At 39.0% G+C, this 255,993-nt stretch overlaps 4 protein-coding genes across 7 annotated transcripts in view; 1 reads left to right on the top strand and 3 right to left on the bottom strand.

The window, feature by feature from the left end:
* The window catches only part of CYP20A1 (cytochrome P450 family 20 subfamily A member 1), a 36,672-nt gene extending 10,942 nt beyond the window's left edge, over window positions 1–25,730 (bottom strand). The window contains exons 1-8 of one of the 3 annotated variants that reach the window (XM_080932767.1): window positions 25,612–25,730; window positions 21,511–21,560; window positions 20,642–20,808; window positions 19,120–19,259; window positions 12,541–12,708; window positions 8,289–8,367; window positions 5,222–5,337; window positions 3,520–3,574 (exon numbers count right to left, since the gene is read on the bottom strand). In XM_080932767.1, the coding sequence (XP_080788893.1) occupies window positions 3,520–3,574; window positions 5,222–5,337; window positions 8,289–8,367; window positions 12,541–12,708; window positions 19,120–19,259; window positions 20,642–20,808; window positions 21,511–21,560; window positions 25,612–25,683 (847 nt within the window). In that variant the 5' untranslated portion in view covers window positions 25,684–25,730. Of the gene's footprint in view, window positions 1–3,519; window positions 3,575–5,221; window positions 5,338–8,288; window positions 8,368–12,540; window positions 12,709–19,119; window positions 19,260–20,641; window positions 20,809–21,510; window positions 21,561–22,922; window positions 22,965–25,587 lie in introns of those variants that run through there. The other 2 variants (XM_080932766.1, XM_080932768.1) reach the window with 2 other exon arrangements.
* A 10,519-nt stretch (window positions 25,731–36,249) lies between these two features.
* On the bottom strand, window positions 36,250–159,340 carry NBEAL1 (neurobeachin like 1). The gene is made up of 56 exons (XM_080932926.1): window positions 159,276–159,340; window positions 158,206–158,498; window positions 145,204–145,295; window positions 144,631–144,792; window positions 141,293–141,374; window positions 140,553–140,680; window positions 137,848–137,930; window positions 126,449–126,534; window positions 121,555–121,861; window positions 120,170–120,276; window positions 116,278–116,364; window positions 114,358–114,441; window positions 111,890–111,988; window positions 111,223–111,803; window positions 110,099–110,231; window positions 109,360–109,479; window positions 107,925–108,228; window positions 104,674–104,759; window positions 103,778–103,867; window positions 102,540–102,708; window positions 101,991–102,124; window positions 99,856–100,015; window positions 99,644–99,746; window positions 98,596–98,752; window positions 97,251–97,409; window positions 95,519–95,678; window positions 94,416–94,504; window positions 90,337–90,897; window positions 89,341–89,516; window positions 86,020–86,173; window positions 85,458–85,586; window positions 82,240–82,545; window positions 81,771–81,920; window positions 80,407–80,564; window positions 79,006–79,130; window positions 76,047–76,173; window positions 75,234–75,382; window positions 74,359–74,492; window positions 73,190–73,291; window positions 71,027–71,122; window positions 69,944–70,068; window positions 67,583–67,723; window positions 64,673–64,803; window positions 56,704–56,813; window positions 55,324–55,441; window positions 53,929–54,026; window positions 52,684–52,800; window positions 48,360–48,449; window positions 46,823–46,932; window positions 46,116–46,288; window positions 44,687–44,781; window positions 41,377–41,493; window positions 40,885–41,046; window positions 40,095–40,243; window positions 38,923–39,058; window positions 36,250–37,600 (listed from the first exon to the last, which is right to left on the bottom strand). The coding sequence occupies exons 2-56, from the start codon at window positions 158,254–158,256 to the stop codon at window positions 37,499–37,501; spliced, it is 8,154 nt and encodes a 2,717-aa protein (XP_080789052.1). The 5' UTR covers window positions 158,257–158,498; window positions 159,276–159,340; the 3' UTR covers window positions 36,250–37,498.
* Window positions 159,341–181,445: 22,105 nt separating this feature from the next.
* Window positions 181,446–220,524, bottom strand: CARF (calcium responsive transcription factor). Its single transcript, XM_080932747.1, has 17 exons — window positions 220,272–220,524; window positions 218,544–218,656; window positions 216,057–216,190; window positions 214,805–215,032; window positions 208,202–208,262; window positions 207,089–207,215; window positions 202,759–202,843; window positions 200,364–200,553; window positions 197,549–197,669; window positions 194,699–194,845; window positions 192,613–192,846; window positions 190,091–190,253; window positions 188,397–188,460; window positions 187,097–187,227; window positions 186,371–186,740; window positions 183,877–184,536; window positions 181,446–182,438 (listed from the first exon to the last, which is right to left on the bottom strand). The coding sequence occupies exons 3-16, from the start codon at window positions 216,129–216,131 to the stop codon at window positions 184,418–184,420; spliced, it is 2,115 nt and encodes a 704-aa protein (XP_080788873.1). The 5' UTR covers window positions 216,132–216,190; window positions 218,544–218,656; window positions 220,272–220,524; the 3' UTR covers window positions 181,446–182,438; window positions 183,877–184,417.
* Window positions 220,525–224,500: 3,976 nt separating this feature from the next.
* WDR12 (WD repeat domain 12) lies at window positions 224,501–243,990 on the top strand. Of its 2 annotated transcripts, XM_080933492.1 has the most exons (14): window positions 224,501–224,834; window positions 225,260–225,476; window positions 228,307–228,401; window positions 230,193–230,287; window positions 232,082–232,188; window positions 233,256–233,371; window positions 234,477–234,631; window positions 235,890–235,935; window positions 238,194–238,279; window positions 239,176–239,316; window positions 239,428–239,533; window positions 239,655–239,787; window positions 241,899–241,971; window positions 243,892–243,990. In XM_080933492.1, exons 2-14 carry the CDS (start codon window positions 225,436–225,438, stop codon window positions 243,967–243,969), a joined length of 1,272 nt encoding a protein of 423 aa, XP_080789618.1. In that variant the 5' UTR covers window positions 224,501–224,834; window positions 225,260–225,435; the 3' UTR covers window positions 243,970–243,990. The 2 variants fall into 2 exon arrangements, with proteins under 2 accessions (XP_080789618.1, XP_080789619.1); XM_080933493.1 differs by lacking the exon at window positions 224,501–224,834 and having other exon boundaries at window positions 225,193–225,476.
* The last annotated feature ends 12,003 nt before the right edge of the window (window positions 243,991–255,993 follow it).

The following is a 255,993-nucleotide window of genomic DNA, read 5'->3' as shown; positions in this document are numbered from 1 at the left end:
GGCTTATGAGTTATTTTTACATGGTAAATGGATCAAAGAAAAGAGGAAACAAAGTGGCTTATGCTGCCTAGGCATTCCAATATATCAGCAAACAGTCACTACATTCAGCAACAGTAGCTACAGTTCTGCTTTGAAGCATGTATAGAGTATTGGTTACTTCTTATAGTTATTGTTTTTCTAGGGTGAGGAATGACTCAAATTAACTTATCATCATCATCATCACCATCATTAATTATTACAGTGCTGGTGATCAAACTAAGTCCTTGTGCGTGCAAGGCAAGTGGTAAAAGCTACACTTACAAAACCCAAAGTTAATTTTTTAAAAATGTCTGTTTGATTCAGTTATTGCCTCTAAAAAAATCAATAGCCATTGGGTAACTCAATTATTCAAGAGTAACTGGTTATGTTTTAACTTTCCTGCACACCATGGCTGTCCCGGACATGTTACTGTAGACCAGGCTAGTCTTAAACTCCCAGAGATCTACCTGCCTTTGCCTCCCAAGTATAGGGACTAAAGGTGTGCACCACAACTTTATGTAGCTTGACATGATATGTAAACATGTAATTTACAAAATATATGAAAACATGCAGTACAGGTTTACACTATATTTCTATATACCACTGAAAGGATTAATAAAAATTTGCATAGAGTAGTCACCTATATGTCCTGCTGACTCCATTATTACTTAAAATTAATAAAACATATGTGTATGTATATATACTTAATTTCAATCACTGTTGGTGGTGGGGTTGTGTATGTGTGTGTTTGTGTGTGAATGTTTGGGTGGTAGTTGTTTTAAAATGCAAAACGTATGACTGGAAATAGCTTAAACATTTGTAGGCATTTAATGTTCTGTAAATATAACTAGATATAATTTCTTAGCTGAAAGGTATCTTAAGATCCATCTACACAAACCAAGTTCCAAGACAGCCAGGGCTACCCAAAAGCCCTGCCTCAAAAAACAAAAGAAATAGAGGCTGGAGAGATGGCTCAATGGTTAGGAGCTCTGGCTGGTCTTCCAGAGGACCTGGGTTCAATTCCCAGCACCCACATGGTGGCTCACAACCGTGTGTGGCTCCAATTCTAAGGGATTTCGCACCTTCACAGACAGACATGCAGGCAAAATATCAATGCACATAAACTAAAAGTAAATAAATCTTCAAAAAAAAAAAAAAACCCAAAAACCAAACAACAAACAAATAAGAGCCATCTGGAAATAACTAAGTTTAGAAAAGCAGAGAATACAGAAATCGGTAAGCAATTCCCCAAGGCTAATAAATGGAGCGATGAGAACTTCAGTTTAAGGTTCCAGGCCTTTCCAAAACTCTGGAGGCCTTTTTAAGTCATAGCTGGGAAGATGGCTTGTTTTTGCCTAAGTCCCAGCTTTGATTTCCAGCAACCAGTGGTAACTCTTTGGGATCTGAAGCCTTCTTCTGATTTCCCCAGGCAACAGAGACAAATATGGGGTACACATACTATGATGGGTTGTATATGCTCAGCCCAGAAAGTGGCCCTATTAGAAGGTGTAGCCTTGTGGGTGTGGGCTTTAATACCCTCGTCCTAACTGCCTGAGAGTGACTATTCTGCTAGCAACCTTCAGGTGAAGATGTAGAACTCTCAGTTCTGCCTGTACCATGCCTGCCTGGACTTTGCCATGCTCCCACCTTGATAATGGACTGAATCTCTGAACCCACGAACCAGCCCCAGTTAAATGTTGTCCTTTATAAGACTTGCATTGGTCATGGTGTCTGTTTGCAGCAGTAAAACCCTAAGATACTTAAAATAACTTGTAAAATAAACACACTTTTTTACAAAATCACAGCCTATATACAAAGAAATAAACAGCAATGCTCTTTATAAACTCTCCCTAAAAACTAAAAATGAGATTTATCTCTTAATTCTTTCTTTGAAATGACCTTTTTTTTTTTTTTTTGTGGAGTGCACAGTATAATAAACTCAGTTTTGTTTCTGTTTTTAGACTGGTGTGGCCCTGGCTAGCCTGGAAAGTGTGATCCTCCAAACTCACCTTCCTCAGTACTGGGATTTAGACATGTGTTACCATACCCAGGTTAATGACATTTTTAAAAAAAACTTTAGCAAAGATACAACTTTATTGTTATATAGACTTAAAACAAACAAATGCACACTAAAAGAATAAAGAAGTTGACAGGCTGTGAGATGGCTCAGCAGGTAAATGCACTGACTCAGCAAGCCTAAAGACCCAAGTTCAATCCTTGGGACCTACATGGTAAGCTGAACTCCAACTGTAGGCCCACACTGTGGCATGTGCCCATTGTTACAAAAGATAAATAAACGCAAAAAAATTAAAATAGTTGAGTAATTATCTTTGACACATCTGCATATATTTCATTTACTCTGTGTACTGGCTGTTTTTGTGTCAACTTGACACAAGCTGGAGTTATCACAGAGAAATGAGCCTCAGTTGAGGAAATGCCTCCATGAGATCCAGCTGTAAGGCATTTTCTCAACTACTGATCAAGAGGGGAGGACCCAGCCCATTGTGGGTGGTGCCATCTCTGGACTGGTAGAGCTGGGTTCTATAAGAAAGCAGGCTGAGCAAGCCATGGGAAAAAATCCAGTAAGCAACATCCCTCCATGGCCTCTGCATCAGCTCCTGCTTCCTGACCTGCTTGAGTTCCAGTCCTGACTTCCTTTGGTGATGAACAGCGATATGGAAGTATAAGCTAAATAAACCCCCTCCTCTCCAACTTGCTTCTTGGTCATGATGTTTGTGCAGGACTAGAAACCCTGACTAAGACACTCAGTAACACCTAGGTGTTAAGAAATGTGTGGCATGCCTCACCAGTCTCACCAAAAACTTTGACTGAAATGAAGATGTATAATGAAGTCCTTACGTAAACATAGAATTTTCTACATTTTAAGCGGGTGCCTGAATACTTCCTGGGATCATTTTATATTATGCATTTTTATGTTTATAAGCATTTTTTATAAATATAATATAAATACTGTATTGATGTGCAAACTGGTGAAGGTCACACATCTAGGATTTTAAATAGAAATCATCTACAGTTCCAAAAGAGTTCTTTCAAATCCTGATCTCTGTAAACTCCAAGCCATTTCAGAGTCCTGAGTAAACACTCAGAATTGATGGAAAACAGCAAGAGGCCTGGCTGTGACTTAGTGGGGACTGTTTATCTATGGGACAGAGACTTGGATCAACCCTTAGCACCAAAGGAGGGGGAGGGGCAGCAGCAAAAGGAGGCTCTTCACTCCTTCAGGAAAGGTGTTGACAGCCGGCCATTTGAAAGGCACTGAATTCACAATCCATAAAATGTTTCAGATTTTTTTAAGGCAATTTTCAAACATGAAATTGAATACACGGTGAGGTGGGGGTGGGGTGGAACACCACGGGAAGCAAGCTTTTTAAACAAGGAAGGGAAACTACTTTGGGATTCTCGTAGAGTTTCGTTTTTTAAGAAGAGCTCCACCGGTGTCAGTTTGGTTATCGTCTGAGACAGAGGTCGATTTGTACTTACACCTTGCGGTTATCATGCATCCGGCCAGAGAGAACACCACACTGTCCTCCAGGATCTACAAAACCAAACTGAGTTCAGAAAGTCTGAGATACAAGGTGGCCTTCACCGGGCTCTACTAAGAGGATCTAGAGTATAAAATCAGGCTGGACAAAAAGTGGGGGAGGGGGATATGTTGTTATTGCTTTACTAGGTCTTCACCTGTGTAATGAGAGAATCAATCTAGGGTAAGGGCTGCTGGGCCAGAGGGAGGGGTGGTTCAGCACTTCTGAGCCCTCACTGCTCTTGCACAAGTTAAGGTTCCTGTGCACAGGGTCTGTTGTGAGGGACCCTAAGGGCTTTTACAGTCCCACACTCTCCTTACAGCTCCTCTCCCCCTGAGGGCTTTTACAGTCCCACACCCTCCAGGAAAGAGTGCTTCAACTTTATCTGGTGGCCTCCCCAGAGTGTAGGGGAAGGGCCTCGATACACAGCCCATTACTTCTTCCCAGGGAGGAATGTCTTATCTGGGCAGCCCCTGGAATCTAGGGCATAGGTCCGGACATGCAATCCACGTTGGCAGCAGCCAATCTACTTAAAAGTCAATGCTTGCATGCCTGGTCACCATCACTGTATCAAGTGTATAAAAACAGTACTGCCTCTCCTCTGGATGTAGGCCGCCCCAGTGCACAGGATTAATAAACCTCTTGCTTTTGCATCGAACTCTGATCTCTCGTCTCATTCAAGGGAGTCTCCAAGTAGCTAAGTCTCTTACAGTTCCAAACAACCACACTGGGCAGCTCCCAAGCACCTGTAATAATCAGTTTAGAGGTCTGACACCCCCTTCTGGCCTCTGAGGGCTCCTGCACACACATGGTGTACATAAACTCGAAGAGGCCCACACATTTACATACTAAAAAAAAGGACAAATAAAACTCTAAAGTTCTTACGTGTGTCAGTTTCACCTTCATTTCTGTCATTCTTAGTGAAGTTTGTCCTTTGACAATCAGACATGAACACTGTATTCTGGTTGCTCTCACCCTAACCCTAACCCTCTCATGGACAGATCCTACCTTGCAATGCTTTGTTTTACCAGAGCTGGTCTCTGTCCTAGAATGCACAGAAATTAGCCTGCCTCTGCCTCCTGAGTGCTGGGATTAACAGTGTGAGTTACCACTTTTAGATGCAACAATCATTTATTTCTTAGCAGTCTTACAGGTTCATGACAGACAAACCTTTCCAGTCCTATTTTTATGGTGTAGCCTGGTGCAACACCAAAGCCTTGGGCGTAAGGAAGTGCCTGCCATGGTCCTCAGAACCTAATTCAATTTCTGCACAAACTCACATCCAGAAACTTCTGCCTACCAGAGATTGTGTGTGCCATGTTGGGAGTTTTACAATGAGCTGGAGCGGCAAGGATACCAAGGTTGACTCTTGCCTGGGAATACCACAGACATGCACTGAATGGGCTACCCTGCCACAGCTGGTCACGTGGGCCATCATCCTGAGCTCCTCAAGGTTCACGTACACTCTGAACACACCGTTTGGGCTTGATGTTTGCTTATTCTAACTTTAACTGTTCTATAGCAGCTTCAGGAGGTGAACTCATGGGACGCTGACTACCTATAACAAGTGAGACACCCTGACTTCTTGAAGGCCATTTGTTCTGAAAGAGAAGCGCTCTGTGTACATGTGACCTTTTCATAACCAATTAAGATCTCATTACCTGTTGCTCGTTAAGGTTTCCCTGCACTAAGGAGTCGATGAACGTATGTTGACTGAAGTTCCCTCCTTTTCGTTCCTTTATGATTTTCTTTAAAATAGATTCCAATTGCATGATAGCTTAAAAAAGAAAAAATTTTTAAAAATCACAATATAAGCATTTGTGGAAATTAAGCCTCCTAAGAATAATTCTGTCCAATGTTACCACATGTGGAACAACAACTTTAAAAACAGTAACCAATAATTTTTAAGGAAATTTTATATTTAGATCATATTTTTTTTCTTTCTTTTTGTGTTAAATTTCAGACACATTCAAGAGGCAGAGGCAGAGGCAAGTAAATCTTTGTCAGTTTGAGCCAACCTAGTTTAAAAATCCAGTTCTAGGACAGTCTGGACTACATAGATAAACCATAAACCATGTCCTGAAACACCAATCAGTCAATCAATCAATCAATCAATCAACAAATAAATAAATAACTATATCCAATTCAAGGAGTAGTTGATTGTAAAGAAACTACAAAGGAATTCCAAGACAGCTGGTGATACACACAGAAACCCTGCCCTGAAAAACAAACAAGCAAACCAATAAACAAAGGCACATAAAATACCTATATGCAATTCTGGGAGTAAATGATTTTAAAGAAACATTTAAATTATTACTACCCGGGAAAAAAGGTAAATAATGTAACACCACACAGGCCTCAAAACACACACATCACTCCATTACTATCGATCCTTCTAAATTCTGTCTTCTTAACTCCATGGCTCCTCAAACCAAGGAGATGGGTTTCTAACTCCCAAACTCAAAGTGGTGGTCCTTTGCTGCAGTGTTCCAAGTAGCTGGGACCACACATGTGTACCACTGTGCAGGATCTGTATTTTGATCACCCTGACTGGTTCCAAAAAAGAAAATGAAGCAGGTCAGAACACATGGGGCTTGGATTGCTCAGTAATATGTCTACTATGCAAGCAAGAGGCTTATGGAGAATATCTTATGTATTGTACAGATGCATCACCTGTCAATGAAAAAGCCCACGGCCTATGGCTTAGGCCAGAAACAGAAGGAGGGGCATCTGGGAGGAGTAAGGATTCTGAGACAGAGCCAGGCATGGGAAGCCCTCTGGAAAGATGTAATGAGATGAACCCATGGTACCCGAGCACAGGTAACCAGCCATGGTCAGAATGTAGGTTAAAATAATTGGTACTCAGAGTAGAGCCTAGCTATATGGCCAGCGTATCTATAGTGTGTGTGTGTGTGTGTGTGTGTGTGTGTGTGTGTGTGTGTGTGTATATATATGTGTGTGTGTGTGTATATATGTATGTATGTATGTATGTATGTATGTATGTATGTATGTATCTTGAGTCTGAGTCTTATTTCTGTGAGCACAGGGCTTAGAGGAAGAACCAGAGCTTAACTACAACAGGACTTTTATCCATATCCCATCGTTTATGGAAAGAAGAAGGCACTGGGGAGGTTGAGGCAGTCACTGGGGCTTTCTGGCTTGCTGGTCTCCTCTAGACAGTGAGCTCTGGGCTCAGAACTTAAGGACAGGAGTGACAGAAGAAGATACCAGACATCAGAGTCAGGTTTGCCCAGAAAGCAGCTTCCCACTGAGCCGTTTGACAGCCTGGCACCTTATCTCCCTGCACATAGAGGTGGCGTTTCGGCTAGGCCAGCTGTCCGGCAAATCCTTGGATTCCACTGCCTCATCTACTGCCCCGTCAAGTGCTGGCGTTACACTGTGCACCACCGCACGCAGACTGTATGGCTGCTGGGAATCTGAACTCAGGTCCTCATGCCTGAGAGGCCAGAGCATCACCAGCCGAGCTGTGGTCTCCCAGCCCTATGTCTGTGTGCACATGTGTGAGTGTGTGTAGGTGCCTTCAGAGGTTAAGAGGAAATCTGTACCGGCTGGTTTTGAGTCAAGTTGACACAAGATGGAGTTATCACTGAGAAAGAAGCCTCAGTTGAGGAAATGCCTCCATGAGATCCAGCTGTAAGGCATTTTCTCAACTACTGATCAAGGGAGGAGGGCCCAGCCCATTGTGGGTGGTGCCATCTCTGGACTGGTAGAGCTGGGTTCTATAAGAAAGCAGGCTGAGCAGGCCAGGGGAAGCAAGCCATGGGAAAAAATCCAGTAAGTGACATCCCTCCATGGCCTCTGCATCAGGTCCTGCTTCCTGACCTGCTTGGGTTCCAGTCCTGACTTCCTTTGGTGATGAACAGCAATGTGGAAGTATAAGCTGAATAAACCCTTTCCTCCCCAACTTGCTACTTGGTCATGATGTTTTGTGCAAGAATAGAAACCCTGACTAAGACAATATCAGGTTCCTCAGAGCTGGGATTACAGGTGTTTGTGATCTTCAGAACATGGATACTCAGATGTAAACAAATGTTAAGTCATTTCTTCAGCCCCTATATATAAAACTTTTATAAATTACTGCCAAAACTTAGACTCTCTCTCCTGGCCTCTGTGAGTACCAGTCATGCTGGTGGTACACAGATGTACATGCAGGCAAAACACACATGCAGAGCAAATATAATAAGATTTTTCACAACTTTGCAAATATTTTCATCTTTTAGACAATTTCACCCCTTGTTTACTATTTATAATACACACGACTGAATGCCTTTCTACTGTCCCCATGCTTTCCACAAGTTATATATTGTGTACTCACTGTACAGTGCATAATGCTTTTTCTCTCTTTCACCAAAGAAAAACCTTCACTGAATGAAGTGTAGAAAAAAAAAGTACAGAGAAAATACAGATGATCAATGACCAGAGAGATAAGGAAACTAAAATCATGGCTTGAATCTCTGAATACATATCAAGATGTGAAGGTGAGACTTTGGCTCTAGATCTAAGGTGGACTACCTGCCACCCATGTACTACTCCAAAACCAGTTAATTAGAAGTGGCCGAGCTAGCCAAGCATGCATGGTGATGCTCACCTTTTAATCCTGAGTTCAAAGCTAGCCTGGTCCACAGAGTGATTTCCAGGACAGCCAGTGCTACACAGAGAAACCCTGTCTTGAGCAACCAAGCGGGAGGGGGTGGTGGCCAAACTTACCCTCTTCATACTGCTTTTTCCGAGTGGTGTTTTTATCAAGTGACCCATCTAGAAAGCCTTTTCCAATCTCAGACCACACCTAAAAACAAGAAACAAGAAAGCATGTAAGTACTGCATAGTGTACGGACTTCCTACTTGTTAATGTTGAGTGATATAAAACTGCTCAGTACTGAGCTCCTCCCTTAGCAGCATCTGAGCATCTTAGGTCCTTCCTTTTTAGTGGGTCATTTGGTCCACAGTTTCTGAGCACAGGACTCAGATATTTTTTTTAATGATTTCAATCAAGGCTCTTTCAAGCTAATTTCAGATGGCAAGTGAAAACTTTCTTAAAAGCAACACACGTGGGGTAGAGGATGTGTGTTGGTTGAGGTTGGTTGGCAGCCATGGGGTAGAGGATGTGTGTTGGTTGAGGTTGGTTGGCAGCCATGGGGTTGAGGATGTGTGTTGGTTGAGGTTGGTTGGCAGAGCGCATGGGGTTGAGGATGTGTGTTGGTTGAGGTTGGTTGGCAGCCATGGGGTAGAGGATGTGTGTTGGTTGAGGTTGGTTGGCAGCACATGGGGTTGAGGATGTGTGTTGGTTGAAGTTGGTTGGCAGAGCACATGGGGTTGAGGATGTGTGTTGGTTGAGGTTGGTTGGCAGCCATGGGGTAGAGGATGTGTGTTGGTTGAGGTTGGTTGGCAGAGCGCATGGGGTTGAGGATGTGTGTTGGTTGAGGTTGGTTGGCAGAGCGCATGGGGTTGAGGATGTGTGTTGGTTGAGGTTGGTTGGCAGCCATGGGGTAGAGGATGTGTGTTGGTTGAGGTTGGTTGGCAGAGCACATGGGGTAGAGGATGTGTGTTGGTTGAGGTTGGTTGGCAGCACATGGGGTTGAGGATGTGTGTTGGTTGAGGTTGGTTGGCAGCACATGGGGTTGAGGATGTGTGTTGGTTGAGGTTGGTTGGCAGAGCGCATGGGGTAGAGGATGTGTGTTGGTTGAGGTTGGTTGGCAGCACATGGGGTTGAGGATGTGTGTTGGTTGAGGTTGGTTGGCAGAGAACCTTTCTGGCTCATTTACCAAGCATTGGATTGGCTCCCCAGCAAGAAGAAAACCTGCGTGTGGTGGGCCCTTCCCTGATGGAGGAAGGAGGATCAGAAATTCAAGGCCATCCTTGGCTACATAGAGACCATCCTGGGCTACATAAAACCCTTGCCATATGTTCCTCAATACACTCAAACCCACCCCCCAAAAAAGGAGAGGAGAAGGAAAAAGAAACAGAGACCAAAAGCAACAGATACATATTTTATTATACGTATCTTATCCCCTCAGATAGAAGGGCATTAAATAAATCACAAGTAATTATCAAACTTTATTTCCCTGGAGATATTGATAAACACTAACCGAAGCCCAGCAAATGTTAAAATTTAGTTTAAGATTTGAAGACAATAAACAGAAAAAATACTTTCAAATCTGGAAATTTCAAAACAAATCCTTAGTAACAATTCAAAAACTCTGGAAAAAGAAAAGAAAACACACACTAATGAATGGGTGATTATTTTTAAAATAATAGTTTAATCAAGTGTTTCTAATACCACCTTAAAATTACTACAAGTCAAGTAAGTCAGGCAGTGGTGACACACACCTTCACTCCCAGCACTCAGGAGGTCGAAGCAAGAGGATCTCAGTTCGAGGCCAGCCTGGTCTACTGAGTGAGTTGCAGGACAGCCAGGGCTGCACAAAGAAACCTTGTCTCAAACACAAAACAAAACAAAAAAACAAACAAACAAACAAACAAAAAAACAGGCTGGAGAGATGGCTCAGTGGTTAAGAGCACAGATTGTTCTTCCAGAGGTCCTGAGTTCAATTCCCAGCAACCACATGGTGGTTCGCAACCATCTGTAATGAGATCTGGTGCCCTCTTCTGTTGTGTCTGAAGACAGCTACAGTGCACTTATATATAATAAATGAATAAATATTAAATAAATGAAGCCCCAGAAAAGTTATTAATGTGCGCATTTCAGAGTACTTGACTGTAACAGTTAAATGAGCAAAAACTGGAGATGGCTCAGCTGACAAATCATTTACCGGCATGAGGACCTGAGCCTGACTCCCACACGGAGAAGCCGAGGACCTGAGCCTGACTCCCACACGGAAAAGCTGAGGACCTGAGCCTGACTCCCACACGGAGAAGCCGAGGACCTGAGCCTGACTCCCACACGGAAAAGCCGAGGACCTGAGCCTGACTCCCACACGGAGAAGCCGAGGACCTGAGCCTGACTCCCACACGGAAAAGCTGAGGACTGGAGAAAAGGTTCAGGAGTTAAGAGTGTTGGCTCTGCAATCATGAGGACCAGAGTTCGGAACCCAGCATCCCTATAACAGGCAAAATCCCTGTAACTCCAACACCATGTGTACAAACATGCATCGCTGCACATAGAGGTGCATGAGCTAATGAAGCTAATGATATAAACAAATAGGTAAAAAAAAAATCCTTTGTGTGTGTTATGAGATAGGATTTCTCTGTGTAGCCCTGGCTGACCTGAAACTTACTCTGTACACCAGGCTGGCCTTGAACTCAGAGACTTGCCTGCCTGTGCCTAAGGAGTGCTGGGATTAATGGCATATGCTACCACTGCCCAGCAAAAATAAATGTTTTTAAGTGGTTAGTTTTATGTCAAATTGACATAAGCTAGAGCCATCAGAGCGGGAGCGCCTCAGCTGAGGAAATGCCTCCATGAGATCCAGCTGTAAGGTATTTTCTTAATTAGTGAGCAATATGCCCAGCCTATTGTGGGTGGTGCCATCCCTGGGCTGGTTGGGTCCTGGGTTCTTAAGAATGCAGGAGGGAAAGCCAGTAAGCAGCGCTCTCCATGCCCTGTGCATCAGCTCCCGCCTCCAGGTTCCAGCCCTGTTTGAGTTCCTTTCCTGACCTCCCTCAATGACGGAATAAACCGTTTTCCTCCCCAACTTGCTTTTGTTCATAGTGTTTGTCACAGCAATAGCAACCCTGACTAGGACAGTGGGTATGGTGATGCTGGATTGTAATCATAGCACTGGGGTGGCAGAGACAGGAGGGTCCCTTGCTGGACAGACTGGTAAGCTCCAGAAAAGTGAGAAGACCCTGTTTCAAGAGACAGATGACATTCTTGACAGTGGTATTGGAAGTTGTCCTCTGGCCTCCACATACACATGCACACACATATATGTGCACTCAACAAGACACATGTATTAAATAGTGACAGGGTAGTAACCTTCAGTTCCTGCTGATTTTTGTTTAGAACACATTGTTTTAACTATTAAATCCAGTGTGGTGGTACATGTCTTTGATTCCAGTAGGGGCAAGGAGAGCTCTGTGAGTTCAAGGCTAGCCTGGTCTACATGGCAAGGTCCAGGACAGTTGGGCTACATGGTGAGACTCTGTCTCAAAAAAACAAAAGGAAAAAGAAAAGAAAAAAAAAATCTCTTGTAGACTTAAATAGTGTAAAGAATAATTTCTCAAATCTGAGAAGTGGTAGGGTTCATGACCTAAATATGATTTCAAAAGATATGTTAATCTCATGTTGAAACTAATTTAAAAACACCACATGTGAGTGTAGGCAACAGTGTTACTGAATTTAGACTGAGTTCGACCAGCTGCTAATCACGGCCATCTCATGAGCATCTTCGTGCTCCAGTGACTGCGCTGAACTTCTTCCTATGTAGGACACAATCTCGTTCTATCTGCTTTTGGCTTTTCTCTTCCTTCTAGAATTTAATATTACTTTATAACATACTGATCACGCTTTAATTTTTTCTTTAATCATACACTTTTTACATTTCGAAAAGTATGTACCTAAAAAGAAAAAAAAATCACTCCCTCCCCCACCCCAGCACCAATTATTTTAGATAAAAAAGAAGATGCTTAAATCTTAAGGCACACATCTGGGAAGATGGCTCGGTTGGTAAGATGTCTGCAATACAAACGTGAAAACCAGAGCGCCGACATAAAAAGCCAGGCATGGTGGCCCACACCTTAGCCCTATGCTGAAAGGATGGTCAGAGCCTAGGAGCTCCCTGGCCTGTCAGTCTAGATAATTGATGAGCTCAGGGCTTGGGGAGAGGTACTGTCTCAAAATAAGATGTAACAGATAAGAGGAAGATATCATCAGATACACGGACATACAAATGAACACGCGTGTGTGCACACACACACAAACACACACACACCTTCAGAAGTCAGCATTCAACTCCTTGGCCTGATGAAAGAATCATTTTGAATTTTTTCCTCAACTCACTGTGCCATGAATCTTTTGGAATCGGATAACTTCCTGTTCATCTTCAAACGTGCTACCCAGTACCATTCGTGTGACAAACTTCAAAGCAAAGCCAAGCATATGCTGGTTCAGAGGTATGTGCTGGGCCTCTGGGTAGGACAGCCATTTCTCTAATAATTCTTCGGAAAGCTGAAAAAAACAAACAAACAGAAAAATAACACTTTCTTTTTTGTTCTCTAAATCTTACAAGGGATTCAGTAAGATGGTTGTGTCATTATAAACTGTGTAACCAAGTTAAGAACACAGGCATTTCTGGCTGTCTCGACCTCAATCTTCAATGATTGGGCCTTAGCTTTAGTTAAAAAAAAAAAAAAACTGATTTCTAAAATAAGACAGAATAAACTCACAGTATTAAACTCAGAAAATATAAGCTAAACATTCAGGATGGAATTTTTTTTTTACATCTAATAGACTTCAAGCAGAATTTTAAAAAATCTTAATGTCTAATTTCAAACGGTAGAGATTTACCAAAGCGGCTATGACTCAACCCACAAAATGTGACTATGTCCAAGTGCTGGACATTGCTCTAAAAAGAACCTTTCAGAGCTTCTGTCAGCCCCACAGATTTATCAAACCCCCTGTGAAATAAAGACTATGTAGTAAAAACTACAAACTTTACAGCAAAGCAGAAAAAAAACCTTGATTTTCCGGAGCACTCACTTGTAGCCATTTGCCTAACCTGAAGTTCAGACGCTCCCCAGCTGATCTGGGACAACATTTCCTACTCTGCACGGTTGTGACAGATGATTAGACCCATGTCACATGAAACAGTAAAGGCTTTCTGAACCAGTATGTGCAAAGACACATACCAGAGCTATGCCTTCTTTTCTTAAGGAATTACAATTAAGTTCTGTAAGGAGAATAAATATGCAATATAAGAATATTTACCTCTCCTGTGTATATACCTCCTTATAGGGATCATTTGGAGTATAAACTCCGCCTTTGGAAAAAGAGTTAGTCCTTAAAAGGATTCCAATGTGTCAAGTTGACATTTTTTTACAATAACTTTGGTTTGAATTAAAACACAATACTGTGCAGCTCCAGGCATGCATCAGGTCCTGAGTTCAATCCCTAGCACTACAGACACAATAAAAACATCAAATTCACGCCACCAACAAAATAATCCCGCATACAGCAGTCTCTCTTCGCCGAAGGATTTCTAGCTGCTCTAGAAATATTAAGAGGAGAGTTCTGAAAATCATTTCTGAGTTTTACACTGCACAGTGTTTGGAGAACTGTGATAGAATCCCATATAGTCCAGCTCTGCCTTGTCCAGGATGAGAGTCTAACACAGAAAACTGGAGCTGCGTCTGACCCAGGCGCTGCCACTGCTGACAAGCAGAGAAAAAGAACTTCTGTGAGAGCTGACTCCGCATGAATTTGGGAGAATTCACTAGGCGTCCAGAGCACGCTCCTAGGTGGGGGTGACTTATTACCAGCGCGTCTATTCACTCCACAGGCTCAGAGAGACCTGAAGGCCCTCAGCTTTCACATCTGGCAGACACAAACATCTGTGCAGGCAGGAAGTAAAAGTTAAGATTGGATATAAAGAAGATGATAGGTAAGGGGCTCCCAGCACAAAGCCAGTCTACAACCAGAGACAGCGCTTTCCTTTTCTTTTTCGTTTCTTGTTTTCGGTTTTTTGAAACAAGGTTTCTCTATGTAGCCCTGGCTCTTGTGGAACTCACTCTGTAGACCAAGCTGGCATTAAATGCAGAGATCTGTCCTGTCCAGCCTCCTGAGTGCTGGGATTAAATGTTTGTACAGCAGCCGCCGCCCCAGCTTTTCCTCCTTTTCTCTTGCCGTCAAGCTTTGTGGTGAATCTGTCAGAACCATAGCTGGACACTAAGATGTGGGGACAGATACCTCAGAGTCCACAAAGACAGTTTAGGAAAGACTGAATGAGCAGCTAATAACAATCCAGGTTCTCAGAGCTGCCTCCTGCAAGTCAAGCGGGCAGCCTTGAATTCCAGAAACAGGAGGCTTACAAAGGAGAAAGCACACTGATCCACAGGAAATAAACACCCCAAGGAAACGCCGCAGACCAGAGAAGAATAGGCCTTTCTGTGGGGCTCGCTTCCTTCAGACAGTAATGTTTCATCTTAGTATGTCTTATTATTATCTCTTAGGAGCCTGTTTGTTTTCTAATGAGACAGAAAGGAAGTGGATTTTCTATGAGAGGGAAGTGGGGGAGGTTCTGGGAAGAGTGGAGGGTGGGAAAACCATGATATATATATATATATATTATGTGAGAGAAAAAAAAACTCTCAATAAAATAAAGTATATATATATAAATTTCCAAAACATGGAAAAAATAGACTTTTACATTAGTTAACTTAAACTGTAGGCAAAGAACAAAAGAAAACTAGGCTAATGAAGTCTCAGCAAATAATGGCCATCAATCAAAAAGGCACATTTTAGAGGAAACCGAATAAAGAGCTCTGAGCAGAAAAACACAGGACTAAAAATAAAGCCTCACCAGATACATTCAGCAGTGGCTCTAAGCAGACAGCGCTGAGCCATCCGTGAATTCGTGAACACATAAAGTCAGAAGGCAGTATGTCTGGGTTCCTATGAGTGAGCAAGACTCTGGGGTAGACACAGTTAACGGAGAGACAAGGATGAGCTCGACCCAACACATGGCTGACAAAAAAGTCCTTGGAAAGTTCAATGGGACCACCTTTTAACAAATGAGCAGGCCTGTGAGAAAACCTTAACCAAACCCACAGTCTACAGGGGTAAGCTGAAAACGTATGAGGAAGACCTACAGCCTGCAGACGGAGAAAGGTGCTGAGATCTTAATAGACACCAACCATGAAAAAAAAAGTCAGTAAGTACTATTTAGTTCAAGTCAGAACATCTGCTCTTCCGAGGCAAACGGAGCTAGAAGAGCCTTGGGAATGTGTATCTCACAAGAGCCTGGCACACACGTCATTGGAGGAGCTCTTGGAACACAGTGACAGATAATAAAGTAAAATATGGGCAAACGACCTCAAAGTTCACCCAAATCATATACGAATGGCAAATAAACACACCGAGGGGTCCCCTCGAGGGGCTGCGAGCACACCTTTGTGCAGAATACTCAGGTTCAATTCCCAGCACCCGCATGGCTCACAACCTGCCTTAACTCCTGCTTCAAGGGACATGATGCCCTTTCTTCTGACACCAGACCCACACATGGTATCCAGATATGCATGCATGCAAGCTACATATTTATAAATAAATCTTGAAAAGAATCTTATTGATGACAACTCAGAGGTTATAGAAGGAAGAGAAAATAATGTTACCAGCTGTGGAAAAACTTTCCTTCTTGAAGTGGGTGTGTGTATGTGTGTGTGTGTGTGTGTGTGTGTGTGTGTGTGTATTTGTAAAAGTCATTTTTTGTTCAAAAAATTATTATATGTGATCCATCCCCAGATAATAAATACATACTTTTATGCAAGAAAAAATGTTGCTAGCAGTTTATTTAAAACTTGGAAACCTTTAAAAATAAAAAAGTGAAAAATGTAGACATTCTTTCATAAAGCCATATGGTATTGACATCTTTTTTTTTTTTTTATGGTAGGTTTTTTTTTTTTTTGAGAGTTATTTTGGAAATGTGTTAAATGCTTTTGGATACTTATTTTTCTTAAAAGAGTCAAAACCATTTCTTAGGCTAAAAGAAAAGTTAAGTATTTTCTTTATATACGTGTTTATCTAGACTGCCAGCAAAACAAATGTATAGTCAACAGAAGACAAATCGAACACACACACACACACACACACACACACACACACACACGACACACTTTCCTCTTCATTTCACGAGGCTTCAAGAACCTTGGTACCAACACCCGACAGAAGCATTAAGGATGCTAGGCGTGGTGGTGCACGCCTTTAAATCCCAGCACTCAGGAGGCAGAGGCATCTCCGCGAATTTGAGGACAGCTGGTCTACAAAGCAAACTCCAGGACAGCCAGGCTACAAAGAAAAACCCTGTCTGGGAAAACTAAACTAAACCAACCAAATAAACCGAAATCACAAAAAAAAAAAAAAAGAAAAAAAGAAAAAAAAAAGAAAGGAAGAAAGAGAAAAAGGAATAAAGAAAAGAAACATCTACACCAATTTTTCCCCATGAAGACAGATGTGAAAATGTAACAAAACCTAAGAGGTCAAATGTGAGAACACACTCTCGCCACTCAAGACCAGCAACTCAAGCAAGTGCTGCCTTTAAAGGAGATCACAAAAGGAAAGAAATGAAGAAAAGCACTAACCTTGACCTGAATCAGAACTTTAAAGGGTGAGGTTATAGCTGATTAGTAGGGCGTGTGCTCTCTGCGAGGAAAGAAAATAATTTAAACAAGTAATATGGAGGGGAAAGTTTACATGGAGAACGCTGGTGAAAAAGCCCTGGGCCACGTCTCCATTTATCACAATACTTACTTACTTACTACCTATTTTTTACCTTATTTAAATACTACTTATTTTTCTGAGACAGGGCCTCCATAAACTACTCAGACTAGTATCAAACAGCCTTCCTATGATTTCCAATAATGTATATTAATACACATATTAATACATGCTGAAATGATGATTTATTTATACAGTTAGCTTCCATGTTTTCTTGCTTTTTTTTTTTTTAACCAAGAAATTTACCGTTATCTTGGTAAATTCAATTATTTTAATAGGTCAAAGGTGAGTGGCTTAGCTTTAGGTTGAAGGAAGAATTCTTAGGGCTAAGCAACAAACAGATCACTTGCCTAAGATGCATGAGGTCCTAGCATTAATACCAGCACTGTAAAGGGGGAGAGGAAAAAACCCAAAAGCTGATGGTCAAGAGAATGGTAAGGCATGAGGAAGGTGCAGAGCTCACATGTTAGGGACTCAGGTAGCAGGAACGTGTGCGGCAAGCACAGGCGTTGGAGTGGCCGGCAGTGGAGGATAAGGATGCAGGTAAGTACAGGAAGCTGTCCAGCAACACACACAGCTCAGCTAAGAGCCTTTGAGCACGAAAAGGAAATGGTTTGTTTAGGCTTGAATATGAGATGTCCCCCAGAAAGTTCATGTACAGTGCGGTATTGAGGCTGTACCATGAAGCACTGAATTTAAGTTCATCTTCATGGGCTATGGGGAGGTCTGTAAGGTGTACTTGCCCCGCCCCACCCCGTCGCACCCCTGCTTCCTGGCCGCTTTAGGTAAGCAGTTCCTTCACCTGCTCTCCCAGCAGGCTTCTTCCTGCTTCAGAGCATCGGACCAGCCAGCACAGACAGAAGCCTCAAAGCCATCAACCAAAATACATTCTGCCTCCCTTAAAGTGTTTGCCAGGGACTTTCCCAAAGCAACAAAAAGTGACTACTCCTACGGGCTAGTGCTGTACCCAGACTTTGTAAACCAACTGCAGAACTTCCTGAAGATGCTGGGCTCCTCTCCAGAGACTCAGCATGACTCAGCATGTCCGAGTGGAACCCAGTGAGCTGAACTTTCCATGAGAATCCCATGTGCGCTCAGATCACGCTCAGGCAACACTGCCTCAAGAGTCTGGCCTGAGAGGCCAGGAAAATGGCTCAGTGGCGTTTTAGAGTGTGACGATGTAGTTTGGAATCCCAGCACCCACATAAATGGTGGCCAACTTTATCCCAGCACTCAGGAGGCAGAGACAGGGAATCCTGAAGCAAGCTAGCTAGTTAGACTAGCCAAATCACCAGAGCCAGCTTCATTGAGAAGTCCTACTTGATCAAGGAAGACGCCCAGGACCAACCTAATGCATTTATGCACACCACACACTCACATGAATACACCACACACGACATACACAAAACCACATACACACACCACATATACTCCACACACCCCACACACATATTCATAAATACGCACACCCATACACACCTCCCATATACTCCACATACACATACCCCACATTCCCCTACAACCCACACATACATCACCCCCACACATACACATAGACACATAAAGATACACACAGATACACACACAGGGGAGGGGAATGTGCAGACAGAGGGTGGGAGAGAGAGTCCTGAAAACAATGTACGAATCAACTGGTAAACGACACCTCTTTGGAGCTATAACACAGTTCAGGAGAATAAAAATCAGCCCAGAGAGGCTGTAGAGACGGCTCAGCAGCTGAGAGCACTTCCAGAGACCTGGCTTCAGCTCCCAGAACTCATGTCCAGTGGCCCACAACCACTGTAACTCCAGTGCCAGAGGATCTGATGCCTCTGGCCTCTGCAGGTACCCGCACTCAGGTGCACATTCCCACAAGCAGACATGTACACCTACCTATAATCATTAACAACAACAACAACAACAACAACAACAATAATAATAATAAATCTTTTAAAAGTCAGCTTTAAAAAATGGGTAAGAGAAGAGTGGTAAACATAAGGTATACCGAGAGTGTAGAGATGCTGTAAAGAGGTTTGTTTACACTCTGTGAACATGGTTGTCTACACTCTATAAAGAGGGTTGTCTATACTCAGTAGTCCACACGCTGTCAACATCGCTGTGTACCCAGTACACCCAGACCAAGCCCTACCTTACCTTGAGCAGGAGAGGGAAGTTACTGTGCAAAGCAGCTGTCAGAGCATCTCCATACAGTCTCCTCCTCATGTGGTCCTCACTCCCACTCCCACCAGACGGATAGCCTAGTAATGACTTCAGCATGGTTTCAAATGGGTCCGCTGAAACAGATAGATTCGGGATTTCTATATTAAAATAACCATTCAAAAGAAAAAGTAGTCAAAAGCAATCAGAGGTCAGAGGGGTAAAGGGGGGCAGCACAGAGCACAGCAATCTTTCCACAACGCCACTGATAACTTTGTATATCTGGACAGGTCAAGGGTCAATACAAATGGGCAACACTGTCCTGATCCAGATCCCTGATGTACTTCATCCAGGCCAGCAAAAGGTCTACGAGCACCAGTACCAGTTTTTAGACAGTTTCTTTTCTTTTTCCTGTTGGCCTGGGTTCTTGGCCTGCATGTATGTCTGTGTACCACATGCAGGCAGAAGCCAGAAAAACAGTGTTTCGTCTTCTAGAACTGTAGCTCAAGCAGTTGTGAGCGTCCGTGTGTGCTGGTAACCGAACCTGGGTCTTCTGGAAGTACTCCTAACACCTGAGCCACACCCCCCCACACACACACACACTAATTTGAAGGCCAAATAGATAACACTGTGTGTCGTTTCCAAGTGTTAGACAATCAGCTGATGCCAGTTTTTCTTCTCTTTCTACCCCTTAGTACCTATATTGTACATGTGCATATACACGTTTCTGAAAACAATTCTAACATGGAAAAATATTAAAAAGTTGGGATCCTAAATGCCCCTGTTAACAACATAGGGACTTGCCGATTTGACCAGTGAGCCCAGCAACTGCTTCCTCTCCAATTCTGCGATGACAAGAGCGTGTCACCACACCTGGCTTTCTGTGTGTGCTCCGAGGATCAAGCACAGGCCGAGTGTCTATGCATCGAGTACTGAATCAACTGAATTTTCCTCCAGCTCTGAAATGCATTTTGATATGATGAATAAAACAAGGATTAATTTTTTTTTCTGAAAAGTGACTCAGTCTTCTCAGAAATATCCACAGCCTTTATCCTGTTATAGAAATGCAGTTTCCCTGCGTGCTGCCTGTTCACCTAGTAAGCACTCCGGCAGTATTGCATGGTGATTCTATCACTGAGTGAGTCGAGTGTTACGTGTGACTTGTACATGTGACAGTTCAGCTATTTCTCTCATTAATATTCCTTAGGCTTCTCCTAGCTGCTGACATATGTGAACCCTTCCAGATGGACTCTAGAACTATTATCTCAGGTCCCCTCAAAAGAACCCTGGTGTAATTTACAATAGAAGTGGGTTATGTATATGTGTAAATTAAAGACAAAAATAACTTCATACCATTGTATCCTATTAAATGAAACACCCAAGACTTTAATACACACCTAACACACAGTTCAAAGCTTTCAATACACATTAGATATTCCTATCCAACAGCATTCTTTCTTTATAAACATTTAGTCTTCAAAGGTAGAGGTCAGCTGAGGAGAAAGAAAACGTAACTTACAAGTCTTATTGGGGTTGAAATGCTGCCTCAGTACATCCACAGTGCCCAAGCTAACCACAAGACGCCTGCCAAACCAGAAAGAGACCACAGGACCGTATCTCTCATGCAAATTAACCAGGAACTCATGCAAACTTCCACTGTTCACAAGGTCCGGAAGATTGCCGTCTCTGACAAAAGACAGACATGTAATTTAATCAGTGTAACCTGGAAAAGTCAGAAGGCCATTCGTAGCTGTCTCTGAGTTAACTGTGCCAAGAGATAAAAGCTCATAAACCTTAAATTACTGAAAAACCCCAAACCCGGTTAGATTCAACGCCCCACTGTTTCTGTAATTATATTAAGATGTGAATTTTTTTGAGGACTTTGAGAACTCATGAAACTGTGTTGTGAAAACACAAGGAACATGTGACACAACCCAGGAGAACTACGCAAACGGCCACTCATCCGACAGCCGCAGCCAGGCTCGCAGCCCGAGGAAACCCTAGGATTAGCCTCAAAGTTTTCTTTCCCCTATCTAATTTCTATCTTATCTTCAGCTTTCTCTGAGCAAGAAAGGGGAAGCAATCGCTCTCTTCCCTCTCAGGACTAATGAAGGGCAGGATGTATTCCCAGAGGTATAAATAGAAAGTACAAATATTCAAATAAAACGAGTAATTTACAAACATAGTTTAGGCCCAGGCTGTGGTTCAGAGACACAGCGCTTGCTTACCATGCTCTGAGGCCTCGGGTTCCATCCCTAGCACCATCAACAGAACAAACAACAAAATAACAAACAACCCCCCCCCCACACAAATTATAGTTTTCTTTTAATGCCAAAAAGGAAGAAACATTTAAGATCTCTAGATCATAAAACAAACAAATGTCCTTACTTTTCTTCAGTTGGCGTAAGCCCTGGAATTCCTGAAGCTTTTCGGGAAGCCTAAATGGAAAAGAACAGCAACAATAGGATGGCTTAGTAGCGTGTGGTGAGTTGTCACGATCTTAAAAGCTCTACAGGTTTAAACAAGACATCTCCAGGACCTTAAACAGCTTTACAATGCAGCCGAATCTCAGGACTCTACATCAAAGCAAAACTAATAGGCTCTTGGTGTAGAAAAGAATTGCTTTCATATTCTTCCACTGCCAAATTTTCAAAAGATATTCTGAGAATTTTAAACTACTATCAGTTAACCATATCATGCATATTCTGTGTGTGTGTGTGTGTGTGTGTGAGCACACACATGCTTGCGTGTGCGAGTGCACAGATAAATGTTCAGCTACTGGTCCATGTATGTGGGTGTATGTGCACATGCACGTAGAGCCCAGAGATCAACACTACTGTTGTCCTCAAATGCTGTGTGCCATGACTTTTGAAGCAAGATCTCTCACTAGCATTGTGGGGCTCACTAGTTTATAATTCATTTCTGAAATAAACATGCTCTTTCTAGTCAAATAGTAAACCAAAGTTGGGCATGACGGCCCAGATGTGGAATCCCAGCATTTAGGAGACTGAGGGAAGATCTCGTTCACAGCCGGACAACGCCACATAGCAATTTCCTGCCTCAAAAAAAAAAAAAAAACAAAGTCTCATCTGCCAACTCCAGGAGGCACTTCCTGGAGTACCACAGGCCCTGTGGGTCAAGGAAGCAGGTAAGTGACATCACTCCAACGGTGACTTGTCTGTTGGACCCCTAACCCTAACCCTGTCAGTAATTCCACTGGCCTGCTCTCAGGGACCCACCAACTGCTTATATCAGCACCCGCCACTGCCAGGTGCTCCAGGTGTGTGCTGTGGATAAGGCCACCAGCCACCCAGATCCCTCTCCCCACCCTTGTGTTCCTGCACACACCCCTCATGTATGGTGAAACACACCATCATTCTGACAAGGCAGCAGGCTATACAGAATGGGAAAAGGCTTTTACCAACTACAAATCTGATAGAGAGCTGTTATCCAAAATATATAAAGGACTCACAAAATTATATATAAAGAAATCAAGTAACACAATTTAAAAAATGGGGTACTGATCTAAACAGAACTCTCCAAAGAGAAAACAACATAAAGTGTAGAGAAACACTTTAAAAACATTCAATGTCCTTAGTTATTGGAGAAATGAAAATCAAGGCTACTTTGAGATTTCACCTTACACCTATCAGCATGGCCGGGATCAGTGAGATAAATGGCAGCTCAAGCTGAAGAGGTGGGAATAAGTGACATCAATGTGAATGCTTCTCAGGAAGCTAGGAACCACCCTGCCTCAAGATCTAGCTGTGCTCCCACAGAGACTGCACGGCCACGCTCACCCGCTGTTCTCTTCAGAACAGTCAGAAACCGAAACAGCCGAGAGTTCTAGATTGCTGTCGACCAGAAGTGGATGAAAAGCAAAATGTGCTACATTCACACAATTACTCAGACATTAAAAATCTGAAATCATGAAATTCACAGGTAAATGGAAGCTAAAGGGGAAAAAATTGTCCTGAATGAGGCAATTTTTCCAGACTCAGGAAGACAAATACGGTGTGAATTTGCTTATATGTGGATGTTAGCTGTGACATTTTTAATATGCAAGCTACAGTCAGTCCATTGAACCAAAGAGGTTAGGTAGAGAGGAAGAGACTGTCGGGGAGGGAGGCATCTCTCTAGAAAGGGGAAATAGAATAGAAAGTGATGGATGGATGGATGGATGGACGGACAGACAGACGAATGGATGATGGATGCATGAGGAAGACTGCAATAGGAGGATCAAACGGCAGGGAGGAGAGAGGGGCCAAGGGAGGGAATAGGAAGAGAACCAGCTAAATTTCCGGGCCATCTGAGGTGTCATATGGGAACCTAATACATAGTAGAAGCTTCCTAAAATACAATATGTATATGAAGGCAATTTAAAACAAGTAACAGAGGAGGCAGCATTCCAGCTGGCCACCTCTAGTCCCCAAATGAAGCTTTCGGTACCAGAATGAGTCACATCGATATGACATGCGCGTCCCCGAACAACCCAGGCTATTGGTTTCTTGACACAACTAATGGTCAGACCCTATTGTTAAAGACACACATACACCGAACACTCCCTAGTGTTCAGGGTACTGGAAGATGCTCTGCATGATGCCAAAGAGAAAGATAAACACCAACCCAGCTACAAAACCCTTGACCTACAGTGATGACTTGCCTGCAAGACTTAGAGTCAAGGCCCACTCCAGGAGATGGAACCCATTCCCAACACTGGTCAAGAACCTGAGACTAGGTGGGTCTGGGTGCTAGAGAAAGCCAAAAACTACTGTTCCGCTTAAGGAACAAGACAATAAAATGCGAAACAACATTCGGCTGTACTCACTGACCACTGGCTTGCTCGGCCACCATCAGAGACGCTTCCTGCGGCAGATGGGAAAAAATACACAGCCACAGCCAGACAATGCAGAGAGAACTTAGAAGACTTCATCCTAAACAGGACGTCTCCAATCAAATCGCCCCCCTCAGGTTCAGGTTCGGAAGAGGAGACGAAAAGATTTTAAGAGCCAAAGAGGATGGAGAAACCGAGGACACAAGGTCATCTAAACATCGCAGGGCCAAGGCACAAATGAGCTCACAGAGGGTGCTGGTGCTCATGGTAAGCCTCAGATGGTGTCCCAGCACTGAGAGAAGTGGACACAAACTCCCTCCCCTAACCCAAAAGCTATCTTGAGTTGATAACCACTCGTAAATGAAAATCTAGGTTTTTCAACAGTCTCACTGGGGATGCGAACCACTCTAAGGGCTGAATGAATTGTTAGGGAGTAGGGCAAAACTCTAAAGAAGCTCCGGTACTTAGTACCCGTCAGCACACTCAGCTAGGTCATCAGCTCATCCCACCGTGGACTGGCATTTCTTTAAAAGGAATAAATTGAAGATTTTTGCAGCATATTTTAAAAAATTATTTCTAGTATACAAAGTTTAAAATTTAAGAAGAGGGTTCATGTGATCCAAGCTGGCCTGGAACTCGGGTCCATTTTGGAGGAAACCCTTGAACTCTCCTGCCTCCACCATCCAAGTGCTAGGATTACAGGTTCGACACAGCGTTCCCAGTTTTTCTTAAAACTAAAATAGCCATTAATCTATTGAAACCTTCCAGTAGAACGCAGACTGTAAGTCCTTCGAATAGCTTTTCGGACATTTACACCTGTCTATCTTCCCTGTCTGGCTTTACATTTGCTCCAGCCACATGAATCCAGCTCACTAGGACACAGTTCTCGTACTCCGGGAAGGCCTGAGCGTTCACCCTCTTCATATTCATGTTTTCTCATGAGTTCAGGCGTGGTTTCTACATTAGTCTAATTCATCACTAGTTCTCTCAACAGGACACTTCTAAGGAGCATCTCCGTCACCACGAGTCTACCCGGGGCTGTTCACTACCTTTCCACTTCCCCATAAAGCCACCACATATATATACATTCTTTTAAAGACAGGGTTTGATGTAGTTAAGGGTGGGCTTTGAGTTCCCAACTCATCTTCCTGCCTCCACCTCCCCACACTCCAACCCGTGCTAGGATTACAGATATACGTAACGCCCGGCTTTATACAATACACTTTAAGGATGTTTCCTTAACCACTAACTCTGAGTCTTGAGAGTTTCCCCTTTGAATAGGACAGGTGAACAGAATTTGGGTTGAGGAGCTCAGCTCGCCCATTCCACCAGTGGAGACGGGGCAGATGCAGGGGCTGCAGGAAATGTTAGAAGGTGTTTCTTCCCTGATGTGGCAGCAAACGGGATTGGGGTCTGATGGAGCTAATGTCCCCCAAAGACACCCAAGGTACTTGATCGCCGCCTCTGAAAACCCGTTCAGGTCACAAGGACCGCGGGACCCGCCCAGGACCACAGCCCAGCGACCACAGAGCGCATGCGCACCGGGAACGCACGCCAGGGATGCGCCACGTGACTTCCCCGCGAGCACCCCCCGCAGACGGGCAGCCCGGGTACTCGCGGCGCAGGCGCACCCCGAATCCCGCGTGGGAGGTTACCGGGTAGAGGTACAGCACCGCTCCCACCAGCGCCAGCAGGAACGTCACGGCGAAGATGGCGAAGTCCAGCATGCTTGCTCCCCCGCCGTCCCCGGCCTGGCGCTCCGCGGTGGCGCCCGCGGCTGGGGAGGGAGGTGGCATCCGGAGATCGGCGAATAGGAGCCGCGGTCGCCCCGCCACGCCCGCGCTGGGCGTCGCCCCGGTTCTGCCGGCAACTGCTCCCCAGGCCACACGGAAACCTCCAGACCCGGGTCCCACCCTGGCCTGGCTAGAGGCAAGCTGTGAACACAGGCCGCTTGCACCAAGTGGTCTCGCTGCTACATTTCAGTGCGACTCATGACCCCAGCCAGGCTAACCAGGACACCTGCATGGCTGAAGAGCTAAGCACCGTTAGATGCCCCTTATTGCTCAAAAGCATTCCAGTGAATGTGGGTTTTTTTTTTTGTTGTTGTTGTTGTTGTTTTTGTTTGTTTGACAAGATATCACTAAGTATCCCTGACTAGCTTGGAACTATGTAGACCAGGCTGGCTTCGGACTAACAGAGACTAACCTCTGCCTTCCTGGTTCTGGAATTAAGGGCGCTAGCCACGGTGGCAGACGGTGGATAGGATTTCCGGCTGTTACTGATGATTTGAGATAAATTCCTTGGATTTCGTAAGCTACCTTTTCTTCTATGTAAACCTGAGAACAAGAGGCCGGGGAGTTAGATTGATAAGAGTCCTTTTCTAGTTATGTATAACGCCCTGGCTTCAGTCCCTAGCACCACATAAACCTGGCTGGGCGACACATTTGTAATCCCAGCACCCAGGAGGTGGTGGCAAGAAAGTCAAGTGTTCAGTCATTCCCAACTACATGCCGAATTCTTGGATTACCTGAGCCCCTGCCTCGTCAAATCAAAATCAAATCACTCAAAATAATACCATAGAGAGTTGCCAGCGGTAAGGTACTATTGCACGCTCTACGAAAAACACTGAGCGCTGTCAAAACAGGGTACTTGAGTATTTCGAGCGCTGCTTGATCAGCATTACTGTAATTTAAGATCCTTCTGTTCTGACTCGTTTTAACGTGGATTAATGTAAGGCAAAGCCTGCTATTTATTGGCACTATATTTAGTGAACGTGCCTAAAACAATTTATAGATTTTATACTATAAATCCCTACTGCTTAAGCAGGAACCAGACCTTACTGAAAAATGCCGTAGCTTTTTGAAGCTATAACACTTCTACTCAAGGTTTCATTGATTGGACATCACTGAGACAAAGTTGTCTGTGTTGCTCAAACTGGCCTCAAACTGCTGATGTCGCCTCAGTTTACAAGATGCTGAAAATCCAGCCAAGCACCACCACATGCAGCAAAAGCTGTACTTTTAACTCTGTATTTCAAACTGCCCTGGGTGTTTCAAGGGTTTGTTTTTAAATTTTAAAAGACATTTCCCATCAAAATGACGGTCTACAGCAACAGCAGTAGGATTTTGAAATGTACAATGTAGCTATATAATTTCAGGTACCGCTTTCCTAAGACACCTGGTCCTCACCCTTCCAAGTCCCAAATCAAAACCATGCCTCGTACCTGCCAGGCAGGTGCTCTAACACTGAGCGCCTCTGCATGTTTTAGTCCTAAACTAGCTCTTGTCCTGGTACCCTCTGAACTTTAGACTATCTGCAGAGACAAGATACAGTGTTTCAGAAATGGAGACTGTGTAAAACTAGACAGGAGGGTGACTATGGATTAGTAATGGAGCCTTGTTTAGCATTTGGTTCAAGACTTCTTCCCAGCACCACAAAATGCCAGAGACAAATAGACATTAACCAATCTACCTCTTCCTTTTTTAAGCTTTAAATTAGTTTAATAACTATATATAGTATACGTTCACAAGTTTTTGTATTGATAACCCAATTTTTTTTCTTGAACAGGTTAAACCTTTGACACTGTAAATATTTGCATATTGGAAGAGTTACTTCTTTTATAAAAATAAAATTTAAATATAATTCATACTGTGAGCATGTGAGAATCAGAAACACATATGGACAAGTCTGTATCACTATTTACACAGTGCCAGAATTTACTGAGTAACAATAAACTCACAAACTTTGTTGGGTCCCTTGGCTACAGTTCGCCAGGGAGAATTTCTCTTGATAACTGGCCAAGGGCAATGATCAATCATGGGTCCTTTTACTCCAATCGTGTGTGTGGTGTGTGTGTGTGTGTGTGTGTGTGTGTGTAGGTGTAGGGGCCCACAAGAATAGTGAACATGTAGAGATCAAAGGACAGTTTTCAAGAATCAGTTCTCTCTCTTGGGGGCTGGAGAGATGGCTCAGCGGTTAGGAACACTGACTGCTCCTCCAGAGGTCCTGAGTTCAATTCCCAGCAACCACATAGTAGCTCACAACCATCTGTAATGGGATCGGATGCCCTCTTCTGGTGTGTCTGAAGACAGTGTACTATCTTATTAAGTAGCTATGGCTGTCCTGGAACTCCCTATATAGGCTAGGCTGGTCTTGAATTGGGAAGAGATCCAACTGCCTCTACCTCCTGAATGCTGGGGTTAAAGGTGTACGCCCAAACTAATCCTTGAGTATTCAGTCCACCAACTGTAACTTCTAGAAGAAAATAAAAGCTTAGCTCTACCTGGAAATAATATTTATGTTGTTATTTACATTTGTCCGGCTAGCAAAGATTTTTGCAGAATTACGTAATTACTCGAATCCTCTTCCAACCTTAGCAGCAGTATGAGATGCAATACTTTATGACATTTAAATAAAGCTATATTTTATATCACATATACAGAAAAGGACACATGGAGAACTATTTACCTAAGAAAATGAAAGATTAGGTTTGATGTACAAACCCTGGCTACAAAGCTCTGATGGGATCCACTTATGACTTCCTCTGATTTGGACAGTATACCTTGTCTTTTTGTTTTCTCTTTAACAGAATTTTAATCACTCCATTTTTCCAATGAAGACAGATGCTGGGGTGAAAGTCTGCTAGGTCAGAGAGGCAGAGAAAGTACCCAGCTGACCTTCTTCCTCAGCTGATGTCCTACTATGAATCTCCCTTTCTCACTCAGTTTCAAAAAAGACCTCCTTTAAACTGAATGTCCCTCCCTCTTACTTCCTGTGGGTGTATCCATCTTCCTGACTCCCTCTTACTCTGAATGCTTCTTTTTCTTTATAAGCCTATGATCACTTCCTGTCAACTGGTTGCCTACTCCATCTCTTGATCTATGGTTGACTTCATTTACAATATTGGATTACAAGTATGTACTAAAAAGCTGAGCCACACTCCAACTAAAAACAAGTTTTCCCAAGCAAATGCCATCTATGGGCTCAACATGTGATCAAATATCTTGCAGCAATTCTTCATGCACGAGACCCACAGTACAGGCTTTTCTGACCCTAGTTTAAGGGTGACACCATCCACTTAAAGAAATATATAGTGTATGTATAAAAATGTTGCTAGTTTTGTAAGACAGCAACCAGGTGGTATCCCAAATTCCTCCTTTTATCTTTCCAAACTTAAATTTTATTTATTGCATGTATGTGGGTTAAATAAAATTCCTTAACTTTGAAAATTTATTATTAGACTATGAAACACGTTTTCTATAGGCTTTCCTGACAATAAAGCCTATAGTTATAGTTAAGCATATTTTAAATAGATATTCCTTTGGAAACTACACTAAATGACAATTAGGTAAAGTTTTATATGGTATTTGTCAAAATGATCCTAGTAAGTGAATACAATATAAAAACTCAAAAAGGTTTTATTTTTGTGATACCAGAGGCTGGATCACACATAGTAGCCAAGTGCTCCACCATGAAAAGGCTTCAGCCCTTTTCACTTCTTTTGAGGTCTGTATCAGACTTTTCATTTCTGAGACATGGTATTAGTATATTGTTTGAGTTTGCCTTGAACTCTCTCTGTAACCCACACAGGTCTTGAATTTTCGATCCTGCTAGGCTTATAGGTCTGCATCAGTAGGCCAAAATCCAAAGTTTTAAAAAACCTTCTCAATGACTGATATTAAATGACAATGAAACATAAGCCTTATCATCATTTGAAAACACTTATCTGATGCCTGATATGGTTTTAACTGACCCTGTTACTGGCCTGGCTTTGACCACCCACTGATTTAGAGATCTTGATGTATGTAGTACACGTGAAATGCAGCACTGTGACCAGCTCACATTGCTCATGTCTGCAGTGGGTCTGGATACAAAGACAAGCATCATCAAGAGGCTGGGGGAGCATTTGTTTTGTTGCACTACCTTAATCAAAACCGAGCGGTTAGGGTAGTGCTTAGACACACAAAGTTGGTGCACAGAGGCTGGAAGGCAGCTCAAGAGTAGAGTGTCTACCAGGCTTAAGCCCAGGATTTAACTGTTAGACAAATAAAAATTAAAAAGCTGATGCAAACAAAATTTTAATTATGAAATTGAAAAAAATTTTAAATTGAATGTATAATCTGGTTAACATAACATGAAAATTTAAGATTATTGCTTATTGAGAAAAAACTGGATCAATGTTTTTGGGATGATTTAAAATGAAAGTCTCTTTATGAATGACAGAACCCAATGAAATAATATTAATACTCACCTTGTGCAGATCACAGGAGATTCTTATCTGAGAAACAGTGTTTGGTTTCCTGTTCACTAAATACTGCATTCAATTCATTTTGTCTGCTCAAAGAATTTAGACACAGCAAATTCTAGTCTAAGACCAAAAACAGAACTACAAATCAAATAATGAAAGTAGCGTCATCTTTTTATTTGATTCAAACCCACTGTCATATACAAAGCTAATTTATTATGTACAAAATAAATGTACACTCTTTAAAAATATTAGAATATAAATTTCCAAGAGACTAACAAAGTGCAAAATTTTCAACTATTTTTGACCATACTATACAGAAACAAACAAAACATTAACTCATATACATTCAGTGAAGTTCTTAAAAATATTTATGTGACAAAACAAAATACATCTTGTATACTTAAGTTCAGAAGGATGAGAGCAGAAAGAATTAATTGCACCAAACAGTAATTTTGTTATTAGAATGCTAATTAAAGTTATTTACATCCTTATAAAGTCTAAAACCTGTTCAACTTTGAACCCCCCTTTTTGCATATAAATACTCAATGAATCACAGTTTCCACAGTCAATAATTCAAAATAAAAAAAGTATTATTATTCCTTTTTTTCAATCAATTCCAGTGGAACAAATGAAAAGGGACATTTTAAGATAAATACACAACTCCTTAAATAGTAACTAGCAGCACAATTTCTAAGTTGTTGAGGGGGAGAGAGACAGAGGCACTCACACAAAGATAGACAGACAAAGACACACACACAGACAGGCAAATAGGCAGACAGATATAAACAGACTTCATTCTGTATGTAGCCCAGGGTAGCCTACAGACTTGAGGCAATCCCCCTGCCGTAGCCTGTGAGTATTGGGATTATAGGTCTGCCCTCCTACTCAGATGCTAAGTACCTTTGGTTATTAAACAAGTAATTTTGAATGTTCAGCTAACCCTTCTGAGCTAATGTACATATTCATGGACTCAAGACTGTCCCCCTGTTAAAACTAAAGTACTTCTAGTTGAGGCCCAGAATGAGTGTCAAAATAATCAAATGTTAATTTTGTCTTAATTTAGAAATGGATTAGATGGAAAATGGTTATCTAGAAATCTGATTTTTTTTCCCTCCAACTATACAAAAGCAAACCAATGGGAAAGGGAAGTTAAGCCTGTAAAAGAATTTAGCAGAAAGCCACATGGCTTCCTCATAAGGTGTCTTCTGTGAAATTAACTGTAAGTAGCAGCAGCTACAGATAAAACATTTGTGATGATGTCTCAGAGGCACAGTCTTTGAAAGTAAAAGGCAGAGTAGAAAAAGAATTGTCTAAAATACAAGAAGCTGTCTGTCAGCAGTAAGAGCCACACTGATACCTAATTCTGGAAGGCGGATAGAAACCACATAAGTACCTAGGGATTACCTAACAAAACATTCAAACTTTCAAAATGTTTTTGTTTAGAGCCAATACAAACAATAAGAATTTAAACTGTTTTCAATTAAATTTCAACTACTGATATCTCCCTGCCAGAATGACTTATAAAAAGCAATATAATTATATATATTCTTGAAAACCTTAGCAATTGGGAGACAGAGGCAGATGATCTCTGAGTTCAAAGCAGTCTAGGCTACATAGGTAGTTACAGGCCAGCCAAAGGCTACATAGTGAGACTTTGTTTCAAAAACAAAACTAAACAAAACTAACTAAACAACACTAAAGCCCAATTCTCAACTTTACTACCCTACTAAAGAACTTGCAATTTTAATATAAAGTAAATAGAAATATGTTACTTAAATAAAATCTTAACTGGAATAAGACTTCTTTTACAAATAGTTAGCATTTGATCAGTAAAACTTTTCAATTATCATCAATCCTAACTGCTCTTCCTCTCACTGTAACTCACTTCACATTGCTACCTTCACAATAGTACTAGAGAGCAGTGAAACTCTGTAACCATTCAAAACAGTTAAGAATGAAGGTCAATTACTAGAAAGCCACTATAAGAGCAAACATACACAGCAGCAGCAGTACTTCCTTGTCAACTCTTCACCATTATTTACTTATTTTTGAGATGGAGATCTTACTACACTGTCAGATGGTCCTCAACTTCCAGGTCCAAATGATCTTTCCATCTCAGTCTCCCAAGTTCTTGGAACCCTATGCATGCACCACTTTAATTGAGTAATCTTCAAATGATGAAATTTGGCTATTGTTATGCTAATTTGTGTAAGATACACACTTTCAAGGAACTGGTACAGAATATACCTCAAGGAACATAAAAACTTTATCATAGAAAAAAGAATGCTGAATCAGTGCTTTCTGCTTTTGGAGAAGATATTTACCACTGAATTTGTGCCTTTATATTTGACATGAAAAGAATTATTTTTATATATTCGAATCTTGCAATGTGGCTAGCAACCCCTTCTGTGTGGTATCAGGAAAAATAGTGGTCTACGAAAACTATTATGCCTGATGAATAACTATGACTGCCAAAAACCTGAAGTGGGTAATATGGCCATTTTTATATAAGGTTTTTATAATAAAGAAAACCACATAATTTTTATATTCTATACTTCATGGTAGTCAAAAGGCAGAGAAGAATTAGGATGGCCACATGATTTTCAACTGATAAAAATATAACCATCTGCAATTTCAGCACGCTTGTTTATACACATTATATGTACATAATACATTTATAATTTTTGAGAGCTAGGACTGATTAAATCACTGAAAATCCCTAGTAGTACCTAGGCATAGTATATTTATCAATTCCTGCAGAAAAGCTGGATTTCAAATTAAGAACAACTCTATGAACTGAGGCTGTAAGGCTCAGTGGTAGAGCCCCCTCCTACTGTGTATGAGGCCTATATTCTGTCCCCAGTGTTGCAGGAAAAATGATACCCCAGATCCTAGCTTAGGGCTTCATGTTTAAGTGTGCTGTCACTGAGATATATTGATAGCACAAGCTTAGACCTCTCAAATGTTAATGCTTTATTAGCTCCAAGCTCTAAAACCTATGAAAAATCAAATAATATTCCATACAATATTCTGTCATACAGACATCATCAGAAGTACTTAGGAGAATTTACCAATTCTTTTCTAATGGAAGAGCTCTATTCATTGTAAGTTCAATGCTACAAGATACTCAATTCTGTTATTCCTTTAATACTGCTTGAGAATGCTTTCTTTTTCTTGTCTAACATGAATACATAACGCCCTGAATTCAATTCCTAATACTAGAAAAAATTTACACCTTTTAAGAGTGGAAAATATTTACTGATGATAGATATTAGGAAATACAGATATTAGGTATTGGACCTAGGAAAGAAGCATGATTTTGTAGAACTATGATTTTTAAATGCAAAAATGTTTAAAGAGAATTCCTAAGATAAGTGAACTTTTCAATAATGACAAGAAAATGCAGTGGTCTGTCCACATGAAACAAAGTTAATAAAGGCACTGACAGATTAGGGATAACCACCGGCACAGAAAATACCTCATGAAAATTAAGAAAGTATGGCTTATGCTGTAAATAATATTAAAGACTGATAATATGGTGTTGTTGCCTAATGCTATCAAGAAAGTACTATGAAAAAATTCTACAAAGTACTGTTTATATACGGTCATCTGAAACAAATTAAGTACAAACTAAACACACAGAGAATTAGAAAAAATTACCGAGAATGAGTATTTGCTGCCAATGGTAAAGATGCTTACGAGTGCTCAGAAGAGTTTCTATTAGAGACAGAACGCTACCATCAGAGCACAGTCTGGATGAGAAATAGAAACTACAGCAGTTGCAGGTACAAACCATACATTTCATTTTGTGCACGAAAGATATGGTAAAGAGGAAGGTGTGTGACGTCGGATGTGAGAGGACTATGACTATCAGACTATCACCTTCACACCCCAGATGCTCAGCATGCAGAGCCTTGTACTCAGATGGTCCGAGTGCTCACATTTCTACTGAAAACGAGGCAAAGATGAGGCCATTTATTTTATAAATAGAAGTATTTTAAAGAAACTAACCTCTCAAAATTCAATTAAAATCTTTCTGTAGATATATCTTTAGTAAAAATGTTATATTTACAGGCAAATGCCTTGTCCCTACCATCACCAAACAAAAACTGGCACTCAACCTAATTTTCTTAGTCTACCCAAGAGAAACATAAAGAGGCTAAGATAAGAGGCCATCCTCAAGTCTGACTTCTAGCTCTGTGGGCGTGCTCCTCCCTCTCCAGCATGCAGCATTTCAGTGCCAGTTCTGGGAGAAATAGTCTGTATGTCTACTAGGGAAAAAGAAAACGCAGGCTCACGACTCTGCAGGCGTTTTTCTCCTACAGAGAAATGCACCGTGACTTAAAGGAAATGAATAGAAACTCCTTCACAGGTGACACTGGCTACAAAGACTTACTGCCAGTCTGTATTTGCGGTTCCCTGACCTTCATGCTGACTTGTTCTTTCTTTTCTTCTTCAACTTTACCTAAGTAATGACAGAATCCTCATGGTTTTACTCTCTAAGTATACATAGCAATTATATAAATGTGTGTGCATGTGCTAAGAATAAAGCTCTCATTACCTAGACGCTAAGGTTTTTATACTCATGATTCCCTATCAAGAAACAGAAGCAGATGGAAAGTTCTGAAAAAGAAGAACTGACACTCAAAGCAACCAACATATCCAGTTATCAATCCGTTCTAATAATTTCTTCCAGTATACCTTACAGAAGCTCCCCAGGATAACATCTACATTCCCATCTGTCAAAGAATATCTCCCCAGTGATAATATGTAGTGATTTTTAATGTCATGATCTACTGTTTATATGTGAGGAGTACATTACTCAGATAATAGTCCCACTGTATTTGCTTGTTTGAATAAATACAAAAGTTCATTCTTCAAGAATATTGCAAGTATTTTCACACCACATTTATGGTTTATACTTTTAGGAAAAACCCCAATTATCAGGAATGATTCTCTGTTTAATGTCTAGCAGCAGTTTGGGTCAGATCTCTCTGAAACTGGGCAAAGCTTCACAGTCATGTTATAAAATATACTGTTTGCTTAGTTTCCCACTAAAAGGCAGCAGTCAAAGACCATACACTTAGGATTTTTTCCCTAGATTATCAATGTTTTTATAATTTTTAATAAAAAATTCATAAGCCCAATATTAAGTGATTTCAAAACAAGGAATGCATGGATAAATTGGCTTAAGAAAACCTCATCACGTCTTGACTCAGAGTCAGTCAGTGTCTGTTTCTGTGTTTTCTTGTCTCTCTTCCCTCTTCTCATCTCTCATCCATGCGAGGGAGCAAACCCAGAGTTGTGAACAATGAAGGCAAGCATCCTACTGTGGAGTGACGTCACTATTCCCAAATCACTGTTGTTCCAATTAAGAAACATTGCTCATGTTGGTTCTGACTTGGACTCTCCTAATAATTTTAGGGTAAACACGGCCTTGGTAGCATCGTGGTTGTAACTCCTGGGGGGTGGGAAAGGGGAAGGGGAAGGAACAGAAGACATGTTTGTTTCATAAAGCAGAACCATCTCTACTGACTTGGAAACTTCCTTTCAAAATGGAAGTCTTTACATTTACACAAACTCCTCTTTTGTACCAGCTGAGTTGAATGTTGTTGATCTAAAACACAGCCATTTTTTCCTGAATCAGACACTTTGAACTAAGTAGACAATGATTTTGCTGTGTTTTACTAATCCTGACTCATAACAGAACAAAATATTGGAAAATTACCCTAAACATAATCTTTTACTTCTAAATTTTTAAAAACACTTTTCTTTGAATTATGAAGAAAAGGCCACTGGATACTGTGGTCAACAGGAGACAAAAAAAAAAAAAAAAAAAAAAAAAAAAAAAAAGAAATACCAAAAGTTCTTTAATATTCAAGTGAAAAGACAATTAGGTATAAGGAAATCTATGGTTATCAGAATTTAAGAAAAGTGTAATTTTTAAAGGCTACTATAGTAAGTTGCCCACAGATCATTTTAGGAAAGCCATGCAATAATGCTTTCCTGAAAATAAACTCAACGTGTAAATTTTTATATAACTTCAGAGATTCACAGATCTTCCCAAAGCCCATGGGATCTAATTATCAATACTGCTAGTTGTAGAACTTCTTTGACCTAAAACTCAAAAGTCAATTTTATGAAAACAAACAAACAAAAATTACTTTGAATTCCAAATAAATTAATCAGCTTTTTTTACTTAAAAATTTAAATATAATGTAATATTTAACAAACTATAATAAAATTAGCTATCATCCTAACAGTTATAAGTGTATGTGAAAAAGGATTTTCACAATACTATTTTACCTAAATGACTACTTTAAATTATGCAATATTATTTCCATCAACTATGACTTTTTTTATGGCATTACTAGCAACTCATAATCATCAGGGTAAAATACAGAGAGAATACATACAGTGTTTGCTTAACAAGGACAAGTACACAAAACTTTGAATTTCATAGCTGTAAATTGTGCTGCAAATGTTACTCAAAGGACTGTCTGACCAAAGCCACAATTAGCTTTTTTTTTTTTTTTTTTTTTGCTTAAATATACTATTAATGAAGTACATTGTAAAACTTATCTCTAGTTTTTCTTTTTTCTATTCAACTTTTGTTGCAACTCAATACATCTTATTAGCAACATTAAATATTAGGGATAGAGAAGTGAACCACTGTCCTGTTTCAATGATCAAGGGTAAGCCAATGTCTAAAGGGTCATTTCCTAAACCAGGAGCTTCATGAGTAAATGGATGCTTTTAATGTAATGAACAGTAAAAAGGAAAATGATTACCTAAAGAACACATGAAAAGCCACATCGCTCCAGTCTCTATTATCAAAACGAACTACTTTATTAGAAATATCCTGAATTTTGCTACTTAGATTCAAACTTAAAATACAATATTACAAGTTTGTTTTTTAATGGATTTAATAATTTAGAAATTATTTAATCAAATTATTAAATCAAATCAAATGCATTTTCTCAATTGAATTTTAGTACTGGTTAATAAAACTAGACTCATGTTGGCAAACCTTTAAAAATGGACTTAATACAACCTACAACTTATTTATTTTTGAGACATGGCTTTGCTATGTAGCACAGGCTGGCCTTAAACTTAAGATCCACTGCCTCAGCCTCTCGAGTGTTACATGTTACAGGCACGTGTTCCCATATCAAACGTGGTAATCCATTTTTCAGATTAAAACTGTTAAAGACTTTCAGAGTGGAGAGATACAGCTAAAGTGACAAAGCAATGAACGCAGCTCAGTTCTCCATCACAGCAGGTGCAAGGAACAGTCACTTGAAATCTTGAGTGTTATACTCAGTTTCTCCTGCTGAAATCTGGCTGAGCCGCTTGCTTGAGCCCCACAGTTTCCGAGAAAGCTGACCCGATCGCATCTGTTTAAGGCAATCCAGAGAAAGAAGAATACATGGTAAGGAAAAAACAAGGAGAAAGGAAATCCACCTGTAAGACACTGAGTTTATAAAGGGCAAAACAAGTTTTGGTAGCAAAATCACTAACATGTTGAAAAGATTATGGATTAATAACAAAGCAAATTCATTGCAGCACTAGAGATCAAACTCAAGGCCTCTTCCTGTTAGGTAAATACTGTAGCCCAGAGGTGCCCCCTTGCCATCTTTGTACTGTTATTAGAGATGGTCTCATCGGTTGCTTGGCCTGGCCTTGAAGTCACCCTATGGGCTGGGCAGACTTTCAACTTGTGATTCTTCTACCTTAGCCTCCAACCAGGGACCACAGGTGTGTACTCAAAGAGTAAAGTCTGAGGCATTTTATGAAATTATCACACTAGCAGGGAAAGGTAGGCATAATCCAGGAAACTATCAAGAAACACAGGTTGAATGAAAACATGTTTAAAATTTTAACTGTGTGTTTTTAAGCTTCATTTTATGCTGCATGCCTGTGAGGGTCAGAAGTGCTGCGTCCCTCAGAACTGGACTTACAAACGCTTCTAAGGCTGTGTCCAGGCTAGAAACTGAGCTCCAGCTTCCAGAAAGAGCAACAAATGCTCTGACCTGCTGCAATCTCTCCAGCCTTCCTCTGTCTGTGTGTAGAGTGGATCTTGCTGTACAGCACTGGCATGTCTAGAACTTACTATGCAGACAGGTCTGGCCCTGGGGTTATACACAGGCACACCACACCCAACCTAGTTCCTTCTCTCAAAAACCACCTGCACATACCATATTACCTTCCTCTGAAAAAGCTAGAATGTATCAAAAAAACATGCAATGACCAGGCTACTATTTCCTGAGGAACAAGTGTCATATCTATAAAAGAACAAGTAAATTCATCATTATAGTAAACTCACTGAGAATAAGCACGTGGATACGAAATATCTCTAGTTCTAAAAATGCCTTTTAAAGTCCTGTTTGGTATCTGTTAAAGCAAAATTAGTCTTACTAATAAAACGTAGATTTTATTTTTTACAAGGGTTTTTATGCCACAAATCCACACAGTATTCCTGAGTATTGATTTGGAGTAAAATAATTTTCTTATTTACACAGTAATATAAAGACCAATCCACAAGCATGCTTTCAATTATATCATAGTATAAATACTAGTGACCAACAACTTTATACTTGGCTTCTTCTGAAAAGTCACATTTATGTTTCACGTTATCTATTATGGAGACTTCTGAATCAGTAGAATGAAGGACCAAAGGAGCCCACAACAAGGAGAAACACATGCTGTTGAGTTTTACCTCGGCTGGCTTGCCAACACCCACTACAATCAGCTTGCCATCTTCTAAGCCAACAAGAATGTGGCTGTACTCTTTGGTTATGGAAACACAGTGGATAGGTAATCGCATGGCTAATGGAGTGACACTGAGCTTCAAGCTAGAAGAGATAGAAACCAGATACAGAATGCACACACAGAAGTTTATACATGGAAGGTGACTTCATCATCTACTGCATTCCCACTTTACACATGTCAGATTTACAGCAGATACGATGATACTATAGTTCGTTCTCTCATAGCCTCCTTAAGTTGATCTCCATTTCAAATCTTATTAATTCTTCAATAACACTTCTCTGATTATTCAGATCCTAGCAATCTTTAAGCTCTTCCTGCACATACTAGCTCTCTTTTTGTTGTTTGAGATAGGGTCTTGCTATGCAGGTTGGGCTGACTTTGAACTCACAATCAGCCTCCTGAGTATAGACCTGAATGTACCATCTTGTCAGGCAACTTCTAAAGCATCTTAAACTCTTCAAGGTCAAGTTATTATACTCAATCATCACAATACTGAGCATATAAGCTCTTTCAATATTTTTATCTTGTTGAGCGATAAGTGAAAGATGAATAAAAAGGTCCCAAAGCTCAAAAAGTGCACATGTGTGAATCTTTGTGGTTAACAGGTCTATTTTCTTTGTCTGATATTCCATGATAGATATAATATTAATGTAATATAATATATATAAGTTTCTCTCCCCATCTGTCTATCTATGTATCTATTTAATCCATCCATCCATTTATCTATGAATCCATCTATCCATCCATCCATCCACCCACCCACCCATCCATCTATCTATCTATCTATCTATGAATCCATTGGTTTGGTGTGTGCATGCCTGGTGCATATGGAGGTCAAAGGACAATCAGACGGTTGTCTTTTCCTTCCATCTTCTTTAAGACAAGGTCACCTCTGTTGCTTGTCTGTTATCTGCCAGACAAGTTAGCCCACAAGCTTCTAGAAACACAGGGATCACAGATGCTTACACTATGACTCTGCACCTGGTTTTTACGTGTATGCTGGGAATTTGAACCACACCCTCATTATTATGCAGCAGGCACTTATACCTACTGAACCATTTTCCCATCCATCCCCTACTGCTACCTCTTCCCCAGCAACAGGCCATTTTGAGTACTTACCTGTGGAGCTCTCTTATAGACAACAGCCCTTGTAAGCTGCCAGTGACAATGTGTTCTCCAATTATGCACATGTCTGATATTTGTTCACTCAGGACTTGAGACCCCAGATACCTTCCATTTATAGAAAACACATGCAACACGTTCTTATCCTATAAAGAATTAGGGAACATTAAGAATCTTGAATAAAAGCTGAGTTTTTATATTGCCAATTAAAACTGTAACATAATTAGTAAGATTTTTGAAATAAAAACGTGGCTATATTTAAAGAAAAGGCTTGACAATTATCAGATGGACTTAAAGTCATATTGCTACAAAAAGAAGAGTTTAAAAAAAAAGTTAAAATATTTCCCAGTCTAAAAATATTTCACATTCCTAAAAAAGATGCTCTTGATACTTAAAAGCTTCACAACTATAAGAAAATGAATATATAACATTCAAGTTAATTTCTATACTGTCTTACCCACAAAAGAACTTAATGTTTGCTATGTCTTCTACTTAAAGTCCATGGCATCCCTTATAACCAAGCATAGAGTTTGTCTGTGGGACTGGGTAGTGAGTCTAGGGCCTGGGCTCGCAAGTGAGTCCAGTGAGTCCTACCCTTAGATCTAAGAGATTACATTCAAGTCGTGTGTAATATGGGTCAGCAGAAACCTCTGAAGTGAAATGTAAACGTGGCAAAAGTCTAATGGTGAGAAAGAGTAACTGGATCATAGAATACAAGCTGCCTTGTGTAATGGCAGGGAGGAAATGCGAGGGACTGTCTACACCTACTGCAAAGAAGGGTGTATACCTTGAGGGTGGACTTTTCTTCCAAGCTGGAATAGATGACAATGTGTCCTTCCCAGGATATGGCCAAACTGGGAATGGACAGGAACAGGGAACTCTCACAAGGTGGTCGCAAGGTTCTCATGTACTGACCTTTCTGAACAGTGTGTACAATCACAGTGCCATCCTACACATAGAAGAGACCAGAGATGAAAACAGAAAACAACGAAACAGTGGGAAGGAAACCGAGGAGACAGTTGTCACACCAAGGACATGTGTGCTTCAGGAAAGACCCGGATCTTGCAACCTCAAGTAGTATTTATCTTGCAAAGTGCCATCTTCCTTAACTCATAAGGCCAATAAGATTCCTAAATACAGTTAGCTCCTTTTAAGTTCCTTCTTTATGCATTACTCTGTTTTGCTTACTATAAGAAATTCTATTTCCATACAAGAAACTCCAAATACAAACACTGTTATTCAATTTACAGAGTGTTATCTCTTAAAAACAGACTCTTACCCTTGACCCTGACACGGCCATGTCGAGTTCGGTGCTGATACCCACACTCAGTATCTCATCAGTGTGTCCATAGAGAATTTGAAAAGGTTTAGACGCTAAACCCACAGGAGCACCTCCCTGCAATTAAAACAGAAACTCCTGCTATTTATCCTTTTTGTTTGTTCTATATCAAAGTTTATATTATATACTTTCTCTTAGCAAAATAATATGACAGGCAGTTATAACCACTGAGGTCACTAACAGTCTTCTGTAGATTCTTCAATTATCCTGTCCTTCGAACTTCAAAATTAAACTGAATGGTATCTTAGATGAATTGCTCCAAGTTATTTGCTTTTTTTAATCTACAAATTTATTGTTTCTTAAATTCAACTGAACATCCTGGGCTCTAGGACCTAGAGTTTGAACTTTAGGGGCCTCAACTACATTTATTCTGATTTGCCTTTAATTTTTACAATTTTATTTTTATTATTTTATTTATATGTACGTGTCTGTGTGTGAATACATGCCTCTTGTGTGGATGCTTGTAGAGGTCAGAAGATGGCCTGAGATGCCCTGGAGCTAGGGCTGTAAGCAGTCTGATAAGGGTGTTGGCTATCAAACTTGGGTCTTCAGGAAAAGCAGCAGTACGTGTTGGTCACTGAAACATATCTCTAGCCCCTGCCTTTAATTTCTCTAGCCACCACTCGTTTTGTTAATTGTGTATGTACACATGCACAGTAGCTTGCTTTATTGCTCCTGACTTTACTCCCTTGAGACAGGGCTTCTCACTGAATCTGGAGCTGCTTTTCACTTAGCCTGTCAGGCCACTGAGTCCTGTCACTAGAATATAAGTGTGCACCATCAGTAACAGTGTTTCTACCATTTGTTAGGCAGATGCTCTACTACTAAACTATATACTCAGCCTTTAAAACAACAATCTTTGCAACAAAAGCATTACCAAGTTACTCAGGTTGACTTAAAACTATCACTCTGTATGTAGGCAAGCCTTGAATTTGTGATGCTTCTACACAGGATGAAACTGTAGGCTAATACACAAATCTGTGGAAGAAAATTTCCCTAGAATGCCTTTGTCTTTAAACCTATTTGTATACGTTTACATTTTATTAGAAGAAATGTCAGCTGTGTGTCATATTGTTTTATTCAGTTATTCTGGACAGGTCTTTCTAGACCCTTTGTTTTAGTATTACAAACATTAATTCCCCTGTGAACTCTACTTCCTGTGACACATGTGATCTCCCCTATACACCTCACCTTATTTAATGTTTACAAATCAGGCCATTCCTGTATCAAGCAATTCAAGTAACAGAAAAGCTTTACAATCAAAGTAAAAGAAAAAACAGTTAAATTCATTTAATAAAAGTTGAATATCCAAATGTTAAGTATGGTAATGACAAAACAAAAATTGACCTTGTACTTAAGAATACAGAAAAAAAAATTTTAAATCATTTAAAAATATTTTTTAAAATTAAAGGGAAAATATAGTATTAGCAAATAAAATACAACAGCAAAATGTAGTAACAATAAAAATGAATAATGCTACTTTATTATATGAATTCAAGGCAGTTTGAAACTAAGAAATTTCTTTTTTAAAAAATATTTATTTTCTGTATGTCACTCTTTGCAGACACACCAGAAAAGGGCATCAGATGGTTATGAGCCACCATGTGGTTGCTGGGAATTGAACTCAGGATCTCTGGAAGAGCAGTCAGTGCTCTTAACCACTGAGCCATCTCTCCAGCCCAGTATCATTGTTTTTACTCCACTGCACTAGCTAATACTTGTAACAGGATAAACAAGTAAAGTGATAGATTAGACAACAACTAACTAAACCAGAATCATCTCTAACAATAATCTATAAACACTTGTCCTTACACCCACAGATGAGTGTAGTTTTCACCCCTCATCAAGGAAATTTCTCTTGGTGACAGATAAAGCCTCTGCAAAAGAATTACAACTAATGAAAACACAGAGCTTGGAGCTCAGCCTCAATAAAAACATCTATAAAACAACTCCCATCTCCAAGGCTCAGAAAGAGTGTAAGAGCCACAGGATCAGCCAGTTTGCTGTGAGACTGTCTCCTAGTAACGTCAGAAGGCACACCCATACAGTCTGCAGCGGTTTCCCAGACCTGAACTGAACAAGGATGACAATGGACATGCCAAGTGGATGGAACCCCACACAAACAACAAACGGGCAACTCAGTAAAGCTGACACAGGTGGTATCTGGGAAGAGAAATGGTGTAATTATATAATAATCTCAAAAATGAAAATACAACCTCAGGCCTTGAGCTTTTGGTGATCACTCACTATGCCCAGTTAAGAACAATTTCAGTAAGACTACCACAGAAGAGAAGAGAACCGGTTTTGTGTGTAAAAGTGTGTAGTGTATGTGTGTGGCGAGGAGTGCACTTACTTGTGCACACAGGTATGGAAACTAGGGGCTGTTGTGAGGATATCTTCAATTGCTTCTCATCCTTACTGTGTAAGACAGTGACTCAGTAAACCTGAAGCTTGTCATTTCCACTGGGCTGGCTGGCTTCTCTGCAGCCCAGTGCTAGAGTTACAGGCACAGTGATATACCTCCTTTTACACGGGTGAAGATCTGAACCTAGAGGCTCATGTTTGCCCAGCAAGAAGTTCATCTGGCTAAAAGTTCAGATTTTAAAAAAAGAAAAAACAAACCCACTAATCTAAGAGAATCTGTGGAAAAACTTGTAGTAAAAGGATCACAAAAGAGAAGTCTGCCTAAACAAACACTGTGTTACCAAAGCAAAAGCACTGGCATCATATAAAAGTAGGCAATGGGGAAAGAGTAGAGAGCATAGGAAAAAATTCAGTTGAACGGGCACACGATTCTTGGTTCCTACTGAGCCACAGATGGAGCCATCTAAGACATGTAAGCTATGATACTGGAGCATGCATAACAGGAAGCAGGGGAGACACTGGGGTGTCAGACAGCCTGTTAGCAAGGTAGAAAACACAAACCATCACAACAAAAAGCCCTCTAAACCAATGTCATGATAAGAATGCAGTACCGAGGAAGAACTTCTGGACATGCGTAATTTCTACAGTTCCACCAGACAGGACAGGAGGAAAAGTTATGCTACCACAATTATTTTTCTAGAGAAGCTGGCAAGGAATAATTTTTGGTAGCTATTGAATCGATGAATCAGGCAACAAACCTAGAAAAGAGTGGTATTCAAGATATGGCAGAACTCAGAAAACACAATACAACGAAGTTCAAATATCATTTACTGCCAGAGAAAAACTTGTTACCCCAGTCCTAGACCATAAAATGTGTGGTTATTACCTGTTGTGTTATTTGCCATATCATGCATGTAGTGTCCCTGGAGCCAGAAATCAAGTGTATTCCACAGTAATCTGTAGCTAAGCAAGTCACAATATCTGTTTGAAGAAAAAAATAAAATAAGATGGATATGTTCTGACAGAACAGAATCTTAATGACAACTTCAGTTAATGTTCAAATTGTCACTAAGCCAGGGCTGACAGGATGGTACAGTAAAGGATCCTGCTGCCAAGCCTGGTGATCTGCACTTAATCAATTTACACAAACACGGCAGCAGAGACCTGACTCCTGCAGTAGTCCTCTAACCTGTGCCCACCCCAATGAATAATCAAATGTATTTCTAAATATCAGACGACAGTAGCAGGACATTCACAGGGCCAGTCTGGAGCGCTGTCACCGAGCCCATTCTGGGGTGACATGTGACGTGCTGACTGAGCTGTGCTGGCACTGTGCAGTCAGACTGGAGGATGGATCCACGGGTAATTTTGCTGTTTTCAACTCTCACCCTATTCACATTCTTCTCCAGTTGAAAATTACTGTTTTAAGAAATGTATCCTTAAGAAAAACAGTACAGGGATGGACAGATGGCCCAGCAGCTAAGATTTATGGGGGACTTTTTCAGAGAACCTACGTTTGATTCCAAGCATCTACATGGAAGGTCACAACTATCTGTAAATCCAGTCTCAGGGGATCTGACGACCTCATCTAGCCTCAGCAGGCACTGCATACATGTGGCACACAGAAAAACATGCAGGCAGAACACTCGTACACATAAAAAACAAAAACCTTCCAGAACGGCCCTGAAACAGCTGCACTAAGTAACACCTTGAAACCACAAGCACAGACTGACTCAGTTACCCTCACTTAACAGGCTCACTAAAAAAAAAAAAAAAAAAACTTTTATTCTTATACCAAGACCTGCAATACTAAGGCATACCAAGTTAATATATATTCAACAATTTTATCTCTCACACTTTACTGTTAATAACGTCTTATCTAGTAACAACAAATTGTATTATATGGCCACAACATTGTCATGACTACAATCCAATTTAAAAAAAAAACTTGGTTTAATATCTTTTTTAATGCTTTAATTTTTAAGATTTATTTATTTATGTATATGAGTACATTATTGCTTTCTTCAGACACACCAGAAGAGGGCACTGGATCCCATTGCAGATGGTTTGTGAGCCACCATGTGGTTGCTGGGAATTGAACTCAGAACCTCTGGAAGAGCTGTCAGTGCTCTTAAGCACTGAGCCATCTCTCCAGCCCCAATTTAATATCTTTTAGTATAATATGAAAGTATATTTAATTTATATGGTGCTTAAATGTACCCCCAATGCAAGAAATATTCCTATCAGGAGCATGTGCCACTTTTATACAATAAAAGGAACAGAAAAACAAGTTTTAGGGAAAAGCTAATTCTTACCTATATGTCTGATGTTATGTGAGACAATTTTGCCTTTGGTAAGTGACATTACTTGGATACTATTATCCCAGTGCCCAGCACTGAAGAGCAACTTTGCATCATGTGACACTACAAACAGTTTGGACGTGATTTCCAGTCCTGGAGCAAAAGGACCACTCACTGTGCGCTGAGCTCTGTAAAGATAATCGAAGTTTAGACTTTGCCTTAAGAGATCACTTAGACTATTATAAATTACAAACTATCTCTCTGACGTGGATGCTGATACACTGCTTAATCCTAGCACTCAGAAGGCAGGCGGATCACTGTTTGTTTGAGGCCAGAGAAAGCTACAGAATGAGAACCGTCTGACAACAACAACAACAAAAGATTATTTTTTGTAAGTAGTAAAGAATAATAAGACAATTTACCATTCCCATAGTAGTCTTTTATTCTATATCTGTTATAATAGAAATTTGGTAAGGACTGAATATCAAATATGGTCAGGATGTGATTTAAACACAGCGGAGAGGGAAAGTTGGAAAGAAGAGAAGCACTGGGCAGTGGTGGTGCATGCCTTTAATCCCAGCACTCAGGAGGCAGAAAGGCAGATGGATCTCTTGATTTTGAGGTCTTTACAGTGATATAGAGAAACCTGCCTTGAAGAAACAAGACAAGCAAACACAAAAAAAAAAAATCACCTGTTCTGCATTAAATGTTTAATTACTTACTTTGGGTTTGTCACAGTTTGATCTTTGATGAATGTGAAGTAGTTAGAAATATTTCGGTCATATGGTAGCCATCCATGGGTTCCAATAACATAATTCATGCTTACTGTTATCTGAAAAATATATGAAAATTCAAATAAAAGAACGTGGTTAAGAGTAGCCAGATGCTCACAGATTTTGACACCTACCATTTGAAGGAAACTATAAGACACATGAAAGCAAATCTGAAGTGATTCAAGGGGAAAGCCTGTTAACAGCTTATTGTAAGAATAGCTGTCATCTTTAACAAATTATTTTTTCTTTTAATTTCCCAGGTATTAATAAGGTTAACTTTTTCCATAAAAATATGAAATAAACATTACTTAGATCAGATCAGTAGAGTTACGAACTGTTACAATGTCCATGAAGTGATAGTCTTAGGATGTACTTGATTTTAAAAGTGAAAAGCAAAAAGGTGAAAAGCATTTTACTCCTTCAATCATAGAACACAGGTTACCCATCCTCAGATTCAGAAAACGTTGGAAAACTCCAGTATCTTGCCTGTGGAAACTGCTACAGCACATTTTTATCATGCTTGAGTTACAAAATTAGAATGAGACAAACCTAGGTTTAGCTCCTGTGCCAAGGCCTCAGATCCCTACTTGCTAGCTCTGTGATTTGGGGCACTGTACTTCTGAGATTTAATCTCTTATCTGTAAAAGGAAAATAATAGTTTCTACTTCACAGGGATACTGGGTAGATAAGAATGAATTCATAGAAAAAGCATTCATACTGAAATGCTCCAGGATGCATACTCTTAGTAAATCTGTGTTAGTTTCGACTATCACTATTACATAGTGTGGTGGTTCCTAGTTATGCTAATGTGTCCATTTCACACATGCTAGGCTGGAGTTCTACCACAGAGCTAGCCCCCTAGCCTTGATTATTTTAAACATATTCTTTTAGGGGCTGTAAAGGTGACTCAGTAGTTAACCCTTTTCTGATCTCTGCAGGAACCAGGCATGAATGTGGTATGCATCAAACAAGCAAAACATCCACACACATAAAATGTGTTTTTAAAAAATTCTTTTTAAATGTTTGTTATTGGGGCTGGAAAGACCACTCAGTGGGTAAGAGCACTGACTGTTTTTCCAGAGGACCTAAATTCAATTTCCAGCATCCACATGACATCTCCCGGCCTTCTATAACTCTAGTTCCAGAGGCTCTGACAACTCTCATATACATATATGCAAACAAAACACCAATGCACATACAATTTTAAAAAATTAAGTTTATTATGGGGTCAATGAGATAGCTTAGAGGGATAAGGCAAGTGCCACCAATACAGAGGACCCAAGATCACTTCCTACCGCACGGCAGAAAGGGAACCCAACAACTCACTCTTGTCCTCTTCCTCTAGATGCAGGCTGGCACATGCATAACCTCATAATACACACATAATGAATCTTAAGATGTAACTGAAATATTTTTACATTTATTCCTTTTTGGTTAACTAATAAATACAGACATAGCAGTCTGAAACAGATAGACATTGACTTACCAGCAACTCAGGGCTTCCTTGAGACATAAAAGAACGAGATTGATTTTTGGGGATGACGGCCTTTAATAGTGGAATACCATCACTAATTCCCTGTTTCAAAAAAAAAATGTTTAATGGGTGATCTGGTTCATACTTAGTATACACAAAATAATGAAAATTTCTTTTTTTTTTTAAACAAGAAGGGACCCTATGATACTTTACTCTACATGATCATGTAATAATTGACTATACAATGTGGGAAAGGAACTACACACCATGTTTGAGTAGCTAGCACATTTGAATCATCTAAAACCTATCACCATCTGTTCTAATACTCTGTTGGCAAGCAGATGTACATGATCACAGAAGAAACTAGAAGGTTAACTACAAAGAAGAAAACACAGAATAAATAATCCTTGTTGTTTGTTTATAACACATACATACATACACACACACACACACACACACACACACACACACCACCACCAAAACAACATAACAGGAATCAAATCATTGGTCACTGATGTCTCCCATCAACACCAATGATCTCAATTCCTTAATAAAACGATACAAACTTACAGAATGGATGGAAAAACAGGATCAATTTTTGTATCCAAGAAATATACCATAACATCAAGACATCTCCTGACTGAGAAAGAACGGAAATGTATTCCAAGCAAATGAACTAGAAAAGCTGTTGTAACTACTTTAATATCTGACAAAACAGGTTTTAAATCAAAATTAATCGGAAGAGATAGGAAAGATGTTGTATTCTTGTCGAAGGAAAACTCGACTAACCAAACATTGCAATTCTTAACATCTATGGACCAAGTTCTTAAAAACAAACAAACAAATGAACAATTACTACAGCTTAAATCATAGCTTTATTCTCACACATTGACTTTAATTCTCCCTCCACTCTTACAAAGAGACAGGTTACCTGGACAAAATCTAAACAGAGAAATACTGAGACTAACTGGCATTATAAATCAAAGGGATTTAAGTTATTTATAGAACATTTTACCCAAACACAAAAGAATATGGAAAAAAAGTAAAAATATCACGATTCACAGGTGATATGATAGTATATTTAAGTGACCCCAAAAATTCCACCAGAGAACACCTAAACCTGATAAACAATTTCAGCAAAGTGACTGGATATAAAATTAACTCAAACAAATCAGTGGCCTTCTTCTACTCAAAGGATAAACATGCTGAGAAAGAAATTAGAGAAATGACGCCCTTCACAAAGTCATAAATAATATAAAATATCTTGATGTGACCCTAACTAAACAAGTTAAATATCTGTATGACAAGAACTTCTAGTCTCTGAAGAAAGAAATTAAAGATCTCAGAAGATGGAAAGATCTCCCATGCTCATGGATTGGAAGGATCAACATAGTAAAAATGGCCATCTTGTCAAATGCAATCTACAAATTCAATGCAATCCCCATCAAAATTCCAACTTAATTCTTCATAGAGTTAGAACGGGCAATTTTCAAATTTGCAAATTCATCTGGAGTAACAAAAAACCCACAGTGAAAACTATTCTCGACAATAAAAGAACTTGGGGGGAGGTCAATCCATTCTTATCACCCTGTACAAAGTTCAAGTCCAAGTGGATCAAGGGCCTCCACATAAAACAATGAAACTAACAGAAGAGAAAGTGGGGAAGAGCCTCAAACACATAGGCACAGGGGAAATTTTCTGAACAGAATAATGGCTTATGCTCTAAGATCAAGAATTGACAAATGGGACCTCATAAAATTGCAAAGCTTCTATAAGGCAAAGAACACTATCAATAAGATAAAATGGCAACCAACAGATTGGGAAAAGATATTTACCAATCCTACATCCAATAGAGTGATAATATCCAATATATACAAAGAACTCAAGAAGTTAGACTCCAAAGAATCAAATAACCCAATTAAAAAATGGGGTATTTTTAATAACAAAGAATTCTCCACTGAGGAATACTGAATGGCTAAGAAGCACCTAAAGAAATGTTTAACATCCCTAGTTATCAGAGAAATGCAAATCAAAACCACCCTGAGATTCCACCTACACCAGTCAGAATGGCTAAGATAAAAACTCAGGAGATAGCAGATGCTAGGGAAGATGTAGAGAAAGAGGAACACTCCTCCACTATTGGTGGGGTTGTAAGCTGGTACAACCACTCTGAAAATCAGTCTGTGGGTTCCTCAAAAAAATGGACATAGAATATTACCTGAGGATCCAGCTATACCACTCCTGGGCATATGCCCAAAAGACGCTCCAACATATAACAAGAAAACATGCTCCACTATGTTCAGAGCAGCCTTACTTATAATAGCCAGAAGCTACAAAGAACCCAGATGTCCTTCAACAGAGGAATGGATACAGAAAATGTGGTACATCTACACAATGAAGTACCACTCAGCTATTAAAAACAATGACTTCATGAAATTCTTAGACAAGTGGGTAGAATTAGAAAACATCATCCTGAGTGAGGTAATTCAGTCACAAAAGAACACACATGGCATGCACTCACAGATAAGTGGATATTAGCCCCAAAGCTCAGAATGCCCAAGATACAAGTCACAGAGCACATGAAACTCAAGAAGAAGGAAGACTTAAAGTGTGGGTGCTTCAGTCCTTCTTAGAAGGGAGAACAAAATACTCACAGGAGGAGATACAGGGACAAAGTGTGGAGCAGAGACAGAAGGAAAGGTCATCCAGAAACTGCCCCATCTGGGGATCCATCCCATATACAGTCACTAAGCCCAGACAACATTGCTGATGCCAAGAAGTGCATGCTGACAGGAGCCTGATATAGCTGTCTCCTGAGAGGCTCTGCCAGAGCCTGACAAATACAGAGGCGGAAGCTTGCTGTCAACCATTGGACTGAGAATGGTGTCCCCGATTAGAGTTAGAGAAAGGACTGAAGGAGCTGTAGGGGTTTGCAACCCCATAGGAAGAACAACAGTTTAAATTTGGAATTCTGGGGGCTCTCTTCAGAGGATATATAAATGCTAGAGCCCCAAGACAGGCAGCTAGCTATAGCTCCTCCTGCTGATGCTGTTGCTGGTTGGATGCTGTTGGCTGCTGTTTGTCAAACAGAAGAAACTGGACTTGCCCCAAGGAACTCAATGCCCCAAATCAGCAGTAAGTAGTCTAACTAGATTGAAATCCCCTTTACTCGCTCCTACCTAGTATTGGGGGTTGGAAGGATAGAATAAGGGTGGAGAAGGGTAGTAGGAAAGAACCCAATAGAGTTAAGTAGAAGCCTAGTTATGAGGGTCCTCTTTCAATTCAATTATAGCATTGACTATTATTTTACTTGACTATTCCTTCTAACTATCAATTAATAATCTCATGTATTTGGACTTGTTTTATAGATGAGCAGACATAATTACCAGCTATTAAAAATCTCCACTCTGCACAGCATTTCAACTGTTACAAAAAAAGTGAGTCTCACTATGCAATCCTTGCTGGCCTAGAATTCTCTAGTTAGACCCGGTTGCCCTTGAATTTAAGAGATCCATTTGTCTCTGCCTCCCAAGTGCAGGGATTAAAGACACACATTCCATGCCCTGCCCATAAGAAGTATTAATCTGAATTAAGTTATCTGTTCTTACATGTTGAGAAAACAAGCTAAGAAAAAGAGTTCAGAATACTACTTAGCAGCAAAGAAAAGCTTACAACAAAAGTGATTTAGAAATCCAAGACTGGGGCTGGAGAGTTGGCTTGGTGGCTGAGAGCTCTTGCGGAGGACGAAGGTTTGAATCCCAGTACCCAGGCCAGGCAGCTCATGACCACCTGCAACTCTAGTCCCAGGACTCTACTGCGTCTAGTCTCCCAGGCACCTGCATGTATGATGCACATAAACTCATTCAGCCACACACAAGTACACATAGCTCTGTCTTAAATATATTATAACATTTTCCCCCATTAAAATTGAGTAAGTTGGAGTGGGGAGATGGTTTAGTTAGTAAACTCTACCAGGATCCTCAGCACCTATTTTAATAAAAGGCAGCTCACACCTGTAGCCCCAGCACTGGTGCTGGGAAGGTACATGGTAAGAGATGAAGATCCCTGGACTCTGACCAGTCAGCTTAGCCAGACTGCAAGGGTTTGGTTTAGTCAGAGACTCTGTCTTTAAATAACAAGGTGGAAAAAGCAACAGAGGAAGATCCTGGAAAATGACCTTTGGCTTTCCTTCCACACACACCAAGTAAGTGGTATAACTACAGAAACAGATAAAGCACACCTGCACATACATGTACAAATGTATGTAAACACACAAATTAATTGAAATACAAATATTTGAAGAAAGGTCTCTAATATTACCAAGTTGGGTTATTACCTCTATAAAAAATGACTTCAGTTCAGGGAGGTGTTGAAAGAGGTTTAGAGTTGAAATTTCTGTTTTGGTCTGCCTTTGAATGGCCTCTTCTGCTGATAATCTTGGAGGGTGTGGTTCCTTCAAAATAATTTCAGAGTTACATGAAAGCACGAAGCATGTTGCATTAACTCATCTATGGTGGCCTATGACATGACAGAAGGCACATACGCACTGTTATGCACATATGCACTGGTGATGCTCAGTCTAATCCCCCAGCAAACCGACCACTCACCCTCTTCTATGGACATCTCATTTCTGCCTTAAAGTTTTTCTTATTGACAGCACTCCTAAATTTCCAGGTCAGGATGATTTTTTTCATGCTCTTTCCCCAGTTATTCAGAATTTCTTAGTTTTTTTTTCCTATTAAGTAATCGTTGGTTATTTATGATAAATCTCAACCATTATGCACACAGTGAGAGACCTGTCAATCCAGTTGCATACGTAACTGAAGATAGCAGTGTCTGGCATCCATGTGAGAAGAGGCCTTTGGTCCATGGAGGGCATGTTTCCACAGTGTAGGGGAAGCCAAGGCAATGTGGTGGAGAGGGGGTCAGGAGCAAGTGCACATTTGTGAAGGCAAATGGAGGGGGAGAGAGGATGGGAGTGGGGAGGTGGAGGAAGGGATAACATTTCAAATGTAAATACAGAGTATCTAATTAAAAAAAGAGAATGTTTTACACTAAAAAATATAGTTTGAAATCTCTGTGAGTTCTTGTAAAATACTTGTAAAAACATTTTTTTTGGATGTTGATATAGTTCTCAACTTCTTGGAATTTTATTAAACGTTGTATTAATTCCTCCACAAAAAAATTCTCTTAAAACATTTTATTATTTTCTGTGTATATGTGGACATGTATATGTCACAGTGCATGTATGGAGGTCAATGGACAACTTGCAGGAGTCAGTTCTCTTCCTTCTACCATGTTGACATCAGGATTGGCAGCAGGTACCTTTACCCACTGAGGCATCTCACTGGCCTAGCTCTGTAAAGGCAGCCATGAATTTTATTCACTTTTGGATTTTTAAGCACTCTAAAGTACAACAAACTTGGTAGTTGTTTAATAAATATTTGATAAAATTAATAAAGTACTTAACATTCAAAATTTATAATATAGTATAATATTTAATTCCTAAAACAAGACTCATCAAAATGTAATAAAACGGCAACAAAGCTGCTCAACGTTATTAATAACTTCTATTATTTACCTTTAACAGCTGACAAGGTGTTTGCCCAAAATTATTAATCATCCCTTCTAAGGCTTTCCTTTCCTTTTCATCTGTTAAGGCATCAAGATCTACAGCACCTAAAACAAGAAATCACCAACTCACTATTGAAAAAAAACAAGCCTGCACAACACTGATTAATAGATCACGGAATAATTAACACAGTTGATACAAAATATGAGTCTTCAACTTATGTCACCAGAAAGTAATCTTCTGAACACACTAAATATGTTTATTTGTGTGTATGTGTTTGTGTATGTATGCACATATGTATATATGTGAGAGAGCCTGTTTAAAAAAACCAGGGGAAACCACTGAGGAAGACAGCCTGATGTATAGAGCAGCCTCCCTTGTGCCTACACACAGATCACGTGCATGTCTCCACAATGCAGTTTAAAGAGACAACAGTTTTCTGCCCAAAGCTCTCAAAAAACAGCTTTGACGCTGGGCTAATGTAAATAACTCTAAATGCCTTCTTTCAAAGTTTACTAAAAATAAAATGTGTAACAGTCAATGAAGACTTGCTGCCAGGTGGTAGTCGCACATGCCTTTAATCCTAGTACCTGGGCGGCAGGGGCAGACAGGTGACCTCTGTGGATTCGAGGCTAGCCTGGTCTGCAAGACAGCCAGGGACATGTAGACAGAACCTGTCTTGATTAAATAGAAAACTTGATTTCCCATACAAGAAGCCAAAAGCATATAATAATTGTAATTATAATATGATTTCTGGGACCCTGGCGAGGGTGCTGGGGTAGGGAGGAGAATGAAGGAGATGAAGAGGGTTGTGGCCTCATGGGAAGAACAACACTGTCAACCAACCAAATCCTCCACAGCTCCCATGGACCAGACCACCAACCACTGAGCACACACTGAGAGGCCCACGGCTCCAGTTGCATATGTATCAGAGAACAGCAGTGTCTGGAATCGATGTGAGAGGAGGCCTTTGGTCCAGTGAGGGCAGGTTTTCCCAGTGTAGGGGAAGCCACGGCACTGAGGTGGAGAGGGTGACTGGAGCTAGTGCACCTTCGTGAAGACAAATGGAGAGGGGGGAGCAGGATGGGCGAAGGGGATAACATTTCAAATGTAAATACAGAGAGTATCTAATAAAAAATGATTTCCACATATTTACACAGAGACACACACACACATATATACATACACACACACACACACATATATACATATATAATTTTAAAATTATAAACTTCTGCTATAAAATTGAAATAATGACAGTCTTGTGACTTTCCAACTGAAAAGATATTTTGTTGATGTATTCTTTCCCATGTTAAATACTTAAGCTCAAATACCAGGTATATGTAATAAAATATGAGTAAGGCTGATTAAGAATTGTCAGAGAAGAGGTATTTCGACATGTACCTTCATAGCTACAGTAGTAGAAGACATTGAGTGCCTCCACTGCAGCTGGCCCTCTCTGTTTGTAGCCAAAAATCAGATCTATCCATTCGTGAAGATGAGCAGAAACATATTCAGACTCCTAGAAAGAGAACAAATTTAATACTTAATGTGAGCGTCTTCCAACTATAATCTAAATTCATGGAGCCAGAGAGATGGTTCCGTAGTTAAGAACACTGGCATTCCTGCTAATGGAAACATGTCTGAAGCCCAGCATCCACCTGAAGGCTGACAACTACTTATAACTCCAGTTCCAGGATATCTGACCCCTTCTGGCCTCCTTGGGCACTGCATACACATGGTGCAGGCAAAAAACTTGTACACATTTTTGTAAAAGAAGAGTATTGCTTGGTAAATGGAGTGCTTTGAAACAGTAGCAGAATTGTCAATGTTTAACTAATTCTCACTACTTCCTCAATTCCAAGTTGGAAATTTACCTAAACACTAGTAAAAAAATTTAAAGGTATTAGGCTGGTTTTATTAGGAACATGGTTAATCTTTGAGAAAATTGAAAAATGTACTCATGCTCAAGTGATTTGAAACAAAAATATAAACAGCAAAACCTTATATTACAGCAGCTGGGTAAACAGAAGAGCAATCTTTGTAGCAGACACGCAGAGACCTAGAATGTCAATATAGGCTCAATTTCCCTCATGCAAAGTGGTTAGGGTCACAGGCATGTGAGGTTTTGCTAGTTGCTGTTTGTTTGTAGTTGAGGCTGGCCTCAACACCACACACTTACACACACTTAGGCTTCGGCCTCCCACTACCTTAATTGCCACGAGACACACCCAGTCTGTACATTTTCCCAGATTTTGAAATATTTGTAGAAGACCACCCTGAACCCAAAAATCAGAAATTCCAAAGTGTCCCCAAATATACTGGGTAAAGAAAACAATACAAAAAAGCTATTAACATCTTCCAAAATCTAGGAGAGTTAATGAGAGAGGTGGAACACATCTTTGTGGTAGTTTCTTATGTAATAGTTGTCTAAAACTTTTAGATTCAAGAAAAAGAAATCTAAGACTTGATGAAATAGGAAATTTGATTTCTAATATACCAGATATCAAAAACTTATGACACTTATCACTGGTACTTATAATAGATTTGCATATATACCATTATAAACTATTAAAAAAGAAAAAGTGGAAACCTATATTTTGTTACATATTCATGAATGTATCATAAGATTTTTATCCTAAAATTAAATTACCACATTGTACTTTCTAGAACAGTAATACACAACAGGTAACAAACTAATCCAGAAAAAAAGTACACTTTAACTTATCTCTGAAAAACCAATTGGTATTTAATGACATCGTAGTGATTCAACAGAAATCTTACCAGAGCCTTTCTGTGTTTATGAATGAAATCTTCAGCTGACTTAGCCCATCTTGGAAGAATAACATCGTTTACCAGCTCTTTGGAAACTTGTAAATGACCCAAATTAAATTCTAAGACACATAACAACAACAAAAATTCAGAACATTTTCTATTTTAAAAAATGATGTAACAAATATAAAAATATAAGAGAACATATTACTAGAAAAAATTAACTTGTCTATCTATTGCAATATACTTTAATTAAAATACATAAAACATTTTGAACTTGCTTTTAGAAGGTCTATCAGCAAAAATTCCTTTTCTTAGAAAAGCAGGGAGGGGAAACAGGAGACGATCAGTGGGTAAATTTTAGCTACTCAATCATAAATATCTAAATTTGCATCTTCATCCCCACGTAAAGCCAGGTACAGTGGTTCATGACGGTGCCCACAGAGGGTGGAGACAGAAGAATCCTAGAGGCATCCAAACCAGCTTGTCTTAAAAAGTAACATAAAGTGGGACTAAAGATAGTGACTTCTGGCCTCTACAAATAAATGCATGGGTGCATCTGCACACAAACACTCCTCCACATCTAAGTGTATGTGAATATGAACACACATGCAAATGAAAAAGAAAAAAACAACAGTGAAGGCACAACAATCCACACTTTAATTGGGTCAAAATAAAATATTAACTATCCTTACACTAAAAATGAATAATGGTCCTTTTAATAGTTATTTTCTGAAATGAGGTTCATTAGAACTTTACGGTATAACTTGTACTTTGAACACACTCACTGAGCGTTTTGCTTTATGGAAGAATAAAGTATCACATTCTACAAAGACACTTGCTATTACAGCTGGAATATGACACGGGACAGGACTCTCTTGTGTGAGGATTTCTTTTTCGTACACTATGTCGTAAAATACTGGTCTTGAAGTGTTAGTGTGCTGCCTTGAAACACCGCATTTCCTAAGTGTAGGGAAGGCTGAGGGTCCAGTGGAGGGAGCACAGGGAGCTGGACTTTCTGCAGAGTGAGCACTGTGTGGCAGGGCAGCTGTTCTCTGTCCACTTCAAAGCCGGCTCCCTTCCAGTTTCCTGATGTCATTCCTACTCCATGATTAGCTGAGTGGTTGGTATAGGACACAGTTCTAGAGAATGAAGTTATAGGTGTTGTATTTAAGAAAGGACACAACACACCAACATCCCCATCTTGGTAAGATGTTGTGGTTTCAAGCTACTTCAATTATTCATAACAAAAAGAAGGGTTAGCCATAAAAAAGCCAAAAAACTAGTAAGACCTTAATGCAGAGTATCAAACCTTAAAAAAAAGAAAAAAAAAAAAAAAAAGCCAAGCACTGACACAATTGTATTTGTATACATTTATGCAAAAATGTTTAAAAATTTTTTTTCTTTTATCTTTGTTTTTTAAAATAAAGTTTAAAAAAAAAAAAGTCAAAATAGAGGCTGAGCAACTGCGATTGGGAACAGAAAATTAGAACTTCTGTTTCCACCCGGAGGCGACTTCCAGACGCAGAGCGGAGCCTGACCTACCTGCCACGCGGAACGGCGGCTCATAGAGGCTGAGCAACTGGTGAGTGGGAGACCTAGACCGCAGGGGAGCAGAAAGATCTCTGTGGAGTACACAAGGAAAGTGCACCCCCTGCCTTGCCCTGCCCTGCCGTGCCCGATCCAGCAAACAGAAACAGAACGTTGGAATTTCTGCTCACACCCGACGACTCTGAGGCATAAAACAGGGCTTGACCCATCTGACACCTCAACCAGTGGAGAACCAGGGTCACAGACCAGATACAAGGGAAAGGTAAGAACATATCACTGACAACAAAATGGCAAGAGGAAAGAGAAAGAGTATATCCCAAGGGAACCAAGACAATCTAGCAACACCAAAGCCCAGCTCTCCCATAACAGCAAACATCGGAACTCCAAACACTCCAGAAAAAGAAGACACAGACCTGAAATCATGCCTCAAGACGCTGATAGAGTTACTTAAACAAGAAAGGGAGGAAAAGCAAAAAGATTCAGAAGCTTTTAAAGAAGAAACAAGAAAAACACTCAAAGAACTCAAAGAACGAGAGGAAAACAGAACCAAAGAAATAAAGGAATGGAAGAGGGAAATTAAAACAGAGATTGACACAATAAAGAAAACACTAAAAGAGATAACCCTAGAGTCAGAACACCAAAAAAAGAAATCAGGAGTCACAGAAGCAAGCATTTCCAATAGATTACAAGAGATCGAAGAGAGAATCTTGGGGGCAGAAGACAACATTGCAAACATAGACAAAACAGCCAGAGAAGATGCAAAAAACAAAAAGCTCCTAACCCAAAATGTCCAGGAAATCCAAGACACAATGAGAAGACCGAACCTAAGGATAATAGGAATAGAAGAGGGAGAAGAGTATCAACTAAGGGGCACAGTAAATATCTTCAACAAAATCATAGAAGAAAACTTCCCTACCCTCAAGAATGAGATGACCACGAGCATAAAAGAAGCCTTCAGAACTCCAAATAGGTTGGACCAGAAAAGAAATACCACCCGACACATAATAGTAAAAACATCAAACGCCCAAAGTAAAGAAAGAATACTAAAAGCAGTAAGGGAAAAAGGTCAAGTAACATATAAAGGCAGACCAATCAGACTCACACCCGATTTCTCAACAGAGACTATGAAAGCTAGAAGAGCCTGGACAGACATCATGCACTCCTTAAGAGAGCACAAGTGCCAGCCCAAGCTGCTATACCCAGCAAAACTATCAATCACCATCGATGGAGAGACGAAAATATTTCAAGACAAATCAAAATTCACACAATATCTGACCACAAACCCAGCACTACAACAAATTATAGGTGGAAAACCCAATACAATGAGGGAAAATACAGCCTAGTAAGAACAAGAAAACTCCTAAACAAGAAAACTAAAAGAAGAAAAAAACACAAACACAACTCAACCCAAAAAAGCAATAATGGCAGGAAACAGAAACAACTATTCCTTGATATCTATTAACATAAATGGTCTCAACTCCCCAATAAAGAGACATAGACTATCAGACTGGATACATAAACAAAATCCAGCCTTTTGCTGCATACAGGAAACTCATCTCAGAGACAAAGACAGACACTATCTCAGAGTAAAAGGGTGGGAAAAAAACTTCCAAGCAAACAGCTCCAAGAAGCAAGCTGGAGTGGCTATTCTAATATCGAATAAAGTAAATTTCCAACCAAAAGTTATCAAAAAAGATAAGGAAGGACACTTTTTACTCATTACTGGGGAAATCTGTCAGGAGGAACTCTCAATCCTTAACTTATATGCTCCAAATAAAAAAATCACCCACATTCATAAAAGAAACCCTACTAAAGCTCAAAAAATACATTTCACCCCACACAATAATAGTGGGAGACTTTAATACCCCACTCTCACCAATGGACAGATCAGGGAAACAGAAACTGAACAAGGACACTGCAAAACTAGCAGAGACTTTGAACCAACTAGAATTAATAGATATATACAGAACATACTATCCCAAAGTAAAAGAATACACCTTCTTCTCACCACCCCATGGCACCTTCTCGAAAATTGACCACATAATTGGACACAGAACGAGCCTCCATCGATATAAGAAGATTGAAATACTCCCATGCATTCTCTCAGATCACCATGGGCTACGGCTGGTCTTTAACAACAACAAAGACAACAAAAAGCCCACATACACATGGAAACTAAACAATGCTCTGTTAAAGGATAGCAGGGTCAAAGAAGAAATAAAGAAAGAAATTAAGGATTTTCTAGAATTCAACGAAAACGAAAACACAACATACCCAAACCTATGGGATGCAATGAAAGCAGTATTGAGAGGAAAACTCATAGCCCTAAGTGCTTCCAAAAAGAAACTGGAGAGAGCTCACATCAGCAACCTCACAGCACAGCAAACAGCCCTAGAACAAAAGGAAGCAGATATACCCAAAAAGAGTAGACGGCAAGAAATAATCAAAATTAGGGCAGAAATAGACCAAATAGAAACAAAAAGAACCATTGAAAAAAATCAACAAAACCAAGAGTTGGTTCTTTGAGAAAATCAACAAGATTGATAAACCCCTAGCAAGACTAACTAGAGGGCAAAGAGAGAGTATCCAAATTAACAAAATCAGAAAGGAAAGTGGGGACATAACAATTGAAACTGAGGAAATTCAAGAAATCATCAGATCCTACTACAAAAACTTATACTCCACAAAATTGGAAAATCTGGAGGAAATGGATGAATTCCTAGACAGATACAAGGTCCCAAAGTTAAACCAAGACCAAGTAAACCATCTAAATAACCCTATAACACCTAAAGAAATAGAAGAAGTCATCAAAAGCCTCCCAACCAAAAAAAGCCCAGGTCCAGACAGGTTCAGTGCAGAATTTTATCAGACTTTTATTGAGGATATAACACCAATACTCGCCAAACTATTCCAAAAGATAGAATCAGATGGAATATTACCCAACTCATTTTTTGAGGCTACAATAACCCTCGTACCTAAACCACACAAAGACTCTACAAGGAAAGAGAACTTCAGACCAATCTCACTTATGAACATTGATGCAAAAATACTCAACAAAATCCTTGCAAACCGAATCCAAGAACACATCAAAACGATCATTCATCATGACCAAGTAGGCTTCATCCCTGGGATGCAGGGATGGTTTAACATAAGGAAATCCATCAACGTAATCCACCATATAAACAAACTCAAAGACCAAAATCACATGGTCATCTCACTAGACGCTGAGAAAGCATTCGACAAAATCCAACACCCCTTCATATTAAAAGTCCTGGAAAGAACAGGAATCCATGGCCCATACTTAAACATAATAAAAGCTATATACAGCAAACCAACAGCCAACATCAAACTTAATGGCGAGAAACTTGAAGCAATCCCACTAAAATCAGGGACTCGACAAGGCTGCCCACTCTCCCCCTACCTATTCAACATAGTACTGGAAGTCCTGGCTGGAGCAATTAGGCAGCAAAAGGAGATCAAGGGGATACAAATCGGAAAGGAAGAGATAAAAACATCACTCTTTGCCGATGACATGATAGTGTACTTGAGTGACCCCAAAAATTCCACCAGAGAACTCCTACAGCTGATAAACAAGTTCAGCAAAGTGGCCGGATACAAAATTAACTCAAATAAATCAGTAGCCTTCCTGTACTCAAAGGACAAACATGTGGAGAAAGAAATTAGGGAAAACGTACCCTTCACAATCGTTACAAAAACTATGAAATACCTTGGTGTGACTCTAACTAAGCAAGTGAAGGACCTGTATGACAAGAACTTCAAACCTCTAAAGAAAGAAATTGAGGAGGATCTCAGAAAATGGAAAGATCTCCCATGCTCATGGATTGGAAAAATCAACATCTTAAAAATGGCCATCCTACCAAAAGCAATCTACAGATTCAATGCAATCCCCATCAAAATTCCAACCCAGTTCTTCATGGAATTGGAAAGATCAATGTGCAATTTCATATGGAATAACAAAAGACCTAGAATAGCGAAATCCATCCTCAACAACAAAAAAACATCTGCGGGAATCACTATCCCTGACCTCAAGCTATATTACAAGGCAATTGTGCTGAAAACTGCATGGTACTGGTACAGAAATAGGCATGTGGATCAATGGAATAGAATAGAAGATCCAGAAATGAGCCCTCATGTATATGGTCACCTGATTTTTGACAAAGGAGCAGTAAACATTCAATGGAAAAAGGACAGCCTATTCAACAAATGGTGCTGGTCCAACTGGCACTCAGCATGCAAAAGGATGAAAATAGACCCTTTCTTATCGCCTTGTACAAAGCTCAAGTGTAAGTGGATTAAAGATCTCCACATTAAACCAGATACACTGAAACTATTAGATGAGAAAGTAGGGAAAACCTTAGAACACATAGGTACAGGAGAAAATTTCCTGAACAAAACACCAATGGCTCAAGCTCTAAGATCAAAGATTAACAAATGGGACTTAATGAGATTGCAAAGTTTCTGTAAGGCTAAAGACATCGTCAAGAAAACAAAACGGCAACCAACAGAATGGGAAAAGATCTTTACCAACACCACATCAGATAGAGGCCTAATATCCAAGGTGTACAAGGAACTCAAAAAGCTAGACACCAGAGAATCAAATAACCCTATTAAAAAATGGGGTACAGAGCTAAACAAAACGTTTTCAGTTGAGGAACACCGAATGGCCGAGAAACACCTGAGGAAGTGTTCGACATCCTTAGCCATCAGGGAAATGCAAATCAAAACAACCCTGAGATACCACCTCACACCAGTCAGATTGGCCAAGATCCAAAACTCAGATGACAGCAGATGCTGGCGAGGCTGCGGAGAAAGAGGAACACTTCTCCACTGTTGGTGGGGTTGCAAGCTAATACAACCATTCTGGAAATCTGTCTGGCGATACCTCAGAAAATTGGATATAGTACTACCTGAAGACCCAGCTATTCCACTTCTGGGCATATACCCCAGAGACACTTCAATACACAACAAAGATATATGCACCACAATGTTCATAGCGGCTCTATTCATAATAGCCAGAAGCTGGAAGGAACCCAGATGTCCTTCAGAAGATGAATGGATACAAAAATTGTGGTACATATACACAATGGAATACTACTCAGCCACCAGAAACAATGACTTAACCAAATTCTTAAGAAAATGGCTGCATCTAGAGAATATCATCCTGAGTGAGATAACCCAGTCACAAAAGAACAGACATAATATGCAGTCACTGATAGTGGGATGCTAACCCCAGAGGCTTGCACTCCCCCAGAAACAACTCACAGACTGTATGAAGTCCAAGAAATAAAGAAAACAAAAAAAAAAAAAAAATACATATATTTACAAAACAAAACAAAAAAAAAAAAAAAGTCAAAATACTCAGAGTAACAGAGTGAGAATACAGAAAGAAATTGGCCATGATAATACCATACAACCTGTAACTAATTTATCTCTAAACCTGAATTTAAAAAGAACTAAAATGTCATTGTGCAGTTTTATGTTGATTTTATTGCTACTTATTCCTATTAGATGATGCATTTGTTTTCTCCTGCTCAAGTTCCTATATCAAGCAATTAGATAAATTACAATTTTATATATAATTACAGTCTCACAGCTGACTGACAATCTACCTCAAACATGAAGCAAATCTTGCATATTTAGCTGTGCTTTAAAAACAAATGCAGGGCTAGGGAGCAGTTTGGCTCTGGAGTGTTCGCAAACTGCGTGTAAGTTTCTGAGTTCGATCTCTAGTATCATACAAGGGAAAAAAGAAGAAAAGAAAAGGAAAAAATAAAGCAAACTAACTACAGAAAAATATCTCAGTTTTTCTAATGTAATTATCATGCATCTCTACTCCAAAAACCTAATTTTTTCAAAAAGCGGAATAACTTAGCCACTGTTTTCAATGTGTGCCTTTTGTACATTCCAAGTAAAGAGTCAGTGTAAGTCTTCTTCAAAAGTTAAAAGAATATTTTTATTTTTGTGAGTTATATGGTCTCTTCTAACTACTCAAGTTGATCATTAATTTCTGAAGGCAGTTATGGATAGGAAACATATAAGCCGGGTGGTCAATATGCTGTAATGAACTCTAAAACCTAAGTTTGCTTGCTCACACACTGGCTCACTGTCCTGGGTCCAGTTACCTCAGAGACTTATAATGGCAGTGTACAGCACAGTTCTGTATCTCATAGGCAAGCTCTCTGATCTGTTTAAATCGGACTCACATCCTAGTTTCCTGTATCACCTCTCTGGAAAGAAGCCTTGGCTCTGTGCATCACTTCCCTGGTATAACTGAAATTCTGTCACTGAGTACCTACAAAACCAACCTTAGAAAAATTATGCAATATTACAGAAAATGTCCTCAAAACTGCTTTTTGGTACTTCTCATTGGAACCTGTTGGAATGAAAATTTATATCCCATATTTCTTACCATTTTGATTTTCCAGAAACTCTGGAAAATAGAAGAATTCAGGAATAAGTTCTTTTACGTCGTATGTATTATCCATAAGTGCTTGCCAGGTAGCAGGGATGGAATGGAACTGCCGGTCTGCACAGTCAAACCTGCACACAGGAAAGAAAGACGAGAGCTACTGGATGAAAGCAAGATGTGGAGGTCAAGAACATCTAAGCTCTCTTCAAACTTCCACATGACTGCAGCTGGCCTTCTTAATCTTCCTAGTTAAGATCTGAAAACAACTTTTATCTTTACGATAATCATCTATAATTCATAGTTTGTGGTCAGGAGTTAATGCTATCATTATAATTGTCAAAACAAAATATTGTTTTGTATAAATTAATTGAAAAATTAAATCTCACTAGAACACACTTTCACATTAATTAAATATAAACTTAAAAGACTTTTAAGCAAAGGTGTATGTTGAATATGCAAATCATTGGTAGAAGGCTTCCCTAGAATACTCAGGGCCTCTGAGTTGAACCACCAAAGAGTGCTGAAGACACAAAATTTGCTGAGTAAATTTATTACAAAAAGTGAATGTGAGTTATATATTTGAAAAATCAAAGTATACAGTGGGCATAGAATTTAATGGCTTAAAATCCTAGAACTTGGATGCTGAGGTAGGACTTTTCCAACTAGACCAGACAAGCATACAGAGAAAGTTCCGGAGCAAGGTAGCCTACAGCATAAGAACTTGTTTGTAAAAGAAAAAAAAATCTGAGTTCAAAATAATGCTAAATAAAACAGTACTCATATTTTTAGTTAAAAGATTTACAGAAACAATCCTTAATACATTATTATCAGAAACTCTTACAGTAAAAACCATAGTGTAAGTAGGGAAATAGTATTGTGGCTAAGCATGTGTTACTAGCTTACTTTAACTAGCTTTCTGAGATTAGCTCTCTTTCTGAACCTGGATCCCAGGATCTTGCCTGCTGGCTAGATTGGCTGGCTAGTTAGCTTCGAGGGTTAGCCTGCCCCAATCCTTAGCACAGGTTTTACATGGGTGCTGGAGATCCAAACTCAGGTCCTCATGCTTTGTAAGGCAGACAATCAACTGAGCCATTTCTTCAGCCATAAAGTATAATTAGCTGATTTAGGTTTCATTATAGGTATGATAGCTAGAAAAACCTCAAGTGGTAATTCTCTAATTGGATTGTGCTTTCCTTAAAAAAAAAAAAAAAAAAAGCATAGCATTGATTTTTCTCTTGGAAAAATTAAGCTATGGGCTTTAGTCTAAAATGGTAAATTGATACTAATGACTAATCTGATTTTTCTTTTTAAAGACAGAGTCTCATGTAATCCAGTCTTGAACTTGCTATGTAGATGAGGATGACCTTAATGCTAGCCTCCATCTCCTAAGTGTTGGGATTACTGTAAAGTGCCTTTCACATCAGGTTTATACAGTGATGGGACTCAAACCTAGGGCAGTAGGCCTGCTAGGTAAACACCCTATCAATTGAGCTACATCCCCAGCCAATAATTTTACTCTCTTGGAAATGTTATTAATCTGACCCCATTCATCCATTCACAGCAATGCTGCTACTGACATGGTGCACAAATTTTATTCAGAGTAAAAATTTAGGAGCAGAATTGCTAGTAATAATAATTTCATGTTTAATGTCTTGAAGAACTGCCAGACTGTTTTCAATAAAAATTACTATTTTAAAGTTCTGTTACCATTATTTTCTAACTTTACATTACAACCTTCAAACAGTAGCTTTTATCTTTTTTATTTTTAACAACTGATTACAGGATGGGAAGTGATCTCTCTTTGTAGTTTTGACTTGAATTCTCCAATGGCTAATGATATTGCATATCTTTGTATGTGTTAGATACCTGTCCAATATCTACTGAGACACATTTCCATTTCAAAATTCAGTTTTGTATTATCTGGTTGTAAGAATTCTGTATATATTCTAAATACAAGCTCCTTAGTGGACTGGCTTGGTTGTTTGTACTTTCTTGATGGTATCTTATGAGCACACACAATTCATTTTAAAGTTTTGTGAAATCACATCTTTTCATAATATTATTTAAAAAACAAAATAAACTTAGTTATAACTTCCTGCATCTTACGAAGGGAAATTTCTCATGTCAGCGTAATATTTTATTAATGCTTAATAATCTTAGAGACCGAATCTCTTCTTGAAAACCAAGGTTTATTGTAATTAAGACATGGTAGAGAGGGCTGGAGAGGTGGTTCAGTGGCTAAGAGCACTAATTGCTCTTCCAGAGGACCTGGGTTCAATACCCAACATCCATTGGCAGCTCACAAGAATTCAGCAAAGTGGAAACAAAATGCATGTAGGGAGTTACCTGGAAAGTTCATGCAGTTCCCTAAGAATAATTAGAAACATGTGTAACAGGTAACTTACAGCACCACAGATTATGTTGTTGCAGTGTAACAGACCTTTTCAAGTGGCTGCTATGAACTCCCAACTGCCTCCTCTATCTAGTCTTTATGACTAATATCCTTAGAAATACTGTAGTGCTGCTGAGATTTGACTACCCATGAACAGCTCAGACTTAGCTCAAATCACATTAGTTCTGTAACCTAAAGAGGGAGTTGTTACTTGGAATTGAACCCAGGAACCTAAACATGCTAGCTAGACAAGTTCTCAGCAACTGGGTAACACACTTGGTCTGATATCTAATGATAAATATCTGATTGATTTCTCAAAATGGTAGAAATTCCAAATCTACCACAATAGTAGAAAATGTCCTATTAAAATGTCTTATATATGAATTAATTTGAATGAGCTGTTCTTAAACTACTCTGGCTGATTTCTCTAAATTAAATCCTAGTAGAGAGTTTAAAAGCCATGACCCCATCATTCAGAACATGGCATGAAAGTGAAAACGGTCAGACTGTGAACATACCGTCCACTCTGAAGCTGGATGTGGAGGGTAGTGAACGGTTCCACGCGGATGAGATAGTGCATGACGCCTGCAGAATTGGAATAGTGAGTACCATAATGAAACTTATCGATCATTCCCATCGGGTCTTCAAAATTCTCGTACCTTAAAGAGAAGTGGAGTTTATAACCATAACAAATGGTAATATTAGAGTCAAAATCTGTACTGGTTAGTTCATAGTATAATATTCATTCCTTGGTCATATGCTTTACTATCAAATAGAGTACCTGCATCCCCACATATAACTATAGGAAAAAATTAATTTCTTAGAATGTTTCACAAGGAGCTATCACTAAAAGCAGCTTCTGAAGCATGTAAGATAATTTTTATTTAATGTTAAATGTATAGGTGTTTTGCCTGAATATCTATGCACACTGGCATGTCCAGTGTCAGTACAGGGCAGAGAGGGAGTAGGCTCTCCTGAACCTGGAGTTACAGAGGCTTGTGAGTCGCCATCTGGGTAGTGGAAACTGAATCCAAGTGCTTTGCAAGAGCAGCAAGTGCTCTTAACTGCTGAGTCATCTCTCCAGCCACACAAGTTTTTCAGAATACAATAATAACATATGTTGGCTACAAAATTTTTTGAAGTAGATATTAGAAAGCATTTTTTGTCAAATCTAATTCACTTCCTCAATACAAAAATCTTTCGGACAAATAATTATCAATTCATTATTTTGCTTTTGAAAGATTTATTTTACTATTTTCACTTAAGTCTATGTGTGTGTTAAGCGAGTGAACTTCATGTATATGTAGGTGCCCTTTGAGGCCACAAGATGTCAGAGGCCTTGGAGCTATAGCTGTGGGCTGTTCCGTGCCACAGTCAGCAGATAAAGGGAACCAAACTTAGGAGTTCTGGAAGAGGAGTCTATGTTCTTAACTCCTAAGGTATTTTCTACGTCCCATAACTTTACTTTTCAGTGTTTAATTTATTCTTCACGCATACATAGTGCACATGTTCAGGTCACAGGACAACATTCAGAAGTTGTCTGTGTGGGTTCTGGGACTCAAATTCATATGGCAAGGACTGGTGGCAAGGGCCTCTACCCACTGTGTCAACATGCTATCACTATTCTAATGACTAATATACAGAATTTTAGTCAGCAATACTAAGGACCAAGCCGATGTTTCACACACAGCAACTAAGTGCTTATTACTGGGCTACACTCACTACACTACAAATCCAGTGCTATTATTTTAAAAATCACATCTATTTAATGTGTATGTGCCAAAGTTTGTGTGTCACAGAGATCACAGCAGAACTTGAGAAGTAGATTCTCTAATTACACCCACCACATTAACTTACTATGGTAGTTTCCCACAAAACTAAACTGGGATCGACCACTCCACCCAGCCATGTCATTCCAGGTATTTATTTAACCAGAAGACTTCAAGTCAACTTGCACATAAGTGTTTAGTGCAGCACTGTTAACAATGTGCTACAGAACCAACACAGGGATTGGATGAAGGATAGAACTGTTCTTAGTCATAAAAGTGAACGTAACTATAAAAAGTCATATTAAGAGAGTGAAGATGGTCTCATAAACATTTTTTGTTCTCTCAATTGTGGTTCCTAGCTTTATACAGATACACAAAATCCTGTTCATATATATATTTATGTAAATATATGGCAAATGGTGTAGAAAAATAGGACACAGGGGTCCCAGAGAGAGCAAAACATGGTGAAATATACTGAACATACCCTGTATGTTTCTATGAAATGTTCCTTCGGTAACATATGTACAGTGAATATGAACAATGATATTTGAAAAAAAAATTTAAGTAGCGTCTGTTAAAAGAAGACATGAAGGTGGAGAGACGGCTCAGTGGGTAGGAGCATATGATACTCTCCCAGAGGACCTGAGTCTGGTCCCAGAACCCATGTGTGGCTCAGAACCCTCTGTGACCCAGTTCTAGCTTATCTGATGTCCTTTTCTGGCCTCTGCAGATATCCGGCATGGAAGTGGTATACAGATATATTTGCAGACAAAATAACCATACACATTATAAATTTTTTGTCATGTATTTAGGGGCTGGAGAGATAGCTTAACAGTTAAGAGCACTAGCTACTCTACAGGGACCAGAATTCAATGTTTAGCACCCACACAGCAGCTCACGGGCACCCATAACTTTGTTTCCAGATCCAACACCCTCTTCTAACCTCTGCAACACATGTGTGGTGTACACATATATATGCTAGAAAAAGACAATCATACTCATAAAATAATAATTAAATATATAATTTTTAATTTAGAAAAGGTAACACTTAATTGTTGTAAGTGAAATCAGTACAAATTCAAACAATGAGTAAATTTAAAAAGCACTTACTTTTCACGCATAGCTTTGGCATTCTTTTCATTAACTACTCCAATTGGTTTAGAAAGATCTCGAAATACAGTGGGGTTATTTAGGTCCAATTCTTCTGAAGTATAATCTTGCAAAATCCAGGGAAACTAAAGAGACATAATTCAAAATTTAGACATTCTTCCTAAAGAACCTAAAGAACATCAAAATAGATTGTTTATAAAGATAGAGGATAATCACTAAGAATAATTTTCCCTAGTATAAATACCTTAAAGATATAAGATTTATTTAACTTTAGTTCAATTGATTAATTTTCACTAATTCTTCAGGGCTATTTTTAATAAAATGAAAAAAGGACTTTACTTCTAGTTACCAGTGTTCATGTTTTAACATTATTTAGAAACATGAAGGTGGAAGATGAACAGGCAGAGCATGTGTACTGTGTGTGCTCCTTTTTCTAACCAAATACAGTTTGCTTACTTTTCCATATACATTACATGTCGAAACTCACATGCATATATATGCAAAATATAAGTCAAAATTTAAAAAGTACATTCTCAGTTTTGAGTTCCAAACATCATTATTTTCAGTACTAGTTCACATCAATTTTTTGTTTTTTCAAGTTTTTAAAAAATATTTAATTTTTTTTATATTTACAGTCCCGTCATTATCCCTCCCCATCCGCCCTCTGACTGTTTCTCATCCTATATCTCCTCCCCTGTCACCAAGATCAAGAATTAATAAATGGGACCTCATGAAACTGAAAAGCTTCTGTAAAGGACATAGTCAATAGACAAATTGGTAATGAACAGATTTAAAAAATCTTCATTAACCCCACATCTGATAGAGTACTAGTATCTAAAATATATAAAGAACTCAAGGAACTAACCACCAAAAAAACCCAAACAACCCAATCAAATAATGGTGTATTTCCTTTACAGTGCTTGAGACTGGACCCAGAGCCTTACATATGGAACAAGAACATTCTACCACCAAGCTATACCGAAGCCTCTCCATTTTGTTCTAAATAAAAACAGAAACATCATATATAGTTTTATACAGTATAGAGTGTAAGTTAACTTAATTTTGAGATGCATACAAACTCACCACAGGGTACTGTGCAAGGTCATTATAGGTCCGTCCTGCCATTGTATTTATTTGAATGAGGTAGTCAAAGTTTGTTATCTCTCTGTTCACCCATTTCTAGACAGGACAAAAAACAGTATCAGAATCATATCGCATAAGCTCTTAGAACGTGACAATCATTAAAAACTAATCTAACTTTTTGTAATCCTTATCCCTATTATCTTCATGACTGAAGACATGGAGCTAAAAAAAGTTTAACATGTTAACTTCTTCACAATCTATTTCTTTAAAAAATTACTCCCTAAGAAAAATAACAAAAAATTACACATAAGTACTGCATTATACCCAGGGAAGTCTTAAACAAGGATTAAGTATGGCCTGGGCGGTAGTGCACACATGTAGCTCAGCTATCAGGAGGCGGAGGCAGGAGGATGGCGGAGGACACCCTGGCCAATGTACCGACCACTGAGAAGATCATTGCAAAGAGAACCCTGGGGATACAGATGAGTGAGGAGCACTGGTTTTACTCCTATGACATTCTTCGATTAAATGTTTTATTTACCTTGAAAGTTTAATTTCTAACCTTACCATGCTAAAGTATGCTATGAGCTAAGCTAAGCTTGGATTTTAGACTGAAGAAAACTATCTGAAGAAAAAACACCTTTAGAGAATGAAATGAGGTGGGATTAGAAAATCACTTCTTTCTAATAATCACATCATTACATTTAGTTTTCTTTTTTTTAACAACTTTATTTTACAAAACAAAGATAAATGTACAGATTTTAAGCATTTTTGCATAAAATTATACATTTTTGTCAGTACTTTTTTTTTTAAGGTTTGATAGTGTGATAAAGGTCCCACCAGTAACAATGAGCATAAAGTACATGTAAAACAAGATGCAACCTGGAAATAGTCAAAGTTTTCTCGGTGAGTAAAGATTTTTTTTTTTTTTTTTTTTTTTTTTTTACAATGAGCAGACAGTACAGGGTACAACCTGGAATTTGTCAATGTGTTCTTGGTGGGTAAGGATTGAGCATGACTATTTTTTTTGTTTTGTTTTGTTTTGTTTTCTTTATTTCTTGGACTTCATATAGTCTGTGAGTTGTTTCAGGGGCAGTGCGAGCCTCTGGGGTTAGCATCCCACTATCAGTGACTGCATATTATGTCTGTTCTTTTGTGACTGGGTTATCTCACTCAGGATGATATTCTCTAGATGCAGCCATTTTCTTAAGAATTTGGTTAAGTCATTGTTTCTGGTGGCTGAGTAGTATTCCATTGTGTATATGTACCACAATTTTTGTATCCATTCATCTTCTGAAGGACATCTGGGTTCTTTCCAGCTTCTGGCTATTATAAATAGAGCTGCTATGAACATTGTGGTGCATATATCTTTGTTGTGTACTAAGGTGTTTCTGGGGTATATGCCCAGACATTTAGTTTTCTAATAACTGTACACAGCTGAGTTATACATCAGTTTTCCTGACAGAGTAACAATCAACTTTAACTCACTGTGGACCAAAATCAAAGGGTTATAGCTATGGTGCACAGTGGGAAATGAAATATGCATGCTTCAATCCATAAAGTAAAATCTACATATTGAGATATGTTTCTACATATAGGAGGCTTAACTGCTCTTAGGTGTAAGATTGAGAAATCAGTAGTTAATGAATATATTTTATTCAAAAGCAAAAGGAACTGTACTTTATTAAACAAGGCTTATTTCCAAGACAGAAAAGAATCCTTGGCTGGAGGCCCTCACAGAACAGCCTGGCATTGATGGGCCCTGTATCCAACTGTTATCACATCCCCACAAAGACAGTTATTTGTCGTATTCTAACTGGAATTCTAATTCTAAATGAAAGAACAAAGGCCAGGGGTGATGGATCACACCTTTAATCCCAGCACTTGGGAGGCAAAAGTGGGTAGATCTCTGGGTGTCTCAGGCTTGACTGGTCTACATACACATTTCCTGGACAGCTAGGGCTGGATAGAAAGACCCTGCACCAACAAAAGCAAAATTAACTAACTAACTAACTAACCAAACAAACAAACAACCAGTCAAATGAATGAATGAATTAAGAGCAGTTAGAACACAGAAAAGAAAATAATCATAAGTTTTATATTTAAGCAATACTCTAAGATATAAAATGAACAAAATACATAACAAGCTATAAAATGTCCTACCTGTGTCAACCCTGATGCTTTGAATAATTCCTGTGGTGATCTTGTTCCGTAACTATTAGGAGAATGAAGTGACAACAGTCTGCTATATACTTTGTTTCTAACCTATAAAAAAATGCTACTGTTTAGTTTAAAAACTGGTCACAACAAATACAGATTGCAGCCTTTGTATAGGTTTCACAAGATACTCTTTCAAGAATAAGTGTTTTCTTACTCTTTCTCAGATTCGATTGTCATTTTACTTCAGAAACCTTTCACCACTGCATAAACTTGTCAGCGGTTATTCCCAATTCTGCCTCCTCACTAATTTCACCTCTTCTGGATATTTCAATTTCTTTACCATATTTGGTGCTATGGTTTGAATATGTCCTTTTAAAGTTTATGATCTAAAACTTGATCCTCAACCAATAAGTCCATAATAAGAGATGCGGCACTTGGTTTAATATTTAATCAATATTAAATGAGGTCATGGAGACAGTAAGATGGTGGTGAAGGTGCCTACTACCATACCTGATCACCTGACTTTGATCCTTAGGAACTACACTGGAATGAGAGAACTGAGTCTTATAAGTTGTAGGCACACTACCACTTGTACACATAAGACAGTTTTTTTTAATGGTGTCATGAGGCCAAAACACCATATTGACAGTAGAGTGCCCTCATGAGAAAAGGAAATGCAGGCATACCATGCACAGCTTGTTTAATCTTGTTTTAAAGATTTATTTATTATATATAAGTACACTGTTGCTGTCTTCAGACACCAGAAGAGGGCATCATATCCCATTATAGATGGTTGTAAGCCACCATGTGCTTGCTGGGAATTGAACTCAGGACTTCTGGAAGAGGACTCATTGCTCTTAACCATTGAGCCATCTCTCCAGCCCCCTAGCTTGTCTAATCTTATATACTGCATAGTGTTATTAAGACATATTGTGTCTGGCATCTACTGATTGATATTCAATATTCTACTGTACACACACACACTCACTGAAAATAACCATCTCAATTCCCAAACAAATCTCAACAATGTTCATATACTGACTAGCCTCAGAATATATTTTCTTCTTTAATATTCTCTGTTAACAGGAATACAGACCAAAATACCATGAGCGCTCACTACCTGAAGAGTTATTTCAAAATAATACTTTATGATTATCAGAAAAATACTGCACCTCTTTTTTGAAATTGAGAAAGTAGTTGGACTGATCAATATGAAAAATCTCAAGTGCTGATCTCCTTAAATTGTAACGACGTAAGTGAATCTCTCGAATTTGAGAATGAGGCCACTTGAAATCAAAGCCCAGTCCTAAAAACAAAAAAAATCATGTGACTGAGGTGCCACATAAAGTTATTCATTCCATGAAAAAAATATCTCCTTGTTTCCAAAAGTAAAACTTAGGGGAAAGAAAGGCTACATTAAAAACCAAGTACTTACAACTAGGAGTTGTAAATTGTTTCTTTTATACTATATTAGAACCCCTAAGCTATCTACTACTTTTCTATGAGGCCAGATAGTAATTCTGACTTGTATGCCTTATATCTCTCTGAGAATCTGGATCTTCAGATTTAATCATAAAAAAGTAAAAGCTTACAGGACGGTGTATATATACAAAAGCATGATAAAATTAAGACTGTATTTTGTAACTACGTTTACTTGAGTGATGCCCTCAAGTCAAATCTTTTTAAATACATTAATAATGATGAGCATGATAAAAGCCAACTGGCTGTGGGGTGCGTGCCTACAATCCTAGCTACTCAGAAGGTGAGGCAAGAGGACTTAAAGAACAAGGCCAGCCTGGGTAACACTTGCCTTGTCTAAGCATGGCCCTGGTTCCAATCACTAAGACTGTGTGTACACATAAAAGCTACAGTTCCCCTTCAATACATAGTGGCTAAGTGAACCTAATTCCTCACTGAGTCGCCGTTTCTCCTTTTATAAGAGAAACTACAATTTCCCAGTCCCACCTTGCTTGTTTCTTCCTCTAATTCATGACTGATGGACCTGGATACTTAAACGAAAGGTAATTATTTTCCCACAACTACTCACCATCTTCCTTTTCAATACTGTTATCATGAAAGTAAATGTGTTGAGTGGTGACTTCTAATCTGCCGGGAATTACGTCAATTACAGTAATGAGTTCACAGTCTTCAGTCAACACCAATTTTTCCTTTTGATCCTGTTCTTCCTTCTCATCACTGAACAAAAAGTTTAAAAGAAGCAATCATGAATTTAGCTCACTCATGCGGAAAAGAGCATCTTCTTTCACTGCGGTACTGGATGTTTATGTTGCTGTCTTTTGCAATTCCTAATTAGTCTAGCTAGAAGTTGATAGTTTTACAGTATATTTATTTTACTAACTTTTGAATCTGTAATTACTCTGTTTTCTTCATGTCTCCTGAATGAAGTTCTTTTTATAGCTTTATTCTTTGTTGTTTTTATATTATATACAGATAATTTTCTTTCATGGAACATCATTCTAGAGAAACCTAGGGCCTTGTGATACACATACTAGATGAGCCTTCTACTGCTAAATTATACCCTCAGATTCTGCTGCACATTTCCACAAAAACACAGCTTACTGCCATATGTCATACGGTATTTTCATTCAAAAGTATTTTATGATTTCAAGATACAGATCCCAACAATCCTAGGTGGAAAGCCTGCCTCAATAATCTCAGTAAATACAGATTCTTAACATCTGGCATGACATTTATTGATGCAGTTAAAGAATTGCTACACTTGTAATTAAACAATTAATTAATTGTTAGGAAAACAAGAAACTGAAGCAAATCCACAATTTTGTGATCCCATTTCTCATGACCTAGTTAAATTTAACTGCTTTCAAATGCTCATACATACATATGGACTCTGGATGCCATGTCCTCTTCAAGAAGTTCTAGTTTATCTTCCTCCATATCACTGAGTTTAACTTGTTTCACTACTTCCAAAAGCAATGAATCACTGGAAGGCTGTAAGTGCTGAACACCTTTTTAATAAAAAAAGGGACAAATTAAAAAGCAGTACAAAGTATTATAGAACATCTATATTTTCTGATGGTTTTGATGTTTGATGATTTTTTAAAATTACATGTGGTAAAGTATACATACTTTAAAAATGATAGTTATTTTTAATAATGACTAATTCTTGGTTCAGAAACAGACTAAGTACTGGATTAGCAGTCTGAGCGAGGTATAGAGCTGCCTTTTATGCAAATGACAGATTCATGAATCATAATTATATTTCATTAAAAGCAAGTTAATAATTAAATAAATTTCAATTTGTTAATATTAATGTGATTGCGCACTTGCACTACATATCAAATGACAGCCAGGCCAGGCATGGTGGTGCACACCTTTAACCTTAGTACTTGGAAGGCAGAGCCAGGTGGATCTCCATGAGTTCAGGGCCATCCTGGTCTACATATGGAGTTTCAAGGACAGCCAGGGCTACACAGAGAGCCTGCCTCTCTTTGCAACAGATGAAGACTATTACAGAAGCACACACACACACACACACACACACACACACACACACACACACACACACACACAAAATTGCAATTACCAAACCTAAGGCTCAGGGCACATCTTGGAAAAGAGTGCTGAAAGACTGTAAGAGCAAGTTTTCTGTGAGACTGTATCTCCTGGCAACATCAGCAGATACATGATACCCATGAATTCTAACCAACATGGTTAGACTGTGCAGATGTGAGATAAACAAGGACAACAACAGACATGCTAAGTGGATTTGGGGGGTGTGTGTGGGATATATAATATATACACCATATGAACATATCAAAAATAAAGCTATGAATTTGAAATATAGCAAGGATAGGTATTCTGGTAGAATTTGGAGAACAGAAAGGGAAAGGGTAAATGATGTAATATAACTTCAAAAAAAGTAAAAGATGTGTTTTTTTCCCCCACCATGTTGCCTGGGCTGGGTTAAACTTTAGATACCTCATTCTTAACTCATCGTTAGCTGGGATTAAAGACATACATTAGCACAGTAAGCTCATCAATCAAAAGAATCTGTTTATTTTGTCTTTCAAGGTAGCCCATGCCTAAGAAACTTTCCATAGCAAACAATGACATTGATGTCCTGACCTTCTGCCCCTACGTCCCAAGAACTGGGATTACAGATATGAATCGAGATTTTCTTACCTATGAAATGAAGAATCCATTACAAACTAGGTGTTTTGACTTCTTAATGTGCTTTCCGTTAAAATCATATCACATCAGGCATTTTTAGAAAAGCCCATGATGTAAACCCTGCTCTCTGTATTTGCAATAAGTTATGTGAGAAGTGCGTTAAGTGAAACAAAACAAGAAACTATCTTCTTACTAAAAACATCATGAATTGGCAGATTATCAAAATACTTTAAGAAGCAACCAAATAACTCTGCACTTAATTATGAAATACACCAGAACACACTGTCAAATTAGCAACTGCTTGCTCCTGGTTTTCACTACTGTCATACACACTTCTCCCATCAATCCAGTTTCACTGTCACCAGCGTTCTTGGGAATACATTTTAAAATATTCAGTGAGTAAAAGAGAGGTGTTGAACAACAGCCGAGATAACTGAACAGGTTTATAAACTCATATGGAGAGATAAGAGAAGGTAAAGAAAAAGGAGGGGAATTTCCCAGAGAAGGATTTCTTGGAAAATAATAAGGAAATAGTATCATTTATACTACTCCCAAAGTAAAGTAATTTACTGAAGGGGGAAGTCTCCTAGGTGATGAGGACAGGTAAATTTTGAAGAGGAAGGAAAGAGGAAGTGTTCAAGTAGCAGGATACTGACAACGTAGAGAGGCTTCTAAAACTGTGGGTTGGTATAAAAAATATACCAAGTTAGTGTTTGTATCAAAGACAAAAATATCTTTCATTAAGAGAAAAAAAACATAATAATCTGATTTACTTTAGAATACAGAATCCTAAATGATACACTATGGCTTTCTTCAGTTTTGTAGAATTGGTCAATATATTAAATGGAAAAAAAAATCTAAAATTTGGCACTTGTTTAACCTATAAACTGATCGTGAGACACAAGTGTATAGAAGCAGCTACAGTTATAACTATGACTTGGTAAACATGTAGGTGCCACAGACTCATCACAAGAAATGGTTCTGCATACTTCAGACTTTTCTTCAAAAGGGAAGACATGACAACTGATAAGGAAGAGTTTCCTTAAAGTTATAGAAATCCCTTTGAAATCTGCTCTGAATACTACTTGGGAACATGGTTGCATGTATATATTTTTTTTCTAAAACAAGGCACATCTAAGACATTAAAGATGTAGGGCTCTTTAAAAGCAGGTTATAAGCTAGAGAGATGACTCAGCAGTTAAGAGCACTGACTGTTCTTCCAAAGGTCCCAAGTTCAGTTCCCAGCAACCACTTGGTGGCTCACAACCATCTGTAATGGGATCCGATGTCCTCTTCTAGTGTGTTTAAAGACAGTGACAGTATACTCAAGTGCATTTAAAAAAAAAAAAAAAAAAAAGCAGGTTACAAAAGAGTCATAAATTAAAGGGTGTGAAGAAGGCTAACTTAATAATCTAAGGAAAAAGAATATTATTTCTCAACAAAACATAAATGAAATACAGTAAAAATACTGGTTTTCTTGGAAAGTTATATTCAATGAAAACACACACCCATCTTAGATTTAGGCCAAAGTTAACAACACTGAATTCATGTACCCACTTAAGCATACACTATACCCCTTTGTTCATAGTAAATATCTAAAACAATAAACAATAATAAACAGTCTGTCAACATCTTTTTTATTAAAACAGGTAGATACTGAAACTTACCCAAATTATCTCTTAAGGCACTAGCTTCCTCGTGGGTTTTGAAATTATAATTTGGTACCAGTTTAAGTCTCATGCGGGAATAATTTTCCACATTAGCTAGTTTCCAGTGAATTCGATTTTGTTTCCTATAAACATTCACAATGAAACAAGTAATATTACTTAAAATTATAAACATTGGTTTAAAGAGTATAAAAGAGTTAAGTGCTTCACAACTGTTCAACACGATTTAGAAAATGTTCATGCTATAACAACTAGCTAGTCTGCACACGGCCCTGTGTGATGTGCAGCACTGCAAGAACCCAGACCTGGGTAATCTGGAGGAGAGCAGTGGGTGGGGCTGAGGCAGAACAGCAGAGTGAGCAGTGTATGCAGACAGCCATATTGCACCCTACCACTCTGTTAGCAATTACTTTCAAAACAAATTTCAATGGTTGTATTTATCGTCTGGACAACTGTCACAAAAACTAAACTGAGTATGGTTACCTACAACATATATGAGCCTAAGACAGCTTAAGTTATTTACCCAAGATGCCATGAGGTTTAAAGGTAAAGAAATAAGATTTGAACACTAACTTTCAGACTTCTAGCTTGATTACTTTATTCTTTCACTGTTAAATGCATAATATTATAACTATAACCATAATATTAACTTTTCTACTACAAATAAAAATAAATGCAAATGAATCAAAGACCAAGATATCAAAGTTAAGATACAATACTCTTAGAAGAAAAGGTAAAGTTTTTATGACCTTGGACTTGGGTATGCTTTCCTACATACACTATAAAAAGCATGCAAGGAAAAATACTAGATTTATTCAAATTATAACTTCTGAATAACAAAGATCATAATCAAGAAAGTGTAAAATCATCTACATATTTGCAAATCACCTGAAGAGTCTCTGAGAATACATGCATATTCACACACACACACACACACACACACACACACACACACACACACACACACCAGCAAAAAGTCAATCATTCAGTGTGGGAACTAGGCAAAGGAAACTCTCTTTTCAAAGAAGACATACAAATGGACAACAAGTACACAAAATAGTGCTCAATGTTGTTAGTTATTAGAATGATTAAAGGCAAAATTATACAATCATGCTTTATATACACAATGGTAGGACTATTTGAAAAATTGGAAAGTGACAGTATTAGTTAGAATGTAGTGAAACTGGAAAACATACTGACAATCTATGTACATGAGCACACTATAGCTGCCTTCAAACACAGCAGAAGAGGGCATCAGATCTCATTACAGATGGTTGTGAGCCACCATGTGGTTGTTGGGAACTGAACTCAGGACCTCTGGAAGAGCAGTCAGTGCTCTTAACCACTGGGCCATCTCTCCAGCCTAATGCTACAGTTCTAAAGAACAAAATATGTACCTACTTTTCAGCCCAAGGCCCCCTTTCGCATGTAAGATAGAGCCGTATTGCCTTCCAGCATCTAAAAGCCGCCAACTGATGACTGTTAAGTTGTTTAATCATATTATTGTACCTCAAGTTCTCTTGCCGGGCTTTTCGATTAAATGGTTCCACAAAATACTCCTGAAATAAACAGAAAAAGAGGAGAGCAATGTATCTATAAATTTTTAATTTGACAAAATTTGGTATATAAGAAAAAAGATAATTTAATTTTGTTACAATACTTCTCTTTGAGGAGGACAGTAGAATTTTAAATATGTTTGTCCTACTTAAGATTTCTTTGACTCATAAAAATAAAACACACACACACACACACACACTCACTCACTCTATGGCTGATAAAACTGCTTAATAAAAAGCACCCACTGCTGAGCCTAACAACCTGAGTTTGTTCCCAAGCACCCCAAGTGTGGCGGTATACTCCCGTAATCCCAACAGCAAGAAGGTAGAGTCAGAAAGTCATGAAGTTTAATGTTCTCCTTAGTGTTTATTAAGCTTGAGGCCACTCTGAAATACGAGATGGTCTCAAAAAAAAAAAAAAAGAAAAAAAAAAGACTAAAATCTAAAATATCTATTAAAACTCATAAAACAACAACAACAAAACAGCACACTATCAATAACTTGTAGCTGTTATCAGGCTTGTAGGAAGGAAATTAATGGTGTGGGATATGACACTAAAATAGGTCACTGCTGAGACAAGAAAGTGACAAAGTCCCATGAAAACTAGGTATCGACTCAGCACTGTCCTTATCATGTGCATAAATGTCTTCTTTCAACACTGGCAGTGGGCTGGCTGGAATCTGGCTTGACTGGGCATGTCTGCCTTGTAGGCTAGGGATCAATCAATAAAAGGTACTAACTGGGTATAGTAGCAAGTGTTTGCAAAGTCAAACAGGAAACCTAAGTTCACAGTCAAAAAACCAACACAGTGGTTCACAACCACCCGTAACTCTAGTTCCAGAGATTCAGCGTCCTTTTCTGAACTCCCAGGACACCTGCACACACACAGACAGAGACAAACAGAATAACTTTACATTTAAATTTTTAATTGAATTTATTTGTGTGAGGGATATATCAAGATACCTTAGCAGTATCTACTAATAAATTTTCATCTTAACAAGTTTCCATAATCGATAAGATTTACATAATCACTACACACTATGTTTTATATTAAAACTGTTACTGATCAACTGTTTTCTTCCCAATTATGAAATATTTTCTGAGTATGTCTGTTTCCAAATTTCTGGTGGAATTACTTCACCTAAATTTAACTTAATGCTTGTAGTCAATGTGAACAACTCTACTTAGAAAACACTGATTAGTTTTTACCTGAAATTTCAGTTTGCTTTCTCCTCCTTCTCGGTCTCTTTTATGCATATTCACCATTAAGGTTTCATAACAATTCTTCCAGTAAAGTGCCATGTTCTCATGACCACCATAAAGTGTATGTGCTTCATACTGCTTCATGTAAGGTACAATCTTAGTTTAAAAGAAAGAAAGAAGATACAGAATTTACACACTCATCTATAAAATGGTAAGTCAGCTGAAAAGTCTTGCTCAGAGAAGAGAGAACTCTGGGACTGGAGAGATGCTCAACAGTTAAGAGCACTCGCTGAGAGCAAGCACAAGGCTGGAGTTCAGGTCCCGGCACTCACAGTACTCCTGCAACTCCAGCTCCAGGGGATTCACACACTAGTTTTCATGCCTACCTGAAGCACACACCTGCATATATACATATGCACACACTCATGCTTGCACACACATTAACAAATCATTAAAAATACTTTTAAAAACTTACGTATTTTTCAATGTAAACTTGCCATTCATTTGAATTGCAGTATTCTTGAAAATCTTCAAAAAATGAAGCGCTTCCATTAGTAAAAGGCAAAGAAGGCAAGTGCAAGTTCATGAAAAGAAGCTCATAAATTTTAGAAACCAGAGTCCGGAGAAGAGGAATCAGAAATGAGTAGATTTCTGTCTGCTCCTTGATTGACCGACTTAGGATATGTTCTAGTTTCCCTAAAATATAGCATGCCTCATCTTGATTTTCGATCACTTTCGTCTGAAGAAGAGCATTGAGCTTAGCTGATGCCATTGCACAAACCTGGAAAAAAACAGGTCAGATGAAAAGCAGCAGACTACAGCAAACATTTAATACTAGCAAAAGATCTGTCTGTAACAGTTTACACATGTTATGAGTTAGCTGTCAATAGCTAGGAGTCTAGAGTGGCAAGCTTAACAGATGCCAAGGAGAAAAGTGATTCTGGGAAAGGAGGGAAAGGAGGTGCAGCCTCAGGAAGTAACAGTGCTGACAGAGGTCTCAGGGCCCTAAAGGTGGCAGCAATGCAGGAAAGGCCAGACCCATTCTATGTGGGACAGATAAGCCATGTCTACAGACCCACCAGTTAAGACAAAATTTGGATATCATTATGGTTGAAGGGAGAAAATAAAGTCACATGAAAGACTAAAAAAAAAAAAATACTGATGAATCTGATTTAATTGTAAGCTAACAAGTGTTTTACAGTTTCATAGACATTGGCAAAAAAAAAAAAAAAAAAAAAGAAAGAAAAAAAAAGAAACTAACTGGTGAGACAAAGACCTACAAAATTTTAATAAGCATTCTATCACTGTTTGGACTTATTTCCCAACTCCAACCTGAGATTAAAAACTAGAAGACAGCAGCCTACAGAGTGGGAGTTCGGAGAGAAGCACTAAGTCTAGGAGGCCTCAGGAGCTTATAGTAGGTTTTCAGCTCATCTCTGATATAGAGAAAGAGATTAGCTTTACTACAGTGACAGTCAAAAACCTGCCCTTTGCTCTAGAAAGAAACATGGCTTTTATCTTCCAGAATTGTTCATTATAAAAACAAAACAGAGTGGATATTTAGACTCCATTTAGACTCCTAATGGAGAGCTGTCCAGCAACAGCGCTGTAGGAAGCAGCACTAGACTCCTCTGGGGACAAAAAGAGTTGAAAATAGGCCTAACTGCCATTGCAGCCATTTGCATCCTTAAGGCCAAGAACAGTGTGGTGAGAGAACAAATGTAAAAAAGTCTGTCTTGGTTTTTTGTTACATGATGTCATAATTATTAAAATACATAAAGATATATAAAAAGTCTGGTCCTTAACTAGTGTACTGGCTGGTTTTGTGTCAACTTGACACAAGCTGGAGTTATCACAGAGAATGGAGCCTCAGATGAGGAAATGTCTCCATGAGATCCAGCTGTAAGGCATTTTCTCAACTAGTGATCAAGGGGGAAAAGCCCAGCCCATTGTGGGTGGAGCCATCCCGGGGCTGGTGGTCCTGGGTTCTATAAGAAAGCAGGCTGAGCAAGCCAGGGGAAGCAAGTCAGTAAGTAACATCCCTCCATGGCCTCTGCATCAGCTCCTGCTTCCTGACCTGTTGAGTTCCAGTCCTGACTTCCTTTGGTGATGAACAGCAGTGTGGAAGTGTAAGCTGAATAAACCCTTTCCTCCCCAACTTGCTTCTTGGTCATGGTGTTTGTGCAGGAATAGAAACCCTGACTAAGACAACTAGAAATTTAATTAACCTTTAACTTCCTAGGGCAATGAATACATATTAAGGGTACAAGTTCAAGCAAAAGAGAGCTCTTAATTACTATTCATTTAATCTCTAGCACTGAAGAGGAAAGAGCTACTGAGGAAGTGTTTGAGGAAGGAGGAGGAATGAGAAAACAAGCATTAGATTAGAGGTTGGTTTCAATAGGCCAACCTTAGGATAAAAGTTTAACTTCTCCATATTTTTAGCAAAGGTACATCGAGTTTAGGAACAGCACTAGAATTCTGCCTCATCCTAAATCTCCCCATATCACATAATAAAACTAAAACAGGGTTTGGGAGATGGCTCAATAAATAAAATGTTAGCCATGCAAGCATGATGACCTGAGTCTGCAGGGTCCACATAAAAACTGTTCGTATTAGTGCTTGACTGTAACTCCAACACTCCTATAGCACCATGAGGGAGTGAGACAGGAGAACCTGGGAAGCTCACAGGTCAGCTAACACTGCAGTATAAAGCAGTGTACAACAGAAAGGGGTCAACACCAAGTCTGTCCTTGTGCGAGCACGCTCTCGGTCTCTCTGTCTCTGTCTCTCTGTCTCTGTCTCTGTCTCTGTCTCTCTCTCTCTCTCTCTCTCTCTCTCTCTCTCTCTCACACACACACACACACACATATAAACAGAAATGAATAGATATCAAATTACTTATGAATAAAAGTAATTAATGAAAATAGAAAAAAGACAGACTAAAATGGCAGAGCAATTTTCTAACCTTTTACATTTTAATTTACAAGAAGAACAATAAATATTCTTGCAAACATTTTATCTTTAGTCCTAAAATCTAGCAAAACAATTCACATAATAAAATGTACATAACAGTATATACATTATTGGTATTTGATAATGAACAAATGCATAAAGAATTAAAATTCTGGATTAGTAAAACAAGAAAAGAGTTAAAATTAGAAAAGCAGGAAAATTATTATAAATCAGTTTTCCAAGAAATACAATTCTTAGACTTCACATACACAGATCTCTCTGGTGGCTACTTAGCAATTATAAGCTACACTGAATGTAGATGACCTATGAGTAAACCCAATAAAAGAAAATACTAAAATCACATAGAGTCCTAAGACTGAGGGAAAAAAGCTGCCTCTTAAGCTTCTTTCTGATCTTACAGAGTTGAAATTTCAAGTGATTTAGTACTTTTTGGAACCAAAAAACACTGAACAGGGCGTCTGAGAGACGGTTCAATAGGTAAAGGTGTATGCCACAAAGCCTCACGACCTGAGTTTGATCCCAGAATTCATGTGGTGGACTCAAAGAACTGACTCCCACAGGTGGTCTCTGACCTCCATGGAACATGTGTGCACAATGCAGGCACATAAAATAAACAAATACAATGTAATTTTAAAATCCTGAAAAGGCATTATTATCTAGTTACTACATTAGCAGCTATGTGAAAGGATAGAATATAGCATGAAAGAAATATCAAACCTGCAAACTGCCTCTTCCAATGAATTCTAGAAGCAACTGGATCTGAATTTGAGAGAGTTTTACCCATACTGGATTCTCAGAATACCATACTGACAGACAGTCAAGGAGCTGCGTGGTATCTTCCAAAAGCTGTCACAAAAGAAAAATTGAGAAACAAATGCATTCACTTATAAGATGTGATGATAATCTTTCTTCAACAATAATACCAATCAACAGCACTGCTGAAGCCGTTGCCAAGGAACAAGAACCTTGCAAGAACTAACAAAACCTGCTGACTCTTCAGCTTAGGTATGTTTACTGCATCTGATTAAACACTAAAGTTCCAAAAAGAAGTGATATAAATTTCCTCCCTTACATAATTCTGAACTACCCAAAGTATTTGTCTACTTATGTTTCATTTTGTTTGCAACAGCATATCATCACGTCGTAGCTCAGGCTGTCTACATAGCCCACACTTGACTCAAATTGTGATAATCCTTCTGCCTTTCATAAACAATAAAAATCACAGGCTTTGGCCACTACATTGAACCCTAGCATGCAATTTCAAAATGCCATTACTAACCTTCTCAGTCCACATGCTTGAATTAACCAGTCCTTCCGACTGCAGGAAGTCCTGTATGATCAACATGAGTCGGAAGGCATTTTCAGCAGTTACAGGACTACTTTTTGCATCTCTGTTTTCTGTGACTGCCCATTCTAACATCTTCTGGAGCAAACTATGTATAAAATAAAGTTCTTTTAAAACCATTCTCTCATACCATAAGCTTAGAAAGAAAAATGAAAATCCCCAACCCCCTTATTTCTTAGCAACATTGCTAGTCCAAAGATACACTCTCACCAGCAGACTGCCACTACGATTGTAGCTGGAGGACTTCTGGGTAAAATGGAGGCTGCTTCTGTGTGATGCAGTATGAGAGAGAAAAAGTGAAGTAAGACAAGGAACAGACTATTCCAAAGAAAGAAAAATAAGAGGAAAATCAGAATTAGAGGTAGAGAAAGGCTACTGTGAAGACAAAGACAGGGAGCACAGCTGCATGCCCTGAGACCTCTGTGGGGGAGGGAAGCAGATGCTGCCCTTCAAAAACTAAGACACCAAGAGATGAGCAGCCCTACTCTGAGGACAAGACCACAGCCTTTGAGCTCCTCAGCTAGAACTGCAAGCTTAGGTAAGACAGTAATCTAAGAGATGAGTCAGCAATGAAAAGAAAACATCCTTGCTTCACTCTGACTTGCAAGGCAATGAGCAGACATCAACTCAAGAATCTTCTGTTACTACTGAGTTACCTCCAGGAATGGTGGTGCAAATCTTAAATCCCAGCACTGGGGAAGCAGAGGTCAGAGGAAACACAGAAAGACCCTTTTGGGGTTGGGGGTTGGAGGACAAAAACAAAAAAATAAAAAAATTTAGAAAATCCTGAGCTTCCATGAAGACCTGAAGGCAAGGTTACAAAAGCTTAAATATAGCCAGCTATAGCAACAGGGTGAAAGATCGCTTAGTGAGAAAGTGTAGAGAACCAGACATCAACAAGCTTAAAATTTCAGTCAGCAGAAGGTAGAGAAGTTGGAAGAAAAAAGACACCCCTGTCTTCAGAGGCTGGAAGTGGGTCTCATCAACTGAAAACAATCCCAGAGTTTGACAGCACTAAGCATCAACATCCCATTCATTTAGCAATATACTTGATGCCCTCGAATACATCCCTCCAGGAAGGTAAGACTCAAGAGGTCTTGAAAGCATTAAGACAGGTCATCAGTCGGTACAGATCTGTGAGTTCTGGCTGATTCACATATTTAAATTCTAAACACACTTGGGTACATCCCAGCCAAAGCATTAGTCACACTGGAGGGTACTATCTGGGTAACCTCAGGAGGATAATAGAATCTGCCTAGTCCATGGACTGCAAAGGAAACTGGCCAGCAGAGCTTCCTTGGAACACAAAGAAGGAAAACTAACATAATGAAGACAAATCTGCTATGCAGACTACATTAGTCTAAACTAGTATACTAAACTCAGCCAACATCATAACCACAGCAAAATCAGGACTACAGAGTTTCAAGACACCTACACCCATGTATTTAACTGGGAGCCTCCAATTTTCAATGATGCAAAAAGAATCTGTTTCAACATTTCATCCTTTATCTTAAAACGTTATTTTACTCTCTTGGTTTGTCCCTTGACAAATGTGTGTGTGTGTGTTTACAAATTTAGTATTCTAAATCTTGTGTCTGCTCTATTATGTTTTAAATGGGTGCTTTTATACTTTTATTTCCATTGTGTATTCCTCTAATAGTTTTTGTTCGTTATTTCTGCTGCTGTTACAATTGGGCAGTACTGTACAGAAGGAGGGACTGGGGCTCAGGCAGTAAAGTGCTGTGTCTGCCATGTAAGCATGAGGCCCTGACTTCAACTCCTAGCCACAGAAAATACAGAGCATGGTGGAACATGATTCCAATGTCAGTATTGCAAAGGTAGAGACGGAAATCTCGGGGGCTTACTGACCCCATAGCCAAGCTTAACTAGAGGGGCCCAGAAGCCCAAGAGATGTTGTCAGAGGAACTATGATGCCTGAAGCTGACTTCCAAAGCCATGTGCATACATGAGCACAAATACCTGTGCATATGCCTGTGTGTACATATTCACACCAAAGCACATAAAAAGGAGAGTCATGAACTGAGAATAAGCTCAATGGGATACACTCAAATATTAAAGAAAAAATGACTATGACCACAGTGTTCAAGAACACTACACATGATTAAAAAAGCAAACCTACGAATCTACCAGGAAGAAGCTCAGATAAACATGTAAGGCAAAACAATCTGCTCAATAAAATCCTAGCAGAAAACATCCCAAATCTTAAAATCAAGAACAAAAACACCAGACTAAACAGGAGAAGATTTAGAGCCTCAACTAGATAAAATCAATGAAGAAGGAAATTTTTCAAAGCAGAGAAACAATATTAAAAGCTGTATGGGAAAAATGGCAACTCATCTACAAAGGTAGAAAGTTTCAAAACAAAAGATCAGATCTTTTGTCAGTAACACTAAAATGTTAGTGAATAAAACACAAAGACAGACAATAAAAATGTTGCAAACCACATCTCTCATGTTGAATAAAAATCAAGTGAAAAGGTGTCAAAGGTTTTAACTGAAGACCTGATGGTTTGAAAACCATACAGGGAAATACAAGATATAGGTACAAACTTCCTATAGAGACTCCAACAGCACAAAAAATAATACCAAGGATTGACAAATGGGTTACATAAAATTAAATTCTTTTAAAAGGCAAAAGAAAAAAAATCACTATTATGAAGAAAGTCTATGGAATAAGAAAAAAAAACTTTGTCAACAGAATTCACACATGATTAGTATTTCAGATATATAAAGAGCTATAAAAACTAAATCCATGCCCCCAAAACTATCCAGTAAGAAATGATTAATAATCTGATAGTTCTCCAAAGAACACAATCAATCAATAATACCAATAAAAGTGTTCACCATCCTTAACAATCAGGGAAACACAAGGCACAACTGGTTTAGAAGCCATCTCACCCTAGTCAGGAGGACCCCCAGTCAAGAGAACAAACAGTGGTGAGAGCAAGCCTCCTAAACTACCGAAAATGGACATCAGAATGGAGGGTTCTCAAAAACCTAAAACCAGAACACCACTCCTGATGTCATGTAAGTTCAAATTTAATCTTCTGACACTGGAATTTGTTTTGTATTTCTTTTTACATTCTACCAGCATTCCAAAAACCTAGGAAGAAAAAAAAAGTAAACGGTTTCTTTCCCTCTCTTCTTCTACTATATACTGAATTAAGTGTTCAGAATGTAATTTTAGATTCCCCATTCCAAAAAGAGAGATGAAAAGAAATTACTGATTGCTTACGTTAGTTTTATTTCATCTGAGGGTCGAAGCAGCTCACTTGATATTCCTGGTTTAGTTAACGCTGAAAAGACCTGTCCTCTTTCGATCCATGTATCCTCATCAGACTTTTCTAGTCCTTTACACATGACATAATTCAAAATATTTGTAAGCAGCTGAAAAAGTTCTTCTTCACATCTCTATGAAAAACATTAAATGGTACTAAAATTATTAGCTGAAGGAAATGTTAAAATACATCATAGAACCATCTACTTATACCTATTATTTATGTAAGACACTGTTACACATTTTAAATGTAAGTGTCTGTGTGTGGGTATGCACACACGAGTAGAGCTGTCCAAAAAGGCCAGCACTGTCAGATCCCCTGGAGCTAGAGTTACATATCACTGTGAGCTGCCTGATGTGAGTTATGGAAACGGAACTCAGGTCTTCTGAAAAGCAGCAAGTGCTCTTAAATGCTACCTCTCTTGCCCCCTTTTAACATATCGTTATTGACTGGAGGCACAACATATGCAAGATGCAGACTTTGTTCTCAAGACAGTGATGGTGAGCTGGAGAGATGGCTCAGTGGTTAAGAACATTTACTACTCTTGCAAAAGGCCATGGTTCAATGCACAGCACCCAAATAATGGATCACAACCATCCGTAACTTGAGTTCTAGGATATCCAATGCCCTTTTTTGACCTCCACAGGAACCAGACACATACATGGTACACATACATATATGTAAGCAAAATATTCATACATACAATATAAAATAACCTAACATGTGCAAGCTAGTATGCTCATTCCCTATGGCCACATACATACAAATAAACACACACATACAGAACCAAACAAAAAGTAAGATATTTACAAGTGACAATCGCCCTTCTAAATTTTAGATCACAAAACTTAGAATATGAATGGAAAATATTAGTAACAGCATATATAACAGCAAAGTACTTACGTATAAAACTAGCATATTAAATTTTTATTTGGAAAGATAAGCAAATTTACCTCTTGGCTTTCAAGAAGAGAGAAGTCATCACTACAGCCCATATCAATTGTGATGGTTCTTTCTCTGTCAGACTGCACAGAAAACGACTTGGTAGACTCTACTGGAGAGGGGGTGCTAGAGGAGCTGTCTGGCACGTGACTTCCACTGTCGCTCAGCTCACATGCATCAATTCCACTGAGATCCAAGCTCAGATGGGAAGTGTTGCTATGCCAGAATTCTTCTTGATTCTCTGACTTGAAAGATAATTCTCCTTCAGAGCTATCTTCTTGAAAGAGCGGTGTGTTTGAGTTCAGGGACTGACTATCGTCCAAGCTCCAATGGTCTGAAGATATGTCAGCGAATGTCATTTTTTCATCATCAAGTTTTTCAGAGTTCCTTTTAACATCTTCAGTTAACGTGTTTTTATTTTCTTTCACTGAAATTGTCTTCCCATGTTTGTTAAGAGAATTTATATTTTCAAAATTTGCTTTTAAGAAAAGTCTAACAAAGGTGTCTTGCCAGCCCACTTGCTGTGATATCTGGTATGCTGCATCTGGCTGGGACTGCAAAATCTGTAATATCTGCAAAGAGAACACAAGAAAGTTCAACAAAAAAATACAAAATTCATCAAACGCATATAATCTTTTAATGAAAAGGTCTCTTCAATTACTTTAATAACAAAGTAATTTAACAAGAAACAATAGGAAGGTATACTTTAGGATTCTGTTCTGTGTGCATGGTGTATGTGAATATGTGCAGATGAACACACATAAATATGGAGGCCAGAGAAGGATACTGAGTATATGATTCTATCACTCTCCAACTCACTCCCCTGAAGTATGGTCTCTCACTGAGCCTGGAGCTAAGGTAGTGCCAGAGACCCTCAGCTACCTTATGTCTCTGGTCTCTAACATGTTGGGGGAGCGGGCATACATGGCAACACACTGCTTTTTACATGGGTGCTGGGGATTTGAACTCAGATCCTCATGCTTGTGTAAGCACTCTTACCCACTGATCCATCTTTATCATGCAGGAGTATGTTCTTAACTAGCATTATAATATTGGAACTATTTGATATTGTGGTTCTACCTAATCTGATATTACTCTTGCACAGAGTAAAGATGTACTAAAATATGTGCTACACAAAAACTAAAATGATTCTCAAAAACCATGCTAGATGTGAGTTTATTAAAGATTAATAAAATGACAGTATGAATGAAATGTAGTAACGTGATCATTATCTTAATCAAAGAAAGTTGTCACGAGGTTATTACTTGTCAGCAAGGATTACTGAGAGACTGACATGTGCCAGGCATATGCTTGGTGAATGCTACAGCTAGGGGACACAAGCCCAGAACCATGTACTCAAGGAGAATGATTTCTACTTCTATTTTTCTTCAAGTCAAGTTAATGACTACTTTTGGAAAAATAGTTTTTAATAAGTCTGTACTAACAAAGAAATAGGTAAATCATTTTAATTCAAAATATTAATTTTAATAAGATGCATGCTGTTGTTTAGCTTAAGCAAGTTAAAGAATAGATGGTCACATTACAGTATGTAAGAATTCTTCCTAAATGAGTTCCTTCTTTGAAATAAAACTAAGTTCTTAGCTGGGTGGCAGCGGCAAATACTATTAATCCCAGCACTGGGGAGGCAAAGGCAGGCAAATCTATAAATCTGAGGCCAGCCTGGTCTACAGAGCAGGACACCCAAGGCTACACAGAGAAACCTGTCTTGAAAAACAATAAAAACCAACAACAAAACAGTTTTTAGAAACAGTGAGAAATGTGGATATCTCTAAGATACTTTAATCACAAAACGAGGAAACTTCTCTCTCTGGCTGTGGCATTGCCTGTTTCCTGGTGGAACTGCAGTGACATGTGTCACTGCGGGCTCGGGCTCGGGGCGCTAGGAAAGAGGAAGGCGCAGCGGCACCAGGATGCCCTGCAGGAGGTAACTTGCACGTCCTACTATTCTTCCAGTGCTGCAAAGCCCAATTTATTTCCTTCCAGCTCAGGCTCTTCTTCATAAATTGTTTTTCACAGCTTTATGTGACTATTTTGTATGTTTTATACATGGAAAAAAGCCAATGTACAATGAATGTGAGCTGTTTCAATCTAATTGCACACAGAAAAGAATCAATAAATATGATCTGTTTCAAATCATTAAGATTCAGTGTCAAGGTAAAGTTAATGTAGAACAACGTGGAACTGTAATCTGTTGATCATTTTAAAGGATAATATCCAAAATCTGTCAAAATGTGAAATGTAAATGAGCACAGTCTGATGCAGCAACTCTATTTCATATCCTAGACATGTGTTACCACAGACAGGTAAGGATATGCATAAGAAGATGTTAATAGGAACAAGGAAAGACAAGACCCTTACATGTCTATCAAGAAGGAACCATATAATACTACATGGAGGAATACGGAATAAAAACTATGGTGAGATGACTTAGTGGTAGTCAACAGTCACTAGTACAGGAGAGAAATGTCATGATCACAGTGAAGCATAGGGCCTAACCAACTCTACTCGAGGTTACATGAATACTGAAGACAAATCGTAGGAACTTCTATTAACAAATTATAGAAAATTATTTCCACAAAGTTCAAAAGATCCAGAAACTTTTAAAGGTATATTCAACATGAGGTCCATGAATGGCGTGCATGTGAGAAAAGCTATCACTCAGTGAGACCTAACCCATTTGTAGATGATGCCATGTATTAATGTCAAAAATTTAGACAGGGAGCCAACAAGATGGCTCAGTTGAAAAAAGGCACTTGATGCCAAACCTGAAGACCTGTGTCTGAGCCTAAGGTTCCACATAGAAACAGAGGAGAACAAATTCCCCAACTTGTCCTCTAATTTCCTTTCTCAATGCAGCATAGACATACTAACAGTTACACACACACACACACACACACACACACACACACACACAAATAAAATACAAAGAAAATGTAGAAAGTCAGACACTTTGAACTTAGTATTTCTAGTATTTCCATTAGAAATGTCCAGAACTGGACATAAATATCGTGGTGGACGCCTGCAATACCAGTCAGTCGGGAAACTGAAGAAGGACCACAACTGCAAGGGGAGGCTGAGAAACAGCAAGACTGTGTCTCAAAGTGAAAACATCAAAAAGGACTGGAGATGTGGGACTTAGAGAGGGAGGAGAAAACGGGGTAGATCAGGAGAGGGAAGAGTCAGAATGGAAGGGAGTAGGAAGGAAGGATACACACACTAAGGGTTTTGGTAGAGAACTGTACTTTATGGTAATAAATTTTTGACTGCAGAAAAGGAATATTTACATAAAAATAAGTAATGCTAACACTCTTTACTAGAAAATTATTTTAAATATATTAGAAAAGTATTTAGTAAATACTTTTAATAAAACATTTACTACAGCAAGTCATGGTGGTGCCCACCTTTAATCCCAGCATTCAGGGGGCAAGGGCAAGCAGATCTCTGAGTTGAAGGCCAGCCTGGTTTCCAGAGTGAGTTCCCGGACAGCCAGGGTTATAGAGAAACCCTGTCTCAAACACACACACACACACACACAAAACCCTGACATACGAATTTCTCATAGTTGCGTAAAGTTAATTCTTTTCTAAAATAAACACTTTGTTTATGTATATGTATACTTATTTAATATGTTAGTCTTCTACTATACAGGCTGGCTTCCTGCTTATGATCCTTTTGCCAGGACCTCCCATCCATTGTTAAAACTACAGGTATGTACCACCATGTCCAGTTGAAACTGCTTTAAAAAAGTAACTATTATGAAACAAGCAAACAAAAAACTTACATCTGCTACATACTACTCAATAAAAAACACTGTCATAGTTTGAGGATGTTATTGTGAAACTATATCTTGAAAGTTTGGGGCTGGAGAGATGGATCAGCGGTTGAGAGCATTGGCTGTTCTTCCAGAGGTTCTAAGTTCAATTCTCAGAAACCAAATGGTGGCTCACAACCATCTGTAATAAGATTTAGCGCCCTCTTATGGTACGTCTGAAGACGGCTATAGTGTACTCACATAAATAAATTGTAAAAATAAATAAATAAATGAAAAAAAAAATGAAGGTTTCCTTACCTTTCTACAGAGGACCACTCTGACATTTACATGTGTTCTGTGACAGATATATACTACAGATAACAGATCTTTGAAATTAATAACAGGATCTATGATAAAAAAAGAAGTTAAAATTAAACTTCATGGGTATCCAAAACAAGAATACTATTACTGTACAAGTGGTGAAATCATCATTCACTTTCCAAAAGAGAACTATAGCTCTGTTCAAATTTTCCTAAAATGTCAGGTTAATAGTGCTCCAATTAAGCCTAAATAACTGTCTTTCTTTGATCACCTGAGTATACTGTCTATACTGCAGGAATAGAATACTATTATCTTTTATATACCTACTTCGAATGAGCAAAGAGACTTGATAAACTACTAAGTAAACTACTCAAGACAAATAAAGAACTTAACTTCCCCATCTAGGCAGGGGATCTGCAATAAATTCTATGAATAACATTAGAAAAAAAAAACTATTACACAAAACTAGAAAGAAAATGTCTCAAATTAGTTTTCATTGTATCTTTAAATTTTTAAGTACTTTGAAAAAAACTTAAGCTCTTTTTATACTTGTTTTATTTAATGCCCCTTTCTTATTGAAAGCCTGTCATTAACCTGGTTACTTACTCAGTAGACATTTACTTTAAAGCTATGTACTAGAAAGTCAAAAAACCAATTACAGAAATATATTATCTGAGGAACACCTTGAAAATTCAGAAAGCAGATAATTTAAAAAGTAATCTAAGAAAGGAGATTAAAAAATATCTTCCAGACAGAACCAATTTGTTTTTTTAATATATATTTTTAATAAAATAATTTTTTTTCTTTTAGACTTCAATTATTTTACTTTCTACTTCTTATTTATTCACTTTACATTCTTCTCAGTGTCCTCTCCCCCATTCACCCCTTCCCACAATCCTCCCTCCTCCCCTTCTTTCTGAGAGGGTACTTCCCCCCAACACCCCGCACATTAAGTCTCTTCGAGATAGGTGCACTCTTTCCCACTGAGGGAAAAGACAGCCCAGAGAGAACATCCCTCGGACAGACACCAGCTTTGGGACAGCCCCCCCTCCAGGAAACCAACTTCCTAAACACACCACTGTTATTAGTCCCAGTCTTACCTGTACTAATGATTTGGTTAAGAAAGTTTTTAATAAGAGATGTGTTAACTGGCACTTCATTAAGGAGGAGTCCAATTCCAGAATAGCCAACTTCTCTAAGACGAATACGTTGTTTACTACGTTCATAAACATTTGTGCATTTTAACATTTGTTCCATGACCTGATCACAAAAAGTATTAGTCCTTTCAATGCAGAGAAACACTGGCTTTTGGAGCATTAGCAGTAAATTGCACTGAAATGTATTTGTATTTGTGTAAATAATGCTGAAAACTCTAAATATGGCAAATGGAAGAGCTATACAGCTAGCAGGCATGAAGAACACATTCATGTGTCAAGATATTATTATTATTATTATTATATAATTATCAAAGACCTTTTGAGACATGATGTCTCTCTATATATCCCTGACTGGCCTGGAATTCAGTGAATAGAGAGACAAGGCTTGCCCGACTTTCAGTGTTGGGACTGAAGGTGTGTGCCATCACACACAGCCTGAAACATTCTTAATACATTTACATAACAGTAACTAGGTTTCAATCCAAATAATTCATATCTAAAAATTGGGAGAGGCTGATCTTGTAGACACATTATTTCCAGGAGTAAGAGCGAGAGGGTTTGTTTATATATATATTGTATATACATATTTATTTATTATAAAAGGATGTCAGAATATTATAAACAATCCCTGAGAATTAATTTGAAAATAAATATTCCCTTCCATGAATGAATCCTAGTAAGGGCAGATGCTTCTTCTAAGAGCAGCCTCATTGGCCACCATCCATAAGCAACCCCACAATCAAACCACTTTAGACTTTTATCCCATCTTTGTTTTCTAAAGCTTAGTGATTTCTAACACAGGTGACCAAAGCATAAACTGTCAAACATTTGCTTAATGATATTAACTCTAATAACATAAAAACAAATGTGAGGAAGGAATAAAGTACACCACACAGGAGAATTTAAGAGAAAAAGTTAAGTTTAAGTTTGTATAAGTTTGCCTGGATCTTCTACTTGTAGATAACACAAGGCTCAAATATGTGTTGTCACACAAGGGCCCAGAGTCTCTACAGTTTCCATAGAAAATAAAATACATTCTGTGTGTTTGGATAGAGTAGTTAGTCTCTCAGCTTCAATTTATCACCTATAATATAGGAATAATAAGAGCATTTATCTCATAAAACTGTTATAAGGGCTAAGGAAACTACTACCTGAAGACCTGACCTATGTGGGCACCATATCACAGTTGCTATTACTAACTGTCCAATGTTCTGATGTACACACAGATTTACTGCATCACAAGAAAGAACTGAGAAGTTTTATATTAAGGACAATATGACTAAGTGGCTATAGTCCACTGAGATGATTTATCTGATTATATTAATTTTTATTTATTATTTTGATGGTATTGCTTATCTAGGTGCCCTCCACCACTGCTGCCACCTTTTTAGATGTAATGGTAGATTTGAGCGAGGGACATAAATGCAGGGCAAGATAAGCCAGTACTCTACTACTTAACTATAGTCTAATTCTATGGTATACTTCTTAAAATTCACAAACAACATGAACAATATATAAAAAAAAACCTAAGGAATATGAAAATACACACATACACACACACACACACACACACACACACAGAGAGAGAGAGAGAGAGAGAGAGAGAGAGAGAGAGAGAGAGAGAGAATTCATATATTAACAAATGCCAAGATATAAAGATGATTTTTTTTTGTACCTTAAAAATGATTTCTCTTAGTTTGTCAGAGTACTTCTGATTTAACAGCAAGGCATAAAGTATGTCAGCATTTCCTGGTTCAAACATCAGTAAGAAAAGCTGACCTCTAGTTGGACTGGTTCGTAGAAGACTGTAGAGTATATCCAAAATTCCAACGAGCTTTTCAAATTAAACAACACAAAACAAAAAATCATTTATGGATATAGGCAGCAAAAGGGTGTATGTCTCAAATAGTTATTTAAACTGAATCTGGTTTACCATGCTTTTAGTCTCTGATCTCTTTTATATCTTCCACTTCCTTTTGCATAGCCTTTCAATATACATATTCAGTATCTCTGAAACCATTCCTCCATTGTTTGCTCATATGAAAAGAAATCTCTATTATAGAAGAAATCTCTTCTATAGAAGATCTACTCTGGTTTCCTCAACATGTCAAGTTCTCCTATAATACCTCATGTTTATCTCTTTCTTACAAACAATCATATTCTTGTTTCACAGTTATCTCCAAACCTCTTTAACTATGTAGGTTCCATTAGGTTAAAAAAAGATAATTTCATAATTATATCATCTGCATTGCTTAATATTATATATATATATATATATTTATTTAAGTTCTGAAGTTGATGACAGGTAATACAAGAAAATTATGAAAACAAAATTAGAAATCTGTCAGATACAACTGTGTAATGATTTGAATATGAAAGGCTCATGTGCTGAAAAGCTTGTTTGGTCACTAGCTGGAGGCACTACTGGGTGATCAGATCATAAAGACTCATATTATAAGGACAATGACTTCATCAATTGACTAATGACTCGTAAGTCATTATTGTGACTATAATGGCTATAACCATGGTGACTAGATTATAATAATGATTATAAATTATAATGGTGATTATATTGGGCTATACAAAGGTAAGAGAATACATTCCTGTGGATATTACTGGGTGAAATAATAAATGTTACCATGCCTTTGTAATTTCCTGTCCCTGGCTCTTTCCTATCCAGCTCCTTCTACCTCTTGATTGCCAAAATGGAGCAGATTTGCTCTACTATGCTCTACTGCCAAATATCCTGGCTTATCATGGCTCAGAAGAAGAAAAAAATGACAATAGGATGGAAAACTCTTAAGTCATAAGCCAACGGAAGCCCTTACTCTTTATGACAACTTGTATCTGGTGTTTTGTCACAGCAACTAATCTCCAGATAGAGATTGTAGTGTGCTTCTTTAAATGTTTAATATTCCAACAGTATCCAAAACAATTATCCATTAGACAATAGTATATAACTTTATAAAATGACAAAGTAATTTAACAGTTAGAAATAAAATTGATCTCAGCTATACTACCTGTTCTTCTTCGTTAGTAGCGGCTATGTAACCTATGATACTTTGTATTTCTTCATGACTTCCACCTTTACAAAGAAAATACTTAATTAGCCCATACAAAGAAGTTCTTATTGTTCGAATATCATCTGGAGACAGCTCATTACATGTAGAACTGTGCCTGAAAGAAAACAAAAGTGTGAAAGTTGAAATAGCAATTTAAATTCTTTGATAATTTTATGTAAAAGAACTCATAATGTTAAAAATAAAGGCTAGTAAGAAATGGAGAAAGGTACTTGTTACCAAGCCTGATTACCTGACAATTGGTAGTATGAGATAACCAAGTCTGAGGGAATGACACCTAACGTTCCTCTCTGGCTTCTTCACACACACATGTGCACAAGCTCCATATAAAAAGAATATACACAGAAATGGCCTGGGAAGTTGACTCACTTCACCTACAAAATGCTTGCTGTGCAGCCTAAGTTTCAGAAGTGAGGTCCCCAGAGTGTGGTGGCCAGTGTTGAGGAAAGGATGGCATAACGTTTCTCAGGGTATGCTGGATAACAATTCAAGCCAAGATGGGGAGCAACTGAGAAGGATACCAGAGGGGCTGGAGAGACGGCTCAGTGGTTAAGAGCACTGACTGCTCTTCCAGAGGTCCTGAGTTCAATTCCCAGCAACCACATGGTGGCTCACAATCATCTGTAATGAGATCTGATGTCCTCTTCTGGTGTGTCTGAAGACAGCAACAGTGTACTCACATACATTAAATAAATAATCTTAAAATAAAAATCACAGGTCATAGTCACTTTTTAATCTGCTTTAGACAGATGAAAAAGCTTAAATACAGACAATTTGAGTGATCTGAATAGTACACAATTAACAAAACCAACATACAAACTTAATAAATGTGAATCTACCACTATCATTTTAGCCTCTATGCTACCCTGTCTCTCTGAAGTTTCAAAGTTCCAGAACTGCTGGACAAGGGAACAAGCTACGTACATACTCAGTCAAGTATCAGACAGAAAACCGCAAACTAAACTGAGACGGAACAATGATGTCATACCCATAATAAATCCTAAGTGTATCCAGGAGAAACTGCACACCATACTTCTTCCTGAAAACTCGCCTGCTGTCTTTAATGATCGTTGAAAGATACTGTATATGGCCTAAAATAAAATGTTCACATAAAAATAATGTAACTGGAATAAAGTCACACAGATGGTCATACATTCCAAACACAATTGTGTAATATTTTATTCGATAGCTTGGTCTTACCAATCCGAAAAGGAAAATCTCCACGGTTCCAAATGCGGAAGTCAAATAGTAAACACTGATACATTTGTTGAAGCAACAGTGTGTTTTTTTCTAATGATACCTGTTCAATTAGTAACTGAATTGCCATCAATACATTAACATCCATTAGAGTACCTGGCACCTAAAATTTAACAGAAAAAGAGTTTCATAAAGGTCAGTTTAAAAAACAGTATGAAACTATAAGTTCAAGTAACTCAGAACATCGATAAAATATAGAATAAAAAATGGCACAAAATATAAACAACCTAAATCATTAGTCTTTCTGATTTAACACTGGATCATATTTTCCTCATGTCACACCTTTTTTATAATGCTCAGAGCACCTTATCACTCTAAATTTTTACAGAAACTCTAAGAAATTATTATCACTCCCATTTTACCAACAGTGAACCTAAGGAAACAAACAGCATCTCCAAACAATTCATCTAGCAAGTTTTAAGCTCAGGCAGTTTAATTACAAAATCTATGATCTAATAGATGAAGAAACTGAAGCTGCAAACCATCATGAGCCAGTATATGACAGAGCTTAGAAAATTCTTCAGAAGGGGATAGAGCAATGGCTCAGAGGTTATGGTCACTGGCTGCTCTTCCAGAGGACCTTCTTCAATTTCCAGCACCCACAAGGCAGCTCACTACTGTCTGTAACTCCAGTTCTCATTCAGGGAACACATCAATGCACATTAAAAATAAAAAGAAAGAAATGAAGAAAGAGAGAGGAGAAGACAATAAAGAAAGAGAGAAAACTTTAAAGAAGAATTACTCCTCCCATACACAGTGGTATTATCCTGAACTGTATGATGGCTTTTCACTACACCTTTCCTTCACAACACTTTGAGGTAGACAAGACTGTGTTCATTTCCCCCAAATGTTTTACTAATAAGTAAATAAAACTCAAGAATATGACTTTTACTGTAGCCTTATACACCAACTCTGTAAGAAGGTCTCTTAACAAATTTATAAAATGATCTTATAGAGAACACTTCAAAAGACTTATAAACTCGTACTTCACCAGAAAGAAAGCTACAAACTTTGTATACTGGCATCCTAAGTTGAACATGAAATATTGGCTTAGAATAGGAAACTAATTAAATATCAGTTTCTCAATATGACTCTGTATGTTTTCAAATCTGGCCAGTCATCTAAAGTCTGGTCTTCACAAACTGGCTTCCTAAGACAGCACTACATGCTAAATTAACAGCTAGCAGTGGAAAGAGTCCTATGATGTACACCACATGAACGTACACTACAGAAAAATGATCTGAGTTTGGTTGTACAAAAGACTCTCATTTTTGGCCACGTGAAATAATCTCAATAATTTAAAGTGAAGTTCTTCAATAATTTCCTAATTTCTCTGACACTGAAGGGCAGTCTTCCAGTGGCAGGAACTTCACACCAGTTATGTAAGATTCATTCATTCTTTTCTGTTTTGTTTTTTTGTTTGTTTGTTCGTTTTGTTGTTGTTTTGTACTTTTTTTGAGACAGGGTTTCTCTGATATCCTTGACTGTCCTGGAACTGACTCTGTAAACAATGGACGCCTTGACTTCAGAGAGCCCTTGCCTTTGCCCGGGAAGTGCTCAGTCTTCTATATCTTCTAAACTGCCTAGTGCTTATCTGAAATGGCCATACAAGGATTCTGAATTAAATTTTTCATTTCTTCTTAAAGACAAGATCTCACTATGTAGCTCTGGCTGTCTTACAACTCTTTATGTAGACCAGGACAGCCTTAACCTTACAGAAACCAACCTAACTCTTCCTCCCAAATGTGGGATTGAAGGTATGCACCACTACGACTAGCCTTCTCTATGAGGAGCTAGGAGCCTTCCTTCTAACGCTGTCACTGGGAGAACTCTGTCCTGGTGAAGTGGTACTCGAGATTTATTTGTCTCCTAGAACGTTTCCACTGCCTTTCCAAAACCTCTTATTATGGAGCCTTTCAGCAGCTACCAAAGTTAAAAACAAACAAACAAAAAAACTGCAGTAGAGAAGCCAAATCCTGGCATGTGCACTAGGTTTCCAATCAAAGTAGCCTCATGATTTGCTTTAATTATTCCTTACAAATTGGGGCTTTCTGCAAGTCCCATGTAGACTTGATTACCTTCTGAAGTAAAGCACCAAGAGTTGCAACTCCATGGGACTGAATAAGATTGTCCTGGTTGATAGGATGTCTCTGAATAAAGTGTTTCACAATCAAAATGAATGTTGCAATTAGATTTTTCTCCAGCCTTGACTCTGAAAACAGGAGAACCTCACTGTCATAATCAAGCTCATGACCTTTACATCACATATTTTATATCACTGCAACAAACAAGGACTTCAATTTGTTAGCTGGCTTCCAAGATTTGTTTGAACAATGAAATCAGAAAAAGCAGCAAGTATTTACTATATAAATCTATCTATATGTAAATATTTTCTTGGTACCATGATATAACAATATGGTGGAGTTTTTTTCCACTAAGAGTATAAACTAAAAATAGTCAAAAGTAAAATTACTATCTTCAGTGTTTTGACCAAAGTATTATAAGCTCACTAAGTCAGTTCAGTAGGGAAGCTACAAAAGCTATAAATAATGAGTGGTATGGCATTTTATTTTCTAATTCTAACTTTCTACATGACTAATCTGAGTGGAGCTAATGTAATACATTACCTGATGCCTTTGTGGAAGCCAATCCCATACCTTCTTGTTCCATTGGTGTGATTAATTCAGGAACCGTGTTTTCATTCATTGCTTCACAAGCCTGTCTTTCACTAATGTGGCTTATTTGTTCCAGTAAAGGAAACAGTGCATTTAACCCACCTATGCAATTGATAATGTCCTGAAAACAAAAAATAACAATTTTTAATATGACAAAGTAAGAGCAATGGTGTAATTCAGTATCTACAATGTATATGAAGATGCAGTTTGTTAATAAACCTTTAGTAATGTATGTGATAGCCTAAGCTGAAGGTATCCTTACACAGATAGTCTCAAAGATAACTGTAACTTACATTCAAAGGGACTATTTGGGTCATTTTTCTGTACTTGTTTTTTTAGGAAGTTCAAACACACGACATATAACATAACTCTAAAAATGCCAAGAATAAGCAACTGTCACAGAACTGTACAATTATGCATTAAAAACACAGGTAAGGAACCAGAAATATAACTCCTCTAATTTTAGCTAACAAGAAATGGAATGGGTAAAGTAAGCTAAAATATGAAAAGTGTTTAGTGCCCGACAAAAAAGGACTGTTATATAAAGTTACTCTTACTACCAGTCACTAAACACTCAGAGCTACTCTCATGTGCTATTCTACCCTGGTAATCCTAGTGCAAAAAAGGCTGAGGCAAGAACATTCCAAATGCAAGCCCAGGCTGTGAGGGAAAAAGAAAGAAACAAAGTAGAGAGGGAAAGGAAAGAAAGAGAAACAGAAAGGTCAGGGGAGGAGATGAGATGATCAAATCTGTCACAACTGCAGCTAGAAAACTCTAATTAGCCAAACTTCCCAATAATGCTCCTCCTGTTGCATCTGTGCCTGACAATCATGGGCTACTTATACCACACACCTGCCACTTTGTTTTGCAAATTTTAAGTGATCTAAAATTCACTTTACCCACTACATAAAAAAATAAAAAGTGTGTGTTGGGAGAAAGAGACAGGGAGGTCCTGTGAGCTCACTGAGTAGCCAGCTTACTTAGCCTAAAAAGCAAGCTTTCTGTGTGCACGAGAGCACACACACACACACACACACACACACACACCTCATCCCCATCCTCCTCTCAGACTCCAGAATGTCCTGTGTCTAGTTCCTAGTACTGAAAAATTCTACATATATGCAATGCTTAAGTAAACTTAAAGTAAATTTAAATTATACTACAATGTCCACTGTATATTATTAATTTACCTTAATGTTCCAATTCACTACTTTGTTTCCTGTTAATCTTCCATGCAAACAGTTAGTAGACAAGTCAAGGCAAATTGAATTTTTGCAAGCCTAAGAACAAAAGAAAAATACAAGCACCTAAGTGGAATTAGAACAAAACATAATTTTAATTACATAAAAAATATCCCACCATAATTTTAAAAGTGCATAATAAAATCAGTAATAACATACCTAGCATTTGCTTTTTAGTATTTTATCTATCCTATCCACCCACCTACCTACCCACCTACCTACCCACCTATCTCTGATGTGTATGCATTTCTGTGTGGGGGTATGTAAGCAGGTCTATACCTGGGGGGCTGGAGGAAGACATCAGGTCTTAGATGTCATCAATCATTCTTTACCTTCTTTTTTGAGACAGAATCTCTCACTGAACCAGTTTAGATGAGGGCGATGCTGCTGCTTGTGGCACACCACTGCCTCCTCCCCTCACTGTATCTTACACCTTTTCCTTCCACCTCTGCCAGTTACCTTCATTGACTGAGGTTTTGAAGGAATACGAGCTAGACATAGCAGGTTTACTGGAACTCAATATCACATTTTTAAAAAGCAAACCCAAGTTTGAAGTATTGCTGTTTCACCTCTCTTGAGATAACTAGAGAAATCCAAGTTTAAAAGGTTTCATTCACTAAAACCAACTCAGAACAAATTTCAGAAACTATTTCAGTACATACTAGAATGACACATAACCCATACTCCAATTGAGAAGGTGTGCCTTAATTTTTGGTACTTCTCAACTTCCTTTTACAATCCCTAATTTTTTAAAACTCAAGATTCAAGCCCTTCCGACCCCCAATTACTTACTGAAATGATAAAAAGAATAAGGATCGATTTGAGCTCGTGGAAGTTACACTGACCTTCCCTGTGTAGTGAAGGAGGATGCTACTCGGCAAGTCGGCCATATCGCAGTCTTGACACTTCCAAGGGCTTAAGCAATTTGGACCTGAAAATTAGTTACACACATACACATACATCACTAAATATACATGGCCTCTTTGATTCTGTTACCAGAACAACATTTAAAATCAAGATGCTTCACAAGTTACGCAATAACAGAGCTAAAACACGCTTTAGTTTTAGGTCACCTCTAGTTTCCAAAACCTAGAAAGTCTGGGGAGATGAGGAATCTCTCCTGCAGAAAGAACAGTGTATGAAAGTATTATAAATATATAAATTTGTACTGATTTATCTAATGTGAACAAATTCAAAAGAATAAGAAAACAGAAAAACTGAGCATGGTGATACACAACACACACGTTTTATTTATGTTTGCTTATGTTTATGTGCATTTGTGTTCAGCCTGCACATATGTCAATGTGAAGGTGTCAATAGGTAAGAGATTACAGACAGTTGTGAGCTACCATGTGGGTGCAGGTAACCTGAGCCCTCTAGAAAAAACAGCTAGTGCTATTAAAGACGGAGTCTCCTCTCCAGCCTACTTGGTATACACCTTTAACACTTCAGAAGGCAGAATCAGACAGTCTCTGTAAGCTCAAAGCCAGCCAGGGTTATATAATAAGACCCTATCTTTAAAAAAACTGCTGTTCTTTTCAATTTGGATAGACAGCAGAGACATGAAATAGCATGTAAGTAGGTAATAGTGCTCATTTTATTTACAACTGAAATGCAAGCACAAACAAGGTTCTGTCTGACACATAATGGAAGATTATTTAAATTATTTAAGTGTGTGAATGTGTGTGTATTGGTACATGTGCTCATGCAAATGTGGAGAGGCCAAAGGAAGATATTGGGAATCTTCTTGTATCTCTCCCTTCCTTAGCCTCTGCCTATTCAACATATTCCAGCATTTGCCACAACTGGCTCCAACTTCTTTTTATCAGACAGGCCTTTTATTCAGTCTGGAGTTGATCTTTATGCGGGCGGGCTGGCCTAGGACCCGCCTGTCTCTGCACACTGACACTGGGTTACGGTGGAAGCAGCACACCGAGCTTTCCCAGGGGTGCTGGGAACCCTAACTCGGTTCTCCTGCTTTCACTGAGCCACTTGCACAGCACAGCTTGATACTCCACCTTACTGCAGCTGTGCCAAAGCTGACATGCTTCTGTGTCATCAGAAGCACTGTCACTGTTTTCCTCTTTTGATTATATGACATGTAAATAGAAACATTCACTTATTCACACTTTTAATGTTTATTCTCAGAATTTAATTATTAAAATCACTAAAATAAAACTCTAAATACCACATTTCATCAATTGAAAAATAAAAATTACAGCTAGGCGGAGCTGGTGCACCTCTTCACTCCCAGCACTTGGGAGGCAGCAGCAGGTGCATCTCTATTAGTTCCAGGCCAGCCTGGTCTAGAGAGCAAGTTGCAGGAAAGCCAAGGCTACACAGAGAAGCCCTGTCTCCAAAAACAACAACAAACAACAAATTATGAAAAATGTGTAATCATAAATTCAAGATGCCACACAGAGGTAAAAAACAATAATTTACAATAATGCTATCATTATCATTTACGAGTAAAACTGTAAGTAGAACTAGAAGAATAAACCGTATAGTAAACAGTCACAAACACTGCACTAAATGACTTATTTCTAACCATACATTTACTTGGGTTAGAAACCACACATGTAAATACTCAGTGAGTATCAAAGAAATGATAAGGTTCTAATTTAAACTCTGAAAACTCCATTTAGTACTATTCATCTCAAAATTCCTATGCAATCTGTACAGGGTACTTTTATGAAAAACAGACTCTCTGCAGAATTAAAATTTAATTTTAATTTTAATTCAGAATATTCTGATAAAATACTGCTATCAAACAGAACTGTTAGGACTAAATAGTAATTACTGTTTTCAAAACTATACTCAAAAAAAAAAAAAAAACAAGAACATTAATAATACTATTCAAGAATACCTAACTGTACTGCCTTCATAAATTCTTTAGGTATATTAATGCATAAATCATAAAAGTGACAAATTCTGTGGAAAGATTCCTGACATTAGAATCACTTAAGTAATTTCCTATGTTGGTAGACTTATATGTGATTTCCTCATTAGCATCTGTCTAAAGTTCTTATAGTGTTATGGAAGTGAATGACCTAAAAACTCACACTAAAAACTTAAGTTCCAATGTGACTGTATTTTAATTAGTCTTTAAACAAAATTTAAAGATTAATCATGTCTCAAGAATGGGATCCTAATCAGACAGAGCCCCTTGTAAAAAAGGAAGAGACACTATAGAGATCTAATCTTTTTCTTTATATGCACAGTGAGGAAAAAAAAAAATCATACTGAGATTACAGTACAAAAGGGGTTACCTAAAACAAAGAGAAGTCTCAGGAGAAAACAGTATTCATATGACCTTAATCTTCACCCTTCAGAAATGTTACAAAAATAAATTTTGTTGATTAAAGATAGAGTCTAGAAATGTACTATGGCAATCCTGGGAGACTAACACAGGCAGTAGCTTTGATACTTACAAAATTTAAATACTGATACTTAAGAGAGGGCTCAGTAATTAAGAGCTCTTCCAGAGGTACTGAGTTCAATTCCCAGCAACCACATGGAGGCTCACAACAATCTATAATGGAGTGTGATGCCCTCTTCTGGTATGTCTGAAAATAGCTACAGTATATTCATATACATTAAATATAAAACTTTAAAAAAATATATAAAGATCACTCGAAATGGGTCTGGAGAGATAGCTCAGTAGTTAAGAGTGCATTGTACTCTTTGCAGAGGATCTGGATTCAGTTCTCAGCACCCAGATGAAACAGCCATGAACTGTAGGGGATCAGATACCCTCTGACCTGTCTGGGCAACTGTATATACATGGAGCTCATGAACTTACAAAGGTACACACACACACACACACACACACACACGTTTTAAGTATTCCTTCAAAAAAGTATAGTATACAACAGGCTTTTCTTTCCAGTTCCAAAGGAAACAACCACAGGTCTATAATTTAGTTCAGTATCTAGATTACTTGCTTAGTATGTGCTAGATCCTTAAAATGTGAATGAATGAATGAATGAACAAATGAACAAACACACTCTTTAAATCCAATTAAGTCTTTAGGACACATTCAGGTAAAACCAGGAAGAAAAAGACAATGCTAAGCACTGTGGCTGTGCATGTTCACCTGCTAAATATAAAGCCTTGACCTGAGGAGGCTGCAGAGCTTCATGGAATATCATCACAGATCCGAGCTGGCCCTCCAGAGATGTGGGACAACCCCATTCACTATCTTGGGTTCCAGCTGAAATTAATTTGGTAAACATTTTTGATTTTTCAATTGTTCCTCCCCAGGAGGCTGATGACAATATTCCACCAAACGATGTCCGGTGAGGGGTAATGGGAGCAGAGAATGGTGGATCTGGGATCTGAGATGGAGGAGGGGTAGTGGTTCTTTGCCCAGCTGAACCAATACAACAGGAAGTAAATGGCTAAAAATTAAACAAAAGTGACAAAAATTACTTAAAATCACACAATTTTAAAATAGTTCTCTCGACATTTAAAAGTAAATGGTGCAAATCTGGGGTAGGTGGCACACAGGTAGTGGTCCCAGAACTGGGGAGGGACAAAATGGTCGTGAGCTGCACAGCGAGAACCCATCTTAAAACACACAATGGTGAAGACTAGGGAGCTGTACATCTAGCTCCATGGTGAAATACTTGTCTAGGGTTTGTGAAGCTTGGGTTTGATACCCACCAATGTGAAAATAAATAAATGACCTTTTAAATGAAATAAAAGCAAGATGAGACAGTATATATAAAATGATGCAAATAAGCACATTTAAAATAAAAGTGAGGCTACTTTTTCAACTAGATCATGACATATATAGGCAGGTACATAGCTAAGGCATGACTGTCAAAGTTACTTTTGGCAAGAGAATATACATTACTTTTATGACTCAATAAACCTTTGGTTTAATCAGTGAGGGTTATTTTTAAAAAGTTAAAAGAGGTTTACTATTATTGAAAATAGAGATAATTACTTTCCCCAACAAAAATGTATCGTTAGTATTATGTAACAGAACAATGTTAATGAAAGTCTACTCATGAGAAGAACCAAGAAACTATAGGCAAATCTTACTGACAAACACCCTCCTCTGTCCTACTAGTTCCAGAAGACTTTACGCTGGCCAGTCTCAAAGCTCTCTTTACCTGTGTGCAGGATAAAGCTTGAAGTGGCTTCATCACCAGTTCAAATGTAACAGAGAGCAAAGTCTACTGTAGTATTTTCTTACATGTTTTGTATACTTTGAAGAAGTTTGGGTCTTTTGTTTAGTTCTGGCTTTTATGATACTTTGGTCTGGTCTATTTATTCATTTCTTTGGCTTTGCTGAACCTACTTCTCCAAACTTTTCATTATATGTTTCTTTCTTGAAGCATTTTCTTTCACATAATACTGAAATTATCTAATGGCAGACTAAGAGACATGAATGCTAATTTTCTGTATCTTAAAAGAGAACATAGCTCAAGACTTTTAGGCAAAAAAAAATTGAATATATTTCACAAGTATCTTCAGGATTTTTCAATCAATAGGTCTATAAAAAATAAGTAACATATACTCACCTCATTCATGGCAGGAAATCTGAGAGGGGCAGAGACCTTCTGTTGTCCATTGTCATAGATAAAGACAAGACTCTGGCCAAAAGGCCTTTTTCCAGGCATGTGAACGATGGTTATGTTGTGCTGATGAAGAAAGGCATGAATTAAAATGACTAAAATCACACTGTGCTTTTGCAATGACATATGCTTAAAGAATATTACTCCATTGTTTTTTATAAACATAATATTAAGCAGAGCTAAAACACTGATTCAATAATGTTCCCAAAACAATTTTAAGTACTACAAAAAAAAATCAAGTGTTTACCAGACTTACAAATATTGCAGTCTCTTCTGTATTTTATAATGCTTTAAATATTCTTAGAATCATCTCTAAGTGAGAAGCATTTTATAATGAGAAGCATTTTATAATTTAGATAAGCAAAAGAAATAACTAGTTTAATACCCTCACCTTTCATTTTGAATTGAAATTCAAAAATCAGTCTAGGAAATCTTCAAAGACTCACAATATAAGTTTTAGCAAAAAAAAAAAAATTGTTGTTACTTTAATGAAAATGGTAAATACATTAACATCTTTTTTTTAACATCTTTATATATAGAACTTCACAACAAACAGAACTTGGAAATGAAAATTGGCAAAGCCGGTAAGAGGTCCTCATAAAAATACATAAAAATACATCAAACTGTTACACATCTTAAAGGAAAGATAGAAGCAAGAGTTTGACGTGGCATCCTCAAGTCTTACCCAGAGAGAATCACAGAAACTGTGGTCAGGAAGCATAACTGTTGCGTACTCTCTTTTTGTACACACTGCCACAACCAGCATACCTGAGTGGGTAATAAAAGCTTCAAAACCCATTCCACTTCCTGTAAAAAAGCTAAGAAAAAATACGTTATCAGAACCTCTGAGATTAAGTTGCCTAGTCTCGTTATCACTGAAGGCCATCATCATTAACTATAAAGCCATCACAAGTATCTTTACTAACAATGCTGCTACTTAATTCATTGGCCCAACTTTGTTTCAGTCATTTTAAAATCCATTTTGGGCATAAAAGTTAATAAACTATAAAAGATAATACTGTAAGTGGTATTTCATTATCAAGCTAAAGCCTTCCTAATGGAGTGACCCTTTAAGACAGTTCCTCATGTTGTGGTGACCCAACCATACAATTAGTTTTGTTGCTACTTCAAAACTGTAATTTTACTACTGTTATGAATAATGTAAATATCCATGTTCTCTGATGGTCTTAGGTAACGCCTGTGAATTGGTCAAATAGATTTCCCAAAGAGATTGCAACTCACAGGTTGAGAACTACTGAATTAAAGCAAAACTAAATTTACAAATCTTTAAATTCTTCTGAACATCCAGAAAGCATACATAAAAGTTATAAAAACCATAAAGCATGTTAAGATTTATTACTGGGGTATCATGGCACATGCCTTAAATCCTAGCACTCAGGGGGCAAAAGCAGGCAGTTCAAGGCCAGCCTGGTCTACAGAGTGAGTGTCAGGACAGCCAAGCCTACAGAGAAACTGTGTTTATTAATAATCGCCAGTGAGGCCTGCACGTTTTACATGAGAACACAGCTCCTTCGGTGGGGCAGAGTTTACTACTCCTTTCTTCTCCACTGTTATACTACTTCTATTTTTATTTCCTAAAGACAATGATTAGCCAGAAAAATATCTAAAATACACAACAATTATTTGGAAAGCAAAAAAGAACCTCTAAACTATATAGCCACAAAATCAAATTTTTTCATATCAACTGTTACAAATTTTAAAAACTAAATGCTTACTTTTTCCTAGTCATGAATCACAGCATATACTAGGTGACAATATTCATTTATTTTCCACAATTTGTACCATTACCTATATAATTGTTTTCTTTTTCCTCCTTTGTTAGCACTCCCAAGGGATAACGGATCCTGATCTAAGCAAAACCAAGCAGTGAAGGAAAATGCAGACCCAGGCCATTTCTGAATGGAAGGTACAGAAATTCCTGCCATACTATGTGACAAATTGAAATACTGCAGTGCACTCTCAAAACTGAGTTTCCGAGCCATGGTCAGGATTGCACGAGTCACAGGGATGGCATATGGGTGAGCACACTCTGACTCATCCACTCTCAGCAGCCGCAGAAGCCGACGGATTTCTTCAGAGCTCACAGACTGACTCCCCAGTGAGCCATGGATGGCAATCAAGTTCTCAGCACAAGTTCGATGTAGGGAAGAATGAGACTCAAGGGTCTCGATGATTTTTATTCCCATGTTTGCATTCACACAAGTAGTTCTGCTCTGTTTATTAATGCAACAAATTTTCTTCAGCCAATCAGAGATGAAGATTTGAAGGTCATGGGATTCTAGCTCCGGAAGCCACTGGATAAGAACCAAGAGAGGATGGACATTACTAATGCCCAAAATGCCAACTGAAGTATGATCGCCCTCTACAGCCTGCAAAGCAACACAAGAGGAAAGGGTGGTTACTATTCTGAAAGTGGAGAGAATGCATCTTCTCATCACAAAGGTTAAAAACTTACCATGTTCATAAGTTCTTTAAGCAGTTCTTGGGGTGGCTGGCCCAAAGATTTTAATACCTCAAACATGTGCATATAGCCAATTCTTTCTTTAAATACTTCCTAGAGAGTAAAACAATATATCAAAACACATTTTCAATGACTAAGTGTGTTGAAATACTAAATACTGAATACTTAAACTAATTGATTAGTATAAAATACAAAGATTATGAAATGAGTTTTATTCTCTTACATTATCTATGCCCATCTATATCATCCTTCTCTCTCTCTTGAAGCAGGAGTTTTCTGTATTGCCTAAGCTGACCCTAACATTGTACCCCTTCTACCTGTCTCACCTATCTCAGGAACTGGATAATACACATATGCCCTTGAACCTGACTACATCCATCTTAAAACAGATCTATGTCTGTCTATAATAATGATAAAGGTACAGAAGTCCATCAAAGTGAAATTTGAAATAACTGTTTTATAAGAACTGTTTTCTTCAGATTAAATTATATGACACGATATGACCTCACTTTGTCTGTCTGTCATCTTGTCCCGTTTTGCCCTCCCCTCCCCAGCACCCATAAGACAGGGTTTTATTACATAGCTTAGACTGGCCTAGAAGTCTGTCTCAAAAACAAACAAAAGGCTAAATTAAACTTCTGATTAATGTGGTAGCCTAGAACTGGGGAAGTGAGGAAAGAAGAACTGAGTGTTCAGGGCCACCCTGGGCTATATACTGAGACCCAGTATTAACAAGAACTAGGGATGTAGCTCAGGGGCAAAGTGGAGACCCTACAAAAGGTTTACAACAATACTCAAAGGTTAAGTGGGCAGAATAAGAGTACAAAGAACTTTCTCTCTGTTCCCTGTATCTAAATAATCGTTATCAAGATGCCATTAGGAAGCTTGAATTCATTTGTATTTTTAAACTTGAAACTAAAAAGTAAAATATAAAGAATAGCAAAACACCTAGCAAACAGAACCTCAGTCTATTAAATTAGGCAAAAATAGATATACCAACCATAAAAACATTTTAAAAATCAGTAAAAACAAGTTATCCTATAGGAAGTTAGTTATGCACCAAGGATAAGAAGAAATTCTTAAGAGGCAGGTACTTTGTCATATAACCTGTTGGGGAGCGAAGGAGAAGGCCCTAAACACATTAAGTCTATGCTCTGCCACTGACATAGAGCCCATTCTGCTGCACAGCTTTTGAAGTTTCAAATCATAAAAGATATAGCAAAAAAAAATCACCTTTAAAATTACTTAGACAACATTGAAGATTTGAATTCCAGAAATACTAGCAATCTATTATAAGTGAATTTCTCAGTGCTTATGGTCAGACTATTAGATCTGACATACACTTAACCATGGTTTTCATCCCTGATCACAGGAGAGAGGAGCATGTGACAGACACGTCAGAGGTGAAGATGGGAAGTTCAGGCAGCCATGATGCCATTAACAGTGTCATATACTTAACCATGTGCCTGGCACTCTACACAGACATCTCACAAAACTTACAAGGACTCAGTGAGCTACTTGTCAGCATATGAGCATAATCAGACAAAATGATAGCCACAGACAGTGGATAAAACTGACATAAGGGGATGGAGAGACTGCTGAGTGGTTAACAGCATTGGCTGCTCTTCCAGAGAACCTGGCCTCAATTTCCACCACCTACATGGCAGCTCACAGTGTCTATAACTCCAGTTCTAGAGGATCTAGCACCCTCACATGGACACACATGCAAGCAGAACATCAATGCACATAAAAACAAATCTTAAAAAAAAGAACTGATATAAAACCTTGAGGTTAATAATCACAAAAAATAAAAAATAAGAAGAATCCTAAAGTAAGTCCCATACTGCCAAGGTGATCACATACGAAAAATACTCATATTTTGGATAGTTGTAAACTGACTAAATAGCAAAACTGATATTCATTTTTAAAACTACATTGTAAAATGTAATTCTTTAAGCTCAATAACCACACACCCACTTCTCAATACCAGCACTATGACCCTCTTTTGACCAGCACTGTAAACAGTTATTAGCGTGCAGTTGAGTTGTCAGTGGGTCTTCCTTCCTTCCTTCCTTCCTTCCTTCCTTCCTTCCTTCTTTCTTTCTTTTTCTGACACTCTCACTACATAGCCCCGACAAGTTTAGAACTAGTTATGTAGAACAGGCTGGCCGCAAACTCACAGAGAGCCAGCCATGTTAGTGCTGGGATTAAAAGTGTGTACTATCACACAAGTTCATTGATACCTTTTAAAATCCTAGAGTATCCATAAGGAGTTTGTTTATTAAATTATCAGGAAATTATAAGAAGCCACTGAATGTATCTATAGTACACAATTTTGTAAACTACTTTTTACAGGTGTTACACTAGGCCTTTTACATACTTTCACATATAACTTTAGGATTTATACAGCAAAAAAACATAGATAAAATGTATATTTTACAGCTTAAAGATCCATTTTTCACCTTAGCAGCCGGAGAATTCTTCATCACTGCTGTCAAAGCCTGAATGGTTGATATAGCCAGGCAATCCAACTGTCCCTGAAATACCTACCAGAGGGGAACAGCAAGAAATTAACAAATGAACCTAAAATTTGGCTCATATGGAAACCTCTTGTTCTGAAAACCTGAAGAAACAACAACATGCATTACATTCCTCTTCCTATTATATGGATTATTGAAACATAATCTGCAAAAAATACTTAATTCACAGAAGATAAGTCACATGTCAAGAAGAATGAAGCAACATTCACTCATTATATTAAATATTCTAAGGGAGAGGGGAAAAACAAACTTTACACATGCTTTTAAAAATTAATGGACAATCTCAAAAGGAGGGGAGGGAGGTCTGCAACTAGAAATCATATTATGCCTTAATTTACCTTCAAAAATACACTTGGACTTGCTAGTCTTAATTACTGTAATGTAATTAATATGTTGCTTAAATAACCTTGTTAGCTTAGTTTCCAAATTATGTACTAAAGTGAAAATGGTATGTTATATATCATCATCTTTTAAACAAAGCATCTATTTCTATAAAACAATTGAGGCAAATAAAATGAATTATGTATCTATAAGTACTGACAAGTTTTAGAGAAGGCAATCTTTAATGCCAAAAGGTTTACAAAATAATTAAAACTCTGATTTTTATTTAGGCTTAACCATAAATATGAGATACATTAAATATCAGAAGATTCCTTCTAGAAAATAAACCAGTAACTGCCACTAATAATCTAATAATACTTTTTTCAAAAAAGGTCAACATAGGTGCTACATAAGGCTTAACAGACCATCACAGCATGGAGCTTAGACTGTAGAGAGCTGGGGCTGCAGAGATGGATTTAATGCACTGCACTCTTACCCACTTATACACAAACTTGAAATTAAATTTAAAAAGGTAGAAAGTTGTAAAACCAACACTGAAAACCTGCTTTGGGAACAATATTATTATAACCTGACACTAGCCATTGCACAAATAACATTCTCTGTTCTAACTCCCAACAGATTTGGTCTGCAAACAGAAGAAACTATTTAGATTTCTACATAGTAAGGTTTATGACCTGTAGTTATGTTACTTAATCTAAAGTTCTGACTTTCATACACAGATTAACATTCTGCATACATAAACTCATATAAATAAGATCTGTGCTGGACTTTGCTTAAGAAGAAACTAAAAAGACCTCATTATAGCTACCATTTGAATTTATAAAACCTCTTATCAAAATTATAATTATATGTAAGTAGCCCTTGGAGTCTAAATAGAAGAAATGTAAAGCAATAAAAAAAAAAAACTGTGAGTCTTTCTTTTTATACCCAAAAAAGAAATTAACAGATTATAATATAGTCTCTTTTTCAACAACTCAGTAAACCTAATTTTATCAAAGGATATATAAATTCTCCAACAAATAGGCTGAATTTGGAAAATAACAACAAATCAAATTGTATGCTGAATTAACATTCAAAGGGTTCATCTTCTTCCCTTCCTCCAAGATTCAGGTTGTCCATTTAATTATAATCATTGTGTCAATAAGAATCGAAGAATCAAGATATTAACCATGACTATGCATATTCACAAACAAAGCCCTCATGTCCCAGTACACCACAGTGCTTAGAAAATGAAGCCCCTCAAACACAGAGTCATCACCAAGTGGTCAACACTGAAACTGGGTTCCATTCCTGTACTTTTGTCTTCTCACACTAGAAAAAGCACACATTAAAACAGATAGAACTGTAATGACGATTTAAGTTTTAATTTAAACAGTCCTCAAAATTAAATATTATTAGAGGTTTGTGGGGTTGGAGAAATAAGAAGAAAAGCACAGGAATAGTTATCCCACTGACTGATTTTGGACTTCAGCTGAAACAAGATGCAGGCTTTGTAGATACCTGGTCCTCACTCATCTCTGTCAGTAATTGGTTGGCAAGATCTTTCTCATTCTTGTCTGTCACCTTACTGTGTACATTTAAAAACAGCTGTTAAAAACAGAGACAAGAACAATGGAGAAAAAACATTAAATTGTTACCTAAAAGCAGAATGAGGTCCAGCTGGATTTCCTTGTCTCTTGAAAACTAATCCAAGAATCCACATGTGAAGTAATAACTTCCAGAAATATGTAATTATTTGTTTTCTGAATAACAATTTAATAGGAATTTACATATTATATAACTATTGTAGATAATGTTGTTAAAATAAACAGCCAATAGCTAACAACTGACTAATATTCTCAAATTCTTGAAGAATCAGCAGAGAATGCCATTCAGAAAATAAAGTAACTACTGAGATAAAGGACTCCATAGGAGATTGTATTTAGCTGAGTATGATTGCAAATCCTATGAAGCTAACATTAAAAGAGTCTCTTTCTAGCAGATTTTCTCAGAGTCTCAAGAAACTAGTGTGTAGCTTGACAAGGGAAGTCAGTATAAAGCACTGCCTACCCACATTTATCTGATCTCACACCTTATTAAAAATACCCTTCAACAGACCTAATTCATATTTTATTTTGTTCTCTGGAAAGGGAAAGCCCAGGCAAACATGAGGATTATACTGTAAGTTTCTTTAAAAACCTTACTCTTGTGGATGCATTTATATGTGTGTGTGAAGTGGGCAGGAGGCATATGCCACACTGAACGTGGAGGACACAGGACAACTTGTAGAGTGAATTCTCTCCTTTCACGTTGACATGGGTAAACTCTGGTCACTGGGCTTGAGTAGCAATGCCTTAACCCAGAGTCGTACGACTGGCTCATAATTACTCTCTTTCACAAGAAGCAAAGTCATTAGGACTTTAGTGTTAGTGCATTAACTCAGCATCCCAAAAGGTTTCAACTTCTATCAAATCAACAAAGAGAAACTTCAAATGAAAGTGAAATGGAGAGAAAGATTTGTAGAGAACCTAAAGCATTCTAATAAGGAGTTTCTTAGGAAATTCTGTAATTTCAGAAAGGAAACTGGGTGAGTTGCATGCTTAAATGATGCCATAAAAATAAGCTTGGCAGCAGGGCAGTGTAATGTAGAATACATGTAAAGCTTGATGCAAGAACAGGCTTCGGGATCAGACACTTTGAGTTCTATCTTGGTTCTGTTCAACTCTGAACTAGTGCTACCTCACCTGGAAAAAAATCTCTAAATGAATATTGGAACTATAAAGTATGCATGTGTGCGCGTGCATGCATGCAATGCTAAAGCTCTAAATTAAGACCTTATGCTCTTTTAGGAAGGTGCTCTACTACTTATATCTCCAGTTCTTGCTACTTCTCCAAGCTTATTTACCTAAAATGAGAAAATCTCATTAAGTAATTGGCAGATTAAATAATATATAATCTATACTAACTTACTTGTATGATCTCTAGAACATAATAGAGATTTCAAAAATGACAGCCAATATTATAAAGGAAAAGTACAAATGATGTTAATAGTCATTGGTATGCAAAGCTTTGGGGATGCTTGGATGAAAATGAAAAGTTAAGTAGTCTCCAGGATTGAAGATATAACTCATTAATAAAATGCAATCCTAGTCCCACAAAACAGAAGCTAACACAACACCAGTCTACATAAAGAATATTTTTAGCCAGGCAGTTGTGGCGTACACCTTTAAACCCAGCACTCTGGAAGTAGAGGGAGGCAGATTTCTGTGAGTTCAAGGTCAGCTTGTTCTGCAGAGCAAGCTCTAGGACAACCAAGGTTACACACAGAAACTATCTAGAAAAACAAACAAAAAACATCTAAAATTGTTGCTCTTAAAACAGAAAGTGTCACTCTAAAAATTTAAGACAGAGTCAGAAAACACAAGATTTCAGCCCTCTTAAAGCCAATATGATAGTTTTAAATCCTTCTTGCTAGCACTAATAAGTTCTTTTGCTTTTCTTGTAATTAAAATATTGTTCAATAATCTAAATACATTGTAAAAAAAACTCAAAGAATGAATAAAATGTTCAACATTCACCACATCTAACGACATATGTTGTCATTCAATATATATCTTACGTATATGAGTTTTGTATTATAATGAACCTTAGTTACCAAGCACAGAAGCCTTTACAAAAATTCTTAGGAAACAAACACATATGATATTGGTGAATATTGTACACAAAGATGCCAGAGAAGCCACCAATGGTCTAGGCCAAGACAGCTCTGTATAAAAGTACTTTCTGTGCAAATCCAACAACCTAAGTTCCATCCCCACGTGTCCTCCGATCTTCAGATGTACATTTTAGCATATACTCACAGTTACATCGTGCAGACACACAGACACTCACATAGGCACATACACCGATGCAGATACACACTTGCACACAATAATAATAAAATTTCAAAACAAACTACCAACAGTCAGTTTAAAATTTTCCACCTGATTCATAAATTACTTTTGCTACTTGATAGCTTTACTTGAAATTGTTTCCAGTAAGCAGAATATTTTTTAAGTATGAATATTTAAACTGTAAAATCATCTTGATTTTTCATTATTGTATAAAACAAACTAAATGACTTATTTATTAAAAGCAAATACAAAATTACACAGAAAGCAATATGTATATCATAAAATACATTGGGGAACCTAAATTATCACAAGAATCCAATTATTTTTATATGTTCAGAAATAACTATGTTCATAAAATGCTATATATATCAATGAAAACTGTAATTGTCTTATATTTAATACACAGTAAGTATTTTATACTAGGTAAAACCAGCGACCCTGAATATGAAAAACAAACTTACAATAACTACATATCATAGTGAACTTAGGGCCAAAAAACATGAGTAAAAAAGATTCTAGTTCCAACAATTATTAATACTGAGCATGAGCAAGTAATTTAACACCTCGGGACATTATTTCTTCACTTGTATAATGAGTAAATTTGGAAACTTACTGTAAAGATTTAATTGTAATGTTTTAAATACTTAATCACTGCCTCAGTTGTAAACTTTTTAATGTTGGAAGATGGAACCCTTATATGCTGCCAGTAAGAATGTACATTAACTCAGGCAAAATATAAATAGGAACATTTCTCAAAAAAGTAATCCTAGAACTATGATATGATCTCCGACTTCTTGGTGTATCTAAAGAAATAATGACAGCAAACAAGACATATCGGTGTGTCTGTCTGTACTGCTGAGCTATGTGCCCAGTGAAAACTGCACACCCTGGAGAGGACAGCCTTGGCCAGAGTCCTACATCAGCCTTTCACTGGATCAGAGATCTTGGACAGAGTACAAACCTTGTCTCACTTTTCTGATCTGTGGTACATGGAATGTATACATATATACTAAAATGACCTAATTTTATAATGATAATTAAATCAGTTTATTTGTTTAAAAAGATAAAACTTGATTATGTAATGAAGTGAAAACACAAATTAACAATAAAAACTTTGGCAAAGATGTGCTCAAATCTGAATCAAAACAAACCTTGTATTTTTGGGTTTTTTTTTTTTTTTTGTTTTTTTGTGAGACAAGGTTCCACTAAGTGGCTCTGGCTGGCCTCAAACTCAGAGATCCACATGCCTCTGCTTTTCAAGTGCTAGGATCAAAGACATGTGCCACAAATAAAAAGAAACATTTTTAAAAATCAAAAACAATGCCAGTACGATGGCTCAGGAGGATAAGGCACTTGTAGCCAAGCCTGTCAACCCAAGTCTAACCTTAAACCCACGTGCTGGAAGGATGGATCAATTCTCACAAGTCACCTTCTCACGGCCCACGTTCATGCTGTAGTACAAATAACTAAATAGGCAAACAGATAGATTCTCATAAACAAAAATAATAATAATGAGGTACCTTGCAGTTCTGTAGAAGTCGTATGAGATGTTCAAAGCAATTACTGTTGAGGAAAATGGCCTGAAGAACAGGTCTGTCTGTGCAATCTAACATGGCTGTGATGGCATCTATAAAAGTAAAAACAAAATCACTCATGTAGAAGTGAACATGGGGGATCAAACATACACTACCATTTAAAAGTTAGACTTTTCAGTTGACAAAGCAGATGTACATTAGTTGGGAGATAACATAGATGAACAGAAAACAAATGCTGAAACTTAAAAAAATTAACATTTCAACTACTTTATAATTCAAGCTAGTTTAAGTTTTGCATATGACCGGCAAATATTTTTCAGCAGCTTGCTAAGATGTTCTAAAAGGCTTAAGTTCTGTGCCTGATTTGCTATGAGTAAGCAGTATCTGCTTATAATATTTAGTAGTCCTATTTAAACACTATGAAATGAATACACGGCCCATAAAAGCCATTTTATCTCTTATTTCCTAATGTGGTGATAATCCAATCAAGAAATCATGGGGGTTGGAGAGATGGCTCAGCAGTTAAGAGCACTGACTATTCTTCCAGAGGTCCTGAGTTCAACTCTCAGCAACTACATGGTAGCTCACAACCATCTGGAATGAGATTTGATGCCCTCTTCTGGTGTGTCTGAAAACAGCTACAGTGTACTTATATATAATAAATAAATAAATCTTAAAAAAAAAGTCGGAGATCATATCATAGTTCTATGATTACTTTTTTGAGAAATGTGCCTATTATTTTATTATATTATTATCCAGTTCTACTCAATAGGAGCTGAGAGACTTTGGGAAAATTACTGCATATCTAATCCCTATACATTCATCCTTTAGAAGGGAATAATGAATGCATGTCATCTATTGTTGATTAAAACAATTTATAGAAAGTTTGTACCACACTAATATATTACATCCAAAACAAAAGTCAGTCACTTTGAAGAAAGAAAAAAGCAATCATATAAACTGGCTAGAGAGTTAGCCAAGCATAGAAACCAGATTCTTGCACAGAGATGCCAACAGAAGACGACAGACAGAAGGATCTCTGTGGTGACTAAATGAATTAACTTTATCATTGTAAAGACAACAAATGGTACCTCTACAACTTATACTTCCTGGCAATTTTAGTCATAACTGATTTTCTTTTATCATAGACACTTTAATAGATTAGACTTTCAAAAAAGAAAAACAAGTTTTTCCTTGATAAAGTAAAAATGTAAACAAACCAATTTTATACTAATTATTTGGAAATCAAAGTTCTAAATATTCAACCTGAACTAAACAGTCAACACTGTTAATACAATAAACTTGTATATCAAAAGAAACAGAATAGGAAAACTAAACTAAACTGAGGGAAAACTCCACTGAATACTTACTGAGCATCTTAATCTGAAGAGCTATGAACTGGGTTTCCCACCGCCTGGACCTCCCCTGCTTAGGTAACGCTGAGTGATCAGAATTGAGCAACTTAAAATAGTTCTCCAGAATGGTACTGGTCTCCACCTGGCGCTGGTCAGAGCTGCTAGTAAGAAGGATATGCACCACTTGTGTAAGGCATTTCAGAGTTAGTTCTCTCTTCCTCCCCACTTCTTCAGGATCGCCTTCTTCCCATGCATCACAATCAGACAAAACTCGCATAAGAACTTCCATGGTAGCTGGAGAAATTGCTTGCAAAGCATTTCTCTGAAACATTAAAAACAATAAAACATAAGATTAAATCTAAAGGAGGTGTTATATATTCATAATAAGAAAGTTAGTACACTATTCATAACTTTTACATAAATTAACATAAGGTTATTAATTGATAACAGATATGCAAATGTTACCCATATCTAAACCAGATTTTGCTCACTACTAATTGAAATTTACTTTCCATCCTTTGCAGCTAAAATTAATCATGTTAAGATAGTTCTGTTCAGAAAACAGAGGACAAAGATCATGAAAAGGTTGTTTTCTCTCTTTCTCTCTCTCTCTCTCCCTCTCTTTCCTTTTCCCCCCAGAGCCTGGAGAGCAAACACAGTGCTTGGAGCCACCTTTACATTAGAACATAAACCCCAAGAATTAAACTGTAGGCAGAGAACAGAGGGTAGGTACAACAGAACACTCAGAGGGTCTCATGAACATTTCTCTGCATCTGCACTCACTACCTGCAATTAAACTTCTTAACCAAGATCGGTTCCAGCCAAGGATGGTGGTGCACACCTTTAATCCCAGCACTGGGGAGGCAGAGGCCATCCTGGTCTACAAGAGTGAGTTCGAAGACAGACAGAGAAACCCTGTCTTGAAAAAAAAATCAATTTTACTAAACCTCTCTGGTTTTCCTATTTACAGTAAATCCATGTCTCAAATAACTTAGTTATAAACTGATATAAGTATAAATATAAAGTTATATATGACTGACAGATTTCTACAAACATTTCTGAAACTTGTTATATCAATCAAGTGGTTGCTGTTGAAATATAATTAAGTACAGGCCTATAATCCCTGCTTTTTTGGAAGGTTAAGGGAGGTGGACCAATAAGTTCAAATCTTGTGAGGACTACAAAGTGAGTTCAAGGCTTGTGTAGCCAATTTAGTGAGACCCTGTCTCAAACTTCAACTGTGGAATAAAAAGGGTTGGGAGTGGGTGTACACAGGGCAATGTGTAGCTCATGTGTAGCCCTAGGTTCACTGTACAGTAATGCAGGAGAAAGACAATGTAATTAACAGACATAATTTTGTAATAGTCTGTAGGTAACCTGGTCTCATTATTATCAATAATAAGCAATAAATAATATGTAAGAAAAGTATTGATGTCAGGCTCAGTATTCAGTCTCCACTAAACTCTTTACTGGAATCCTGATGCTTTCCTGGACATACAGCTACCAAGAATAAAGATCGTGTCCTACAGTGCCTCTGATAAGAAGGCCAAGGAAGTGAGTTTTATCATCTAGACATGTCTGCCCCTTTTACGGTCACAAGTTAACTTGAAAGTCAACTAAGATTGCCCTACCCTGACCTAACACCCAGCAAGCAACCTTCTGACTTCAGTAAGTCTACATAAAACAATACACTGAGTCTCTGGTATCTGTTATTTTTCACAGTAAGTGTTCGTTACAGAATTATCTTTGAGCTTCATAACCTATCAGTTCTAACAAAAATATGTCTCTTGGTGCTCAAAGGTGAAAGAGATCCAAATAGACTCTCCATCAGTCAACAATAATAGTACTCTTATTTTTCTTGTATTTCTGTCAATTCCTATACACAATAATGAAAAACTTATGAAAATAGTAAGGTAACAATTTAAAAGGAGAAAATCAGTTAATACAGCAAAGTGACTAAGTGACACATGCCTTTAATCCTAGCACTTTGAGAAACTGAGGCAGGCAGACCTCTGTGAGTTTGAGGCTAGCCTAGTCTACAAAGCTACAAAGCTAGTTCTAGGATAGCCAAGGCTACACAAAGAAATCCTGTCTCAGAAAAACAAAACAAACACACCTGAGAGTAAAATGTGGACAATTATTTATCTTAGGAAGACTGCTAACTTCCATCAGAATCAAGAGAAAAACCAAAGAGTCACTGGATTCTATAAAAAGAGGACAGGATAAATAAACCAGAGAAAGACATTTTAGCAACTATCTAAAAGGGATGGGCATGAATAATGAACTGGATGTGAAGACCATTAAATGAATAGTATGATAATATAGATACAAGCAAAAATAGAAAAGAAAATTTCAACAGTAGGAAACCCAATCTTGGACTGAATTTACATACTAGAAAACACTCTTGAATATACCCAGATACATTAATAAACATGAGATACATTAATTAAAAGGAATCAGTCACACTGGCACAAAAGAATGTGCCTGTAATCCTAACCTTCACAAGAGGCAGGAGAATCTCATGTCCTGGGCCAGCATGGGGTTACATAGTTAAATCCTATCTCAAAACTACAACCTGAGAGGAGAAAAAGGAGGGATTACACATAGATATACCAAATCATCGGTTTATGCATTTACTTGAGAATAAAACAGTAACCTCTCAAGTCTCCAAACAAAACAATAAACTGTAACCCAGCATCCAGTGCCCCTATTTGGTCTTCCTGGTGGATTATAAATGGATTATAAGGACTTCTCATCACCTGCTGGAAGATAAAGAACAACTTCCTGTTGCTATGCAACTAACAGTTCCTACTGGCATAAAGAGCCCACGTGAGAGCTCTCAAATGCAGAAATATCTAAATAGCAATTCCAAGATGCCTTATTCAACACTACAAGATTAGTTCTAAATACCCAAAGTGATCAGATAATATGCACAATATCAATGAAATTTTATATCTAAATGAAATTAAAGCATTTCAAAAATATTGAATTCCAGGTTTTGAAATAAAATTATAATTTAAACAGGTAAACTGCTATATGCACAAGAATGTTCCACATCAAATAAAAGACTATTTCAAAGCAGGAAGACAGAGAGAGAAAAGAAGGGGAATCCAGGCATGGTGCTGTGATGGTTAGTATGTGCTTGGCCCAGGAAGTGGCACTATTAGGAGGTGTGGCCTTGTTGAAGAAGAGGCGTGTCACTGTGGGTGTGGGTTTAAGACCCTCGCCCTAGCTGCCTGGAAGCCAGTCTTCTAGCAGCCTTCAGATGAAGATGTAGAACTCTCAGCTCCTCCCACCCCAAGTCTACATAGATGCTGCCATGCTCCTGCCTTGATGAAAATGGACTGAACCCCTGAACCCATAAACTCTCCTCAATTAAATGTCATCCTTACAAGAATGTCCTTGGTCATGGTTTCTGTTCACAGCAGTGAAACCCTAACTAAGACAGTAGCACAACCTTTAAACCCAGAAATCAAGATGCAGAGGCAGGCAGATCATTGTGAGTTCCAGGCCAGTCTGGTAGACAAAGCCAGTTGCAGGACACTCAGGGGTGCTACATAGAGAAACTCTGTCTCAAAATAATATCAACAAAAGTTGAAAAGAAAAAAGAAAGGGGAAGGAATAAAATCTTATTTATTCCCAGTAACCTCTATTGGAAATTTAGTATTCCATACAAATTTAAATGTAAACAACAAAACACAGCAATGTTAGCAATCCTTGTAATAGAAATTCTATGTACTTTCCTATTATGATAGCTATTGTGACATAAAAAGACCCTGCACAAATGCTGGCCCTTCCTAGGTCATATATGCTGTTCTTTCCAGCTCCCAGGCTCAGGGAAGCCTCCTGTCAGCTTCCTGCACAGCTCTGACTAAAGCTTTGCAGCACATGCCTTACGCACTGCTGCACCCTGTTGTTTTATGTATTATGAAAAGCCAGAGTGGAGCTGGAGTATAGCTCAAAAGCACAAGTATTTGCCTATATCATTCATATGTGGGGTCATAAATTCAATCTCAGGACCACATAAACACACACACACAAGTGCCAAGCTCAGTGGCTCACCCCTTTAATCCCAGCACTCAGAAGGCAAAGGCAGGTGGATCTCTGTGAGTTTGAGGTCAGCCTGGTCTACAAATCGCATTTCAGGACAATCAGAAACCCTGTCTCAAAACAAAGCAAAACAAACCACACACACACACACACACACAAAATGTCATAAATTTGTTTTCTTACCATTTCAGCAAATTTCAAATTAGTTTGTCTTTTATGATATGTGTTTTACTTTAGACATTAAAGAAATTCTAATAAGGGACTTTACCGAGCTCTAAAAAGTGTGTGCAACACAAAGTGCACATAAAGGGTAAAGAGTTGCTCATTTAAACTGCATGGCTTAAGAAAACATGTACAATGCTCTCTCTAGATTCTTATTAGAATTAGCTGGCAACTAGTGATTGTACTCAGCTTGCCAAAGACTTAACACCAAGCACAGAAAAACTAGAAATTCGATTTTTTTAAACAATGAAATTACTTGGATTAGCTGGAATGTGCATAAATGGCTGTATAAATATATTCAGCAATTACATGTAGGCAGCAGAGTGACTAAATCCATGACTCTGAAAATCAATGCCTATAAGGCTGATCCCTCTATATTTAAAATAATAACTAGTAACTAAAATTCAAGAGAAATAAGAACCAAACTGCCCAATCTAGTCATCCAGTAATATTGTCAGTGTTAATGTTACTTAGGTTTTTAACAAAGATTTTCACAAGTTTAGTTTTAAACAAAACATAAATGTAAAAGTTACATGAAACATCAAGTTATAAAAAGATACAGACTACATTAAGTAAATCCATGGAGAGACGTTTGTGCTGTTAACTACTATATATTAACTTTCAACACTGTCCTCACCTGCCCACCGGCTACAATGGCTCCAAAGAGATGCAATAAGCAACACTTAAGACTTTCCTTGAGATGTTCACTTTCCTGAAAACATTCTGTGAATATAATACACAAATAAACAAATAAATAAGATTTCTATTTCAGAACACAATTCAAGTCTAAGGAATGCTTGAAATCAACACATAAAAACCTATATGTGAAAGGCTAAAACCTGTCGAAAGGAAAGGCTGACAAACATTTATCATGTTTCATTTAATTCCCATAGCAATCCATAAGGACATCCTGTCCATTATGAATGAGCTGCTATAAGTTATCATCTCATCTAAAGTAACAAGGTTACTAAGTGGCAGAACAAGAACTTACCCCAGTCCTAAATTAAATTCACTTTTATTTGTTTTAGCTACTGACCCTCACTTTAGTGAATTACAAAATAGAAGAGTTAAATAAAAAGATTTACTAAATCAACTCCAAGGATCAATTTCTAAACTTCTAGCACCTACATGTGTTTTAGCATAATAAAATATTTTTGCTGTTTTTAAATGCTATATAAATTCACATGTCAAAGAAATTTAAGGCAGAAAAACAAAAGTTTCCCTTTGACCTGTTCCTCAATTTATCAATATTTCGCTACCTTAAAAAATATATTTGAAAAAAAGAGCTGTATAATATACAGTCTTTCTCAGGAGTTCAGGAACCATTGGTTCCAGGACCCTCACCTCAGAATACAAAGGCCATGGATGTTAGAGCCTGAGTAAAATGGTGAAGAATTTGCTTGGAACCTAAACAAATCCTCCAATATATGTTAACCCATGTCTAAATTTAGAGGCTATCTAAAATGATATAAACAGTATGTGAGCAACTGTATCACTGCACAGTTTTGGAGGTGAAAACAAGAAACAGTCATGTACAGATGCAATTTCTTTCCCACTACATGAATTTAAGCTACAGTTAGGTGTATCTGCAAATGTGGAACTCGAAGATATGGAAAGCTGACTGTCCTGAACATGAGGTTTTTAACTTAACACATTATAGATAGTGCCATAATTTCACAGATAATCTAACATATTCATCTTTATTACCAAAAAATAAAATCAATATAATGAGCATGTCTTTAACCAGTCTTCATGATCTCTATCCTGTTCTCATTCCCCAGTTCTCTACTGACAAACTGTTGTTCCCCATCAATTTGGGAAGGGGAATTAAGTTCATGTGCATGTCTGTGATTCTCCTGACAGTGCCCTAGAACACTGGAATTACAGGCATGTGCCATGGTGCATATCCTCAGGTTTGCACAGCAAGAACTTTACTGACTGAGCCATCTGCCCAGCCCTTGTTTGTTCTTTCTTTTTACAGTCCTGTAATAAATACTGTTTCCCTTTATTACATTCTTACACAATAGAATGACAAATATCCAACTTTATACACAAAACTGTACAGCTATAAAATGTTGACAGAAAACTGTGATTAAAAGAATAAGCTATCACAGCTATGTTGGAGTAACTACCATATGCATGCTTTCCTGTTTTAAGCAGAACGAAACTGGCAAAACAGGTCCCAGAAATTAGGTCAGAAAACTATTATAAGTAGAAGAAGGCAAACATGTTGAACTCAAGAATCACTTCAGATGTGTATTTGGAGATACTTTCAGAATTACTGCAGAGAATGGGAGGACCCCAAAAGACCAGTTCAGGGACGAGAAATAAATGTAAGTAAAGGTAACTGAAACTTGCAAAATAAAATACTGGAATAGAGAAAATTATACAAGGTATGCCAAAAATACATGTAGTACTTGGTTTGTGCGTGAGTAACAACCCTCACAATAATATAAAATTCTACAAGAAGGCAAAAAGCCTACAAAAACGGGGTAAGCAGACTGTCTTATAATCTTATACTATAATTTAACATTGAGTGCTTTGTTCAGCCACAGAGAGACCCAAGAAAAGAAGTATAAAGAATATAAAAATATGTACCATACACTGTCTAGTCTAAAGCTCGCTAGGAAGTGCAGTGACATGAGTCAGTAGGTAAAGTCATTTGCTGCCAAGCCTGATGGCCTATCTCAACCTTCAAGATCCACAGGTAGACCAACTACCACCCTCTAATGTTCACATGCGTGTAGGTATGTACAACATACAGAAACAGGAAATTCTGTTTTAGGTTTTTTTTTTTTTTTAGATTTTCAAAGTATGCTAAGAGTAGTTGTATTAATATCTGGCAAAACATACAACAAATATTATTGCAGGTAGGGATAAACTAATAACGAACAAGAACAAAACAAAAAAATAAAGTTATCTGAAAACCTTTTTCATGAATATTGTACCAAAACTGGAAAGAAAGAAAAAATCTCTGTCCTTTCCAAAGGCCATGAATAAGACAGTGATTTTGAAAGGCACACACAAAAAGCTCCAAAGTTACCTACTTTTGATCATTCAAAACATACATCCCTTCCCAAGACAACCTCAATGTCTTCAGAGATGTTCCAGAACAAAGAATCATGGTCACTTCACCCTACCAATATCCTTGATCTAAGTCAACCATTTAAAAAACAAAACAAACTGTAATAAATTGCTCTATTTTGAAGTCAAAGTCAATAAACATCAAAACAAACAAGTTTCTGAGATGTGTGATACTGAAACAGACAACTCAACACCTTGACTGGCCTGGAGGAGAGAAAAGGTCTTCTATGTTCCACTAGCTTCTATCTAGAAGGTTTTGGATATTGTCAACAAACTGGAATCATTTGAGGCCCCAAATCATCTAACACAGCGTTTCAATTTCCTGGCTCACAGAATATATCCAAATATATCTGGAGTCATATGACTCAGGGCACTGATCCAAACAAAGCCATTCAGGTCCCTTAAATCCTACCACTAAAAAACAGCTTAGGGCCTTTGAAAAATTAACAGGTTACTGTAGACTTCAGGTTTCTATGTATGGCCTTCTGGATGAATCTTAATGAATCTCTAAAAGGAAGCAACCAAGTTCTCCTTCATAGAAATAAGAACAAGAGAAGTCTTATGATAAATTAAAAGCTTTACTCAGGGCTTGGTCGTTGGGGACTACCCCAACCTAGCAGACTTTTTAAACTGTTAACAAGTAGTAGGCTGTAACCCTAGAGTTCTTAACTATGTCCTAAGTTAAAGCTATCTATCAGTTTGTAGGATATTTATCAAAATTGGCTTAGTTGCTCAAGGGTTGACAGGATACATCAGAATAGTAGGAGGCAGAGCAGATAGATTCTGTGAGTTCAAGGTCAACCTAGTCTACTGAGTTCTAGGACAGTGAGAACTATGTAGAGATACTCTGGTTCTAAGAACCAACCAACCAAAAACCAAACAAAACAACAAAAATTTGAGCTGTACAGCTCTCTGAACAGAAAATGTCCTTACATTTACTTGAGCTCTCCACTGCCTCCTTATACTTCACAGAAAACAACCTCTCTACTAAAACCCAAATCTCCCAGGGCCTTAGATATTCTTCTTTTATGTTATCAAACTTGGCTACTTGGTAACTTTATTTTTGCAACAGTACTCTACCTCAATTCCTCTACTTCATTTCCTACCCCAGAGTATGGTTTACCTTACTCAAAGTTCACTCAGATGTAATATGGTTCACTGATAGAAGTTCTTGTGTGGGAAATAAATAATAAACCGGCTGTGTTATTTTTCCCCCTTAGAAATATCACAGAAGCCTGATCTCTGCTGTCCAGAAATCAGTACAGCTGTCACTTAACCAGAGCAAATGAGCAGCCATGCATACTGACATTCATGGTAATGCATACACACGCTGCCCTCTGAAAGAAAAAAATTTACCTTTAACTGTTTATGCTAAAACAGTTTCATCAATTATGGATTTCAGATTCCAACTTCATTAGAGACAATACAGCTGGTAGCTGGAATAGCAGCAGTCTATTAAAGGGCTATTTAATAAGTCAGAAGGAAACCAAACAGGCAGCAGACTATCCCTTACTAGATCTTGGTGATCCTTGCTCAGGACAGACAGAGGCCTTCAAACTCAACCCAAAAGAGCCACTAAAGTATCTGAAGCCTTCTTTTTGGAAAGTATTCCTCCATTTGGCTTCTCAAGAGCTCTTCAAATAGTAATGTGCCTTCAGTTGCTTCCCAAATCACTCAGTCTATACCCAAATCTCTGAGAAATTGACGCTATCTTCATGGCAATTAGAGACCTTATTCTTCTAAAAAAGTGAACATTTTCATCAAACCATAAAGTTATCTTTAAAACCTTATGCCAGGAGACTCAGCTTATCTGAAGGGCAAGATTACCAACATACCTCCTAAGACTTTAGCTTTTGTTCTAAACCCTTCAGAGGTGATTTATCAATGCCCTTTTCTAATGTAAATCCTTAAATAGGAAACCCAGCCTTCAATTTGCCACTAAGCCTAACACATTCCAACAAGGTTATAAAAATCACAGGTGACAGAGACTGCTTAAGGGTTATGGAGGCTGCCTATGGGGAAAACGGTGGGATGTGTGGAGAAGCCTCAGAGCGGACAATTTACTGACTTTCTCCTTCTTTTTTTTTTTTAATGCATTTACCAGAAAAGTACATGTTTGCTATGGTACAGGTGTGGGTGTCAGAGGACCACTTGAGAAGGAGAACCATTCTTTTGAGAGGATGTGGCCACTGATAGGATTCCCATGCTCCAGTGAATGACTTTGCTATGATGCAGACATAGCCAGTCTTTGTCTTTTTATACCAAAGATGAAAATCAGTTCTCTTGGGGCTACAGAGATGGCTCAGTGGTTAAAAAACATCTGTTGCTCTTGCAGAGGACCTGGATTTGATTCCAAGTACCCACACTGTAGTTCACAATTATTTTTAATTTTATTTCCAAAAATCTGATATCCTCTTCTGACCTCTAACAGTTACCAAGCATGTATATACATATACATATATATATATATATATATATATATATATATATATACACACATACATATATACATATACACAGGTAAAACATTCACATATAATAACTAGATGTAATTTTTTTAGAATTATTTATTTTATGTATATGAGTACACTGTAGCTGTCTTCAGAAGAGGGCATCAATTCCCATTACAGATGGCTGTGAGCCACCATGTGGTTGCTAAAAATTGAACATAGAACCTTTGGAAGAGCAGTTAGTGCTCTTAACTGCTGAGCCATCTCTCCAGCCTTAGATCTAATCTTTAAAAACTGAAAATTAAAAGATGAAAATTGTTATTCATATGGGTCCACACTATGCTCATGACAATAAAAATAAAAGGAGTCTATAGACTTTTGCCCATCTGTACTATTTCTGAACCACAGCAGACCCTCCTCCTCAGGCCACAGTATAGCACCATAACACCCTGATTACACCAGAGCTACTTCTTTTACCTTAAACCTGGTTGCTAGATAAAATTTCCCTAATGCTTTAGAAACTCAGTTTGTAATCAGGAGGGCAAGGCAAGAGTTTTTAAGGCATGAGACAAGGACAGCAGTGCTGGGGTACACTAGACCTGCCTTTCAGTAGTCCTTTCACAACAATAAACTAATCAATTCATCAGGAAATTTTCAAATCTAAGACAAAGACATATGGATAACGAACAAAAGCTGTTTAAGTCAGAAGCCATTTAGTACTAGGAACAACGATCCACACTTGCTGTTGTATATATAGGATGGATCTCTCCATTTATGTCAAAATATTATTCCCTGTGACCCGTCAGAATGGTTGTTACTGAGGGGTCAGCTCCTAATGACACTTAATGGCTCCGAGGCACTATTCTGCCATCTTTGTTCCTCTTAGGATGAACTTGCAAATATATAGTCTAGGATTTCTGATTATAGGGTTAAAAAAATAAAAATTCTGATTATTCTGCTAATTTACCTGCTCGTTTCCTCTATATAAACATTTAGCTTTTGTTGAATAACTGATTTCTCCCCCATAGAGAGATTGGCCACAACTTATATCCTAGCATTGCTAAGTTGCAAACAAGTAGAAGTCCCACGTAGAACAGGACAAAGGCACTCTGAACTGCCTGATATTCTAGCTAGTACCTTCACAAAACTGCTAAACTCAAAAGTCTATGCATGTGTTTTTCTTTGTTCTCTGTGGTGTTGCTGGCACTCCTACTCCAGCTTCCCCAGCGGGAGGGAAGAGCATCCAGCATCACTGAGGAGTGACTTAAACAATTCAGTGTACTCGCCAGTGATTCTTGAATCTTTCTTTACTGCTTAAAAGTTTTTATTCCATCTACAGCTACAGAGAATGTCATTTTAGTATATTAAAATTTTATTACATATATTTAGGAAGGTATAAATTATATAACTCATGGAATTTCTCTTAATTCTAAAGTACAAATGAATTTTTAAAAGCAATTGAACAAAAGCATTGCTTTAAACATCTTCATCACCTTGTACTCTGATTAAGGCTGAATATTTTATGTATGTGCCTGGTTAGTATCTCATCTATACTACATACCAAGGTAGGTTCAAAATCCAGAGATGGATGGTAGGTTAAAAGGTGTTTGCCACCAAGACAAACAACCTGAACATGATCCCAGGACCCACATGATAGAGAATCAACTCCTGTAAACTATCTTCTGACCTCCACACAAGCAAATTGTAGCACACTCAACAGAAATACAGATGAATGGTTTTTATAAATCCTTTTTAATGAAAAAACAAACACAGGCACAATCTATGTTGGACACTCCCTCTCTTATGGTGACTGACTGGCTAAGGTACCTATTTACCATATCAAAGCAGACCTTACCGTCAGGCTCTCCAACCTTGGCCCCCAGCAGCCCAGGAGTCTCTTTCCTTTATAAGCCATCCATTTTGGCTACCCTGGTCTCTTGCCTACTCTTTACTCTCTGGCATTCACCTTCCCCTCCTGTGACTCCCCACATGTGCTGGCTCTAACTGACCACGATCACTCTGGACCTTTCCAGACACCTCTGGCCATGCTCTCCCTTTGTCTACAATAAACCTTCCCCTCCACCATACTTTGGAGCAGTCATGTTCTTCCTTTCTACTTTTTTCTTTCTTTTCTTCTTTTTTCTCTTTCTTTTCTTTTCTTCTCTCTCTCTCTCTCTCTCTCTCTCTCTCTCTCTCTCTCTCTCTCTCTCTCTCTCTCTTTCCTTCTTTCTTTCAGTGAATAACTTTGGAAGTGGATCTCTAGATTTTCACAGGAGGAAATAGATCATATCTACTATAATCTTAAGAGTGATGTGATTAAGTCTTTGGAAACTGTGTTTAACTACTGTCTTGATTTTTTTTTCCCCCTCTTACTTACATTCAACCCACCTCAAATAATTCTTCAAGTCTAATTCCTTTCTGGATGCCCTTGATTGTCCTCTGAGGCCTGAAAGTCACTAAGAGAAGAGAACTTAAACACTTTTATATCCCATTTCAGTCAAAAGCACACCAATTAGCCCAATGACTTTAGGGAATCAACTCTTGGTGTGTATGGGACGCGGGGGGGGGGGGGAGTTGTATTAAACAGCTAACTAGGTATTAACGTCTCAAATAGCAGGAATTTAATTGCAAATAAAAAGAATAAGATCTGATTCTTATCTCTGGCACAAAGACATTCTGGAACACCTAAAAGAAAATTAATAGATAACTAAAGCTGGCTCCAAAAGCTCTAAACTTTTCAAGATTTTTATACAGAAGGAGAAACTCTGATAAAGAATATGGACATACCACTGCTCCCTGCTAAACGACAAGTCTATCAACCACTTCATAGTCCCTCAGGAAGATCTACTTGTCTTAGAATTTAGAAAACAGTATATACAGCCTTCCTACAATGTGGACTGGCTCAGCAGGCCTCTTTGGCCATTACTCATCCAAGCACTGAGAATGAATCCCACTCTACAATAAACTCCCCGTATCTTCTATACCACACTGAGCATCTCATCTCCATTCTTAACAGAGATCACAAGAATTGGATATAAGAAATCCAGGCCAAGATTCCAGCAACTATATAACTTATTGACTCAATTAGCCATTTACGCTCAGGTCAAGCTAAGGATAGAATTATAACAATGAAGACATTACCATCTTCAACTAAAGAGAACAGAGAAAATAGGAAAGAACAAAGGTATACTGTTGGATGTCTTCAATTTTAGAGGACCTTACCACAGTTTCAGTGGGTCAGGACAATCTACTCAGAGCCTCAGGGGCAGGACTGTACTCACAAAGACTAGCACATGACTCAGAGAAAAGTAGAAAATACAAATCCCTATAATTTTTTTTTTAAGCCAGCAACACAGCTCAGCCAGTGAAGCCTCTTCTTTGCAAAGCTGATGACCTGAGTCCTGTTCCTGGAACCTATATAAAAATAGAAGGAAAAAAACTAACTCCAAAAATGTGGTCTCTGACTTCCATATGCATACTGCAGCATGTGTGCCCACACATGTCGTGCACAGATACATACAATAATTATAACTAAATAACTAAACAACAGGTTGCCTTTTAGAGCTAGAAGAATAGCACTTCCTCACTAATGGAAGTGCAAATTACTAAACCAAAGATTATTTTCAATCTTTAAGAGTAATGGAATTCGTTATCTCTCCAGGTTTTATGAAAGTCAACATCACCCCTTTCTTCTACATCCCATGCCTGATTCACCAGTGTATTTTGGAAGTAACCATCACATGTTCACAGCTGAAGAGGAATATTTCCTCTCTGTAATTGCACCTGAGTTTTGCTCATATTCAATTAAGAAACACTTAAGAGGAGATTTGGGGGGGTTGGAGAGATGGCTCAGAGGTTAAGAGCACTGACTGCTCTTCCAGAGGTCCTGAGTTCAATTCCCAGCAACCACGTGGTGGCTCACAACCATCTGTGATGGGATCTGATGCTCTCTACATGTATATGTACTCATACATGATCTTTAATTAAAAAGAGGAGATTTTGGATTGTAGACTACTGAGAGTCAATAGTAGAATATATTAAGATATTTTGGACTACCAGGATAGAATGAACAAATTTTGTATGTGATAAACATATTTGTGCGTGTGGATCTGAAAAGTGGGCAGGGATGAAATAGTACAGACTGAACTATTCTCCCAAACTCAAATACCAATTGTCTTAACTCACACACCAACATAACCACACTGGAGCCAGGCTTATGACGAGGTGACTATGGTTAGGTAAGATCAGAAAGGCACCTGTCATAACAAAATTGCTGCTCTTGTGAGAAGAGCTATCAGTCTTTCTACCATCTGAGAACACAACCACCAGCCAAAACCCAAATCCTGCTCAGACCTTGATCTTACACTGTTGTGCCCTACAAAACTGTGAGAAAATAAATTTCTATGCTTACATCATAGTCTCCAGTATTCTGTTATAGCAGCCAAAGCTTATTACAACAACTACTCTGATTCAAAACTACACAAAGGGGCTGGCAAGATGACTCAGTAGACACTTGCTGCCAAACATGACCATCTCAATCTGTCTCAAGGACTACATGGTAGATATCAAGAACCAAGAAATTTCTAAGACTCACACACATACAAACACAATTCTTAAAACTACACAAGTTCTAAAATGGAAAAAAAAAAAACCCTACAGACTCATAACATGCAGAACCTAAACTGCAAGGCTAGGTTTAATTAATATTTGGACATCAAAAAAAGTGAAAATGTATATTTTATAGACATCACAGTATGCATATAAAACCTTAAGGAACATCATAAGGATAACTACAACTTAGATATATATTTATTTAGCAAGGTCACAGAATATTAGATCAATACAGAAAACTTTTTATGTACTAGTAACAATAGACAATACAGCCAAAAAGCATTTACAAGAAAAACAAAGTAATTTGAGATAAATTAACAAAATATGTACACAATTTGTACATCCAAAGATCTAAGACTTCTAAAGGACACTCTATTTCTAAATCTTGAACTCATCACATTTTGGCTTCAAAACTTTATATGACAGACTTAAAGAACAATCGTTAGGAAGGTATAAAGAATTCAGCTGAACAGAACCACCATACTATTGTACTGGCTTACTGGGTTTCCTGTTCTTTATCTTTAAAGTGAGGCCAATTGCAAGTCTAACTTATTATAAACATGTACATTTAATTATGGAGGACAGTCAGGTACTATGGGTAGTGATGCGGGTGTGGACAATAGCTGTCTTCACTGAGCAAGCAAAGCATTTCTATCTTAGTGCACTGGGGATGCAAAGTAGACACTGAAGCAATGTGCCCAATGGAAAGATTTTACATGCTCCAACAAGCAATATACTCAAGAAACAAACTGTTCCTTTTATATTTTGTAATTGTTTTCTTGAAAGATGCTATAATTTTTCTTCTTTAAGACAAGGTCCTGTGTATCCCAGGTTTGCCTCAAACTTGCTGTAAAGCCAAAGAAGACCCAATCCTCCTGCCTCTATCTCTCCAGTGCTTGGATCACAGCCATGTCCCACCATGCCCCATTACTGTAGCTAAGGAAAATGAGCCCAGTACATGATAGGCAAGCATTCTACCAACTGAACTACCTTTCTAGCCCAAGCACAACCTTTTTTATTTTTCAGACTTATTCATCTTTATTTTCTGTGTATGAGTGTTTACCTGCACTTAAGTATGTGAAGCATGTGTATGTAGAGCCTAGGAAGGCCAAAAAGGTGTCAGATCCTCTGGAACTGGAATTACAGGCAGTTATGAACACCATGGGAGTATTGGGAACAGACCAAGGTCTCTATCAAAGCAACAACTGCTCTTAACTACTGAGCCATCTCTCCAGCCCCAGCACAATCATTTTTTTAAGAGTAAAATCCAGTCACAGGTGGCAGCATATGCTGTAGTCCACACACTCAGGAAGAGAGCAGAGAATCCCAAGTTCAAGCTATCCTCAGCTATAGCAAGTTGGAGGTCAGGCTAGGATAGGTAAACCCTTGCTCAGTATAAAAACAGAAATGACAAAGTGACGGGGATGCCAGCATATATACAGCTATACACATGTACAGTAGTTAAGTCCCTTAATGGTCTGGGTGCAAACTGTTTGGTTTTCTGGTTCTAATGGTCAAATGGCAGGCTTTTGTGTATGCCAAACATGCGTTCTTCAGGTATCTCTAGCCCAGATTTGTTTTTAGTAAAAATTATGAAGTTCTAAAATATGCGCTCTTTAAAATGTTCAGCTCAGCAAAATAAGCTGAGCTTATTCTATTTATATTATATCTTATTAAGATCAGCTCTTAAATAGAAAAACATGGAGAAATCTAATCAAACCGAGAACCATAATCACAACCAAACATAAATTAACTAACCCAGTTGTTTTGTTCTCTAGCAGCCTTTATCTTATAAACTCACACACTAAATTAAAGTCAGAATCAGTAAGAAAAAAACCCAATAGTCAAAGTTGATCAAAATCAAAGTAAAGTGAATTAGAGTATTACTTACGATAAAAGAAAGGAACAAACTCCACTGTGAGAGAAGCCGGTTTGTATTTCTGTCTGCTCTTTTCCACAGAACTAAGGATTCGCCTATCATTAGAAAAGAAGTCAGTAACAAATTACGACATGAGCAAGTAGAGATGGCACAATTTAAAACACAATTATAAACCAATTCAACATTCTGATTTTGATTTATATATTGAACAAAAACATCTTCAGAACTAGTGCAATGTTCAAAATGAGTTAAAATAGTAACTCAGGTGCTTACCAACTAGAGAATTTTTAAAATAAATCTCTTTATTTTTGATCCCATAAATTATGGGGTTTTTAAAAATTATTTTGTATAGTGTTCTGCCTGCATATATGCCTGCAGGTCAGAAGAGGGCACCAGATCCCATTACAGATGGTTGTGAGCCACTATGTGGTTATTGGGAATTGAACTCAGGACCTCTGGAAGGGCAGTCAGTGCTCTTAACCACTGAGCCATCTCTCCAGTCCCAAAATGTTTTTTATTATACATTGTGATAGCTAAGTTAAGTCTCCAAATATTTAGGAATTTTTAAAAATCCAGCATTTGCTAGTAGTCCTGGCAAAGTGACAGCTAAGACTACGACAGTATAACCTGGAGCCAGCAGAAGCTAGTGACTGACTGTGTCTTACTGAGGTTTTATTCAGCTATAATGGTTCCCTCATTTTAAGGATGCAGATCCAGTATGGGGTGGAATTATTTTTTTAATAAAAATTCCAGGAGTTTTCATGAATATTTTCTATGAACTTTAACAAGGCTAATACAAAGTGTATATGCTTTTACTGAGAACACTTCAGTTCAACACAAAATAAAGTCACTTAAACAGCCATGGTGATAAAGAGATTGAACAATAAAGCCTATTAAAACTAATAATACTTTCAACTAGAAAAGGAATTTTTATCATGACCTGAAAATTATACTTAATATTATCAAAACAACCTAAGTGGAAAATATGTAAAACTACCTATAAATTTTGCACATCCATAGACTACAGGTATACAAACACACAGTCTATCACCTAATAAAAAGTTCTGATTTGGGATTTTGCTTGGTGCTTTCTCACAATCAGGGTTGGACTAAGCACTCATAGCCTAATTACTATGTTCAGTCAAAGAAACTAAAATCTGAATCCCTTAATTTGCCATTTGCCACTAAAGCAGCTGTATTACTGAAGAATTTTTTGGCATATTGAACAGAATTATTAAAACAGTTTCAAGCATAGTTCCTGGTGAAATATCATACACTTCCTAACTGTTACTAGTTTACTGAACGTGCTCTTCCTTCTGTGGCCACCTTATATATACACATCTCCCATCAAGTGCCATATGACAGACATCATGCTATTTAAAATTTCTCTTTGTTCAAGATTTCAAAAACTGTGGGTGTTTTAAACAAGCCTCTTCACTCAATTTGCTTTAGCTTGTTATCAGAACTACTGTCTTATATATCTTCTCTCCTTTTACCACATTTAAATCCTTTTGCTATGATTTCTTAAGGGTTCCTTTAAAAGCTTCTGCCAAGTTCAGACTGACAGTTCTTTGGTGACTATAAAGAAAAGAGCCAACGTCACTGTTTCAAACTGAGTACCTTTCTTAGATCTTCACGCTGAGGACAACAGGAGGAGAGGGGCGGCAGAAGTGGGAGAAAGACACAATTTCCCTCACAGAATCTCTAGTATACAAATCAAAATACAGGAACACTGAGCTGTTGGGAACTGAAATGAATTACTAGAAGGCCTGCGCATGAAGAGTTATGTGCCCTTCATGAGAGGAACAAAGGCAAGAAGCAGTCATGGTGCTGCTTGCCAAACTACTACTATTACAACAGTCCTTGAATTCATGTGGTAGATGGGGACACAGTCAGTTTTGGCCAACAGTAAATTCAGAATGAAAAGGATATGCTGTGTAGCATGACCAAAAGAAGAATTTAAATGCCATTTCCTTCCACTTTTTCATGCTGACTAACAATGTGATGTGTTGACTGTCCTGTAGGATTACAGGGGTTTCTACCTACACACACAAGACAAATGATTTTTTTTTTCAGAAACAGGGAACAGTATGAAGAAATGCTGCAGCAATTAAGAGCATATAATGCTATTCCTGAGATCTGGAGTTCAATTCCCACTAACCACGTCTGTATGTTCACAAACATTGGGACACTAGACCCAGGTGATCCAAAGCCTCTTATTCCGGGGGACATGCATACCCACACATGGTAAAAATAACTTTCTTTTTTTTTTCTTAAAAATAAAGACAGATGACATGAACAAGAATTACACCTTTGTTATTCTAAGGCCTTTGTTTAATACTACAGATAATTTAGTCTATCCTGAACAATGCAAATTATCTTTACAGCAGAAAAGCTCTAAAGAAGATATGCCTAGAAAAAGAGAGATATTATAGTTCAATAGACAAGCACAGGACCTACTTAGGACCTAGACAATACTACTTAGACAAAATGTCTTGACACATGTCATTAACCTGGAAGATGTTTTTAGATGAGATTAACTGGTAAATTTGTGAACACTAAGTTTAAACATTATGGCCAAACTGGTAGTACATGCCTATAATCTCAGCACTCCAGAGGTTACTGGTTCTCTCCAACCTGGTCTATACATCAAGTTCCAAAGCAGCCAAGGCTACATGATAAGGCTCAATCTCAGTATTATCATTTATAAGACATACCCTGAAATCCTATGTCTCCAATTTCTATACGGATCATACAAGCTTTCACAGAATGCCAGTGCATGGATCACAAATTCTTCAATGGATGTCTGATCAGCCATTTCCTTCTCCTTTTTTTTACTTTTTAACTGGGAATAAAATTAAACATTAAATTAAAGGCATTTTTCATTAATCAGCTTACATTAAATCATTTTATTAACATAAACCTAACTTCCCCTTTGAGTCCTTAAGAGTTACTTAATTATATGTACTAGATATACTTTCTAAATTGTGAAGCTCTTCCTAGAGTAAGTCTAAATTAGCCAAACATCTTTGGATCATGTTTTTCAGTAAGACATGATACATAAAATGATTTATACACAAAATGAAACATTGTGTCATTTTAAAACTACAAAAATGTTAAAATGATGTACTTATTAAAGGTACTTGTCTACTTTTAGAAAATATAAGATTTGGGACTGGTGCACTGGCTCAGTGATTAAGAGCACTGACTGCTCTTCCAGCAGACCAGGGATCAATACTCAGCACCCATATAGCAGCTCAATATTATCTATAACTCCAGGTCTAAGGGAGCCAATATCCTCATACAAACAAAACTGCCCTATTATTAATTTTAATTGTCTTTTCAAATACTACCTTCTTTGAAAACTTAGCAAGTTTAATTACAATACTAAACTTTTAAAAAAGTAAATCCTTGTCAGTCTCAGTAAAACAACAAAAAAGAATGTATTCACACCTACTTGCTGAATATACAGTGTTGTCATGGTAATGACATGATTAATATAAGAGCAAGTCCCAATTTCTTCTACATTTGATAAATTCCTAGGAGATAAAATGAATAACATTTATTACGTATGTGAGGTATACTTTTAGTGTATTCAGCGTGGATTTCAAGAACAGAAGCTGACAAATGAAATATCGATGATATTAAAGCAGGAAATGACGCATAGAGTGTTGCTGTTATACAAGACAGGTACCATTACCGTTTTCACTCTGATCTCTGAATTTTAGTATCTTTTTCTGACTTACATCATGTTTTGTAAACTGTATCAGAAGTCCATGACACAAAGAACATGCATTATCATCCTTAAATATTCTAAGAGGACATACTATTACATCCTGATTAAAGATTCCATCAGTACTTGAGCTGGGACATATACTATGGTAATTTATGACACTGAAGTATCTCTTGGCTTTATTGTTAAAAGTTAAGCTTATTAGTTTTCTGCTCTGAGACCAATAAAGTACTTTATATCTTGAAATCCAGTAGATACTCACAGAATAGGAAAATATCACAAACTTCCTTACTTAAGAAATTAAATTAGAGGGGTTGGAGAGGTGGCTCAGCAGTTAAGAGCACTGACTGCTCTTCCAGAGGTCCTGAGTTCAATTCCCAGCAACCACATGGTGGCTCACAACCATCTGTAATGGGATCTGATGCCCTCTTCTGGTGTGTCTGAAGACAGTGTATTCATACATAAAATAATTAAGTAATTAATTTAAAAAAGAAATTAAATTAGCAAAACATCTTAGCTGTTTATCCTTTAATACAAGAACACTTCAAATTCTCTGTGTAGAGACATCTGGCTCAGTGGTTATGGACACATACTGCTCTTCCAAAGAATCTGAGTTTAGTACCCAGCGCCCGCATCAGGCACTGCCACCTATAATTCTAGCTCCAGGGGATATGACATCTCACCTGGCCTCTGCAAGTATGTGTCATATGTACATACACATATACACATAATTTTTACAAATGTTTTTAAATTCTGAAGTCCGTATATAGCTCACAATGTACTAATTATACCTAATAAACACATGAAAAATGTCTGGCTGTTTCTCAAGAGATTAAAACTTCAACATCCTTGGGGTTAGCAAGATGGCACAAAGGGTAAAGGCATCTGTCCAACCTCAATTAAATCCCTGGGATACAATAGAGAACCAACTCCTCCAAATTGTTCTCCAGGCTACATACATACACACACACACACACACACACACACACACACACACACACACACACCCCAAAGTGTCTTTATGAACTGATGAATAAGTTCTAAAACTATAGTAAAAGTACAATTTTATTCTTAAAAAATGAATGGCATATTAAGTTGGTAATTACATGACATGTGAATTATCTCTTAGCAGTTACATATTAAAATTTATAAATAATTTTAGATTATATTTAAAAGTTATATCTGAATTAGTACTGGGGAAAGAAATAGGTTCCAGCACAAAAGACCTATAGCTGAGTGTTTACTGAGCTATTATGTGATATCCTGACAGGCATGTACCAAGTTCACTTCTATGTATTTAGTTAAGACAGCCTATCTGTAACTCCAGTAGCCTTTAAAACTATGCCTCTAAGTCACAGAGTATACAGTAGCTAGTATTAAAGCTTCAAAACACCTAAATATTAATAAAATGCAACCCATCACTTGGTAAAACTACCAACTATGAAAACTACCAGTTTGGGTACTAAAGCTCCAGCCCCACCTCAGTTTCTGCCAAATCTCATTCTCACACATTTTCTATCACTCTCATTATGACTTTCTTTTAATCCATTTCCTTCCCTCCCTCTGCCTCTCACTCAGCTGACTGAGACAGACAGATATGTACACCCAACCAAAGGACTGAAATCAGGGACCCTTGTGGCTGAATTAGGGGAAGGATTGATGAAGCTAAAGGGAAGGGTGACCCCACAGGAAGACCAGCAGTCTCAACTAACCCAGATTCCTGGGAGCTCCTACAGGCTGGTCCGAGGCCTCTGACACATATATACCAGAGAAGTTTAAGGCCCCAGAGAATGGGGAGTACCCTCTCAGAAGAAAGGGAGGAGAAATGGGATGAGGAACTGTTGAAGAGGTGACCAGGAGAGGGAGTGCAATAGCTGGAATGTAAATAATTTTTAAAATAAAAAAATTGGACAAAACTTATATAGATGTTTCACCAAAACATTATGACAGTCTCAAAAATAAAAAGAGGTTAAATATTTTTTATCATTAAGGAAAAACAATGAAACACTACACACCTACTGCAATAGCCAAAATCTGAAAACAAAAGTAGCATATCAAATACTGGAAAAATGTTCCTCATTCTTGATTTTGGAAATGTTACAACCATGTGATATATAGCATCACTGTTCCTAGGTATTTTCTACATGAGCTGAAAAATACCCATATAAAACCTGGACACGAGTATTTACAGCAGTTTTATAAGTAAGAGCCCCAAACTGGAAGTGACTAGGATATCCTTCAATATAGGTGAACAAGCAAACAAACTGAAACCTTCATGTGAACTAGTATTCAGTGATGAAAATACACTTAGGTATGTCTCAGTTTCTACAACATTTCCAAGAAGCTCACACCATGCTTTCCTGTGTGCCAGCCAGCATCATCTACTCAGCAAGGCTACTAAGAAACTCAAAATAGTAAGGTGGAAGCGAGGCAGGGTGATGTCTCACAACCACCACCTTTAACCCCAGCATTCTCAAGAGACAGGTAGATTTCTGTTAAGTTCAAGACTAGTTTAGTCTACCCTGTAAATTCCAGGCCAGATGGACTACATAGTGAGACTATCTTAATAAAAATAAAAGCAAAACAAAACACATTTACAAATGAAAACCATACAGAAAATATTAATTTAATCCTATCTTCCTAAAATAAAAATTTCTGCCATGGTCTTTAAAATCACCTAGGTTTATCCTTTTGTTAAAGGATATGATCTTATATACTTCTCAAAATTTATTTTTGTGTATTCATGTACATTGTACTGGCCCTTTTGTGCCATAAAGGACAAAACTGTAGGGAGCCATTCTCTTTCCATCATATGGGTCCAGAAGACTCAACTCAGGACATCAGGCTTGGCAGCAGGTGCCTTTACCCACACATTTAAAATTCTTGGCTGAGTGTCTCTATAATTAGGTAGAGTAATTGAGAAGCTTTTCATTACACTAACCAATCATGCTATAAAAGATATAAACATTCTTTAAAGATTCATACAAATAAATATTACAAGCAAGTATTATTATTATTATTATTATTATTATGCTAAAAGTTTACTTTTTTATATCAGATACCTGCAAAGAATAATGAAGAATTTGACAAGCAAAATTGACAATGCTTGTTGCTGTTCCTCTAACCCATCTGCTGTTTTCTGAACACAATGTAGCAGCTGAATCCTCAGAACCTGCAGAATATTGTCAGGAAGCAGAGATATTCCGGGAGGTACATCATCTACCCTGTAAGATATGGGCAAGAAAACAAAGTGTTGAAATTTGAGACATATAAAAAACAAATAAACAGACGAATGAATGAATGAATGAATGTTAAGTGTGAATGACTGAAGTAAAGCAATCTTGTGAAGGACTCTGTCTTCTACTTGTAAGTTCCAGTACTAAGCTGAGAAGCTAGTGTCAGAAACTAAGTGAATTTTATACCACCAAGAGGGTAGTAGCTCACCAAAGTAAAGAAGAGCCAAGTATAATATTGCCCAGCAAGACAGCTATAATCACTAAGCAACAGTTGTCATGAGAGCATGGTCATGCAGGAGTGGAGCGACTGTTAGCATAACTGCTGTACTTGTAATACGTCAATGAAACCCTTCTGCCAACAATCACGCCCACTGGTGATAAATGAGTGTTTCTACATACCTCGTAGGCAGCTTTTCAAAGTCAACATCTAAAAATTGTTCATAACTTAAAACAAAATTGTCCAACCACAGTCTCAGGTAATCTGGATCTTTCTGAAATGAAAAGATCATCACATATTAAGTTTACTTACCAAAAAATGCAATGCTTTTGTACCTACGTAATTACCTAACACAGAAACCGCCATTCACAGGACCACATCTGCAATCTTAGCACTTCTTCCCTTTTCTCCCCAACACTTTTTGTTTTTTGAGACAAGGCTTCTCTGTGCCCGCTGTCCTGGAACTCAATCTGTAGACCAGGCTGGTCTTGTACTCACAGAGATCTGCTTGCCTCTGTCGCCTGAACGCTGGGAGTAAGAGGGTGTGCCGCTCAACTCTTGTCTGAGGCAGTCAAGTTTGAACAAGTAATTTAGGAGTTTAGATATTTAGCCATTAAGTATCTCACAGCTTAAGCACTGATCTAAGACAAAGAGATCACTAGCAAGTTGTTTCCGTAAGATAAAAGCATTACACTAGAATCTAGAATCTTAAAGAATGTTCCCAGAACACATGGTTAATTGCTAACCTTTGAGGATGTGTTTTCTATCTACTACTGTATTGTTTCAAAATCAGCTTATAAATTACCACTATCTATAACTTCACCAGAGAAATGAGAAGAGAGAAGTACTTTAGAGAATGAATAGCATCTATGAGAAAATTTCTAAGACATCACTTGTTTTTATGTTTGAAATTAGGTCATTTATCTATTCATTCACTCATTTATACATTATGCATAAAACTCCAAAAATATAAGTAACTGGGGTTCTCATCAGATTCTTTATAAAAAGCAGAGGACTGCTTCTTGGTAAAAGTGAGACATAAAACAGTCACACAACACTATAAAAATTTAATGTATTTCTCTTCATATTTTATTTAGCAACTCTCTAGTATCTGGTTCAAATTCTATACAACACTGTAGTGCTGATCTACATTCTAAGCCCTCACTCAGACTCTAAAGGTCAGTACTACCAAGTGTCTCAGCAAGTATAAAATTCTCCTAGGAAGCTCAACAGTTACAAAGAAGAAAAGGTACTGTTTTGTTTAAGAAGTAAAGTATCTGTTATTACCTGAACAGCAGGCATTTTTAACCTATTATCTTATTTATACCTTACAACTAACCAGAATGAGTTTAGTTTTCCTAATTTTTCAGATTACAAAAGGGTATGTAACTTTCCCAAAGTCACAATCTAGAAACTGTTAGTGCTGCAAGGACACACGACTCCAAGAGGTTCCCATTCCACACAGCACAATGGCTGAAAACCATGCATGGAGACAGGGTGAGGATTTGGTAGGTTACAAAAAGAATGGGCTGTCAGGATCTATCACGTTTAGACTATAAAAAGTTAATACACAAAATAATCATATTTCAACCTAGAAGAATCTATAGATGAACTATACTTTACCACCAAAGGGCATAAAAAGAAAGATCCCTACACCAGAAACAATAGCAATTGCATTATTTCTCCTCAGTATAAAACAATAAAGATACAATTACTCGGAGTTCTCTCCACCAGACTTTCTGAGAGAGCAGACTCTTAGTCACTCTCCTGATTAAGTCCAGCTGAAACACTATAGCATGGTCTTATCTCCCTTATTTATACATTTACCAACACAATACAACAATGTAGTGAGGATTCCAAGAGTGCTAGGGTCAATTCAATGTCACCCCGACTTAAAACCTGACATCCAGGAGGTAAAGGCTAGAGAACTTTATTGTTTGAGGTCACCTTGGTCTAATACTGAGTTCCAGAAAAGCCAGAGTTACAAAGTGAGTCCCTGTCTAAATAATAATAATAATAATAATAATAATAATTTTTTAAAAATAAAATTAAAAATTGACATACCAATAAAATAAAAAGATGGCAACTACTGAATATCAACAACAGTCTATGACAATCAGTCTATGGCCCGATTATCATAGACCTTTTCTGAAATTAAAAATAGGCTAATAACTGAATCTCAATTTACTCATACAAAACTACTCAGTGACTGCATAATATATTCTAATAGTGACAAACATGCAATACTGCCAACAGCACCAGGAAATCTAGAGAAAAAAGAACTACCATTATAAATTACACTGACCTATAGTCAAAGTGATTATATGCAAAATCATACATACATGTCTTGGCTCCAGAATCTAAAGTAATGAAGAAAATTCAGTCTCTATGAAAATAAGGAGCCAATGGTAGCCTTGACTCCAACATGGAGCATACACTGGAGTTACTGAACAAGGCAAATACATGAGAGAGTAAGTAGCAGAATTAGTAGAGCATCCTTCTTCTTGACTGATTTTCAAATATAGAAAGCTAACCACATTGTCTTGTCAAAATAAATAACAAACTCTGATACTCTCTTAAGATTTTTTTAAAAAAGAAAACTTATACAAAAATAAAATTTTCAAGAGCACAGAGCCTAAAGAAATAAAAGGTGACCTAGGTTGTAGAAGAGGAAAGGAAATACAAGCATGGCAATGTAATTCTTTGGAGGTGGGGGGAGCAGAAATTATTTCGTTTTCAGAATTGCCATCAATTGCTGCTCTGTGCCTCTTTCTTCCCTTTCCTGAAATCTCTATTGTGGTACTCCCATTTGTTTTAACAATCTCTGTGAGGGACATGTATTGAACATGTATTGACAGTGTCACAGTTGAAGGTGATAATGTATATCACAAGATCCTGGCTCAAGACTGAGTGCACAAACACACTAATTTGAAGAGACAAGCTTAAAGGAGTGTTACATATAGGAAGGATAATTGTGATCAGAAAAGCAGACCCCACAGTATAGAATTCTGGTCACAATTCATTACTTTACAGTTAACGTGTTTTAATGGTAGTTTTGGTTTTGTAGGGTTTATTTTGTTTAGTTTTCTTCTTGAATCCAGTCTCTGTAACTCTCTTCTGTAGACCAGGCTGGCCTTGAACTTGGGAGATCTATCTGCCTTTGCTTGGTTTAAAGAGCTTGTAAGCTATTTTAATAATAGTAGGGGTCCCTATCTTGTAAACAGTATTTTTGTTGAAACATTTACAATTATTCAAGTCATGAAATAGTAAGTTTCCTGTGTTATACATACATAGATGTTTAATTCTCTAGAATTACTGGTAGATTTTTAGAAATCTGAAACTGTTACAATGTTCTAGATGGCAAAGTGTTGTCATGCCAAGAACTAATATTCCTGACCAATTTGGTACCAAAAAAATAAATAACCCAAGAGGAAACCTTTTCACATAATAAAAGCAGCATGGTGGTACACATATATACATGCAGGGAAAATACACACACATACCTACGTATCTATACCCATCCACCCATCTGTATCTTCCAAAAATACTCCCCAAATAACTGCTTCAAAATAAAAGGATATCAGTAGTGTGTATAAAAGATATATTTGAACGCAAGGATCCAAAGTCAAAATATTTTGTGGATAATTTCTAAGTAAACATTTAAGAAGGTTTTAACATTTCATTCCCCAGATTGAGTGGCACCATATTCTGCAGCTGTGACTTGGGATTCATTCCACGTTTACCTTAAATTCTACCAAAGAAACTGTAGACAGCAGAAGGGCCAAGGAAAGTCTCTTAAAAGCAAGATTCATGTCTGAAGACCTTTTTGTTTGTTTTTTGAAACAGGGTCTTTATGTAGTCCTAGTTGTCCTGGAGCTTGCTCTATAGAACAGGCTGGCCTCAAACAGAGATGTGCTCTCTATAGAGTTGGGATTAAAGGTGTGTGCCACCACACCTGCCCCTGATGAGCACACTAATGGCAGAACACTGATACAGCACCCATTCAAGGATGACCAGTGCTAGAATGTGACTAGAACTAGCTAATAGATGCTGAGTCCTGAAAAATGATCATCTGCACCTGTGGTTTATGCTTTCACTTGGTTGTCAACCATGGAAGCAATTAGGAGCTGAAGCACCACATTAAATTTGAACTATTTGAATTTAAACAGTATAATTTGACAACAAATTATGATTAATCTTAAAAATATATAAAGTGAAAACTAAAGTTCTTCTGTATTGCATAGGCAGCTCAGATTTTCTGTGCAAACCATAAAACTATTTTGTCTACTTTACATGAATACTTCAGACTTCTCTATCCGGACCAAGTAATATCTAAAATTTGGACCTTGCTTTTCAGAGATAAGAGTTCTAAGACTCATCTTAATTATATGTCTTTTTTTTTTTTTTTTAATTATATGTCTTTTAAGTGTTTCCTTCTAGGCTTCCCACCAAGAATTTTGATCTTTGAAATGTAAGCAACTGATCACTGATGTATCAGCCAAATGTACATATAGTGAATTGTACTTTTTTAAAAGAATTTAAATCACTTGTGGAAAAAAAAAAGCAGCATGGTAACAAATTCAACTCTAAATGTAATAATAAAAAAAAGTAAAATAAAACAGGGAGGACAAGGAGCTTATAGCTTAATTGCTTAGCATACATGAGGCCCTGGACTCAATCCCTAATATAATTAAGTAAATAACTTATATATTTTTTAAGAATTTTTTATTTATTTAAGTACATTGTAGCTGTCTTCAGACACACCAGAAGAGGGCATCAGATCTCATTACAGATGGTTGTGAGCCACCATGTGCTTACTGGGATTTGGACTCAGGACCTCTAGAAGAGCTATCAGTGCTCTTAACCTTTGAGCCATCTCTCCAGCCCATAACTTATATTTTTAACATCTTTCATTATCACCTTTTTTTTTTACTGCTTTTACTGATGCTACCAATAACCTTTGAAAAATGAATACAACAGATACTCCACGACATTTGAGATGTTTGAGGGATTATTCTTAGAAAGAGACAGACACAGGCAGACAGGCAAAGAGAGAATGTATGTATATTCCTGAACATCCATATAAAATTCAGATGATAACCTTGAGTGTTAGTCCTTACCTTCCACCTCATTTGAGGCACACTCAGGCTAGCTGGTCCATGAGCTTCCAGAGAGTCTCCTGTCTCCAACTCCTCTCTCCCCTTAGGCTAACTAGGATTACAGTCACTGCTGCAGCTGGTATCTGGTCACATCAGAACTCCAGCTCTTACACTTTTAAACAAGCACTTTACCCACTGAGCTCCTCGGCCCTAGTTTTTTCTTATTCTGGAACTCAGAATTCTCCTGTCTCAGCCCCCTGAGTACTTAAAAGTACATATGTGCACCACTACACCCAGGCTTCCAAATGCTTTCCTCAAGTGTTTGTGATGTTGCATTCTTCTGGACTACTCCCAATTTCCTAACACCAGTCTACTTTCTGAGGAACCAATACTCCTAACTCTCCCATTCAAATTCCTTAATATGCATTTTATTTGTTTAAGGAATAAAAACATTGGACTTGTCCTCTCTAATCCTAAATAAAAGTTATTTAAGTCTAGGGCTTCCAGATTTTTACTCTCTTCTCCTTCTATACCTGTAATTTCCAATATAACTCTCAAATATTTATTTTTAACATAGACCTCCCTTTTGAACTCCATATTTACATACAAAGTACTTAAATGTCCCTCAAGGACTGAAAACTCAGAATGCTTAACTGAAAACCTAGTAATCTTGTAGTAGCTAACTTTATGAATGATCTTTCAAAGTAGCAGTTTCTAAAACGAAGTTACTCTTCAAAGTCTTCTGTAACTAAGCATAATGCTACAAAGACTAAGTGCTACATCCACTACCAACTACCAGGCAATCAAAAGAATAACAAAAAATTTTAAGTGATTCTTAGGACAGGATTTCGCTATATAGCCAGGGTAGCCTGAAACTCTCCAAGCAGACTAGGCTGGCCTTGAACTCAGAGATCTACCTGCTTCTGCATTTCAAATTGCACCAGATTAAAGGCGTGTACAATAATAAAATAATTTTTATGCCACCTTAGCTTTTGTTTCAGAGTACTGTGTGATAAAAACAAAACAAACCATACAGGTAATATACATTTCCTAAAGACTACCTTCAGGTCTACTGATAATAAAATAGTCACTTCTTACTTTCACATCTAATGTCCAAAAAATTACATGAAATTAAAAGCCACCAGGACAATTTTTCAAAATCTGTATAAAAGAGGCACAAGATTGCTTTTACCTAAATAAAACATGACTTAATAAAAGCGAAACTTTTATTCTGAAAAGGAACTCTGTGAGCTCACTGCAAAACTATCTATTTTAGTCATATTCCAGATTTAGAAGGACAAAGGGCAACGGCAGGAAATGGAGCATCACCAAGGTCCAAAACAAACTTGGTTTTAAGTTGGGGAAAATAAGAATTCACATCATTATTCATGATAACTAGCCACTATACTTGAATGCCAATTTTTTGAAAATTAAGATCAAAAATTAAGATGTTTTATTAGCCCAGCTTCATTACCACCAAGAAGAGAAAAGCTTCCCTGGACTATAAATGCATAAAGGCCAATGAAAATTATGATACAAAATACCAGTAATACATTTTCCTACTTTTAAAGTACTTAAATCATTTTTTTCCCTCAACGATGTTGAGAGGTAAATTTATCTTTATGTCCCCATTTGACAAGTGAGGAATGTAAAGGACCAGACGCCCTGACTTGAGGTCCTTAAGATGAAAAGCAAAGCTAGAACTAAGTTTTGGATCCACTAATTTCTACTAGTTCCACTCAATTTTTTTCAATGTAATCTGAATGTCAACAGTAACAAAAAAAGACAGAACATTTCTACAGCACCAGCACTTGGGAGGATGAGGCAGGAGCACCAAGAGTTCTAGCCAGGCTGGAGCAATTGCTGGTGTGCAGAAGACCAGGGCTCAATTCCGAGGACCTAAATGATTACAGCCACAACCATTTGTACTTCCAGTTCCAGAGAATCCAGTAACCTCTTTCCACTTCCACAGCACCAAGCACACACACGGTATGAATGCATGCCATTTAGCCAAAACATTCACACATAAAAAAAAAAAAAATGTTAAGAGTTCTATGCCAGCCTGGGATTAGTGAAACCCTGTCTAAAAAACAAAATAACTAAAGAACCCTGCCTTTTAACCTATAGTACATTTCATAATGTCACCTTCCTACACTGTGATAATCTGTACCGAGAACAGAAATTTATGTTTGAGTGGTTTGCCTCTGTGTATGTTTGTGCACCATCTGTATGCCTGATGTCCCGAAAGGCCAGAAGAGGTCACTGAATCTCTTGGGACTGGAGTAACAGACATTTGTGAACTGTCATGTGATGCTGAGAATCCAACCCGGATCTCCTGAAGAGCAGCCATTCTTAACCACTGAGCTATCTCTACTACCCCAAAATAAACATAAAGCTTACTGATTGAGCTGCTCAATTTCTCCTCTACATATCCTAGCAAGTAGCTGCCCCATACCTGTCTGGTAGAAATACATCTTAGTCAAGCCTGATAGTGCATGGCTGTAATCCCAGCTACTTAGGAGGGTCAGGCATGAAGAGGTCCAAGTTCAAGACCTGCCTAGGTAGGCTACAGAGTAAGTTCAAGACCATGATGGGCAACTTGGTAAGACACTACTGAAAAAAAAAAAAAAGTAAAAGGGCTAAAGACACAGCTCAGAAGTGAAGATGTGCCTACTGTCTGCAAAGCCCTAGGTTCAATCAGCTACACTAAAAATATTTTTAAAAAAGAAAGGAAGACAGACAGACAAACAGAAAGAAAGAAAGAAAGAAGAAGAAAGATAGAAAGAAAGAAAGAAAGAAAGAAAGAAAGAAATACATCCAAGGAAAGGGCAGTAGTTGGAAAGAAAGAGAAGGCACAAATATGTAAATTCCCAAAAGATGCTTAATACTTAAACAAACTGGTATACAGTTATATAAAACTTACTTCTTTTTGTTTGTCTTACAGTTAAACAAAGAAATGTCAGAAAGCACTAAACAGTTGACATTTGACTGTCTAACCTTTAATTTATCCAGAGAAGCAGTTGCTAACTAATGAACTAAAATCTACTAGATTAGACCTGTTCAAATTTAATATTTAACTTTTAAGAGCTATACAAAATATAATGACCTGTCAATCAAATACTTGACCCTGGGTGGGGATGACTATTTTAAAGCAAGGAAGTTCAGACTACACATAACTTGAATCAGTGATCATACCAACTACTGTAACAATCTTCAGATAACAGGAATAGTGTTCCTTCCTATATAATAACTACCATATAAAGTTAAAAAATAGTCTGATTTTGATAGTCATATTTCTAACAATGAAATTAAACCCTCTTCCCAGAAGGACAAGGTAAGAAAAGACAGGCCTGAAATATGTGGTAACAAAACAAACTCCATACCACAAAGTAATCATGGGAGAGAGATTTAGACAAACAGATCAGCCTTGATTATTCCATGTACACATGTATTAAAAATTAGAGCAGACTCCATAAATACTTGTTAATTTAAGGAAAAAACCATTATCCTCTTGGAGATAGGGGAGGGGAAAGTATGGAATAAGGAACAGTCAGATGGTGGACCAGCAGGGGAATAAAGACTGGACTGTAAAAAAAGGATTAAGGAATTTAAAAAACCTATTAAGAAAAAAATTACCAGGCTGGAGAGATGGCTCAGTGGTTAAGAGCACTGACTGCTCTTCCCACGGCCCTGAGTTCAAATCCCAACAATCACATGGTGGCTCACAATCATCTGTAATGAGATTAAATGCTCTTTTCTGGTGTGTCTGAAGACAGCTACTGTGTGTGTGTGTGTGTGTGTGTGTGTGTGTGTGTGTGTGTGTGTGTGTGTAATCTTTTTTAAAAAATTACCAAGTGTTTTAATGTTCAGTTTAATGTTTGAGGATTCATCTGCTAAAATAGAAACTTCTACTCACAAGACTTTAATCTCTAGTATTGAGTCTGAATTCAGATCAATAAGTACTTCTACTTGTTCACAGTATAGTCCACAACATTCCTTCTATAAAGCAACATAAACCAAGGGTGCATTTTTAAACTTTCCAACTACTCAGTGACAACGTCAAAACATTACAAGAGTGACCTACTAACAACACACTGAAATACATGTCCCAAAGTCAGTTTAGCAAATGTGGCAAATATGAAAGGTGTCTTAACTTCACTGTCATTAAAAACAGACCTTCATAATCTTCAAAGATTTCTTCTGTAACTAGGTATGTATACAATGTTTTGTGTACTCAAAAAAATCAAGTAGGACAGCAAAATGGTAAACACTTTAAATTTTAATCATTAAAAATAAACTTGGTACTCCAGAAAAACTGGTCGTTTTGTTTATCAAGTCATTGTTCTGCAGATTGACAAAAAGAATCAAACATTTAAGCAACATGACTTTCTTATAAGGAACTGTCGTCAATAAGTGATGAAAAGTCATTTCTCTACATATCCTAACAAAAAGTGCTAGAACATTACAGTATAGTGAAATCCTCATAAAACAGGTAAGCACTATATTTATAAATTACTATAGCCTTCCGTACCCAAATTAGAACCTGGATCAAGGTTCTATACTTGCCAGGTCACAAGGCACCCAAACCCAAAGAGAAACAATTTTTAAAAACTTGAGAAGACCCATTAGCAAAATCCAGATCATAGAAAATTTTAAGATCAAAAACTGCTTTCTACCACAAATAAATAGCAAAGAAAAGTATGGTAAAGTATAGGTAAAACCTATAAGGTGTCACATATTCTTTCAATAAAATACAGTACATACCATTTGTTTAATATTTATGCAGTGAGAAAAAGAAAATCTTATGAGATTAGCAGAGAAGTGTGAGTATAAATATATCTTTTGGAATTTAAAGAATTATTCTAGTATGTTTTTTTTTTAATTTACTTCCATTTTACGTGCATCGGTGCTTTGCCTGCACTGTCTGTGTGAAGGTGTCAGGTCTTGGAGTTACAGACAGTTTTGAGCTGCCACATAGATGGTGGGATTTAATCCTCAGTTCTGTGGAAGAGCAGTGAGCACACTCAACACTAAGCTACTGCTCCAGTTCCTATGGTGATCATTTTTAAGACATTTTACAGATATCAGATATATATTTTACAGATAAACTTTTAAATATAAAATTGTGTGGAATTTGATTTAAAAACATTCAGTAGAGATAAGGAACATGGAGTTATAGAATCACTAGAGTACATACACTGATCACTGTTGAGCTGAGTGACAAAGGTTTACCATGTAGCCAACTTCGTGCATATTGAAAATTTCCATAATAAAAGTTTTAAGGAAGAGAACTAAAGAGTTTATATAATTATTTACATTATGAAGAGCAAAAACAAAACAAAGCTACTATTTCTCAAAGGTCAAAAAAAAAAAAAAAAAAAAAACCAAAAACAAAACAAAAAGGCAGCTAAAGAGAAGGCTCAGTGACTAAGAGCACTGGTTGCTCTTCCAGAGGACCCAAGTTCAATTCCCAGCACCTAACTGTTCATAATTCAAGTTCCAGGGGATCCAATGTCCTCTTCTAGAGTTCAAGGTCAGCCTGGTCTACAGAGCAAAGTTCCAGGACAGCCAGGGCTACATAAACTATCTCTTAAATCAAAACAAACAAAATCTAAACAACACTTGGTGAGTTTAAAAAGCATCCTGCCTAAACATACAATATTACTTAGCAAATGAAAAACAGACACAAAAAGGTAAATCTTGCTCAGGGTCACAAAAGGAAACAGGAGAGCCAAAGCTGGACCTCACAATTACAATCTACAAGTCTAAGAATCTCTCAGAACTCAGCTGCAGAAAACATTTTTAAAAGATCCAACATGAAAGTCTTCAAAATGTATATCAAAAGTATAAAACATAAAGCAAAGAGATGTAAAGATGTGACCAGTGTTGGTGGGTTAGTCATGTTTTGAAGGAGCAAACACACAGGACGGTAAGTCCAGATGTCAGTGACGTATTAGCATCCTTGCAGGGAGAACAGCTGAATATGTAAGCTGCACACTTGGTAGCTACCTGATTCTAGTGTAGAAGTTTTTATCTAGCAAGTAATATCTAAGAAGCTTTTATTAAAAACTGATAGTTTTTTTAATCACATTTTAAACAACTACTTTTTGAAACAATACAGAATTAAATAGTAAGAGCAAACATAGTTTAATTTTAATCATAAAAATCAGATTTTTCTTTCTGTCCAAGAAGAGAGGCTTCAAAATTTGACAGTAGGGTTGAGTGTAACTTGGGGACATAACAATTGCCTAGGCCCTGAATTATATTTCCAATACCATAGAGAGAGGAAGGGAGGGATGGAAGAACTCATGACAAAAGAATTCATGTTTATATTCAATAAGACACATTTTTAAAACACTATGTGTATCAATAACATACTATCTTTTCAATACATACTGTCGTTTAATCTACCAAGAAAAAAACATAATTAGTAAAACAATATAATCTCATTTACCATTTCTCATATTCTGAAAATGGTGAAAATTTGTTAAGTTTTTTAATAAGTCACTTTCAAACTATTGGACATTCATACTAAAATTTCATTTTAAATTTGGCTAGCATATTAGTGACTATTTTCAACAGTGTCTAGATGAAATAGATTACTTTTTTATTAAAAATGTTTAATTTTAGAAAGATATTTCTGTCAATCACATAAGCCTACAAGCTATTTTAAAATTTCATATTAATATTTCAAGGTATGTGTGCGCACATTTGCAAAGATATATATGGAAAGATATATACTTTAATAGGTATAACTATCAAACCAGGAAGCTAAGGAAGATTACAGTGGAAATAAGATGACTTCTTACAGGATAAATTGCTGTTTAATTAGCTGAAATTATATTTCAAAAACAAACTCGAATATACAATGCAAAACTACAGGCTGTGATCTGAGAGCATGACCACACAGACCGAAGTTAACCAGTAGACTGGGACTGTTTCTCTGACCACTGCCGTATCTTCAAAGTACTAACATAGATCCTAACTTGAGAAACACCCTTTAAGGATCAACCTTCTCAATAGCCTAAAATCAAACTTACCATGCAAAACTTCACATGAAGTCAAAGAAATTTATTTCTGAATGGCAAAATGGTTAAAAACATGGGACCTAAATCAGATACTTCTGAACTCCAAATTCACAACTATACCAGTTCTCACGAATAAAAGGATAATTACAATACCGACCTCACCAGACTCTAGTTAGTATCAAATGAGATGTGCTAACATAATGTTAATCCCATAATAACCACCTCAATCAATAGCCTTCAAAATTAATTTAAAAGATTGATGAAAAAAGTTTAATGTCCAAACAAAACTGTCTTTACTCCCAATTAAGGGGGAAAATAGCATAAAAATAAAATATTTGGGGTAAAATAAAATATTTGGGGCAGATAAAATGGCTCAGTGGGTAAAGCACCTGCCACACAATCTTACTGACCTACTGACCTAAATTCAATCCTAGGAACCTATATGAATGTGGAGAAGAACAACCAAATCCACAACGCTGTCCCCTGACCTGTATAAAAGTACCAAGGCACCCATGTGGTCCCCATACACAATGAGAGTTTTTTTCTTTCTTTTATAGGTATAATAATACCTATAAAAAATAATCTACCTATACAATTTTGAGATCACTGAAGATATGGCAAAGAAAAATTTGTTTTTAATAGTAGGCCAATATTGCCAATGTACTCAAATCTGAAAAAAAAAAAAAGGAAATACAAGATCTCTTACATGCTTACTTAAAAATGTATTTATTTACTTCTCTTGCATGTTTTTTTTAAAATTCAGGAGTGGGGAGTTGTTTGGGGTTTTGTTTTAAGATAGGGTTGCTCTTTTCGGCTCTGGCTGTGTTCTCTTATGTCGACTCGGATGGACTCAATCTCACACAACTCCACCTGCCCCTGCCTCTCTAGGACTAGTTCTAGAACTCTGTTCTGGGACTAAAGGTATGCACCACCCCACCTGCCAACTCAGGATTATCAATATGAGCAAACACACTACCCATGAAGGTCATAATGCTGGACACAAAATTTTATAACCAAGTAATTTTTAAGTACAGAAATAAAAAGGAAAGCAAATTACCTTTGTACAATAAAGCATCCAAAGTTCAAAGAGCCTCTCTCTGGCTGCCATTCTGACTTTTCACTCTGGCAACTTTAATATTTCCTCAAAAACAAGGTTCAAGATCACATCATGTTATTTTATTTTCCACGTCTCTCAGTCGTTACAGTAAAGCTCAAAGCAGTGGGATAAACAAAAAATACTAATACTAATAATTCTTAGAACAAATATAGACTGTCTCAGGTCAATAAGGGTCAACTTCAGCAACTACTCCAACACTTCTTCATCAGTGGTAGCTGGTCTCGTAAATAGGTCTGTGGAATACAAAAATATCCAAAGATTTTTAAAGCCATATTTGAAAAAAAAAAAAAAAATCCAGGTATCTGTCTGCCTTGCTTACCCCATTCAAAAGGATAAATTTTTAATGTGATTGTTCCAGAAACTACTGTGCGGCACACCACGACTAACGATCAACATAAAATACTAAAATCTTCCAGGAAGATTCACAACCAAAACTGGGATAGATGGGAAGGAACACGACTCCCTACCCAAGTCTTCCCTTAGCCAGGAGCACAGAACAAACACAACAAACGTCCGAGATTCCTCGCCTGTTTCTTAAAAGTTGCTGGGAATGTTTGCTGCGTTGCAGGGTAGGGCGTGGGGGGGGGGGGCAGGAATTCCTCGTTTGTTTGTTTTAACCATCCACACACAGAAAGTCACCCTGCCTACCTGGCCTCCACCTCTCCACCCAAGAAGAAAGGGGCTCGCACACGGCGACAAGGACCACCTCCCGGGGAGTGCCCCCCAGCCCCTACCTCGCAGCGGTCCGGGGACCTTTCCATTTCCTCCCCGCTTCCCCGTTAAGAACAAGAGAGACAAACGTCAGGCGTGCCAATCAACTTCAGAAGCGCGGCCCCGAGCGCTCTGGGACCCAGACCCGGGACCCTCGCCAACCGGCCGCAGCCAGACCCGCCCGGGCCGGCCGCGCCCCCTCGCCCGCCGCCGCCCCTCAGGCTGCAGCCCTGCGCCTCGCTCGCCCCGGGCCCTCCCGCCCGGCGACAGCCTCCGCCCGGCCTCGGCACCCCCCTCACCGCGCTCACAGGCCGGCCGCCGCCACCCCGCCGCGGGCTAACTTGCTGCCCTCCGCCCTGCCCGCGGCGAAGCCCCGTGTCACCCCGAAGCGGAGCGGGCGGGAGGCAGAGGCGGGGCAGCGCCGTCGCCAGGCGGGAGGAGCCAGGGGCGGAGCAGCCCCTCGGCTAATCATTCCGGCCTCTCGAGATTTACCCCGCCCTCCGGCAGCCGCTCCTCAAGGGCCGCTGTGCCCCGAAGCCCCGCCCCCGGCATGCCTGCGCAGCCGCAGTGCCCTCGGCTCCCCGCTCCGAAGGCGGTCCGAGCCAGCATGGGCACTCAGGTCAGTAGTCTCCCCGCTGAACGTGAGGACCGACGTGCTGACGTCACGCCCCGCCCCTACTAGGTGGGGCGGACGGAACTTTTCCTGGCCCAGGCATCGCCTCTGCGAGTCAGCTGAGGACTGGCGACCCTATGGTGGCATCGATTTGATTTCTTTGTAGAAGTGGAATTGGTTCTGGGACAGAGCTCAAGGAAAGAAAAAAAATCTTTTCCTGTACTTGGGTTGGTGCCGTCACTGCCATTCTGTGTCTATTCCAAGGAGATGGCTCTACCACGATCTTGGAAAGAGTCCTGTCTTTCAGAAAACGAAGCAAAAGGCAGTCTTGTTAGCATCACCCAACTTTCTTAAGTTTTGTTATCTTAAGGGAGGAGAAAAGTGTAAGATTAACCATCTTCTAAATCTAAACATTTAAGAAACTGTTGTGAAAATTTTCAAACATAAAAACAAAGTGTGAGAGCCGTTTAGCATCAAAGATGCCCTGTATTTGATTCCTAGCAAGCACATACAGAGAAACAAAGTAGTAAAGAAATCTTTTCTTTTTAAGATTTATTAATTTTATGTATATGAGCACACTGTAGCTGTTTTCAGACACACCAGAAGAGGGCATCAGATCCCATTACAGATGGTTGTGAACCACCATGTGGTTGCTAGGAATTGTTGCTGGGAATTGAACTCAGGACCTCTGGAAGAGTAAGTAGTTAGTGCTCTTAATCACTGAGCCATCTCTCCAGCCTATAAGGTGAACTTCTGTATGTAATCACTAAGCTTCAGAAACACTCAAAGCTGCCTTGAAGGAACAGATCCGTGATCTAACACTTAGGAAATGGAGGCAGAAAGATCAGGAGTTCAAAGCTGACATCAGCTATCTAGCAAGTCTGGGACCAATCTGTGCCACATAAGACCTTGCCAGGAAAGACAAGATGAGGAAGGGAAGGGAGGTGACTTGCTGTGTAAGCCCGACCTCCTGAAATGGGAGATGAAGACTGGAGGGCCTTGTAGTAAGTAACCTGTCCACAAATAGGAGACTTAGCTCACTAAGTGGAAAGCAAGAACCTAGTCATGAAAGTTATCCTCTGACATATACATTCGCACGATAAATAAGTAAATTAAAGTTACTAATGCCATCATGGGGGTTCATTATGTGACCTTTATGTGGCATATGTTTGGATACCTTCAGAGGCCAGAAGATACCTGATCCCTAGAAGCTGGAGGTACAGGAGGGCCACCTGCCATGGGTGCTGGGAACATTGTCTCATGAGCTGCAAATGCTCTTAGCCACTCAGCCATCTTCCAGCCTTTGTCTATTGTCACCTAGGATTAATCTACAAGTTTTTCTTGTCAAGAATCACAGAATAAATGTCTCAGTTTTGCAGACCATGCTGGGTAACTTGGGTATCAAAGGTGAAAATAAATTTTGTGATACTGTCACCAAAATGCAGCGTTCCCGTTACCCTTCACCACAAACATCAATGAGTAGAGGACAGGAACTGAATCATTAAGCTCTGGTAACATTGTTTAGAAACCCTGTGATCCGAGGAGACAACTGATTAACAGCCTACTCACTTTCCTTCTGATCTCCAGCCAGTCAGCTGGAATGGAATGGAAACAGAGGCAGAAAATCATTCCAAAGTTTACTCTTCCTTCTCTGGTCAGGTGGTCAGCCTTGTCTCTGAGATTCTGTTTTCTTATATTCTCCTCCCCCTCCACTCCCCCTCCACCTCTCCCTCTCTCTGTCTCCTATCCCATGACCACAAAGCTTTGTATTGCTAGGATCACCTGGGCTAAGGGTTAACGAAAAACAAGCAAACTATTAGCAGGGCTGAGCTAGCTATTTGCAATGTGTGCCTGAAGACTTCTTTCTGTGAGATGAAGAACAAATGTGTCTTTATAAGATTCGAAGGGACCCCATCTGTTCCTTTTCTCCCCTGTCAATATGTGTTAGATAAAATTCCATTTCCATTGTTTGGAAGTTTTATTAACACTGCCAAACCTGATTACTGTTACCCTTATCTACTTTTACTCCAGCGGATAGAGTTAAGAACAGTTGTTTGCAAATTATATCTTCACAGTTCCTTGGCTTGTCTTGGGACAGTGTCACTGTGTACCCTTGGCTAGCCTGTAGCAGCTTGCTAGGTAGATCAGGATGGTCTTGACCTCACAGAGATCTACCTACCTCTGCCTCCAGAGTGCTGGAATTAAAAATATGTACCACCATGCCCAGTTGAGCTTTTTTTAATTTTTAGATTTTATTTTATGTGGCATGAATGTCTGTGTACTCACACATACCCCTGTGTGTTCCCAGTCTGTTAGTGTAGAGCCTACAGAGGGTATCCTTTGACTGGAGTTACAGACAGGTATTAGCCATCTTCTGGGTGCTTGGATTGAAGATCTTCTGGAAAGCAGTGTTCTCTCCAGCCCCTCCTTCAGCTTTTCGTACAAAAGTTACAATTTAAATTCTGCTTTCTTCTTTGTTGTCTAGCACAAATCTTCTTAAAACTGTTTTTGCTCTAGACCCCTTTTTGGCTGAGAACTTTTTAATTGAGCCTGGGAATAAAGCTACATAAAATAGATATGCCAGTCAAACATTTACTGATGGAAATAATGAAACTTATTTTTAAGCCGCTCTTTGGCGTACATATAATTTTGCCATATGTTACAGGCAAAAAGCAATTTTATATATTTTACATAAAATGAACTGTTAGCTAACTAGTTAACGCTGCAGGGCATACAGCATCTTCTGTGTTTATTTTTAGAGTTGGTTTGTATTTTAATTTATGTTCCTTTTGCTGAGAATATTGGTTCCCAAATCTGCTGTACAAAAGGGTAGGGAGGGCAGCTCAGTGGGTAAAGCATTTGCTTCTCAACTGTGAGGACCTGATTCCGCTTTGTTTTTGTTTCGGTTTGTTTTACTTTTTATTCTTTGTTTTCTGAGGCAGGGTTTCTATTCCTAACAACCCTGGCTGTCCTGAAACTTGATTTGTAGACCAGGCTAGCCTCAAACTCACAAAGATCCACCTGCCTCTGCCTCCAGAGCGCTGGGACTACAGACGTGCAGCCACTTGTTCTGAATCCGCAGAACCTACAGAAAACCACATGCGGTAGTGCACGCCGGTAATGTCCTAGTGTTCCTTTGGAGAGGTTGGAAGTGGAGACAGGAGAATTTTTAGAATCGAGAGAGTGGGCTAGCCTGGGGTACACAGCAAAGGAAATACATCAAGCTACCCTGACTCAAACAAGGTAGAAGACAAGTCCTCTGTTCTCCACAGGAATTGGATGCCACATGCTCACACACACAAAATATATTTTCTAAATGGTAGAAGTATGTTTAGAACAATTTTAAAATTTGCTGGAAATTCCATCCCTAATTCTAAGTCAAAATTCCTTTAATGTTTCTTATTTTTTATTATTAATGAGACTGCGTCTCATACATCCAAAGCTGGCCTCAGACTAGCCAATAAAGACTTCGACCTCCAGAGTGCTAGGATGGTGGGAGTGCTCTACCAAGCTCAGTTTACATCGTGTTGGGATTGGACCTGGGATTTCATGCACGCTGGGCAAGTTATTCTGTAGTAACTGAGCCCTATCTCCAGTCCCTATTCAAATGAAACTCAGGTCGTAACCCAAACAGCTGTTTGTTTTTTAATTACATGTATTTATTTGCTTATTTAATGTGTGTGTGAGAGAGAGAGAGAGAGAGTGTGTGTGTGTGTGTGTGTGTGTGTGTGTGTGTGTGTGTGTGCATGAGTATGTATGTGTGTATGAGTGAGTATGCATGAGTGTGTATGTGAGTGGGTGAGTGTGTGTGAGTGTGCATGAGTGTGTGTATGTGTATGATTGTGTGTGTAAGTGTGCATGACTGTGAGTGTGCGTGTATGTGTGCATGTGTGTGTGCGTGTGTGTGTGTGTGTGTGTGTGTGTGTGTGTGTGTGTGTGTGTGTAGCCACAGGATAACCGGTGGGAGCCGGTTCTACTGTACAGGTCCCAGGGACTGAACTTAGATCATCAGGCTTTCATCCTCGGAGCCATCTTGCAGGACTCTAAACAATATTTTTTAAAGATTTGTTTATTTATTATATATAAATACACTGTAGCTGTGTTCAGACACACCAGAAGAGGGCATCGGATCCCATTACAGATGGTTGTGAGCCACCATGTGGGTGCTGGGAATTGAACTCAGGACCTCTGGAAGAGCAGTCAGTGCTCTTAACCGCTGAGCCATCTCTCCAGCCCTAAACAGCAATTTTTAAAATCAACACTCTAATACAATACAATCTTGATCTACTAATTTGACATTTACGTGCGCAGGAATAGTGACAGAAAAATATTAAAAGGCTTTGATTTTTTTCATAATTAAATCATCATTCCTCTGCAGAAACCAGAAAACATTGCGCACAGAGTGAAAACACACAATCCATAACCCCTAGCATGCTTGGACCTGAGCTACGGTATCTCAGGGAGCACACACATCATGCAGGAGTCCCTGAGAGAGTTATCTTGTGAGTTCAAAAATCAAGAAGGCAGGGAAGTCCCGCAACACAGAAACATCACAGGCTAGTTCAGCATCTGATCTTCAATTGTCTTTCGGTACTGGTGTGCCCTGAGACCTTTTGCTGTTGTTGACAGTGATGTCACAACTCAAACTCTAAGAGGCTGGGGTCTACGAGGCTTATCATGTCACTTATGTCAAAGTAGAGGAGAAAGAGCTTTAATTATAGCCAAATGGTAGAGCACAACAGATATTTTATCACACCGAGACTGAGTTATTTACTGAAAAAACCCTGCTTCTAGTTATGGTGTGGCTCAGCCTTAGCACACTCTTTTAATCCAAAGCAATGAAGGTAAAGTTAATTTGTAGAAGGAAGCAGCCATGTTTGAAAGTGATGTCTAATTGAGTAGCAGACAAAGTGATGAGCCAGAGAAGGATTTGACAGAATAGGATGTGCCCAACGAAATGAAGACTACTTGAGGGAGCAGCGCAGGCAGAGAAGAGAGGGAGAAGGAGGCAGTTTTGCTGGAAGAGTTTTACAGAGACAGGGTGCAGAGAGAGAAAAAGCCAGAGAATGAGAAGGAGCCAGAAAATTAGAACAGATTGCTAGAGTTAATTTGAAATCAAGCAAAGCAATTCAGGAGAGGCAGACAGAAGCCAGATTGAAGCAGTTAGCACAGAGAGGAGTTTGAGCCAGAACAACAGTTTACTAGCCAGGCAGGGTTAAGACAAAGCTAGAAAGGGTGAATTGACTCAGCAGAATTTACTCAGAAGATGAATACATTCTGGGCCTAGATTAGATTGTACGGAGGCTAGAAGCTGGGCCTAGGTTAGCAGACAGAGGCAGTGTGATGGTTTGCATATGCTTGGCCCAGGGAGTGGCAGTATTAGAAGGTATGGCCTTGTTGGAGGAAGTGTGTCACTCTGGCTGCCTGAGGATACTCAGTCTGTTCCTGGCTTCCTTTGGATGAAGGTGTAGAACTCTCAGTTCCTCCTGCACCATGTCTGCCTGGATACTGCCATGCTCTTGTCTTGATGATAATGAACTGCACCTATGAACCTGTAAGTCAGCCCCAATTAAATGTTGTCTTTATAAGACTTGCTTTGGTCATGGTGTCTATTCACGGCAATAAAACCCTAACTAAGACAGGCAGTAAGCCTCATAGATCACAATTACATCAGGTGATTAAAAGCTACTTTTACAGAGCAAGCCCTTGAGGTCAGTTCAACAGCATTGGCTGAGAAGATGACTAAAGAGAGAAAACACTCCCCCTAGGAGACGCTACACTTTAGTCTTCAGCAACACTATATACTTCCAGTTGCTACTGCCAAGAATCTAGAAAGTACATTCCTCATACACTTCAATTCTTAGAATGTATCTTCAAAATATATCTGGAATTGAGCCGTTTCTCTGTTCATCACCACTACCACCCACGAGTGAATTCTACTAAGGCTTTTCTGGATTGCTGTAACAGCCTTTCCACACACCTCATTGCCTTTGATTAGTACCCCTGCACCCCATTCTATCCACTCTACCCATTGGTTTATTCTCAACACGACTAAGAGGTCTCCAAGATCTATCTCAAGAACCCACATGGTGGCTCTCAACTGACTGTTAACAGCAGTTCCAAGCGATCCAATGCCCTATTCTAGCTTCTCTGTGTACCAGGTGCACATGTGGTACTCAGACATTCATAAAGGCAAACCACTCACTCATAAAATAATCCTGGGTTTTATTTTGGGGGTCTTTTTTGTTGGTGATCATGTTTTCTCAAGACAAAGTCTCTCCGTGTACTCAAAGATGTCCTGTAACTGGATCTATATAGATCAGGCTGGCCTCGAACTGAAAGATCTGCCTGCCTTTGCCCCCTGCCCCTTCCCCCCCCCCAAGTGTTGGGATTAAAGGCGTGCACCAGCATGCCCAGCTATAAAATATACATCTTTTAATTTTAAATGCTGATTTTTGTCCCAGTAAGGCTCGATACAGCAGCAATGCAGCCACACTAGCTCCAGGAGATGCCAATGCTTCAGAGTGACAGCCTGTGCAGTTCATAAAAGATATATGTGGCTTTGTTTTAGAAGTGACACCCATGGAGCTATATGTACTGTCTACCTAGTCTCCTTCTCTTTCCCTTGTGGCTACTGTCATAGACATTAAAGTGTTGTAGAAATTTTTAATCCTCATCTGGGGTCTTTACCCTGCCTTTGACCATTCAGTTTCAGGATAAAAGATACACAGAACCTTTATATTTACAATACACCTTAAGCAACACCAAAGCCAAGAAGATATTTACCTCCTACGCTATTAGAATCTACTTCCCTATCACTAACCCCAAATTATTACTTACTGTGTTTCATCTGGGCTGCTCTTAACTCAATTGGCCAGCCCTCAGGGTCACGTTCTCGTGATCACCTAACCCATAGTGACCTTTTCTTCTTCCTCACCTTCTTCTTCTTGTGGTTCTCCTCCAACTCCCCAGGCCCAGGAACCCTGAACCCCCATCTATATGACTTCTGCCCAACTATTGACTATCAGCATCTTTAATCACTAATCAGAAATAATTCGGGAGCAGGGCTGCACAGCTGACTTTCGTCTATGTGCAGTCTCCAGGCCAACAAGGTCTTAGGACCCACACTTAGCATTACAATACACAGCAAAAGACAAAACCGCAACCTTGGAGACATAAAACCAAACTAGCTGCTATGTGTCATTGGTGACTTCCTTAGTGAAGCTATAGCTAAAGAGAGGTAGCTAACATCACCTGAGATGCACCATGGCAGTGCCTACTGAGACTGAAGGAAGGAAGGATTTTTCTCTGGTATCTATACCCATGGCTCCAGAAACTGTTTTATTCTAGATAAACTCACCAAGTTTCAACACATTTGACCTCTGTGTCGGGTACCACCTTTATTTTATGTTGGGAGTCTTACTCTGTGTACTGAGGAAGAAAAAAAAATTTTAAAGATTCTTTTTATTATTTTTTTAAAGATTTATTTCATATATGTGAGTACACTGTCGCTGTCTTCAGACACACCAGAAGAGGGCGTCAGATGCCATTACAGATCGTTGTGAGCCAACATGTGGTTGCTGGGAACTGAACTCAGGACTTCTGGAAGAGCAGCCAGTGCTCTTAACCACTGAGCCATCTCTCCAGCCCAGGTTTATTCATTTTATTTTATGTGTGAATATTTTGCCAGCATGTATGTCTGTGTCTCATGTGAGTGTATGGTGCCCTTGTAGGTCACAAGAGGACATGGGATTCCTTAGAATGGAGTTATGGATGGTTGTAGACCACCATGTGGATACTGGGAATTGAGCATAGGTCTTCTGACCACTGAGTCATCTCTCTAGCTTGAAATATCCAGGGCTGGAGAGATGGCTCAGTGGTTAAGAGCACCGGCTGCTCTTCTAGAGGTCCTGAGTTCAGTTCCCAGCGACCAAATGGTGGCTCACAGCCATCTGTAATGGGATCTGATGCCCTCTTCTGGTGTGTCCTGGTGTGTCTGAAGACAGCTACAGTGTGCTCATATACATAAAAAAATAAATAAGTAAATAAATTAAAAAAAAAAAAGAAATTTCCATTTTTCTGTTTACTTTGCCCATGTGTTCTTGCAAGCTGAATGTTATCTCCCAAGCAAGTCAGCTACTTTAAATTCCCAGTATAATAATTTTGACATCTCTAATATGAATCTAGTTCAGACCTATGTCTTCATATTTCTTTTTGCCTTTTAAAATATTGTTTAGGTTTTTGTTTTCCTAATTTATTTAGACAGGGTCTCATGTATCACAGGCTGGTGTTGAATCATTATGTGGCCAAGGATGACCTTGGATTTCTGACCTTTCTGCCTGAACCTCCAAGTGCTGGAGTTACAGACTTCAGCTACCATGGCTTAGGTAGCTACATCTATCTAGGATTGGACCCAGGACCTTATACATATTAGGCAAGCACTTCGCCAATGGAACTTAGTCTCCAGTCCTTTTGTTTTGATATCTACACATGATTTTTCTTGGTAAAAGGTATTTCTCTGTCTTTTTAAAGATTCACTTTTTCATGTGTGTGGGGGAGGGTGAAAGATGATCTGGCAGAGATCAGAGGACGGCTTTGGGAAGTTGATGTCCATTTCCACCTTGTTGAAGGAAGACCCTCTGTTGTCTGTTGCTTTGCAGCTGGCCTGCCAGCTTTGGGCTTTCCCTCTCTCTGCCCCTACCACCTTGCTTTAAGAGGACTGTTATTACAGATACACAACATTCTACTTCCATGGGTTCTGAGACTTGAACTCTGGCAGTTTTGCATGTCAAGCGATCTTCTCACCTCGGCATGTACATCTTCAGCAATGTGGTAAGATAGGTAGGGGACAAGGGACCCTGAAACACGTTATAGGTTTATGGGGTATCTACCAGAGATTACTGGGACACAGGTTTAATCCAATAGAAGACCTTTATTAGCTAGTCTTCAACTACACTGGGTGTTGAGTATCCCAACGTAGAACTGAGCCTCTCTCAAGGGTGAGCTTTTAAGCACAAAAACCATGTGCTGGGTTGACTCACTTCGGTTCACAAGAACAATTAGCCAGAAGTGGAACTACTCAAGCCAAAAGGCGGAGACTTTCCCTGAACCTTGGACTTTGATGGATTAGGCCTTTGGCAGGTGGTGCTGTCTGCGTGTGGAGTTTTATGGCCTGGACGGTACTTCCATCTCAAGTCTGTTGTGCTAGAATCTAAGGGGCTACTAAGGCGTGGAGAGGGTTACAATACTTCAGCCTTTAGGTGAGTCTGTACCTCTGATCGGTGAATTGCTAAGTACTTCTTGGCAGTCTTTACAGGGGACAGGAAGATGAGTGTAGACTAGAGTTAAGCTTTTGTCTGCCCTCAAATAGAAGCCTAAGGCTGGTGGGAGTCAGGTAATTCTGTTCCCCCAGGTTAACTGGGCTCTCGGAAAACTCAGATTTTAGCCAACAGTTTCTCTTGGTAGCAGGCTTTATTAAAACCAACAGCCAGAATGTTTATTTCACAGTGGTCCCTTCCTCCCCCCTCTGTTAGAAGATCTAAAATGTAATCGAACTCCTGGAATGTGTGAGGTATGACAAGACCACCCTCATGCCTCCTTCCCCTGGAGGTTTTTAATTGAGAAGGCAACTGTTAGCTTCTAGAGATGTGTTAATTACAGTTCACATCTTCCTGCTCTGGTCTGGTTCCTGTGGGGAGGTTCCTGATCTAAGAATAGCTGGTGATTTTTTTTCCAGCCACTTCAGCCTTTTATTTTTCATGGAGAGTCTCCTCACTGGAAATGAGATCCCTTCCTTTTTCGTAGGTCCCATATATTGTTCAAATAAGCTTCTGAAAACACACTGATGATGATTATTTGGGTTGGAATGTGAGTGTTACCAAAAGAGCTCCTGCTCAACCACCTGTTTACTGATCCTTTTATCAAAACAGATTACGTTTCCCTCCCCCTCTTGTTTCCCTCCCCCTCTCTTTCCCCTCTCCCTCTTTTTCCCCTCCCCCTCTCCTTCCCCTCCCCCTCTCCTTCCCCTCCCCCTCTCCTTCCCCTCCCCCTCTCTTTCCCCTCTCCCTCTCTTTCCCCTCCCCCTCTCCTTCCCCTCCCCCTCTCCTTCCCCTCCCTCTCTCCTTCCCCTCCCCCTTTTCCTTCCCCTCCCCCTTTTCCTTTCCTTTCTTTTTTCTTTTTGGATTTTCCAGAGACAGGGTTTCTCTGTGTATCCCTGGTTGTCCTGGAGTCACTCTGTAGACCAGGCTGTCCTTGAACTCAGAGATCGGCCTGCCTCTGCCTCCTGAGTGCTGTGATTAAAGGAATGTACCACCATTATCAGCAAGAGATTCTTAAAGGAGGAAAGCTGGTCTTACATGATCCCAGAAGGTCCTAGTGGAAATGTGCCTAAGTACGGCCCACAAGCTATGTAGGGAATTTTGTGGCCAGACAAAAAGAATGCTGCAGAGAAGTCCTTGGGGAAGAGCTTGGTTCCTGGGATATTTTCCTCCTCGACTTGAGGAGGAATTACTTGACCAGTCGGCCTGGTGGAAGCAGCTAGGGGATGAGGATGAAGGGGCTGATGTGGGCAGCAACCAGCTCAGAGGCTCCCTGAATGCTTTAAACCTGTTCTGTGTCAGTTAGGGGCTTATGCATGGATATAACAGGGTAAAATTTTTCATTCATAGGATTCCTTTGTTAGTTATGCACACTTCAAAAACCACTTCATTATTTTATGCACATGGGTGTTTTGCCTTTCTGTATGTCTGTATCCTGTGTATACACCTGATGCCTATGGAGGGCAGAAGAGAGCATTGGATCCCCTGCGACTGAAGTTGCCGATGGTTGTTTGCCCTGTGACCTTATGGTACCTTGCTCATGTTAACATACATGTGTATGCATGCATGCATACATGTTCTTTCTGTGTGTGTCTCTCTCTCACACACATACACATACACAAAGAGGGAGAGAGAGACAGACAGACAGATAGACAGAGACAGAGAGACAGAAAGAACACACAGTAATTAAAACTGGATTGAAACACGAAGGAAAACCACTTCCCTTTCATTGTTAACACACTTCCCATGGTGGCAGGAAGTTAAGTAAAGTTAAATTTTCATTCCCATCTTTCATAGAAAATACTTTAATGAAGGAGAAAAAGAAAGAAAATTACAGGAAATTAGAAGAATTAGGTTTTTTCTTTTCTTTTCAAATTCTTTCTTAAAATAGGAAGAATGGAACAATTTGAGATGGAGTATGGTTTTTTTATTCTAAGAAAGCTACTCTCTTGAAGGCCAACTGCTCCAATTCAAATTCTAAAAGGCTTTACCATACATTGAGCAACATTTTTTTACAACAATATAATAAGAAAAAAAAATGGGACTGGAGAGATGTCTCAGTGGTTAGAAACACTGACTCTCTTCCAGAGGTTCTGAGTTCAAATCCCATCAACCACATGATGGCTCACAACCATCTATAATGGGATCCGATGCCCTCTTCTGGTGTCTGAACAAAGAGACAGTGTGTTCCCATATATAAAATAAACAAATCTTTAAAAATTAACAACAACAAAAAAAAGATAAAAGATTCCTTCTTAGATGACTGTAGCAAGTGTCACATTGACTAAAAACTAAGCAGTACACACCCCTGGAACTGGAGTGACCATGTGGATGCTGGAAACCTCCTGGGCCCTCTAAAAGGGTAGTGCACACTCTTATCCACTTTTCCACCCCCTCTACAGTGCTTTTAAAATGTTAAATTATACGCATTTTGTGAATGTGCATGTACCACAGGGCACATGTGTAAGAAGGTGACCTTCAGGAGTCATTTGTCTCCTCCCATTATCTTAATCCCATGGACTGAACTCAGGTTATCAGGCAGGGTGACAAGTATCTCTACCCACTGAGATAATTTCCTGCCTCCCAGCCTTCCTTAATATTAACCTATTATTGTCCCTAAGAGCTGTATCTGGTACTGTCTTCAGATACTTGTTTTGACATCTTTCTTCATTTGATTTTTAGCATCTTCTGCTAGTTCTATTTTACTAATGCCGTGGATTAATTATTACTACCTCGAGTTTAAGTGTTCAGATCTGGATTCTGGGGAGTAAATGATGACTAAATTTAAATGATTAAATTTAATTAGGATGATTAAATGATTAAATGATGACTCATAGGATTTTACTTTTTTATAGATCAAGTTTTTAAGAAGTAATAAAAGTCACTTTAAGGATAGAGAAACCCTGTCTTGAAAAAACAAAAAAAGAAAAGAATTTTAAGGAAAAACATAGTTCTCAGACCCAGCAGTTCCTGATTAATTTGACCGTTCGACACATGTAAAGCACTCTCAACTTTGTTTCACTATTTAAAAGTAAATTATTTTATTTTATTTTGTTTCGTTTTTTCAAGATAAGGTTTTTCAGTATAACAAAGCCCTGGCTGTCCTGGACTTGCTTTTTAGGCCAGGCTGGCCTCAAACACAGAGGTCTACCTGCCTCTGTCTGCCCAGTGCTAGGATTAATGGCATGCACCACCATGTCTGATCAAAAAAGGAGAAATTTTTGACATACAACTGGAGTTACAGATGGTTGTGAGCTGATACCATCTTGGAATCAAACCCAGGTCCTCTAAAAAAACTGGTCTCTCATAGCTGAAAGGCATATGAAAACATAGTTTAAGATTTGTGCCAGCCAAAGCAAACCAAAAACATCAATAGACTGACAGATAAAAATGAAAATAATTTATGTAGAATTAAATTTTTTCAGCCATGCAGAGAAGGACACACAAGAAAAATATGTAAGACCATTACAGGGGAATTTTATTAAATGTTTTTCATTTTAGACACATATAATATACACATACATATATACATATACACATGTACATATATGTATGTGTGTGTGTCTATGTGTGTACCACCTGTATGCCTGGTGCCCTAGAAAACCAGGAAGGATCCTTTGGAACTGGAGTTATGGACCATTACGAGCTGAGTGTAGGAGCTGGGAACTGCATATCCAGTACTCTTAACCCCTGAGCCATCTTTACAGCTCCAAGTTTTAGAACTTTTAAACACAGACCTGAAGTTTTTGAGATAGGGCCATGCTGTGAAGGTCTGCTGGCCGGCCTTGTGTACCTGCTGTGCAGCAAAGGCTGGCTCTGAAAAGTCCTCTTTCGTCTGCCACCCAAGTACTGGGATCCACATTGCTTTGGTTCTTGTTTGTGAACATTTCTTTACAAACTCCCAGGCAGGGCTGAATCTCTCTTGAGAAATGAAGCCTCTTACTTCCTTTGTATACATCTCTCTAACGATCCCAACAACTCCTCAAGACAACCTCTGCCCTCCCAGCCCATCTCCTTTCCTTTCTCCTGCTTATCATGAGTAGTCATCCGAAACCGTAGCCTCCGAGTTCTTGCCAGATGCTCTTAGATGCTGAGCTTAAGTGTCTGTGTGCTGAGAAGAAAGGGGTATGTGAACCCGGCTAAGCAGGTTATAGGTTTCCAGGTCACACAAGGTCAACTCACCGTAATGAGGACAGGGGTTGACACCACCGTGCTGGATCCCCGGGGCAGAGGAAACTCTGAAATGCTCATAGCTCTCCTGCAGGGCAGTGTGTTCTTGCCGGCACTGTTATAGGGGGGGGGGGGTCTCCGTAGATTGTGAAGGTCCCGAGCTGGGAGCAATGTCTCAACTCAGGTGGTAGGGCAGTGGATTGGGACTTAATGATCCGCTCCTTATCTAAGTCTAGGTCTTAGACAGTCATGGAGGCTCTCTAGCAAAATTTGGAGGGCCTTCAAGTTCATTCTGGTCTGTTAGGCCTCACCAGATCCCTGTCCTCCAGTTCTATCATTTATGACCTCGAAAAGCAGTGGTTTGGAAGGTTCTTCAAAGGGTTCTTCAGATACCTGGTGTCTTGGTTAGGATTTCAACGCAGTGAAGAGACACCATGACCAAGGCAACTCTCAGAAAAAAAGCATTTTATTGGGGCTGGCTTACAGTTTCAGAGATTCAGTTCGTTATCATCATGGTGGGGAGCATGATGGCATCCAGGCTGACATGGTGCTGGGGAAGGAGCTGAGAGTTCTATATCTTGATCCAAAGGCAGCCGGGAGAAAGGTCTCCTTCACACTGGGCAGAGCCAGAGCACAGGAAACCGCGAACAACATCTTCCAACAAGGCCACACCTCTAAATAGTGTCAACCCCTATGGGCCAAGCATTCAAACGCATGAATCTATGAGGGTCATACCTATTCAAAGTACCATACCTGGCCTGCATAGGAGCCGACTTGCCCAGGATGGATGGCTTTCACGTACTTCCAAATACTGAACAGTTTAGCTACACTATTGTCAGGGTGGCCCTACAGAAATGCTCAGCTTCTTACAGCACAAGGGAGTGAATTTTTTTTCTGCTTGGCTTTCTTAGAGGGAGGCAAGCAGCTCACCATGCTTGTCTTTTCGTGAGGCTCATGTCTAAGGGACCTGTATGAGAGCCAAGGACTGCTTGCCCTCATCCTGAAACCATCCACTTCTTCCTTCCTGGGCAGCCTCTGATTTCATCGCCAAGGACGGAACTGCCCTTGTCCTGCTGAGCAGTCTCGGCTAAATCTGGCTGTTGGCACTCTACCTCCTAGGACCGTGGGTCAAGCCTGTGGTGTACAGTTTAAAAAGTCTTCTGCTGGGTCCTCCATTCGTTCATTCCAGATGCAGTGGGAGGAAAGTGAAGACCTGGCCTGAGTTTTCGCCTGTGGGTCTAGTTGCACCCCCAGTACTGGAAATGGATGATATGGAATCCTTCAGCAGGCCCTGCCAGCCAGCTCCAGGAGTCACTAGAGGTCCACTGCTGCCCATCTTAACTCAAGGGGTGTAAGGTTAACGTGTTTGAAATATTGCCTCTCTTCTAGTTAATTTATAGAGTAAATGCTATCCCAGTTAAAATAATATATGCCTGGCATTGGTGGTACATGCCTTTAATACCAACACCTGAGAGGCAGAAGCAGGCAGATCTCTTTAAGTTCGAGGCCAGCCTGGTCTACAAAGTGAGTTCAAGGACAGCCAGGGTTACACAGAGAAACCCTGATATATATATATATGTATATATATATACATATATATATATATATATATGTGTGTGTGTGTGTGTGTGTATGTGTGTGTATATATATATATATATGTGTATATATATGTGTGTGTGTATGTGTGTGTGTATGTATATGTGTGTATGTATGTATGTATCTGTGTGTGCACGCATGCATGCGTGTGTTTGGGGCAGAGCTGTAGTTCATTTTGTAGAGAACCTGCCCAGCACACAGCAAGTGCAGGATTTAATCTCTAGCATCACATAAGATAGGCATTATGGCGCACACCTATAATTCTAGCACGTATGATGTAGGAGCAGGAGGATCAGAAGTTTGAGGGCATCCTCAGCTACACTGTGAGTTAAGATTAGCCTGAGCTATATGAGGCCTTGTCTCAAACAACAACACAAATTTTGTGTGAATTCCAGGTGCAGAAAAAGTGATTCAAAATGTGCACAAAAATGCAAAACAAGATCTTTATTAAAGGTGGAAACAAGCAAACAGCCTAAATCTACCAAAGTGATCTTCAAAAAGATCAATGCTTGTGGGTAACTGCTGAATTAATAGAGCTATGGAACACAAGAATACAGATTAGAAGAAGACCCATACATTACTGATCAAATAATTCAGGACAGAGGTGAGATACTATAAAATGCTTGGGCCAGACTGAGATGCTCAGTGGGTAAAAGTGCTTGCCAAGCAAGCTTGACGACCAAAGACTGGTCAGAACCTCAGAAGCCACAGTGGGAGGAGGGCACTAACCCCCATGAGTTGTCCTCTGACCTCCACAGTCACACTATGGCATGGGTAGGCATGCATGGGCACACCCCACCCCCAAAGTGTTCACTGGTGCTGTGTAAAAAAATAAGAAGAAAAAATTTTACCCTATTCAGAAAAATTTAATGCAGAAATTCTACTGTATTTTGCAATGGCGAATTACACAAGTTTCAAGAGATGATATAGAAGTAATTTTATTAGAAAGTCTGCCTCACTCTAGCCAGTATAGCTCCTGAATAGAAGACATGGAAACCTGGTATTTTAATTAACAAGCTGTAAGCCTAGGCCGGGCAAGTTCTGAGCCTACATCCTAGCCACAGGCACATGCTCCTTGCCCAGAGTCTTCCTGTTTGCCCTGCTCCATGTGTATCCCCAGGGCACAAGGAGGAAGAGAAAGGTATGTGAAGGAGGAGGTTATCATGAGCAGGATGGGCCAGGGGCATGGGCCAGGGACATGTGGCCCCTACTTGATCTCAAGTTCTGCTTTCCTCTCTCTCCTGCCCAGTCACAGGCTCTCGCCTTTTATTATGCAATCAGAGACTATCGACTATCGGGGAGCATTATTTACAGCAAATTGGTCAATACGATGTCCATGTCCAGAACTCAGTATCTGAATACACAGTGCACAAGACCAATCCCAACAGGAAACTTTCAGAACTTCACCATAAAGAAAGGTTTTTATTTATTTTTTATTATTGTGATAAAATATAGAACAAATTTTGCTGTTTATGACCAGTTTTTACCATATCCATTTAAAATGTTATTTTCTCATTTGGCATGTCTGGGTGTTTTGTCTGTCTGGGGGCCTTGGGAGACCAGGAGAACATATCAGATCCTTGGGAACTGAGTTGCAGACCGTTCTGAGTCATCTCATGGGTGCTGGAAATTAAAGCTGGTCTCCGAATGAGCAGCCATAATTCTATACCATATGTCCATTCAGCGGCATTTACTATGTTCCCAACTATCACTACTGGGTATTTCATCAGACAGAAACTACATGTCTTATTTATTATTCTATTGCTGTAATGAGACACCATGAGAGGAGCAGCTTACAAAAGAAAACATTTAATTGGGGGCTTGCCTACAGTTTCAGAGAGTTGGTCCCTGATCATCGTGGTGAGGCTGATCGCAGGCAGGCATGTCTCTGGAGCAGAAGTCAGAGCTTTTACATCCTGATAGAAGGCAGCAGAGACAGGGGTGTGGGGGGTTGGGGGAGCCACTGTGATGGAGGCTTTTGAAGCTACTCCAAGGGACACACCTCTTTCAACAAGGCCACGCCTTCTAATCCTTCCTAAATAGTCCACCAACTAAGAACCAAACATACAAACATATGAGCCTGTGGAGGCCATTCTCATTCAAACAACTACACTTAAAAACCACTTGGTAATAATTCTCTCTCTCTCAGCTCTGTAAGCTACTGCCTTCTTCCCATTTCTTTATAAAGTTTTGTTTTTTCTTTTTCTTCTTTTGTTTTGCTTTGTTTGTTTTCAAGGCCAGGTTTCTCTGTGTAGGCCTGGCTGGCCTGGACTTACTCTGTAGACCAGGCTGGCCTTGAACTCACAGAGGTCTGCCAGCCTCTGCCTCCCAAATGCTGGAATTAAAGGCATGAGCCACTATTACCTAGTTCTATGAAGTTTCTCACGCTACACATTTCATGTGAGTGGAATCAAATAGAACTTCCCTTTTTGTACCTAGTTCACTCTGCATAATTTTCAAGGTTCATTCATGTTATTGTGTGTCTTAGTAATTCCTTCTTCTGTTTGTGTAAACTATTTCATGTGAAGTACATACCACATTGTGTTTACCCATTCATCTCTTGATGAACACTTGGGCTATTTCCCTCCTTAGCTATTGTGAATAATGCTGCGATTAGAGACGCTATGCAGGCATCTGTGTGAGTCCATTTCGCTTACAACAAGAATGGGATTGCTGGCTCACATGCCAATGTTTGACTTCTGGCATGGTCAAATGGGAGTTAGTTTCTGAACTAGCCACAGAAGAAAAGGTTACTTGTCACTTGAGTTACATTAAGAGCAAGGGGGGTGAGGGGGGTTGTATTCCTTAATCCCAGCCCTAAGGAAAGCAGAGACAGGCAGACCTGTGTGAGTTAGAAGGTAGTCTGGCCATATTGTACCCCGAGGCCAGCAAAGTCTGTATACATAATATAACCTTGTCTCAAAATGAGGAAACATGGCTTGTTGGTGGTGGTGCAGGCCTTGAATCCCAGCACTTAGGGAGGCAAAGGATGACAAGTCTGAATTTGAGAGGACAGGCTGGTCTACAGAATGAGTTCCAAGACAGCCAGTGCTACACAATGAAACCCTGTGTTGAAAAAAACCAAAGACAAAGAAACAAAAACAAAGATTAAGAGGAGCAAAGAGTAAAAGTGTGTGCTGAGCACAAACAAGGCTCTGAGTTCAATCTCTAGCAAACAGTAAGAAAAACTGTTCAGGGATAGTGGTGTAAAAGTGCGGGCTTTTCTATGCCTACCCTTGCTCTGAATAATGACAGGGAGACCTTTATATTTATTAAAAGCTTCCGGTACTATAGCTGGGCAGATATTCAGATATTCTAACCCAACTGCGCTTACACTGGGTCATACTGCTTTATCTACGTCCCTACCCTATGTCAATTTCCCTGGTCCCCCATCCTGAGACCCTCTCACTCTGCCTAAGCCAGAAGTCTTGCCTTTTCCTCTCCTGCCCAGCTATTAGCTCTTCCTTTAATCAATCAGAAGGTTACGGAGAACAATGAGTTACAAAATACTGAGTGAGGAGGTGATTCGACATAATGACAATACCAACATCAGGACTGCAACCAGACCTTTTGGTACTAAAATCAGCATTTGAATATACAATACACAAAACATCCTCCAACATAATTGCCCTCAAAATTTTAGGTAAATAAAGTTACCCGGCTGAGGCGTAATTCAAACCACAGCAATGTGAAACCATCCTTCCTTCCTGTGGTCTGACAGTGTTTCACTGAGACCCACCAGATTCCAGGAAGACATATATTGCTCACTTTCTCTCGATTGTGTTTTCTAGATTCTATATAGACACATAAAATCATACATGACATGAAAGTAGAGGGATGGGTGGGAGAAGAAAGATGTTGGTGGGGAGAAGGGGGAAAAAAGGGCATCGGGTTGCACTGTAATTTTTTTTTCCCTGCTAAGTCGAAGATGGCATGATCCCCAACACACAATTCTGTTTTAGACCTGGTTTGCTTCTGCCCTCTGCTGGGTGCTTGGAATGGCTAGTCTTGGTCAACTTGATTACATCTGGAACCAACTTAAAAAAACAAACAAACCAAGCATCCCAGCACACCTGGAGGAATTTTTTGACCCTATCACTTAAGGGTGAAAACTCCACCCTTGTCACACACAAGTTAATGAGCGTGTAAATAGGTTTGCAGAGTGTTCTGGCACTAAATGGGAAACCTAAATGTCAGGTGCAGGAAGGCAGTGCTGGTGACAAGCCAAAAAGTTTGTTTACTAGAAAAGCGGTTAAGGTGCTTTCTCTTCAATAGAAAGTTTTCTTAATCCCTCAGGATCCTCCTGTAACCAGCTTCTAAAGGTCAACTTCCTCAGGCAAGGGCACCTAGTTCCCAAGTCAAGCTGGACAGCCCACATCCAGTCAGAGCTGCACCCAGGTCACTATGCTATAACATCTATGTGCTTTTCCACCTTTCTGCTCTTTCTGCTCAGCCCTCAACTCTACCCACCAGAGATGGCCCAGGCAGTTTATCCCCAACAAGTTATTCCGTCTGTGCAGTAGTCTGGTTCGGTAGTCTCATTGGGGCTAAAGTTATGCTTTAAGTTGTAATTGCTAAGCTTAAGAGATCTACAAAACAAAGATGCCTCTAACCTGTAAGCCCCACTTGCCCAAGGACAGAAAAGCCAGCAAACCTCACCTTCTCAAGGACAATTTCCTACAGTGTTGGGGGCTGCTGATCATGTACGATTAACAAGCCACAAGTTTTCACTTCTGTAAATAAGGTTGGTTGTCCCAACTGCACAGAATGTGCTTGACATGCACAGGTGGGAGGTAGATAGATAGGCAGGAAATAAGTCAGGATGTATGCTTGCCCGACTGGAGGAAGGTGGGAAGTGGGTAGCCTTATGGGTCTTACCTTTATAAGCACAGGATTGACATAATTTGCAGCCATTCTCTGGGAACCCCAGGTATAGACCTTGTCAGTGTCCAGCTTGCTTCAAATTTGGCTCAAATCTGTGGTAGTAGAGGTTGTATTTTCTTTTGGTGGGTTAACATTTTCTCTGTACCTTCACTTATATGTAGGGTTTGTAGAATCTCCACAACTACTTTGTGTATGCCTTGGAGAAACTTCAAATGCAACAGATAAACACTACCCTAACCATTCAAAAATCAGCCCATTTTCATCAATCAAACCAAGTACAGAATTACCACACTTAAAATATATATGTAATTATTATATATACTTGTTATATTAAGTAATAGATCTTAATAAATGCAATAAAAGTATGTGACTTCTATTTATAAGTTATTTTCAAAGTAATTAAGATCTGAACTCCAAAGCATGCCACCACACGTGTGAACTACATGGAATGCTCGCTCTGTGTTCTAAGTACCTGGATTACCTGCATATGAAATCTTATTAGTGCAGGGCCATTCTCTCTTGATTGTTGGCCTATGTTTAATACATTTTTTTTTTTAGCATTTCTAAAACTAAATGCTTTGTCACAAAGGCTCTCAGAAGTCTAAGTAACTTGAAAATAAAATTTAAATGCTGATAATAGTTTGGAAGAAATACATTAGTACCAGATTTTTATGTTAGTGAAGGTCCCAGAGTACCTTACCTGAATTTTCTAAAGTGACAAGAAAGTGTTTTCTTGTCACAGTGAATTTTGATCCCATGAGTTGTTAATATATAAAACCTGGTTGTGATAAGTACTTTGATCTATAGCTGGATTTACCTACTTTGAGTGTTTTTCTTTCTCCCACCCTTTATCTCCCTTCCCCCCTCCCCCATCACTAGATAGGAAAGAAAGGATAGAGTAGTGAGAGAAAGACAGAGATCCTAGAGTACTTATGTGAATTTCTTTCAAACAGGGACACCTAAGGGAGTATTTTATGTAGTTCACATAAGTACCCAGGAAGTATAAGAACCATAAAAGACCATCAAGGAGCCAGTTCTGATCCAATCTCACTACTTTATTCAGTTTGGGGTCACCGCTGACATAGCAGGACAGGAGAGTGAAGCCCTGAGTCCTCAGCAGGACAGGCTTATAGAAAATGGCAAGCAAACAAAGGGGTTTCCAGCCAGCAAGCATCTAACTGAATGACTATTGTAGGCCGACAGATGGGTGCTCTGAAACAAAACCTTGAGCAACCAATCACAAATGGTCTGAAAGTACATGTGGAACTATCAGACTAATCCTGATTGGCTGTTGCTAGGGGGTATCTGGGGAGTAGATGATTGTCTACACCATGCCTCTCCATGAGGACTAATTCTTACTAATTATTCTATATCCAACGAGTAAAACTATCTAGCTCTCAGCAAGTCCACAGTCACTGTTAATCTGATTGGAGAAAATTATATATTGACTAGTACTAAGTTTATTAACATAACTAAACCCCAAGCCCTTAGTCAGCAGGGCCAGCTAGGGAATTGTACTGACTGCTCAACTATCTGCATAGACACCTTCCAAGGCTCCTCTCTCAAAACCATCTTCACTTTTTATGCAGGCTCTGTATTAGATCTTCTTCCTTTTGTTGTTTCTTCAAATTAATTTGTTATTGTATGTACGTTGTGTGTGTGTAGAATATGTGTATATGCTAATGGTTGTTAATCCTTAAAAATAATCAGGCTTCAAACTGCTACAGATATCTAGTCAAAAATCTCAGATACCAAAACATTTATCACCATCTCATTTAAAATGAAAAAAAAGTTCATTATCTCCAAGAAAAGCATATTTTCAAAAACTAATACATAAGAAAAAACATAATTTTAATAAAAAATTACATTATAATAAAGAACACTGTACATCGAGTTACAATATATACATACATATTTTTAAATCTTTACAAACCTGGTATAAAGTAAACACTGTCTCACACCCACATGATTAAGTATATGGTTTGACAGGACATAAACAAGACAAAACACAAGCTAGCTTAAAATGGAAACCATGAGTGCAGGACAAGACCCCTTCTGCCATGGCAGGAAACACTCACTTTCCTAAGTTGTTAAAGCTTCTTAAGGACCTTGGCGGCTCACACAGAAAATCACTGCTGGGGAAAGTCTCCTGCGGCTGTTTATCTGTAATTTCCTGGTGTATATACAAAGTTTACTTGGAGGTTTGGAACACGAAAACGACAAAAACAAAACAACCCACAAGCCTGGCTATGATTATGGATTTCTAACTGCCTGTTTTAAATGCCCAGTTTCCACTACAGATGCTGCACCTTGTAATACATTAACCAAAGGGTGCTGTCAAATTTTGCTTTGGAGTTATTAAGAGAATGCCAAATACAGATACCAAAATTTTTATACACTTGTGTTTAAGATCTGGTACATCTTAAAAAGAATTAAACATTTAAATGTGTAAACATAGTTTTCAAAAACTGATGCTAAGCACCTTTGGCCAACACTGACCAGCTGTGACTACACATGAGTTTAGAGGACAAATGAATTTTTAAATTCATTTAGAAACTATTTTTATGAACTACTTATTTAAATACACAAAATATTAACAGTTCCAGTTCCTACCTTTACAAAAGCAAGAATATACAATTAGAGATGTAAGTGTTCAGTTTTCTGTTTTCTTTTTGTTTGTGGGAAGAATATATGTAACTTTCTGTTCTTATAAAAAATATTAACGGAAGACCTATTTAAACAGCATGAGATGACAGAAATATGTTTTTTCCTTTTCTTTCTTCCTGGGTCTCACTAGTAGTTCTGGCTGTCTGGATCTCACTTGTAGACCAGGCTCCCTCGAGCTCTCAGAGATCCGCTGGACTAAAGGTGTCTACCACTGCCTGGAGGAAGGAAGTGACAGACACACTTCACTGTCTTTGATTCTGATTACATAGTAACTGCTGGATCGCTGAGCTTTCTCTCCTCGGCAGAAATGGACGAGCTTATTTCTTAATAGCATTTGTCCTTAGCGATCCAAATAAAAAAGGAACGTATCCAAGTGAATACTGCCCAGTGAGTGAAATACTTACTAATAAACCATAATCATTATTGGAGGATGAAAACCCATCTGTTTTCGAAACAGTTTCTAGAACATGGATAACAAAAGAGCATTTGCTATAATACAGTGCTAAACTACACACTAGTTTGATCTCACTCCTCTTAAGTACACACAGACTAAGAGAACCTGGGCTTTGAAGTGACTACAAGTTGTATTAAACTCAGTATAATATATTCAGGGCTAGTCACCTACTGCTATAAACACTGGCACCAGAAATCTCCTCTTCTTTCTTTTTTTTTTTTTTTTTAAAAAAAAGCAGTTCCTATTAACAACCATACATGTAATTATATATGAACTGTGCTTTTAGTAAGATCTAATAAACTTTATGTTGACTAGGATATAGATGTAAAGATAATGAATTTTAGATTTCTGCCTACTTTAAAATAATAGTGCTTTACCTTTAGGTACAGGTCAGATACCAAAAGCAAAGTGAATAATAATGAGAAATTAGACTTTAGGAAAGTCAATCCCATTATTAAGTACTAAGGTCAAACATCAAATTATATTGTTCATGCTTTGAATATTAAACTTTAATATCCACTTGAAATTCTTATTTTTATAAATAAAAATTTAAATAACTTACAAATGAGTCTCCAGAAAAAGAATCTTCTAGGCGATCCCCTTTCTTTCTTAGTGAGGTCTTGCTATGTAGCCTAGGCTAATTTGAATTTACAACCCAATTCCTCTGTCTCCTCAGAGCTGGGATTACAGGTGTGTACCACACTACCTTCAGCCAGGTTAATTTTATGACACATTTGAAATTTCTACCTAGTCAATCTTCCATAAAAACAAGTTTATAATGCGCATACTGATTTCTAGTTATTTGGTACTAAGTATAAGTATACTTATTTAATGAGCAAATATCAGATCAGATATTTTAAGTTTCAAATATGAACTAAATTTTAAGCTATATATACTTACCTTGAAATATATAAATCATAATACTATCAATTCAGTAGGAACTCTAGTACAGAAAACATGTAAATACTATTTAAATTATTTTCTAGTCAAAATTGAATCTTTAAAAAAAAAAACAACAAAATTTTTGCTACCATCAAAAGTTCCCCCAAATGATCTGTAAACAGTAGGAAATTCTAACATTTCCCCCCAATAGTCTGAATTTTTCATGTTTCTATTGCTAGGTAGGGATTTACCTCCAATCCCAAATAAAATACATGTCTGTGTTATTTATCTGATTCATTCAAGTTTTCAATACTTACCAAGTCCCTGACATTTCTGACAGATGACCTTGAGTTCTCTCCCGGACAGACTGCAGCACAGTACTGGGAGTGTGACTGGTGGCTCTGTGCCACCAGAGAGATCTATTGCTGTCTGTCCAAGTAAACAGATAATAAACATTCTCTACTATCTGTTAATCAAAACTCTTCTTACAACTTTGAGTTTTGACACACCTACACGTGCACTCACACACTGCCTGTACTGCTGGTCTTCTCTGTCTCGTAAGAACTAAAACTGGGTGTAACTATTTGCGTTCAGGCTAAATTATTGTGTATAACTTCAGATGATCTTTTAAAATACTTGCCTTACTGGATAATTTAAAAAATTATAGGAATACAAAATAAAGTAAAATATTTCTTAAGGGAAATACAAATATAGAATTGGCAACAAATATTGGAATTTTAAGTCGAAACTGCCCAGCATCTACTCTGGTCCAGGGATCGATACACCAAGCTCTGACAATCTCCACCTTCTAAGACATCAGAAGGGGCAGAGATGCAAATTCTGAAAGACTTAAAATATTTATGAAGCAGATACTTTTTTACAGTCCAGGAAAGCTTTTGCTTCTGTAGACAGTGTTGGCTCATTGGACTCTTGTTTAACTTGGTTCACGGACAGAGTATCTTCTAGACTTTCTTCAACTTGGAAACAAACAAACAAAAAATCAGAAGAGTTAGAAGATGTCTTATGACACTGTGGTCTTTAAAATTATGTTCATTAAAGCCAGGCACAGTGTCATATGCCTGTAGTCACAGCACTAGAGCAATGAGAGAGGATCAGGAATTCAGAGTCATCCTTAGCAACACAGCCAACACAAGGCCGGCCTGGTCTGCCTGAGACTTTGTCTTTAAAAAAAACAAACAAACAAACAAAATATATATATACACAATATATATATTTGATATAAAATATATGCACATATACAATTTTAAAAAGAGTTATGGTGACAGTGACAAAAATATTTTGGCATATTTGAAAACACAGTGGCACATCTTAAAATGATAGCTCTGTCTCAGCTGGGTGACCTATGTGTTTGCTGCCCTGGAACTCAAGAGATCCTTCTGCCTCTGCCTTCTGACTACTGATCTGACAATTTTCTTACAAGTATGTTTCCCATAAATTTAAAATACTTCAACTTTTTCTAGAATGAACTATCTACATTTTTATTTACCAAGAGTGATGATTAAGATAGAGGCAAATATATGTTCTAAGAATAATTTCTGCATACTTACCTCTCCTGACAAAAGTGCAGCACACTCGGATGGCTCAGAGTGTCTGGGTTCAGTTCCCAGCACCCACATGGTGGTTTACAACCATCTGTAACTCTAGTTCTAGGAGGCCTAATACCCTATTTTGCCCTCCCTAGGTACCAGGCATACATTTAGTATACATACATACACACGAGCAAAACACTTACATGCATGATAAAATAAATAAATATGGGCTAGGTGGTAGCAGCACACGCTTTCATTCCAACACTTGAAAGACAGAGGCAGGCAGATCTCTGTGAGTTCCAGGCCACCCTGGTCTATATAGTAAGTTCCAGCATAGTCAGAGCTACATAGTGAGAACCTGTATAAAAATAAAATTAAAGTATTAAAAATAAGTGACTAAGAAAGGGGTTTCCATGGAGGAGCTAGAGAAAAGACTGAAGGAGCTGAAGGGGTTTTCAACCCCACAAGAACAACAACATTATCAACCAACCAGACCCCCAGAGCTCCCAAGGACTAAACCACCATCCAAAAAGTACACATGGAGAGACCCATGGCTCCAGCTGCATATGTAACAGAGGATGGCCTTGTTGGGCATCAATGGGAGGAGAAGCCCTTGGTCTTGCCAAGGCTCGATGCCCCAGTGTAGGGGAATGTCAGGGCGGGGAGGTGGGAGGGAATAGATGGGTGAGGGAGCACCCTCTTAGAAGCGGGGCGTGGGGTGGGTGGATGGGATAGGGAGTTTCCAGAGGGGAAACAGAAAAAGGGTTAACATTTGAAATGTACATTAAAAAAATATCCAATAAGAGAAAAATAAATAAATAGTGAATGAATGAATGATTTCCCTCCTCATCCTCTTTCCTTCTTTTTCTGTTTGTACTGGGGACTGAACCCAGTTCTTAGGGCTTACTATGGAGTAAAGTACTCTACTCCCCAGGCCTCTTTTTGACATGGGATCTTACTAAGTTGCTTAAGCTTGTGTGGGACTTGTTTTGTAGCCCAGGGTATCCTTGAATTTGGGATCCTTCTGCCTAAGCCTTCTAAGTGCTGGGATAAACAATGAAAATTTCACTGGGATTAAATAATTAGACAAAATAAGAAAAAAATTAAGTTAGTGAAATCTCACAATTTTTCCTCATAATTTTGTTTGAACTACACAATGTTATAAACCCTCTAGGTGGAAATGACTGGTTTTCCTTTTATTTGATATAGTGATCCCAGGTTATAAAAGGTTACAAAGACTTGGAAATTGATGGTCACTTACCAAGAGCTGGATGTCTGTCTATGATTTGTAGTGGAACAGTTTGTACATCTCCCAACAGAGCCCTATTCACACTTCCTTCCGGATTCTCCGTATCCTCAACATCTTCACCTTCCACCAGCTGATCCATGGCAACTAGATTCCGAATTGATTCTGGGAGAGTGCCCATGGAAGAGGCAGGGCTGTTGTTTTGGGCTAGGCAGGTATCTGTTCCAGTGTCCTGACTCTGGCCAAGCAATAGAGAGTGGCTATTCACTTCAGCATTTCCTACACCATCCACGAGGCCGGAAGGACTGGAGGATGGATGACTATTTACTGAGACCAAAGCTTGTGATCCATCAGGAGAGGAGAGTCTTGGCTGTAACTTCAAGGCCTTCCAGAGAGAAAAGAGCTGTATCACAATGTTTGGATTTACTAATATGACATTCTTGTAGGATAGTCTTTTGACAAAAAAAGAAGTAATACGTAGGTAATTACTAACAGTCTATCAAGACAGAAACAAGCACCAAGAGAAATGTAGTACAATATAGCATTCATAGTCTCTCAAATTTTCAAAACATCTTATATTTCCTGATCTACCATTTGCATCAAATCACAAAGGACTGGAAAATTAGTAATGGAGAAATATATGGCCATGATTGTAATTTCAGAATAATTATCTGAAATCCATGTTTAAAAAAGTCATGGGAGAGAAAGATCCCTGGACTTATCTGTTTAATGGGGACCCACCTGTAAGTGTGTAAACATTTTGGGCTGAAATGAAGAAAGTGGGGAGAGCAAGGGAAGTGGCTCTGGAGACAGAGAAGTCTGGGTCTGACTTGTCCCCATTTTGCTGGTAATTGGTTCTCTTAGTAAATTTCCTAAATTAAAAAGAGATAGACAAATTATTTTCTTGAAACTTATAATAATCATTGCTACTAAAATCAGAATAGAAGATAAGACAAAGTCAACGGTTTGCAAAATACTTCAAAGAATCATCAGGAAGCTAGGCAAGGGTGCAAATGCATGTAGTTTCTGAACTCTGGAGGGGACACAGGAGGTAATTCTTGGTTACAGAAGTGACTTTGAGGATAGACTGGGCTTCCTGGCACTCTGTTTGAAAACAAACAAACAAACAAACAAAATATCAATTAACAAATACATAGCCAGGCATGGCGTCACATGGGAGGCAGGGGCAGGTAGATCTCTATTAGTAGAGGCCAGCCTGGTGAGTTCCAGGCCAGTCAGGGCTCCATAGGTAAGATCCTACCTCAAAAATAAATTAATTAACTAATTAATCAATTAATGCATGACTCCAAACTACCCTGGCATGGTACCTCATGCTTGTAATTTCTAGCACTTCTGAGGCTAACAAAGGAGAACTATCATGAGTTAGAGACCAGCCTAAAATAGTCCAGACCAGCCTGGAAACAGAATGAGACCTTTTCAAATCAACAACAAAGAAGCAAAAACCAAAATAAACACAGGAGCATAGACACTCCCACAAACAAATAGACCATGTATCTATTTTACTGTTTCTGGAACCTGACAAATCATCCTAACTCCCTAGGCCAGAGTCTGTAGCCTCAGAACTAGGGGAGTGGAGAAGGCAGACAGGCCCCAGGAACTTTCTGACAAGCTTAGACAGGAGCTCCAGGTTTAGCCATAAACCCTGTCTCAAAAAAAAAAAAAAAAAAAAAGAATTAGAAGATGTAGGGGGAGGAGGAAGACCCTGCCATTAATCTCTGGCTGTCACACACGCATACATACACCTGCACACATAAGCACACATATGAAAACAAAACCAATTTCATTATATAAGAGTTCTTTCTAGATATAACATTAATTGATTTTTATGTTATAAAAATATGTAAAGTAAACCAAGTGGTGGTGGCACATGCCTTTAATCCCAGTATTTGGGAGACAGAGGCAGGTGGATCTCTTAGTTCAAGGATAGCCTGGCCTACAGAGTGACTTCTAGGACTACATAGAGAAATCCTGTCTTGTAAAACAAAATACAAATAAAACAAAAATATTCAAAACAACGTACCTTCTGCAAATGTAACTGTTACAGTCTCTCTGAGAATATTTCCACTATTTGTAGTCCACTGCAGCTGAAATGAGAACATTTGTTTCAGTAAACTACAGTATTAGACTAAAAATAATCTTAAAACAATGCAACTATATTTTCCTTTTGAAGTTTACGTTAAAAAGGTTACTTATGTTGTGGGCACATGTGTGTGTGCTTATGTACACACACGCCTTAGCATACATGTAGAAATCAGAGGACAACTTTTAGAAGTCAGTTCTCTCTTTCTACCATGTGGGCTCTGATCAAACCCAGGTAGTCAGGTTAAGATAGGTGCAGGCACCTTTACCACATAGCCAGCTAGCCAGCTCTGTTTTCTTTTTTTACAGTGTGTATATGTGTGTGTGGTGTGCGTGTGTGTTAGTGTGTGCGTGTGAATTCCAGAGGGAAGAGTGAGTTTATTTCCTTTGAGATGGAATCTTTCATTGGCCTGGAGCTCACCACAGTGGCTAGAGTGACCAGTCAGCAGCTCCATACCTGTCTCTACCCTCTTGTCCTGGCATTACAAGTTCACACCCACTATACGGTTTTAGGTGGGTTCTGAGGAGTCACACTTAGATAATCATGTTTGGGAGGCAAGCACTTTACAGGGTGAGCTCCCTCCCCAGTGTCCTGTCCTATTTTCATATTATACCTTGTGCTCTATAATTATGCTCTTTACTTCTGAATTCAGGAAGTGTAAATGGCAAATCTATTTTATTTCTTGAATTCTGGACATCAATAATTAAAAGTCTGGACAGACACACCACACATACACACACACACACACACACACACACACACACACATACACACACACACAGCATACACACACACACACACACACACACACACACACACCATCCCAGCAGGTCTAGCACTAGAAATATACAAGTACTAGGCCTGGAGAGATGGCTCAACAGTTAAGAACATCAACTGATCTTCCAGAAAACCTGAGTTCAATTCCCAGAAACCACAATGGTGGCTCACTATCATCCATGACTCTAGGTCCAGGGGTTCTGATACCCTCTTCCATCCTCCTTGGGCCCTGAGCATGCAAGTAAAATATCTACATATATAAAAAATAAGTAAAGTTCAAAAATATTCAGATTCTAAAACCCAGGAAGTAAAAAAGGAAGGTAAGGTTAGTATTACTGAGATTTTAATTACAAACTCACTATCTCATATAATCGCTGATTTCTGCATAATTATGATAAAACTGTCTTAGAAATTACTAATTTGACAGGGAAACTCTGGTATAAAAATATGAGGTGAAAAGTAATATTCATTGATTGAACTTACATCAAAACTGCGCATTTGAACCTGAACTACTTAACCATGGCTACCAATTTTAAAAATGAAGGGAGGGATATATTTAGTATGTGCTTAATAAATATCTGTAAGCTAAATATGAAATAATTCTCATAAAATATTGTTATATTTATAGTAAGAAATCTGTTTTTCCTCCTTGAGAGTAGGAAATATTTAGTCTCCATCTGAGCGCTCATAGTGTTCATATTTTAAAAATTACCTAGTGCACTTTCTTGAATCATAGTAACTGAGATAGTGTAAAAGGAGCCCTTTCTACCAGACCAAGTACTGACAGGAACTAGATACTCTACAGTGTTGACAGGAGCTGAAGAAGGCTCTCATGAGACAGAGAAGTGTGACCATACCGTTGCTGGAATAATCTCTGAGTTATACACCACATCTCCAGTCCTCAAGGATTTCTGTACCTCATGGATATGATTTTTTATATCATTTACAGTTGGAAAGAAAGATAAGTTATGTCTTTCAGGTATCTCGTCAGGTTTGAACAGTTCTCTTTCCACAAATTTTCTGTGGAAGATATGAGATAAAAATATAACTGTAATATGCTTGCAGATTGAAAGAAAAGTTATTTTTAATATAAACTTTTATAAAGTACAATCCATATTTCTGTAAGTAATTCTCACATGCCACCTTAGATTTCTGTCTATTTATCAAAGCAACAGAATTCACACAGCTGAAAGGGAAGCACCATTTCACCTGTTCAAAGCACACGTGTTACAGAGCTTTGACATTTTCATGAATTAAACTTGAACCAAAATCCTCAGCTTGAACATAATTCTGTTTTTAGATCCTTACCATGTCAGGCACAATTTTGAACACACTACAGGTATTTCTTAATCTATTGCTGTGATCATGTGACCAGGTGTAATTACCAATCCCACCTTCCAGAAGGCTGCAGAAGATGAAGTTGCCCTGAATTACATACCTACTTATTAGGTAGGAAAACACGGGCCAATTTCTAATTTGCATAGATAAACATCATGTTACACTGCTTCCAAAAGGCCTTAGATAATATAATACTACATGAAATTTGATGGTTCAAATATCATAAGAAGGTAAGAGATTGTAAGAAAGGTAGCATTACTGCAGAATTATATGAAAATAAATACATACATCACAGTTTAACACATGTGTATGTACTTTGTGCATCATATTTATTGTATAAAACTGGAGAGTTGTATTACTTTTCTTCTCATTCAACCTCTTTTTAAATAATTTGAAGTGTGCCCTGAATCCCAGCACTCCACAGGAGGACCTCTGAGTTTGAAGGCAGCCAGAGAAATGCAGGAAAAAAAACCTATCTTGAAAAAAATACTAATTAAGAGTAAACAAATAAATAATTTGAAGTAGGTAGATTGGCCAAATGTTAGGAAACAGTGGATGGCCTTACTAAAGTTTAGATTTGTTTTGTAGGCCTGGTTGAAAATAAAGTCAAAGTTTCTCAATATAAAGGTTATATAGTAACTAAAAAGTAATGATTGTCTGCTGGGCTCCACTGTATACACTTTCGATCCCAGGACTGGGACGCACAGGCAGGTGGACCTCTATGAGTTCCAGGCCAGCCTGGTCTACTACATACTGAGTTCCAGTCTGGTCAGCACTGCACAGCGAGACCAATCTCACAAAATTCTTCTTCTACGTACTCATTTTGTTATTCAGGTTTTACTTAATACCAAAGGAGCAAGGCATCCCAACATCACACAGGCTGTAAAACTAGAGCCGGCGCTCAGCTCTGAGTCTATCTGCCAAGTCAATTGTTTACCAGCTTTGAATCTTCATTTTCTCATGTGTAAAATGGGTATAAATGCATCATCTTTACTAAGCTGTTGAAAAATGACATATTTAAAGGTTTGACCAAATATGTGCTATGCACATAGAAATTGCTTGATTATAATAATTATTTTGTAGTTAATCTTCTAGTTCTTTACCTAATACAACTTTTACTTGAAGTCTTTGGACTAGCTTTAATAGTACTCAACATAAATCTTAAAATTAATATTGTAGTAATACATAACATAATTGAACATAACATTACATATTATGGGCTGGAGAGATGGCTCAGTGGTTAAGAGCACTGACTGTTCTTCCAGAGGTCCTGAGTTCAATTCCCAGCAACCACGTGGTGGCTCAGAACCATCTGTAATGAGATCTGATGCCCTCTTCTGGTGTGTCTGAAGACAGCTACAGTGTACTCATATATAATAAATAAATGAATCTTAAAAAAATTTAACATATTGTTATAGTAAATAGTTTAGTTTGTTATCTTTTTTAAAAATCTAATATTTTAAGTAATTTTCTGAGGACCTCATACAAGCATATATTCTATTTTTATCATATTCATTCCCTGTATTATAATAAAATACTATTTCATTTCAAATGATCTTAAATAAACACCTTAGCTTAGCTTTTTGATTTTTGATTCTACAGGTTTTTCTCTTCTCTGAGATACACATCCTGTCGTTCAATTCATCTCAGAGTTAGTCTCTTGCACCCATAACCTCAGCACTTGGTTGGTTGAAATGGAAGAAATGCTGAAAACTGGAAACCAGCCTGGGCTATATAGTGAATTAAAGGCCAGTCTGGGTTACAGGGTGAGACCTTAGCTAATTAAATTAAATTAAATCAATCATTTAAGAATACTCCAGTCTGCCAAAGAGGTAGTATCTCAAATGAGTAAGTCTTCAGAATTACATTAAGACTACTATATGAAGGACTGCAAGCATTAGTGGAAATAACGTTCATAGGTACGATGAAGAAACACACTATATCCCTCTAATAGCATCGCCCTGGAAAACCGCTATAAATAACCTATACTGTTAAGAGTTAACACTTAAGCAAGGTGTAAAAGAAGACTGCTCTCCTGTACCTTAGCTGCTTTCTCACTGCATACACTTGTCCTACTCCCTGTGACACTAATTCCTGAATCTTATGCGCTACTTGCGGGTGGAGACGAGAGGGCAACGCACAGTTCTCATCTCTGACTATAGTTTCCTCTTCTTCAAGAGGAGACATAGGAAACGGTGACGGTGACAAAGGGACACCAGGAGTCTCTGATTCATGATACTGATGAGCTTGCTGTGTAGGTAACTGCACGTACCATCTGATAAGAGAATACATTGAAAAATTATTAAAATTTAAATACCAAAATTATTTGATAATTTTAGACAAAGGCAGAAATCATAATTACTTAGGTTAATATTCACCAAGAGAAGGAATAATATTTAAGCAAAAAAATTATATATGATTATACCATGTGGAATAAAATATAAAATGTCTAACATTCAAAACTTCTAAGATTAACTTTATACACAATTAAAAAAACAACTTTACTCTGGGCAGTGGTGGCTCACACCTTTAATCCCAGCACTTGGGAGGCAGAGGCAGGTGGGTCTGTCAGTTTCCGGGCAGCTGGGTCAACAGAGTGAGCTCCAGGACAGCCAGGACTAAACAGAGAAAGTCTGTATTGAAAAACTTTAAAAAGGGGGGAGGGGAGCTTGATAACCTTTCACTGTGACCCCAAAGCTAAGGCAATGCAGGGATTTACACATATATGGGGGCAAAGAGATGGCTCACAAGTTAAGAGCACTTGCTCTTCCAGTTGGGTTTCAATTCCCAGCTAATAACCACCTGTAACTCTAGCTCCAGAGGATCCAAAGTTCTCGTCTAACTAATGTGTGTAACAGGCATGCACATGGTACACACACATACACAGGCAAAATTCACTGATACACACAAACAAATAAAGCACTCTTAATTCCTGCTGGCCTAATGAGCAACAGGATTAAATAAAATGTGAACACGTCTCATATACAGTGGTGCAAGGGACTGGGGCTAGGAAAATCAATCTGGTAGGATACTGTTTTAATCGATCTTTCTTTTCACTGTTATTGTTTTTATTTTTGAGACAAGGTCTCACTGTAGCTCTGGACAGCCTGGAACTTGATATGTAGACCAGACTGGCTTTCAACTCAAGGGTCCACTAGCCTCTGCCTCTTCAGTGCTGGGATTAAAGGTGTGCGTCACCATGTCCAGATTGAGCGATATTTTTGTACGAGTGTGTGCAAGTGTGTGTGTGTGTGTGTGTGTGTGTGTGAGAGAGAGAGAGAGAGAGAGAGAGAGAGAGAGAGCATGTATGTACATGTGCGTACACCCACATATGTGGAGGTCAGAGAACAATTTAAAGAAGTTAAGTCTTTCTTTTGTCCTGACCTCACTATCTCATTGGCCCCCTACATGATATAAACTGATGTAAACTAAATAGAACCTAATTAAAACTTGTATAGTTTTGGGCTGGAGAGACAAGTTAAGGGCACTTGCTACTCTTGCAGAGGACCCAGGTTGGAGTCCCAGAACCCACACAGTGGTTCACAACCATCTATAACTCAAGTAACAGAGGATCTGATGGTCTCTTCCTATCTCAAAGGCATCAAACATACATGTGGTTCACATATATACATTCAAGCAAAACTCTTAAATACAAAATAAAATAAGAAATCTAATATTTTTAAAAAATAAAAATTTATAGTTACACAATTTAAAAATTGAGCAACCTAATTATTGAATTCATTTTTAAGTTTTTATAAAAAAATCATACAAGAGTTTTCCTTATATTTGATGTCATTATACAGTGATAAATTCTTCAACTGAACTAACACATAAAGGAGAGTAAGATAGATATTTTATATTCCTCTTGATTTAAAACATGAAGCATAAAATGGAGTTTCATTAGGACGTAACATTCACTGATGGCTGTCACAGTAATCAACAATGTATGGCTGGCACTGTATATAATTTCTGGGTAATAGAGTTAATAACACATACAATAGCAACTAAGTTTAATGCTAGTGAGGTATCTAACTTATAAAAACATTCCTTATGGCAATGACTGAGAAGACAGAGGAGTCCTGGTTAGTGAAGCTGTAACAAAACGAAGGGTTGCGTGAGCGTCATACCGAAGAACACCACCAGCATCCACTAGGTTCTTCTTCTTCAGCATAGTGAAGGCTTTCTCCTGCTCCATTCTGATTATCTTCCTATCAATTTGGGGGTCTGTAGGTACTCTATATTCAGGAAATTTCTGTACCTTTTTAATGTATATCCTTTATACAAGAAAAGAAGAAACCGTCTATTATCACAAGAAAAAGCTAACATCAATAAAGAGCTCAAGAGAACATTTTTAAGTTTAGCATTCAGAAGCTTATGTAAGATATTATATTAAGTGCATGATACTCAGAAAACTATCATGAATTAAATATAAATATCTAAATATGGATATTTTTCTGAAAATTTCTCTTCTTCATTGTACTGGAAGCCATAATTACCTCACATTTGGTTTACTTCAATATAAGGACCTTCTTTCAGGCTGATTGGCTTTAATCCCCCCCCAACACACACAAGACAGGGTCTAGTCCTGGCTGTCCTAGAACTTGCTCTGTAGACCAAGCTAGCCTGGAACTACAGACATTTGTGAGTTCTGCCTCCCTGCCTACCTCCTGCCTCTGCCTAAGGTGTGTGTCACCACCACTTGGCCAACAATGACACATAATTAAACCATTAGTGGTGACCAATACCTGGAATCCTATAAAGCCAGCAGGAGGATCTTTGGAATTCAAGGCCAGCCTGATCTATATAGAAAGTTTCAGGACAGCCAGGGAGATCAAAAAAAAAAAAATTCATTTTTTACATTTGTAGTCCTCCCACTCTTCCTCCTTCCCTCCCTTCCTCCTTCCCTCCCTTCCCTCCACCTCCTCTCTTTGAGACAGTGTCTCTCTGTGTAGCCCTAGCTATCCTGGAACTCACTTTGTAAAACAGGCTGGCCTTGAATTCAGAGCTTTGCCTGCTTCTGCCTCCTGAGTACTGGGATCTCTGTATTTTCAATCAAGCACAAATTTCTTGACAACATTCTAGACATCTCATGAGAACCTAGATTTTAAAATATGTTTTATTATTTTATGTGTATGAACGTCTTGCCAGCATGCATGTCTGTGCACCATGTGGCTGCGGAGGTCACAGGAGGGCTTTGATCTACAGTGATGGACGGCTGTGAACCACTGTGTTGGTTCTGCAAACTAAGCCCCAGTTCTCGGAAAGATCAGTCAGTGTGCTCTCAAGTGCAGTGTCATCTTTCCAGTCCCTTAAGTTTTTTTTATCACATTTGTGTGTGTGTGTGTGTGTGTGTGTGTGTGTGTGTCTGTCTGTCTGTCTGTCTGTCTGTCTTCATGTGTTCATGCTGCTTTTTCTCTACCTTTCTGGTGCTGAGATTACAGGTACATATTTTAAAGATTTGTTTACTTAAGAGTGTATGCCTGAGTTCATATATGTGTGCCACATGAGAGCAGGAATCCGTGCAGGTCAGAAGTGGCATCAGATTCCCTGGAACTGAGCTATAGCTGGCTAGGAGTCACCATGTGAGTACTGGGAACCAAACCTAGGTCCTCTGTAGAAGTTGCAAGTGCTCTTAACCACAGAGTCATTCCTCTAGCCTCCACACCTGTCTTTTAAACATCAGAATGCTTAAGTCTATTATCTATGTGATGCTAAAATATAATAAATCAACTATCAACTAAGTCCAACCATAATACATTATCTGTTTTGCTTAACAAAGGGTCCTGTTGCTCAGGATGAACTAACACTTCTGAGCTCAAATGATTCTCCCTCAACCTTCTATGCATCTGGAATTGTAGGCAGGAGTTAGCACATTCAGCGCACACTATCAGTCTTTGGAAGTGCTGTTGGTTTGGCTCAGGACTTTGTGCACTCTAGATAAGCACTATACACTGAGCTTCTTTCCTACAGCCCAGCCCATAATACCTACAACAGTTTAAAATTGACCAATAATTTTGAACATTTTTAATGTCTAAAAGAATATTTGAATAGAACATTAAAAAGATCTTTCACTGGTTCACTTCTCTATTCTCGTTCAGATCAATGAGAACTTAGCCCTCTATCTAAAGATTACTATTGATCTCACACATTGCTGGAGAGAAGGTAAACATACAGTAAACTGGCCAAATCTCTTTTAAAGCAATTTTTCTTTGTCAACATTTTAAAAGTATATAGCATTTTCCCTAACAATTACCACCCTACGGATTTATTCTAATAAAATTAAACATAGTTTAATAACAAAATTTGTCAGTAGGCATCTGTAAATCCCAGCACTAAAGAGGCAGAGAGGCAGGAGGGTGAGGAATGCAAGGTCACCCGTGGCTACACGGTGTGTGTGACCAGCCTGAAGGCATGAGATCCTTCCTGTCTCATCCATTTCCTCATAGCTTACGATCCATCTGTAGAGGGCGGATTAAATATCCTTACGAACGGAATATTACATAGCTGTTTAAAGACAGTTCTCATGTACATCTATGGAGTCACTCTGAAGGCACATTAAGAATGAAAAGCAGAGCTTCGTAAGTACACGCCATATGCACACTGCTCCGCCATTTGATATCTGTGCACTAGATACTCACTGTGGCTTTCGGATGAAGAATAAATCGATATGAAGTCAGAGAGAAGAGGGAACTATTACCTAACCTTAAGGAAAGAAAACTTTAGTAGGCTTTACTGACATTTTAGGGCAAAAGAGGATATGTGTGTATTAATGCACACATATATTCAAATGACTCAAACACCATTGGGATTTCAGGCTTTAAATAAGGAACATACAAAACAGTGATGAGAGAAAATCCTAGTGTCCACTATACATGTTTTTGAGATATTTAAACTTAATAAAAAGGCTTTTATTTGCTATTGAAAAATAAGAGTTTAATGTAAAAAGATAAGTTTTAAAAAAGATAAAATAAGCTTACCTGGCTGGACAAGTAGCTTTGTAGAGTTGACAAGACCTACTTTCTTGCTCGCTGATTTTTTTTAATTGAAAACCTTTTCTCCTTGGTCCATACTGACACTCCATTACCACAGCTCGACTTCCTGTGCACCAAAACCAACCAATGACAGTAATTTGTGTGTTTATAGATTTTCAACAGATTTTTAAAATGTGGCTGTGACAATATCAAAATCTACACTTTTAATACATAAGCTCATAGAACAAAACCATCAGTATTTCTTACTAAAACTGCAAGACAGACATAAATTTAAATGTGTGTTAAGTTTATCAAATATGCCATAATTATGGTAAGGAATGAACAAATATTACATTTGCTGATACAGAGAGACGTATGATCTGTTTGCTTTTGAGACAGGGTTTCTTTGTGTGTTGCCCTAGCTGTCCTGGAACTTGCTCTGTAGATGAAGCTAGTGAACGCATAGATATTTGACTGTCTCTGCCTCCCAGGGCTGGGATTAAAGGCATACCCTGCCACCACCTAACTGAAACATGTAATTTTTAAAAATACTAAATAAGTTGAGCCAAAGCTAAATAAATATTTTATAAATTGAAATTAGCAAATGTTACAGTTGGTTAATAGTGAATACTATTTAAATTTTTATTTCCTTTCAACATTTCTTTAAATTGATACTATTTTATGTCTGAGTGCTTTGCTTGCATGCTTGCGTGTGTACATATTCACGCCTGGTGTACACAGAGTAAGCAGAGGCATCTGACCCCCTGCAGCTGGAGTTCATGGTTGTGAGCCACCAGGTGGGTGCTGGTCCTCTACAATAGCAACAAGTGCACACAGGAACTAAGCCATATCTCCAGCCCACGAGTTCCTTAAAAAATTAATCTACATGTTTTATTTATGTGTTTGTGTGGGTACCTATAAGAGTTTCTGTGCACCAGTGCCAGTGCCTACACAGTCCAGAGGGTGCTGGAGTCCAAGAACCTGGAGTTACAGGTGGTTGTGAGCTGCCTGATATGGAAACTGGAATGAAACCAGGAGCTTTGCAAGAGCACAGTACTCTTAATTGCTGACCCTTCTCTTAGTTCCATTATTTCCCTTTCCAAATTATTTATTTCCTTTTAAAAAATAGTTTACTTGTTTATTTTTATGTACATTTAGTGTTTGGACTGCATGTATGTCTGTGTGAGGGAGTCAGATCTACTGGGCCTTGAATTACAGATAGTTGTGAACCACCATGTGGTTGCTGGGATTTGAACTCAGGACCTCTGGAAGAGTAGTCAGTGCTCTTAACTGCTGAGCCATCTTTCCAGCCCATATTTTATGTTTTAAGAGTTGGCTGTATCCTGAAGTAGAGTAGAATATTCAACACTTATGCAGCATGGTTTTTACTTCTATGTATTTGTAATCCACTGCAGTATAACAAATTATCCAAATTTTAAGGGCTGAGAACTACAAACATTTACTGTCTGCTTAGCCTGGTCTCATGCTCTCACACGGACAGAGGTTGTCGCGCACATCAGAACTGCAGTCATCTTGTGCTTTACTAGGAGAGAAGGCAGTTCCAGTCTCACTTGTGTGGTTGCCTTGTTGTGGCCTTTGCAGAGCTCTCTCACTCTGTGGCAGCTGACATCGTCACCTAGAGACAGCAGTCTGAGTAGGAGGAAGAGGACCCAAGATGACAATTCCCAGCACCCACATGGTGGTTTACAGCGCCTGTGATTTCAGTTGCAGAGGATCCAGTGCTCTTTTCTGGCCTCTGCAGGCACTGAACATAAGTAGTATACAGTTAACATATCCATATAGATAAAGTAAACTCAAAAAATTTAAAATATAAGTAAGATACAATTTTTCATAAATGAAAGACTGGAGAGATGGCTTAGCTGTTAAAGGTTAGGCTCACAACCAAAAATATAAGAGTTTTTATATGCTTACCTCTATACACATAAAAGTTCCCATAATGCAATCTTTTTTTAGTTTTATTTTTATTTTTTTTTTTTTTTTGAGACAGGGTCCACTAGTGTAGCTCTGGCTTGCCTTGAACTCATAGAGATCCTCCTGTCTCTGTTCCCAGAGTTCTGGTAAAGGTGTTCAGTATACCTATTGTTTTGTTTCTGAGGCAGGATCTCTCTGTGGAGCTGTCCTTGCCCTGGAACTCACGAATTGAAACAGATTAGCTACAAACTCACAGAGATATTCCTGCCTCTGCCTCTGCCTCCTGGATGCTGGGATTAAAGGTATATGCCACCATGCCTGGCATAACCATTCTTTAAAGGTCTGGAAATACTAAATCAAGGATTGAATGCAAAGAAATTTCTAACACTGCCAACAGAAGTGAAAACAGCACATTAATTCTTTTTGAGCAAATCTGAAAACTAAAATACTCTGAAAACAAAGTTTCTTTAAACTTGCTTGGCTGCAGAACCTGATACAAACAATGAAATTTTACGTGTCTGTCTTTATATTTACTATGTATTTATCTGAGAGATGATTTATTCCTGTAGGTATGACTATTTATAAAGACTAATATTTTGATTATGTGATACTGTCTGTAAGTCCACTGGGAATTTCAAAGTTCTATTTAGTAGCATGTTATACAAATGAAGCATTCATTTGTATATGAAGCATTATTTAGTGTCACACTTTAATAAAACATAACCTTATGTCATAAACTAACTGGACATATGTTTTGTTTTGTTTTTAGCTCAATATTCATTTTCAGCCACTAATATTCGATTCCCACCTACAACAGTGAAATATAAAAGTCACATTTCGCAGAGGAGCACAGCTGCTGGACATCCCTCACGTAGCTGACAGGAAGTACCTGCGTTGACAAATGGGATTCCGTCATATGGGACATACTGAGACTTCCACATCAAGCGTGTTGCAGGTTTGGCTGGGCTTGGAGACTGGCGAGTGCCCCAGACAGTCTGTGTTTGCTGCTTGTGAAAAGTTAGGACGCTTTCTAATTCAGTCTCACTTACACAGTAGCCACGGTAGGAATCTCCAATTTTCTGTGAGAGAAAAATTAAATAAGAAAATCACTGGAAAATATGTTATGTTGCCAGGAACTATCAAGGAGATGCTAAAAACTAGCATGTGATCTTCCTGAGAGGGTTCCCCATGGACTATTAAAATTATAGACATGGATTTTCTTCTCTAGGCAAGGCCAAGAAAATTACATTTTAGGAAAGATTCCTGCTATTTATATGCTTTTCCTGTTATTATTAAATATATATAATGATCACTAGGTTTTAGCCTACCCTTTTGAGCACATTTTTGCAGAACAATGAAGATGTACTGTCTTGTAGTGATGCTATATAGACAAATCGATGATTTAATAATTCTTAATGATGATTCTATAAGAATTCCTAAAATTACATTAGTAATTATTAAGCTCTTTTATAATAGGACTGCTATTAAGTCCTCTCTGATAATCAAAACTGCAATGAGAACTCTGCTAGTCCTCAAGTGTCTTGAGTTAATTGCTTTTGAGATAGCAAGCAGGTATCTACAACTTAAGAGCACATTCTAAGATGTTGTAAAACAATTAACCAAAGGTCATAAAAAGGGAACTAAAGATTTACTATAGGTGCGAGGACAAAAGATAAAATTTTGACTGGGTCACAAAAATAATGGTTTTTAACTTTCAATGAACCTGTTGAGCTTGTACAGATAATGAAAGTTTAGCCAGATAATTACTCCAAATGAATACACATGCAAATGATTCTTTGTTGTAAAATTCTTATTTATGATTTGAATTTATGTGTAAACTTGTAGAAATTTTTTACATGTGGTCATGTATTCTGAAAGATGTATAAATGCTGAGGACAAAGAGAGGAAACTGAACTTAAAAACCTTTTAGAGAGAAGAACTTTTTAGAGAACTTTGTAAGAAAACTTTTAGAGAGAACTAAGACATAAAGGTACTGGTTCTTTGTGGATTTTTTTAAAAAATATGATGCCAAGAATCTATCTAAAACCCTATGAAAATGATAATTATGTATCCTAAAAGATGTTGTATAAGAACTTCATTATATTAATACTCTTTATTGTAACATTTAATTTTTTGAGATTATATTTGTTTTTATTTTATGTGTATGGTGTTTTGCCTGCACATATGTCTGTGCACCAAAAACATACAGTGCACAAAAGCATGCAGTGCCTTCAGAAGCCAGATGGGGATGTCAGAACTAGAGTCACATAGCATTGTTATCTACCATGAAGGTTCTGAAAATCAAACTCAGGACCTTTCCATGAGCAGCCAAGTTCTCTTAACCACTTTCAAAAGAATAAATTGTGACTTGGACTTGGTAGTATACGCCTACAACCCCAGCACTTGGGAGGCTGAGGTAGAAGGACTGATACAGGTTTAAAGTTAACCTTGTCTATATAGTATCAGGACAGCCATGACTATACTGCAAGACCCCGTCTCAAATGAACACACAGACAGTCAAAACAGTAATAACAAAAACCAGGTAAGTATCTGAATAAAGCAAAGAAATTAGTCTTTATGCCTGGATACCTAAGGAAATGGTGTTTAGTAATGAAACAGGCAAAGAACTTAGCACGCTAAGCTAACTTGCATGGTCACAGTGCATTTATGGTAAAATATGAATAAAGCTTCACAAAACTGAGGGTTTGGGATAACATTAAAAATTACAGAATCAGTAATACAAATTTACAAACTATTTTATAAACATAAGAGCTGAAAGTCAACCACACTGGTAAAATCCTTCAAAGATAAAATGAAGACAAGGTTAAAAGCTTTATACTGAGACTATGAAATGAAATAAATGCAGAGAGCTGGGAGAGAGACAGACAGACAGACAGAGACAGAGACAAGAGGTAGTTCAAACGAAGCAAACAGAGCTCTCTATGAATGACTTCTGCTCTGCCTCTTGTTCTGTGTCATGTCTTCTGGAACAGGGTCTCATGTAGCTCAGGCTTGTCTCCAACTCACTATGTAGCCAAGATGACTTTAAACTCTTGGTCCTCCCAAGTGCTGGGATTACAGGCTTGTGCCACATTAGGCATAACTTCTGCTTTATCGGAGCCTGTATCTTTAAAGAATAAAACTATAGATGAGTTTAGATTTAGCATAAATACATGGAGAATATGACAGATACTGAGTACTGTCTGTATTCACGTGCTCATTTGGGGAAGCAGTGTTGCCATGAGCAGTTAAACGAATCTAGGTCAGGATCATCTTAAGCTCACCTCACAACTCCTCAGACGACAGGCCCACATGGGTGTGTTACATGAGAGGGGCTGCAGAGGAGCCAGCAAAGGTTCTTCAAGAATTCTGGGAGAGGAGAGGAATAGATATAAATAGTTATGCACACACATGACATTTAACTATGCTGTCTTTTCTTTACTTTGTATGTGTATGTAATATTGTACCGTATGGGCATGCATGTTCATACACATGTATACACATGTGTACTGAAACCAGAGACTCTCGTCCAATGTTTTTCATAGTTACTCTTCACTTTACTTTTTAGACTGATTTCTCACTGAACGTGGAGCTCACCAAGTCTGAAAACCAAATGATAATGCAAACCTAAATCTGTGAGGTCTAGGAAGGGGCCCTAAGGGAGGAAGGAGTACGTAACTCTAAATACCTGCATTAAAAAACCAGAGGTATTACAAATAAACATTTTGATGGAAAATCTCTAGGTCTAGGAAAACAAGGACAAGTCACTCACAAAGCAGTGATGGGAAGAAATAACAAAGGGCAGGGCAGAAATTAATAAAACAAATATGAAAATGACCAAAAAAACTTAAACAAAGAGGTAGTTTTTGAAAAGATGAATAAAAGTAAACACTAAGCAAATTAACAAGAAGAGACAGACAACTGAAGTTATTAAGATTAAAAGAAAAGGCAGACACGACATCACACACTGAGGAAATCTAATACATTACGAGGACATACTTTAAAAATTCATATTCTACTAAATTGGAAAGTCTAAAAAAAAGGATGAATTCTAGATGCGTATGACCTATCAAAATTAAGCCATAAGAACCAATGAGATCAAGAAATAACCAGAAATCTTCTCACAAAAAAATCCCTGGTGCAGATGGAGTTAGTAAGAAAAAAATATTATAAATATTGTCTTCAACTGCAAGTTTATATGAATGTTAGGTCACTTTGCCTAGTGTGCAAGAGACCCTGGGTTTGACCTCAAGCAGTGAAAAACAACAAAAGAACAAACAAATGGCTCACAACATAGTGTCTTTAAAAAAAATCTTTTCATTGAACAATTAAAGGAATATAAATACATAAAACAGATACCAGGTACCAAAGTTAAATGTTAAATCAGAATCAGATAAACCATCTAAACAGTCCCGTAACACCTAAAGAAATAGAAGCAGTCATCAAAAGCCTCCTAAGCAAAAAAAAAAAAAAAAAAAAAAAAAAAAAAAAAAAAAAAAAAAAAAAGCCCAGAACTAGATGAGCTCAGTGCAGAAGTTTATCAGACTTTCACAGAAGACCTAATACCAATACTCTCTAAACTATTCCACAAAATAGAAACAGAAGGAACACTACCTAACTCATTTCTAACTAATAGAAGCCACAATTACACTCATACCTAAACCACACAAAGATCCTACAAAGAAAGAGAACTTCAGGCCAATTTCCTCATGAACATCGATGCAAAAATACTCAATAAAATTCTTGCAAACTGAATCCAAGACACATCAAAACAATTATTCACCATGATCAAGTAGGCTTCATCCCAGGGATGCAGAGATGAATCAATATATGGAAATCTATGAACATAATCCATCATATAAACTCAAAGAGAAAAACCACATGATTATCTCACTAGATGCTGAGAAAGTATTTGACAGAATTCAACACCCCTTTATGTTAAAAGTCTTGGAAAGAGCAGGAATTCAAGGCCCATACCTAAACATAATAAAAGCAATATACAGCAAACCGGTAGCCAATATCAAACTAAACAAAGAGAAACTTGAAGCAGTCCCACTAAAATCAGGGACTAGACAAGGCTGCCCACTCTCCCCTACCTATTCAATACAGTACTCAAAGTCCTAGCCAGAGCAATTATACTACAAAAGGAAGTCAAAGGGATAAAAGTCGGAAAGAAAGAAGTCAAAATATCGCTATTTGCTTATGATAAGATAGTATACTTAAGTGACCCACAAATTCCACCAGAGAACTCCTACAGCTGACAAACAACTTAAGCAAAGTGGCTGGATATAAAATTAACTCACACAAATCAGTAGCCTTCCTTTACTCAAAGGATAAACAGGCTGAGAAAGAAATTAGGGAATTGACACCCTTCACAATAGTCACAAAAAAAATATAAATACCTTGGTGTGACCCTAAGTAAGCAAGTGAAAGATCTGTATGTCAAGAACTTCAACTCTCTGAAGAAGGAAATTGAAGAAGGATGGAAAGCTCTCCCAAGCTCATGGATTGGAAGGATCAACACTGTAAAAATAGCCATCTTGCCGAAAGCAATCTACAAATTCAATGCAATCCCCATTTTAGCAGGGATTGAAGAAAAGATCATTCAGAGGCTGCCTCGCCTTGGGATCCACCCCATATGCAGCCACCAAACCCAAGCTCTACGGCTGATGCCAAGAAGTGCTTATTGGCAGGAACCAGATAGAGATGACACCTGAGAGGCTCTGCAAGAGTCATACAGGTAGAGCTGAGCATGCCTGCAGCTAACCATTGGACTGAACATGGGGACCCCAAGGAAGGTGCTAAAGACAGGACTGAAGGAGCTGAAAGGGGTTGCAACCTCATGGGAAGAACAACATTATTAACCAATCAAACCCTCCACAACTCCCATGGACTGAAACACCAACCATTGAGCACACATTGAGAGAGCTATGGCTCCAGTTACATATGTAGCTGAAGATAGCAGTGTCTGGCATCAAGGGAGATGAGGCCTTTGTAGGGGAATGCCAAGGCAGGTGGAGAGGGTGACTGGGAGTTAGTGCACCTTTGTGGAGACAAGTGGAGGGGGAAGAGGGATGGGAGCAGGGTGGGGAAAGCAGGTAACACTTCAAATGTAAATACAGAGAGTACCTAATAAAAAACAATTTAAAAAAAGAGAGAGAGAGAAAGAGGAAATGGAGACCAAGGAAATGGAATGGAAAGACAAGAAGAGATTCTCATTCTTACACGTGGAACTCTTAGCATTTGACAAAAACATCATTTCAAATTTCTGGGGAAAAGATGAATTAATTAATAAAAGAATAACAGGGTTATAATGTTGACAAATTATTTAGTTAGTGATTAGGATAATCACTTCATGGTACACTCCCAAGTCACGCAAACAGATCAAATCACTTCAATGCAACAAGTAATAAGTTACCCGATAAAAATACACATTTGTAGATACGTCATCTTTCCGTGCATCTGTTTATGTGTTTGAGCTGCTTTTGTAAGTTAATTTGTAAGTTATCTAGTAAAAGAATTAATTACAAAAAAATCTTTTCATTGAACAATTAAAGGAATATAAGTACATAAAATATACTTTAACTGGAAAGGGGTGCTGGTCTAGCCCTTTACTGCCTGCACTCAGGAGGCAGAGGCAGGTGGATGTCTGTGAGTCTAAGGCTAGCCTGGTCTACAAAGTAACTCCAAACAGAGAAATACTGTTTTGAAAAAACAAGCAAACAAAACACCAGAAGCTATGTGTCTGTATATTTTAGTTTGAACTTAGTCCTGTAATTCAGTGCCAAAATAACTCATTTGTGTTGGGAACTTGAATTAAATATCTTTGGAGATGAAAACAACAACAACAACAACCTATACTTTAAGGAAGGGGCAGGAGAGAAGGCTCAGCTTTAACAGGTCCTCCAGGGGACCTGGGTTCAATTCCCAGCACCACATGGTGGCTAACAACTTTAAACTCCACTCCCAGGGACCTGCTGCCCTTTTCTATCCTCCACGGACACTAAAGTATGGTACACAGACATACAGTCAAAGTACCCATGCACACAGAAAAATAAATAAGTCTCAAAATAAATGTTTTACAAAAAGATACTTTAAATATTTTTCTAAAATTATCATAGAAAGTGTTATTTTTAGGAAAAAAGGAAAAGTGAAGTAAGAAGTTTGCAAAAAATAGGCCATATTTTGGTGGTTGTGTGGGAAACTATTTGCCTAACATACTCAAGACTTCATGCACAATTTTCAGAACAACCACTACCACACACACACACACACACACACACACACACACACACTGCTAGCAAAACCATCTCAAGCACTTTACCATATAGGAATTATATCTATAAAACATGGTTAAACCATTTAAAATTTTTAGGATATGGAGTGGAAATCTTTATCCTAAATAATACTTTTGCCATTTTACATTGCTCCAAAACAACAGGAAGGTGCCCCCTTATTGTCAAGATGCACTAAGATAAATGAAGATACATCTAAGGAATTTTTTCTCTCTCTGAGTTGTTGATCTTTTCTGTGGTCTGCCATCATTAGATGTGATCTTTTAGACTAGACTTCCATTGTGACCCTAAAGACAAGCTCTTCTTTCCCATGACTCACCTGGTCCCTGACTTTTTGGGTTCCACGAGGGATGCTTGTGAGCGCAGACTGTAACTACTGGTGCTGTCTTCTAGAGCATCTCTTACAGCTGGTAAACTTACACCAGTGGACTTCTCTTCAGAGACGTCTTAACAACAAGAAAAACAAAATAAAACAAACAAAAACAGCAGCATCTTCCATGATGTGACAGTTACTTAGCTAGAATTAAATCTTTTCAGTGGGAAAAAGAAGAATATTTCTGAAGTTAAAAATGTCCAAAACTTCTAATGCTTTATTGAGACTGTCACTGATAAACTGATTTACTTTTATGCTGCATGTAACTAACTTTTTATACTTACATTTAATAGCTATGATTTTAAAATGGTATAAATAATGTTATTTTAAAGAATTTCACATATATGAAAACACAAAATCACTCATGTATTGTGTTTATAATGTTTCTGCAAATCATGTTTTTGGTTTAACTTTTAATGACTGTTAATGAAGACAGTATATCATAAAACAAAAGCAAAAATAACTGTCCTAAACCACTATTTAAAAAGAGCAACAAAACAGTATAGCAATGATAGTAACAAGAGATTAAACTACATCACAAAGGGAAGGAAGAAAATGAAAATTAATAGGGATATTATCAAATAGGCAAAAAAGGGGGGGTCAGAGGTGGGGGCTGGGAAATCCTGACTCTCTGAATGTGAAACAAAAGAAATGGGAGGAGGCAGAAGATTCAAATAACTGGGAAAAGGAAGGAACGATCCAATGCTAACAAAAATACCAATGAAGTGCAAATATAAAAATGTCTGTAGCTAAGCAGTATATCTGTGTTACTGTTGCTATTTCTACTGTTGCTGCTATAAGTTACAAGAATTTAGTTTGTGCTCACTGGTCATTTGGGAAGAAGCAAGAGACAGCCAGCTTCATCGAATCCCAAAATGAAATGGATAGCTAACCTAGACAGGAGTTAAAAAACTAACTTAAGATTTATTGGGCTTAAAGCTTTTTCTAGTCACTCAGTTCACAATCTCACCTACACAACTGAGGCCACTATGGAACTCCAGAGGAAATGTGCTAGAGTCTGACCTGAGTCTTTAAAGCACCCATTCCATTTGCACTCACCTTGAGGACCACACACATCCGCAAACGGCTCCTGAGGTAGAACCACTTGCTCCATCCCTGTCTGGGGAGATGGAATTACATAAAGCACCCGTCAGTTTTCTCAGGAGCTGGTAGTGATCATCTTGAAGGCATTAAACAAATACATATGCCATTCTGAGTTATTAGAATTAGTAAGTACACAGCTACTCCATGATGGACAGCATTATTTCACTCTGTAGATACAGCCCTGAGACATGCCAGTTGTTTTAAGGTCCCACAGGTGACAAGTAGTGAACCTAAGATTAAACCTCCCTTTGACATAGCCTGTGGTCTCAGGCACTGTGCTCTGAATGATAGCCCGTGCATGGAGTTTTATAACACAGGAAGTGAAAAGCCAGCTTGGTCTACATGAAACCCTGAGTCAAAATAAAAAGTAACTTACAAGTAGGCATTAGTTATACATTAGAGCCAGCTTGTCTCAAACCCCAGAATGCATAGACATAAGCAGCCAAGGACTGTTTTCAATACTCTTTGTACTCTTTGTGCTCAGAAAGGAAAAACAAAATAAAACAAGCGTGGCTGGGTGGTGGTGGCAGGGCATGCCTTTAGTTCCAGCAGGCAGAAATAGGGAATCTCTGAGTTCGAGGCCACCTTGGTCTACAGAGTGACTTCCAGGACAGCCAGGACTACACAGAGAAACGCTGTCTTGGAAATAAATAAAAAACAAGGCCATGGAAAGAATATTTCCAATATAACGTATAGGTCGATGGTGTCGCAAAACTAAGGTTGGTTGCCTACCACGGCCTTTGCCCAACCCCCAACTCGGGCAGACTTCTACTGTAAAGGAGCAGACCACCACAATTTGAAGAACAGGTGCAGGCCAAGCAAGCCAGAAGAACAGACTAACTTGGGCAGACATTCCCTACTGGACCAGATACTACACCATCACCAGAGCCACAGATAGGTAGCCTACAAGCAGACCCTCCACTCACTCAGAGCCACCACTTCCCTCCTTATCACCTTATCCCAACTCAGGCAGAGACCCCTGCTGCACCAAAGGCCAGGCTAACTGCCAGAAGTCCAGCCCCAATTTGGACAGAATCTTACTACTGCATCAGAGGTTACTTCAGCTGCCAGAAATCCAGGCCACAAAAACTAGAAGACTAATTAGGAAACAGAAACCAAGGAATAAAAATGCCCATCCAACAAAGTCAAACTCAGAAATCAGCACCTAGACCTGTAATTATCAAACCCAGATGTCTAAATGTTAGTGTGTGAACACGATCAGTAGCAGCCCGGGTGATAATATTTTCAATCAGCTGAAGCACAAGAAAATGACATTAAAAGCCAACTTTATGAAGCTGGTCGACATCCATCAAGAGGAAACAAAACAAACAAACAAAAAAACCAAAAAACAACAACAACAAAAAAAAAAATCAAGACTAATTCTAAGAATAGAAATTAGAAAATGAAAGGAATCCCAACTCAAAAATTCAGAAAATATACTTAACAAAATCATAGAAGGAGATTTTTCTAACCTAAAGAAGGACATGCCTATAAAAGTACAAGAAGCTTACAGAACCTCAAATTAATTGGACCAGAAAAGAAAGTCACTGTGACACAAAATAAATACTAGACATACAGAACAAAGAAAGAATATTAAAAAGCTTCAAGGGAAAAGGCCAAGTAACATATACAGAAAGACCTATTAGAATTATACCCAACTTTTTAACAGAAACTCTAAAAGTTAGAAGGACCTGGGCAGACATTAAGAGACCACAGACACCAGCCCATACTACTATACCCAGAAAACTTTCAATCACTGTAGATGGAGAAAACAATGTAGAAGATATTTCATAGGTCATATTTAAACAATATCTACAAACCCAGCCCTACAGAAGGTACTACAATGAAAACTCCAACCCAAGGAAGTAAACTACATCCACGAAATAACCTCATCCTAGCAAAACAAAGAAGAAGGAAAGTACATGTGTGCACATACACAGACACTATCACTACCACCATGGCCACCACCAACAACACATTTAAAGAATTTGTCATTGACCATTAATAACTTGTTGCAGGATAGTTTATCATGCTGTAAGCCCAGAATTTGTGTTAGTTACTGGAAAAACCTGTCTCTAGTTGTGGTGTGGCTCAGCCCTAGCACACACCTTTAATTCAAGAGTTTTATTTTTTTAAAGATTTATTTATTCTATATATGCAACTACAATGTCACTGTCTCAGACACACCAGTAGAGGGCATTGGATCCCATTACAGATGGTTGTGAGCCACCATGTGGTTGATGGGAATTCAGACAGTGCTCTTAACCACTGAGCCATCTCTCCAACCCCAAGAGCTTTTTGATTATTGTAAATATGATTAGATAAAGTCAACCATAGGTCAAGAGGCAGAGCAAGCAGTCAGTTGACAGGGAGTGAGCACAGGAAAAAAATAACAGAGAATAAATCAGGAGGACAAATACACACAAGGGAAGTAGAAGGGAGGGACATTCAGTTTGAGAGGTTTTTGAGATGATGAGAGGGGCGGGGAGAAAAGCTTCCTTAAGAGATGTCTGCCATCTATGGAGGAAGGTCAGCTGGGGCTTTCTCAGCCTCTGAGCTAGCAGGGTTACTCCAGTATCTGGCTCCCTGTCTTCACTGGTAAAAATATAATGACTGAGGTTTTGTTAAAAACATTTCACACTTCAACACGTGGCACAACCACATAAAGAGAATAAAAACCATGCCAGCTACAGAAAAATTAAGAAAGACACTGAGAGCAAGAGAAAGGCCCTCAGTTGCTGAGGAGTCCCATCACAAGTCGGCCCCCAACACTGAGCATCTCCCTCACAACTTCCATCCCAGACCCCCATAATAATAGGGGCATAGGGAGCCCTCCCTACTCTCTTGAATACTATCAATAAAGTTCTGCTGCACCCCCCCCCAAAAAAAGAAAGAAAAGAAAGAAGTATAAGCACTGATATTTGCAGATGATAAGATAGTATACTTACAGGATCCTCAGAAATTCTTCCCGAGAACTCCTACAGCTGATACTCCTACAGCTGATACTCCTACAACTATACTCCTACAACTGATACTCCTACAGCTGATACTCCTACAACTATACTCCTACAACTGATAATCCTACAACTATACTCCTACAGCTGACACTCCTACAGCTGGTACTCCTACAACTGATACTCCTACAACTGGTACTCCTACAACTATAATCCTACAGCTGATACTCCTATAGTGGATACTCCTACAGCTGGTACTCCTACAACTATACTCCTACAACTGGTACTCCTACAACTGGTACTCCTACAACTATAAACCTACAGCTGATACTCCTATAGCGGATACTCCTACAGCTGGTACTCCTACAACTATACTCCTACAACTGGTACTCCTACAACTATACTCCTACAGCTGATTCCCTACAGCTGATACTCCTACAGCTGGTACTCCTACAACTATACTCCTACAACTGGTACTCCTACAACTATACTCCTACAACTATACTCCTACAGCTGATACCCTACAGCTGATACTTCTACAGCTGATACTCCTACAGCTGATACTCCTACAGCTGATACTCCTACAGCTGATACTCCTACAATTCCTACACCTTTAGCATAGTGGCTGGACACAAAATTAACTAAAAAAAATTATTAGTGAATGACAAACAGGCTGAGAAAGAGAACAAGAAAACAATACCCTTCACAATAGATATAAATAATATAAAATATCTTAGGTTAACTCTAAAGTAAGTGAAATACCTGTATAATAAAAATTTCAAGTATTTGAAGAAGGAAATTGAAGAATATATCAGAAAATGGAAAGATTTCCCATGATCATGGATCAGAAGGATTAACATAGTAAAATGTCCCATCTTGCCAAAAGCAATCTACAAATTGAACATAATCTCCATCAAAATTCCAGCACAATTCTTTACAGACCTTGAAGAAACAATACTCAACTTCACATGGAAAAGCAAGAAACCCAGGATGAACTTCCAGAGGTATCACCATCCCTAATTTCAATACTACAGAGCTGTAGTAATAAGTATCACAGAGTATTGGCATAAAAACAAACACATTGATCAGTAGAATTGAATCGAATTGAAGACCCAGGCGTAAATACCTATGGACACCTGATATTTGATAAAGAAGCCAGAAATGTACAATGGAGAAAAAAGACAGCATCTTCTACAAATGATGCTGGTCCAACTGGATGTCTATATGTAGACTAATGCAAATAGATCCATATCTATCACCCTGCACAGAACTCAAGTCCAAGTGGATCAAAGACCTCAACATAAAACCAGATACTCTGAACGTACTGCAAGAGAAAGAGGAACTATCCTTGAATGCATTGGTACAGGAGACAACTTCCTAAACAGAACACCAATAGCACAGGACCTAAGATTAGTAATTAGTAAGTGGAACCTCATGAAACTGAAAAGCTTATGTAAGGCAAAGGACTCTCACCATCTATAGCACAAAACTGCAACCCACAGAAAGGAAAAGATTCCCCAACTCCACATTAGACAGAGAGCTAATATCTAAAATATATAATAAAATTAAGAAACCTGACATCACCAAACCAAATAACCCAATTAAAAATGGGGTACAGATCTAAACAGATAATTCTCAACAGAGGAATCTCAGATGTCAGAGAAATAGTTAAAGAAATGTCCAACATCTTTAGTCATCAGAGAAATGGAAATTAAAACCACCTGAGATTTCATCTTACACCTGTCAGAATGGCTAAGATCAAAAACACAAGTGACAGCTCATGCTAGCCAGGATTTGGAGCAAGGGGAACACTCCATTGTTGATGAGAATTCAAACTGTAAAGCCACTTTGAAAATCAATATAGTGGTTTCTCAGAAAACTGGGACTCAATATACCTCAAACCCAGCTATACCACTCCTGGGCATACATTAAAGGACAGCCCAGCATATCACGACACTTGCTCAACTATATTCATAGCAGATGTATTCATAATAACCAGAACTGGAAACAACTTAGATCACCCTCAACCAACGAATGGGAAAGGGAATGTGGTTCATTTACACAATGCAGTATTATTATTCAGCTGTAAAAGCAAAATGAAACAAAACAAAACAATGACAGCATGAAATCTGCAGATAAATGGATAGAACTAGAAAAAAAATCATCCTGAGATAACCTTGACCTAGAAAAACAAGCATGGTATTACTCGGTTATAAGTGGATATTAACTGTGAAGTAAAAACAATCATGCTATAACTCACACATCTAGAGAGGCTAAGTAACGAGAGCTTACGGGGTAATGCAAGGTTCTCCCTGGGCAAGGGAAACAGAATAGATTTTGTTGGTGGACTGTGGACAGGTAGGGTTGGGAGTAGGAGGGATGGGGGGCAGGAGAAAATAACAGGCTCAATGACTGGAACTGGTGGCATTTTGGAGGCAAGGTGGACACTTAGTGCAATGGAAACTCCATGGAATCTATGAGAGTAATCCTAGAAAGACTCCTAGTGATTCAGGTTCTTGAAGCCTGAACCAGTCATATTCTATAACCAGGCAAGGCCTCAGTGGAGGGTTTCAGACACCAACCCAGCCACAAAATCTTCAACCTAGTTTGTTCTGCATGAAGAGTGTTCGGGGACTGCAGCCTAAGCATAATCATCGTCAGAGAGACAGTCGGCTCCACCCAGCAAGTGATGGGGGAAGAAGCAGAATCCCTTGGCAAAGCATGAGACAGAGTTAAGGAAGTCCTGCGGAGGAGGGGAGAATGAGCTGTAGGAACCAGAGGGGCCAGGGACACCAGGGACATCAACTGACTAGAACTCATGGGGCCCACAGACATCAGGGAGCCTGTAGGGTGTGCCCTAGGTCCTCTGCATATATATTGTGGCTAAGGAACTTGGAGTTCTTGTGGGAACCTTAACAGTGGAAGTGGGAACTGTCCCTTACTCTTGCCTTCTTGTGGGACCCTTTCCCTCCTACTGGGTTGCCTGTCCAGCCTTGATGAGAGAGTAAATGCCTAATCTTATTGCAGCTGGGTTTGGTTGATAACCTTGGGAGGCCAGCTCCTTTTCTGAGGAGAGGAAGGTGGGAGTGGATCTGGGGAGAGGAGAGATAGTGGGAAAAGACTAGGAAGAGGAAACTGTAGTTAAGATATAATATAAGAAACAAGAACGTAAAAGGAGGGAGCTGGAGAGATGGCTCAGAGGTTAAGAGCACTATCTACTCTTCCAGAGGTCCTGAGTTCAAATCCCAGCAACCACATGGTGGCTCACAACCATCTGTAATAAGATCTGATGCCCTCAGGAAGGGAGGGAGAGAAGAATGGACAGAAAGACGAATGAACAAACAAACAAACTAGGGTCACTGGGCAGTGGTGGTGCACACCTTTAATCCCTGCACTCAGGAGGCAGAAACAGGAAGATCTCCAAGTTTGAGGCCAGCCTGGTCTACAGAGTGAGGTCTAAGACAGCCAGGGCTACACAAAAAAAATCCTGTTTCAAAGAACCAACCAAACAAATACACAGAAAAGGGAACTAATTTAGCATGATTAATATAATTTGTTAAGTACCATAATAACATAATATTCATTAGTTATAAAATATTCTCACCATTTCTGGAGCAGAATTTTCCAAAGATTGAAGGTCATATTGAATAGGCTGCCCATTTTGGTCCAAAAGATGAAATTGCTCTTCGTGAAGGGCCTGTGTATCAGTCAGTGTCTCTGGCATATCCTGTGGTATGAGTGGACCATGTGTGTCAGGAGCAGTGACAGGCGGAATGGTAGGGGTATCATTTTGTCCAAGAGAAGGAGCCCCAGAGTCCATACAGGTCAGACACTTTTGAGAAGAAAAAAACATTTACTGTCCTTGTGAAATATACCATATTTTTACAATTTCTTGAAAAAAAAAAACCAAAAAACTATATACTAAACATAGAAAGACATTTATGTTACAGTTAATTGTTTGTTTTACTTTTGCAACAAAAGGGCTTTTTTTTTTTTTCATTTATATTTTCTGTTTTTTTAGGCAGAGTATCTCTATATGGCCCTGGCTGTCCTGGAACTCACACTGTAGACTTACTCGCCTAAAACTTACAGAGATCTGCCTGCCTCTGCTGCTTACGTGCTGGGATAAAGGCATGTGCCACTATGCCCAAGAGTCTGGGCATTCTTAGTGCTGGATACCGAACCCAGGACCTTCTACATGCTACGCAGACTGTTTACACTGAGCCACATTCTAGCCCAGAGTTTTCTTAAACCATTGGTTCTCGACCCTCCTTCTGCTGCAACCCTTTAGTACAGTTCCTCACGCTGTGGTGACCCCAACCTATGACTATTCTCATTGCTCCTCCATAAGTGTAATTTTGCTACTGTTATGAATTGTAAAGATCTATTTTCTGATGGTCTTAGGTGACCCCTGTGAAAGAGTCATTCGACCCCCAAATGGGTGTGACCCACAAGTTGAGAAAAGCTGTCTTAAGTGAAATTGTTGACTTTTATATTTTTAAGTCTTTATGCCCTCAGGGATGCTTTTGAACAAAGTGAAATATAATTTAAAAAATATTTTGAATACACAAATTTTATGGCTATACCTAAGCATTAATACAAAAATTCTATATCATTAAATTAAATATATGATATGTAAAAAGAAAACTTTTGAAACTATCTCAAATATGTATCCTAGACCTTAATCCTCTGCTTGTGTCTCTGGGTTATGGAAAAGCAAGTGTGCACTTCCATTCCTGGCATAGTAAATAAAAACCCTGTATCACTGTGAGAACAGCTAGCTACTCGTTAAGCATGAAAAGTTGTTAAATGTCTGCTGCGCTTCAAGTCAGAGCACTTGCCTAGTGCAGCCCTACCTCAGATCCCTGAGTCTCTCCTTCTGACGGCTCACCATCGTCACAGCTGCCTCCTAATGAGTGACACTGCTCCATGCTGGCTTCACACTCAGTTCCATTTTTTCTGGTTGGTTAATGGCTGAAAGATTAAACACCTGGACAATTGTACAATTAATGATGTTTTGTGGGGATGTTAATCTTAAGTAAAATTTACATTTTCCATACTACAGTCTCTTACAAATTTAAATAAAGTAATTTCCTTTCTATAGATAGAAAATTTCTGTTTTTGTTAATTGCCAAGGCACCAGAATGCATTTAAAGCAAATTAAATATTAGGATTACATAGTTCCCTCATTCTCTCCTTTATTACATCCTGTGTTTATCAATAAAGTTCAATTGTGTTATAAAGTTATGTTACACTCATTGCACAATGATTTAATGAAATAAAAGTTCAGGTTTTATAGGTTGGGTATAACCTATACAACATTACATAATTTTTGAAAAGATGCCTTGGTACAAATGGGACTGTGCATGTATGAGAACATGTGTCCTTCAGGACATGTTAATACATGTGGCCTTATGCAACTTTAGAAAAGATGCCTTGGTGCTGATGGTATTACACATACATTCAATGTGTCCCTCAAGGTATGTTAACTATACAGCATCACATGATTTTAGAAAAGATGCTTTGATGCTACAGGACTATGCACACATGGAATATGTGTCCTACAAGATGCATTCTGATTACTCCAGTGGATGTCTACAACCTCGAGACAGACGGAACCCTTCACGTGCATTTCTATCCCAGCATTTCTACACTAGGGCTATTAGGCACAGTAAAAGATAAGGAATAGCAATAATAAGACAGAATGATTATACTATATACAATAAAAGTTACTTCTAGAATTTCCTGTTTAGTATTTTCTAGTCATGGCTGACCACAGGAAACTGAAATTACAAAGAGTGCTGTGGGGCCTACGAGATGATTCAGTAGAGAAAGTCCTCTGGTCTCTACATGACCGAAGTGGTGCATACACTCACACACCCTGCCCACAATTAACCATAAAAAAGGTTTTTAAGTTAAAGCTTCAGATAAGAGGAAACATATTTATGTAACCAACCAAGGATGAGTTTGTGAGGTCCTACCACTGAAGACACAACACACTTTTATTGTAGTAACTAGAGAAGTCAAGCTAGAACTGACCAGATGGCTTTCTCTCGACAAGCTAGACCCTGTATACTGCAATAGGGACCTACCAGGTGAGATGTGCTCACTGGTCATCAATGGCATTATTGTTATGTAGGTGACCAACTGCTACCTAACTGAATTTGGGGCCCACTACATAGAAGGGACATTTGGTACTCTAAACCTAGTCAAAACCCATGGCTAGAGAGGCCATAGGTGCTAGAAGGAAACCTGCTATTGTTTTGCTAAATGAATATATCAAACTGCCTTGTAAACCATTTATAGCTAGAGGTCTGTGCTGCTCTCACTTCTGGTCAGGAAAGCTTTTTTCTGCAGTGGGTTGCAGTCAGAGCACTCAGACTTGGAGAATGTTGAGTGCTTAGCCCCAGATGGGATGCTTAATCCATTCTACCTTCTCCTCGAGGCTCAAGAAATGCTGTTCTACCTGCCCTCCAAAGCGCGAGCAAAGGGGAGTGGTGGGGAAGAACGTGGGAATCAAGGATGGGAATGACTATTAGAAATGCCTTCTAGACATAACATGATCACTGCCCTCCTGAACTTCTAGCAGTTATGGTTTCCTTCAAAAAAAAAAAAAAAACAAAAAACAAAAAAACAAACCCTCAAGCTAATCACTATTCTAGCACACAAGGAAGGGGGGCTCACAGGCTTTATCCTTAGCTGAGGAGCTATTGTGGTGGCCTCTGTAGGCCCCAGTGCACTCAGGAAGCACTAACTGCACTCAGTGGGTTATGAAGGTGAACAAGACAAATATTGGGGATGTCTGGAGAAAGTGAAATTGGGTTGGTTATGATCAAGATATATTGTATGTATGTATGTATGTATGTATGTATGTATGAAATTATCAAAGAATAATTTTTTAAATCCTGAAGAAGACAATGGCAATCTTAAGATTCTCATCTCCCTATCTCCTCCAGTTGGGCGTGGTTGTACATGCTTAGAATCCCAGCAAACATGAGCCACTGCAGAGAAAGTGCATTCTAGGGTTACATATGTAACATCTTACAGCCTGGGCTACATAACGAAGCCTATCTTAAAGTTAAAACTAAACACTCATAATATCTAGTATTAGCCTGACAAACATGGAAATGAGAAATTATGCATAATATAAACTTTGAGGCACTTAGACCTAGTACCCTAAGGCCAGCTGTCAGCCAGCACAAGCTAGAGCCCAGTAAGTTTATTCAGACTATCTGATCTGGTAAGCTTAGTCTGCTATGGGCTTCTTTGCCCAGTCTTTCTCTCAAAAAAACCACAAGAAGGTTCTTTTGCAGTCCTCTACCCCATGTCTACCCTCCACTGACCTTGGTGTTATATTGTTGGCACTTTGTGGTATAGCATGCCCACTCCTTTTGAGGTGTGTATAATGAGCTATCTTCCCAATGGCAATCGTCTCTGTCTGTTGGTCTCACCATACCTAAATAGAAAAAAAGTCATGAACACATGAATGCAAAGATCGTAAATAAATTCACAGTGAACAAACCCAGCAATGTCTATTTAAAAAAATTCTCTAATGGGACCTATGAGGTGGCTCGGTGGGTAAAGGTTGCTTGCTGCCAAGCCTGATGATCTCTGTTGGATTCCTATAACCCAGAGAGAGGGTGAAAGGAAAGAGCCAAGTCCTACAAGCTGCTCTCTGACCTCCACATGTACACAGAGGTGTGTGCTTGACTGAGCACATGCACACAAGTGCACATACAAACACATGAATACACATGTATACACCAAATAAGTCAGCAAATAAATAACAGGTATACATGCAAACAAAACACCCATATACATAAAATAAAAATAATCAGCCTAATAAAACCCTGGTATCACTAAATTCGATTTACATAGCCCTAGGAAAGAAAAAATGGTTAGATGTCTGGAGAGATGGCTCAGCGGTTAAGAGCACTGACAACTCTTCCAAAGGTCCTGACTTTTCCAAAGATTCCTGAGTATATTTCCCAGCAACCACATGGTGGCTCACAACCATCTGTAACTGGAACTGATGCCCTCTTCTGGTATGTCTGAAGAAAGCTACAGTGTACTTACACACATTAAGTAAGTAAATAAATATTAAAAAAAAAGAAAGAAAGAAAAGAAAAGCAGTTAGAAACCATGATTCTTTTAATACTTAAAGTTTTTATTCTAAACTTATTGAAGAGTCTTTTAAATTTTAGTGGATTTTTACTACATAAAGCTCACACATTTATAAGAAGAAAAATATATACAAAATACACCTGCTAATTCATGCCCTTGTATTCTGAATCTTATTCAGTTAAAACATTTTCAACTCAGAGTTTCTGCCTTAAGATAATTCTGCCAAAGGTAGAACAGATTACTTCTGCCAAAGGTAGAAGAGATATTCTTTGATATATTTTTTAAGATTCATCTATTTATTTTATGTATGAGTACACTGTAGCTGTCTTCAGACACACCAGGAGAAGACATCAGATCGCATTACGGATGGTTGTGAGCCACCATGTGGTTGCTGGGATTTGAACTCAGAACCTTTGGAAGAGCAGTCAGTGCTCTTAACCGCTGAGTCATCTCTCCAGTCCTAAAAAGAATTCTTAGTAGTGTATGGTTTTTTCCTTGTGAACGTCCAGCTTAGTTCTACTCAAGATTTTAAATTGGACTATTTGGGGTTTTGGTGTTTAGTTTTTTGTGAATTATTTGTATATTCTAGACACCAGTCTTCTGTCAGACATATGGTTCATACATAAATTCACAGCAGTTATGAGAAGAAAAGCAAGAAGAGGAAGAGGAGAAGGGAGAGAAGGAAGTAGAGGAGGAAAAGGAGTGAGGTGGTGGCCAGGCATTGGTGGCCCATGCCTTTAGTCCCAGCACGTGAGAGGCAGAGACAGATGAATCTGTTAATTCAGGACCAACCTGGTCTACAAACTGAGTTCCAGGACAGCCAAGACCACACAGAGAAACGTCTTGAAAAACCAAAAACAGAAAACCAACCAATCCACCAAACCAACCAGAAAAGAAAAGGTCCCAAAGGGAAACTGATAAAGAAACAAAGTTTTAAACGTTATTACCTTCACGCAGTGGCTGAAGGTTCAAGTCCAGGGTCCTGTGTTATTTTGCCTCAGAAATGCCCTTTACAGCGTTCATTCTCGGTCTTCCTTGGGGCACTAAATGATAACAGTGCCAGGCTTATTTATGTGAAAGCTGTGACCGGGTCCTCACAGCAGCATGTTCTCTGTAAGGAAATGGTGGTCAATGTACATTTTACATTACATAACTTTATTTATTACCAGGCTAATATGGTAGAGTCGTTGTCCACTCAGGTGAGAAGAGCTGAAGTCTGAGGCTGACTAGTGCTTGTGTCCTGAATTAGGTGACCTTTGACCCTGATTCCGCATCTACAACCAGAGATTTATTTCAGGACCAACAGTTATAACTGAAACAAAGACTTCTGCAGCCACATGTTCTTTCCCTCAATGCAGCCTATAATCCTAGACCTGACAAAGTCTTCGTAAGCAGAAGTATCAGGGCTGGTTATAAGGAACAGAAAGAAAGCAGCATCAAAGATGGAGAATACTTAATAAACTTCAGAGAGCCCACTTTTCTTTTTCTGGGAAATTGCTTTCTAGGATATTTATATATCACTTTACAAAGTAGATTTTCTAAGATATCAAAGGTAAGTTACACGGCTGGAGAGCTTGGTCAGTAGTTAAGAACAGACTGCTTTTGCAGAGGACCAGAACACAATCATCCCAACATCCCTGAGAAGTGAGTCACATTTGTCACCCCAGCTCCAGGAGATGTAGCGCCCTCTTCCAGCCACAAAGAAGACAAACATGCACAATTAAAAATCTATTTTAAAAAATAAAGGTTTGGAAGAAACAGTACAGTTTGTGCTTCTGTGATTTTACTTTATAAAGGCTGGTTTTTTTTTTTGTTTTTTTTTTTTTGCACATGGTGATTTCATGGCAGAGGGCTAGAGGTTAGTCAGGAGGGGCAATACTTGGGCTATGGAGGTTTGATTTTGATCAATAGCAAATTTATTTGTTCAAAACATTAAGGGTAATTTCTCAGGTTTACTCTCTGAAAAACTGTCAACATCAATCTTGTTGTGTTTCTACCATATCCTTTATGGACTAAAATATATCCTTTAAAACTAATAATCTAAGTCAGGTGTGGGGGCAAAAACCCTTAATCTTAGCACTGTCTCAGCACTAAAGAGGCAGAGGTGGGCAGATCCACCTTTTCACTTTTTAGTAGGAAAGTTAAAGATCATGTTTAAAATATCTTTAGTTAAAGGGTTTGTCTTCCCTAAAGTTGTCTATAGAAGATAACTTCTATAATCTTGATTTCTACACCCTTTTTTTAAGACTGTTTTTTTTTTTTTTCCTATGTAGCCTGATGTCCCAGAACTCACTCTATAGTTGACCTCACACTCACAGAGATCCACCTGCCTCTGCCTCCCAAGTACTGGAATTAAAGGTGTGCACCACCACCACCCCACCACCCCACCACCACCACCCCACCACCCCACCACCACCACCCCACCACCACCCCACCACCACCACCCCACCACCACCCCACCACCACCACCCCACCACCACCCCACCACCACTAGCAGCACCACAAGCACCCACCAACTTCTACAGCTCTTACCCTGCACACACATAAACCTTTTTACTTCTTTGCTCTTTTGAGAGCTTACATATTACAAATATACTGTTTTACACTCACTCTGAAGTGATTTATCTGTTTAATGGTAAGTGGAGTACATTCCCTGACCTTGGAGAGTCTTGAGCCCATATGTAAACCTGAGATCAAGGATGCCTAATTACACCAGGCTTTATTCTATACATACAAACCAATGACAGTTACTTTATAATTAAGCGGGGAGATTAAAAACAAGTTTTAACACTTTATATACTTCAGTAAAACCTCTGTGAATGTGGTCTCTGAAACAGCTTGTTGTTCTGCTGCTGTTGCTAAAGTAGCCTGTAGCTTTTCTTTCCAAATTATGAACTCATCATTTTACTTAAAACACTGTCTTCTCTTTGGCACCTGTGAACAGCCATTATCACCACTGTTACACTTACTGTAGCACAAGGTCTGTGATAACGGCTTAATAACTAAAAGCCTACTACCTACTAATGGTTGAGCGTAGACTCTTCCCGGACACACAAAGGATTCAGCTCCCAGGGAGGATGGTACGGGACACCCTGTTACTGAGAAAGACATACAATCTCAAACTCATGAATTATTTCTAGGGTTTCCACTTAATATTGACAGCAGGTAACCAAAACTGAGGAGCACAAACCCTATGGATAAAAAGAAACTATGGCAATTCTCTTAAATTCCCAGAATTTGGGCCCTGATGTAGCTGAGCAGTGGGGTGCTTGCCCAGGACACACAAAGCCCTGAGATTAATTCCAGAACTTTAGAGTCAAGGTTCAAAACGAGCAACGAGCAAGTGTGTCTGGTTGCAGGCTGGCCGAATCCCAGTGTTCAGGAAGCAGAAGTAGGTGAGCCTAGAGTTCAAAGCTAATCTGGGGAAACACAGTCAATTCATATCCGTAGAGACCGCGTCTCAAAAAAAAAACAAAAAACAAAAAACAAACAATAACAACAAAAAACAACAAAGCAAAATCCAAAATCCCAAATCAACCAACTAAACAAAAAACCCTTAATAACAGAAAATAACAAAACATAAAAACAAAACAAACCTACCCCAAGAGACTATTAAAAAAAAAAAAATCCTTTTCCATGTTTAGGATTCTCCAGACAACAGTGAGTCTTCATGAGGACCCCAGTAAATGAATTCCAAAAGTTCAAAGTTGATAAAAACTAAAGAAAACCAACACTCTATCATTAGCTCTCTAGGTCATGTCTGGAAGCAACACCAGCTATGACACATAAGTCACTGTTGAAAAAACTATAACTGGATATTCTTAATAACTAACTTTTCCTTAACACCTTAGCCAAATAAAAATATATTTTAGTGAATTATAGATGTGTGCTTTGCAAACTGAAATCTTTCCTTGAGTAATGAGTGTTCTGTATCTTCCTAATCATAAATTTCCACTCGAGTTATAATATTAAAAAACGACTTCCAGGTACTGTTAATCTGATAAGTCCAAATAAAAGAAGTTTAAAACGCTATTTTAATCAATTCTATATTATCAGCAAAAATTCAATAGCTACACTTAAACTAAGGAATTTCAAGTTTCAGATGTCCCAACTTATTTAATAGAAATCCTCACCATTTCAAACGACTCGCGTTTAAAGGGCCACACTGGTATCGGCAAACCCAATGTGAAGAAGTGATTTTTCCTTCCTATATTTTGGGCAGAGGTTTTTCTCATTTTATGCCTCCACCTATATCAGTAAAGTTTCTAGTAAAAACTTCTATTGGTAGCACTTATGAGAGCAATAGTTAGCATTTCCTGACAGCTTCTTATATGTCACAGCTAATCTTAGTGTGGCACAGAGGTTAAGTGACACAGGTGGAATCAAATTCAGGCATTCCGGCTACAGGGCATGCAATTCTGTCTGTAAAATGAGTAAATTGAAAACGGTCATGCTGTTTGCGTTGTTGTCCACTTAACAAATGATTGTTTTTCCGCCTCCAGTAGTTTAGATCACTTCTGTCTTACAGCTTTAAATATTAGGCGACATGTAGAAAATCTCTCATTATAGTCACCTGTACACATATACCGCCAAGCCCACACACATTTGCAATCCAGTTCTGCCTGACACTAAACTGCTGTCTTGGAGGGAAGAGTGTGTCCACCCTACCCCACCCACCCCAACCCCGGGGGGTTTTCAGGCGAATGCCTTAAAAAGTGACTTTGGGATCTTAAGAGTAAGAGCCCCCATCTATTCTCCTCTCAGGAAAATTAGAGTAATCATCTAGACCATTGACCCGAGACAAGCCTTTGAGTGATTTCAAGATTAAAAAGAGAGAAAGTCCGAAAGCAGGGGAGAGATGCAGAGGAAGCTTTTCTAAACGTCAGACTCGGAAGGGGAGAGGCCGCTGTCGCGCGGGCGCTCCGGCCCTGGACTGGGGTGCTCCGTGGCGGTGGGGCGCTCTGGGCTCCGCACCCTCTGCGGGACAGACACCTCGCCTCCCCCAGCGGCAGCCCGCCTTCTCCGGGCCGCGGGGCCCCTCCCGGGCCCACGGTGAAGGAGCCGCTGCGGAGGCGAGCGAGGGCTCAGGGACACTGCGCAGCGGCGTCCGGCGACGGCCGGGGGCGGGGGCCGGCGGTTGCTCCCAGCCCGGGAGGGTCAGGAGGTGACGGGAGGAGGAGGCAGGAGGAAGAAGGGAGGTTGGGAGGGAGTGTCCGGTCGATGGACGCGGACAGCTCCGCCAGACCTCCGGCTCCCACAGCCCTGCCGCCGCAGTGAGCCCCACAACGCGAGAGGGGGAGTTCGCCGTAGCAGAAGGGAGAAAATTCAAAACGAGACTACTCAACCTCGTCTTGGCTCCGAGGCCCCGCCGTGGAGACCACCACAATGCGCAGGCGCACCGCTCTGGGAGGCGCAACGCAGGCCCATCAGATTGGACCCTTCTCGGCCACCGTCGCCCGGTTCCTTTCCGATTCGTTCTCCTTTTTCGTATTTCCGCTCTGAAGCCTGCGGTAAGAACGCATGGTCTCAGCTTGATTTGGCTGATGAGCCGATTCATAGAAAACCCACAGGTGGGACCTTTGTCACTCAGAGTAAAGAAGCAGGCAGTGTAGTATCTGTCCGGAGAAGGGAGTTTTAAACGCGGATATGTAAACCTAAGAGCGGTGGGGCAAAATAAATAAAACCTACAACTCCCAGTGTTCAGAGGGTCTGAAACGCGCTTCCTTCTGGGGTTTGTAGTACCAGAGCGCTGAGTCTAAAGGGTCTGGGTCTAAAGTCAGCCTTACCAATTAGGTTCAAGTTAGCTCTTTTCTTTATTTTCCTAATCGATTACGGATCTAGGTAGATAGTCAGAAACATAAAAGTATTAAGGGGACTGGATGCTTTAAAGACTGTGCTTTACTAATCGATGTTTCCTACATCTCGGAATCGGTAGTTGATGTGTGCGGGCTGGGCGCCGGTGGAAATAGAACCTCGTGGTCTGGTCTGGAGAAACCCCAGGAAGATAACTGAAGCCTAGCTTCTGCTGCGCTTGCGGCGCAGTCTACCTTAGAGCTACTTGATTATCGACGCATACATTTTTGTGGAGAAGCCTCGTGTGCACTTTCCGCCATGGCACAACTCCAGGCACGCTTCTACACTGAGAACAAGAAGTAAGTAAGGGTCCCAGCTTCTGTCCCTGTCTTCCCGGAGCCGATCTCGTTTGAAGTCTCCTTCGGTTTGGATCTTGTAGTCCCGGTTAATCCTTGCTGTTTTGACTGGGAATGTACATTAAAGAAGAAACGGACAAGGCTGTAGTAAATTGAAGCCGAAAGAACTTAATAATTATCTGGCTGGAATTAAAAGGATTTAATGCAAATAAAATAAGCTGACTGCTGGATAGGAAAAAATTTAAAAAGACTTCCTTCGCTCTTTTCACGTACCCCGTTCTTATGCCGCGTCTTACTTGGAAGCGGTGGTCACGTCTTCTTGAATCTCCGTTTTTCTTATCCACTTTCGTGAGCTCTTCGTAATTTGACTTGTGTGTGGAGGGAACAGGGCTTCGCGTTTGCTTTCTGCGTGCTGCACACATCATGTTAGTGAGGGTTGAACAGTGGCTCTTCTTTTTATAGGCTGACCGTTAATAGTGTCTCGTGGTTTCTGAAAGCACACTTTTTTTTCAGTCTAGAAACTGGATGTGGGGATTGTAGAGCTGGTTTTTCTTTTTCTTTTTTTTTTTTTTTTAGTATGAAGCCGATTCAGTTTCTGATTTGATTAGGTGTATTTTGTGGGTAGGTTTCTATGGCTGTGATGATACACTGACAAAAAGCAGCTTGGGGAGGAAAGGGTTTATTTGGCTCATGGGTTACAGTCATCTCTGGATGCATGGCAGGAACTGGAGCAGAAATCATGGGGCAAGCTGCTGTATTAAAAAAGCCTGCTTTTTACAATTTATAATACAGTCCAGAACCACCTCCCCACGGGGTGGCACTACTCAAGAGTGGCATGCTTCCTCCCACATCAGCCCTTAGTCCAGATGTTCACAGAGTAGCCTGCAGACCACTCTAATGGAATTTACTCTTCTCAGATGACCTTGGCTTCTGTCTAGTTAAAACTAACAAGGACTGTGTGTGTATATGTGTACTTGTGTGTCTCTATATAAATAAGTTATATGGATGACAACTATGCTGGAGATACATGTATAATATGGGATTTGGGCATCTCATAACCCACACAATCCATTTTATAAAAACACTTCACCACCACCACCCCTTTTGATGTTTTGGGGTTTTCTCCCCCCCCCCTTGGTTTTTCAAGACTGAGCTTCTCTGTGTAGCCCTGGATGTCCTAGAACTGTTCACTCCAATTGGCTCTGCCTCCTGAGTGCCGGGATTAAGGGCGGGCGCCACCACTGCTTGGCTCTAACTTGCCCCCCCTTTAAGATGTATTTATTTTATGTATATGAGTACAGTGTAGCTCAGACACACCAGAAGAGGGCATCAGATCCCATTATAGATGGTTGTGAGCTGCCATGTGGTTGCTGGGAATTGAATTCAAGACCTCTAGAAGAGCAGTCAGTGCTCTTAACCACTGAGGCATCACTCCAGCCCCCTTCAAGGACTAACTTGTTCCTTCTTTAGTTGACACCCCATCCCTTAAATGCTCCCCACCCAAGTCAACTACTTATCTACTTACCTTCTATTTGTAGAATTGCCTATTCTGGGTAATTTTATAATAAAATTATACAAAATGGTTTTTTTTTTTTTGTGGATTTAATCTTTGCTTACTGTTTTTTTTCGTTTTAGTTTATTCATAAGACAGAATATCATCATACTTTATTTTATGGCCAAATTGTATGGCTCAGTTTCTTTCATTCAGTTATTTTTGCTTTTGTGAATAGAGGCTGTGTAAGAATTAATGTACAATTTTCATGTGAATATGTGTATTCCTTGGTCTGATCTTACTGTGTAGCCAAGGCTGGCCTCAGGCCCATGGATCCACCAACCTTTGCCTTCCAAATGCTGGTATTAAAGGCCCATGCCACTGTGCACAGTGAACATGTGTTTGCATTGTTCGATGGTGTGTACCTAGAAGTGTGCTTCTTGGGTCAAACAGTATAAGTCCACATTTAACTTTTAGAGGAACTGGCACGCAGTTTTCCAAAGTAACTACTGGTTTTCATCATCACCAGCACTGATGAAGATTCTTCATCTCTCTATCTTCACCAACACTTGGTTTGTACCCCTATGGATATCAAGTGACATGTACTATGTTTGTTCCTGTGTCTGCTGGTCATTGCTCTTTCTCTGGAAAACTATTTAAATCCCTTGCCCATGTTAAAAAACAAACCTTTTTATTACTGAACTGTAAATGTTCTTTCTGTATTGTAGATAAGTGATTTGAATTTTTTTTCTTTTTGAGACTCCCGCTCAAAACAGTTATAAAGATCTCACTAAACGGAGTATTGCTATTATACCTTAACTTGGACAGTGAAAGTGGTTCCTTATTGCCTGCACAAAGAATTAAAGATTATTTCATAGTATACAGGATGTGAAACAGTCTACATACATGTCTTTAGTCTCATCTCTGGTCTGCTGCTGTTGTTTTCCCACGTTCTCCTTCCAGGCTCCCTTTCCTGGCCAGAGTCACTTCTTGTAGTTGTGGCTTAAGAATGATCTTTTTGGTGCATCCTTTTGGATCCTGAACTTCCACCCCTTTTCTCTGGTTGAAGTGGCTCATCTTTAATCACCTCATCATTTAGGACACTGGGTATACACTCCTATTCTTGCTGAGCTGTGGTGGCACATGCCTTTTAATCCCAGCGCTCAGACAGGCAGATGCTTGTGACTTCCGGGCCAGTCTGGTCTACAACTTACATCATTTTGTTTATGCCGTGTAGCATATGCCTTGCACGAGGTACCCAATAAAAAGTTGCTGAATGAATAAAGGCAGACTTGCCAAAATATGTGTACACATAATATGACATCTTGTTTCCTTTTATAGATACGCAGTGGATGATGTTCCTTTCTCAATCCCTGCCACCTCGGAAGTTGCTGACCTTAGTAACATTATCAATAAATTGCTGGAGACCAAAAATGGTGAGTGTATATTCTCTGAGAAGTTAGTCACAATGCCAACAGTTGTACTCATGCACCCAAGTGTGCTCACACACATATGAAAAAATCTTAATGGATCCATGTTGATGCGGTACAGTAGGAGATATTCCGTACTCCCTATGAAAACTTTGCAAGTGTACAAGATATGGTGGATGGGATATGGTAGGGGCAGATGACGTTAAAAGATACTTTGTAGCACTCTGACATAACTCAGGTAGCCAAAGGCACTCATTGTCCAGTGGTACATGCCTGATGACCAAGTTTAATCCTCACATCCCAATAAAAGTGTCAAAGTTGTCTTCCGACCTACACATGGGCACCATAGCACAGGTGCCACAAACACCCAAGATAATAATAAAAGTAGAAAGACACTTTGGGGATGTAATAACCAAGCCCAGGATGAAAGATAGCTGGCCCACTTTCCTCAGTGAAGAAATGACAAAAAGAAAAAGGAGGGGACTTGTAAAGATTGAAAGTTGCACAGTTTGGGCTGGAGAGATGGCTCAGCGGTTAAGAGCACTGACTGTTCTTCCTGAGGTCCTGAGTTCAATTCCCAGCAACTACATGGTGGCTCACAACCATCTGTAATGGGATCCAGTGCCCTCTTCTGGTGTGTCTGAAGACAGTGACAGTGTGCTTATATATACATTAAATAAACAAATCTGAAAGAAAGTGGGCAGCCATCAGCTGGAGGCTGGCTTTAAAAAGCCTACTTTACACATGAGAGGCTGACACCATGGCACACACTGCAGTTCTCTGCAGGCTGGGGCAGTGAGGTGTTCAAGACTAACCTGGGCTGGGTACTGAGTCTGAAGCCAGTGTGTGCCACACAGTCGGACTGTTTCAAAATATAAGTTAAGTTGGTAAAAACTACATGAAGAGTGGCTATTTGATAGTAACATAGTTAATATTTTAACATTGTGTTTACGTTTTTATATCTTAGAAGTATGTAATGAAGCCATTTACAAACTGATAATTCTGAGGTTTGCTTTAAAAGAGGCTATCGGGACAATACAGAGCTGATTATTCAGGAGTTGTTTGGTATTGGGACAGGATATGGATGCTCACTGTTATTTCTACTTTTTCGCATATTGTAAATTTTCTGTAAAACAAGTTTTTTAAAAATTAGGTAATGGTCGGGTTGTAGTGGCACTCACCTTTAACCCCAGTGCTCAGCAAGCAGAGGCAGGCCGGTCTCTGAGTTCTTGGCAGCTTGTTGACAGATCAAGTTCTAGGACAGCCAGGAATATACAGTAAAGCCTTGTCTTGAAAAACCAAAAAGAATAAATAAATAAAATAATAAAAATTAAGAAGTGGGCTGAAGTTGGTTCTTTAGCCTGTTGCCTTCTTGCAGTGTACTCAATAAGCCAAAACAAAAAGAAATGTGGTTAGTGGGGTGTAGTTAACTCAGTGACAGAATATGTGCTTAGCATGCAGACAGCCTGCTAAGCTTAATAATTACAACTATAAGACCTAGAATAAGCCAACAGAACAAAGTATGTTGGTTCTTTAAAATTCACGTAACTGGGTGGCATATTGGCACACACCTGTGATCCCAGCACTCTGGAGACGGGGTCAGGTGGATATGTGTGAGTTCCAAGACAGAGACCCTGACTCAAAAACAAACAAAAAGCATGCAGTGTGCCAGAATATAACATCTGTCTGGTGTCTGTCAGAAGTTGTAGAGCAACGGAGGTCATAGTGACTGCCGTGAGTGCTTGGGGGTTCTCACACACATGGCGCTAGCATTCTAAGACCCTTACTCTTTTTCAGAACTCCACAAACATGTTGAGTTTGATTTCCTTATCAAGGGCCAGTTTCTTCGAATGTCCTTGGTCAAACACATGGAACTGGAGGATATTTCATCCGTAAGTCCAAGCACTGCTTCTGTTTGATTTAACACATTACAAAATAATATGAGTGAGTCCTTATAGAATTGTTTAAATTGTTTGCAACATCCAGGAATCTTAGAAAACATTTTAAAATTGCACTTATTGATTGATTGATTGATTGAATGGTATGTGTAGCTGCCATAGCCTGCACGTGAAGGTAAGGAGACAATTAGTGGGAATCAGTTCTCTCTTGTGGGTCCCAGGGATTGAACTCAGGACCTTAAGTGTACTAGCGAGCACCTTTGTCCACTCAGCAGAAATTTGAATTTAGGTTTCTGTATAGGCATCTTGTAGACCCCCCTTTAAGAGTATTTTATTCAAAAATGCAAATGAGTTGGTACAGTCTTTAAATTTGTAGAAGCCTGAGTAAGAAAAAGTATATGAACACTGCTGAGCAGGTGTGCGGCATAATTGCACACATCTTAGGAAATGCGGGTTAGGTTATAGTGATTGGGATGCCTCTCGCTTTCCTTGATGTCTTTATAATTAAGAATGTTGGGGATGCAGAGGTGGATAAATAGTGGTTAGAGCACTGGCTGCTCTTCCAGAGGTCCTGAGTTCAATTCCCAGCAACCACATGGTGGCTGATGCCCTCCTCTGGTGTGTCTGAAGACAGCTACAGTGCACTCATATAAGTAATAAGATAAATATATTTTGATAAGAAATATCATTAGGAGCTAGGCAGTTGGCTCAGTGGTTAACAGCACTGGCCACTCTTCCAGCACCAACATTGCAGCTAAGGGTTGTCAGTAACAGTCCCAGGGGATCTGACTCTCTTCTGGTCTTCTTAGATACTGTATACATGTGGTAGACATACATGCAGACAAAACACCTATACATAGAAAATAAGTAACATCTAAACTGAAAAGAATTCAGCCATGAGTAATGGTATAATCTCAGCACTCAGGAAGCAAGGTAGGCAGATCTCTAAGCTCATTGCCAGCCTGGTTTATATTATGAGTTCTGGGCCAACCAGGTTATATAGTGAAACCCTGTCTGGGGAAAAGGGGGGAATATTTGGAGCCAGCAAGATGACTGGCTCACTGAGTAAAGTCACTAGCTACAACACCTGATGACCTGAGTTCATCTCTAGGACCCACATGGCAGAAGGAGAGAACCAGCTCCTGCAGGTTGTCCTCTGACCTCCACTGTGGAATGCATGGATGTGTGCAAACACACAGAATAAGTAAAGGAAATAAAATGGTTTAGAATATACTTTGTAACTGTCTATAAAATTCTGTGATTTTTAAACTACTATAGAATATATAAGAGCAGCTTTAAAATTGTATCACACGTCCCTTGAGGGGGTTCAAGACAGGCCCTTATGTAACTGACAACTTGCTCTGTGGCTGTGGACCAAGCTGGCCTTGAACTCAAAAATTAGTCTGCTTCTGTCTCCTGAGTGCTGGGACTAATAAGGACTAAGGGTGTGATCCACCACACACAGATGTGATGTAAGTTTTCTAAGGCCACTAACTTTTATATTCTTAGCTTAATGAGAGACCACAGACAAAGAAAAAAAATTTTTTTCGTGTTTTGAGACAGGATTTTTCTGTGTGGCCCTGGCTGTTCTGGGACTCACTCTGTAGACCAGGCTGGCTTTGAACTCAGAGATCTGCCTGCCTCTGCCTCCTGAGTTCTAAGATTAAGGGGCACAGCACTACACCGAGCTGAAATCTTAACTTTTAAATGGCTCCCAAGTTTTCTGTCTTCAAGGTAATTTTAGAACTGTCCCTGATTTATTTTGTTTCTTTCTCTCTCTGTAACTAGGAAGAGGTTGTGGAACTGGAATATGTGGAAAAATACACGGCACCCCAGCCAGAGCAGTGCATGTTTCACGATGACTGGATCAGCTCAGTCAGAGGGGCAGAAGAATGGTATGTCACGGGACTGCGCTTTTGTCTTTTGTGCCTCCACGGTGTGACTGCTTCTCTCTTACTCCTTTTTCTCATAAATGTAAGTTTGTGTTGTGTATATCTATTCGTGGCCACACCAAGCAGGCTTTTTGCAGCCAGTGTATTCAAGAAAGTAAGTGTTTAAATGGGTTTCTTTTTTTCAAAATGTCATACCAGCAGTCATTGATTTAAGACCAGAGATATCCTTATGAAGGAGAAAAATGAATGTTTATGGCCATCCCTGCCTGCTACCATGATGATGCAGCCATACTTCTGTAGAGATAACATGGGCAGCCTGGGGTCCACGGTATGAGTGCAGATCTTACAGCAGATACCTACTGCTGATCATCATCCTAACTGGTAGCTTACTTCTGTCTTTCCTCTGACCAAGTTAGCTCTCACCCTCCATCTTTACCTGGGTTTTGGGCACTGAAGTCAGGTCATTGGGTTTTGCAGCAAATGCTTTACTGCTTAGCCATCTTGAAACTCCCTATATAGAACTCCCTATAGAGACCAGGCTGGCCTCGAACTCAGAGAACTCATTCTGTTTCTGTCTTCAAAGTGTTGGGATTAAAGGTGTACCACCACACCTGGCTTGTCTTGTCTTGATCATGATTTTTCCTTTTTGGTTTGGTGTGGGGTGGGGTGTGTGTGTGTGTGTGTGTGTGTGTGTGTGTGTGTAGTTTTTGTCTGTCTGTGATGCTGGACATCAAACCCAGAGGCTTCTGCTTGCTGAGCAAGTATTTCACCACTGAGCTATGTCCCCATCCATGTCTTTTCTCTTTAATAGTTTTTAGGATTGTTAAGCTTTTTAAGCAGTTTGCATTGCATTGGTGAGATTTACAGTATTTACAGCAGCGAAGGTGAACTACCGTATTTTTAATGTAAACATAGTATAACATCTGACCTATTGCTTTGCTCTGCCATCTTGTTCTTCATAAAAACAAGAGCTTACTGTTCAAAGTTTACCCTGCCATTGCCGTAGAAAGGATTGATTTTCAGGGCTTCAAAGGTTTTCTGTATTTTATAGCATTTTTCCCTCTTTGTAGGATCCTGTCTGGTTCTTATGATAAGACTTCTCGGATCTGGTCCTTGGAAGGAAAGTCAATAATGACCATTGTGGGACATACAGATGTTGTAAAGGATGTGGCTTGGGTGAAAAAAGGTATGATTCTACTTAAGAGGAATTCAAGAGTTTAAAATTGAACTAATTTTAGTGTAGCAAAGAATGATTGGGTGAGAAATGCTTCAGACCTCAGTTGCTATGAGATCTTTCAGAAATACGGTATCCAAGAAGGAAAGAATTCATGTTTTTAAGATTTACGTATTCTATTTTATGTGTGTGAGTGTGTGCTGCACGCATACAAATGTGTATCATGTGCGTGCCTGGTGTCATGGGTAGTAGTGATCGCCATGTGTGTGTTGGAAATTGAACATGGGTTCTTTAGAGAAGCAGTTAGTCCTCTTACCCACTGAGCCATTTCTCCAGCCCCAGTAAATTATATTTTTTAAATCCATAGATTGCTGTTTGTTTTCCCCTTGGTTCTGGAGAGTAAACCCAGGGTTATTCTATTTTATGTGTGTGAGTGTGTGCTGCACGCATACAAATGTGTATCATGTGCGTGCCTGGTGTCACGGGTAGTAGTGATCGCCATGTGTGTGTTGGAAATTGAACATGGGTTCTTTAGAGAAGCAGTTAGTCCTCTTACCCACTGAGCCATTTCTCCAGCCCCAGTAATTATATTTTTTAAATCCATAGATTGCTGTTTGTTTTCCCCTTGGTTCTGGAGAGTAAACCCAGGGTTTTGTGTGTGCTGTGTATGTACTTGACACTGCGCCACATACTAGTTCCAAATTTATAAGTTTATGAAAATAAATCTTTACCAAAACTATCAGTATACATTTTCAAGTTACTAAGTGTAGTGAATACATTTCTCCTATTTTAAAGCATCTTCTCTGTGGTGTTTTTTTTTTTTGGAGGGTTGGCGTGGTCACAGGTGTAGCCTAGGCTGGCATAGGACTTGCTTTACAGCCCAGGCAGGCCTAAAACCAGTCACCCTTCTGCCTCAGCCTCCTAAGGGCCAGGATTGCACACACTACTAGACCTAACTTACGAATTTTCCCTTTTTACCATGTCTGCTCTCTTTTACAAGCAGTACATCTGATTACTATTAAAACCTTCACAAAAATGCTGAATGATAAAGATGCAGTTGAGATTCTGCACTAATTTGGTGGTTTTTTTTTTGTTGTTGTTTTGTTTTTTGTTTTAGACAGCTTGTCCTGCTTACTGCTGACGGCCTCCATGGACCAGACCATTCTCTTATGGGAGTGGAACGCAGAGAGGAACAAAGTGAAAGCTCTGCACTGCTGCCGAGGGCATGCTGGGAGTGTGGACGCCATAGCTGTCGATAGCTCAGGAGCCAAGGTGAGCGGCCAGTGTGCTGCCACTGCTGTCTAGACCCGTGCTCACCCTACTGCTGTCTAGACCCGTGCTCACCCTACTGCTGTCTAGACCCGTGCTCACCCTACTGCTGTCTAGACCCGTGCTCACCCTACTGCTGTCTAGCTTGCATGAGTCAGAAACTAAAAAAAGATTAAGACTTTAGACCCAAAGAAAGTAGTCATAGAATAAGAAAGATAGATTTACTTGATTTACTTCTTCAGCCAGTGTTATATGAAATCAAGTAAACTTGTTTCTTAGTTTTGTTTTGTTCTGGAATTCTCCCTGTGTAGTCCAGTCCTGCCTTAGGTCCCTGCTGATTGTCCTTCTTCAGCATCTGAGCACTAGGATTATAGACATGAGCCCCATGCCCAGCTTCTCCTACTCCTTATGATCAAACCGGTAATAGCCATCTAAACCAGAGGGTAACAGCTGCATTGACTATGAAGGGCTGCAAGCCCTCTTAGCATCTGACAGTTCCCTATGCTGCATTAGAGAATTCCAGACTTGAGTGTTCTGCAACTGGTAAACAATGTCTGATACACTCAGAGATAAAGATTTATGATTTATCTTGAGTTTATATGTTGAATCCAAATTTAAATGAATTTAATCTTTCTTATGTTTTGGCTAGTAAGTTAGGAGACCTTATTTTTACTTATAGATATATAGATATATATGAAGAAACTTATCTTCAACTTCTTAAAGCTCAAAAGAAAATTTGATTGTGATAGACAAAGAATGGATAAGCCAGAACCCCAAAGTGACTGTGCACTTGGGTCTCAGAACATCTGTGACAGGGGCTAAATGTGGCTGGCATACCCTAGCTTTCTTTCTCTGTGTTCCTAAGTCACTTTTGTTCATTTTGAACCTTATACTGCTTTTCTGTACATGGAAATACTTTATAGTTTTTAGAAACTGTAACATTTGTTTCTTGGGGAAAAAATCTTTGTTTGCTGTAGGGAAAGTCTGACTTATTTTCTCATGATTGACTTGTTTTAGAAGCAGAGCAGACCTATTAATGTATGCACATTAGCTGCCCACTTTGATCTTAGCAGCTTTGCAGGACTCAGGTCCACATAAGAATGTTGCCATGGAGATTGAGGCTACAGCTTTTGGAAGAGTAGGAGGCCGTGTGATTATCTGGAGGGGTTTAGAGACGCAGCAAGAAAAACAACTTTGACAGTAAAGGTGGGATGGGGAATAATGGTTACATGTGCTTTCTCTTTCATGTGTGTCCCTTTAGTTTTGCAGTGGTTCCTGGGATAAGATGCTAAAGATCTGGTCTGCAGGTATAGTTTTTTTTTTTATCATTTGACTTATTGATGATGTTTCTAGAATTTCAGTGAGGGACTTTTTTTAGTTCAGATGTGCTGTAAAAATAGACCATTGTGTTTTAGTATATACAAAGAAAAGTGTGGTATAAACTTGTTTGAAGTTTTTTCTTTTTTTTTTTAACCCTACCATCTTTTTATTTGACAGTCAATGAATTGCTACATATATGACAGATATATCTTAGATCTCGGAATGCACTATTAGCTCATATTAATTTATTTTAAAATGACTTTTGAGTGGCTGGAGAGATGGCCCAGTGACTTAAGTGCTTGTTGCTCACGCAGAGGACCCAGGTTTAGTTCAAGCACTCACTTGACAGCCTCAGCCATCAGCTCTAGTCTCAGGGGATCTGACACAGTAAACATTCATACACATCAAAATCCTTTTAAAAAAGAAAAAAAAAAAACGTTTAAAGCAGGATCTTTTATATTTCCCTCACTGTCCTGGAATCTGTGACTAGCTCTATAGATCAGCCTGAGCTCAAGTAATGTGCCCCTCCAACCTCTGCATCCCAAATTCAGGGATTACAGCCATGTGCTACTTTTGAAAATACAGATTAAACACTGGAAGGATTCTTGAAGGAAGTTAGGAAATGCTAATGGAATCAAAAGAAAGGGGAAACTCTCCAAACTTTTGAAGAAGAAAAGTTTGGTTTAAACTGTTTTCTTTTTGTGATTCTTCGATCATATCAGGTAAACGAGGTACTATTTGGTACCAGCTATTACTGATAATCTTTTTACTTTAATTTTTTGTTTGTTGAGACAGTTTCTCTGTGTAGCTCTGGCTGTCCTTAACTCACTCTGTAGACCAGGCTGGTTTTTAGCCTCTTTGTTATATACATACATAATTTAGCCAGGTAACACACTCAGACTGAAAAAGTATAAATTTTAATATTTTATAACTTTTGATGAGTACACATTTCTCTTTTTAAAACGAGAATAGTTATATAATAATCTTCCAACCCATGTCCACCTCATTTCCTGCATGGTATAAATACAATTATGGACATAACTTGATCTGGATTGAGTGGGAAATGGAATTAACAGTTTTTCCTCGTTATGACAAAATGGTACATATTCATAACAACCATAAAGACAGAGCACTGTTGCAGGAAATATTAAAAATAATAAATTTGTTTATCTCCTTACCAGCCCTGAGGTCTCACTTCTCAAGCCCGATTTTAGTTTGGAGCCACGCACTCCTGGCCCACAGTCTGAGCCGCCAACACAGCCCAACTCGACCGAGCAACTCCCTTCCCTTGGCAGTTTTCTACCGCCTGCTCTCCACCTCTGTCCAGGGGTATTTCTGTACCCCAAAATCTCACACAAGCACAACTCTAAGGCTCAATAGCTTTTCATACAGGTTTATATATCCAACTCTCAATCCACAAACCCTCTACACAACAAGATTGCATCAAATAGACAAAGATACAAACTGCCCTTCTATATGAGATACTAGACCTGTAAAATCCATAGCTTTTTAACACCAATAAATCCCACCTGGGTCAGCTGGTCCTTGGGAAGCTCCCCGTTGCCATGACCTCTGACCTCTTCTGACCTCTCAGCCCTCTCTACTTCCCTGGTCCCGCCCAGTCACTGGCTTTCCTTTATTTTACTAATTAAAATGGGAAGGTTCCGTTGGAGTCACCTGACTAGCCAGCCCTTCTTGGGGAAATGGAATTAACATTAAATTATAAACAGCTTTAGGACAATCTACAGAGTATGATTTCAAACAGGTTACTTTTGAGTTTTTTTAATATGCTTTTTTAAAAAAAGTTCTTGAGCTGGAGAGATGGCTCAGCGGTTAAGAGCACTGACTGCTCTTTCAAGATCCTGAGTTCAATTCCCAGCAACCACATGGTGGCTCACAGCCATCTGTAATGGGATCTGATGCCCTCTTCTGGTGTATCTGAAGAGAGCTACAGTGTACTCATATACATAAAATAAATACATATTATTGTCCATGTTTATTGCCAATCCAGATAATAGTCTTGTTTTTGCTGAAACCAAGGGTTGAGTCTAGGACCTCGTGCATTCTGGTCAGGGGCTTTAGCTCTGAGCTACAACCCTCAGTGATCAGATGGTATTTTTATATACTTTTTTGTGTTGACCAAAACAGAAAGAAAGCAGTATACTAAGAAAAAAAAAGCATTCTTCCAGTTTGCCATTAATGTTGACTCAATTTTTAATAGCAAATACTGTTCTTTATGATGCAGTCCCTACAGATGAAGAAGATGAAATAGAAGAACCCACAAATCGACCAAGAAAGAAGCAAAAAACAGAACAGTTGGGACTAACAAGAGTAAGTTTTGTTTTGTTTTGGGAGGGACTGTTTGTTTTCCAAGACAGGGTTTCTCTATGTAGCCCTGACTATCCTAGAACTCACTCTGAGCTCACTTTGTAGACTAGACTGGCTTCAAATTCACAGAGATTCACCTGCCTCACTCTCTGCAGTACTGGGATTAGAGCATGTGGGGTTTGTTGTTGTTTTTGTTGTTTTAATTAAAATATAATCACATCATTTTCTCCCTTCGCTATCCACAGAACAGTTCATGACATGGTTAACCCCAAGTTCTACAGAAAACAGAAATAAACTTATTTTGACCTTGTAATAAGATGGCTTTTAATCTTAAGATGGAGTCAGGCTGGTCCATTAGGATATCAGGTCACGTGGGGCCAGAGTTACAGGTGGTTGAGAGCAGCAACTGCTCTTAACCACTGAGCCATCCCTCCAACCCTAAAGCAATGATTTTTATTTTTTGCTTTTACATTTATTTAGGGTGGGGGTTTGACTGAGCCAAGGTATGGAAGGCAGAGGAAGGCATGTGGGAATAAATTTTTCTTTCATGATGTGGGTTTTGGGGATTGAACTTAGGTCATCAGGCTTGGAGCAAGAACCCTTGCCCTTTCAACCATCCCTCTGGCCTCCTGATTTATGCTCTTTAATTTTTAAAAGCGTTTTATTGTTTATGTTTGTCTTGTGGTTAGGGGACAGGCAGCTATGTTGGAGGATAACTATAAAAACCTGTCCTGTGTGCTTTGGACATTAACATCTACTCCTTTATATTGTCAGGGCAGTGTTCTGTAGCCTTGGCTGGCCTGGAACTCTGCCTTCCTCCACCACAGCTGACCCTAAAATCAGCTATTCTGTGGTTAAAAAAAAAAAAAATTCCCCTTTTGGGGACTTTCCATTTCTAGACCCCCTTGGTGACACTCTCTGGCCACACAGAAGCAATTTCCTCAGTGCTTTGGTCGGATGCTGACGAAATCTGCAGTGCATCTTGGGATCACACGATCAGAGTGTGGGATGCTGAGTCTGGCGGTCTTAAGTCGACTCTGGTGAGACTTAATTTTGGTGTTCCTCTAATTAGTGATCTTTTTGGCCACAATTTTCTAAAGGCAGGTATTTTTAGCCCACTGTGATTAAATGTTCTTTCTTTTTATTTTCAGACAGGAAATAAGGTGTTTAATTGTATTTCCTATTCCCCTCTTTGTAAACGTTTGGCATCTGGAAGCACAGACAGGCACATTAGACTATGGGATCCCCGAACTAAAGGTATGTTGTATCCAGTGGCAAATGTTGAAAAAAGTGAAAAGCTAAGTTGCTGCAGATATCCTTTAGGTATGGTCTGCTTTTCTTTCCTAAATTCATTTCATTTTTCTTTATCTTCATTCAGATGGTTCTTTGGTGTCGCTGTCCCTCACCTCACATACAGGCTGGGTAACTTCAGTGAAGTGGTCTCCTACCCATGAACAGCAGCTGATCTCCGGCTCTTTAGATAACATTGTGAAGCTATGGGATACAAGAAGGTAAATGCTGGGACTGAAAGCGTGGGTTATTGATAAGAGCACTTGCTACTCTTGCGGAGGACCTAGTTAGGTTCCTGGCACACACACCTAACAGCTTACAACCATCTGTGAGTCCAGCTCCAGGGAAACTGATGCCTCTGCCTTCTCTGGCAAATGCACCCATGTGGCATACTCCCACACAGATGCATAAATACACATAACTAAAAAACAAATCTCAAAAAAATATATATACATATATCAATTACCATTACATACAGAGAGTGAAATGATTATTCAAATGCAGAAGAGCGTACTACTTGAAATGACAAATACTAACATACTCAGAAGGTTTCAGATTTGGTCTGGAGGGACAGCTCAGTAAGTGTGCCTTGCACACACGAGGGCTCCGGAACCCAGGTGAGAGCCAGACCATGGTAGGTGTACTTAGCATCGGGACACAAAACAGGAATCCCTGCGGACAGCCAGCCAGCCTTGCCTACTTGGTGTGTCTCGGGCTAGTAAGAGAACTTGTATATAGCACTTGAGGAATAATACCCAGGCTTGTCCTCTTACATATACATTGTACCTGTACAGGCATGTGCACACAGTATATATACAAAGCCCAGGAACAAAGGAATTTAAGGTTTTTGTTGCTTATTTTTACCTCTTTTTTTTTAAAGCCACACAACTTACAAAACCTATTTTTTCTGACTTTTTAATAAAGCAGGAGAAAAGGTTTTGATTACCTACAACTTTAACATAAACTGTTAATGGAAGATGTGAAAAACAATACATATCTTCAAAGATAGTTAAATGCTCTCCTGTACACACAGGCCAGTGCTGTTACACCAGTGACTATAGAATGTCCAAGTTAAAGCACACTCGTAAGTAAATAGTTGGAAGAGGTGACATTAGCTATTTACCCCTTTAGGTATGCTATTAAAAATCTGCTGTCTAACATCTTACGGCATCTTAGAAGGCTTAGATGTTTTAATTGACATTGTATGTGATAATTAACAGTTCCTGAAATATCACCAACAACGCAGAGCAAAGCTGCACCTTGGCGAGTGTTTCTCTTCAAAGACATTTCAGTAGCAAATCAGACAGTCTGAAGGATTGTGTGTGTGTGTGTGTGTGTGTGTGTGTGTGTGTGTGTGTGTGTGTGTGTGTGTGTGTAGAGAAACACGACAGATAAGGGGGAAGAATCGTGGCACATTGGTCAATTAGCAAAGAAGCCAGTGTTGATGGGGTAGAGGGGAGAGAGGCGGAGCATGAGACATAACTATTACATCAAGCAGGACTTGGCAGGGCTTTCAGGATTTGGGGAGGGACCAAGAATAGAAGCCGAAAGACCACTGTTGTTCAGGAGACAGGTCTGGGGTCACTGCATGTCGTGGTGGCATAGAGACGAGTGATTTTGTTCTGGCTTTAGTTTGAATTTAGGTCTTTGGCAAGATTAATTTTTCTGGATTACATGTGGAGATAGGAATCAAAAATGCTGCTCACATTTCTGCCTGAGTGACGTATGTGGTGATGTCGCTCACTGTGATAAGTGGTGGGAAGTGTGGGGCATGAGAGTGGTCTGCTGAGCACTGGCTGCTCTTGCAGAAGGCCTGGGTTCAGCTCCCATCACCCACATGCTGCCTCTCGCCATCCAGGTCCAAGGCATCCAAACCTGGAACTCTGACCTCTGCAGGCAAAACACCCACACACAAACTAAAATAAAAGTTATTTAATAATAATAAAATACAAATTTGGTTTATCAGGGAAATTAGAGAGTTTTGATTTGGTTGTATTTATTTCCATCCAACAATTTGTCTAATTTGTCTGTGTGTGTGTGTGTCTGTGTGTATACACAGATACACATACACATATATACATACACACATCAAGCTCAAGGAGGTCTGGCTTATGAACATAAATATAGGAGTTGTTATATAATGCTGTGAAGTACAGAAGTGAGAAAACGCACCAATCTGTGAATGCGTTTCTGTACTTGGAGAGCCTTTTTCTTGAGTGTTTGTTGTAATAAATCCGGAGTAAATCCAGTAACGTGAGAAAAGTATTCGTGATTATTCCTGTGTTTGCATTAAGACAGTGAATCCATGTAACGTGTTTGCTTTCACCTGTAGTTGTAAGGCTCCTCTCTACGATCTGGCTGCTCATGAAGACAAAGTTCTGAGTGTGGACTGGACAGACACAGGGGTAAGAAGTTACAAATTACCTGGTGAAGAAAGGGATAAACCTGATGTTTAAAGTTAGCAGGGGGGTTTGTTTTGTTTGTTTTTCAAAACAGGGTCTCAGTCTGTAGCGCTGGCTGTCCTGGAACTTGATAATAAATCCGGCTGGCCCAGAGCTCAGAGATCTGCCTGTTTCCCGTCACCACTGCCCAACTTAAAGTTAGCTGTTTTAATATTTCTGATTTTTTTTTTTACATCCCATACCAAAAAAATAATTTGCTCTTTAATAACTTAAAGAGTATTAAAAATTGAAACAAACAAACAAACAGGTATTTTTTCCTTCATGGATATCATTGTACTTCTTTTGGCATTCCAGAGAGCTCCAGGGTTCTCACTGTGCTAGGCCAGTAGTCTACCAATTGGTTATATAGCAGCCCTTATTTTTTCTTTCCTTTCCTTTTTTTGATAACAGGGAGGGTTTTCGAGTTTACTGTATAGCTGAGGATGACCTTGCGCTGACTCCCCATCTCCAGTGCTGGAGTTATGAACATGCACCAGTGCACTGGTCCTCTTATTCTTACCTACTCTAACACAGGCCGACCTAACACATCAGCTTTAGTAGCTGGTATTACAGCCTGTGTTGGCCCAAGTGTCTCGTGAATATATTAATAAGACATTATTTACAAATCCCATTAGGTCCATAGATTCACTACTGTAGACTAGTGTTATTGTCCAGTTTTTGGTTTTGCTGTGTAGCCCTGGCTAGCCTCAAGCTCACAGCACCCTCCATTCTTGGCCTCCTACGTGCTGGGGTTACAGGTATATGCTATTATGCCCCGCCAGGTATATTTTACATAATAAATATGGATTATATTTTACAATCATTTTTATATGCATATATAAGCTATTGTCTAAGAATTCTTTGCAGATATAGGTCTTAGAGCTACTAGACAATTTTCATATACATTTGCCTGTAAATAATATACTATCTTTTAAAGACTTGATTATTTCTGGGTGTGGTAGTGCTCACCTGTAACCCCAGTTCTCGGAAGGCTGAATCAGGAAGATTGCTGTGAGTTGGAGGCCAGCTTTCTCTATAGTGTGAATGAATAGTTGTCTTCTGAAAACATCTGGTACCTGAAATGATTTGGATCAGAAGCATTTCAGATTTTGTAATATTTGCACATTTAGATATTTTAGAATGGAACCTGAATCTGAATGTGAACTTCCCTTTTGCTTCTTTTGTGTCTTGTGCACATTGTCTGAAGGTGGTCCTATAAAAGACTCTGAACATGCCTGTCTTTTGACTGTGACCTGTCGCATCAGGTCAGGTGAGAGGTTACATACTGTGGCATCCTGTCAGTACTCAAAAAAAATTCAGATTCTAGCACTTTGGGACTTTTCTGGTTGGGGGTTTTGCTTTTGCTGTTGGCTACTGACCAAAAGCCTCACATGCTTGGCATATGAGCTACATTTTCAACCTACATTCAAGAAGTTTGAACTGAGGATGCTCAACCTATAGTAGAGAAGTTTGTTCTAATTGTCCCCTTAAATCCTGTTTCTAGCTTGTCTATTTTACATACATACATACATACATACATACATACATGCATGCATGCATACACACATCATTTATATGTATGTATGACATGAAAGGAGAAGTAAGACTGTTGGGGAGAGAAACAAGCAAGGGAGGGTTTGGTTTGAAAGTATGGTCACAGTACAGGATATGTATACTCCCATGTCTTGCCTTTAATCCTAGCACTAGGGAAGCAGGAGGTGACAGACCTCAGAGCTTGAAGCCAGCCTGGTCTAAAGAGTGAGTTCCAGAACAGTCAAGGCTACAAAGAGAAACTGTCTTCAAAAACAAAACAAAAAATCAGTCATTTAATGGTATCTGGCTACTGTATATTTGTATTAATTTTTTCTCTCTCTTTTTCCACAGCTACTTCTGAGTGGAGGTGCAGACAATAAATTGTATTCCTACAGATACTCCCCTACCACGTCCCACGTGGGGGCTTGAAAATGAATGGCTGATAAGAGACTTTGTTGTTGGTTTTGTTTTAATTCTCAGTGTCTCACTGTTGTCATAAACTGTGAATGAAGTTGGAAAGGGTTTGGAATATCGCTCAGCTGGTAGAATGCTTGCCTAAAACTGCAAAGCCCTACATACCATCTCCAGCACTGCGTAAAAAAAATGGACATGGTAATGCGTTCCTGTAACCCCAGGTCCTGAGAGCTTGGAAGCAAGAGAATCAGAAGTTCAAGGTCACCCTCAGCTGTATAGAGAGCTTAAAAGGCAGCCAGCCGAGGCCCTGTCTCAGGAAGAAAGAATCAATGAATAATCTCCCATACCATTGTCAATGCACAGACAGGAAGCAGGCTTTTGGAATTTGGAAAACAGTTCATCTTTCATAATAGCTACATTTTACTATCTTTGTCCTTCATGTTTATAAAATACAATAAATATGTAGCCTGAATTCTCCACACTATGCAGGCTCCTAAAACTTGAATTTCAGAAAGTATACTTTTTAAAGGGATATATTACAAATATAGTAACTTTTTAAAATGTCTTGGCTTTTTAGTTAGCTATCTGAAGGAAAGCATCTAGAAAAGACCAATAATGCTATAGGGGCCAGACATTATAGCACACTTATAACCCTAGCATTTAAGAAGTAGAAACAAGAGGCTTAGGACTTGAGTTAGGATTGCCTTCATAACTACTTCAAATCAGGATCAAAAAAGTAAAATGAAAACTTACAAGAGGGTCATCAAGATGGCTCAGTGGGTGAAAGTGTTTGCTGCCAATTCTGATAACCTGAGTTCAGGTCTGAATGAATGAACTGAAAGCTGTCCTTTTGCTTCCACACACAGGTTGTGACGTGCACACAGCTAACCTGTACATAAATTTGGGGGGAAAATGTTTATAAAAGTATGAAGAAAGTCACCTAACAAATAGTAAATAAATATCTTCCCCTAAAAGTCTTTCCTGACTTAACTAGCTGGGCCGATAATGCAGAATGTGTCCCCTAAATGAGTAAGATTAAGGTGAGAATGCTGGGCTTCAGAGGGAGCTCAGCAGTTAAGAGCCCTTGCTGCTCTTTCATAGGACCGGGATTCTATGTCCCACGTGGGTATGGTAGCTCACAGCTATCTGTAACTCCGATTCCTGGGATCTGACATTTGGCCTCCTGGGCAGCAGACACAAACGGTATTCATACATGCATTCGGGCATTCTGAAGAACAGGTACGGAGGCCCATGGATCAGGATGAATAGAAAAAAGGCTGTGGCATCTGAAACTGGCCCTTTGCCTACTCTTAGTCCTGGTTCCACACCAGCCTTATTTCTCTTCAGGCCGACTCAACAGGGATGCTTACAAAGCCAGAGACCAGGTATCATTGATAAGGATTGTGTCTAAGCCGTTTAATCTGCCAAACTTGTCTCCTTGGGCTATTTAAGTGGTTAGAACTTAGTCCATAAACAGGAAAATAAGAGGCCAACACAAGTCTAAAGGATCTAGCTAGCTTTTAATGTGCTTTTCTCTACCAGCAGAAACCTGGGCTTTTACATTTTTTACATGTTCTGTGAGTCTCATTTGTTTCTGAGGTTCACTTGGAGCTGCTTATCAGTGGGATAAATTGGAATATAAGGGTTATTTACGCTGTCTGTAAATACATTGAGACCAGATCTTCTTAACCAATGTTTGTTCTGAGTGTTTATAATAAACCTAAGTTTAAAACTAGGCTTAGGCAGTGGAGGATAACTTAGTGATAGAGACCCTTAGTTAACATGTTTGAGGCTTTATGTTGAATATGTGCTTACACACATGCGGACTATACCTGGTGAAGTCAATTAGAGGGAAAAAACTGAAATTATTAAACTCCAGAATGTTCTTAGGGATAGGAAAGAGAAAAGGCGCAAGGTGTTAGAGGCAGGCGTTAGAATTTAGCCACACTAGTGCTCCCCAAGTGCAGAGAAGAGGAACAGGTAGTAAAGAGGGTGTGAGCAGCAGTGGGAAGTAAATTAGCTGCCAGGAATCTCATGTTGAGTGGCAGCTGAGCCACATCTGGACAGGAGAGAGGTTGTTTCCAGCTGAGGGAGAGGCACAGAAAAATCCTAAGTAGCTTGAATACCTACCGTTAGGAAGGAAGTATACATAGTTCTTCATACACCAGCAAACCTTACTTCCTCTGAAGCCACCTTTAGATTCCTAGAAGGAATGATATTTTACCATGGAAAACATTGCTTTACCTGGAGAAGACCCAGTGAGAACCAGGCATTTAACATTTTTTATGTACGACACAGAAAATACCCTCTTCCTTTGGAATTAGACCAAAGCAACTTATGAAATAATTTGGGACTCAGAACCACCCATAACTGCAGCTCCAGGTGCTTGGGTGGCAATTTCTGATCTGGTGCATATACATAGACAAACCAATCATTTAAAATAAATCTTAAAAAGTAAAGATCATGCTGGGCTTGGTGTTCAGTGCCTTTAGTCCAGCACTCAGGAGGCCAAGGCAAGGCGACCTCTGAGTTTGGGGCCACCCTGGTCTACATAGTGCCTTCCAGGCCAGGGCGTTACTTAGTGAGACCTGGTCTTAAGTTTAAGAAAAAAAACCCTACTCCCAGTTTTGATCTCATTGCGGAGCCCACATCCCAATTCAGTCAGCTAGGAGGCTATAGTGCCTGCAGTAGGCTTCAGGTGCCAGCGAGAGGCTGCAAATGTCAGGACTTTGCTCCTAATACACCCTGCAGAGCACTGTTACGGGAGGACTGTCTAGGAAAGCTTAGGAGTGCCAGCCTTGAGTCTGGGTCTGTCTCTGCTCAGATCTTGGAGGTTGGAGACAACTGCAGGAATGAATTTTCATCTGCAGCCATAGCCGTGGATTCCAGAGGCTCAGACGGAAGGAGGCCTCCTTGCAGCTACAGGTTAAGTCCTGGAGACTGGAGCAAGGATCGGTTCCCTTGACAGTATCCTTTCTCCCGGAACATCTAGAACTGGCCGAGCCAGCCTGAAAGCAGTATGCCAAAACTGAAGCCCTTGCCAGCTCTGCTCTACAGAGGCAGGCGGGCCCTAATTGGCTGAATAGTGACCCAGGCTTTTAATTCCAACACTCCTGCGGTAGAGGCAGGTGGATAGATCTCTACCGTATCACAGTGAGTTCCAGCATAGCCAGAGCTACATAGTGAGACCTTGTCTCTGGAAAACAAAGGAAGGACAACAAAACCCCCAAATTTTAAAAATAGGATCAATCAGGGAAGAGCTTAAAACCTGGAGCAGGAGGGAAGTTACCTAACGCATTCTCAAGCTGGTCCAGGAGTTGCTTTCTAACCCTGTAGGTAGGGAAGTAGGTTCTGAACGGGTTATAGGGCGAAGTTTCTGTCGGTTTCCAGCTGCTGAGGAGGAAGGAGGGAGACTCCAGTCATCCTACAGGGGCTGGGGCAGCTCCCTCTTGCCTTGGTTGTAGTAGGATCCCCACATCGGTTTTTATCACGCTTTTGTCTTTTTCATTTTGCTCACCTGCTGCTTCGCTGACTTCTGGACTCATTCAATAGATTGCTGTGAGGCCGCTAACTCCTTGCCGGGACTTCTTCCAAAGCTCCCTGGAGCCTTAGAAAGAGCTGGACGCCACCTACCCATCTCAGCATGACCTAGGAAAGATCCGGAGAACTGCAGTTGACCAATCTATCTGCTTCCCGCTAATCCAAATTCCGTCACGGATTTGTTTGGACTTTGAGGAGCAGGAGAAGCTATTAACACTTTCCTAGAAAAAGGGGGGGGGTCCCAAAAGTGCACATAATTTCAAGTATTTGCCCATTATTTGAAATCTAAAATAGCTGTGTAAAAATTTAAAGTTATCTTAAAATCTTCCGTTCAAATCAGCCCTTTATAGAAGAAGAATCTCTTTTTTCTAGTCTAAAACTAAAAAAGTTTACAGACTACTTTAAATTAATATTCAGTCTGGACCCTTACGTCATGTAATTTCTTCATGATTCATCAGATAGTTATCCCAAGAGTTAAGCGGGTTTTCTTTTTCTTTTCATTGCCAGCCTATATGTCATATATACAATGAATTCGTATGTTGCAAACCATTAGGAAAGTTGAACTTGGACGTCAACTTGAAAAAGAAAGCACTTTGAGTTTATTATTTCTTACCAGTAATGATTTTCCTTTCGACTCTTCTATTCACCCCCTCCCTTAGGATTTTTAGGCTCAGAATTCGCTTTTTACTCTTGAAAACTGGTTTACCGTTCACTCTCACACTCGGAACGATAGTTCCGTGTCTGGCATTTGAAGTCAGTTATTAACAGTTGTTCCTCTTTAAACCTTTTTAAAATGGGAGTGCGAAGCCCCCGCGTGAGCACTTGCCTCGCGCCCAGCCCCAGTACTAAGTGGCGACCGAGGCGCAGTGGCAGGCCAAGCTGGTCTCCCACGCACTCACCTCGGCCACGCACCACCAGGGCCGGCGCCCCCCGCCCGGGGAGACAGGCCCGCCGGGGCGCGCAGAGCGCCGAGCCCAGCCGAGCGGCGGCGCGCTGGGCCGCGGGTTTAAATCTCCCGCCGCGGAGCCCCGCACCTCGGCGCACCGGCGCGGCGGGCGCGGGCTCGCGGGCGGCGGCTGGGCCGGTGCGCGGACGAGCTCGGCGCGGCCCGAGCGGCGAGGAGCGGCGCGGCTCCGGCGGCGCGGTGAGCGTCCGGGGTCTGGCCCGCCGGCTGCCTCCGGGCGGCGGCGGCCAAACCTGGTTCCCATGACGACGGCGGGCGGGGGCGCGGGCCGCGCGCTCTCCGTGGGCCGACCTCAGGCGGCGGCCTCGGCGGGCCTGGCGGCTCCGCGGCGGGGGCGCCTCCCGCGCTCCCTCCAGGAGAAGCCGCGGCCTGAGGCCGGCCTGGGCGCTCCCGATGGGGGCAGAGGTTCACAGCCCGGCGCGCTTTCCTGCTGGCCGCCTTTGTACGTCGCGCTTAATTAATTTTTATTATTGTCCTGTTACGGGATGTCTCCCTGGCAGACCAGTTGCGGGGTCGACGTGGTGGGAAAACAACCTAAGCAAAGCTGCGGGTTGTAGTGCTGTGAGGAAGGCATCGCCTCGCGGGGGTGTCGGTACACAAAGCCTCCTCTCCCGGGTGGGGACCCCAGCATCACCGCACGGATTCGGCTGGGGAAAAGCAGGCCAGGTTTCTCTGATCACTGACCTCACCTGGGCGGCGATGCTGGCGGCCGATACCTGATGGAAGATGGAGAAGGGAAACACAATCCTGCTTGGCATCCTCTTCGTGAGCTGTGGGCTTGCCAGCCTTGTGTGTGTGTGTGTGGGGGGGGTCATGTAATATATGATCTTCATGCACAAAACATACAACCTGTTAGCATCTGTGGGTCACTAAAATAGTTTGTAGGGAGGTGATGTTTCCCTGTGGTTTGGGCTCTAAGTATTTAAGGATTGATTTATTTGACTCTGGCTTAAGCGATGTAAAGTAAGTGGTATTACTTTAATCGTCTTCACATCAATATTTATTTAGCAGCTACAGGTACCTCATTCTTTAATGGAAATTAATTATATATTACAATTATGCATTTACTGGCCAAGTAAGCATCTTCTAATGGTGGGTATATGTTTTATATGACCAAAGCTAAATCTTCTATTAGTTATCAGTTTATAACATTACCAGTTGTCTTTGAACTTTTGCACTTATTTTAATAATGCAAAATAGGTTGTACAAGTAACTATTAGAAACAGCAAAGTACTGTCTAATTAACAGCAATCCTAATTGACAGAGAAATCATTATAATCTTAGAAGGGTGCTGAGATCCCGGTTCAAAAGGCAAAACTATAAACATGAGACTGATGGGAAAAGCCGGAATCCGTATTTTCATTGTAGATGTTTGCCGAGAAAATTAAATTTATTCTAAAAGTAAGACCAGATATCAAAATGTGAAACATAATATACTACATTGTTTCCTACTGACAAACTCTGGGTTTCTGTAATACATGCACTGAGTAAAAGCTTTTTTTTTTTTTTTTTTACTTTTCAACACTGTGCCTTCTTTACATTTTTATCATTTTTATATTCTTTAGCAACAGAAGGGATGCGTAAAGGACTTTCAAAACATTTCTGAAGCTGGAGAGTCTCTTTAATCAGATCACATTAAGTTTTGCCTTTTTCTGTAGTTAACCATTCAGATTCTGTTTAGATCTAGTGTTTATAATTCAGAGTCAGTTACCATTAGTGCACATAGTGTCATTTTACCACAGTTGGTCCACTTGTAGGACACTAGGAAAAAAAATGCTTAGAGGTAACCCAAAAGAAGACTAATGTAACATTTTCAAAAGCCAACATTAGCAACTATTAACATTTTTGTTGTATTCCTTTTTGGTGTTTTGTTTTATTTTATTTTATTTTTAAGTCTTGTTTGTAGCACTGGGAAATGAAGCCTGGGCCCCAGCACACCCAGCTACCCACCCAGCCCAAGCATGTGCTTTTATATCTTTTCCAGATTTGTACCTTGGGGATTGTGATGTTTCCGGATTTTGGCATTCTAGCTGATGGTGTTTGGAATTGTATTTTGATATTATGGTCCCAACTTAACTTGGCCAGGCAAAAGTTGAATATATTGTCAATTCTGTTTCAAGCCACCACAATAAACAAGCTACATAATTCTTGTAGTATAGCAGGCATAACATTTATTCTGTTGTTGTTTTTAAGACAGAAACTCCTGATCCTCCTGCCTTTAGCTCCTAGATGCCAGGTTTACAGGTGCATTCACACACACTAAGCCCACCTAGTGTGTCTTAGTTGTATTAAGTGTGCAACAGATTAAATCTATAAAGTTCCAGATTTTTATTTAATAATACATTATTAATAGCTAAAATGGAGGCTGGAGAGATGGCTCAGTGGTTAAGAGCACTCACTGAGTCAAGGTCCTGAGTTCAAATCCTAGCAACCACATGGTGGCTCACAACCATCTGTAATGGGATCTGATGCCCTCTTCTGGCATGTCTGAAGACAGCTACAGTGTACTTGTATATAATAATTAAATAAATAAAATTATTTTTAAAAATAGCTAAAAAAAAAAAAAAAAAAAAAAAAGGCTACCACTGGAGCCTTCATCCAAGGTGGTTGTTTTGGTGGGAGAAGTCTTGTCTCCATAGTGTCCTCTGGATCACTAAGACACTGAGACTTGAGAAGCCATTGCTTCATGTGCTGTTTTGTCTCTTAGCATTTTTATAATCCTTTTCTTTTCTTAAATCGCTATTTTGTAGTTCTGGTGTACAAATCCTTGCTACAGCTGTTTCTGCTTTATCCTTCAACATCCTTATTGAAGGAGTCACGCTGGTGCCCAGAAATGCAGCCAATTTCATTGTGACTTCTTTTATATGGTATGTTAGAGTTTTATATAGTGTATTTTGCTCATATTCACTCTCTTACCCCAACTCCTTCCAAGTCACCCTCCCATACCTACTTTGTGTCCCCCTCTCAAAAACAGAAGACCCATCAAGTTCAATTTGTGCAGGGTATTTTTTCTTGGCTCATACCTATCCACTGAAGCACGGTGGAACTATGTTGTATGGGGACATACCCAAGCCAAGCCCAGAGCATTTCCTTCCTTGTTCTAACTATCCCTAGGCCCAGAAGTTTCTAGCTCCATACAACCTAATCTTCCAAGCTGACTGATTCAATCCAGCTTCTTTTGGCTTCAAACTGAATTGCTCTGTTTGGCCTTATACTAACTTTGGTGATCTGTTCTAATCTTCTGGTTCCTTCTCATTCTGTCTTCACCTGTGTCTAACTTGTTCTCTCTGCAATCTGTCCCTGTAAAAATGGCCTAGTAAAACTCACACACACACACACACACACACACACCTCCCTCCCTCCTCCTCCTTCTTCTTCTTCTTCTTTTTCTTCTTCTTCTTCCTCTCTCTCTCTCTCTCTCTCTCTCTCTCTCTCTCTCTCTCAAACTATTTATAGACAGCAAAAGTCTCATAGCTGTGACTCCTAACCCATAGTGGCTTCTCCTTCCTCTTCCTCTACCTTCTTCCACTGACCCAAAGCTCTGGAAACCTAAACCATACCTATGTGTCTCTGCCCAGCTCTTAGCTGTTGGCATCTTTATTTACCAATCAGAAATAATTTGGGGATACTCAGTATCTACATGTGGACTCTCTGCCTCTGAGGCAACTAGTCTTGGGGGCCCAAAATTAGCATTAGATACAAGCAGCATTAATCCAACCCACTACTAACTGCCAAAAACATAAATAATAAACTTTGTACTTAAAAATGACAGGATTAATACTTTGCCTCTCATCTCCCTTCCTGGTCACTGGGACGACACCCAGGCAAGTGTGTATCAAAGCAAAACAAACAGCACTTGTGTGCTCCAGGCAGCAAATGCCAGCGGTGCCCTGGGGACATGAGAGAGTTTAGTATTTCTGGACAATATGACAGTAAGAATTTTGACTCAAAGCAAAATAGAGAGACTAGAATATTCATAAAGCATGCTGCTATACATAAAGCAGTCTGTTTTTCCAGGAGACCTATGGGCTAACAATAATAATTGGTCACTCTCCTGTGCACACCCAATAGCTAGCCAAAAGACTAGCTGAGTTTTCCCTCAGGCAAGGGAAAAATGGCTATTCTCTAAAGAAATTAAGAGTCCTCTGGGGCCAGCAGGTAAGGGCTCCACCCCAAGCCTAACAGCTTAATTTGCATCCTGGGAATCACAGGAGAGGAAGATCAGCTTCTATGAGTTGTCCTCTAACCTCCATGTTCACACACACAAACACATACACATTGCACAACAAATAGCCTAGCCAGATGTTGGTAAGCATTTCTGAAAGTGCCTTAATCATTCATTCTGAGTTTTATATCTTAAAGTGTCTTTGTTTTTCTTATTTTAAGACCATGTCTCTGTGTAACCCAGGATAGCCTAGAACTTACAATATTTCTGCCTCAACCTCTTAGTTCTTTTATTCTAGTTTCAGGTGTGGATGCCCATACTGGGCTTATTTTTAACAGACAGTTTCATTAATGTAGAATCATGGATTAATATGGTTTGGTTTCTTTAGTTGGTTGGTTTTCTTTCCAGTATTATTTTTTAGAGATTTATTTATTATATATAAGTACACTGCAGCTGTCTTCAGACACACCAGAAGAGGGCATCAGATCTCATTACAGATGGTTGTGAGCCACCATGTGGCTGCTGGGAATTGAGCTCAGGACCTCTGGAAGAGCAGCCAGTGCTCTTAACTGCTGAGCCATCCTTCTAGCCCTCCAGTATCTTTAAGTATAGTTTTTTTCCCCTCTGAGACAGTTTCTCTATGTAGCTCTGGCTGTCCTAGAACTTGCTCTGTGGACCAGGCTGACCTCTAGAGAGACCTGCCTGCCTCTGTCTCACAAGTGCCTGGATTAAAGATGTGCACCACCAGGCCTTCTGTTTTACTTTGCTATTTTATTGAAAACCCACTTCTCACCTGTATTTTTGTGTCATCATGTTTTTATTTTCTTTCTCCCCCTCCCCACTCAGGACAGGGTCTCTCTGTGACCCCAGCTGTCCTGGAACTCACTCTGTAGAGACCTCCAGCTCACAGAGATTCTCCTCCCTCAGCCTCCTGTCCCACCGGTGCCTACCTTCATTGTTTTTAAATATGAGTTTTCTTATCCAGGACTAGTGGTTCCTATCTGTGATCTCAACTCTCAGGATGTTGAGGCAGGAGCATGAGCATGAGCTCAAAGCCAACCTGATCTACATAGTGAGTTAGTGAGTTCCAGACCAGCCTGAGCTACACAGTGAAATTTCTTTAAAAAACAAAACTTTTGTCTGTTTTTACAGTATTTTCTTTGCCATCTTTTTTCCCCCGTCTTTGGATTTGAATGGTTTGTCTATGATGTACATATTTATAGTTGTATTTGTGCCTAGGTTTATCCACCTCAGTGTATTTGTACATAGTGACTGACACAAGTTTGAAGACTGTTGGCTGTCATGTTTGAGTGCCTCTGTCCGACTCTGACTTGCCTTTTTCTTATGGCCTTTCTCTTCCCAACTGTCTACTTGTGTTTCTCCTCTTAAATCTGATCCTGTTTGTGGATTATTTTCATCTTCATGTCAGTTATCTTCACTTTGCTCCTAAGCCATTTCAGACAGTTTTATTTACTTATTTAATTATTTAGACAGAGTCTCACGATGTATCCCAGCCTTGACCATGAGATCCTCCTGCCTCAGTCTCCCAGGTACTGGATTATACCACACTGGCTAGCTAGTCAACTTTTTTAATTAATTTATTTCATGTGTAGATGTTTTACCTGCATGTAATTATGTATACCAAGTATATCTGCATTTTTTACGTGTGCCACATGCATTCCTGGTGCCAGAATGAGACGGGAAGAGGAGATTGAATTTTCTGGAACTAGAGTTACATATGGTTGTGAGCTGACATGTAGTTGCTGGGAATTGAACTCAGGACCTCTGGAAGAGCAGCCAGTGCCCTTGACTGCTGAGCCACCTCTTCAGCCCCATCTAGTTGGTGTTTAATCCACTTGAACTTTGCAACTGGAGTCTCTGACTTGTCCCAATTTCTATAGATTATTGTCTGTGTACCACATGTTAAATCTTGGTATATTTTGGTAATATCTCCTATGATACCTTTTTATTTTTTATTTCTTTGTGTCTTTTAAAAAATTATTGATTTATTATTTATAAGCACACTGTAGCTGTCTCTAGACACACCAGAAGAAGGTGTCAGATTCTATCACAGGTGGTTGTGAGCCACCATGTGGTTGCTGGGCTTTCAACTCAGTCAGTGCTCATAACCGTTGAGCCATTTCTCCAGTCCCCTTTGTGTCTTTTTGTTTTAAGTGAATGTCACATTGTGTGTGGTTGGGTTGGATTGTGGCTTTAACTTTTCAGGGCTTTATGTTTTAATTGAGTTTGATTTTTAGATTAGTGAGGATTGAACGTAGGGCCTCATACATGTCAAGCAAACACTCTGACAGAGTCCTAGGCTTTTTTTTATGGCTTTGGGATGCTTTGTGTTTAAAAAGAAATTTGTGCATTATTTTAAGTAATGCAGTCATATTCCAGCATTGGTGTTGCTGTGTCAACCTTTCTCCCCTCCTGTCCCCTTCCCTCCCCTCCTCTCCCCTCCTCTCCCCTCCCTTCCCCTCTCCCCTCCCCTCCTCTCCCCTCCTCTCCTCTCCCCTCCCCTCCTCTTCCCTCCCCTCCCCTCCTCTCCCCTTCCCTCCTCTCCTCTCCCCTCCTCTCCCCTTCCCTCCCCTCCTCACATTTGTATATCTTGTTGGGGCTTCTTGCTCTTGTTTGGATCTGGAAATTTAGAAATTAGCCTACTTTTAACTTAATTAGTGCTTCAAAATAAAAGGGAAACGAAACTGCGATTTTTGGAGTTTTTTGGTTGTGTTGCCAGCAAGGGAAATGCTTGAGTAAAAGTGAATGAGTCACCTGCCTCTCTGTTGTGTTTTCCCAGTTCACAGGAGCAGGTTGGGCTGCGATAACAACAGTTATTATTGTTTCCTTTCTGGTATCTTTACTAAATGCTTTCCATGTTTCATCTCCTCATATGTAAGGGTGCCAGCTGTGTCACAGCAATCAGACGTCAGCTGTGTCGTGATGGCTTTCAGGGTTTCTCCTTCATATCTAAAGTTCCTGATTTTAGTCATTTATTTTACTTTTGTTTGTTTTCTTTTGTGGTTATTTTTGGTTTTTGTTTGCTTGTTTTTTTCCAAGACAGGGTTTCTCTGTGTAGCCCTAGATGTCCTGGAACTTGCTCTGTAAACCAGGCTGGCCTCAAACTCAGAGAAATTTGCCTGCCTCTGCCTCTGAAGTGCTGGGATTAAAGGCATGTGCCACCGCTGCTGGGCTCATTTTTATTGTTTTATTAGATATTAATATATTTCTTTACTATTTAAGGAAGTGTATATATCCACATCTTTTCATATAACAATAGGTACAGAACAGCTCTGTAAAGATGGGCTAGTGAAGGAAAATGTGTGTATGTATTTCTTCATTTTTCAGTATACTGCAAAATAAAAAAATA

This window comes from Micromys minutus (genome assembly GCF_963924665.1).
Source record: "Micromys minutus genome assembly, chromosome: 19".
Taxonomy (NCBI): domain Eukaryota; kingdom Metazoa; phylum Chordata; class Mammalia; order Rodentia; family Muridae; genus Micromys; species Micromys minutus.
The sequence above is the reverse complement of the archived record's forward strand: the minus strand, read 5'-3'. Positions and strand labels throughout refer to the sequence as shown.

What these genes read in the sequence shown, in the direction of transcription:
- CARF (XM_080932747.1), bottom strand. Translation starts at nt 216,131, where the DNA reads ATGGAGCAGTGTCACTCATTAGGAGGCAGCTGTGACGATGGTGAGCCG. An exon ending in CCCAAAAAGTCAGGGACCAG is followed by an intron (nt 202,844 to 207,088) that starts GTGAGTCATGGG and finishes CTCCTCTCCCAG; the next exon opens with AATTCTTGAAGAACCTTTGC. An exon ending in CAGAGATTATTCCAGCAACG is followed by an intron (nt 188,461 to 190,090) that starts GTATGGTCACAC and finishes TTCTCATTTCAG; the next exon opens with CTGCAGTGGACTACAAATAG.
- WDR12 (XM_080933492.1), top strand. Translation starts at nt 225,436, where the DNA reads ATGGCACAACTCCAGGCACGCTTCTACACTGAGAACAAGAA. An exon ending in AAGCTATGGGATACAAGAAG is followed by an intron (nt 239,788 to 241,898) that starts GTAAATGCTGGG and finishes TTTCACCTGTAG; the next exon opens with TTGTAAGGCTCCTCTCTACG. An exon ending in TGGACTGGACAGACACAGGG is followed by an intron (nt 241,972 to 243,891) that starts GTAAGAAGTTAC and finishes CTTTTTCCACAG; the next exon opens with CTACTTCTGAGTGGAGGTGC.
- NBEAL1 (XM_080932926.1), bottom strand. Translation starts at nt 158,256, where the DNA reads ATGGCAGCCAGAGAGAGGCTCTTTGAACTTTGGATGCTTTATTGTACA. An exon ending in GGCTTCCACAAAGGCATCAG is followed by an intron (nt 102,125 to 102,539) that starts GTAATGTATTAC and finishes TCCTGTTTTCAG; the next exon opens with AGTCAAGGCTGGAGAAAAAT. An exon ending in GAGTGGTCCTCTGTAGAAAG is followed by an intron (nt 90,898 to 94,415) that starts GTAAGGAAACCT and finishes TTCTCTTTGCAG; the next exon opens with ATATTACAGATTTTGCAGTC.